Source organism: Canis aureus, chromosome 26 (assembly GCF_053574225.1).
Source record: "Canis aureus isolate CA01 chromosome 26, VMU_Caureus_v.1.0, whole genome shotgun sequence".
Classification (NCBI taxonomy): Eukaryota; Metazoa; Chordata; class Mammalia; order Carnivora; family Canidae; genus Canis; species Canis aureus.
The window spans coordinates 45,075,873-45,334,859 of NC_135636.1; the positions used below are offsets into that span (position 1 = coordinate 45,075,873).

Sequence of the window (258,987 nt, forward strand, 5' to 3'; positions counted from 1 at the left end):
CTTGATATGTGACATCATTTTGCACAAGGAGATTTGAGAGAACGAGTACCAAAGAGTTTAGGGAAAAGTTTCTTACTTCCTAAAGAGAGATTCAAGAAATTGAAGGGTTATTTTTCTTCCCCTGGTTGTGGTTGTGTGAATATGTGATCATTGGAGCCATGCAACAGTATCGCAAACATGAAGGGAGCTAGCCTCATAGGACAAGGCCAACATGCTGGAGTTTGCATAACGGAGTCATGGTAAAAACCCACGTCATTCAAGAGGCCACTTAGCTGGGGAATTAGATGAAACAACTTTTCTTCTAGACTTTTTTTTTTTTTAATGTGAGATGATAAAATTCCTTATTATTTAACTATTTTGAGTTTGTTTTTTCTGCTACTCACACCCAATGGGATTCTAATTGATACTTATTTGAGATCAGTAGAATGGGTCAATATTTTTCTGTGTGAATATACCTTTAAACAATAGAAATAACTGTCACTGACTTCATCTCCTCCTGCTCTCTCCTAATTTGCTGTTGTTCACTACCAGGCCAGGAGTGCTCCTGTGGCAGGCACCACACTTGTGCTCTTGCCTCTGCCTGCAATGCTTTCCTTCCAAATAGACATTTAGGTTCACCCACCACTTGATCCCATCTCTAATGAGGTGATATTTGAGGCTTCTCTGACTTCCCTATCTAAAGTGGAGCTGACTCCTCCTCCCCATCCCACCCTTTTCCCCTCTGCTTTCCTTCATAGAACGTAGCATCGGTGAACAGAGCACCATTGCTTTTCTTTCATTCTCTCTTTTCTTTCTTTCTTTCTTTCTTTCTTTCTTTCTTTCTTTCTTTCTTCTTTCTTTCTTTCTTTCTTTCTTTCTTTCTTTCTTTCTTTCTTTCTTCTTTCTTTTTCTCTCTCTCTTTCTTTCAGATGTTATTTATTTGAGAAAGAGAGCGAGAGAGAGAACGAACAAGGGGATGGGGAGAGGGAGAAGCAGACTCAGTGGGGATCCTGATGCAGGGCTCAATCCCAGGCCCCTGGTATCATGACCTGAGCCAAAAGCAAGCACTTAACTGACTGAGCCACCCAGGTGCTGCTACTTCTTTATTTTAAAATATTTATTAATTTTTAATTTAAATTTAAATTTTAAAAATTATTTTTATTTCTTTTTAAGATTTTATTTATTTATTCATGAGAGACATAGAGAGAGAAAGAGAAAGAGAGGCAGAGACACAGGCAGAGGGAGAAGCAGCCTCCATTCCATGCAGGGAGCCTGACGTGGGACTCGATCCCGGGTCTCCAGAACCACACCCTGGGCTGAAGGCGGCGCTAAACCGCTGAGCCACCCGGGGTGCCCATATTTTTATTTTTTAAGAATCTCTACACCCAATGTGGGGCTGGAACCCACAACCCTGAGATCAAGAGTCACATGCTCCACCGACTGAGCCAGCCAGGTACCCCTCTCAACTTCTTGACTGTCTCGTTCTGTAGGCTTATGGGAGCAAGAGCTTTTTTGTTCTTGTTGACTGCTAGATCCAGTTCCTCATACAGTGCCTGGTACACGGTGGTTGCACACGTGCTCTCTCTCTCTGTATATATATGATGAATATATGTACTGTGGTGATCGAGTGCAGAGTTTGGTTCAAACACACCTGCCTTTGAACTCTGGCCCTGCCCTGCTACTTGTGCGGGCCTGGTCAAGGCTCCTGCCGAACGTCCACTTCTGCATAAATTAAGAATTTTTTTCCAAAATCTATCTTGGGGCGCCTGGCTGGCATAGTCAGAGAAGCATGCAACTCTTGATCTCTGGCTTGTGGGTTCGAGCCCCATGTTGGGCAAAGTGATTACATAAAAATAAAATCTTAAAAAAAAAAAAAAGCCCCTATGTCATCCACTTGTTGTGAGAGACGAGTGGCTAATGAACACAAGGCACAGAGGGTTTGGTGCAGGACCAGCGTCTACACGGGAGGCGAGTGGTGCTGCCCTAGTTAAAGGCAGTTGCCCTGCAACCAGGAGCCGCTTGCTTTGCTTTTCCCGAAGCGACTATTTGGAAAGGAGACTTGAAATATTTCATCAGGCAAAATGTGGGAGAATGGTGAAAAATGTAAAAGTAAACAAATGTCTCAAAGCTGCTGTCTGCCCAGGTCGGTGGTAAGAAAATGAGAACATTCTGCATAAACAGATGTTATTAAAGACGGTGTGTGCCCGAGCGTGGGGTCACGGGCCATCTGCCACCGCAAATCCTCCTGCATTCCTCGGAAGAAAGGCATTATTTCCCCTCCCTCCCTAGGTTGACCAGTATAAATACTGCTAACAGCAACAGGGGGAAAGGATTATCCCACTTAGCTATTTTTAGCTTCCCCTTGAAGTCTTACACTTCACATTTTAAGTTTGTTTTCAAAGTCCCCTTCCAACCCAAATAAACCCACGTTCAGAAATGAAAGGATGCAGGTTACTACTTTCCGATTCTCCAGGGAGCAGGCAATGAAGCCAGCTTCCCGTGGAATGTTCTGTGAGCCTGGTGGCCTCACGGGGATCCCGCAGGAGGCCGCGCCTCCATCCCGGGTGGGAGCCCTCCTTGACAGCGGCCCTCAGCTCTCTCCTGCTTCTCAAGATAACCCACTAAATCACAATCTTCCAGGATTTTCTATTCAGATTCTATAAGTCCTTTCTGTTGGGGTTATCCCATCCCCTGCTGGGACTATCACTGCTGTACTTGGTGAAAGAAAACACACCATTTCTATTCATTCATTCGCCTATTGCATGTCAGGTACTGTGACCTGCTCTCATGACACTTCTTTTCTAGTAGGAAAGCTAATAAAGCACTTAATAAGTAAAAAAAAAAAATCTATAAATCAATACAGAATTGAATAGAATACTGTCCTATTTATTATGAGAACAATTAATAAAATAATTGTATTTATTAATATATGACAATCTCAATATAATGCTTGCTATATGGTGGATGGCATCCTAAACTCTTCATATATCCGCTCATGTTGTGCTTCCCTATTTCACAAAAGGAGGGACTAAAAAATCAGAAGTTTAAGTATCTTTTAAAAGACCTACAGCTCAGCAGTTGAGCATCTGCCTTTGGCCCATGTCGTGATCACGGGGTCCTGGGATAGAGACCCGCATCGGGCTCCCCGCAGGGAGCTTGCTTCTCCCTCTGTCTCTGCCTCTCAGTGTCTCTCATGAATAAATAAATAAAAATCTTAAAAAAAAAAAGTCCTACAGCCAGTTAAGTGGCCAGTGGGATTCAAAGGTCCGCCGTATGGATTTTAGAGCACACTCCCTGTGATCTGTGAGACGGGCCCATGAACAAGTGGCAAGAACAAGTCAGGCACTGCCACCTGTCACCAGGAGGGTCAGCTGCGTGATGGTGGCGAGTGTGACGGGTGGGTGGGCAGGGGGCCAGGTGCCCACCTGAAGGATCAGAAGCGGTGAGCGGTCTGAGGAAAGCCTTGTAGGGCCAGAGACAGAACAGCAGGTGCACACATGGGAGGCAGGGAGGTGGCCCATTTCAGGGACAGAGGCGAGGCCCGTGTGACCAGGGGTGCGGTCAGGGCGAGGCTGCCTGATGGGCGAGCGAGGGCACACAGGTAGGCAAAGGGTTCTCATTCAAATACTGCTCAAGGAAGAGCATTGCTCGATGAATCCTCTTGCTCAGGTTTTGTGACAGCTTGTGGAGGCTGGCGTTTGTCACGGAGCTCAAGGAGACATAGAGAGCCTGTCTCACATCACCCCTTGGGGCTGAAAACCTGGCAGCATTTGGGAACCTCTCCTTTCTGAGCCAGTGTCTGAGCAGAACCCAGCCTCCCTGGAGTGACTGCTGGCCTGACCCGGGCTACAGTTTAGCTCTGATGAACCTGTGACAATTTGAGCCACACTTACACTAACCTCGAGACTTCCCCGAAGCAGTGTTTCCTTGGTTGTGGTTTAAAAACAAATTCTGAATGCTAGGTTATTTTGCTACGATTTACATGTTTTCTAAAAAAGGGACACCGAGGCCCAAAATAGGAAGAAACGAGGGTGGGCTTCATGCGGTTGGTTTCCCGTGAATCAAGATTTTACTGTCATCCGTGTCTACCTCCGGAGCAGGGACTCTTTATGGACTTATGGGCAGGGAGAGGGTAGGCTAGGATGAAAGAATAATAAATAGCCTGGCCAATGATCAAATATTTTGCAACAAAAAAGTATGCGGTGGCACTACTTGGAGTTGATGTAACTGGTTCATAGTCTGAATCGAACAATAAGAAAACATTGGAGGTCCTGATGGCGCATTTGGGTTGCTCTTCGGAGGGTAATACTTGGCGATTTTCACAGAACATTCATTAAAGGGAAATGAAGGGTTCAGGCAGCCAGAGTCAGAATCACCAAATTCCCAAGTCCTCTGTATGTCACCTTGGGAAAGTTCCTTAGCCTCTCTGAGCCTCAATTTCCTCATCTGCAAAATGGATGTAAAAACGGCACCTATTTTGCAGGGTTGTCCTGAGGATAATTCATACATCAAGTCATAACTGAGTAAACTGATATAAAGAAGCGGTTACTCAGTTGGCTCGGTTGGTGGAGCAGTGACTCTGGGCAGTGAGTTCAAGCCCCGTGTTGGACATAGAACTTCCTTAGGAAAAAAAAAAAAAAAATAAATTGATGTAAAGAAGTTAGTTCAGAGCCAGGTGTAAGGCCTCAATAAACATTTCTGTGTGTCTCTTTTTCCATCATGCCCTTTCCAGCTCTTGGTCTGTTGCTCCAGCTCTGCTGTTCCGTAGCACATCTCTGCATGACCTCGGGAAGGAGTGGAGTGGCCACCTTCAGGTCCACGGCACAGCCGCAGCAGAAGCCCTTGCAGAGAATCGGCCCCTTACAAAAGGGGCTTTGCCCTATGGCAGGGTTTCTATCGACCCGTCTGGGACAGATGATGCTTTGTTGTCGGCCGTCTTGTGCACGGTAGGATGTTTACTTGGCAGGATCCCTGGTCCCTACCTACTAGATGCCAGTGGCACCCCCGCCCCCACAATTATGACAACCAATAATGTCGCTGGGCTTTGTCAAATGTCCCCTGGGGGACAAACTACATGGTATAGTTTAGCTTTATTGTTTAAAAAATCATTAAATTATATACTCTTATTGTTGGGGGGAGAGAGAGAGAGAGAGATGCAAAGGGAAAGAGGCAAGGCAGGAAGGCAGGTAGGAAGGAAGAAAGATATTGTACACAGATGGACAGAGCAAAACCAAAACAAATGAAAACAAAACACTCCTGTCTATCACTACAAATGTTTTATTAAAAATCCTTAGAAATTAGTTTTCCTATGTGTGAATGGATAGATCAAAATATCTTTGGACCCACAGATACAAAGAGCAAAAGCTCCTCGATCGGAAATGATGGGCTTGAATCCCAGCGCCACCCCTAAGGAGCTGTGTGACAGCAGCCAGGCCGCTTCACACCCCCAAGCCTCAGTTTCTTCATCTGTAAATGGGAACTATCCTAGTGCCTAACTCAGCACAGCGCCTGAAACATTCCTTTATTGTGGGCTCTGAATACTTGCAAAAATACGTATAGCACCTGCCACGTGCCCAACACAGTGCCAAGAGCTTTCCCCAAGTTAAGTCCAGTACTGATCAAATAACTACATGGAATAACTACTGTTTTGTTCTCATTTTATAGGTAACCAACCTGGCATCTGAAGCGTAGAGGGCAGTTTGTGGGGGGCACACAGCTGGGAGGTGCAAAGACAGACAAGAGGATGGCGGTCAGCTCGCTCAACTATCCTGCTTCCTCGGTATCACCCAGAATTCTAAAATCTTCCCCCAGGACAGAAGAAAGCTCCTTCCCCTCCACCTCCAGGATCCTCCTGGCTTGGGAGAATTCAGGATTCTTAGGGCACTTCCTCCATTGCCAGGGTCGGTTGTTTGCTGTTGTCACCTGCTGGAGACAGGCCATTCAGGAAATCAAAGGAAGGTGCCCTGCTGAAAAAAAGTGGCAAGAGTTTGGAGGTGCCTGTGCTCTGTGACCTGCTGCCGAGTCTTTAATACCCTAATCCCCAAGTGACATCTTGGCACTTCTGTGTGTTCTGTTGGCCACACGGGGCAATCCTGGCAAGAAGACCAGAGGGGATTCCACAGGGATGCATGTGCCAGGAGGTGGGGGTCGATCTCCGAGGCTGGCTGCCACACTGATACGGATTCTAGAAAACTTTTTATTTGAATTCCAGTTAGTGGGACGCCTGGGTGGCTCAGTGGTTGAGCGTCTGCCTTCGGCCCAGGGCGTGATCCAGGAGTTGGTGGATCGAGTCCCACATCGGGCTCCTTGCATGGAGCCTGCTTCTCCCTCTGCCTGTGTCTCTGCCTCTCTGGGTGTCTCTCATAAATAAATAAATAAAATCTTAAAAAAAATGAATTCCAGTTAGCTAACGTACAGTGTTACCGAAACCTTTATTTTTAATTTTTTATTATTCTTTTTTTTCCTTTTTTTTTAATTGAAGAATAATTGACATACAATATTGTGTTAGTTTCAGGTGTATAATACAGTGATTTCACACTCACCTACATTATGGAATGATTACTCCAATCTGTCCAGTTACCATAGGTCACCATGTAATTTGTTACAATCTTATTAATCACGTTCCTCATGCGGTACATTAGATCCCCAGGTCTTATTTATTTTATACCTGGAAGATTATACCTCTTAATCCCCTTCATCTACTTTGTCCAGTCACCTACCCACCCCTCCCCTCTGGCAGCCATCAGTTTGTTCTCTGCAACCATGAGTCTGTTTCTGTTTTGTTTTGTTTGTTCATTTGTTTTGCTTTTTTGGATTCTACATATAAGTGAAATAATACGGTATTTGTCTTTTTCTGACTCATTTCACTTATCATAACACCCTCTAGGTCCATCTATGTTGGCACAAATGGCAAGATCTTATTCTTTTTTATAGTTGAGTAATATTTCATTGTATATATGACGGATATACTGCATCTTCTTTATCCGTTCATTTGTTGATGGACACTTGGGTTACGTCCCTATCTTGACTATAATAATACTACAAGGATTGTAGGGATGCATATGGCTTTTTACATCAGTGTTTTCATTGTAGAAAACCTTTTTTTTTTTTTTTTTTTAAGATTTTGTATTTATCCATATGAGGGAGAGAGAGAGCAGGAGCAGGTAGGTGGGGATTTTAAAGATTTTAAGCAAAATCTTAAAAAAAAAAAAGTACATGTTTGGTCAACCTTTGAGTTTTTTTTTTTTTTTTAAGATTTTACTTGTTTATTTGAGAGACAGAACACTAGAGAGAGAGCTGGGAGCAGAAGGAGAGGGAGAATCAGGCTCCCGGCTGAGCCAGGAGCCTGATGTGGGGCTCGATCCCAGAACCCTGGATCACTACCTGAGCTGAAGGTGGATACTTAACTGACTGAGTCACCCAGGTGCCCCGAGATTCTTTTAATATGTTCAGAGTTAGAGATTAGCTGTGTGCCCCTGACGATAGAAAGACATAAATTTTTGATTATACACTTAATTTTTTATAAAGTAGTGTTAGCTACAAGGCCTTATATGATCTGGCTCCTGCGTGGCGGTGCGACATAATCTCATCCACCACTGTCTAGCTGCAGTAGGAGACTTTCTGATTCTCAAACACAGGCCTTTTCCTGCCTCAGGACCTTTGCACTTACTGTCCCTCTGCCTGGAATTCTAGTCCTGAAGACAACCATCAGAGGCCAGGCCTCCTTGAATTTCTGTGCACTCATAAAAGAGGCCTTCTTTTAGCCCCTTCCTGCTCATTATCTGCTTTTGTTCTTCATAGCACTCACCACAACCTGATTTATCTGTATCTTTAAGTAGTTTATTATCCATTTGCCCCTAAAAACATAAGCTCCTTGTCCAATGGATTTGTCTATCCAGGGTATCCCAGCACAATATCTTGCATACAATAGGTGGTAAGTGAATATTCCCTCCGTTTGTTTCTGTCTCCATGAATTTATAAATAGCTGGCCAACATTTGGTTGCAATCACCTTTGATTTATTGGCAGCTGAATTTTGCTAATTTCCGGTTGCCAAGGGTTGCCTTTCTTTGGGATGACAACACCAAAGCATTTGTTGTCTTGTGCACCATGAGTGTGAAGCTGAAACGTCAGGTGACACCAGAGAAAGACTCCGTCATGGCAGCTCCTTAAACATAGAACATATTAAACATTCAGGGCGTCGGTAGCTGGCTCATAGAGAATTCCATCCTTAACACATGACAAGTTGGGGTTTACAGTCAAAGTCCACTTAGCAAATGTTTATTCTACGACGTGCTTTTCTTTTGTTTCCTGTAAGTATAGCTTCATGCCCTGCCAGGATTTGAGGTCATAGAAACACGAGGAGGCTATTAACATATCAATGGAGGGATCTCTTTGGAATCTAGAATTTGGAATAATATTTGCATCTCAAGCTCAGAAGCCGCCCAGGCAAGGCTGCTTATTGATTGCCTTTAATTTCCCCTTAAAACAGTGTCTGTTTCTGAATAAAAGATTAATACAGGAGGGCTCAGTTTGTCGTGTGATTTATACTCAAATGCTGCCTTTTTTTTTCCCCCATTCAGTAGCCCGTTGCATGCACGTCCCCACCCCTGAGACGTTTGCATTCAGTACCTCAAGAAAAATAGCTGCTGGTCACCAAAGCCTGCAGCTTAATTGAATTTGTCTTTGTCCACTTAATCTTCATGCTGACAAAAACTGGGGTGGGTGGGATTTACCCAGAAAGACCATACCTGAAAAATACAGCCAATCGCTAGGAGACCCGGTGGAGGAAAGAGATAAAAAATGCACTTTAAAAAATGAAACTCTCAGGGATGCCATTTAGGATGTCTGTGCTGTGCTTCTCTTTGCTTTCAGCATTGCCAGATACTCCCAGTATCGCCCCAGTATAAACTTGACGACCCAAGAAGTGAACTACTGCACTAGCTTGGAGCACCTCCGTCATTCTTGTCTTGGCTGCAATTTCTATTGCCTTTTGGGGAAGGAAAAAAACATGAGAGGAAAGTGATTTCTGTTTTGTGTGAAGTTCAGAAACCTCTTTCTATAAATGAATGGGTGTTAATAACAAACATCACTAATAGCAGCCATTTATCAAATAACTTTTTTTAAATAAACATTGTACTAAATACACTCTACTCATTATCTCATTTAATATTGGCTCCAACACTGTAAGGAGGTCCTATTAATATTCCCACACAGACAAGGCTTGGAGAAGTGCAGGAATCTGCCCAAGTCTGTAAAGTGGCAGAGCCAGATTTTGAAGTTGGGTGCATTTGGGTTGAACATCTAAGACTGTAATCCTGCTGGGAGAAGTGCATGCAGGTGGGGGTGCCTCTCCGTCCATTGACTTCTTCAACATGGTGGACGGAGGAAGGGTGAGCTTTCCAGGTAGGCAGTCAGTTAGGACTAGGGGTCTTGAGCTTTGAATCCTAGCTCTGTCTCCTGCTAACTTAGACTTAACCACCAGGCAGCACCATGTCCCATGGGCACATAGGACTCCTGGAGGCAATCTCTTCTGATGGGTTGACTTTGGTCATTCAACATGGTCATATAGGTGACCTATGAGGCCGCAGACAGGCATGGAGCAGAGAGGAAAGGTGGATTCCTGAGAATCAGAATATGACGGTGATGCAGAACAGAACGCCCCCTGACCCCAGCCAACGAGAATTACCTCCCAGGGACTGATAAAAGGAACAACACTTCCAAGATGTCACTCACTGAGAAGTTCACAATTTTGCTCATATCTTAGATAAACCTAATGATAAATGCCCAAGGTTGGAGCTGCATTGTGTTTGAGTGGGCCGTTGTTTCCTGGGTTCCCCTCTTTGATGGGGGACACGTAGAGGAATACATGAGCTAGTGATCACAGGTGAGCTAGAATCAAGGCTCTGGTAGAAAGAATGAGATCAGATTTGGGAAGGTTAAAAGGTGACTATGCCTGCCTTCTAGTTTGGGATAATGATTCCTGATATCCTGTTGATGCCTCTCCGTACTCCCATCGCCTTTCCAGTGATTGCTTCACTGACTCAAGCCAAAAAAACCCCAAAAAACCAAAAAACCAAAAAAGTAAAACAAGAGACATGGGTGGAGCATTATGCGTACCCTCTGTTACAGGTACTGGGCCTGAGACAGTAAGGGAGACAAAAATTATTACAGATAATTAACACCGAACAAATAATTCCACAAATAATTTAACTACCATTTTGATACTTGCTATCAAAAGAAATGAACACTGGATACAGTGAGACTATATCTGAGCTGCGTCTAAACTTCTATCATACTTCCTGTCTACCTGTGATTCCTTTTCTATGCGCTTCCCCGCAGCGTGTTGGCTAAACTTACAGACTAACCACAGGGTTTCAAATCGGGCACCGTCACCCAATGGCTGTGTGAGCTTGGAAAAGTTAGGGAACCCATCTGAGCCTTAGGTCCCCGAGCTGTGGGAGGAAAATAACAGAAACACCCACAGTGTTATCATGATAACCAAATGAGATGATTTGAGTGAAGCACTTAAGCTTTAGAAACAGGCACAGGGCAGGTGTTCAATCAAGTCTAGTTGTTATTATTATTATTATTATTATTATTATTATTATTTTTAGTTATTATTTTTAGTTTCTGAATGTGATCAGCCTGTTGTTTTGTCTCCCCTGCTGAAAGGCACGGGATCGCTCGCTACGATGTGCTGAGGGGGGTGATTTGGAGAGTGACTGACTAGGGTCGGAAGACTGGACGCTGCTCCATGGCTGTGTGTCCTTGGGCAAGTCAGGTGGCCTCTCTGGGCTCCATTTCCTTTGTCTATAGGGGGAAGGTCAGAAATTGACTCGAGAATTACAGCTGATGCACATAAAGCATTTGGCGCAGTAAGCGGCAACTGCTATTATTTTTTACTGATTATTACTGTTAGACTCTGTACGAAACATAATCGTGCCCAATTATGCCTTTTAATCCCACAGTTTTCGTGGTGTTCATGCATCAATTTACAAAACGAGATTCTGGAAGTCTCCATAAAGTGAACTTGTTCCCCAGCGCTTCTCCAGAGAGCTCTTATTTGCGGAGTAAATTTACAAGAGGGTCGGTAGATAAGGGATTTTGTCCTTAAAACACTTCTTTAATCTCTACAGTTGCCATGGAATTTGTGTCATTTTTGCTTGGGTGATCAGATTATGTTTCATAAACAAAATCCCGTATGTTTAAAAATCTTTAAACGGCCACTTGTAAGCGGCTTGACGTGGACTACAGTTAATGCCTTGTTTCACTTGGGTCTTCCTTTGTCCATGGGGCTGACGGTCAACTGTTGCTGCCAGCGTCAGATGCCTAAGCAGAGACCCATGTTTTCCAGAATGTTCTTACTGGAAACGGTGCCTTCATTTTCAGCCCATCGACTGTCCCTTGTCACTTTCCAGAAATGGGCATTATTGCTGCTTTTTTGGATTTCTTATTTTTCCCGGTGGTCACGCTTAGTTTCCTTTACCTGGAACTTTCCAAGTCAAAATTGCCAGCTCATCCTGACCCTTCACCACCCTGGGGCCATGGGGGAGAACTGGGTATCTTAAATTGCATTCATCGGCTTGGTTTTCATTTTAGTTTTAATTTTTCAAATTGAAGGATTAAACTTGCTCTTGTTTATTGGAGCTCCTGTTGACAGGCTGCTCCCATATGTGACTCACCTGACCTGTGCTGCCCAATTCATTCTCCTGTTCGCCAACAGCATCTAGAAGGTTTTACCTCTAAATAAAGGAATCCCAGACTGTCATCCTGGGGTCCCCACTCCACTCCCCACCACTGCTGTCCTCTCTCATCCTGGTGTTCATCCAGCTGCTTCATGCGGGCTCTCCTTTGTCCTGTCCGTCACTCACAGAGAAGTCCTAAAATGGCTTTTAAAAAGGCACAGCTGGGGATCCCTGGGTGGCTCAGCGGTTTAGCGCCTGCCTTCGGCCCGGGGCGTGATCCTGGAACGCCAAGATCGAGTCCCACATCGGGCTCCCCACATGGAGCCTGCTTCTCCCTCTGCCTGTGTCTCTGCCTCTCTCTCTCTCTGTGTCTCTCATGAATGAATAAATAAAATCTTTAAAAAATAAAAATAAAAAGGCACAGCTGATCATGCGCAGCTCCGTTCTCACAACCTTTCCATGCATCCCCATTGCATTTCAGACAAAAATAAAAATCTCCCTCTAGGAGATCTGGCCCTTGCTCCTGCTGCACATCGACTCCAGCCACCTCTGTTCACTCTTTGAGCCACGGTCCCCTTCTTTCCCTTTCTTGAACAAGCCAAAGCCTGTCTTGGCCTCAGGGCTTTTGCCCCTGCTTTTCTTTGAGGCTCAAGAGCCCTTCTCCCAGACACTAGGTTGTCTGGCTCCTTTGTGACTGTTAGCTTTCCGTAAAACTGTTTTGTCCTCAGAGAGCCTTCCCCGGCACCCCCTGACCCCACTCAAACAGCTGCCTGGGGTCATTGTGTCCCGGAGCTCTGAGCAACATCTGGCATTGTCTTTTATTTGTTTATTCTAACTTCGGTCTCTCTTTTTCCTTGGAGAACAGGGCAGGGAATGAGCTCTCAGCCTCAGCGAGCCCTGGTGACATCTGGGGCTGGGCAACTGGTCGTTGTAGAGGCCAACCTGTGTGTGCATGGTCCTGGGTGTCTAGCTGCATCCCTGGTCTCCACCTACTAGATTCCCGTTGCATTTCCTCGGTTCTCCTTGACCCGTGACAAATAAAAACGTCTCCAGATGCTGCCAAATGTCTTCTAGGGGTGGGGGAGGAGGGGGGCAAAACTGGTCTCTATTGAGAAGCACTGGTCTAGAACCTAAAGTCTTACCTTGGCCTAAAACAATGCCTGGCACGTAAGTGAGTAGTTAATGGTTTACTAGTTGTGGGAAGGAAAGAGCAACCGTGTGCTGTAGGTGTTTTTGTCCCCATGGCACAGAGCTGTCCCTGGCCTGGAAGTGATGCGACCTGCCGGGGAACAGAGCCGCCAGGTGTTGGAGCGGGTCACCACGCAAGGCGACCTGACGTCTAAGTTTAATCTCTTTATTTGTGGCCACATGAATAAGCAGCCAATACAGCGATAATGCTTTCTAGGGCTTTCCTAATTGAGCACCTGTACATGCTGCCACAAGTGGCCTCAATTTGCTCTACCTTCTGGCAGGATGGACCATTCTAAGCACCTTATTTAGCTAATTTCACCTCATCTTTACCTCGTGCAGAGAAATTAAAAACAGTATTTTTACATCTAGCAGCAACAGCCTCTTAGAATTATTGTTGTTGTAAACCCCTTCTTAGCTCTTTAAAAAATTCAAGCTTTTGCGTAGGGAACGCCTTCATGTGGTTTGAAAAGAAAACTGTACAGAAAGGAATACTTGTTTTTTTTTTAAGATTTTATTTTATTTATTTTTTCTTTTCTTCCTTCTTTTAAAGGTTTTATTTATTTATTTATGAGAGACAGAGAGAGAGAGAGAGAGAGGCAGAGACACAGGCAGAGAAGCAGGCCCCATGTAGGGAGCCTGACATGGGACTCGATCCCGAGTCTCCAGGATCACGCCCTGGGCCAAAGGCACGTGCTAAACCACTGAGCTACCCGGGGATCCCCTCTTTTATTTTTTTAAAAGATTTTATTTATTGATTCATGAGCGACACAAAGAGAGAGGCAGAAACCCAGGCAGAGGGAGAAGCAGGCTCCATGCAAGGAGCCCAATGCAGGACTCGATCCCAGGACCCCAGGGTCATGCCCTGAGCCAAAGGCAGATGCTCAACCGCTGAGCCACCCAGGCGTCCCATGATTTTATTTTTTAAGTAATCTCTACACCCAATGTGGGCCTCGAACTTAAAACCCCTAGATCAAGAGTGGCATACTCCACTGACTGAGCCAGCCAGGCGCCCCCAGAGCTTTCTTTTATATGTAAAGCACAGCAACACGTTCCTGCTCGCTCTTTTCTTTCATTTCCTCAGGACAAACTCTGGCATACCATCTCCCTTCTTGGGCATCCTGCTTCGTTCACTTAGCTTATCCCAGGCATTAGTGCGAATAGAGCTTCTCCCTTCCTTTTTAAAGCTGCAAAAGATCCCACATGTGATCACACTCATGTTTATTAAACCAGTTTTCTGTTGCAGGGTATTTGGGTTGTTACTCTCTCGCCTGCTATAAACAGTGCTGACATGCAAAGCCTTATCATCCCGAACCTATGTGGGAGAGAGAAATCCTCGTCTCACCCAGAAGTGCTGGGTCCAAGAGGGGGATGCCCTCGACAGATATTGCGATGGCTTCTTTGAGCCGAAGAGTCCAACTGTCCAGACATAGCATAGGTGGGGTGGAGGGAGATGAAAAATTGATGAGGATTGCTTAGAACAATCGAGGGGGAAGCAGGTGGGATTTCGAGGGGGCGAAAGTCTCATGAAACTGGAGAGCAAGGGAGAGAGGTCAGAGATGGGAGGGAGAGGTGCTGGGGTGGTGGGAGGCAGGGTGAGAAAGACCACAGAAACCAATGGACTAACTCCAAGGGCAGAGATGGGTGAGGGGCTTTAGGAACCACCTCCGTTTCCTCTAGATACTTGGTGACTTTGGGCTTCATTCAACTGTCTCTAGGGGGCGGGGGTGGGGAGATCTAGGGTCTCCGCAAGGTTGGAGAAATTGAGAACACCTGGTGGTGAGCATAATATTAACGAGGTGGGTTCTCTTTTGTATTCCCATTTTACAGATGAGAAAGGTAAAGTCCAGAAAAGTTGGCCAGACCCCACGGTTGCGTATCCACCAAGCCGTGGAGTTGAGATGGGCACCGAGAGACGTCCTGTTTTTTTAAGCACTGTGCCATGGCACATCTGTTCAAGGCTGTTGGGCAACAAATAAGCACATCTTACGTTAGCATTAAAAAAAATACGGATAAACCAAGTACAAGATATCCAAGCCTCTGTTATTGTTAACATGTCTTCCTCTGTCATTAAAACCAGCTAATTTTTACTGTTTATATTTTCTGTTTCTAAAGACTAAAGCGCCCCACCAAGAAGTCGGCCCAAAAACTGTTTACACGGAGAAAGGGAAGGTTAAGCCGGCCACCCACTCGTATGATACCTCTCCTGCCAAGAGCCCGGGGAATACTGCAAGGCCTTGTCTGGCCCGTGAGCAAGAGGATGCCTCTCTGGACACGGTAGCCTTCTCCAGATGAGCTTTAAAGGCCTGCTTTGTTCCTCTCGACTTGCTCGAGCTCCTCTTGGGGCTCTGGTCCTGATTTTTTCCACCTGTTCTTCAAAATTGCGGGTGACTTCTTCCCCGGTTGCCCCGGTGGTGACATCCCCTTCGTCCTGCCGTAGGACATCCATCATGCTTGACTCAATCTTCCTCGCCCTGCTTCCTGGGCCATTTCCTTGCATGTGCTTGCATGCTAATTTCCAGTGGAACTCTCTGTCTCTGTCTCTCTCTTTTTTAAAAGAAGATTTTATTTATTTATTCATGAGAGACACACACACACAAAGAGGCAGAGACACAGGCAGAGGGAGAAGCAGGCTCCAGGCAGGGAGCCCGACGTGGGACTCGATCCCGGATCTCCAGGATCAGGCCCTGGGCTGAAGGCTGCACTAAACCACTGAGCCACCCGGGCTGCCCTCCCTCTCTCTTTTTCTTCAATGTATGTGACTCAAGACCCAGGCTGGGTACAGCACTTAGGTGTGCATGATGGAATGCTAAAATGCTCTGGCCAGAGGGGAGCAGCAAGGCCACAGAGAAGCTGAGATCATATGCTAGGCTCAGAGCATCGAGGGGCGTGTGTGTGTGTGTGTGTGTGTGTGTGTGTCTTGGGTTGCTATGAATTTATTTGGGCCTTTGTAGAAAAAGGTATCAAAACTAGTAGCCTCGGGGATCCCTGGGTGGCTCAGCGGTTTAGCACCTGCCTTCAGTCCAGGGTGTGATCCTGGAGTCCCGGGATTGAGTCCCATGTCAGCCTCCCAGCATGGAGCCTGCTTCTCCCTCTGCCTGTGTCTCTGCCTCTCTCTCTCTCTCTCTCTCTCTCTGTGTCTCTCATGAATAAATAAATAAAATCTTAAAAAAAAAAAAAAACCCTAGTAGCCTCACAAGGAATTATTGCTGTTTGGGGCAGCATTATACAAATGAGTGAATCATTATGTATTTTGAAAGGTGTCGGTCATGCTGGCTCTGGCTGTGATCTACATCAGGCAGTAACTGCAGGTTGTTCAGTGAGATAACGTAGTCTACATAACTTAACCCTGATTGAGAATGGGCTAGCAGCCTACGATCCCTGGGCTGAATCCTGTTTACGTCCAGTGTTGTAATGTGAAAATCATGTTTGAGCTGCATATTGGAGCAGGATTGTGCTCCATGCGTGTTGGGAAGGAAGAGCATTCTAGGATGGGCTGGCAAACTGGTCTGAGGGCCACATCAGGCGTACCGCCTATCTTTGTAAATAAAGTTTTATTTGAATGCAGCCATGCCTGTTTTTGTTCATGGATTATCTACAATTTCTTTTGCTCTGTAAAGGCAGAGACTGTACAGTCCCCAAAACCTAAAATATTTACTGTCTGGTCCTTTACAGAAAAAAAATTTTCCTGCCCACCCCTGGTGTTGGAATTAAGCACTTAAGGCAATGAATCAACAGCCTGCATTCAAATCTCAACTCTAGTACTGGTTTCTGCATAACCTTGGTTACATACCTAAAAAATGGGAGTATGAATATTTCTGGGTTGCTGTGAGACGTAAATTCAATAATTATTATGATTCATCTTAATGAAAGACTTCCAGAGGTTTTCCCAGATTCTTGATGCCCTATATTATAATCATGTTGGATCTTTTCTGTTGTATAAAAATTAAACATCAAAAATATTTGAGGAATTTGGGCAGCCACCCTTCCTGTTCCAGGAGTAAAAGATCCTGAAATATTTGCAGCATTTTTTCAGTATATTTGATGTGGATTAATGGAGCTGTGGCAGTTTAGGAAGTGTCCTTTGGTGTATCTTTATTCAATTTGGGATATCTTTTTGGCTTCCGATGACAAAATTCAGGTCTACAGGTAAAATTTCTAGGAGACAAAAGTGGGTGTGATGGGATCAAGATTCACGATGGTCTCCATAGAGTCAAATAAAAGATGAGAGGAAGTAAGAGAATATTTACCAGGGATTGATGTGGATTCTGGCATCAATTATTGAAGTCTGGGAATGGGGAGACTTGGCCAGACAGCAGTTCCTGGGAAGTAGATCTAGGGCTTCTAACTGGCCACAAGCTCAATTTGAGCCAGATGTATCCAGCTGCCAAGGAAACAATCTCAGCCTGTATTAACAGAGTCGGTATATGCCTCGTGGGTTCAAGGAAGGTAAAGCAAGAAAACAATTTAAGTGAGCCAGACAGCCCAGATCTGGAGAGGGAAGGTCAGTCATGGAGACAACTCACACATTTGAATGGAGATGTTGCCAAAGTTGTGTAGGCTGAGGGGGAGGTGGGGGAGTAGTCAGGTTGTTGAGTCATCAGCCAACTGCCATACTGAGGAATGACTGAAGGTTCTAGAGATGATTCCCAGGAAAAGAGATAACCACAAAGGAAGAGAGAGCTTTTTAAAAGCCCTGGAGCTTCTTTATATCTCTTTTAGGGTTTTTTTTTGGGGGGGGGAGTGCAAAACTAAGGGGAATCAATGTGAGATACTCCTTTTGGGGAGAGGGTATCAGCTCAGCTCACAGTCTCCCCCCACCCCCGCCCCTTCCACCCTGAGTCCACAGCTGCAAGTGAGGTGACGTCCCAGAAACCATATTGGTTCTTGGTCACCCTGGCTTCCTGTTGACAACTTATTGGATGAGCGTTTGTCTCTCTGGGGACCATGAGATTTGCCTCGAGGCACTGCCAGTCAGTCAGATCCATAGAATTGGATCTGTTATGTGTAAATCTGGGGCGCAGGAGCAGCCACTTGCCACCATGGCAATGGAGTAGTTGAGAAAATCAATCTACAGAGAGAAAAAAAATGAGGCGGAGATGCCAAGAAGCAGAGGTCTTGCCTGGCTGGCTGGATTTTTTTCAGCTTCCCATTTCTTAGTTTCAGTTCTTCCTAAAGCCTAACTGCCTTCCTGGACAGGGACTTCATGAGATGTTTTTATGTTCTTGTTATAATTCCCCCTTTTTGCTTATGCTAAGGCAACTGGGTTTCTGCATTTGTAACCAAAAGTGTCTTAACTCTTTCCGGGTGCAGCGGAAAGGAGCTCAGCCTAAGGGGGACCTCACGGTAGATCCTGTCCAGCCACTGAAAGAGTAGCCTCAGGAGGGGAAGGGGAGTTCTGTTTCTGGGATCAAACAGAAGCTGAACAACCAGATAACTGGGAGGCCCTTGGGTTGCATTGGGTTGGTCTTGGGTTTCAGAAGGACTTGGACTTGACTCTGGGCTCTACACTTTCTAGCTATGGGGTGTGGGGGCAACATTCTTAACCTTTCCTGAGCTCCCCTCTTCTGAGGGATGGGGAGAATGGACATACCTTCTGGAACTGCTGTGAGGGTGCATGAGTTTCTTATTGCCACTGTAAGAAACTGCCACAAAGTTGGTGGCTTAACATGGAACAAATGTATTCTTTTATGGTTGTGGAGGTCCAAAAGCCAACATGGGCCTTCCTGGATTAAGGCCAACGTGTTGGCAGGGCTGTGACCCTGTAGAGTCTCTAGAGGAAAACCTGCTTCCTCGGCTTTTCCTGCTTCTAGAGGCCAAGTGCATTCCTGGCCTTGTGACCCGCTTCTCCATCTGCAGAGCACCCCACTTCAACCCCTCTTCCGTCTCACACCTCCTCTGACACTGACTTCCCGCCTCCCTCTTTCACTTACCAGGACCCCGTGATTACAGTGGACCCACATGGATCATCAAAGATAATCTTCCCCTTTCAAAACCCTTAACTTCATCACACCGTCAGCATCTCTTTTGCTACACAAGGTACCACATCCATAGGTTCCAGGGATTAGGATGTGGACTTCTTTAGGGAGCCATCATTCTGCTTCCCACACCTAAGGACACCAAGCGCTAACCTTGATTGAAAGCTGCCAATGCCTTAGGACCTGGGCTAAAGGCTTTTAGGAGATAGTTTTTACTTAAATGTCATCACAGGCTCTGAAAGATGGACCCAGAAAGGTAAAAATGGTTTGCCCTAGGCCTCCCAGCTAGGAAGCAGCAATGCAAAGAACCAAGACTCATCATTTCACTCCAGGGCCCTCTCTCTTAACCACCAGTGAGAGATGGCAAACCCACAGGTCTTACTTCAGGCAAGTAAAGAGTCTGTGGTAAACCAGCGAGGACTCACACGATCTTAGAGGGACAGTGGCTCCATAGCCCCAGCCCATAGGCGCCAGTTTTCCAACAGATGCCATACGTTTGGATTACTCATGTGAAATGTCCCCATTTTCAAATACCAGAAACCCATTCAAATATTAAAAAAAAACCTTTATGCAGCCACATAATATAGGATGATGGGTTCATCTCGCCTTACATTACCAGTTTAAACTGTCTTCAATACTACACTGTTTTTTTTTTTTTTTTTTTAATGTTTGAAGGTACGTGGCTCATCATAATGGCTAATAGTTACTTAGCATTTCTTATATGCCTGGCATGATGCTACATGCTTTACGGTTTTATCTTATTCACTAGTATGTTCTTAGTTAAGGAGTTAACTTCCTCGTTGGGAAATTATTTTTATTCTTTATAGGGTTTTCTGGCCAAGTGTAAGACTTCTATGAAAGAGTAAAGGCTCACTTGATCTTGGTTTCCAAACCTGGCTCCAGCATTTGACTAACTGTGTGATGGTGGGCAATGAATGCCCCTCTCCGAAGCTACTTCTTCATCGGTAAAATGTGCTCGTAGTTCTCTGGTAGGGTTTCTGTGACGACATGATTGCAGGTAGAAGCACTTTCCGCAGCACCATACAAATAGCACTTATGACTCATAGATTATTCACCCAGAGAACATAATCAGCAGGTAAACACGGAGACTATGGCTTCAGTTGTAAATAAAAGCCTGAGATTAGGTGCAAATTTTCAGCTCGAACTAGTCAACACATCAGGTCTCAGGACTGTAGGGGAGCCCCTCACTGCACAACATCAGTGGCCCCGAAGCAAAGGTGGAAGCTCGCTGACTGGGCATACCCGCAGATCTACCTCAGAGCCACTGGCATTACCTTTTTGAGTTTCTAATTCAGTGTAAAGATCTGCTTTCTGCGGTGGAGACCCATCCAAAGTGGCAGCAAAGGCTGGGTCGGTCTCAGGGCATCCGGGTGCTGGTTGTACATTGGTCACTAGTCAGATGGGCCTCAGGCTCCTCCCTTCTTAAGACCCCACTTTCCACCTGGCACATGGAGCAAACTGGATGAGTTCACGTAATCCAGGATCTCTTCTGTTGTTTTCAAAAAATGGATCAAAAAAAAAAAAAAAAAACACAAGGGAATTCCTCACCAATGTATCTTAGGACTTTCTGTGTTTTCTTAAGTGGTTTCTGCTTATTGGGGAATAGAATGGTGGTTACCACCTGCAGGACAGGAGAGACTTTCTTTAAGGATACAAACTCGCAACTACTAGAGAAATAAACCCTGCAGGTCTAATGTACGGAGCAGTGATTATATATAGGCAACAACGCTGTTATGAAGATCAAACTTCCTAAGAGACTAAGTCTCAATTATTCCCAGCACAAAGGAGAAATGGTAATTATGGGAGGTGATAGAGGTGCTAGCGAATGCTACAATGGCAACCATGAATGCAATATGTACATTTATCAAGTCAAAATGTTGCCTGTCTTAGTTATATAAGCTCATATGTCAAATATATTTCAATTTTTATTTACTTATTTTTAAAGAAATTTATTTTATTTATTCAGAGAGGCACAGAGAGAGAGAGGCAGAGGGAGAAGCAGCCTCCATGCAGGGAGCCTGACGCGAGACTTGATCCTGGGTCTCCAGGATCACGCTCGGGGCTGAAGGTGGCACTAAACTGCTGGGCCACCAGGGCTGCCCATATTTCAATTTTTAAAAAGGTTTCTTTTTTTTTTTTTTTCCTTTCAGATTTTATTTATTTGAGAGAGACAGAGAGAGAGGGAGAGGGAGTGCATGAGTAGGGGGAGGAGCAGAGGGACAAGCAGATTCCCCACTGAGCAGGAAACCCCACACCACACAGGAGAGGCCGGAGTTTGATCCCAGGACCCTGAGATCAGGAGCTGAAGTCAGATGCTTAACCGACTGAGCCACCCTGGTGCCCCCAAAGCAGTTTCTGTTTTGAAAGTATCGGATGCCAGAAAAAAATGTGAACGGAACTTTTATAATATGTGTGTTTTAGGAGTTAAAAGTTTAAGAGTTAAAGTTCCAGGCTTCTAGTCTGTTCTTCCAGAGGTGTTCTATGCTGATGGTTCTCAACCAGGGGTGATTTTGACTCTGGCAATATGTGGAGACATTTTTGGTTGTCACAACCGAGGGCGGGGTGCCTCTGGCCTCTACTGGGAGAGGACAGAGATCTTCTAATGGCACAGGACAGCCCCTCCATAGCAAAGAATTGTCTGGCCCCAGATGCCAATAGTGTGGAGATTTAGAAATTTTGCTGTATGCATATATTAGCAAATACCAGTGACATGCTCACATAAACACCCGCACACATATCTCCTTTCTAGCTACAGATTGTAGACATGCCATACACCTTACTTCATCTTGTCTTTTTACTTCACCGTGGATGGAGATTGCTCTGTACCTGTACGTATAGACCCTTTCAAGCTGCGGAATATCCTGCCATATACGCCGTCCCCTATTGAGAGACATTTAGATTGTTTACAGCTTCTGCAAACAAACAATATTGCTAGAGTTACGTGTAGAATTATTGAATCATCATATTATACACCTGGAGCTGATGTAACTGTGTAGGTTAATCATACTTTAATAAAAAATTGCTGATTTTTTTTAAAGATTTATTTATTTATTTGAGAGAGAGAGAGAGAACATGAGCAGAAGGGAGGGGAAGGGGCAGACAGAGAGGGAGAAGTAGACTCCCCGCTGAGTGGGGAGCCCAACGCAGGGCTCGATCCCAGGACCCTGGGATCATGACCTGAGCCGAAGGCAGATGTTTCACCGACTGAGCCCCCCAGGCACCCCTGTGATTATTCTTGTTCACAAATGCCCATATACCAGTGTATCTGTCCCATAATTCCTCTAAGTGATATAACCGGGTCAAGTTGTACGTGGCTTTAGAATACTGATAGGGGTGACCAAAGTTCTGCCAAAGACACTAATTTACATTCTCAACTACGGTGAGAGACTGAAGCTTGCTGACACTTTTACCAACAGAATATGATCCTTCTGTCTTTGAGCTGACCTAGCTTCAAGTAATTGCATATGTTTTTAAAAAAATATTTTATTTTTAAGTCTTCCCTGCACCCAACATGGTGCTCGAACTCACAACCCAGAGATCAAGAGCTGCGTGTTCTACCGACCGAGCCAGCCAGGCGCCCCAGTAATTACATACTTTAAACCAGTTATAATTTCCAACCATTCATTTTTCAACAAATATTTGTTCTTTGTGTTAGGCACTGAGGCGGGGTCAGGAGGGGGAGGATAAATCCTGGTATCTAGCCTCAAAGGTACTCTCAGTGCATGAGAGGCAAGCCAAGGCACAGTGTGTACCACAGTGCAATCAATTCTGTGAATTAGGCTGGCACAGAAAGGCACTTCACCCAGCTTTTTGTTTTCATGTGGGCCCTGGGTGTGTCTGGTCTCCTAATTTGTCCAAAAAGTGCCTGGAAAATAGACTTTTTTTTTCTTTTATGTGACAGCTCCTCCTTTGGAAGTGCTGGCAAGAAATTCAAATAATTTCAAACCATTTTGAGGGTCAGAGAAATCAGATCCGAAGGATGGATCCAGCCTGTGCGCAGCCAGCTCTCACCCCTCACGCTCAATGTTTTTGTTGCTTCTCGAGGAAACTAATGGGATGCCAAACCTCCTGCCGCAGACAACAGGGCTGTGGGATGTGTTTGCAAGCAGCCTTATTTTTTAAGGCTAAATCTTCAGAAGTGGAATCGCTCGGTAAAATGAAATGAAAGGTTTCAAGGCATTTGATACGTACTGCCAAGCTGGTTCCCAGAAAATTATGCTAATTTACATTTCTACCCTCAGTAACAAGAGTGCTTTCCTCTGTACCCTTGCCAACACTGGGTATTAACAATGAAGACTTTCTTCTGCCAGTTTTACAGTTAAAAATATCCTCGTGGTTATATCACTTCATTATTTATGATATTTTCCCTAAAAGTCAAAGACTGACGCTACCAAGGGTTGGCAAATATGTAGAACTGGAACACTCATACCACCATTGGTAGGAACTCAAAGTGAAAAAGAATTTGCCAGTTTCTTAAAAAGTCAGACACACACCCAGTCTATGATCCGGCCAGTCCGGCAGGGCTGTGAGGTTTACCCCGGAGAAGAGAAAAGTCTACATCTATAGGGAGGCTTGTGTATAAATGTTTATAGTGACTTTAATCGCAAGAGCCCTAACTGCAAAGAACCCACATGTCCATCAACAGATGAATGGATAAGCAAACTATGGTATATCCATACGATGGCCTTCCACCTGGCAAGAAAAAGGGATGTTCTTTTGGTACATGTGATAATAAGGATGAATCTCCAAATCGTGATGGCCAAAGGTGCCAGGCAAAAAAAAGCGTACGTCTTGTTGACTCCACTTATATAAAATTCTAGAAAGTATACACTGACCTGTAGCGACAGAAAGCTGATTTGGTTGCCTGATGTCGGGGGTGGGTAGGAGTGGAAGGGAAGGATTACAAGGAAACTTTTGGGAGTGAAGGATATGCTCACTCAATTGATTGGGGGTGATGGAGTCACAGATATATACGTAGGCCAGACGATAGCAAGTGATACTTTTTTCAAACGCACAGTTTATGATATGTCAAGTATGTACCAATAAAGCCATTTTAGAGAATCCCACCAAATATTACGGCAGGGGCCCCTGGCTGGCTCAGTTGGTGGGTCATATGACTTTTGATCTTGGGGTTGTGAGTTCAAGCCCTGTATTGGGCACAGAGCTTATTTTTAAAAAATATTTCAATATTCTCGCTGTTACTTCAATTACTATTATGGTTGCTGTTGATTACTAAGCTGGGACACCAAGTACGGTCAGGCTGGCTGTGAGCAACCCAGTTCTGGGAGTGCAGTCCAAATAGGCTTAGGAGTGAGCACCCCCTCCCCCACCTGGAGGCACATGATGGGTGCAGCTGCTTTAATCACGAGCTTCAGTAATCATTGCATTCATTTACCAGCCTCCTGTATTTCTTTTCATGGGTGTTGCCTTTAAAAAATCATCTGTGAGCTCTCTTTACGTATATATTTTTTTTTTCTTTCTTTCTTTCTTTCTTTCTTTCTTTCTTTCTTTCTTTCTTTCTTTCTTTTTTTTTTTTTAGTGGGCTCTCTTTATATATTAAGGCTACTATATATGAGTTGCAAAGATGTTCTCAGCTTCACAATTTGGAGCTGAGTTTTGATGCTGGTGAGCCAGTGACATTTACTTCTGATCTGATAAATTATTTCTTGGCAAACGCTGCCCGGTGAATTCCTTTCTTGGCACCTAGGATCACTGCTTCAGCACTTGTTATTTTAGAAACAGGTTTGTCCAGCAACTTGTATTTGTCATCTTCCTTGTGATTTGTTTGATCGAGTGTACTGTCTCTGAAACCCGGGCGCTGCGAGCTTATGGGTCAGATGCATTAGGTTTTGATGGACATTCTGAGGGACTTATCAAAAAATCACCTCTTAATAAAATCACTGCTGAGAGTTCCTCTCCTTTTCTCTTCGTCTTCTCTTCCTTTTATTTCAGTTACAGTGGCTGCCATCGTTTTCTGAGGGCTCACCACACCCCCAACATGTCTGTCCCTGCCCCGGGGGTTCAAGGCTTGCACTTCTTTCACATCTAATTCTTGTAACCCTGTGAGGTAGGTACTGTTGGCTCCATTTTTTTCAGACAAGGAAACTAACTTTTTGAAGAAGCAAAAAAAAAAAAAAAATCTGATCCAGGATCACAGAGGGTGTAGGTGAGAAGACTGAATTTTGACTCATATTGGTCAGACTCCAAAACTCAGACTGCCTCCAACTCAGACTGCCTCCCACTTACCACTCTGGGTTTCAGTGAGTTGCTTATGACCTTGTCTGTGTCTTCAAAGACAAAGACAGAATGTGCTTCATCTTTTAGCCTCAGTAACAAACCTAAGATTTTGTGCACAATAAACCTTGAGATCTATTGGGTTGAAAGGGTGAAATAACGGTTGGTGAGGGGTGGGGCGAGGGGGTGGGCTGAGGAGGTGCGTCTAAAAGTGTGTTCCCTTCAGGTCCACCCACAAACATATAATGGATCAAAAAGTAATAGGACAATAGGCTCATTTTGCCACACACTCCTTCAAGTCAGATTGTACATGATAATACCACTAGCAGAGTTTCTCATCTTTGGCACTAATGACCTTTGGGCTGATCATTCTCTGCTGTGGGGGCTGTCCTGTGCATTGTAAGAGGTTCAGCAGCATTCCTGGTCTCTACCCACTAGACAACCCTGTTGTGACAACCAGACATGTCTGTAGATATTGCCAAATGTCCCCTGGGAAGAAGAATCCCGCCTCCCACCCCCTTGGTAAAGAACCACTGGTCTGTGATTAATAAAAGCTTACCAATGACTTTCGGGCTCCAAAGAAATATCTTTAGATTACAAGGCCAGTAAAAACATACTGGGACATTCATCGTCTCTCTTTTTTCCCACTAGCAGAACCTCCTAGTGGAAGCTAAATGTTTGATGAGCACACTTAGAAGTCTGAGAAATGTTTACTTAAGCATATGCTTGATTAAAAGAAAACATTTTTATCATCCTTTCCTCATTGCAAATGATACTTACTGAACTCAGGATATTTGCCAATCTCCATGCTAAGCCCCTTGATGCAAGTTATCTCATTTAAATACTCACGGCTTTTTTTTGCAATAGGCCTAAACATCACCCTCATTTTATTGACGAGGACACAGAGATTCAGAAAGATTAAATAACTTCTCCAGAGTCATTCAGAAAAACTGGCACAGCTGAGACCTTCACCCCAATGTGTTTTTTGCTGGGGTTCGTTCACTGTGCTGATTTCCAAAATTAATACTCATTCACAGCAGGGCGTTAGAAAAATCTAAAAACAAAAAGAAGAAAATAAAATCATGGCTAATGTTCCATTTAATAATTATCAGTGTTGGCGCTTTGTTATGACGCTTTGTTTGTCCATCTAGTCTTTGTTCTGTGCATTTAAAAATGTATTTACTCTAGAAAAGATGGCATGTGTTTTTCTCTTGACACTTGGGACAACTTTTCCATTATGATGTTCAATGTTGTTCACTAGTAATTGAAAGGACTATATCATCTTCTAGCGGGGAACTTTTAAAAAATATTTATTTATTTTAGAGAGAGAGACACGGGGAGAGGGGCAGAGAGAGAGGGAGAGAGAGAATCTCAAGCAGACCCTGTGCTGAGCGTGGAGCCTGTCTTGGGGCTCGATCTCATGACCCTGAGATCATGACTGGAGCCAAAACCAAGAGATAGATGCTTAACTGACTGAGTCACCCATGCACCCCTCTGATGGGGAACTTATAAACAATCTCCCGTTGTTAGACTTTCCCGTTGTGTTTTTTCTTCCCTCCTCCTTTGTCTTTCCCTCCCTCTCATCTTTCCTTCCTTCTCTCCTTTCTCTTCCATGTTATTTACTCAGGATAAATGCCTAGCAGGTCAATGCTGGAGTAGTAGTTATCATACTTTTAAGGCCCATGAATCGCGCTGTCAAAGTGCATTCCCACCAAGGGTTGTATTGATTTATATTTTACCTGCATTGTACTGATGGATATGTTTGTTTCTTCCAAGAAACTCAGGGTTTTTACCTTAACACACGCCTATCTTGCAGAGATAACAGAGGAAATCATATTTGGTTTTTATTTACATTTCTTTGACTACTAGAGAGTTGGAAATTGCTTTATAAAACATATGAGACAACGTATACACTTAAAAGAAAGCAGTAGGGCAGTAGCAGTGAGAGCCAGATTTCTGAAATGTGAGAATATTCAGACCCACTTCAAAGAAAAAAAAATCTTGTAGACTCAGAATGTTAACACCTATGTTTAATTATACAACATAAAAAAATAATTATACAACATAAATGCCCAGCAATGGAAGAGAACTTACAGTTCTTTTTTTTTTAATTTATTTTTTATTGGTGTTCAATTTACTAACATACAGAATAACCCCCAGTGCCCATCACCAATTCACTCCCACCCCCCGCCCTCCTGAGAACTTACAGTTCTTAAAGAACCCTGAGATCAAAGCAAGTTTACGAATTAATACAAATAAAACTATGAAGATTGTTAAACCCAAATTAGCAGCAATAATTTAATATGGTGGATGGAAAAGTGCACGGAGGGAAGATCTTGCAATCTCTACGGGCAGTACTGATGCCTCGTCACCCCGCTTTCTGACTCTGTGGTGACTGGCTCAGCCCGCCCACCACTTTTCTCCCTCTGAACCAGAGAGAAACAAAGCCTTCCTGGGGCGCAAATGCATCTTGCACACGGTCAGCCTGCCTCTCTTTTCTTCCCATTCAACCCACAAATAAAGCCATATAACTCAGGTCCAGTAATTGTAAACCCAAGAGCAGGAGGGAGCAGGATGCTTGGTTAGAATATGGAAAGATTATTTTTAGATTATTTGCAAAAGCGAGCGGAGCATGTGAATTATTTTCTTATAGGCAACTCAAAAACCTCACGTTGTTAAACTTTGAAAGCATATAGGAGGGTTGGACACACCGGAGGTGAGTTAGAGCCACAATTCTTTTCTGTAAAATGGAGCAAACAGCATCTACGTCATGGGATTGGAGTGGATTGAGCAAGAATAATGCACATGGGCTGCTTAAAACATGCAAACTATTATTAAGACATGTTCTCAAGGCCTCAATTGGTTTCTAAGGGATTTTAAAATAACTTAGGCTATGTTATCTTTACAGAAAAAAATGTTGCATTCTAAAACAGGATGATGAGTTATAAATGAAAAAAAAAAAAAAAGCCTCCAAGGCAAAGATCCCCGACCTGATCTGGGATCCCCACTTTGGCCTAGGGGCGGCTTGAGGGTTCTCCACCAGGATTTGTTTCATTTTCGTTGATCCCATTCAATCTGAGTGCAGAAATCTTCTTGGTCTCCCTCATCAAATAGTTGGATGCATTCTGAGTGATTCTCAAAGCAAGGGAATTACTGGCTCCTATGCAGCATAAATACCAGGAACCAGATTTACAACTTTCTGCCGACTCCTACGGAAGGCTCCCTGCGGATCTTTCCTCCTCTTCCTGCCTGCTGACTCCAGGACTCCAGGATGGCATCAGAGTCTCCGCTTACCAGCAGGCCTGGTCAAATAGAGCGGGCCTCACTCAAGGCGGATCCGCATAACCCCAGTTAGCTGCAATGAAATTGCACCCACATTTTGTTGAGGTGTCTCTTGAAAATGCAAATGAGTTATCCTTCTTTTTGTGGTAGCAGGATCTGGTGGGGAACATTGATGCTTCTGAGTGCCCCCAGGCTCCCCCGTCCCCATCAGAATGCTTCTCTAATGGTGTTAGACCTGGGTGGCTCAGTAGTGGAGTGTCTGCCTTTGGCTCAGGGCCTGATCCCGGGATCTGGGATCGAGTCCCACATCGGGCTCCCTGCATGGAGCCTACATCTCCTTCTGCCTGTGTCTCTGCCTCTGTCTCTGTGTCTGTCATGAATAAATAAATAAAATCTTTAAAAAAATTATAAAAAAAAATAATGGTGTGACAGCTGGAGCTTCGTGCTTAAGGTGAAACTCTGCCAAGGTCTTCCAAACCTTTCTTTGAAAACCTTTGGGAAAAAAAAAAAAAAAAGAGAGAAAAAAAAAAGAAAACCTTTGGGAGCCTGGTTTTATTACTACTACTACTACTACTACTACTACTACTACTACTATTAATTGGGGTTCAATTTGCATACAATGAATTTCAAGGATCTTAAATACAGCTTTATGAGTTTCAACAAATGTCTACAACCTTGGAACATCCGCTATAACTGGTGTAGAACCTTCCATCGCTCCTGTACCCTCCTTCACGCCTTTTCCCAGCAATAACCTGCTCACCTCTGTGGTTTTGATTTCTATCCCCAGAGCTCAGGTGTGCCAATTCTAGAGCTTCATAGAAATGGGATTAGACAAAATGTGGCCTCTTTGGCATCTGGCTCCTTTCAATATATATATTTTTAAAGATTTTATTTATTTATTCATGAAAGACATAGGCAGAGGGAGAAGCAGGCTCCATGCAGGGAGCCCGATGTGAGACTCGATCCTGGGTCTCCAGGATCACTCCCTGGGCTGAAGGCAGGCACTAAACCGCTGAGCCATCCAGGGATCCCTCCTTTCAATATTATAATGTTTTTGAGATTCATTCTTTCTGTGGTGTGTACCTGAGTTCATTTTTAAATTTTCCCTGGGCCACGGATGTACAGCACTCTGTTTATCCATTCAGTGGTGAAAGGCATTTATAATTTCTGTTCCAGTTTTTGGCAACTGCGAATAAAGCTGCGGTGGATGTATCCGTGTGACTCTTTCTGGAGGGTGTGTATATTAATTTTCCTTGGGGAAATACCTAGAATGAATTGCTGGGTCATAGGGCAGGTGTGAGTTCAATGTATGTATAAGGAACTGCCACCTGTTCTCCAAAGTGGGAACTGACTTGGTTTTGAGATTCCTGATCAAACTGTGTACCTCATTATCTGTTCTTTCTTTCTTTCTTTTAAATTTATTTTTTTAAGAATTTTATTTATTTACTCATGAGAGACAGAGAGAGAGAGAGAGAGAAAGTGAGGCAGAGACACAGGCAGACGGAGAAGCAGGCTCCATGCAGGGAGCCTGACGTGGGACTCAATCCTGGGTCTCCAGGATCATACCCTGGACTGAAGGCAGGTGCTAAACTGCTGAGGCACCTGGGCTGCCCTTATCTGTTCTTTAATAACACATAACTTGCTTTTTTTTTTTTCTCCCCATTTGTCTGGACAGATTAATTGCAAAAAAAAAAAAAAAAAAAAAGCTGTATCTTTTTACCCTTCCCTATATCCATATCCTTTGCAATATCATTTTGGTAATGCCTTTCTTCAAGAGGTGGAGTCTAGTTCCTACCCCTTGAATATCAGTCGGATTCATGCCTTACTTGAACCAATAAAATGCAGTGGGAATAAACAGTCTATGCCTTAGGAGGCCTCATCTATCCTGTGCATATTTTGGAAGCCGGCTTCCGCCATATGCACGAGGCTGGCACAGCCAACTGGAGGATGAGGGGACCGCATGCAGCAGGGCTCAGCCGTCCCAGCTGAAGTCATCGTGGACCCCCTACTATACAGCCAGAAACATCCTAGCCGGTGAGAAAGCCCATTCTTCACTGATCCACCTACTCAACCCTCAGCTGACTACAGAACCATGAGTGAGTCCAACTTTAAAGAGAAGAACCCCTTGGCTAAGCCCATAGATCTATAAACAATACTAAAGATTTATTGTTTTGAGTCATTGAGTTTCAGGGAGACATATCGCACAGACATACCTAACACGACAGTGCCTAGCTGATAGTAAATACTCAATAAATTCTTGCTCTTTTTGCCTCAGCACATTTTCTTGTAGCAGAATCATCTATGATTTTGGACATTCCCAGGATTTGTCCTTCTAAGTGGGAATATGAGTGCATTTTTTCCCCCCACCAGGCAGTTCATAGTCACATGACAGAGTTAAGCTATTGATTTTCTTTTCTTTTTTTTTTTTTTTTTTAGCTATTCATTTTCATTGACGGAGAAAAACGTAGTGGCAAATGCAGAATTATAAAGTCTCAAGTACTTTTGCAGTGGATTTGTATTTTCGGAAATTACAATAGCATTGTCAATGCATTTAAAAGCAGGCGGTATACAAAATATGAGATGCATTTATTTAGTTGACAGATACTATTTTGCATGCATACCAAATCATGGGATCTTTGTAATAATCTCCTCTCTTTTCAAAGGCACCAACTTCTACCATCGCCGGGGACTATGGCTCAAAGTTTGGAAACCATTGATCAAGGTCAACAGTGGCTTATAAGGCAAGGTCCTGCATGGACTAGCCTTTCCTCCAGCTTGCTTGATTTTCGCTCTTATGCCTCTAATTCATCTACTACCACTCTCTTACTCGTCTTGCTCCATCATGCTAGCCTTCTGGCTGTTTCTTAACCGTGCAACATTAGTTCTTTGCTCTTTTGCTGTTGCCTGTGCCTGGAAAGCTCGTTTCTTGGGTCTTTATGTAGCCACCTCATCTTTCCATTCAGATTGATGCTGGAATATTACTTCCTTCAACAGGCCATCTTAGGCCTTCCTTCTTCTCCACCACACTCTTTATTTCCTCTGGTTGTGTTCTCTTCATGCACTTTTCCAGTATTATAACATTATCTTTTTTTTTTTTTTTTGTAAGCTCTATGCCCCATCACCCAATGCAGAGCTTGAATTCATGACCCTGAGATTAAGAGTTGCATACTGCACTGACTTAGCCAGCTAGGTGCCCCTTGGTGGCTCATTTCTTGGTCTTTGTCTTAACTGTTTTACCTACTACGCTGTCAGGCCCATTAGAAAAGGCAAGCTCTGAGCAATGCCCAACACAGTGGCATTTAGTGTATTTTATTTTAGCGAATGAATCTTATTCTACAGATGAGGGTCCTAATGTCCAGAGAGAAAGAACACAGCCAAAGTCACAGAGTCTGTTAGGGATTAACGTCTAGGTTTCTAAATTACTGGGTAGTGCTTGTTCTTGCCCTCACCCTGTCTCATCCAACCTGAATTGGTAAGGTTTCAGTTTGCATGCAAGAACACCAATTTTCATGGTTTAAATGTGGTAGAAAATTATTTTTCTTTCATAAAGAAGCTTAAAGGTAAGCAGTTGTTCTAGGTATCATTGGGTAAAAACGTTATCAAATTTAGTGACTTAAAAGAATAACTTATTTCCGTCATAATTCTGAGGGTGGATTGGGCTCAACTGGGCGGTTCTGCTCCATGTCATGCCAGCTGGGCTTCAGCCACTGAACATGACACTGGGAGGAGATGTACAACAACATCGTTACATAGTATTTCCACCACACATGTGAGTCCTCTCAAGGCCAATAGCACAATATAGGAAAATCATTAGGAAGGGATGAGTTTTGAGTATTTATTTCCCTTAAGTTATATATATATATATAAAATTATATATATAATATATGAAATTGTGATAAATATACATAAAAATTATTATTGTAGCCATTTAAAAATATTCAATTCAGTGGCATTAAGTACATTTACAATATTACGTAGCCATTGCCGCTATTTCCAGAATTTCTTCATCATGCCAAAAAAGAAATTCTGTGCCCATCAGACAGTAGCACCCATTCCCCCTGCCCCCCAGTCCCTCGGAACCTTGATTCTTTCTGTTTCTATGAATTTGCCTATTCTAGGTACTTCATAAAAATTGCATCCCACAATATTTGATCTTTTGTTTTGGCTTATTTCACCTAGCATACCTTTTGTGTTTCATATCATTTATTTAACTGTAAGTTTGTGGAATTTCATTCTTTCAAGGCTGTGTTTAACAACCAACTTGAGAAATTCCCCAAAATTTAACAGTCACCTCTCATGAAACTGGTGGCAGGGGAGTGGCCACAAGTAGATGGCATTTCCTGTGCTCAGAAGGCCTTGTAGCCGTATGTGATGTCTTCATTTCTTCCAAAAGGTACCGACTAGCCCATGTCCTGTGCCGGGCACTATTCAGGGCAAGGGGGTTGGGGGCATGGGGTTGGTGATTAAAATCAAATACCCGATTCCTTTACAAATGAATGCAGAAATCAAGCAATAAACAACTAAGTGTGTTAATATATAATATAATGTCAAGTAGTGATAAATGCCATGTGGGAAAAGTACGGCAGAGGAATAGACCTTGGTAGGAGGGAGAGGCTCTTTCAGGTAGTGTGATAAGTGAAGGTCTTTTGAGGAGATGCCATTGGTGTAGACGCTGGGCGTGATGAGGATGTCTGGGGAAGAGCATCCTAGGCAGAAGGAACAGCAAGTGCAAAGGCCAGAAGAGGAGGAGGACGCGGGGCACGCAAGGCACAGCGCGAAGGCAACTGGCCACAGCAAAGGGCACAGAGCGGGGCAGGAGGCAGAGAGGATTGAGCTGGAGCAAACCCAGACTGGGTAGGACATCATAGGCTATGACAAGGACTTTGGGTTTTATTTTGAGTGGGATGGAAGTCAATGGAGGGGTGATTACATGTTACTTCCCTTAATCCTTATAGTAAAATATTATCTGACTTAGTCCTTATGATAATACTGTGGCAGTACACATCCCCACTGGGACATGAGGACAGTAAGGATCGGAGTGAAAAAACAGCTCTCCCAGGGCCACACAAATGGTACATGGAAGAATCAGGATTCGATTGCAGACCAACTGCAGTGATCTGCCCTGAACTCGCCCTGATTCCACACCAAAAACCTTGCATCTAAGAAAACCTCTCATTCCTAGGCAAATGGGACACTTGTTCATTTGAACTCCAGAAATTTATTTTATTCTATTCTATTCTTCTATTCTATTCTATTCTATTCTATTCTATTCTATTTTATTTTATTTTATTATTTTATTTTACCTCCAAAGACAGTGTAGTAATGAGTCCAGAGCCCTGGAAGAAAAAGACCAGACTTCCATGGGCTCTAAACTTTCTTTCTGGATTTTGCCCAGGACAAAGCAGGTGTCCTCTTACCTGCCCCCTCTAAAGAATTGCATTGGGGTCTCAGGAGCTAAGAGAGAAGAGTGGTCTGCAAATTACCTCTAGTGACCATCCATCAGATCATCCGAAAGGGGATGCTTTTCTGAGTGGAGAGGAAGCTACTAGTCATCCCGTGGGGGCTTGGAGCACTAAGCAGGGAAGTCCTGAGCCCCCTGCGCTGGAGCATACCCCCCTGTGTCTGGTTGCAGAATCTGGAGGGTGGCTGTCGTCAGCAAGGCTCCAGCACCAGTGTGTGTTTCTCTTGGGCTGTTCAGCTCCACGAACTCCAATCAAAGCACTTTTCTGCTCAGAAAGTCAAAGTCCTCTTAGAGGAATCCAGTCGAGATAAATGGCTCCTCTGTTCTGTGTCCATGTTATGGTTTTCAAGCCTCAGTAGTCACTGGAATAGGATCTCCTCCAGTCACCAATGAACCACTTTGATTCTGTTAAAAGCTCTGGGGCTTCCTGGGCCAAAAAGTCTCGGCACAGTACTATGGAAATAGTAGCTGTTGTTTTCTGAGTGTCAGTTACATGCCACGCATGGCTCTACGTTATTTAAGCATCCAAACTTATTCCTTGGAAATGAATAAGTCACAGAAACAAAAGGCACAACATAGGGAATATAGTCCATGGGATTGGGATCGTGATGGTGTTACATGGTGCCCCATGGCAGCTACCCCGGTGGTGAGCGCAGAGTAACATGGAGAGCAGTTGAATCACTCTGCTGGACACCTGAAACTAATGTAACATCATTGTGTGTCAACTATATTTAATTTTAAAGAAAGTTCCTTGGAGGTGGGGTCATTAGCCCCATTTCACAGATGAGGACACTCCGGCTCTGAGGAGTTAGGGAACTTGTCTATGGTCACACAGCCTGTGAGAGGCAGATACAGAAATCGGAATCTGGGGAATGTCTGACACCAAATCCTGGCTCTTCATCTGCACAGACTCTTTCTGGTGTGGAGATCTTTGATCTGTTTCTCCTCGAGCCCTTGAGCTGATTGGTCTCTCCACAGGAGTCCTTAAGCTGGGGTCTGTGGACCCTCCCAGCCATTCTTGGATAGAATTCAGGATAAACAGATATGCACACACATAGGCGCTAACCTGAACGGTGTCGTTTTTCTCATTTGGAATGTAGGCAAAGCACGGTAGTGTTAGCAGTGCTCGAAATTTTGCCACCAATGGAAGCCAGATAATTTCGTATCACATCAGTGTTACAGATAATTCGGAATCTCATTTATAGTTATTGCTATTTCTAAATTACAGTCATTAGGCTTCCTACTGGATCTTGTCATTTTGTGTGTTAATAAAAAAGCACATATATTACCATGTTTGCATTTGTTAAATTTTTTTTTTGATAACTACATTTTAATATAATTGGTTTTCTTTGCAAGCCTATACATTCTTTATACATTTAAAAACAATCCTGAGAAGGGTGTCACAGGCATCCCCAGACTCCCGACAGGGTTTGTGGTGCATAAAAAGATTAAGCTCTTGCAAAGAGCTGAGAAGCAGGCCATTTGTTTAATAAATGATTCACTCTTTGAACACAAAATTTTACATAATTTCTCTACACTGTCAACAAAACTTGTATGTATGAAAGATCGAGAAAGCCTTCATGGAAATATCTCATTCACTCATTCATTCATTCCTTAAGCAATATTTGGGCACCTACTGTGTACCAGGCCCTGCAAGTGGTATGGGAAACAGGGTAGACCAGAACTCTGTTTTTATGGAGCTGACGTTGTAATGGGTCATGAACCACAGAATGATAATCATGTGTATAATTAGCTCACACAAGTGTGATGGGGCCTGTGGGGAGAATGCATGGAGAATTCCCTGACCAAATACTGCCTGGCTGAGATCCGAAGGAAGGCTGGGTAGGCGCTAAGTAGGCAATGAAGAGGTAGAGAATCCAGGCTCAGCCTCGTGAGGACCGACTGCCCAATTTTCAGGAACTTTGTCAGCCCGTTGTTAAACACAGCCATTATTAAAAATCAAGTTATACAAGCTTACAATTAAATTGTATAAAAAACAAAGGAAGTAAATACCTCTGGCCGTGCTCTGGAAGTTGGAACAGAGGGGGCCTGCTGTGTTCTTACGCCACGCAAGGATAGCAGTACCTGTGTGGTGTTTCTAACCAACTGTTGCTTGAATACTAGAAGCACGACTCCTTCACCCATTGGAAACCCTATCGGTAGTAGCAGCCCTTTGTAGCAAACCCTCTGGCTTAGAATCCTGCAGCAACACTAGAAATGCTTAAGCACCCACCCCTGGCAGGTGAGATCCTGATTAGGGTCCTTCAAATACTAACTCATCCTGGGTGCAAATTCAAGGCAACCTACATACACCCCTTCCTACTCCACCCTGTTTATGATCAAATGCTTTTAGAGCACACAACCCTGGAGATAAGATCACAATGTCTGACCGTGGCCATGTGATCCCTGATTCTGTTCAACTTCACTGTTTCTTCTGGCCAGTACTAGATGAATCCGCTAGTGGCTTGTATCTCAGGGCCACCTCAGCCGAATGGTCCTTACCACTAACCCTAGCATCACACTAGGTGAGGTGAGACGTTCCCATCACCAGAGGTAGGAAGGAACCAGGACCTGGCGAGGAAACCCGGGCCCATTCCTGAGCTTACCCCCCTGCTGAAATAACCCTGCCCCAAGCTGCCTGCTGCATTAAATCTTCTCTCTCCCCCACTTCCCTTGCTCAATCGGAACTCACGCAATGTCGCCTGAGCACATTTTGCCATGTGACTCGAGTGCCTACCATCTTCCTTTTTGTGCTTTTATTTGCAAATGGACGGCCACTTAGCCCAGCACTCCTGGAAGGTACGGCCTTGGAAGTCACCTGCCTGTGGCCTCCTTGTGGGGCCGTGGATGAACCCTCTCTGCCCTGAAGCCGTGCTCAGTATCTGACAAGTCCCAGCTGCCATGAAGCCAGCCAGGGTCATCGTCCCCTCCACTGTGGCATGACTCCTGGAGGTCAACACATAGATGTCCAAGGTGGGCAGTGTCCACAGATGGTGAAAAAAAATTTTTTTAAGTGAGGCAAGTAGACTGGGTATGAACTCCCAGGTCCCAGGGTGCCTCTCAGGCTGGCCTGTTGGTTCCCAAGTGGGACTGGGGCCCAGTGTAGCTGAAGCTCCTGATTTTTTAAGAGAACTGGAAATCTAGATTTGGCACAAGGAGGCACCTGGGAAATGTTTGCTGAATGACTCAACGAATGAATGGATCCATCAGGATATTACAATTCTTTCCCACCTATACCCGCCATCTCAGTCTATTGGCTTTCCTTTGGGCACGTTAATGAAGCTAGGTACTTGCCAAGGGACTAAGATGCTGGGTAATTATTTGTACAACAGCTCAGCAACATGGCATGGGGCGTCCCCTGGTGCGGGTCATTGTAATTCTCACTTAGGTCAAGCAAGTGCGCCAAGACATAGGTTCCTATTAGTGGCTCCATTTTTTAAAGGAAGAAACATCTGTGAAGCTTCAAGAAATCAAGTCACCTGTCTAATGCCCTACATATGGTTGGCAAGCGTCCCTTCTCTCTCAGGGCAGAAGCCAAGGTCTGTGTGAGGACCCTACAGGTGCCCCTTCCCTTCCCTCTTGCCCTTCTCACCAAAGCTCCTCTCACTCACCCTAGGGCAGTGTCACTGGCATCATCAGATATCACACACATGTACAGGCCTCAGGGCCTTTGCATCAACTCTGAATGGAACGCTCTCCTCTAAGAGCTTCATACGGCTTCACCCTGAGATAGCTCCTGGCCCTCCAGCCCCCTTCAAACTGCAACTTCCCATCATTTCCTATTTCTCTCCTGCTTGTTTTACTTCTCTCCACAGTTTTTTTTTTTTTATCATCTTCTAAGATGCTACATAATTTGATTTTTCATTTTCTGCCCTTATCACTGTAAGATTAAACACTATGGGGGCAAAGATTTTTTTTACCTCTTTCCCCCTTTGCCATGTCTCTAGTGCTAGAACCGGGCCTCCTTGGAGGATGCCTCAGGAAATGTTTGTTGGATGAGTGCACGCTGGGGTTTGAGCACTTGTTAGGTGTTGATTGAAGATTTAAAACCCTGTTTCCAGAACCAACCTCCCTTGCTGACTGAAGTAGGGGCAGTGTGGCCCGCGTGGCTTACAAGCTCCAGACAGACGTGCAGGTTCTAGCCCCACCTGAATCCCCTAGAAGGCTGTGAGCACTCCTCACGAGTTCACGTTCTAATGACGGAGAAGCTCCTGAAGTCAAGACCTCTGACTTGAGCTTGAATCTCAACTCTTCATGGCCAAGAAGCTATAGACCAAAAACTGCTTTACAGAATTTTGAGCAAAAAGGGGGAAATCAGAAACGTAGCCAATTGGCACCTAATGGTCCAGTGTTGACTTAACATTCGGCTCCTGTGGCTCCTTCATTAGAAGCACAGCAGTGGGGTGCCGCTCCTAGAGCCTGAGTTCCAATCCTGACTGTGCCATTGGCTTTGGGGAGTTTGTGCCATTGGAGGAGTTAATTAATTTCTGTGAGCCTCAGTCTGCCCCTCTGACAAATGGGGATAATATCACACTTTAACCAATCCAAGAAGCCCCTGAAATGCCGCATGATTTTAGGAACCACTAAGTAAGGAAGAAAAAGTTCTGACCAATCATAAATAGCCCATTGATTCTAAGAGTTATATGGGCTTTAGAAATGGTATAAGTAGAGTGGCCAGGTAAAAAAAAAAAAAAAAAACTGAGACATCCTTTTTTTTTTTTTTAAAGATTTTATTTATTTATTCATGAGAGACACAGAGAGAGAGGCAGAGACCCAGGCAGAGGGCGAAGCAGGCTCTCCCCAAGCCTTGCTGCGGATCTTCTCTTCCTGAAAGAACCCAATAATATTTATTCATTGAATAGAGACCCCCCCTTTTTATTCAATGTGTAGAGAAACCCCCCCTTTAGAAAATTAAATGAATGGAGAGCTCCCACTTTCTTTTTTACTCCTTTTCTGTACTGATTCACCCATGACTGCAAGCCTTTGAATGCACAAGGGGGGCCAGTTTGCTCCAAATCTTCTCTGAAGTCTGGAAAGAGAATACTTTTAGATAAGCCCCTGCAATGAGTGCCTCTCCCCAGCCGGAGCCTCCACCCATCCAGAAGCCTTCTAGCATCTACCTTTGAGAGCTCAGGTGTCGGCTGCCAATTACGTTTCCATCCTACTTGTGAAACTACTGCTTAATTAGCCTAATTGCAGGATTGCAAGCAGTGGCAGCAGGCTACCCGGGGAAGGGGTATTAACCCTGTCCTTCCCGGCACATCCCAGGCTCCCAGGGCCCCATGTGGCCTGCCGCATTGTTCCCTTGCAGTGGCCAAAACAAACTAGTTTGTTCGGAGTCTGCCCTTCACAAAACAACGACAACAACAACTACAATAATGTAATAATAATAATGGCAATAGGTACTCAGGACCCAAAGTGTTAAATAGGACAAAGTGTAAAGCGAGACCTAACAATTGTCTGAACACTTACCACCTGCATCCCAGCTTCCCTCCCTAGAAGTCACAATTGTTCACAGTTTCTCCTAAACACAGAAGTGTTCTACAAACAATTGATATAAATAGAAAGTCTGTAAGCATGCGTGCATATTGGGGACATATTTACATTTTTGAATGTATAGCACCCAACTGGAAGATACAGTCTTCATTTTGTTGATACTTAGGTTTTCTGAATAATAATGAATGATGGGAGTTGAATGTGAGATGCAGTTATTTTAAGCACGTTGCATGTTTTATGTAGATATATTCATCCATAAATGTCTGTTCAATTTATTTTGCTCAAATGGAATTACACAGTGTATACACACAGGTGACCTGCCGTGGTTGCTGAACACACCTCCTGGCTGTCCGCACTTTCTACATATTAGAGCCGACTCATTCCTTTTTATAAGGTTGCGTCATATTGGGTTAGGAGGTACATGTCATAATTTATTTAATGAAGCATTTAGGTTACTTCCAGATTTGTGCCATAGAGCAAACAATATGCAAAGAAGCAAAAGGAACATGAAAACTTGGCTTGGATTTGTGAGGAGGCAGCTTCTAGGTAGGGGCCCATTCTGGCTTTCACCAATCAGATGGCAGCTGGCAGTCACCTGGGGAGTGGGAGCAATGTCCTGGAGGTCCCTAATGAAGTCCAGTTAACCCTTTAGGAGCTGGATCCTGGGACACTCCAGAAGGTTCTGGGAAGAGGCCAAGGCAACCTGGGTGGTGGTTAAGGAGTGTCCAGTTTGGGGAAGCAGCTGTTGGCCAACTGGTGCGGAAATCTTCCTACATCTTAACCACCATTATGATCTTTCTGGTCATCCCTGTAGAATGTTGGTCCTATTTGAGTATATATACAGATTTTTTTTTTTAATTTTTAAAAATTTATTTTAATTTATTTTTTATATCCATGGATTTCTGATTTATTTATTTCTTTTTAAATTAATTTTATTTATTTTTTTATATCCACAGATTTCTAATCCTGGATTTCCTGGGTCAAATGGTATAAACTCTTTTCATTTCAACGGGTCTATTATCAAATTTTTCCTTGGAGCCTTTTCTTTGGCGGGGAATAATAATGATAATAATAATAATAAATGACATTTATAAGAGCTAAGTGTCAGCTAGGTGCTTTCTAAATCTCGCACAATGTGCAATCCTCCCCAACATGCTACAGGGCAAGTACTTTTAGGGGAAACTGAGACTCCAAGGTGGGGCTGGGATCCAAAACTGTTCCCACTGTGCCCAGCAGCTGCTACCCTATAGACTTTCTAAATCCCAATGGGGCGTGAAAGGATGAAAGCGAGTTCACAGTTCCCACGTGCATGCACGCACTCTGCGGTAGATGGAGGTGAGAAGGTAGGATGAGCCCAGGACGGCAAAAAGACAAAAAAATGAGATAAAATGTCAGTCACTTTCAACGGAATTTGTGCAATAATGAAGGACACTTCTAACAACTGGTGATGTGGACTTGACCTTCCTGAGCCTCAGGTTCTCAGCCAGTATATGGGAACAATAATTCAACCCAGCAGAACTATTGAACAGAGTGAAGGTGGCACATAGGAAATGCCTGTGGCCCAGCAGACCGACTCGCGGGTGTTCTTAGGTCTGCGTGCAATTCCAAGAGCCCCTTTACACTTCCGAGAACATGATGTCATAAAACCATAAGCGTGTAGGCAGACTGTCCTACAAGGGCCTATCATTCCTCCCAACAATGCCCTATTCCAGATCCCAATCATGCTAAAAAGCCTCCAAACATTTTTTGCCAATTCTATAAAAAAATTCTTGTTTAAAAAAGGAAAATGTGATTACATTTTAAAAAGACAAAAATAAACATTGATGGAATGCAGCCTACAGTTAACATTTGGCACTCATGTTGACAGACATTTATATCTATATACTTGAGAAAGACCCCGAATATTCTATGACAATGCACACACCGGCTAACTGGTACCGCCTGCCCCTAGTCCGTTCTTCACACTGTGCCTTGGATTAAAGCCTCTTGGTGCCTCTCGTTGCCCCCCTTCCCTCTGCTCCTTCCCCGAAAGACTAGGTCCCCACGTCCTGCCTGGTCATCTATCCCAAGACTAGGTCCCCACGTCCTGCCTGGTCATCTATCCCCACCTCGATCTGTGAACCACACAAAAGCAGCCAGCCACGTTTTGTGAATCAAAGTATATCCTTCACAGCTAAAGGTAGGTGCTTGACACAGATAAGCTCCACTTGCACTTGCTGAAGTCAGGGGCAGACCCTTGTGGCTTTCCCTGAAGGCAGCACCCAAAGGTAGCATATGTGCAGCCTCCGCCTTCCATGAGAAGGTTGGGGTGGGCGAGTAAGGGACTGAACTGGGCTTATGTTCCTTTCCTGGAGTGTCTTAGACCACATGCTTTGTAGACTTTCCCCCAGGAGTTGTGCAAATGTCCAACATTATTATTACACTCAGCACCATGAGTGCTGGCCCTACCCCTGGAGTTCTTGCCAAAAAAGATCTAGGGCAACAGGAATAACATTACTGATTAATATTGCGCCTGGCTCCACCATATGGTGCCCAGATCCTAGAAGGCTTTACCCCAGTTGCTGGCACACAGAAACCAAAGTTTCAATTATGTTGTTCTGCATCCAGATTTTTTTCTGATGTTCTCACCAGCGCTTCATTTTGTAAGGTGTGCCAACAGGTATCTTGCTGTCAGATATTTGATGTGCTGTGGGACATTCAAACTGGTGCCATGGGTCTCACAGGCAGACATCAAGAAAGCCTTGGGGAAGTGGAGGAGGGCTCACGCAGTGTGTGTGAAAGTGTGGGGGCGAGAATGAGCAAAGGCATCTGAACGGATGTGTGCTCATCCACGAAAGAGGGGACGGAGATCCAAGGACTTTCCTGGCTTCGGAGGATCCTCAGCATCTTCCGTGGGTGTCAATGGTGTTTCCATCTTCGTATGTGTGAATGAGCAAATGTGCTCGGGAGTAAATCCTACTCCAGAGGGACTGGAGTGGGGTAAAGAAGCAGCAGATGTGAGAACTCAGCTCTAGAAAGAAAATCCATACTGTGCTCACCACCCAGCAATAATTGTGGACAACGTGGCAATGCATTGTGTTTAGAATTATTCTGTGTGTGTGTGTGTGTGTGTGTGTGTGTGTGGCATCATGTTGTACACACGATTTGCCCCATATTCTAGCCAAATACATTCTGAACATCTTCTTGTGTTGTAAAATATACTTCTGCTATCCCCATTCTTAGGGCTCGCTCGTGTTCTATTTTATGGTGGGACTATAATGCATTATCCCTCCAACGTGAAATATTTAGGTTGTTTTCCATTTGTCACCAGTGTGGCTTTTAAAAACACCTTCTTGCTGGGGTGCCTGGCTGGCTCAGTCGGTGGAGCATGTGACTCTTGATCTCTGGGTTGTGAGTTTGAGCCTCACTTTGGGTGTAGAGTATTTAAAATAGATAAAGAAAACAGGGCAGCCCGGGTGGCTCAGCCGTTTAGCACCGCCTTCAGCCCGGGGCCTGATCCTGGAGACCCTACATGGAGCCTGCTTCTCCCTCTGCCTGTGTCTCTGCCTCTCTCTCTCTCTGTGTCTCTCATGGATAAATAAATAAAATCTTAAAAATAAAATAAAGAAAACAGAAAAAAAGATAAAGTCATTAAAAAAAGAAGATTATTAAGAAAACTATGTGCACCTCATTTAATTTTTTTATTATGCATAAATACATTTGGAAATGTGTATATATAAGTGTACAGCTCCATGGATTTTCATGCACTGAACAAGCCTGAGTTACCAACTACCAGATATAGACCTAAAAAGTCAAGCAACCCAGAAAGTCAGGTGTTTTCTGTTTCATTTTGTTTTTTTCTTAGATTTTACTTATTTATTCATGAGAGACACAAAGGGAGAGAGAGGCAGAGACACAGGGAGAGTGGGACTCGATCCTGGGACTCCAGGATCACCCTGGGCCAAAGGCAGGTACTAAACCACTGAGCCACCCAGGGATCCCCCTATTTGGTTTTGTTTTGTGGACATTGTAGGTGCATTTCCTTTTCCTTCCTTTCTTTTTCAAATTCTGCCTTTGCAAATGGAATCTTGCCTTCAGCTTTGGGAGAACAAGCTCTCCTACTTGTCAGTTACTGGTAAAAGTTGCGGGCACCTGGGGGGCTCAGTGGTTGAGCACCTGCCAATCGGGGTCCGGGATCAAGTCCCACATCGGGCTCCCTGCATGGAGCCTGCTTCTCCCTCTCCCTGTGTCTCTGTCTCTCTCTCTCTATGTCTGTCATCAATAAATAAATAAGATCTTAAAAAAAAAGTTGCTGTGAGCCGATAAGGAGGGCTGCTGAGGCAAATGGAAGAAGACAAAGATCTAACAAAAATTAGGCCATTTAGAGCAGCTGATGAGATGCAGTTGGAGGCTCGGGACATCCCCAAGAAGGTCATCCGTCTAATCTCTTAGTAGGCTTCCACGAGAAAATTTCCACCTGGCCTTATCTTGCCCTGTGTGTAGTCATCAATCGAACATTCATTTCATCTTCCTTCTTCATTCCTTCCATCTACCAATATTTTATTTTGATTGATTTCTTACTACATTTCAGAGACTATTATGAGTGCTGGGAATATATTATATATATAATATATGCTAATATATCCCCTGATTATATATTATATATATTATAAATATATATATATATATATATATATATTCCTGATTATATGTTATATGTAACATATATATCAAAATTGGTAAAGCCCCTGCCCTCAGGGACAAACAAATGAATAAGAAAAACATACTGCATGTTAGGTGGGTGGTGTTACCTGAAGTGTTGAAGGGGACAGGGGCTGCCAGCGGGCATGGGTGAGAGGCCCCGATTTCCTACAGGCTGTCAGAGAAGTTTCCATAGAGGGAGACCTTTAGCGTGTAACCACCTGTGAAGAGCATCCCAGGGGCATATTTGAAAAATGGGAATAAGACTCGGTGGTTGGAGCCAGAGGGTCCAGAGAAGCCAGAAGGGGAGTCTAGGGATGGGGTTTAACGGGTGGCAGATGTGTGTGTGTGGGGGGGGGGGCAGAGGGGGCAGGTGGAGAGGCAGGCCCTGGAGGGCCTTCTAGGTTGTTGCAGGGATTTTGCATCTACTCTGAGGGAAATGGTGAGCCAGGGGAGGGCTGGGAGCCCAAGATTTACACGACCTGCTGTGGATCACAGAACCACTCTGAGTGCTATTGAGGTATTTATGGGAGGGAAGCACAGAATCAGGAAAACCAGTCTGGAGGCCAGAATAACCATCCAGGTGAGAGAAGATGCTTTTTTTCAGTTCCTTATTGTTTAAAACACCATTCCCAAACTTGTGGCTTCAAACATCAATAGTTTCTTATTTCTCGTGGTTCTGGGGGCCTCCTGGGCAGTTCTCCTGCTTCACAAGCATCGGCTGGCTCATATTTTCCTCTGTTTTTGCATGCTTAGTAATTTTTTTTTATTGTTTGCCAGACGTGCATTTTACTCCACTGCAGGATGTTTTTATGTTTCTGTGAATATTCTTGAGCTTTGTTCTTAATATTCGCAAGCTTTGTTCAGTGCTGCTAAGGATGAGAAGCCCTTCTCCACTGGCATCCTGCTAAAGTCACATGGCCCCACGGGGGCCGTGAGTTCAGTTACGCAGAAACAGTTTGATCTTCTCAGGTCTTGCTTTGAAGGTTTGTTAGACGGGACCAGAGCTGCACTTAGCACCTGGGAGTCATTACCCCCCACCACTGAGGCAAGCCCCCTCGGTGGGCCCTGCACAGGGCTGGGCGGGCTTGAGGTTATCCAGTCTGGCTGTGTGAGCTCTGATGCTGTGGGCTGTAGCCCAGCGGTGGTTCTTTCTGCAGCCTCAGGAAGTTTCTTCTGGTGTGGGCACGAGATGAACACTCCGCTGAAGACCTCAGGTGGGCCGTCTGGGGATCCCTGGAGTCCTCTCCGGGCATTCTCTCCCCTACCCTGGTGGCTGGACTCTAGCGGCTCCAGGCTCCAGGCCTCTCAGTCTCATCTCTTCAACTCAAGAGAGTTGGTCCTGCTCTGGCTGGGTTTCCCCAGTCCACGCAGGCTGCGTGGGACACACGTCTCTTTACCATCCCAGGGGAGGTTCCAAGAGATGCTGTCCGGAAGAGGCTCCTTATAACTCACACCTCTAATGTTCCAGATGAGTCAAAGCCTCAGAGAGGTCTCTGGGGAATGTGATGTTGTCTGCTGCGCGATTCCCTGGACACTTGGGATCTGACATTGGGATTAAACGGGCATCTGGAACTCCTGATTTCGAGTACTAGGTCTTCGATTTTGTCGATGAGCTTTGTCTCTTCCTTGTCCGGCTAATGGAAAACAGTAGATTGGTGATCCTGGTAATCTCTTATTTTAAAAATACATGGAAGAGATTTTACTTTTGGCTAAGGGGCCGCAGTGCTGTTCATTACTATTAGGAGCTGAAGTAGTGGATTGGGCGAATGATATGCTTTTAGGAATATTAGAATGTGTTTCAGGTATTCTTGCAATGATAGCTCTCTTGCTCACCCGTTTCTGTATTAGCCAAGACCCTTGCTTGGAAACTGGAAGTCCAATTCACACTAGCTTAAGCAAAACTCTTTAAACAAATCCCCCTCCAAAAATGGAAATAATTGATGGACTTAGCTCAAAAGCTTCAGAGGTAGGGAGGTAGGACTTATTTCAAGTAAAGTCTTCAGATTCCTCTTCTCCACCCCCATCTTAATTCTGCTGTGTCTCCCTGTCTTTATTATCAGCCTGGCAAGACCAAGTTTTTGTTGGCCTTAAGGTTTGAATTTTGTAAAGGAATAGAGAACACTTTTTCTGATATCTTTGCCCACCCTTGGTGCTGGGTCAAGAGGTCAGGCCCGTAGGGCGTGTGACTCGAGCAAGACTCCCATGGAGCAAAGCTTCTCATCCTTGGCAGCGCTGATATTCCGGGCTTTGCAAGTGTCTGTTGTGGGGGCCGTCCTGTGCACGGTAGAGGTTTAGCAGTATCTCTAGCCTCCATCCACTAGGTGAGGGTACTACCTCCCCCCTCCACCCATTGTGATGACCCAAAATGTCTCCAGAGGTTACCAAATGTCCTCCAGAGGGCAAAATCAGCCCTGCCAAAAACCACTGCTATGGCAAGAGCGTGGTTTTCTATAGAAGAGATGGTGGCCATGCAGACTGGCCTACCACCCATCCCAGTGTGTTTTCTGCGAGCAGCAGGAGGAGGTCCTACAGTGGGGACCTGACTCTTCCGTGGACCCCCGCCGTGGTTACAATGCATCACAGTGCCTTAACTTTCACAGAGCAATTTTGGGAAGGGGCTCATAAAGACGGGGGGGGGGGGACACCTGTGACACTACGAGATGTACACTGATGTCGGGGCAGAGCCAGAAGCGATGGAAACCCTCCAGTGCCATGATAAGCACTGTAAACTAAGACTTAAAGAGCAAGGTTTATTTTGGCTCGTTCTTGAGCTTGGTGTGGGGTCTTCCTTAAATTACTCAATCTTTTTCACCTTTGGCTTCCTCCAATATAAAAGATGATTAATGATTTCAGAAAAACCGATCGATAACGTAAATGAGAGCCCTGGGTACACTGCCAGTGTCACACGAACGGCAGGTAGGACTCCAACAGCTGTCAAGCATCATAATGTTATTTCATTTCCTTCTTTCCTCCCTTTCTTCCATCTCTCCCCCTCTTTCTCACCCTTGTTTTCTTTCTGTCTCTCCCTTTTCGGTTTGTTGGTTAACGTAGAGATGTCGATGTTATAAGAGAGAGGATATTTTTATTTTCTAGTATTTTCCAAGAGGCAAACGACTTGCTCACCTGAGTAATGACTAATCTTTTCTGTTTCTGCTGTTAAAAGAAAAAAAAAAAAAAAACAAGAAAAGAAAAGAAAAACATTTCCAGTCCATTGAGCTAACTGTGGGTGAGAGTCCTAGAAATGATACTATCCTTATGAAGGCAGACATTATGTCCCAACGCTGCATGGTGTGTATGTTCTCAGCTTTCTGGCTCTGTTCCACCTTGGTAATAACCCAACCGGTTAATTCCGTGGGATTTAAGCTTCTGGTCTTTGTCTGAACAAATCAGAAATTGCCAGAAAACGTTTGAACAAATCGTGGAGCCCAGTTGTAGTCAAGGGTAGACTATATCCCAGAAACAAACAAATGACCTAATCCCATGTCAGAGGCAGGGGCTCAATGATTCATCTCTTAAAGGACACTTATAGTCAGTGTTTACTTCTCAAGTGAAAGAGAGAAAATTTGCTTCTTGATCTAAACCAGTTGTAGAAAAATTTCAGAGTGTCACCTTTCGGAGCCAACATTGTTTGACTTTTGGATCGGATTCGTGATTTATTATGCAAGACCCTCTTTAGAGTTTTCGGTTAAGAATGCTGTGTTTGTTCCTCGTCTGTTGTAGAAACAGGCTTTTCCTGGGTGACATCTCTTGTGATCGCTATCAACGGATCGTTTTTTTTTTTTTTTTACATATTCTTGTTTCGAATCTTTTCAGTCGCTGAAATGAGCACATACATTTCTGGGCCAGTGAAATAGCTCCTCAAAGGTGCTTTCTTCTCAGCAGGCAGCTTTGGATACTTTTGGAAAAATTCAGCATTTTTTGAGTTGGAGACCACACTGATACTCATCATGATTTACATGTGAATAGTACAAACTACAGGAAATCAGAGAGAGAGGTTGAGAGAGAGAGAGATTGAGGGGTGGGGGAGAGAGAGAGGAAAATTTTATTATGTGCTTGGCGAGGAGTCTCTGAATGTTTATAGTCTGGGAACGGATACAGCAAAAGTCTTTCTGCTGTTGTTAAGGAGGGCCCACATTCCCGTCCCACCCCCCACCCCCAACTACAGCCTTGGAGTCAAAATAACACTCTTCCTACACTTACTAGTTTTTTTTTTTTTTTTTTTCCTCTCGGCATATTTCTACAGCTGGAAATTAAGGAAGCAAGGAAGCTGATTAATCGCTTTAGAGCTAAGCACATTTGTGGTGTCCTCTCTACCTCTTCCAACAGTTTCTGTTTTGTTTTGTCCTAAGGACCTATTTCCTTCCTAATAAATTTGGGTACGACCTTTTTGCTTGAATGTTTGTTTCTGGGTCCTCTGGAGGTTTCCTTTACTGGTATTGTCATTTTGACCGGATTGCTAATCCTCTGTCTCTGGACTTCTGCAGAAGCAAGAATTGGGAGTCAGTGTAGGCACTGGGAGGAAGGAAGGAGTCATTTCTGCTTTTCCAACCAGGTCCTCGAACACGCATCACTAGCTGTCCATTGTCCACACACGGGGTGTAGAATTGGTTATTCCAACGGCCTTTCGGTTTTGAGATGATAACAGACAGAAATAATAACCCAAATCCATTCCCCTTATTCAAGGATATCCGAGAACTCTGGCCACAACCTTATTTTTAAAAGCAAAACATGTTAGTAACTAGAACAAAATTCTTTCCCAGGGCTCCCTTAGGTAATGCCTCCCTAAATAATGTCTCATGTGTATGAGTCAGTCTCAGGAGCTGACCATTAATCCACTGGCCACACTCGTCTTTTTAAAGAATCACTGGGAATAACTGGAAATAGTTTTAGAAAATAAAGGAAATGCTCTTTGTCCTTGCTTTTCTTTTCTTCTCTTTCGGGGGATGAGAAGAGACAGAGTCTTCGATTCAAGCACAGCCAAGATCTAGGAATAAAACAAATACAGTAGAATTCTTTCCTAAGTGGTAGACACAGCCCTATTTCCCACAACTGAGGGATCTGGTCTCTGTCAAGGTTTTAGTGTGTGGGCTTTGTGTCAACAATACAGTATGATCTGTGGTGTTCCTAGGGTTCCCTAAATATGAAAGCAAAAGGACCGAAATGATTTATTTTATTGGATTTGAATCCACTAAATACAGCCCTAGAATCGTACAAAATCGCATTGTTCTAATATCAAACATAGTGTCCATTGTCATGCGTAATTAAAATGCAGTCACCCGGTGGCCACTGTCTATGATGGAATCCGCCACCTAATAAACAGCTTTCTGATTGTGCACACCTGACATTTTAAGGGCTTCCTGATGATCAAAGTTCAACCACATTTTATCGTTTCAACAGCTCCACTGCTTCAATTTTTGTTTACTTTCATTTCCCCTGGGCAGAACTCTCTAATCTGGGCTTAAATTTTTATACTATACTTTTGAGAGATGCTCTAAGTTACCCTGAACCAGCAATAGCAATGCTCTGACTATGAGAGATTTGTAGAGTGTCTCTGCTCACTTTAAACAGTGTTAACACTACTGTACATTTATTCTGGAGAAACAGGAAACACAATTATTGTTTGGAATTGAACTAGACCCGGAGGGATATGAAACTCTGTTTAGTTCCTCCCCGCCTCCACATCATGGGACATGGGTTTTATCAGAATTAAATAAAAATGGATGATATGGTTGCAAATAGCTACAGGGAAGAGAAAATCTATTTGTAAGATCTTTATTACATGTGCCTAAATAAGATTGTTCCCTGATCATTTGCTGACCGGTTATAGGAGAAAACCATTATTCCTGGCTCTTAAGTCCAGAGGATGATCACACAGGAAAGTACAACATATTTCAACCATTTTTATGAGTATTCAGGCAATATGTTGCCTGACAATGCAATGAAGGAACAGGCTCTAAGCAGTTTTTCTAGAAATCGGGATTCATCTACTTCTTAGGATAATTAAATTCTACTTCCTCAGGAAGACCTCCCATGAACAACCTCCATGAAACGCTGCTGGGGCCCCACCTCCCATCTCTCCCCATTTTCTTGCCCTGCTTGTTTTCCTTCAAAGCATTCATCAAGATAAGGTATTATATTAATACAGAAGTATTTATCTACTAGCTTATAAACCTCTAGAACAGCACTACCCAACAGAAATACAATGCTAGCTACATATGAAATTAAAACTTTTTTTAAAGGTAAATAGAAACAAATGAAGTTAATTCTAACAGCATGCTTTATTAAACTCAACGTCTTATCATTTCGTCAACTCACCATGAAATGATTGTCAATGAGATATTTTTATTTATTTTTTGAATCGAGTCTTCAAAATTGAGTGTCCCTTTTACACTCACAGCACACGCCAATCTGATGAGCCACATTGCAAGGGCTCAGGGGCCACACGCATCTTGTGGCCGCCGTATTGGAAGGGGTAGCTTTAGGATATAATCTCCAGGTGATTAGTGACTTAACAAAGTCACTAATTTTATTTTATTTTCTAAGCACATACTTAGTGTGCAGTGATTAGTCCCATGAGTTAAAGTTCAATGAATTCAAATAAATATTAAAATTATAAGGACTGGCACGACTTACCCACAGGTCTGTAAATCAGATGTTTTCTAGCACACTACAATGTCTTTGGTTTTCTCTTTTTCCTAACATAGGAATAAATAATTCCCTTTTGCCTACTATTCTGAGAATATCAAAAGGCAATAAAGGTAACTTTGAACATTTCATCCACCACTGAACTAATGTTGCTGGAACAAGTCAATACCATATACCATGGTGACTCTGACCACAGGCCCCTCATCGAAGGCGTGGCCTCACTGAAATCCCATCTCTATTTGGTGTTATCCCTCTCAGCTCTATGTCCTCTCCTTTCACATCAGTTCTTGAGCTGCCTAATAAGCAACGGTTCATAACATTTTTTAAAAGATCACATATTCCTTGGGTCACCCGGGGGGTTCAGTCGGTTAAGTGTCTGACTCTGGATTTGGGTTCAAGTTGTGATCTCAGTGTTGTGAGATCAAGCCCCAGGTTGGCTCTGCTTTAGGCATGGAGCCTGCTTAAGATTCTTTCTCTCTCCTTCCTTCTGCCCCTTCCCCCAAATAAAATAATAATGAATTAAATAAATAAAAAAGATCACACATCCCTTGGTATCTTGGCAATGTGTTCTTACTTTCTCTTCCTTCTATCAAGTCCAGTAAACAAAAAAAAAGCATCTGGCACCAGATACCATTGATTAGGTACTGCAGATACACCTCAGGTCAGCACAGACACTGGCCTTGACTTTGAAGAACCTTTGGCCCAATAGGGGAGGAAGAGGAATGAACAATAATTACAGTGACGACACAGGAGCGTGTGGTGGCAAAGTCATAGGCTCCGGAGACGGAGGGGGTTCAAATCCCATCACTGCTACTAAGTGACTGTATGGGCTTGCGCTGGTCACAAAACATCTGTATGCCTCAGTTTTCTCATCTGTAAAATGGAGGGAACCATAGTGTGTATAGCACAGTGTTGCTGTGAGGGGGAAGAGGGATATGCCCATTATACCACCACACCCTATGTAAAGGGGCAGCCTTGGATCATTGCCAGCTGTAGTTAAGAAACATCTATTTCTAATATATTGGACATAGGAGAAGAGCATCTCACGTTGACATATAGTAAATTCATAGTATTAGCTATTATTATTATTATTATTATTATTATTGTTATTGGGAGAAGATAGACCTTTAGGAGAATTCAGAGGGCATGCCAGCCCGGACATTGAAAGCTCAAGTGACATTTCCCAGAGGAAGCACCATCTCTGGTGAAACCTGATGATAAGTCCCAGTTGGCCAGATGGAGAGTTCAAGTGGGGGAACAACATGTGTAATGACCTGGAAGCCAGAGCTCTTGTGGCAGTTTGAGGAACTGAGGTAAGTTGAGGCTGGCTAAAGCACGAGCCCAGAGGCTTCAGGGGACCCAGGAGACCATATTAGAGTGAACCACATGAAATTGTTGGTATTCAGCTATTTTCAAACTATAAGAAATGGCAACTGTCTGTGGGTTAGCCTACTATTACGGCTGATGTGTGCTGTGTGTAAAAAGAAAAACATAAACCCGAACAACAGCAAGCTCCTTAATGAAATGGTTTGGCAGGAAGACTGGCTCCCACTGGGATGCCTGTTCCCCACACCCCCCCCGCCCCCCCGCAGCTGGCAGCACTTGGGGAGGAGAGAGCACCCAGGCAGAGGGTTGGGCTCTGTGCACTGCTGGTGCAGGTGCCCCTTGGGTTCCAAATATTCAGTGATGCCATTGTTCTTTTTCTTTTCTTTTTTTTTAAGATTTATTTATTTATTTATTTTAGGGAGAGAGAGAGAGAGAGAAGGAGTGAGGGGGCAGAGGGAGAATCTGAAGCAGACTGTGGTGAACATAGAGCCCAACATGAGGTCTGACCTCACGACCCCGAGATCATGACCCAACCTGAAACCAAGAGTCAGGTGCTTTAACCAACTGAGCCACCCAGGCCCCCCTTTGTTGTTGTTGTTGTTTTAAAATAATTATTTATTTATTTGAGAGAGAGACAGAGCAAGCAGGCCGAGAGGCGGACAGAGAGGAAGAAACAGACTCAGTGTTGAGCAGGGAGCTCAGTGTGGGGCTCGATCCCAGGGCCCTGAGATCATGACCTGGGACACCCAGGTGTCCCAGTGTGATGCCTTTTTTATTTTTTATTATTTTATTTTTTAAGATTTTATTTATTTATTCATGAGAGACACAGAGAGAGAGACAGAGAGAGAGAGAGAGGCAGAGACACAGGCAGAGGGAGAAGCAGGCTCCATGCAGGGACCCTGATGTTGGACTCGATCCCGGGACTCCAGGATCACGCCCTGAGCCAAAGGAAGGTGCTAAACCGCTGAGCCACCCAGGGATCCCCAAGTGATACCTTTTTTAAAGAAAAGCCCAAACAGTGTACTCTTGCAGGTTGTCTTTTGATTTTAAAATTAGCTCAGTTTTGGAGAAGGGAGGCATAGCAAGGAGCACAGCAATTGTTGAGTGAAAGTGAGTTTACACATCAGGGGTGGGTGGGAATGAGGCTGGACTTCTGAGTCCAAGGACTTTTTTTTCAGGAGCTCTTTATTGAATGTTTTTCTCACTTTTTCTTTCTCCACCTGTTGGCCACCATCATTCAAAGTTGCCCCCTTCGCGGGCGTCTGGCTCTGGTAGAGCACGTGATTCTGGATCCTCCCAGGTGAGAGAGTTTGAGCCTCACATTGGGTGTAGAGACTCCTTAAACATAAAATCTCTAAAAAAACAAAGTTGTTCCTTTCCAAAGCCCCCCAGTCACATTCAAAGTCATCAGGGCAGTTAATAAGATTGCATCTGATCTGCCCTGGGCACTGCTGAACCTCCTCGGCTCCTCACCTCCCTGCCTTCCCCTCCCTCCCGCTTCGTCCACCTTCCTTCCCCACCTTCCCCTCCCACTCTGCCCCCCTCCCACTGCAACTACACTCATCAAGCTATTTGTTTGATTTATTTATTTATTTATTTATTTATTTATTTATTTATTTATGGTAATCTCTATACCCGCAGCTGGCAGCGGTGGGGCTCGAACTCACATCCCTGAGACTGAGTCATATTCTCCACTGACTGAGTCAGCCAGACGCCCCTCCCCACCAAGCTCCTTTTTTTTTGCCTCAGGGCCTTTGCACCAGCTAGTCTTGCCTGCTTGAAATAAATACTTGCCTCTTGGGTCATCACAAGGCTGGCTCCTCATTCAGACCTCCCATGTCATCTCAGGGAGGCTGTGCTGGAGGTCTCCAGAACCACTCCCCGATTTGAGGACTTGTGAGGGCTCCCAGGGCTCACTCGGCATATAGTTGCACCTGTGGCTGGGATTTATTGCGGTGGAAGGGAACAGGACAAGTCAGCAAAGGGGAAAGCTGCAGGGGTGCTGTCTAGGGGAGAACTGCTGCAAGTTCTCCCCTGGCCTCTCCCAGGGGAGCTACACAGACTTTGCTTAACTAGGGAACCAGTGTCCAGGGTCTCTACTGAGGGCTGGTTATGTAGGCACCCTCTGCCACACGTGCCCACATTCCGGATGGCCCAAGAGAAAAACAGGCATTCAGCACGAAGCATATTTAGCATATTTAGACACAGTGAGGGATTCTCATCAGGAAATGGTGGGGGGCCTCCTGAAATCCAAGTTTCCGGGCAGCAATTAGGACCTGATGACACCCAGGCCTTCCAAGGGGCCTCGGACATGGGGCGGCCACGTTCATTGGTTTTCTTTCTTTCTTTCTTTCTTTCTTTCTTTCTTTCTTTCTTTCTTTCTTTCTTTCTTCTTTCAAGATTTTATTTATTTATTCACGATAGACAGAGAGAGAGAGAGAGGCAGAGATATATGCAGAGGGAGATTCAGGCTCCATGCCAGGAGCCCGACGTGGGACGCGATCCCAGGACTCTAGGATCGCGCCCTGGGCCAAAGGTAGGTGCCAAACCGCTGAGCCACCCAGGGATCTCCTGTTAATTGGTTTTCTGTTTGGAGGTTTTCGCTTTGCACCCCATCCCAAGCTACTCTCCCCTCTGTCACTCCCATTTATAATCTAGCTTCGTTTTTCCCTTGGTCCTTGTCATAACCTGACACTATGCCACTGATTTCTTTGCTTCCTTATGGACTGTCTCCATATAAGAGATGCGGACTTTATTATTTTATTTTATTTTAATTTTTAGTTTAGTTCCAGTAGAGTGAACATACAGTGCTATATTTCCTTCAGGTGTACAATATAGTGATTCAACACCTCCATCCATCACCCGGTGCTCATCAGGACAAGTGCCCTGGGATGCAAACTTCTTAAGAGGAAATCCTGTGTATTTACTGCTGGAACCCCAGGGCCACATTAGCGCCTGACTCGGAGCCATCAGCCAACATTTATCGAGTGAATGAATGATTTTACCTATCCCATTGACGAAGGGCACTGCTTGCTCCTCGATCCTATTTGTCCTACAGATTCTTCTTTCAGGCTTTTCATTTTTAAATTTTTTTAATTTAAATTTTAATTAATTTATATTAATTAATTTGCCTATATTAATTTATATATATATATATATAAAATCAGTTGATGGACATTTGGGCTCTCTCCATAGTTTGGCTATTGTTAATAATGCTGCTATAAACATTGGGGTGCATGTGTTTTGAATCTGCATTTTTGTATTCTTTGGGGTAAATACCCAGTAGTGCAACTGCTGAGTTGTAGGGTAGCTCTATTTTTAACTTTCTGAGGAACCTCCATCAAGAGATTGCACAGAGCAGCTGCGCCAGTTTGCATGCCCACCAACAGTGCACGAGGGCTCCCCTTTCTCCGCATCCTTTGGCCGGCAGGTACAGTGTTCAATGTTTTGGCCAAATGAGTGCACCTCTTAGAGCTTTCGTGAGTGAGCACAATTTGATTTTATGGCCTCCCTGCCCCGACTTCATCTTTGCAGACCCAAGTGCTTCCAATTTATTTCTTAGCAGTGGCCTCCACTCCCTCCCCTTCAGCCTCTCAGTGCTCCCCTTCCTCTGATCCGTAGTGCTCTCCTGGCTGTTCCTCAGCTCCATGATAGGGCGTGGTGACTGGAGAGAACATTCCAGGTACAGGCTGCCCTGAGTTCTGTCTGAGACGCCACAACGCTTGCGTTTTTTTTCTCAAGTCAACAACTTCCTACTAGGGCCCAAAGACGGGGAACAAGAAATGCTTTTTTCTTTTTTTTTTTATAAGTCTTATCCCTCAAATGCACCCCTTAACTATTCTCTGGCCTCCTCCGGCTGCCTTACCAAATCTGGAGGCTCACATCAACTGCTAAGAATAACTAACCGTGGTACAACAGCAACATTCCCTGAGAGCTTACTCTGTGGGAGAGATCTACAGTGAGAGCTTGACATGAGCTTGACATGCGTGATCTCATGAAGCTTTTATAACACGGATGCTATTATTACTCCCATTTTATGGATGGGGAAACGGAGGTCTGCAGAAGGAATTTGCCTAGAACACAGAGCTGGTAAGTGGGGGATCTGAGATTGGAATTGAGGTCTGTTAGACTAAGGAGGTTCTACCTTGGACCCCTATGTTGTCCTGCACCCCCCCAGCCCCTTTTCATTGGCCCTGAAGCAGTTAAAAGGCAGAACTTTGATCCTTATTCTAGCACTTTATGGCAAACTTTTCTTCCCTCCCTCTCCCCTCCTCTCTTCCCTCCCCCTCCCTCCTCCCTGCCTCCCTTCCACCCTTCCTTGCTTTCTTCCATCCTCCCTCTCTTCTTTCCTTGCCCTCATCTCTCACGCACCTGTTTCTCACTCTTGTTAAACTGAGCCAGGCCGGGGTTTCAGGCATGGGGAGGTAGATGTGAGAAGACACACACCTGGGGCCTTCGTCTTCGAAATCTAGCTTGAAGATGCCATGGGCATTGACGTCAACAGGTAAGTAGGCAGCAAGCTGCAATCATACTGCAAAAGGTCCCGGAGTGGGGAGAGCTGCCGAGGTCAGGCCTGCTGGATGCCCCCCTCTCTGCAGCTGAAGGGAAGCCCAGGGGTGCCAGGTGCAGCCGCTTGGGGAAGTAAGAGTACCAGTTCTTTCCGGCTGAGAGGCCCAGCGAGTGCAGCTGCCCCCAGCCCCACACACAGCCTGTGTCTGGAGCCCCGTTTCTTGCTCATCCCCAGGAGGGGAGCACACTCTCCGACTGTGTGTCTGCTTGGCTGTGGGGCTGTGCTACTTTTTTTTTTTTAGCAATTGGCCTAGAATTTGCAATATAGGCTTAGGTACATACACCTACACCTTTACAATGAATACAAGTCTACTTTCAAATAACACTACGCCACGTCGCAGGTAGTGCAAGTTGACCTCTGGACGACACAGGTTTGAAGAGTGTGGGTCCACTCATATATATTTTATTGTGTTTTTTGATAAATACAGTACTGTAAATGTATTTTCCTTATGATTTTATTTTATTTTTTTAAAAGATTTTATTTATTTATTCATGAGAGACAGAGAGAGAGTCAGAGACACAGGCAGAGGGAGCCTCGTGGTGGGACTCGATCCTGGGCCCTGGGATCACGATCTGAGCCAAAGGCAGACGCTCAACCACTGAGCCACCCAGGTGCCCTCCTTATGATTTTCTTAACAGCATTGCTTTGCTCTAGACGCTTTACTGGAAGACAGCAGTGTGTAATGCATAGAACCTAGAAAATATGTGTTAATTGTCTGTTTATGTCATTAGTAAGGCCTCGTTTAGTCTGTGAGTGGTTAAGTTTTGGGGGGATCAGAAGTTTCACTTCATGGGGTGTCAGCGGTCCTGACCCTCAGATTGTTCGGGGGTCAACTGTGCTAGCCAGATCCTCATCCCTTGTATCATCGCTGCCCTTTCCCTTCTACATAAGCTCACATACATACACACACCGGAGAATACGTGATTGAATACATTGTTGCAGTGATTATTCTGAATATCCTGTTATCTGTTAGAGCACTTAAGAATAAGGAAAATATAATTTTTTATTTTACCTTCACTTTTCCCTTCTCTGATGTTCTGCTTTTCTTGATGCAGATCCAAGCTTCTCACCTATATTATTTTCCTTCTCTCTAAAGAACATTTTTTTTAGCTTTATTGAGATATAATTGACATACAGCAATGTGTAAGTTTAAGACGTACACACTAATGGTCTGCCTTTCACATATTGTGGAATGATTACAATAAGTTTTGTTAATATCCATCATTTCATATAACACAAAGGGAAGAAGAAAAAAATTTTTTAAAGATTTTATTTACTTTTTAAAAGATTTTATTTATTTATTCATGAGAGAAACAGAGAGAGGCAGGGACACAGGCCGAGGGAGAAGCAGGCTCCATGCAGGGAGCCCAATGTGGGACTTGATCCCAGGTCTCCAGGATCATGGCCTGGGCCGAAGGCGGTGCTAAACCGCTGAGCCACCTGGGCTGCCCCTCTTATTTATTTATTTGATGGAGAGAGAGAGAGAGAGAGAGAGTGGGCAACAAGCAAGGGGAGCAAGCAGCAGAGGGGGAGGGAGAAGTAGACTCCCCACTGAGCAGGGAGCCTGATGCAGGGCTCCATCCCAGGACCCCAGGATCATAACCTGAGCCAAAGGCAGATGCTCAACCACTGAGCCACCCAGGCACCCCCAATTATTTTTTCTTCTGATGAGAACTCTGTGTATCTATTCTCTTAACAAGGTTCAAATATACCATACAGGAGTTCACTATAGACATCCTCCTGTACACTACATCCTTCGTACTTATTCATCATATAATCATAAGTTCGTGCTTTTTGATTACCTTCATCCAGAGCTGAAAAACACCTGTTAGTATTTCTGGCAAGGCAAATCCACTGGCAACAAATCCTCTCAGTTTTTGTTTGTCTGAGAAAGTCTTCATTTCTCCTTCCCTTTGGAAGGAAATTTATTTCACTCTCCTCTCCTCTGGGCTTGGTTGGCTTCTGAGGACTCAGATGTGATTAGCATCTTTATTCCCCTCCAGGTAAGGGGTTTGCCCTCTGACTTCTTTCAGGATTTTCTCTTCATATTTGATTTCCTGCAATTTAAATAGGATATGCCTAGCTGTAGCTCTTGGGGGGCATTTATTTCTGCTTCGTGTCCCTGAGCTTCTGGGATCTGTGGTTTAGTGTCTGGAATTAGCTGAGATGAAATTCAGAGTCATTCTTGCTTCAAATGTCCCCTCTGTGCCTTTCTTTCTTCTCTGATATTCCTACTCTGTGTGTTATACCTTTTGTAATTGTCCCACAGTCCTTGAATATTCCCTTTTTTAAAAGAAATCATTTATTTGAGAAACAGATAAAGCATGAGTAGGGAAGAGGGGCAGAGGCAGAGGGAGAAGCAGACTCCCCCCTGAGCAGGGAGCCCAATGTGGGGCTTGATCCCAGGACCCCGAGATCATGACCTGAACTGAAGGCAGATGCTTAGCTGATGGAGCCACTCAGTCCTTGGATATTCTTTTCTTTTCTTTTCTTTTCTTTTCTTTTCTTTTCTTTTCTTTTCTTTTCTTTTCTTTTCTTTTTCTTTTCTTTTCTTGTCTCTGTTCTCTATGCCTTTCAGTTTTCATAGTTTCTGTGGAAATACCGTCAAGTTCACAGATTCTGTCCTCTGCTGGATCCAGGCTCCCAGTAAGCCCGTCAAAGGCATTCTTCTTTCTGTGACAGTGTTTTATCTCTAGCATTTCTTTTTCCTTCTTTGGAATTCTCATCTCTGCTCACGTTGCCCGTCTGTTCTTATTTGCTGTCTACTTTATTCATTAGAGCTCTCAGCATCTTAATTATCATGGTTTTAAACTCCTGCTCTGATCATCCCAACATCCCTACTGTGTCTGAGTTTGGTTTTGATGCTTGATCTTTTTTGTTTCTTTCTTTTCCTTTTTAAAAAAGATTTATTTATCTATGTATTCATGAGAGACACAGAGAGAGAGGCAGAGACCCAGGCAGAGGGAGAAGCAGGCTCCCTGCGGGGAACCCGATGCGGGACTTGATCCCAGGACCCCAGGATTATGCCCTGAGCTGAAGGCAGATGCTCACCCACTGAGCCACCCAGGTGCCCCTGCCTGCCAGTTTTTAAGAACCAAAAAAAAAAAAAGTGATTGGCTGAAAATGTCAAGTAGAAAAAAGAATTTTGGGGGGTTAGAAATGGAAAATTCAGGCTTTTGCTGGAAGTTTCAAAGGTGCCCGAAAGAGAAAGTTTTGACTGATGTACTGGCCACATGTGGGAGAATGGTGTTGCTGAAAAGCCCGTGGGCCAGCAAAAGGCAAACCAAATTCTGCTTGCACAATACCCGGTTGTGTGTCTGGACCAGTCACTTCATTTCTGTAAGACTCCCTTTCTTACCCAGAAACTGGCTATTGGGCACCTACCGGAAGCTGTGGTGGGTGGGTGGGGGGGAGAAAGTGGTGATTTGTATGAAGTGTGTACAGAAGGCACATTGTGTACATAATAGAGAAGTAACATTTTAGATCATTATAGAAGTACATGTTTTCCTTCCTTAAACTAGGAAGAGAAACTGAAAGAATGTTGGCTGAATTCTAGAAGAATACAGGAAGCTATTCAAAGTCACACAGTGTAAACCGGGCTGCAGAACATTAGGTGGGAAGCAAAACCTGGGCAACATAGGAAATATGATTCATTACTCAAATCTGTCCGAAGATTCTGGACGCATCTGGCAAAGCGTAAGAGGGTGAGCATTTCTCCTTGGAGCCTTGTCGCCCCTGGGAGATTTCTCCCTTGAGAGAATCATTTTATAATATAGTAATCGAGAAGTAAGAAGGAAGCATCTTACTAAAAGCAGTAAATGGTTGGGTAGCAAACTTTTTTTTTTTTTTTTAAGTAAACTCTATGCCCAACAAGAGGCTTGAACTCACAACCTTGAGATCAAGAGTCACATGCTCAAAAAAAAAAAAAAAAAGAGTCACATGCTCTACTGACTGACCCAGCTGAGGGAGGTGGGGCCCTCTTTTTTTGGAGGTGGGTAGCAAATCTTAACCCGTTGTCATGTGCACCACTAAAAAAGTCTATGTACTGCTCATCACCAGGGTATCCTTTGGTGGCTGGGAGAGTAACCGTATGCAGAGCACAATGAGGCCCCCTCCCCCTTTGAAAACTTCCATCTTCTGTCCCCCCACCCCCCTTTGAGGGAAGTGATACGCTAAAATTAAGCCGTGGCTTCTCATCGTGGTTAGTCCCATGCACTTGGAGCCCGCCTGTCCTGGCTGTGCAGCCTGGCCTGGCCACCACTTATCCCCGTGTGACCTGGGCTGAATTCGCTGACATCCCTGGGCCTCCGTCACCTCGTGTGTGAAACGGCAGGTGTTGCAAAAATGGGATGTTGATAATCCCCGAAGAGACTCTTGCTCGGCACCTGAGGGAGTTTAGCTGTCATAAGTTCTAGAAAAGAGGGAGTTGGGTACGTTCCCAAAGCCTACATGCTTCCCCGGACACAGTGACTGAGAAAGACCGCGGTGGAATTAAAGAGACGGCCCAGAACACGTCTAAAAAGCTGGGAAAATAGGGAATTTGGGATGATCAAGAGTGATCTGGTCACCTGGAAGAGAAGCCAACACCCTCCTGTGGTTTTCGCGTTCCTAGAATCACTTCTGCATCTAGGTTTTAAGCGGACAAAGATGGAAAGAGATTGAGGAAGAGCCAAATCGAAGGGGAAACGGGTTCCAACCTCCAGGAGAAGCCGGGGGAGCTCTGCTGCTTCCAGGCTGTGTCGGGGCAGGTGAGGCTCTTACAGCAGCCGCAGGCACCCACCAAGCCCTGGCTCTCACTGCGCGGCTGTCCCTGCCTCGGTCATCACCCCGACCCCAAGGGGTGCAGAGCTGCCCTCAGGGGGGTCACACTGGCTCTCGGGGGAAGGGGGCACAAGATCCCACTCCGGTTATTAAGCACGCACGTGTGTCCCAGTACATACACAGATATGCAGTAGATCGGTGGTGTTAACATCTCCTGGGGGGCAGTTAGGGAAACAAAAAAAGTCTACAAAGCTTCCTTAGGGGGGTGCAAGTGAAAAGCATGCTGGGTGGCACCGGCTGACACTGACATAACAGGGTGGGAGGAACGTGGGAGAGGGATACCCCATAGGAGGCTAAAACTGTTGGCACCTCCGAAGGTGGCCGGGGGTGGGAGGAGACTTTGTGGGTGCAGCAAGCCTGATAAATAAAGTAGAAACCTCCCCTGCACAAGGAACATCACTCTGCCCGCTTCTTCCCCTGCCCGGGTTGAGAGGCTGCATTGCACAGGGAGAAGAGAACCAACTTGTTGGGAATTCTGGCTCCGCCCTTCACTCGCTGTGTGGCCTTGGGCCGGCTGCTGACCTCTCTGAGCCTTGTCCAGCACCGCAGGCTAGCAAAGTGACAGGCTGTGCCCGGTACTGGGGAACAGCAGGTGTTCGGTAAATGCAATGCCGTTTTCACGTCGTCCTCCTGGCTGAACAGGGGGCAGGTGAGCTAGTAGTGGCTGAAATTTTCTGCAAGACAGATGAATTCCTTTGAGAGGAACTTCTTTTTTTTTTTTTTTAAGATTTTATTTATTCATGAGACACACACACACACACACACACACACACACACACACACACACAGAGGCAGGGACCCAGGCAGAGGGAGAAGCAGGCTCCATGCAGGGAGCCTGATGTGGGACTCGATCCCGGGTCTCCAGGATCACGCCCCGGGCCGAAGGTGGCGCTAAACCGCTGAGTTACCCAGGGGTCCCCCGAGAGGAACTTCTATACATAGACATTTCGTTCAAATTTTGGTCCTTCTCTCTTCCTTCTAGGCTTTTCTTCCGAAACTCTGGCTCTTAATTTTCTTCTGAAGTTTCTGATAATACACGTCCTGAGGATGCCTTCTGTGCCCAGCATTGCACGCACGTTATTTTATTTAATCCTGACAGCAGCCCTGTGAAGGCTTGCAATTGATATTCATCAGTTTTTTAAAAAAGTTTTAGCCATTTTAACAGGTGTGCAGGGGATCTTGTGGAGATTGAAGATGTTGGACATCTTCTCATTTGTTTATTCGTCACAAGTATCTATACTTTTATTGGTGTCTGTTCTAATCTTATGCCCATTTAAAAGTATTGGGTGGTTTGGGGTGCGGGGCCCGGCTGGCTCAGTTGGCAGAGCATGCAAATCTTGGGGTTGTGAGTTCCAGCCCCACCCTGGGTGTAGAGAATACTTAAAAAATATTGGGTGATTTGTTTCCTTATTCCTGAATTTTGGAGGTTTTAAAACTTGTATTCTGGATACAAATATGTGATTTGTCAGATAGATGATTTGCAACTAATTTCTTTTACTCTGTGGCTTGACTTTCTGTCCTGTTCACAGTGTCTTTCGCACAGCGCAGGTTTTAAATCGGATGACGTCCAATTTATTCCATTTTTCTTCTGTAGATGGAGGTTTTAGTGTTGTAGCTGACGTTTTGAAATGCCATGAGCCAACCAAAATGCATGTGAGGGCCACATTGATCCCTCAGGTCCACATTCAGGTAGGATTTTTAGACTAGAAGGAAGCTCACGGGCTGTGAAAGTTGTGAAAACCTGCCCCTTGGGTGTCCCACAGCGGGGACCATAATTGATCGAGGGCCCTGGGAGCTGCGCTCTGGGATCTGCATTTGTCCTAACTCCAGGTTCCTCTCAGGTTGTTCCTTACCTGCGACTGCATGCCACAGGGGTATTAAAGCAGGCTCATTTCTGGGAGACATGGGGCTTTGGCAAAACTTTCTGAGGATGGCTTACAGTCTCAGATCTTTCTTACCCACCCGTTCTTTCTTCCTTTTTTCTCCTCTGCAGAGATGGGACCAGTGCGTGGTCTGCCTGTCTCCCAGCCTCCTCTGGCTTCCTCCCCATAATCCCCTCCTATGAGGACCCCCCCTGCGCCCCCCACCAGGCATCTTGCATGCCTTTTCCCAACCTGGCGTCTGCTAGTCTGCTCATCAAAAGAAGCAATCCAATACAGGGGATCACTTGCTTCAGGAATCCACCACCTCACCTGCCATGCCTGGCAGGTGATATAAATGAGGACAGCAGTTCAGGTGAGGACTGAGGTGAATAGAAACCCCAGGCCCCGTTTCATGAGGACAGCTTCTATCTGGCTTTGACTGTGGCCAAGTTGGAATGTGAGCCCAGGGTGAACATCATTCGATTTTGAGAGAGAGAGGGAGAGAGAGAGAGAGAGAGAAACTACAGAAAAGTTACAATCCCCAATTCAATCCTCTCATTTGGCAGAAGAAGAAATCAAGGCAGGAAAGAGAGGTGCCTTTCGTCACTCAGGGCGAGTACGTATTGGATGGCAGAAGGTGGCCAGCATCCAGAGATGCCAGATCTTCATCCAGCTCTTTCCTTTTCTTCCTCTCTGTTCATTATTGATTGAGGCTGTGGGTCTGATTAGTTCTCTATGACTGCGTAACAAATTATCCACGCACACAAAATACAGCAACTCGTAACAAGGCGCTCAGTTTCCGTGGGTCAGAATCAGGATCCTGCTTAGCTGGGTCTTTTGCAAGTCTGCATTCAAGGTATGAGCCTAGGCTGGGGTCTCATCTGAAAGCTCAACTGGAGCTTCCAAGCTCATGTGGCTCTCGGTAAGTTTCGACTCCTCCAGAGGTGGGGGGCTGAGGATTTCAGGTCTTCTGCTGTTGGTCAAAGACCAGGGGCATTTCCTTGCCACTAGGCTTCCCCCCATGGCAACTGGCTTCATCAGAGCGTGAGAGCTGAGAAGGTAGTAGAGAGAGAGTCAGAAAGCAAGATGGAGGTCCCGTCCTTTGTAACCCAACCATGGAAGTGACATCCCATCATCTGTGAGTATTCCATGTGTTAAAAAGTCAGTAGGCCAGCCCACACTTGAGGGAAGGCATCACCCAGAGATATGGATACCAGGAGGTGGGGACCACTGGGGAGCCACTGCCTGTCTCATGTTCCAACATCCTTCTTGGAAAATGGGAACTCCCCAATTGTGCTTGCTTTTCTCCTCTAAGCCAGGAAACTACTTTTGAGGGGAGAGGTCAGGGCTTTATCTCAAAACAAAAATAAGTGCTGGTGTAACTGGGGAAAAAAAGTTGTGAAGGGAGAACCGGGTTAATGGGAATAAGAAGGAAAGAAGTGGCAGGGGTAGGGTGTTGGGGGGCAAGAGGAAGCTGCAAGCCAGGGAGGCAAGACCCTCCATTGCCCCTCCCTGCGGCCCTCACTGTGCTCTTTGCATCTGTGCCATGCCACAGGCAGGGAAGACTGATGGATTGTTTTTTAGCAAAATTCGGGACATGGCTTTTGCAGAGGTTATTTGCTCTCTGGATGACTACATATTTCTCCTTTCAACACAAAGCATGTACAGAATGGTTGAGAAATACCCGGATCAAAACAATGAAGCCGTCTCCCTTGCGTACAGGAAGCGCGCAACAATAACTAAAATGGTTGCCATTAATGTTTTTTGAGGACTGGCTGCACAGCCTGCCTCCGGTCCCGCGGCTCTGCCCCCCCGAGTCCTCAGAACAACTGTGAGGTGGGTGTCAGTGGATATCCATTTCACAGAGAAGAAACTGAGGCTCCCGGAGATCGTGAGACTTGCCTAACAGCACAGCCAGATGGGGCTGGAGCAGGAACTGACCCATGTTTATTTTCACTCCAATATCCTCTGCCAGAGCATTTCCCAAACTTTATTCCTTCATGTATAAACTGTCACAACTGCTGCCAAACCCAGGCTCACTTATTCTACTCTCACATACAGACACATGGTATTACCCTCCGTCCCGACAGTCGACGGCCCAGGCTCCGGACCGGGGCAGGGCTCAATCCTGAGCTGCTCACACACCAGATCACCCTGCACAAGCTGCTGACCCCCTCTGAACTGTAAAGTGGGGTGCATGGGCTCAACTTGCTGGGTGACAGAGACACCCGGTGAGATCATGGGACTAAATCACGGGGCACATTGTAAGTGCCCCATGAATATTTTACTGAAGGGACCCTCAAGGAACGGGATCTGTCTTTACCAACTCTTCTCAACGCTGGATCCATGGTTAGCACATTTCCAACAACATCATCAATATTAAGGAAGTCCTTAGTACTTTCCATGACCTCCCCTAAATTTGCAATTAAGTATTTGTTAAACCTGGAATGCAGATTTAATGTCCTATGGTTTGAGATGACATCAGAAAGCCTTGTTACTCCGGATAAAATCAGGGAAACGAGATAAATACATCTGCTGTAGTGGTTTTATTTTATTTTATTTTTTCCTTCTCGCTTGTGGAAACCACAATGACAATATAGCATCATGATTAGATAGAGATTCGGGGCTTCATAAGATCTGGTTTTGATTTCTGATTGCTCCGTTCATCGCCTTTGTGACCTTGGTTCTCCACTTCAATTCCATCAAGTCACTCGGGAATGCTCCTAGCTGTAAGTAGCAACAACAATAACCCAACAGAGACTTCAACGAACAGGTTATTATTTTTTTCTCTCGCTTAAAAGGAAATCCAGAGGCAGGCAGGCAGTTACTATAATGTTTCGGTGGCTTAAGAATGTCAGAGCTTTGCAGCTCTCTCTCAGCCCTTCTTCCTCTTTTTTTTTTTTAAGATTTTATTTATTTGAGACAGAGAGAGGGCGCCAGAGAGAAAGCACGAAGTAGGAGGAGGGGCAGAGGGAGAGGAAGGAGCAGACTTCCCCCTGAGCAGGGAGCCTGAGGCAGGCCTGGATCACAGGATCCGAAGGGCACGACCTGAGCCAAAAGCAGGTGCTGCACTGACTGAGCCACCCAGGAGCCCTTCTCTCAACTCTTCTTGATGCTTGTAGGATGTGTCGCCCACAGCACCCTCCTGACACAGGACCTAGGGACATCTTTTCTTTCCTAAGACACCAAACCCTGCCCACCAATCTCCTGCCTGTGCTGCACTGGCTTGAATTGTGTCATATTGCCAAGTGGCAAGGGAGCCTGGGGAAGGCTGTAGCATGGATGTGGGCGAGAGGGAGGGGCCAGCGTGAGGAATGAATGAGGTGATGCACACATCTGGGACAGGGAAACTTGATTTCAGGGTCCTGCAGGGAGTGTCAGACACATGGCAAAAACTTGCTTTTTCTACCAGACTGGAAGCTCCACAAGGGGAGGGTTGTTACATCTTTCTTATTATCCTAGCTTGCTGCCTAGAACATGGATGAACGTAGGAGGCTGCTCAGTAAATATTTGATAAGTGAATGAACAGTTAATGATAATTGGATGCATTTCCCTAGCTTACCATCATTCATCATTCTCTCAAAAAACATTTATTCAATGCCTATTAAATAAACATCAGAACGTCAGAGTCCTAAAGCCAAGACTTTTGTCGGTGTGTTAGTGATTGCTCGCTGTGTAACAAATTGCCCCAAAATGTAACGACTTAACACATATTTCTTACCTCATCTGGTTACTGAGGTTGGGAAATCGTGGATAGCGGGTTTGAATGGATGGTTCTGGCTCAGGGCCTTACGAGCAGCCAAGATGTTGGCTGAATCTCCAGGCTTGAGTACATGCAGTTGGAGACTCTTCTTCTAAGACGGCGTCCTTGCATGGTTATGAGCCGGAGGCCTTCATTCCTCACTGTGTGGGCCTTCCCCTAATTCTGCGGGAGCGTTCTCACAACAAGGCAGCTGGCTTCCAGACACAAGGAACAAGAGGCGAACAGCATTGTATTTTATGACTAGTCTTAAATGCCACCCAATGTCACTTGCAGAATATTCTACTCCCCAGAAACAAGTCCCAGGTCCAGCCTACACTCAAAGGGAAAGCAAACAGCCTCTGCCTTTTGAAGGAGGGGAGTATCAATGGATTCATGGAATTCATGGGCATATTTTAAAACCACCACTGTCTGTTCTTTTTTTATTTATTTATTTATTTTTTAACCACTGTCTGTTCTGTTCAATGCTCTATTTCTAGCATCAAGATGTGCTTGGCTCATGCAGTAGGTGCTTAATTAGAGTTGGTTCCAGTCTGTAGGCCTTGAAGATCTTACAGTTTGGGGGCTTTCCTTAATAAAAAGAGCACAGGTTAGTCATAAAAGTTAATATTTAATTTGAATAAAAGGAGACAATACTGCAAACTACAAAATTTGTTAACCTGAAAAATAACATTTTTTATTACAGTCAGTTTAGAAAGTTTCTTTTGGCTTCTCGGCTCATTGCTACTTAGGTGATGTAAATTTTTGGAGTTCTTAGGTCAAATTTGGGAAAACATCTCTCAGTTTTCTTCTCACATATGACCTCTTTAAGATTTCAGGGCAATTCAAGTTTTCTTGGGCAGTGAGGAATCTCAGATTCTCCTCAAATGGTGACACCCATTAATCAGTTTGTTGTTCTCCTGGGTAAAGATGGACCGTGCATTTTATGTTATTTTTGTCAGGGCAGAATTTTAGGAAGCACGTGATTTTTTTTTTTTCTGGGTGATCATAGATCATTGACTCTTTTAGGTTAATTTTATATGTCGACTGGATCACGGGGTACCCAGATATTTGGTTAAACTTTATTTCTGGTTGTGTGTGGGAGGGTGCTTCCAGATGAAATTAGCATTTGGATGGGTAGATTCAGTAAAGCACGTTGCCCTGCCCAGGGTGATTGCGCATCATCTAATCCCTGGAGGGTCTGAATCGAACAGAAAAGCAGAGGAAAGCAGAAGTTGGCCCTTCCTGCCTGATTGTGTGGGCTGGGACATCTATTCCTGCTCCCAGTGATCCTGGTACTGGGGCCTTTCAGCTTAGGCTGGATCAGACCAGCTCTCCTGGATCTCCAGCCCGCAGATGGCAAATCATGAGACTTCTCAGCCTAATTGTGTGAGCCAGTTCCTTATAAGAAATCTCTTCCTATACACTTATATTCAATTGTTACTGTTTTGCGGAAGAATCCTAACGCAACGATTAAATAACCCAATAGCTTGTCATTTCTTTAATTCAAAACTGCCTCGTGTTCTTACCAGTATGACCTATATTCCATTTTGACAGAGAACTCACCAGAGTTCCACAGTCAAGGTGTATCACGTATCATAATATTCCCATAATATTTCATAATAATTCCAATATGCTGAAAATGCACCTGATATGCTGGAAATGCTGGAAATGCACCAGATATGAATGTCCCGTGTGTCTTCACACCTATTTACTATTTGTACAACTGTCACAATGAAATCCAAATGTCAATGTCCATATATACAGTTTTATTGGACTACAGCCACTCTCATCTGTTTACTTACTGTGTATGGTTTTTCTATTTTTGGGGGTTTTTTTTGCACTATAATGTCACAGTTGACTAATTGTGGCCTATAAAGTCTAAAATGGTTACTATTAGGCACCTTACAAAAAACTCTATTGACTGACCCCTGTCCTATGGCAAAGAGTAAGAGACAACTGTCTTTTCAATGTCACTGAAGCATTGGCCATTTTTCAGTCCCTAACGCACACCAAGCTGTGTCCTGACTGGAGACAACTCCCTGCTATTCTTTCTGCCCAGAACATTCTTCTTTCTCCCAGCCATTTTTTTGTGTGATCATTTTCATCCTTCAGACAGCTTCACCTAACTAGAGACTTCTCTGGCCTCCTGTCCAAAACAGGTCTTCACTACTGTTCTTTTTTTTTTTTTTAATTTTATTTATTTATTCATGAGAGAGAGAGAGAGAGAGGCAGAGACACAGGCAGAGGGAGAAGGACTTGATCCTAGGACCCCGGATTGTGCGCTGATCCAAAGGCAGATGCTCAACCACTGAGCCACCCAGGTACCCCCTCCCTACTGTTCTTAACCTAGTTTCCTGTTCTTTTCCATCCTGGTCCAGCCTGTGGTTTGTATGATTGATTTGCCTTCTTGTTAGAAGCAGCTGCCCTTTTTACTCCATAAAACAAACTGTCAGTAAAAACTAGATGTCTTACCATGGGTAGGGGGGTAAGAGTGTGGGCTCTGAAATCAGAGAGCCCGGGTTTGAATCCCGAATTTGTCACTTACCAGTCATGGAAGCTTGGATAAGTCATTTATGCTCCTGCTTCCTCATTTTTCTTACCTGTCAGTTGGAAAGAAGAACCACAGTGACTGTGACATTAACTTTTGAGGGTTTTAAATAAACTGATGTAGGTAAAGCACTAAGAATAGTGCTTGGCTTACGGTAAGCCCTTGACTCAAATCCGCATCTACAAAGTCTAGTACAAAAGAACTCCAAGAGCATCTCTTTAACGAGTGAACCATTTTTTTTTTTTTTTTTTGGACGATGCATTTGTGGAATGAAGGCTTTATCTAGTGCTGAATAAATAAATGAGTGCCTTCTACCTCTTTTATTCCTCAACCATATGCTGCTTCATTTAAACATTATGGGCCTCAAATTTCATTTGGTGCATCAAAGGCTATAATTGACCTTAATTTACATAACAAAGTCAAATCAGGACGGCAAGTGTTTGAAGGATCTTTTAAAATTAAATTTGCGCCCCGCCCCCCCACCCCCTGCAATTTAGTAACTGTATTGGTATGCCCATGGCCAGATGAAGACCTGTAAGTATTATGGGGCCAACATCAGTCAACTATTGCCACAATTATGCCACGTAACAAATCATTCCCAAACTCAGTGGCTTAAAACAGTAATTATTTAATCTCACAAAAACATCTGCAAGCTAGTTGATGTTCAGATGATCTAGACCCCACTGAGCTGGGCTTCCAGTCTTGGGTCACAACCAGGCATTTTTCATCCTCCTCGGATGAGCAGACTTTTGCTCCTCATGTCAGTGTTGGAAGCCCAAAAGAGCATGATCCACCATGCAAATCACTTCAAGGCTTGGTGGGAATCGTGCTTACTAAGGGCCTTTTGGTTCACAAAGTCACAGGAGCCAAGTCCAACTTGTAGTTGGACTACAAGTCCAGTAGTGCAGGGAAGTATATTCCACCCAAAGCAGGAGCGGTGGAGGAGTATGTTCTGAAAAATAATCCATATCATCTCAGGATCTGCACCCAAGTGAAAATTGAAACAGAAAAAGCCAAACTGGAATAAAAAATAAAGTTGCGTTTTTCAAAGAGATAAAAGCCTGTGTTTGTTGAAATTGAAAATAGCTTTTCTGAATTATCTGGTTGTCTCCTCTGGCAGGCAAGGAGGGATGGTGGTGGTGTCCTTGCTTTTCTGGACTTTAAAGTGTGTGTCTAGTCTGATGATAATTCCTCCTTGTATCCTAGCGCCTGGCATGCAGAGGTATTTGATAAAACCTGTTGAAAGCAATTATTGAATTCTATAAATGTATAGTCATTGCATCGATACATGATGGCTCTATTAGCTTTACACAGCTTCAGGTACGTTGTAAGTATTACATGTTTCCGCATCAAAACTTCAAAGAGAGTTACGGGGTGTGAAGACGCACTCAGCTTCTAACAATGACCCACATACCTTGGAGGTCTCCAAGCCGGTTGCTATCTCTGGTTTTCTGTTTGCCTCTGTCTCCCCAGCAATGCAAACAAAATGATGTTCTCATCTGATGTCACTCAAGGGAAAATGCATGCTTCGAAAATAATCAACGGAGAGGAGAATGTAGACAGGTAAATAAACAGTGTAATGAATAGAAGATAAAATGTGAATTAAAGCCAGCTTTCAAAACCTCACATTTTCCTTTCATCCACTGTTGATTTAATAATTACACAGTCAATTACAACTTGCACAAATGATTTTATATACCTATGACTCTATAAATATCTACAGTGTATATGTATTTCTAGATAACGAGGGAGGACACGATCATAATTGAGCAAACATGTTCTGACATAAGAGTAACTTTGCAAATACCTATGAAGTTCAGCTTCCACCAATGCTAGTTTTTCCCAACCCCGGGAGAATTCACATAGGGTTATGAATTTTAATCAACATAACTACCTTTCATTGAGACCCTAACATGCACCACACATTGAGTTAGGTGAGATATGTGTCTATCGCTCTCTCTCTCTCTCTCTCTGTATATATTTTTTCTACCCTAAAAAATACCGCCATGGTAAAAGGAACCCTCATTTTACAGAAGGGAACACAGAGACTCAGTAAATATCTTGAGCCTGCATTTTTGCTCTACTATGCTTTACCAGAAAATAGGGCTGTGTTGAAAGTTGACTACCCACCTCTGCACAGAGAGGGCCATCTGAGGACAATCAAGGCAGGCATTCTGATACCCGTGGGCCTGTCACATCTTTATTTCTTGCGCCAGGATTAGCGTAACAGAACATCCCATCTGGGAAGCCACCTCAGGGTCAGGCTGCCAATAGTTGTTATATATCTCTATTCGGTTTTCCTTCAGTTACTTAGTGCAAAGCTTCTTTTATTAGATAACTAGTAGGGGCGTGGTAAGCATGTCTGGATTATCAGGTGCCTCTGGTTTGAAAATGTTCCCTCTCGGAGCCATCAGTGAAACCCAGAGATGAAATCTTCCAAGCTGGTGATAAAGCTTCAAATAGCCTCCACTAAGAGAAGGGATTAATTATGTGTGATTTTTCAAGCAGTATCTGTAGATTTGACAGATAAGATGTCTCCTTTCTGTCTGCTGAGTGCCTTGGCCTGGCACCTTTATTGAATCATGACTGTTAGCTCTCCTTGGCCCTGAATTAGGGCACCAGAAGCCTCATTCAGGTTTAGCCATTGTCCACGCAAAGCTCATTATTGCTCTCCTGGTTGAAATTTGAAGGGAAGAATAATTAGGGAGCCGTGTCATGTTAAGGGAGCAACTGGGTTGGAAAGGCTCAAAAACAAAAAAAAAAAAAAAAAGAGAGAAGAAAAAAACAACAAAAAACAACCCAGCCTTAAAAGAAACTTCTAGGAAATCTCTGATTTTTTTTTTTTTTTGACAAAATAAGTTTAGGGGGATCTTTGTTTAAAACAAAAACAAAACAAAACCCATGAGGGTTTATGCCTTGCCAGTTAAGAGCAATGTCTCAAAGGCATCCAGAAAAGAAAAAGTTGGCTCTGCTTTCTGAATTGCTAGCCCGAGAACAAAAGCAGCAAGGGAAAGTTTGACTTGACTTCCTCTGCAATTTGTTTATATCATCGGAGCAGAAAGAGTCTCGGGCTCGGCTGGCCACTTCCTGAATGAAGACAGAGGGCACGCCCGCGTGTGTCGCGTTCACTCCATTGTGCTGCGACCGGCAGAAATCCCGGCCGGCTGCCTGGAGGAGCCCCCGAGGGCCAAGGAAGAAGGGTTTCTCAATTCCGCTGCAGCCCCACGGGAGCACTGCGAAGTCCTGGCTCCGTGTCACCCAGGTCTTCCCCCAACCCCTCCTGGTGGACACCCCGCGGCCGCCTCCCCCAGGCAGGGCCCGCGAAAGGACCAGGCCTGAAATGACAAATATTTACTGGAAAATAATGTGCGAGTCAGATGCAACTGAAACGGTCAGGTTCTGTTTACTTCTCCCAGTAGTAGCTGGCTGAAACAGCCCAACCAGTTAGACAACTTTTTTCTTTTTCTTTTTTCTTTTTTCTTTTTTTTGGGGTCAGGTATGTACTGACTCACTGGCAACGAACTGCAGAGATTTGAAGAAAGAGTTCTCTCTCTTTCTCTCTCTCTCTCTCTCTCTCTCTCTCTCTCTCTAGGTTATCCTGGGCGGAATGCCTGGATTGCCCTCAATCACAAAAAAAAAAAAAAAAAAAAAAAAAAAGGCTCAAGGCTGGCTGAGCTCATTTGATTCTTGCTGCTAATTTCCTGCCACTTGCCTTGGGAGGCTGGAGTGGGGCCCAGTGATTTAGGCAGAGACCATCCCCTGGGGCTCCCCATGGGCTCCCCCCAGTGGGGCTCTCCAGCCTGCCCCTTCAGGACTTTATATTCGGTTGAGGTCGGCCACAGCTGGCCCGTCATGGAGAAGTTTGAAGCCAGCGGGTAAAAGGCTAAGAAAGGGATAAAAAGGACGGTTCAGTGGTGACCGCTTTTGGCTGGGTACCCGTCCTGGAGACCGACTTCGTTGGCCTCTGGAGCCGTGGAGGCGACTGCAAAACATGCAGATGGAACCAGGACACAGGCCTGACACAGACTAGGGGGACAGGAGGAACAGAGAGGGTGGGTCCCCTTTTTTCCCAAAGGGGGACCCTTCTCAGCAAAGCGCAGGCCTTGGTGAAGAAGGTGGTGGCTCCGAAGCCCCCGAAGATGCCCTGCCCTGAGGCTGGAGGCGATGTGAATGAGGATGGAGCATGCAGTGATTTCAAACTTTTGGAAAACCAAAAAATTTTGATTTTTTGGTTTTGTTTTGTTTTGTTTTGTTTTCCAATTTGGAGGGCAGGTTTCAACCAATTCTCTCGTCTAATTCCTGCTTCCTGCCAAGCTTGCCACTGTTGGTGTTTTCAAGAAAAAAATCCCAGGTTATCATTATAGAGTGTCAAAAACCCCGTGTTCAATTAGCCTGCTTTGGGAGCTCCTCTGATGGTTGGTTAAATATGAGTCCAAAGTGCTTTTTTGTAAGTGGAGCTGATCTGGGGGCGAGAAACCTTAATCTTCTGAGCTTTAAGATGCTGCACGATAATGTGTTCATGGCACCCTTTCTAGAAGACTCGAAGATTGCCTTCTTCCAGTCTGCTGTGCTCCATCCCACTTGGTAGACACATGAACATTTCAACTCACAAAGGGCTATTATATTCAAAGGACACTTGGATATTCTTTGGGAAGTTTCCCTTGTACTTTTATAGAATGTTTACAAGGTTAATAAGTATGCTTTCTCATCACTGTACATTTTAAATGGCTCCACTATTGCTCCCACGTTTATTTGAGAGTCATTGAAAGTGCTTGAATGGAGCTGGGATATTCTTTGTTGCCCTTTGATTTGGAAACAAAAGACTCAGAAAAAAAAGTTTACTTTGCTGCTGAATGCCATATGCAGATGAACGCATTGTCGATTGAATGAAACCCAGGATCTGAAGACTTTCCGAGAGGCTTAGAGCAGAAAGGGTCCCCTAGTAGTTATGGTACATGTTTGAATTTGCCTCCACTTTTCATTTTGTCGTCCTGTGCTTGGCTCTCACGTGGGGTTGAGTCCCATACCCAGGTCTTCAGGGATTCTCGAGAATAATCCATCAATGGTAGAGGTTCTGCATCAGCTATGATAAAAGTTGCTGTTTCCTTTCTTAGGTGGGAAATGGGAAATGCCACAGAGGCATCGAAAGGCAGCAGGGTCCCCCCACCCCGCCCCCTCTTCGTTCACTGTCCTGCTTCTTCGTTTTTTCCAATTTCTGGAGATCCGAGGTTCTCATCTTCAGCACCATTGACATTTGGGGGCTGCGTTGTTCTTTGTCGTGAGGGAGCTGCCCTGGGCCCTGCAGGGTGTTTACCAGCATCCCTGGGCTCCACCTGCTAGATGCCAGCAGCACCGTCACGACAAGTGACAAGTGTCTCCCCATGCCACCAAGTGCCCCCTGGAAGGGGGGTGGGTGGTTCTCACCAGTGGTTGAGAACCAGTGTTCTAGAACAGTCTACCCGCAGAAACCCTGTTTGAAGAAAGAGATTAACTTCATGCTCAGCCTGTTATAGTAACAATGACTGGTTACAGAGCAGTTATTTTCATCAGAATTCACAGAGTTGGAACTGAAAATCTGAGCAAGAAAGGGGAAAGAGAATAAATCAAATGACTCAGAATTTAATAGCTAGCCCCTCATCTGACAGGTGAGGACCAAGTGGGAAGAGCATCCCAAGGTGCTCCATCAGATGAGGCTTGTCACGGCCAGCCTCACTATTATTACGTTTTGTTATTTTACTTTTAGTACCTGGTTTCAGCTCCCCTCCTACGAGCAAACATCTTAGAGCAACCTGCCAACAGCCTGTCTCAGGATCCGTGTCTTTATGGCCCGGGAGTAACAGTTATTCATTTAATTTCAGTGGATAAACATGGACATGTACCATAAAACACATGTGAATTTCATGAGATACTGTTAAGACAATAGATTAAAAAAATGTATTATAACTGTGAACGGATATGGCTATAGGAAGTTTTAAAATGTATTGAAATATAAAGATATATCTGTATTTATTTTTATTATGTTTTAAAGATTTTATTTTTAAGATTTTATTAAGATTTTATTTATTTATTTATTTATTTATTTATTTATTTATTTATTTATTTATTTATTTATAAGATTTTATTTATTTATTCATGAGAGACACAGAGAGAGAGGCATGGACACAGGCAGAGGGAGAAGCAGGCTCCACGCAGGGAGCCCAACATGGGACTCGATCCCGGGTCTCCAGGATCACACCCTGGGCAGAAGGCAGGTGCTAAATTGCTGAGCCACCCAGGGATCCCTTAAGATTTTATTTTAAGATTTTACTATCGTATTTTCAAGTGATCACTGCATCCGGCACAGGGCTCGAATTCATGACTCCGAGATCAAGAGCCTGCATGCTCTTCTGACTAACCCCACCAGGGATCTCCTTGAAATATAAAGATATATTTAAAAAAGAGATATATCTCTGTTTCTCTGGTATTTACACTTCATATTGATCCTTTTTATGAAACATCTCAAGAAGAAAAGCAATGCCCAGAATGGCATATTGAGTTCTATATAAACAAAGATAACTTGAAGCTATCAGAGTTTATTATTTTTTAAATTTTTATTTATTTCTTTGACAGAGCGAGAGAGAGCGAGAGAGAGCACACAAGCAGGGGACAGAGCAGAGGGAGAAGAAGCAGACTCCCCGCTGAGCAAGGAGCTGGACACACGGGGCTCAATGTCAGGACCTGGGGATCATGAGCTGAGCCGAAGGCAGATGCTTAACCGACTGAGCCACCCAGGCGACCCCAAAAATAAGTTTTAAATTATGAAATGTTTGCGACAATATAGACAAGCGGACAGGATAATATACGTGTTGTGTGCTCGCTGCTAAATGTCCCTGGTCTCCAGGACTCCTATTTAGGGCTTTTACTGGCCCTCCCCCCCCCAGGCAGAGAACATTCTTCCCTCCTTGGCCTGTGTGGCTCGTCCCTCCTTCATCTCATTCAGGTCACTGCTGACAGGGCATCCCCTCCAACATGCCTCCTGGCCCTCCTCTGTGGTGGATACAACCACAAAATGTATTCTACATAAAAATCAGAAAGCACTGTCCATCTCCCTTGGTCCCTTGCCACCCAGCCCTGCTTTACTTTTTTTTTTTTTTTTTAGAACACTCCTATATATATTATATTAAATACTTAATTTGCTTATTTCTTATCTGTTTCCTCCAACTGGAAGGCAGGCCTGTGACTCCCTTGTTTGGAGTGCTTTGTTTTGTCTAGTGCCCAGAACAATACCGGGTACCCAGTAGGTGCTCAATAAATATCTGCTGAATAAAAGTGCTATTGTCTGGGCAAGCTTTGTGGGTGTGAGTGGGCTGGTAACAACTTGTGCGGGTTGACGATTTCTTGCACTCTTGTAAATGACCTTTGTCTTTTTAAGTATGGTAGTATAATATAATATGGTAATATTATATTTAATATTTAATTGCTTTGGCACGGCCAGTGAAATATTCTAAGCAGTTAATCATTTGTTCATTTTAAATAACAGGTTTCGTTTTTGAATGGAGAAAAGTCTAATGAAGAAATAAAAATGGACTCTCAGTCTATTGATAAGAGAAGGCCTACTGGCAGTTAGGCAAATAAATATAAAAATACATGCGTATAGTGAGAGACTTCAACTTTTATAGACATGTATAGATTAAAAAGTAGATGATATTCCTCAATCTACTTTTCTGGTTCCTACCACAAAAAGAAATACTTGTTTTTTTATTTTTTTGTTTTTTTTTTTAAGATTTTATTTATTTATTTATTCAGGAGAGACACAGAGAGAGAGACAGAGACACAGGCAGAGGGAGAAGCAGGCTCCCTGCAGGGAGCCTGATGCAGGACTTGATCCTTGAACCTGAGATCATGCCCTGAGCTGAAGGCAGACGCTCAACCACTGAGCAACCCAGGCGTCCTCAAAAGAAACACTTGTAACCTATTTCTCATGGGTTGTTCCAGAAAATTTTTCCATACCTGTAGGCATTAATTTGCTAGCAAAATATACATTCCTTTAAAATTTTTTTAAACACATACAAGTACACACACACTAGCGGAATTTCTCCGACAGCCCTGGTACAGTTTGTACTTAGATATTCACTTGTTTGACTATATGTTGAGCGTCTGTCTCTCTTCCATCTGACTCCACTGCCCGTCCACCATTACAATCCCCAATGCCTGGCACCCAGCAGGCCTCAGTACTTATTCGCTGCCTGAATGGTTGAACTGGGACACACTTTTCTGACAGCAGCCACCGCATTTTTATTAATGTACTTTGACAGAAGCAGAATTCTTATACCATTAGTAAAGCTCTTTAAGATGCATATTCAATGAATATTTATAGATTTTTTTAAAAAAGAATTGATTGTGTTCCACATAAATGATCTCATGCGACCCTCAGGCAAATCTCCTGAAGTGGTTATTTTATTTTTTAATTCTAATTTAATTTTGTTTTACCTCTTTATTTTTTTAATTTAAAATCAATTAATTAACATATGATGTATTATTAGTTTCAGAGGTAGAGTTCAGTGATTCATCAGTCTTTTTTATTTTTAAAGATTTTATTTATGTATTTCAGAGAGAGAGAAAGAGAGAGACAGCACAAGTGGGTGGGGAGGGGAGGAGGGAGAGGGAGAAGCAGACTCCCCGCTGAGCAGGGAGCCCAATGTGGGGCTCGATCCCAGGATCCTGATCCTGACTTCATTGAAGGCAGATGCTTAACCAACTGAGCCACCCAGGCACCCCTCATCAGTCTTCTATAATATCCGGTGCTCATTACATCACATGCCCTCCTTAATGCCCATACCCCACTTACCCCATCCCCCTACTCCCTTCCCTCCAGGGACCCTCAGTTTGTTTCCTATGATTAAGAGTATCTTGGGGTGCCTGGGTGGCTCAGTTGGTTAAGCATTTGCCTTCAGCTCAGGTCATGATTTCAAGTCCCAGGATCGAGCCCCAGGTGGGGCTCCCCACTTGGCGAGGAGTCTACTTCTCTCTCTCTCTCTCTCATAAATAAAATCTTTAAAAAAAAAATAAAGCATCTCATATGGTTTCTCTCCCTCTCTGCTTTCATCTTGTTTTATTTTTTCCTCTCTGAAGTGGTTATTTGAATTCGCATTCTTCAAATGAGGAAACAGAGAGTCAGAGAGGTCAGAGCCAAACTACAGATTAACATTTTGATACCAGGAGCAAATTTAAGGCCTCTGTTCTCTATTCATCTTCCTAACCGGCTTCCTTTGGACCCATCCCCAAAGTCAGGATGCTATGAACATTTGCGTTTGGCTCTAAATACCACATCCTTCTGCATAGTTCGCCAGGCCGCGCGGATCCCCTTTGTTCAGGTCTCTTTAGCCCAGCAGATAAGGGAAGGAGCAGAAGAGGGGATCCCTGGGTGGCTCAGCGGTTTAGCGTCAGCCTTTGGCCCAGGGTGTGATCCTGGAGTCCCGGGATCGAGTCCCACATCAGGCTCCCAGCATGGAGCCTGCTTCTCCCTCTGCCTGTGTCTCTGCCTCTCTCTCTCTTTCTGTGACTCTCATGAATAAATAAATAAAATCTTAAAAAAATATATAAAGAGCAGAAGACGCTGAATAATAACAACAACAACAAAAGACAAACAGAAAACCCTCCAACAGGAAAGAAACTCCTCCATAGGGCAGAAACCCGCCACCAGGGCTCCTACGAAGCAGGCCTGAGCCGCTCAGACTCAGCACAGGAAGCAGGCTGTAAATGGCACCATGAATAAAACAACTTTGGTGGGTGTGTTGGGGGGGGGGTTGTGGACAGCATCTGCTCCCTGCTACTTAGATGTTGTCACCTTTCAAAGTGGGGAGGGAGCATGTGGAGTCAAAAGGCCACCCAGCCGTGTCCTATTTTTCAAGGAAAAACAGTTAAAGCCCAACTCAGTAAATAAACTGAGAGCCATTGAGTGGCATACTTCAAACCGGTGAGTTTTAGGGCGTGTAAATTATATCTCAATTAAGCTGTTTGGAAAAAAAAAAAAAGGAGAGAGAGCTCCACTAAACGTTATTATCTTTTGCCAGCCAGTCAGCTAGCATAGACTGGGGTGTGGGGTGTGTGTGTGTGTGTGTGTGTGTGTGTGTGTGTAAAAATGTGGCCAGTGGGTCCAGAGCATACCAGGATGTGGGAAACTCAAAAGGTTACTATTTAATATCATGTGCAAAACACGTATGCAGAGCCGAGGAGGTGAAAACAGTTCTCGAGGGACCAGGGTCTCCTGAGAAGTAAAAATAGATGAGAAAGACGAGGCTTTTGCTCTGCAGGTGTGACCGTGTCTTGCCAGAGGTGGCTCTGCAGCCCTGGTTCGTCTGTCCAGGCTGTGCACTCCTCGGGAGCCTCGTTCCTTCTGCCAGGATTTGGAGGTCTGCGGAGGCAGAGCGGCAGGGAATTATTTCCAAAAGAAATAATCACTGGAATAGTGAGATGGAGAGAGACAGAGAGAGAGAAAATTTGAATGAAGTTGGCTATATTTTCCCGAAAACATGAAAATGAACACTGCAAAGAATATACAGTGACAGTGATGCCTTGGGAAGACCCACCTGCCGGGTTGGATGGGGAAAATGAACCCCACGGGGGATGGCGATGGGGCTGGGTGGAAGGGAGTGGGGTTTGCATCCGGACCCTGTGCTGTGGTTTGTGGGCCTGACTCGCAGAGGTAAGGACGGTCCGGGCGAGAGGTGACTGCAGGCCGCCGCGACGTCACCCACACTCCACATTAGCCCCTCACCCTGGGAAGAGGGAGAGAAAGACAAACAAGCAAACCTCAAAATCACAAACAACTAGAGGAAGCAAAACGAGACAAAAAAAGTCTTATTCAGTCGAAAAGAAAAAAACCGATGAAAAGTTTTTCTGAGCAATCCGTGAGCCAGTGCCCCACGCGTGGCTCTGATGATTATCTCTTAATCACAGGTTTTTAAAAATATCAATAAAGCGCATCCATCGCACGAGGCTAGGACCCTGGTTACCGTGGGAGGGAATGGTGACTTCGGGGTGCCGATCACCCATCACTCGGGGAAATCCATCAGGCTGGATACTTCCCCTGGGCCTGCTGTTTTGCATGTATGTAATATTTTACGTGCATTTAAACCTAAAGCCAGTATGTGTGTCCCTGTTGCTACTTGCTTAGTAATTTCATACTCCAAGGGACCCAAGAGGCCTTGGACTCTTCTCTGGCCTCCTTCCCTCCCATCCTGAGCCGTCGTGACCTCAGGCCAGCTACTGGCGCCCACGGGGGCGTCATCCTGGATTCTCCTTGCTCTGAGCCCCTCGCCCAGTCTGCACACCTTGTTGACTCCACAGCCACGACACGTCCCAGGTCTCTCGGATTTGCTCCCCTTCCACCGAACTTTCCAAGCTAAAGCTACAGTTTGTCTGGACAACTGGCTTTCCTGCTTCTACACCTGTCTCTCTCTCTCTCTCTCTCTCTCTGGCCAATCTGCTCGTCAAAGTTACTCTTTTAAAAATGGAAATCAGGTGCCGACATGCAGGTAGAGTGAGACGCGGGTGGTGATTCCTCCTCCAGATGCCTTCTGGAGCCCCACTGGAGCCCCACAGGTAAAGCCCCAGCCACCCTGGTCTTCTTTCTGTTCCCCAAACTGTCTAAGCCCATTCCTTCCTCGGGGACTTGGCTTTGCTGCCCCCGTGGGTCTCATATCATCTTCTCACAAAGGCCCCCCGGGATCCCACCTATGACCAGGTGCCGCTCACCATCCCTTTACCTTCCTGGCACCTGCGACTCTTTGATACGTCACGTCATCCCTCTGCGTTGTTAGCTCACTGGTTTCTCCCTACCCGGGACACAGGCGTCAAGGACTGTGTCTGTCTTGTCAACATCTCTCCTTAGATGTATAGAAACACTTCAGAGGGCCCACGTCCAAAGCTCGGTTCCCGAACTTCCCCCTGCCCGGCACCCCACCCAGGGGGGCTGGGGGAAGAGGTACGTGACTGGCAGCTATGCAGGGATTGCTACATGGGTGAGAGGACTTGAGAGGGGATGAGCATGGGAAGGAGATTTGAAGGCTAATTGCAGGGAACCTGGAAGGCTTCACGGAGGAGGTGACATTCGAGTTGAAGTAAGAAGGTTGAGGCTTATGGGGAAAGGGGGGAAGGGGTGCTGGGGACAACCTGCTTTGTCATAGTCTTCCCTCCTCTGCTCAGGGTGACCCCGTACCTTCGGTAGCTCAGGCCAAAACTGCTGCAGTCACCCCTGGTGCCCTCTTTCTCCCTCACGTTCCACATTAAAGCCACCAGCATCTTCTGGTGGCCGTGCCTGTAGATTGAAGTGACTCATCCTTTCTCTGCCATGGCCCAGCCTGAGCCCCCCACATGGCCCCGTGCCCTCTTCCATTTAGTCTCCAGAGCGGGATATTTTGAAAATAATTGTAACCATTTATAGATTATTAATTAATCAATAACTGATTGAATGAACCAGTGATGATGGTCATCATTCAATAGCACGTGCTAAGGATTTAAGTCCTTGTTGAGTGAATAATAATTAACAGAAATTTACTAAAGTCATTAAATGGAAAAAGATAGAGTTTCTGTTGGGGGTCTGGAACCACTCTACCCTGACCTTCAGACGTGAACAGACAAGACCTCTGCCCACCTGGAACCTGGGGTCTGCTTGGGAAAAGCCACCCATCCAACGATCACAGAGACATCTCATCACAAACGTGGTGGGAAGGAAACACAGAGAACACTCAGAGTGTCTAGCTCCATTAGAGAGAATGGGGAAGGCTTCCCGGAGGAGGTGACATTTGACCTGAAATAAGGTGGAGGTGAACAGGGAGCGAGGGGAGACAGGGGTGCTGCGGGGGGGGTGGGGTGGGGAACATTTGCAACAGAAAAAACTTTCAGTGCAAAGGCCTTGAGACCCCGAGTGTGAATTAATCATTTACATCTTACGGTTTCCAAGATCCCAGAGAGCCTCAGGATTTGGTTTCTGATATTTCCTATTAAGTTCACAGTCTGCTGCCGATAGAAGCTGGATGATAATTTTGATTCTTCTTCTAATGGAGATGGGAAACACCTCCAAAGTCAGGATTCTCATGAAATCTTGGAGACCTTAAGAGTTTATGTAGTTTGTGGTTGGATTTTTACATCATCCTTGTTTGTTTTCTTCTCTTTCCAACCCTTTGACATTGGCTGGTCACTTAAAATTTAGAACTCGCCCTGGGTTGTGGACGATTTCCTGGAAGACAGCTGGTTGAGTGTCCCCCTGTGTGTCTCTGAAATAAACATCCTCTTTGGAGAAAGGCTTTCTTTAGGGCCTTCCTGCTCAGCATCTTTTTTGCAATGTACATTCCTGCTTTGTACGACTTCTGAGAAGAAATCTTGGAAAACGATCACTAAAATAACAGCCAAAGGTTATTGTGCACTTCACCGCGCTACCAGCCCTGGGAGCTAGGTGCTGGTGTTATCCTCTGTTCCCAACTGAGGACCTGAGGACCTGAGGACCTGAGGCTCGGGATGTTAGGTTAGGTGTCCCACATCAGTCCATAACTAACAAACCCAGAGCCAGGTTTTATATCCAGGACAGGTTGACTCAAGAGCCCGTGCTCTTCATCAGCAGGCCTCCAAGCCTCCCTGACCCAAAATTTGAAAGTCTCCTCCTAACCTCAATTTCCCCACGACCCTGAACACAAAGTTCTGATTCTTACAATCCATGTGTTGCCAGTCGTGATGGTATTTTCTCTCGCAAAGGCAACCAACTCTGGCTGATTTTTGTTAAAAAACATGCAACGGGCTGATGTTGAGCACGGCTGGGGGATCGGGAACTCTGCATGGAAGAGAGAAGCAGAGAGGGAGGGAAGGAGGAAGAACTCGAGCAGTCCCATGTGTCTAGGGAGCAAGACTTCTTCAAGGACTTTCTTCTGGAATGGGGGAGCTGTGGCGTGTTTTTTGCCCCACACCGCTCTGGGGAAGATTCCCCATCCCCGCATCTAGAGTTTGATGATAACCTTGACCATGGACTCGTCCCTCAGCCAGGGGAGGGCAGGTGCCTTGACCGACGGTCCCACCAGAGTGGCTTACAATGAAGCAGCTCATCCCCTAGAGGAAAACCAGGGTGCTGCCACCCAAGCAATGGGAGATGGCTGTCAAGCTCTCCAAAAACAGTTGACACTTACTCTACCTCCTTCTTGTTCAATCTCCTGGAGGAAGGTCGGACGTGAGAACTCCGTTCAGTTTTGATCAGGCTCTTTGCTCCCACTGTCAATGGCTCATCCTTACTTGACGGGTACCTAGCGAAGTGCCAGGCATGTAGTGGGTGCTTAGCACGTCAATGTGGGATGAATAAGTGAATGGAAGAGAGAAAACACGTCCCCAGTGCTGAATTATTGCTCTCGCTTATTAACCGGACATTATACCTCATTCAAAGAAGCCTCCCTGTGTTGGGCTTTTTGGGAAGGTCCAAAAGATGGCCCCTTCCCTGCCAGAGTTCTCAACCAATTGAGAAATAAGGCAAAAGGATAAGCAAGTTGTCTTAGTTCGTTGGGGCTGCTCTAACAAAAACCCTGTAGACTAAGTGGCTTATAACCACAGAAATTTCCTTCACTAGGTTCTGGAGACTGGTAGTGGGAGATCGGGTGCCAGTACTGTTAGGAGAGGGCTGCTGACTTCTCAGAGTGTCCTCACTCACCTGGTGGGTGCATGGGGGGTGGCAGGGGAGCTCTTTGGGTCCCTTTCATAAGGACCTTAATTCCATCTTTGTGACTTCATTACTTCCCAAAGGCCCCACCTCCTAATACATCAGAATGGGGCTAGGCTTCAACATATGAATTTGGGGGGGGGGAGGATATAGTCAATAGCTCAGATGGGAACTCAGATGTCACTTTTATTGTTACCAGGTCCAGCCATACAGAGGCCAGGGGCTTCCCAACACTGATCCCAGGATTAATGGACCCTATAGTCCCAGCGCCGGAGAACGTGAGCTTCAAGGACAACTCTGTCCTCCATAAGGAGCAGAGGACAGCTCTGTTCTTCCCAAATCCTCCTCCTCCCCTGGAGTGGAAAGGATAAAGGGCAGAGAATGGCGAGGAGTTTCAGGAGCTGAGCTCTCCCCACGCAGAGACCTAACATCAGGACACCTGGTTTTGAAAAAGAGAAAATTTTGTCAAAAGACTATGAAAGTTTGGGGTACCTGGGTGGGTCCGTCGATTAAGCGGCTGCCTTCGGCTCAGGTCATGATCTCAGGGTCCCGGGATCGAGCCCCACATCAGGCTTTCTGCTCAGCGGGGAGTCTGCTTCTCTCTCTCTCCCTTTGCTGGCTGCTGCCCCTGCTGTGTTCTCTGTCTCTGTCAGAATAAATGAATTGAATCTTAAAAAAAAATAAAGACTCTGAATGTTATCTTAAAATAGAAATGTTAAAAGTCCTCAAAGGGTCATAATTACTATTATCATCGACCTGGTGATAGTCAAAAGCCAGTTGCCTGATGCTGGGACCAAACTGACCACCAGGCCAGAGGAACAGTGACTCCACCATGGAGTCCAATACTGCTGAGGTTGAACTTCTCTGCTCTGCACCTTAGTAGCTGTGGAAACTGAGGCTTGTTCATGCTTCTGGACCTTGTTTCTGCAACTATAGAATAAGTATGATAACAGATTCCATTCCATAGGTTTCTTGGTGAAGAGCTCTTCAGATAATGCATTTCAAATGTACAGATCAGTACCTGGCACATAGCAGGCTCTTAATAAATGTTCCTTAACGTCCTTATTATGATTTTTTTGTCGTTGGTGGTGATGGTTAGGGTCCTTGTGCTGCAGTGAAGCAGAGATCTATCTCTTGCCCCGGTTGTCTGTTTGCTCACGGGTGGGAGAAAGAGCCCTGGGAGAGAAGACTGGAGACCCAAGTTCAAATCCAGGTTCAGGTACTTTCTAGCTGCATAATTGATAAAAATCACTAACCTTTGAACCTCAGTTTCCCTCTCAGTTATGGGTGATAAAGAATGATAGAAAAGCTTAATTTGAGGGACACCTGGGTGGCTCAGAGGTTGAGCATCTGCCTTTGGCCCAGGGCGTGATCCCAGGGTCCTGGGATCGAGTCCTGCATCGGGCTCCCTGCATGGAGCCTGCTTCTCCCTCTGCCTGAGTCTCTACCTCTCTGTGTCTCTCATGAATAAATAAGTAAAATCTAAAAAAAAAAAAGAAAAAAAAAAGCTTAATTTGAACTTGGAATGTGAATTTTTCTTTTCCTTCTTCTTGAAACATTCCTTCCTTCTTCCCTTCGTCTATTAACAAGTCCAGCCAGGGATCTCGGTTCATGTGCTGCCCCTGCAGGGAGGCACCCCCGACCCCACTGCACGTATCTATTTGCTTCACAAATTTTAATGGGCAACGTCCCTGTCTGCCAGACACATCTCTAGAGTTAGAGTGATGAGTCAGCAAAACATGGTCTCGGGCTTTCAGGAATGGGGGAAAAGTCATGGGACTCTCTTCTCTGTATTGTGTTTGCCCAGGACACCTGCTCTTCCCATTCGGGTCTGCTCTTGGTTGTAGACATAATCCACACAATCCACACCTAGGCGCGCGCACACACACACACACACACACACACACACTCACACTTTCTCCCTAGACTGTGGGCCTTGTAAATCTACCTGTTGGATTCTAGCTGATAATACATTGAATTTCTCCAACACAATCCTCCTGGCCTCAGGCTTCCTCTTCACCCCAGTGTGAGATTATGCAGAGGCATTCTCAAGTCCCTTTCTCGGAGCTCTGTCCGGACGATGGTGGTGTCAGAGGAGCGTCACGGGTCTGCACCTACTATGGGGCGGTAATGACAGAGGGGACTTGCCACGGGTAGATTTGTGCAGAAAATGAAACAAGACCAGCCACAAGTGACTAGGCTGTGTCCTCTCTCACTGTCTCTGTCTGGAACACCCTTGGAAAGCTTCATGGTGAAGGAGCCTGCGGCACCGAGCGTGAACAATGTGTGTCTGGACACCGCCAAACTGCCACTTAGTGCCACCTACTGCCACTTGGTTAGTGAGAACTTGGGCAAGCAACTAATTCTTGTCAGGTCTTCATTTTGCCTCATCTGTGAAATGGGGATGATGGGGCTTATTTCCTATGATTGTCATGAACGTTGATGGAGATGATGTACGAGAAGCGTTTAGTGTCATGCTTGGAGGCATAATTGCTCAATAAACATTAGCTGTGATTCCTCTTAGGGTGTATTGTCATCGTCCTTACAGAGGAAAAAGACCAACATGGTTCGATAAAAATACGTGACTAGTAAAATATATGGCCTGAAACGTTCCTTCTGCCCACCCCCCTCCATGGCTACTCCTGCTCATTCTGGCTGGAATATCTCCTGAGAGAAGCCTGCTCTTTAATAAAACAGTTCTTCTCCCCCTTGGCTGCATGGTGGGAGCAGCTGGGCAGCTCTTACAGTTACTGATGTCTTGTCCTCAGGGGTTCTGGTCGTGGGGATTCAAAAACCCTCCCCAGGAAACGCCAGTGTTCAGCCAACGTTGAGAATCACTGCTTTTTTGAGGTGGTGTAGCTCGGTGGCTCCACGTACAGACCCTACAGCCAGGCTGCTGGGGTTTGGATCCTGGTGACTTTGGGCAAGTTGTCAAAACTTAGGGCCTCGGTTTTCTCATCTATAATATGGGTATGATGATAATAACAAAACCTACCTCGCAGTGTTATAAAGATTAAATGAATTAGTATGTGATACCCTGAGTCCAGTGCCCCACAGACTCGTAGTGAGACCTTTAGTTAAAATTCCTTTCTAAGCTTTTAAAAAAGATATTTTGGGGCAGCCCGGGTGGCTCAGTGGTTTAGCACCGCCTTCAGCCCAGTGCCTGATCCTGGGGTCCTGGGATCGAGTCCTACGTCAGGCTTCCTGCACGGAGCCTGCTTCTCCCTCTGCCTATGTCTCTGCCTCTCTCTCTCTCTCTCTCTGCCTCTCATGAATAAATAAATAAAATCTTAAAAAAAATAAAAAAGATATTTTTATTTTGGTAAAATAATATAAAAGTTACTGTTTAAACCAGTATGAAGTGTACCATTCAGTGGCATTCAGTACATTTCCAATGGTGTCCATTGGGACTATCAATTGTTTCCAAAACTTTATCATCCCGAATACCTGTATCCTTTAGATAACTCCTCATTCTTTCATCCTCTGAGCCTCTGGTAACCTCTCTTATACTGTCTCTGTGAATTTGCCCATTCTAGGTACTTCCTATAAGTGGAATCATACAGTATTTGTCCTTTCATATCTGGCCTATTTCACTTAGCATAATGTTTTCAAGGTTCATCCACGTCGTATGAATCAGATTTCATTCCCCCCCCTTTTATGCCTGAATAATATTCCATTGTACGAATATTCATCTGTTGATGGACATTTGGTTTGCTTCTACCTTTGGGCTTTTGAGAATAGTGCTGCTACGGGCATTTGTGTACCAGCATCTGTTTAAGTCCCTCTTTTCAATTCCTTGAGTCTATACCTAGGGAGGAATTGCCAAATCATATGTTAATTTTATGTCCAATTTTTTACTCTTTCCCACGCTGGCTGCACCATCTTACATTTGTACCAGCAATGCACAGACCTTTCAATTTCTCAACATCTTCACCAACACTTGTTATTTCCTTTTCTTTCTTTCTTTTCTTCTTCTTCTTCTTCCTTTTTTTTTTTTTTAATAATAGCCATCCTAATGGGTGTGAAGTGGTATTCCATTGTGGTTTAGCTATAATTCCTTTTGATCTCATCCAAAGTAGATTATCCACTGCCTATCATTCTCTCTCCCACAGAACACCGATCTTTATTTTCATGCTGTTATCACAGCGTGTCCTTCTGTTTGTTGAATGTTTGCCTTGCTGAGTGGCCCAGGATTTGGCAAACTGTGGCTCGAGGCTGTAGGTCAAATCTGGCAGCTGGCTGTTTTTGTATAGCCCACAAGCTAAAAATGAGTTTTACGTTTTTAACCGGTTTAAAAAATTTAAAAAAAGAATACTATTCCGCGACATGTAAAAACTCTCTGAAATTCAAGTTGCACCGTGCATGAATACTTCCGTTGGCGCACAGCCATGCCCTTGTGTTTACATATTGTCTGTGGCTGCTTTTGCACCATAAAGGCAAAGTTAAGAAGTTACATCAGGGACTATATAGCTGGTAAAGCTGAAAATATTCACTATCTGGCCCGTTCCTATGTGAAGAAAAGATTTGCCAAATCCCACACCAGATCCTGAGCTTAGGAACACTCATCCTGTTGTCTCTACAACACTGGCCCTGGGATGTGTTGGTCCATTCTCCCACATTAACTCCAGACACAAAACCAAATTTGAGATGGCTCAGAGAACTGACTGGAAAAGCCAGAACAAGAAATCTTCTAGAAAACATGGAGGACTGTCTTCGTAAACTCAGGTTAGACAAAGATTTCTCAGGGCACAAAAAGTATCGATCATAAGATAAGTAAATTGGGTCGCACTAACATTTTAAAGTTCTGCTCATCTGGAGATACTATTAAGAAAATGGACAAACCACAGATTGGGAAAAACTTTTGCCATCCATTGATGTGATGAAGGGGTTGTATGTAGAATATACGAAGAACCCCTCAAATAATAAAAAAAAAAACACAAACACACAGATTTAAGAAAAACATAGGCAAAAGATTCAGTTCACACAAGATGTAGGGATGGCCCATGAGGACATGAAAAGGTGTTTGACATCACTAGTCAACAGGGAAACGCAATGTAAAACCACAAAAAACAATTTCACACACATTGGAATAGACAAAAAGAAAAAGAAAAAAGGCTGCCAATGTTGTTGTGGGCGAGGGGTAGGGGAGGACAACTCAAGCCTTTACCTTGGTTCTGTTATGTTAAGTCCCAAAGGGGAGAATTTTACCCCAGGTATTCCCTGGGAGAAATGAAAACAAATGTCCATACAAAGACTTACACATGAACGTATACAGCACCTTTATTCATAACAGCCACGCACTGGAAACAACCCAAATGCCATTAACAACAAAACCAGATTTTTTTTTTTTTTTTTTTTTTGGTAATGAGGTAAATCCATACGATGGAATACCATTCAGGAATAAAACGAAATGAACTACTGATGGACCCAACGTGGGTGAATCTCAGAATTATGCAGAGTGGAAGACAGCAGGCCCAAAGGAGTACACGCTGTATGGGGCCGTGGAGATGAAGTTCTAGGAAAAAAATGAATCGAATCTATAACGACAGGATCAGTAGTTGCCTCAGGGGCTGGTGGTGGTGCCTGGGATTGCCTAGGATCAGGGCAGGGGGAGCTTTCTGGGATAATGGAAATATTCCGTGATTTGTTTTGGGTGGATGGTAATTGCCGGGGTGCATCTAATTGCCAGAACTCGGAACTCAACACTTAAGATCGTTGTACTGAATGTGGGTTATGCTGCCCATTTAAACAGTGAGACTGGGGGCAGCCCAGGTGGCTCAGTGGTTTAGCGCCGCCTTCAGCCCAGGGTGTGATCCTGGAGACCCAGGATCGAGTCCCGCGTCGGGGTCTCTGCATGGAGCCTGCTTCTCCCTCTGCCTGTGTCTCTGCCTCTCTCTCTGTCTATTACGAATAAATAAAAATCTTTAAAAATAAAAAATAAACAGTGAGAATGGAAGAGTGGACTTTGCAAGGTGGGAAAAGGCCCCTTCACAGATGGATGGCCTCTGAGTGTTGGCCTCCCCTGGCCTCCAGGAGCCCAGGCCCACTTGCAAGGGAAAAGGAGAAACCTGGTGCCCCGATGTCTGTGGGCTGCAAATGGCCCGACGACTCATTTCCTGTTTTAACCAGAGCTCTCCCCTGAAGGAAATAACAGCAATCACTCCTCCTCTGAGCCCTGAAACTTGGAGTCTAGAAAGCCGTTTCCTGGCTGCGCAAAATGATGGCGCCCTGCACTCAAGGGCCCACCACCCAGCCTTTGTGACCAACCTGTAGACCCCCCCCCGAGTGAGCACACAGCTTCCCACACCAGGGACATGTGGAGAAGCAGAGGCAGAGGTGTCTCTGGTTTTATTCTCTGTAGAGGGCAAGTGAGGCCCAGCTGCCTCCCTGAGGCAGACTGTGAAGACCCTTGACTTCCTGCTGAATCCAAGACCAGAGTCAGAACCTTTCCTCGCTGCTGGAGTTTCCTTGTGCTGCTGCAACACATTATCTCAAAATGAGTGCCTGGAACAACAAAAGCTGATCTTGCAGTTCTGGAGGTCGGGCGTCCGGCACAGGCCACGTCGGGGCCAAAATCAAGGTGTCGAGGGTTGTCTTCTTTCTGGAAGTTCTAGGGGAGAATCCATCTCTGGTTGTGGAGGCTGCTTCCGTTCATTGGCTCGTGGCCCCTTCCCCATCTTCCAAGCAGGTGGCCTCGGAGCTTTCTGGGCCTGTCTTCTAAGGCCGGCTCCCCTGCCTGCTCTCCTGCCCTCCCTCCCAATTCTAAGACCCTCATGATGACCTTGAGGCCACCTGGATAATCCGGGATCATCTCCCTGCTTTAAAATCGAGGGGCAAACAAGCTTAGTTCCATCCTCAAGCTCGAACTGGTGGCTATTCAAGGTCCCTGATTCCCAGGCTCTCGGGTTAGGAGATGGACTTTCCCGGGGAGTCATTTTTCTGCCATCTACTCTCCTTGATGTTCTAGCCCAATGTTAACTCACAGCCTCCTCATTCTCTTAAAATGGACTTGGGTTGGTAGTTTGGTTCTGAGATGTACAAGTTGTACGGTGGTGAGAGCACCTACACAGCAAAGCGATAAGGACGCTGACCACACATGGAGAATGTGGCACAGGAGACACAGGGTCTCATTCGATCCTTCTAGGACCCCAGGGAGTAGATATCATCATCCCCATTATAGATGGGGAAACTGAGGCCTAGACTGTATAAATTAGCAGCCCAAGATTGCTCAGCTTTTAATGGCAGATCCAAGGTTGGAACCCCAGTTGGTCTGCCTTTACAGTCTTTGGTCTAAACAGCAAATGCCTTCAGAGCAAATCTCTATTATGTCTGCAGATCATTTTTTTTTTTCTGAGCAGAAATTTTATGTAAGGATTAAAGATAACATCTGTCCAAGGCAGAGCCCATGATAGAACTCTGACTATGGAACTTCATAGGTAGCTCAAAGATAGTCTTATTGTCTCTTTATGGCTCTCCTGTTCTTTCCTTCCTTCCTTCTGCCATCCATCCATCCATCCATCCATCCATCCACCTATCCATCCATCCATCCATCCATCCATCCATCCACCTATCCATCCATCCATCCACCCACCCACCCACCCATCCAAGGTATCTTTTAAAGAGGATACAACATGGTGTAATAGTTAAGATCTAGACTTGACATTCAGGCTACCTGGGTTCAACCTGTAATTTTAGCTGCTTACACGTGTCCCATGTCACCTCTATAAGCCTCAAATTCCTTTCTATTGATAAAAATTGGCATGGAATTTTACCTACAGTACCAAGCTGTTGGGAGCGTTCAACAATCCTGCATGCACACAAGACATGTTAAACTATCACGAAGGAGCCCCTCCCATGTGTCCATTACTGAAGCTGGTAGTGTGAGTGGGGAAAGTATGACCCTTGTTCACAAGGATCTCTCTCTCTCTCTCTCTTTCTCTCTCTCTCTCTCACACATACGTACATACACCCCAGTTAATGATGTAAAATAGGAAATTAGGCAGGACCACAAACTGGAGTCTGAGACTCCAGGATAACATGGTCTAATTCATCTTTGGGAAATCTGTGAAGGACGAGGTCAGCGTGTACTCAGAGAGAGGAAGGGCTCACTAATAGAGAACGCAGGATGAATCACACAGCCCATCGCTGCCTGGAGTCCTTGAAGGGGCCCTTGACCGTCTTGCTGGGCTATTTTAGTCACCAGATGTGGTTGAGCAGAGCACGTCTCCCACACAGCTGTGGACACATGAACTTTATGATTTGCACCGTATCTGGCCCCGGCTTGTCTAGTATTCAGTTAATACTTCTCTTTAAATCAATCCACTACTCATACTTGACTACATTTATGTAAAAAAGGAAACTTTATGTCACTGTATGAATGGGAGCCTGATTTGCTTGCCAGGGATAGAAAAAAACTGAAAATGAATACCTTGGCTATTAAAAGTCATACATACTTTGTCCATCCAGCTCTTCATGTTTTTCTGTATCCCTCCTGTGGTTGGCATTATAGACCTTGGGAGACACCATTCTCATGGAAGGAATGGATGATTCTGCACCGTTAGATACCTCATGCCTAAACTTTCTGCTTCTCAGGTTCCTGCCACTGAAATGGGATGTTCATACAAATAGTCACCATTATTGAGCAATGCCTGAGATGAGCAGGGTACACCCAGCTGCTCATCCCTTTCCCACAAAGTCCCCATAATGACGGGTTGTTATTGAGGTTGTAACTGTGAGAGGGGGAGTGACTTTGCCCAGTCTCACGGCTCCTGCCTGGAAGAGCAGGAATGTGAGCCTGAGCCCATCGGAATACAGACCCTTGCCTGGGGCTCAGCACTGCCTCACATGGGCCGAGAACAATCAAAGTAGCAGATTCTTAAGAAAATGCACTGGGGGAAAGGAGGGGAGGATATCTAATGGGCACTTAGCATGGACCAGACACCCTTCTAAATATCTTGCTGTATTTCTTTTTAGGATTTTATTTATTTATTCATGAGAGACACAGAGAGAGAGAGAGGCAGAGACAGGCAGAGGGAGAAGCAGGCTCCCTGTGGGGACCCCAATGTGAGACTTGATCCCAGGATCCCAGTGGTTGATGCTCAACCACTGAACCACCCAGGTGTCCTATTTTGCTGTATCAATTCATCTCGTCTTCATAGCTGACCTTCAGTGGAGATCTTATGATTCCCATTTTACAAATAAGAATGTTGAGGCCCAGAACCTTTAATGAACTTGCAACTCGTACATGGTCAACCCAACAGGTCAGGGCGCCTGGATGGCTCAGCGGTTGAGTGTCTGCCTTTGACTCAGGTTGTGATCTGGGGTCTGGGGATCGAGTCCCACATTGGGCTTCCTGCATGGAGCCTGCTTCTCTCTCTGCCTGTGTCTCTGCCTCTCTCCCTGTGTCTCTCATGAATAAATAAATAAAATAAAAAGAAAAATGGAACTCAACAGGTCTGGCTCTAGGGCCCATGTCCACACAACCAATAAAGGCATCGTGCAGATCGCCTGGTGGTTTATGTCACCACCTGTGACAGTTTCCACGCTGCAACAGAATATTTATCAGTTGGCCCCAGGTCTTATCTAGCCCCTGCCAAGCCACACCTTGCTTTACTTCCTGTTTAAGATGGAATTCAGATGACCGTGGCCTTCTATGAAATGAACCTCATGCTAGGAAGGTGCTCATTCATTCGGTCCTCTAACCAGCCGGCATTATTGATGCATCGTAGATGCCCACTCTCTGCCAGGAGCTGGGCCATGAGTCCAGAAAGAAGAAGGCAGTCGTGTGTGATGCTCAGATCAGAGAACTGCAGTCACAGGTCGGAGACCTAGGTCCAGCACCAGTGTGCTCCAGCTGTGGGACCTTCAGTTTAAAACCTTCCGCTCACCTGTTTCCTCATCTGTAAAATAAGATGAGTACAACTACCTATAACTTTTTCCTCCCGTAATTTACTTTTTGGAGAGAATTTTTTTTGTGTGTAAGGGTTTACTTAATAATATCTTAATCTGTTTCATTCAGTGGAATAGAAGAGTATCGTGATCGTGTTTGTGTTTCTGTTTGTTTGTTAGCTGATTGTCAAACTAACATAGGCCCATGATCCCACGTCTCAAGAAGTAAGGGCCAGATGCATTTTGTGAGCCAGATTTTTTTCAGATTTTAGAAGTGTTTTATTGATATTGAATATCAAATTAACAGCTTAATACTTCTTCAGAGAAATGGAATATTCACACCACCTGAGATCATTAAAAGTCCTCACACTCAGAAGAGTCCAGATTTGCCATCAAATAAGCTTTGTGCATTTTGGAATCATGAGTGAGGGATTATGAACGGGACCTGCACATGTTAGAACAGAAAATTTAGAAAAACACATGAAGTACTAAACAGAAAATGATCATATTTATATTTGTAAGATATAACTACTGAAATTTCCATGTATCTTTCTTTCTTTTTTTTTTTTTAATTTACTTATTTATTTTAGAAAGAGAGAGAGAGTGCAAGTGAGTGTGGGGGTAGGGGTGGAAGAAAAGGCAGAGGGAAGAGAAGCAGACTCCCTGCTGAGCACAGAGCCTGACCATGCCTGGATCTCAAAACCCTAAGATCATGACTTGAACTGAAATCAAGAGTGTGATGCTCAACCTACTGAGACAGCCAGGGCCCATGTCCACACTATCTTCATGTATCTTCTCCATGTATCTTCTCTAATTCATTGAATTATTCAACAATATTATCAAACACCTGTTAGATGCTCCAGGCTAATAGTTCTCAATCAAAGGTGATTTTGTCACCCACAGGACATTTGGCAATATTTGGAGACATTTTTGTTATCACAGTGGGGGGTACCACTGGCATCTAATGAGGAGAGGTCAGGGATGCTCTTGTGCATCCTCCAGTGCACAGGACAACCCTGCAACAGAGAATGATCCAGCACCAAATGTCAATAGGGCCACAATTGAGAAACCTTGGTCTAGATTCTGGGCATATAGCAATAAACAAAACAATAAAAAATCAATGTTTACTTTGCATTTATAAAATATATGTAATATATATATACACACACAGATATATGTGTTTTAAAATATTGTTATTATTTAACATATAGTTTTTTACTTAGCATGGCTTCATAAACATTTTACAATATTATCAAAAATTCTTCAAACTCATGATTTTTATGCCCATAATACATTTCTTCAGAAAGACGTAAAAATTTTTTAGTCATTCCTTTATATTAAAATGGATTTTCCTCCATTTTTTCTCTGTTATTTAAAAAAAAATGCCATGATGGATATCCTTACAACTGCATCTCTGATTATTCCATTAAATTCTAAGGCCTGAGGTTCATTCTAGAGGCAAGGAGATTGAGCCACAGGGTTTACACTTAAAAATCATCCTCAGTGTACATGATGGAATTGTTTTGTACTTTTTAAAAAAATTTTATTTATTTATTCATGAGAGACACACACACACACAGAGAGAGAGAGAGAGAGAGAGAGAGGCAGAGACACAGGCAGAGGGAGAAGCAGGCTCCATGCAGGGAGCCTGACGTGGGACTGGATCCCGGGACTCCAGGATCAGGCCCTGGGCTGAAGGCAGCGCTAAACTGCTGAGCCACTTGGGCTGCCCTGTTCCAATTTTACTTGGTGTAAGAGCTTACATTTAAAAATCAGGAGTCTTATGATTTTAAATAACAAACAGAGCTAGTTCAAGCTAGCAATAACACATCTAGAAAATTCTGGTAACTGGAAGAGGCCTTTCAAAAGAGGGGAATATAGCATGTTGGGTTCAAATTCTACTTGCCATTTGAACCTGAATGGATTGAATGTATTTCCTCTCAATCAGTCCCACAGAACTCATTGTATTTTAAACATCCCAGAATGCAAACACATTGGATACAGTTCAAAGACTGGGCTGCAAAACAATTAAGAAGTGCCTGGCTTATGGGAAAAGGTGAAAAGAACTCAAAGTCCAAAAGCCAGGCTGTAGAAACCCCTGGAAGGAGGTGATCACCATTTCCAAGCATGGAAATTCAGGAACTAAAAAAGGAGGAGAGGAACTTCTTTCTGGTGAGGGGCAGGGGTTCACAAGGTAATGGGATCTACTTGAACAATGAGAATTCCAGAGAGAAATCTCAAGAGGAAACTTCCCTGTGATTCTCTATAAGAATAATCCGGCAAGGAAATGATAGAGTTCCTTCAAAAGAGTTAGTAGGTAAACCAGCTATGCAGGCCAATCAGATAACGGGATTTTTGTTCTCCAGAGGGTGTTGCATGAGAACTTAGTAGAAGGGGTAAGATTCTCCTTTCCTCAGGAGGTGAACCAATGTACACAGCATCTGCTATAAATCCAAGTTGTGGGAAAACTTTGATTTGAAGGGGAGAGAATTCACATTTTATCTGAGGCTGAATACAAGCACCAGGACCAACAAAAAGCTCATAATTTTTTCTGTAAAGAGATGGATCATAAATGTTTTTGGCAGTGTGGCCCTCCAGGCTCTGTGTCAGCTGCTGACCTCCGCCTCGGTTGGCTCAAAGCAGCTGTACACAAAACGCACGACTGTGTTTCAATAAAACTTTATTCACAGACACAGACAGTGCTCAGGGAGTGTGGCTTGCGGACCCCTGAGCTAGAGAAACTGGCAAGAGGCAGTGAAAAAAAATCGGGAGATGGAGATTCAAATGCTGTTTCTACCCCCTACAGGCAGTGGAATCCCAGGCAAGTTAACTGATTTTTTTGAACATTACTTTTCCTGACCCTAAAAAACGGTTCATTGGAGTATCTACCTTATGAATTTGGTCTCAGAATCAAACAGAACAACGTCTAGATAATGTTTAGCATAGGGCTCAGCACACAGAAGTGTTGGGATGAGAGCAGGGGAAGAAAAAAGAATGCAGGTTTTGTTAAAGTCTTTATCCCATTGGTGTTTAAGATTGTGTAAATGTTTCCTCCCCAAGCGCGATCTCCTGAGGTTCATCTTATTTATTACGTGTCCTATGCACGTGGCGGGTGACTTGTCTTGTAGGATCCCAGGGCCTGTGCCTTAGCACCTAGTAGGTGACTGTCTCGGAGGTTCTCTAAGAGCAGGAGTGGGGATGAGGATCGGGTGCCCATGGTTTAGCCAAGGGAAGGCAGCCAGGAGATGGAGAGTGAGGGAAGCAGGATAGGGCAGGGGAGAAGCTAAGCAGAGATTTTTTTTCTCCAGTAGAGTCCAGCTTCAGCCTGACCCCACAGGGAGCCTGGGAGGTGTACTGCACCACAGCATTAGCCTCACCTGGAGACAATGGGCCTGGCCTCTGGCACTCTGGGACGGCTGGTCCCTGGCTGTGGCCTGCCCACCTTAAGGGTGAGGAACAATCTCCCAGAGGAATGGCTCCTGGGGTGCCGAGGGCAACTCTGAGAGTGAACTTGGCTGGGAGCTGTTAGCTGCAGAGACAAAACAGCCCCAAAAAGTGTTTTGCCCAGAAGGGGGATCTGGGAGGGATGCTGACAGCCTTCCATGCTGTGCACTATTGTCGCAGGTTACGTAAAAACCTATGTGTTCTGAGGTCATGCTCTAAGCCACCCATGAAACATCACTGGCTTCTAGAAAAAAGAGAGAAGGGCAGAGCCAGGGTGACTAAGTCATCATCTGTCACTCCAGAGATAAATTGTTTAGCTTAGAGGCTGAACCCAGGAGTGGTGAGGACCTTCATGGTGATGTTCTCGTTCTGCAGGAACAGGAAATGGCTTCCTTCCCAGGGACCCGTGGCATTTCCTTTGCCTGGAGGAGTGAGTGGCATCATGCAGATGATCCAACACTGTGCTTGGCACGGTGGCGCTGACGTCACAGTTGACACCTGCCGGCGGTTTTGGCATCTAGTGAGAGTGGGGTCAAGTTCTAGCTCTGCCCCTTGAGCCATGCGACCCTGAGCCAATTACTTAGCATCACTAACCTTTAGTTTCCCCATCTATAAAATGACAATATTTCCTCCTAATTCGTAGGGTTTGTGTGAGGTTTAGAGTTAATGTTTATAAAATACTTAGCGCAGTGTCGGGCTTCTAATTAATGTTTAACTCGTGGTAATTTTTTTTCCTTTTTCACTTTACTGTGGTGGTGTGTTTTGTTTGTTTTGTTTTCATTTCTGGTTTATTGGGTTTTGTTTGTTTTTGGTTTTTTTGAGAAGCAGTATGGTCTGGTGTGGTGCCTCTCAGTGGGGATTTTTGCCATATCTGCTACCTCCTGGACTATTATGTATTTCATATACATTAATTGACTCTATGAAAACCCCTTTAAATGCTATAGACTTGCAAATAAGAGCAGTGCAATAATGGTTCAGGTGAACTAGTGCCCGGCATATGGCAAGTTTGCTGTAAATGAGACCTATTATCACTTTGCCACTGATGCTGGATGGCTGCTAGTTCTGTGTTCTAGCTGAGAACTTGCATTGACCCATTTCATTCCTTCCTTTTAGAATCAACTCTTTGGCATTCCCTCCACTGAATGAGGTCACATCTTTGCTCCCGCATGAGCTCATTGATGTGTTCTTATAGTGGTGTGTTCGGCTAGGAATTTTATGCATAATATCAGGGGATTTTTTTTTTCCTTTTAAATATCTTGGGCTCTGACAGATTACAAGGAAGTGGTTACTCAGAGCCGAGTGCTCACGATTGATTACAGGGAGCCGTGGAAATCCCCCTTCCTTGCCTAAAATAACTGGAACTGGAACACGACAATATGAGCTTTGTCCAGGCTTGAAACAATATCCTTTCCAAGTGGATTTGGTACGGAAATACTTACCAATCTATGGTGGTAGTTCTCACTGACAGGCTAGAAAAAGGTTAGTCATTCGGTGTTCCATAGCTAAAAGGGCCATTGTTAGCAACGATGGGTCCCAGAGGAGTGAAATTTAAGTAGGTGGACATGGTAATATTGGATTCACCCGCCTTCTCCTTGCCCTTTATCCCATTTGATTTCTTTACGATCACAAAAATCTAATTCCAGAAATAGACATGCTCTCTATTTATTCAATTACTTTTATTGCAAGTCTGTTCATGATAACCTTCCCCTGGACACTCCCGGGCAGATTCTGGGGAAATGAGAGAAGGAAATGCCCAGGTCCTTATGGCAGAGCAGAGTCCAGAGTGGCTGAGTCAGGACGAATGTCTGTGAGTTCAAATTCCACAGCAATTTTTAATTCCATGTCTTGAGTTGGGTCAGAAAGCCCGTAACTAGAATGAGGGCAGGTGTCCAGCCTGCATCTGACTCAGGATGAAAAGATGTGGGATTCGGTTTGGATGAATATCCTAACTCTGAAATACTAGTCTGACTCTTATAGACTTAAACAAAAAAACAAAAAAACAAAAACAAAAACAAAAAAGACTGGGCAGGATCTCGAGAAATGCTTCACTCCTTGTTTTTTTTTTTTTTTTTTTTTTTTTTTAAGTTTGATTTGTTATCACTTAACAAAAATTCATTTAAGGCTAATAGGGAAGGGGGACAGGAATAAAAATGAGAAGCCATAAATAAACTTTTTTTTTAGGTTCCAAGAAATTTTGTTATTGCTGGTCATGTTAGCCAGTGTTAAGATTTTTTTCGAGGCCTGAACTCCTGGCCTATGATTTATGAAGATGGAGCACCCATGTCAGGGAAGATTTCCTACTAAAGGAAGAACGAGGCAGAGAGTAAAGGTCATTTTGACTCTCTGTTCCTGGCTGAGGTCTCTATCAGTTGACACGCTCCATGCAACTCAGGGAAGGTCTCCCTTCCATGGGCTGGGCGGGGTGGGGTGGGGTGCGGGTGGGGCCTCAGAATGTGGATTCCTTCCTTCCGCCAAATGAAGCCCAGTGACAGGGGGACTTTGGAGCTCACTCAAGTCTTTTCTCTTTTTTGCTTCTCCTCTCACATTTTTCTCACCAGTGCATCATTGTGCACATTGAATTCACATGACCCCCCAACTCTGCAGTCCAAAGCTTGGGCAGAGGTAGTAACAGGAGAGAGAGAGAGAAACAGTGATGTTCATGATGCTGGCAATGGTTGGTGCCTGCTAATTCTCCAAAGAGCTCGAGCTGGGAGGACATGCCTATGCCTTCCTCATGGAGGGAGAACCCTCTTGCTCCTTAGTGTGGAAACAGGGTTTACAAATTCATTTTTTTTTTTTTTTTACCTTTAGCCAACTATTGCACCTGATATTCAAAGTAATAGTCTTTTCTGCATTCCAGAGTAACCTGACATGAATGCCTAGGGAAACATGGAGAATTGTCATGGCAGCCTGGTGTGTAAGAGTTGTATCCTACTGAAACAATGGAGTGCACACAAAATGGCCAGCTAAGAGAGAACTGGGTTGGGTATATACCCCTAGTATATATAGTCAGTGGGGTTCCTCCCTGGGACTTTTGTTAGGGCTATTGGGAAAACTCTGTGTGTGTGTTTCCTTTGGACTCAAAATCCATGAGGATCATCTCAGCCTGAAGCTACACATGATCGCTTTGCCGCAGCCACATGGAGAGAGTGTACCTGAAAATGATGCCAACATAAAGGAAAAAGAAGCTAAGAAATAGAGAATGACATGTTCCTGCTAACTGCATTTACAACCTGGATCCAGTTATGCCTGAAGTCAACAGTAAATTTGGATGCTTCAGTTACATAAGATGATCATTTCCTTTTGATTGTTAAACCAGATTGAGTTAGGTTGGGTCACTTGCAACTAAAGTGACCTTGGGCATGTCATTATCCTTCTTCTGATGTGAACTCTAAATAGGTAGGTAAATACTCCTCTTGGTTCATGACCAAACTTTGCAAGAGAGAAAATCCACTAACCCAAGAATCACGTGACCACTCTCGTCTATGTTCAAGGTCAGACTTTGATATTGAGGAATTGATCTGCTTCCATTGCAGACGACTTTTCCATGGGGATACAAAAAGTGGCTCTAATTGCTACTGAATAGGCATTTATGGCATAACCCGGGATCAGGCAATGCTATCCAGTGTTGGTATCTGTGATGAGTTCACAGCATTTCTGTAATAATTAGTTTTTATACAGAAGTGTAAACTCACCCTCTGAGTCACTGGTTGGATAATAGCTCTTCCCCCCTCCCTCTGAGATGGTTACTCACTTACATTTTAAGTTTTTGACAAGCACTTATTCCCAGATATCTGTCCTTAATGGGCCTCTGTAATGCTCTGGCATGTGGGCTGTCGCACCGGAATCCCGGGGCTTGGGTATCACCAGGTACCCATTTCCCATGGCTGCCCACTGAGTGAGTGGGGATTTCACCATCAGGGCCGTAAGCCTTTGACTTGTTTTTCTTGTAGAGATAATGCTTCATGCCAAGTCATCCACAGAACAGCATGCAACCAGGGACAGGGCTGAGCTGCCTAGAGATGCAAAAGGAAACTTTTGTAAGCTGGTTGCATAACCCTTTCCTCCTGCTAGAGCTTGTGCCTGACAAGACTGTCTCCCTCTCTCAGTTTTCCAGAGAGCTGTGCACCCCCAGGGAGTGAGTATGATGGGGATCTAGCCCGAAGAATGTGCACACAAAACAGGGACAAGGTCCAGGGCCACACAGAAGCTGGGAGAGGCCCAGGTCGTGCCAAGTCGATGAGGCTCCTGGCATCTCAAGAAATAAAAATGAAAGGCACGTGGGTGGCTCAGTCGTTTGAGTGTCTGCATTTGGATCAGGTCATGATCTCAGGTCCTGGGATTGAGCCCCACATCAGGCTCCCTGCTCAGTAGCTCTGCCTGTAGCTCCTGCTGCTTGTGCTCTCTCTCTCTCTCTCTCTCAAATAGATTTTAAAAGAATTTTTCTTTAAAGAAATAAAAAAAAAGAATTGCCAAAACAAGGGTTACCAAAAATTATGGGATTTTTTTCAGCATTTACACTGAATGAAATAAGACCATGAACATACACATAAACTGCTAGTCACTGTAATGATCATGCTTTTTTACAGGATTATGAGATTTATAAGGCATATTTCCTTAAAATGAGCTACAGGCAGCATGATCTATGTAGGGAACTGCTTCCTCTAAAGGCCCACAATCTTCTTAGAGATGGCAACAGAATGCCAACACGAGGCCAACTGCCCTCTGGACTCCTCACTCCCAGCCCTAGCCCAGCCCTAGTACATGACATTAAAATTAATTTAAAAATGATTCAGTGTCTTGTGTCTCCTGTCTCCTTAGACCTGGGAATGAAGGGCCCTGTAGGATAGCAGAACCATTACTTGACGGGGACCCAAAATAATTCAATGCTTGCTCTGTGGCTTTGCCTGAACCAGCTGTATGACCTTGGGGAAGTCACTTAACCTCTCTGGATTTCCCCATCTATAAAAATGCAAGTGTTGGAGGATGACCTTGCAAGTTCCTTCTGAAACTTCATGATTATACCAGTTCCAAGTGAACGGTCTAGGTCCTAGCAATATATAGTGGTAGGGGCAGGAAAAAAGCAAAATCTACTCCACCCATATCTAAGTCCCTGCTTAAAGGGAGTTTACATACATGTGGGGTTGGGATGGTGGATGGGGATAGGGATGTGGGAAGCGCGTGTGTGTGTGTGTGTATGTGTGTGTGTTTGTGTTGACGATCTGCAAAAAGGACAACTACACAATGCCAGGGTGAAAGCTCTGAAGAACAAGAGAGAAATGAAAGGAGAGAGAGAGAGAGAGAGAGAGGTCAGGGAAGGCCCCTCCGGACACCACTATGGGATACGCACAGAGGTGGGTGGAGGGCTCAGTGGGCAGGAGGGCGACCAAAGGACCCAGTGGAAACAGGAAATGACTCCCTGGCCGGTCAAGAAGAGAAGGGAGAGAAGAGGAAGGAGAGAGCATTGATGATCAGAACTGGTGTAGCCCTTCCAAGCGCTCTGTCAGGCAGGTCTGGGTTGGAATCCTGACTCCAGCCATTTACCGGTGGTGACCTTCTGCCCTCCCACCAGTGTGATCTTTAGCCTACTCTTCCATAAGGGCAGGGCAGGGAGAGTAAGAAGCTCTGCCCTGGGGAGTGAAATGGAATCATGCCTCCGAAAAGCTCGGCACAGAACCGGCCACATTACTAAATGCCTACCTGCTAATTAGCACAGCACTTGCTAAGATTTCCTGAGCACCAACCAAGTCGTGCTTACTCTGTGTTCCTTCCTCTCACCTCCTCCAGACAAGCCTAGGAGGCAGGAGCTCTTGTGATCCTATTTGATGGAGGAGGAGGCTGAGATAAGGCATCAAGCCAAGGCATGAACGTTATTCATCGTTATTTGTCCCTTGGCAAGACCAGAGAAGGTTAGGGTGACCCAGCAGCATAATAGGAATGTCGGCCACAACAGGCAACAGTTACTGAACCTGGCACTTTTTTGGTGGTGGAAAGAGAGGAAATACCATCTCTGACAAAAGTACATTTGGTTCACCCAACATGCAGTGTATTTGATTGAAGCGTATTTACGCACAACTGGCCAATGGTGTCTTGTTTTGAATTCCGACAAATACACTCAGCCACACACTTATGGAGTGCCAACTATGTATCCAGTCCTGCTCATTTATTCACTGATTCACTTAAGAAATATTTCTAGAGCATTTATTATGCACCAAGCTTGGCTACTACAACCATGACCGTTACTGATTCGCTTTCTCTCCCTTTAGTTCTACTTTTCCCAGAATTTCGCATGAACGGAATTGCACACTTCTTTTGCTGACCATGGTTTTGAGATTCACCCACGTTCTTGAGCGTCTTAGTAATCCCTTTCCTAATAGCGCTGAGTAATATGCCATCGTTGGGATGCACCGCAATTTGTTTATTCATTTACCAGTTGATAAACACGCGAGTTACTTCTAGTTTTGGGCTTTTATGAATACAGCTGCCATGAATGATTGAGCACAAGTTTTTGGTGTAGACTTGTGTTTTAATTCTCCTGGGTAACCCCTCTGAGTGCGATTGCTAGGTTGTACGCTATGTGTGTCACTTGGTAAGAGACATGGAATTGTTTGACAAAGTGGCTGCACCATTTTGTGTTTCCACCAGCATCGTAAGAAAGTTCCAATTGCTCCACATCCTTGCCAACAGCTGGTCTTATCAATGCCATCCTAGTGGGTGTATGGTAATATCTCATCTTGTTTTTTTTTTGTTTTTTTTTTTTTATCGTGGTTTTAATGGGCATTTCCCCAGTGGCTGACGATACTGAGCACCTATGTGATATTCTTTTTTTTTTTTTCAAAGATTTTAATTATTTATTCATGAGAGACACAGAGAGAGACAGAGAGAGGCCAAGACACAGGCAGAGGGAGAAGCAGGCTCCATGCAGGGAGCCCGATGTGGGACTCGATCCCGGGTCTCCAGTATCATGCCCTGGGCTGAAGGCGGCGCTAAACTGCTGAGCCACCCAGGCTGCCCATCTTATGTAATATTCTTATATCTTCTTTGTGAACTGGTCTATTTAAATATTTTGCCCACTTAAAAAAAATGTTTGTCTTCTTCTTATTGAGTTGTAAGGAGCTCTTTATATATTCTGGACACAAGTTTTTTTTTTTTTTTTTTATCAGATACATGCTTTGCAAATATTTCCCCCATTTTTTACTTGCTTGTTCATTTTCTTCAATTTCTTAATAGTGTCTTTTAAAAATCAAAAGTTTTTAATTTTATGAGAACTCATTTATCCATTTTTTTCCTTTTATGTAGATGATCTTGTATCTTAAGAAATATTTGCCTAACCCAAAGTCGCCAAGAGTTTTTGCCTATGTTCCTCTGGGAGTTTTACAGGTTTATCTCTTACCTCTAGGTCTGTTAGCTCTATGGCCCATTTCAAATGAATATTTTAGGTATGTTGTAAGGAAATGGCCAAGGTTTATTATTTTTGCATATGGATATCCAGTTGTTCCAGATCATTTGTGGAAAAAGACTACCATTTTCCCATTAAATTAACTTGGTGGCTGTTTATAAAATCAACTGATCATATTTGTGTGAGGATATTTCTGGATGTTCCATTGATCTATATATTGATCCTGACAGCAATACACACTATCCTGGTTAATATAGCTCTGTAGGTAGTCTTGAACTCTGGCAGCTGAAGTCTTCCACTTTTTTTTTTTTTTTTCCAACATTCACTTATAGAGTGCCAGCTACGTGTCCAGTCATGCTCATTTATTCACTGATTCATTCCACAAATATTTCTAGAGCATTTGTTATGCGCCAAGCTTGGCTTTAGGTGCTGGGGCACAGTGGTGATAAAAATATATAAATTCCTTGCTCTCATGGAGTTTACAGTCCATTGGGGTTGAAAGTGGGGAAGTTGGAATGATAATCAGAAATATACATACATTTCATTTGTCAAATTCACATATTCATACATATATATATATATAAGTCAGATACATAGTATGTGTGTGTGCATGTGATTAGACAATAACAAGTGCCATGAACACTTGGCAAAGCAAAGGAACGAGGGGAACAGCGAGGGAGAGGCTCTCTGAGGACAAGAGCTGAACATAACTCCACAGAAGCAGAATCTTGCACCACACGACACATGCTCCTCAGGGCAGAAGAGTAAAGAAGTGTCCAGAGCCCGGACAGAGTGGGAAATAGTCACACAGGTTTCTGCACTCTATTTGTATAGAAGGAACAATCTAAGTTTTTAATTTTTTTAAAGATTTTATTTCTTTATTTGGCAGAGAGAGAGAATGAGAGAGAGAGAGAGAGAGAATGAGAGAGAGAGAGAGAGAGAGAGCAAAAGCAGGGAGAGGGAGAGGGGGAAGCAGGTCCCCCGCTGACCAGGGAGCCTGATGCGAGTCTCTATCCCAGGACCCTGAGATCATGACCTGAGCCAAAGGCAGACACTTAACCGACTGAGCCTCCCAGGTGCCCTGAAACAATCTAAGTTTTTTAAAAAAATCCACTTTGTGGTCATTTCTGTGAGCAGAACAAATAGAAATGAGCTGGATGACAGTGGAGTTGAGATTTAAACGAGGAGGTGCCAGCAGTTACTCAAAGCACAGGACAAGAGCTTTCCAGGAGAGAGAAGAGCAAGTTCAAAGCCCTAAAACTAAGAAAGGGTTTGGCATGTCCAGGAACCAGAAAGCACACTCATAGGAGTGAGTCTTCCAGATGCAGGCCATCAGATAGACAGAGCTCGGTGCCTACAGGGTAAAAGTTTGGATTCTGTTCTAAAGAAGGTTGGACACCATGGGGAAGCATTAAGGAGGGGAGTGACCAGACTGATTTCTGCTTGTAAAAGGTTGTGTGTGCTTCGGTGAAACTTGGTGGCCTGTGTCTCGTACATTTTTCAAGTCCTGGGAACCCGCCGGGGTGTGGCTGTGCCATCTGGCAGCTTCCTGGAAACCCCCTCATCTGGGAGAGTTGATGAAAATTCAAGAATAGATGTACTTCACATTTCGACTGCTGAATGGTCTTGGGTGCCTACAGGAGCTCCTCATTTTGTTAGAATGAGGAGTGCATTTTGCTATGTGGCGTGTATGTGTGTGTGTGTGCTTGGAATTATTAATCTTGATGAGTCATGAAGCATATTTCCACATTTGGTTCCTGTTTACTGTTTCTAGTCTTTCTCCATCCCCAGCTTTTGAAGCATTTTTTATTTGAAAATAATTTCAAATTTGCCCCCAAATTTGCAATATAGAACCATATAACAAATATTTGCATACCCTTCATCAGATTTGTCTATTAATTTTTTACCCCATTTGCTGGATTGTCTGTCTCCACACACACACACACACACACGCACACGCACGCACACATGAATAATTATCTTTCTGAACCACTGTGGTTGTTATATGCATTGTAGTCCTTGACTCCCAAGTACTTCCAGTTCCTATTTGCTAAGAAAGGAGATAGGCTCTTCCCCACCCCAGGACAATTAACTTCATACATTTATTCTGATGTATAATTGATCTTTGATTGCATTTATCATCCATATTCCAATTTCATCTATTAACCTTATGCTATTTTTAATGGTTTCGTCCCCTCCAGTATAGGTACATTCAGAGGCAGGATTTGCTTTTATTTTCTATTTTATTTTATTTTTTTAGCCTTCTTTAACTGGGAACATTTCCACAGCTTTTCTTTGTCTCTTGTGATATTAGCATTTTTGAAGAATAGGGCCCCTCCTCTGTCCCTTGCCCCATTATAACAGAATGTTCCTCATTTTGTGTTTGTCTAATGGTTCCTCGTGATTAGGTATAGGCTGTGCATTCTTGGCTGCAATGTGGGGCATAATGGATGTCCTCTGCTTCTTACTTTATCACCTCCAGAGGCACACGATGTCTCTCTGTCTGTCACCGGTGATGTTGAATAGCCCCCAGTCTTTTATCTGATGTTTGTAAGCGACATGGAGTGGGAGGGAAGAAGAAAGTTGAAAAAGGAGGCTTATGACTCAGCATTAGTTAGGATCCTGAGTTATCGGTGTTGCTGGTTGAACCACCCAGAGCAAGATTTTGTATAATCACAAGGGTGAGCACACGCATGCACACACATGCAAACACACATACACATGCATGCACACACACACACACCTCAACTAAGTTCCCACTTTGCAATTTTTCTCAGCAGACCAACAAAGTTCTGGGTTAGCACATTTTTTAAATTCTGAATTAAGGCTTCACATATAATTATTCTTTCTTAATTCTCTGGGCCTTAGAGGATTTGGTGCTATGGTTAGGATGTTTGTGGGTGCCAGTCAAGCATATGCATTAGTTTGGAGCAGTGGTTTCCAGCCCTGGCAGTACATTAAATTCTCCTGGGTGCTTTTAGCAACCCACTGCTGCTCCGACCCTGCCCTAGATCAACTGAATCAGAATCTACAAAGGTCAGGGGAAGGGATAGAAGAATGTTTAAAGATCTGTAGGCATTTTTATCATCTTGTCAAGGTGAAAAACTACCAGCTTCAAGGTATGATTCCAGAGCTTCAGGGACCCCCAGACTTGAACTTTTTTTTTTTTTCAGGCTTGAACTTTTGGTCAAGGGCTCCTTTAAATAGCTAAAGTATGTTGGGCACCTCCCTATGTCACAGACATTCACAGATTTCACCCACTTTCTCTTCTATAGGTGACAAGCTCCCTGGCTTTCCTTTGGCTAAACTACCATCCCCACTTACAGCTCATGTGGTTTTGGGGGCTGACCCCAAAGCTTGACTTCGGAAATGGCCACTGGTTTCTAACTTGGCAAACTGATGGATTCACAAAAGGTCTAAGTTGGTCTGATGAGACTTGAGCTGAGACTTTTACTGGAATCACTGGCAAAGAAGTGTTTTAGTTCTGCTGGGGCTTGAAAGTGAGAGAATGTAAAAGTGAAGTCACCAAGGACTGCTACAGAAAGAGAACCTACCCAAAGTGAAGCCAACAGAGAAGAAAGCAGGAAAAGAGACCACCTCGGTGGATATGTGGCTTGGAACCCACAGTCTGGATCAAGCCATGCCTGATGCTATCGATCCTAGCTCTTTAAGTTCTATGAGCCAACTAATTCCTATTTGTTTAAGGTTTAAAAAGCAGGTAAGCAACAAAAAAAATAAAAAAAATAAAAAAAATAAAAAGCAGGTAAGACATGGGGAGCCCAGGTGGCTCAGCGGTTTAGTGCTACCTTCAGCCCAGGGCCTGATCCTGGAGACCCGGGATCGAGTCTCACATCGGGCTCCCTGCATGGACGCTGCTTCTCCCTCTGCCTGTGTCTCTGCCTCTCTCTCTCTCTCTGTCTCTCTCTCTCTGTCTCTCATGAATAAACAAATAAATAATCTTAAAAAAACAAAAAAAAGAAGCAGGTAAGACAAATCTCAGCTATAAAGACCTGGTAAGTTGACCTGTGATTGAAAGTTATCAAAGGCAGGAAAGCCTTACAGAGGGAGAGCTCAAACTCTGGAGCTCTGGCCTGGGACTATGAGATGTCATAATCACTGTGTCCCCAGGCTCCAGCTTCCTCCTCAGTGGGGCACGAGTGGGACAGGGGGGCCGGCCCTGCCGTGTTGCCTCAGGACTCAACTGCCTAGCCTGCCATAGCCCTCTGCGGTGGGGGGTCATTGATGCCATTTTTAGAAGCCTGTGTCAAATTTGAGAAGACATTTGGGAAGCTGTTGGAGCAGGAGATATGGATGTTTCTCAAATAACAACTGCCTCCTTTGGCCACTGCCACATCTGCTCTGTTTGGGTCGTGTGTGAGCAGGACATGGGCAGGATGTTTGGGCCCTTCCTGGCAGGGCCACTTCCTGTGCTCTGTCTCCTCCACCCCCTGTCCCCCAATTTAGGCAGAAGTCCATGCTCCATCATCTTTGTCCCTGTCCCATGGTGTATACCCTCCATCCCAGCCCTCACCACCTGGCCTGCTGTGTGAAGCTTAGCACATTAGGTGACACGTATTCTAATACCTACCTGATGGTAACAACCTGCAAGACCATCTGAGAGGCCCTAATGTCCCGGTGGGGTCCCCTCTCTAGCCGCAATGATGTTCACAAGAAAAAAAAAGTATTAAACCATAAAATGAAACTATAGCTTTTGAAATGACACACAACATTATATGCTACGATTAAGTTATTTTCTTTGGAGATGTTTTCTTCCTTCTTGGGGAGGTAAAGCCCTTCTTTGCTAGTGCCTCACCTCAACCGTGAGACTAGTAGTCACCTGTGGAGAAACCTTATGCTGACTTGTCCACGCAGCAGGGCTAACACACCTGCCACATAGTCAGCTCCACAGCCCCGGAGGAAGGGATTACTTGGTGACCCTTGTTTTCCAGATGAAGAAGGGAAGATTCTCTTCATCTTCTGTTTTTCTAACTGTATCCATCCATCCATCCATCCACTCATCCATCCACCCATCTACCCATCCATCCATCCATCCATCCATCCATCCACTCATCGATCTACCCATCTACCCATCCATCCACCCAGCCATCCATCTGTCTAACCGTCTGCTCATCCATCCATGTATTTATCTATCATCTGTTCATCTATCATCTATTTATGTATCTTTACCTCTTACCCCTGGCTTTGAACTTATTCAAGTCTGCTATGTTTTCTGTAGAGTGACCTTATTTGTCATCCATCAGGACACTCTGAGGAGTGTGTGGGGTGGGATGGGTATGGCTGGTACTTAGGCACACGCTGCTGCCTAGGCACCCTGGGATGTGTGTGGGGTGGGGTGGAGGTTGCCAAGTGTTTCTCCCCAGTCCTTGGCTCATCACAAGGGCTCCATAAAGGCACACTGAGTGTATTTCATCAACAGATTCACAAGAGGTGGTAAGGAAAAGGGCGTGTTCCATTCAGAGAGACACCGAGTTACAAAACAACGACTTACAAAAATCACAGAGAGGAAGTCACAGGTGAGGTGAGGCCAACCCTCTTCCACAGGATTCCCTGGCTCAGGAAATACAAAGCTCCCTCCAGCAAGCACTGATAAGGAGAGGCTGAGCTCCAGGCCTCCTCGAGGGAGCTTGTGGCAAAGAGAGGATAAAATAGTACAGCTGGTGTTCACTGAACCTGTGCCGTGTGCCTTCGCTAAGCCTTCTACACGACACGCCTTGTCTTATTTATCCATTAAAGAAAGTGTGGTTATTACACAGAAAAGGACAATGAAGGTGCCCGAGACAAATCCGCCATCCGTCACCGCCACCAGAGCCCAGACGGCAGCACATGCTGGTCTCTTTCCCAAAACATAGAGTGGAGTGATACTAGGTGTTTGCCATTAGACACCCCATTCATAAGGTTTCTTGAACATCTTAAGAAGAGCCATGAACACCCATTTAGAAATGGGCTTTTGGATCTCGTAAACAGTGTTCAGTGCACCCCAACAGGCAAAGGAAATAACCCAAGCTGCTAACAGTGCCTCAGCACCTCGCCCCTTGGATACATAAAAACAAATAAAAAACTATGCTCAGTAATGAATTAGCGGCGTTGAGGAGCCAAGAGCGGGGAATCCAATCAGCTGGGACTTCAGCCCCCTTCCGTAGGGGCAGGGACTGTGGCAGGAGGAGGAGGGGAGGGGGAGGAGGAGGAGGGGAGAGGGAGGAGGAAGAGGAGGAGGAAGAGGGGGAGGAGGGGAAATAGGAGGGGAGGGGAGGGGGAGGAGGAGGGGAGGAGGAGGAAGAGGAGGAGGGGGAGGAGGGGGGAAATAAGAGGGGAGGGGGAGGAGGATGGGGAGGAAGGGGCGAGAGACAGAGAGAGAAGGGGGTTAGGCATGGGGTGTTGCCTGGTGGGAGGCGCGGGCAGCTGAGCCCGGGGTGCGAGGTCACCTCTGGTCCCCGCAGACACCCCTTGGCGGCCACCACCCTGCGGCTGCGGGGCAGGTGTCTGAGCTGCAAGCCGGTGTCCAGAGCCGCGCACGGAGCAAGGCCACGATCGCGGCGCTTCCCGGGGCGGCCCCTCCGGCAGGGCAGGCCCGACCCTCCGGGCGGCACGGATCGGATCGGATCCCACACGGTGTAGACACCCCCCCCTCCACTTCTGGAGACTTCTGCAAAATGGTGCCTGCCCGTGTGGACGCGGGCCGCCGCCGACTGTCCCGGGGTGCGGGGTCCACCTCCCAGCTTTGACGACGTAGCCCTAAGGTGACCTGTATCAGCTGCACCTCCGATTGCTGCACACACACACACACACACACACACACACACACGTATCACTGGAAGCAAAAAAGAGGTGCCCGGGAGCGTGCAAAGCTCCCCGCCCGGAGCGTTGGGCTCGGGCGCCCTCTGCCGGGCGAGGCGGGGGGGGGGGGCGGGGCGCGGGGGGCGGGGCTCCCGGGAAGCCCCAGGGGCCCCTCCTGCCGGGACGGGCATCCTCCAGGGCACCTGCCCCCACCCCCTGACCCCTCCGGGCCCCTTCAGGCCGCGCCCGCCGGAACCGCCCTGGACCTGCCTGCAAGCGAGCCGCTCACTAGCCCAGAACTGCCCAGTGCTTCTTCTCCTGCGGGTTTTACCCCCTGTTCCCACTACTGGTGGGTTTGCCAGGTGCCAGGGAATCTTGCTGAAAAAGCAGGGGGATTGCTGAATGGGCCAAGGTTTGCATCAAGACCCAGCGGTCTGGGTCCCCGGGAAGTCCTGGCGAGCTCCGTGGCCAGGTGCGCTGTCCTTGTTCAGGGGTCTTTGCCCAACCGGGACACTTTGGGCGTGAAAGGAGGTGCTGCCAATGCTCCTGTGGGGTCAATAGGTGTGATCCAGGAGTGTTGAAGGCAAGTCAGATGATCAGCCCAGCATGGTCCAAAAGGAACTTTGCACAATGACAAAAATGCTCTAGATCTGTGCTGTCCGCCATACGGTAGCCACTAGCCACATGGGGCTATTGAGTTGGGGCCAGTGCAACCGAAGAGATGAATTTGCAGCTTCCTCAACTTTTCCTTTTTTTAAAAAAATATTTTATTTATTTATTCATGAGAGAAACAGTGAGAGGCAGAGACACAGGCAGAGGGAGAAGCAGACTCCATGCAGGGAGCCCAACTTGGGACTCAATCCCAGGTCTCCAGAATCACGCGCTGAGTTGAAGGCGGTGCTAAACCACTGAGCCACCTGGGCTGCCTTTCCTCAACTTTTCCTAATCTAAATTTAAGTTTAAATAGTTGCATGTGTCTAGTGGTTAGGGTATGGGATAGTAGAGCCCTGGTCATATTATTCAGAGGCAGAGACCTGGATGACAGCAGAGAAGGCCCTCAAGGCGCAGGACTTGCTGAGAGGGGTTCTCAATAAGAATTTCTTGAATAAATTAGAACTCAGTCATCAGGTCATTCGTGATTTGTGGAGTTATCTTAAATTTATTAAGGAAAAAATATTACGGAAAAATCCAGAATGTCCATGGAGTGCATTCATGTCGAGTCAATAAGAATTTGTTCAACAAATAAAAAGCTCTGTAATCAAAAGCCACTGAGCTCTGTCTCCATGGTGGTGAAAATTCAGACCACTGCTTGGAGATTTCCAGGAACTTTAAAAAACACAGCTCCTCTAGGGAGAGCCAGGAGCCCAGTGACAATTCTCCTGTCACATTTCCAAAGCCAACCCCAGCTCTTGAGTGTCACCTTGGCATGTGGCATTGGGATCAGCAGTTGGAAAGATTATTTGCCACTTGCTTCCAGTGCTTTCCCGGGAGCGTCCTGAAAGCCAGGTCTGCATGGTCCCAAAAGACCTCTTTCATTTGAGGTTTCACCGGCAACTTAAGAAATTTCTCCAGTTGTCTCCTGGTGCTATGGATTTGGAAAGAGGCATTTTGGTTTCTAATTATAAATGCCTGAGTGATGTCATTCGGTCCCCAAACACCCAGCGGGCCTATGCTGAATAGAGAGAGACAATATGCTAACAAGTTATCTGGAGGTGTCAGAAAGAAATGATGAAAAACAGTACAGTTTGGGGAAATGTTTTCCAGCCTGCTTTCTGGTTTTAGCAACTGCACTGGAAAAGATAAGATACACATGGCTTTTATAAGGAGGCAGCGGGATCTCCAGGGGACATGAGGCAGGAGAAAAGAATCAGGCTGAAAACATCCAATCATCACATATTCACTGAGAAACAGATTACAGTACAGCAAAGGAAGCTCTTCAAGGAAGGGCTCCTCCTCGGACCGTTGGGGCTAAGCTTCAGCGGGCTCTGGGACAACTTGACTTCAGCTCGATGGTATTTGAATAATCTGCCAGAGAGAAAACAGATATAGCACACACTGTCACATTTAGTGTTGAGACTCTCGGTTTGACTGAGTAATGCTCAGCCATGCCCGGAGGTCAGGCCTACACTCACTCAGAAACAAGTGGGGAATTGAAGCAATTATTCAGATATCCACAGACACAGCTACTGGCCGGGGCTGCGTCCCTGATTTTGCCCGGAAACAGTAACACTATTATAAGCTGTTTGCGACTTGCAGAGCTATCTTGAATTTATTAAGGAAAGGAGATTACAGAAAAATCCAGAATGTCGATGGGAGTGCGTTCAAGTTGAGTCACCCAGAGTGAAGTGGGAAATTGAGGGCCTCCCACTACCGAAAGGAACATCTTGCTTTCAGCCAAAATGGAAATCTACGTTTGGGTTTAAATCTTTCAGATGGTCTGCAAATCCACAATCACTGTTTATTATATGCACAGTTGATAGATTTCACATTGTACTGCATTTGGGCCACAAGATAGAAAATGGTAAAAGCACAGGAAAAGTTTCGAGGTGCTAGGAATAAAGTAGTGTTATTTACAGTTATCTCCGAACCGGACCCCTCCCGTGATTTTTGGTGGGCTAGCCAGTGGGAGAAATTGCCCCCACCTTGTTCAAAATAGGTTTCAATAGAATATAGTATATCTGCCTAGAAGAGCAAACCTAATACCAGAAGCTTAAATAGGATTTATTTTTTCCCATCCTGTAGGTGGCTGCTGGTGTTGGCGTGCTATGGATTTTAAGGCCAAATTATTTGGGTCTTCTTCTCATAGTCATATGGCTTTTCAGGTACCAGAAAAGGGATCCCCTGAGTCTTTGCCTTCCACCCTTCACCTCCCCAACCACCTTTAGGAGCTTTTGGGGAAGGCCACCTGATGGCTTATGGCATCTCATGGGTCAGAGCCATGTTAAACCGCCAAGTCGAGGTGCAAAAGACGCTGGGAAATGTAGTTATTGGAGCTGATGTACTTAAAGCCCTTCTCCCACCACCCCCATTAAAGTCAATAGTAACAAAGAAGGGAGAGTGCATGTGGGGTAGACATCCAGTAGACTTTGACCACTTCCAAGAATCTTAAAACAAAATGAATAAATTAAAAAAAATTTTTATCTAGTTTTGCAAAAGTAATCCTAACTCAATGCTCTTTCTGAAAGATTCTTGCTTATAACTAATTACCAGGTAGCAAAATAATGAGCATGCGTATTATTAAATATGTATATCAGGAAAGGAAGAGAGTTCAGGTGTGTGTGTGTATGTGTGTCTGTGCATGTTCTCTGTGAGGGCGAATAGCTTTCTGACTGCATGATCTTCAGCACTGTTCTCCTGGGAGGTAAATGAATTAGGTGTGACTTTGTCCATCAGCAGCTCAGTCTCCTTCTATTAGAATCCAAGGCTGAGTGAGGATACTCCTGAGAACTATAAAGAGCTTCAGTAGGAGTTTCTTAAACCTGAAACACACTGTCTAGGGCAAGTTCAACTTCATTAGTGATTTGAAGAGAGATTTATTGAGCTAAAGGGAAGCCCTCTCTGAACAGAGTGTGTCTGTCTTGATTTAAGTAACTAAAGCAGTCATGCCATTGAGTGGTGGTTAGGTTCAGGTCTGAAACAATTTGTGAGTCAGCCATTCTTAGTGGCGGGAAAAAGAAAGGGGGTGAAGGGAGGGGCTGGGCAGTGAGGCTGGGGGTGGGCAGAGGGGCCAGACGTGCTGGGTCTGGTGAGCCCGTTAACAGTTGAATTTTAGCCTATGACTCAGGGGTTGCAAAATCCTCCAGGGCCAGACAGTAGCATGGCTGCACGAGGCTGGCTGCGGGAAACAGGGAAGGACCAAAGCTGTCCCCACAGTGACAGTCACTACTGGGCTCCAGACAATCGGTTCTGTTGGCAGACCCAGTGCTGCTGGCCAGATCTTTAAGGAAAAGCTCAATATCTGAATATTTATATGCAATCAGATTTGATACTCTTGGTCATGGGGCAAGTGTGGACCAAATGTGGCCGCAGTGGGCAACATGGCTTTATGGGCGATACGGCCCCAGTAGGATTGCCTGAGCAGAGAAGAGGCATGGATACTTCCCTCTCCTTTTCCTTCTCTCTCCATTGGCCATGGGGAGAATGTTCTAGAATGCAGGGGAGGGTAGTGCAAAGGCAGGGGCAGGGAGGTATTAGCTGAAAGCAGGAGAACTAGATAGGATGCTCTAGTCACAGTCAGGATATGACTTGGCAAGTGTTGGAATTTGGGCAATGGCAGTGAGGACAGAGAGGTAGATAAAATTCTGGAACAATTTCTCAGGCAGCATCAGCACATTTAGTGACGGAGTGGCTATGGGACAGGCCCCGGGTAGGAAAGGGGGGATTTGAGGAATGGAGTGATTTTGTTTGAGGCAGAAGCTGCAATCTGGCATTCTGGTGGCAGAATGTGCCCTGCAGATATGTTGTGTGGGCTGCACAGGCTTGAAATTTCTTTTTTCTTAAAAAGATTTTATTTATTTATTTGAGAAAGAGAGAGAGAGAGCAAGTGCACAAGCTGGGGGAGGGGCAGAAGGAGAGGGAGAAGCAGACTCCCCACTGAGATAGGAGCCCACTGTGGGACTCGATTCCAGGACCCTGAGATCATGACTTGAGCCCAAGGCAGACACTTAACCCACTGAGCCACCCAGGTACCCTTAAAATTTATTTTACATTAATTTCTAGCTCTTAAAAAGAAATGTGAGCATTTACATACAAATCTAGATTTCGGATTCCTGTTGAAAAAATATCTGAGAATATTTGATGTAGATTCCAATAAAGCAACAACAGCTGGCACTGGGTGAGGGCTGGGCCTGGACTCCCCTGTATTTTTTTTTTTTTTTTTTTTTTTACCCCCTGGCTCCTCTATATGTTTGAGTCTGTGCCCCTGAGGGAGCGAGTTGTGCAAGCTGCAGGAACATACGAGGTCACTCAGGCCAAGCAAGAAATGAAGCATTCCAGGCCACAAGAACATTTCAGGGCAGCATAGGGAATATCACAAAGGGGATTTAGAAAACATAGACCGGAGGACGAGGATGCACAGGGAAGGAGAGGTGGGATAAGAAACAGAAGGGGCCTAGGACTCTAGAGCACAGGAGTGCCTGGGGGGGCTCATTCCCTGTGACTGCCCCAGAGACATGAAACTCCTGCACAGGTGCACAGATAGGGTAGCATCCTCCTGGTTGCATCATTGTTTGTCATAGTGAAGAACTGGAAACAACCTCAACGTCCATCAGTTCATTTCCAGGTCAATAAGTCATGGTTCATGATATACCTGGGCCTTGGTGACCCGAGGAACAGTTAAACAGAGAAGATGCCCTGAAAGACTTCCAAACAGAACAAACACCACATAGTGTGTATCTCCCTCCGTGTCTGTGTCTGCGTCTGTGCGTGGAAGTAGGATCTGAAGCCTCTGGCCACACTGACACTACCAGGTATCTTTGTCGAAGGAGAAAGCTTCCAAGATTGGGGATAAATGCTTGAAGGGAATCCACCTTTGTCTTTAAGTTGTTAATTATTTTAACCAGGAAAACACGTGTCTGCATCACTCACACAGTTAAAAATTAATTGACAGCATAGGACAACACACATGGCATTTTTCAAGGACTGTCTCAGCAGCACAGTAGAGGTGGAAAAGGTTACAATATCGTGAGGAGTAAACAGGAGGTCAAGGCACAGAAACCGAGGCTAAGGGAAAGAGGAACAGAAGGCTACAGAAGGGCTCAGATCGGGGACAGGAGCAAGGGAAGGTTCTTTGTGGGGTCGCTTTTAACGGGGGTGACCAAAGCAGCTCGATAAAAAGACATTCTGGCTTCATCCTTCCAAGGCGTGACTGCTGTAGTACAGCACGGTGTTCGCTTCTGAGCCAAGATCACAACTATGATTTGCATCCTGAATCTTCTGATATAGAAAAGTCTAGAAGGATTTTGATGGAAAACTAAACTTGTTTCGTTGCTGGCAGAGGAGCTGTAGAAAGGCGAAATATTCATATGAGGACAAAGTGGCTTGAAGTAGGACACAAAAGAATGTCCATTTGATTAAATGTCATAGTAATCAGTGGGGTAGACTACTGGGTAGTCATTAAAAATCATGTTTTCCATGTTTTTTGTTTTTGTCATGTTTTTACATTTTAAAACATAAGGAAATCCTGGTCACACAATGTTTGATTTAAAAAAAAAAAAAAAGAAAGAAAAAAAATGGCCTCAAGGGACACCTGGGTGGCTCAGTGGTTGAGCATCTGCCTTCGGCTCAGGGTATGGTCCTGGGATCCTGGGATTGAGTCCCATGTCCGACTCCCTGCCTGGAGCCTGTTTCTCCCTCTGCCTGTGTCTCTGTCTCTCTGTCTCTCTGTCTCTTGCTCTGTGTTTCTCATGAATAAATAAATAAAATCTTAAAAAAAAAAAAAAAACCCTATAGTTTGAAAATCATTTATAAAGGAAGACAGCCAAGGAAGGATTCCTGTTTGGCAAGGAATCAGGCAAGCAGGCCCTAAGCAGCCTTTTGGAGACTTTTTTCCCATTTTACCCAAATGTCAGATGTCAGGCTTCCCCGCAGTGTGAGAGGACCTAAAACGATCAACTTCCCCAACGCTGGGCAACAAATGTCAACTCCTCCCACTCCCAACCAGAGGCCTGTGGTGTGTTCTTAACCCTGAGCTCACTGGGCTGGCAGCCCAGGGCTGACCCTGAACCAGCTCTGTGATGGGGGGAGAGAGGAAGGCCGCTCCTCTCCCTCAGGCTGAACCCCCGCCTGCCCCCCAACATGGCGGGAAGCTGCGCGGCCTCACCAGGAAGCCTGCACACTCTGCAATCAGACACAGCCCTGTGGAATCCCGGCTCCTACCGGACGGCTCTGTGGCTTCCAGCAAATCCTGCAACTTCCTTCTACTTGGGTTGTCTCCTGTGTGGGAGGGGGATGGAGCATCCCCAGCTCACTGGGTTCCTTTGAAGACGAGCTGGAACCCGGAGAGGCCATGTGGCCATCACTGAGTCCTGGTTTTACTCTCAGGGTCATCTGATTTTCTCTTCTTCTCGTGCTACCTTACGGCCATCATTCAGGAGATGGAAATAAAAAAGGACAGTCTGGGGAGAAAGATACTCTTTTTCACCTCAGGTTTTTCTGTGAAAATAAAGCCTCCGCATTCGAGGCTGGTCTCCACGTGGAGCCAATGAGCACATGTGTTGAGCTCTATTGCCTTCGGGCAAGTGTGCCTCTGTCCCCTCTCAGGTGCGTGACTAGGCATCACAGAGATGATATTATCCTGTCATGTTTTATTCAAGTAAGTCCTGAAAACAGCCACTTCTCACCTCCTCTTCAGCAACCATGCTTCTATCAAGAAGCAGTGGCGATGGCCTTCTTCACGGCTCTCCATAGTCACTCTTCCCATTTCCAGTGAACTTTGGGATCAACCAAAATAAGAGAAGAACCAGAGGGTCTGGTGCCGGGGAGAGCTGGGCCTGCTCCCTGCCTCGGTCAGTTATCAACTTACCTACCGGCACAAGGTAGCGAAGCTGCTGTTCACGCCCATGGCTGCCTGGCTCCAGAGACCCCCAGGAGGACCACCAGGCTTGCAGTCACCCCTCATTACTCGGAGAATTGAGCACAGTGGGTGTCTCTGTCTGATGAGGTAAGTGTCTCTCACTCAAATCAAGTGTTATGATTCACCTGCCCTCCTGTGCTTCCCCAGCACGAAGGGGGAGACATTCATCACCCAACATACCATCAGATGTTGGGATTGCTGCTTCAAGACACATGTGCATAGCTGAAAATCTTTCTCTGCAACTTTTTAAAGCCAACCTTTGAATTAACCAGAGGTCTGAGGAGATTTTTCCTTGCTTATATCCACGAAGGGTGAGTTTGTTATTGTTGTTCAACGAATACACTGAAATCTTCGTATCTTCTATTGATCTGTGCTGGGGGAGTTGTGGGGGTTTTTGTTGTTGTTGTTGTTGTTTTGAAAGAGTGGAAAGCAATGCTTCAAAATGGTAATAGGATCACCACAAGATTTCATCATCTCATGGAATTCATTTTATTACAACCTAACCTTTTGGAAGGAATCCCATTTTGGTTTAATCTTTGGCGGCTCCTTTCTCAGCTAACGTAATGGTTTAGCTTGGAACATTCGACTCATGACTCTATGATTCTCTTAAGAAATTTTATAAGAAAAGGCAAAATGCTACATAGAGAGCTGTGCACTATGGTGGTGTCTGCAGAAATGTGGTCTGTAGCAATTCTCCGTACAACAGTACAGCAAAAGAGAAATGGCTTATCTGGGGCTTGCCCATTGATCCAATGAGATTTCCAGGAGCCATAAAGATTACAATTTTGCAGCTTATGAAAAACATAAAAGAATATATGTGATATAATTATAATCATAATCTTATGTACTAAATTAGGTATGCAAAGCATAAAACAAAGTAGTTGGCATTGACTTGGACAGTCAGGCCATCAGTATGCATATACTGATCACCTGCTATATGCTAGGCACTTTCAAAACAATGACATAATTAATATAAAAAAATATCTGAAGGTACTATGTAAACATAAGACTGAGTCTGGGAGATGGGATTATGATGGAGTCTTTTACCTTTATTCTCTCCTAACATTCAAAAAAATGTTATGGTTTCCTAATTTTTAAAAAAAGGAAAGAAATATTTGAAACACCAGAATGATGAATGTTGCAAATGCTAATTCTGTGAATTGAATCCCAAGCACTGCTCTGAGCAGCCTCTGAGTATTACCTGATTTACCTCTGTAATGATGGTGGCATCAATAACATCACTCCCACTTTACAGGGAAGAAAATAAAAGACAACGTTTCGTATCCAGCGCAACGTCTTGGAGCTAGTGCAAAGGAGAACTGAGTTCCGGAACGTTCTTAACTACTACTTCAAACATATCACACAAAGGTACCTAATGCAATTATGTGTGGGATTTCCTGATGTATATCCTTGATACTTGGCTTTTGGAGTGGGTACCTTCTCACCTGTCCTGGAGTGTTCTCTGCTTTTCTTGTTTATCACTTTCTCAGACCCAGACTCACAGGTGATACTCAATCAGCAGATGAATAAACCAATCCTTCTTTGATAAGAGCGGCCGGGATTTGGGTTGTCCTCTTCATTTCTCAGAAGGGTCTGTCAACTCTATGGGATTTTTATGGAGTTTTTTCTGAATGCCTACTATTCCAAACTGAAACAGATGATGCCAACCCAGTTCCTAAGAGAAGCAAACACTTGAACTGAGAAGATGGTGATAAAAACAGGAAATAACTTCACCCTGGGACTATTCCAGAAACCAAGTTTGAATAATCACTTCATGTTCAGTTGGACACAGGTTCACTCCCTCGTTGACTCACACATGTAAATACTCCTGAGTATCTTATGACTGTTAAACACACACACACACACACACACACACACACATACACACACCCTTATCTTTCCAAAATGCTAACTGTGCAATATGAATCAGTCACTCTGGACTTTAGAGCACTGGGTCTTTCATCATCAACCTTGACTTGTCTCTTTGTCATCTTCACAGCCAATCAAGCAGCAAACCCTGCCCCTGCCACCCACCTTCTAATCTGAGACCTGCTCTACAGGCCCACACATGTCAGTTTGGGTAAATGCTCCAAGTGCACTTGAGAAAGAATACATATTCTGTAGTTATCAGTTGCTTTGTTCTGTAGATGTCAGTTAGGTGAAGTGTGTAAAATGGTATTGGCCAATTTTTCTTTCTTTTTTTAAAAGATTTTATTTATTCACGAGAGACACAGAGAGAGGCAGAGATACAGGCAGAGGGAGAAGCAGGTTCCCTGCGGGGAGCCCGATGTGGGACTCAATCCCAGGACCCCAGGATCATGCCCTGAGCCAAAGGCAGACGCTCAACTGCTGAGCCACCCAGGCGTCCCTGGCCAATTTTTTCTAATCCTTCTGATTTATTGATGTTGGTTTGTTCATTAGTTAGTGATATAGGAATGTTAAAGCCCACCACTATGATTGTGGATTTCTCTATTTCTCCTGTTAGATCTGGTGGTTTCTGCCTTATACATATCAAAGCTACATTAGTAAATGTTTCTAGACTTAGGATTGTTCTTTCTTTCAGTGGGACTGGCCCTTTTTGTTATTATAAAACTCACTCTCTTTATCTATCCTATTGCTTCTTACCTTAAAATCAAGTTGATCTGATAGTAGAGTAACTAATCAACTTTCTTTTGATTAGTGTATGTATGCACTGTCTTTACCTATCCTTTATTTTCATCCTATCTGTATGCTCATATAGACTTATCTCTTGCAAGCAGAAAATAGTTGGGTTTTTGCTTTTTTTCATTTAGTATGATAATGTCTTTTCATTTAGTAGATTTACATTTAATGTAATTATTAACACATTATATAACATAATACTGTTTTAATGAGTTCCATCAGTTGTCCATTTTTTTCCTTTATTATGGACTTTTACATTAATGACATCTTTTTTAGATCATTCTCCTCTCTATCAGCTTGTTATTTCCATATTTTCTTTTGTTGTTATCTTGCAGATTACAAGGATGATCCTTGTCTTATTATAGTCTAATAAAATCTGTGCTTTTACTACTTCTCTGGCAATGCAAGGAACTTAGGACACACTTGATTCCCTTTTCTTCTTACTTGCCTTTACATTACTGCTGCTGTCAATTTAAATTCTACATATATTTTAAACCCCACAAGATATGATTATTATCTTTTAATATAGTCAATATTCATTTAGATTTGCCAACACATTTATTCTTCTGCTGCTCTTCATTTCTTCCTAAAATTCTAGTCTTCCTTCTGGGATTATTTTCTTTTTTCTTAAAGGGCTTTGCTTTGTCTTTCTTTTAGTTAAAATCTGCTGGTAATGTATTCACTCACTTTTTGTTTGTCTGAAAATATATTTATTTCATCTTAAATTTTGTTAGATATTTTTACTGGGTGTAGAATTATAGGTTGGCAGTTATTTTCTTTCAGCTCTTAATTTTTTTAAAGGATTTTTATCTTTTGGCTTCCATCAGTTCTGCTGAAAAGTCAAAAGCCGTCCCCCTTATTGTTTTCCATTGAAGTGGAGCACTGTGTCTCTGTTTTAGGATGTCTTCATGCCAGTTTTTTTGTCTAGCTTTTGTAGTTGTTCTAGGAGGTGAGAGGGTCTGCAACTAGTTATCTGGACATTTTTCCAGAGAAAAGCTTTGCATGTTAAATGACTTTGTTTTCCCCCAGATAGTGTTGGAGAGAGCAGCTAGAGGTTCAGGAGATGAGAGGTGATCAGAAAGAGAGAGAGGTGATGACAGAAGGAGTAACTTTACTTAAGAGGAGTGGACCCCAGAAGATTAGCAGCAGCCTGGGAGCAAAGGAAAGAAAGAGCAGAGAGAATGGCACTTTCTGAAAACAAATGGCCCTAGAACCTGTGAGACTATCATATCCAATATTCCATCTTACATTCCTCCCTATTATGTTGTACTTCCCTAAAGTAACTGAGATTCAGAGAGTTTAACTGACATGTCTAATCTCAGACAGCTAGTATACCCACTAAGATTTGAACCCATGCCAGGAGACTCCAGAGCCCACACATTTAACCACTAAACTACACTAAAGACCAGACACTTCTAAACTTTTCTGATTATAAATCATAGTAAAAAATATATCATGAATCTATATGTACATATTCATACTCAAAACTAATCTTTCACTAATCAATGTTATTCCTATTACCTATAATACATCATGGAATATTCTATTCTATTCTATTCTATGCTATGCTACGCTACGCTACGCTACGCTATGCTATGCTATGCTATGCCATTCCATTCCATTCCATTCCATTCCATTCCATTTCCATTCCACTCCACTTCATGGCGTTTCATTTCATCCCATCCCATTCTATTTGCTGGATTAACATTAATGGGTTGGTTCCCATTTCAGATAAAAATCTCTGCTAAAGACAATGACCTTCCTTAAGGATTGATAAAGTACACAGCTCTGATTTGCTGGGGAAACTTCCAAAAGCAAGATGGAAGCACAGAGAAGCCACATATTATGTTGTCATTCAGAGATTTTAACAACAGAATGGGCTTTGGGTGTCACCTACTTCATATTCTCTGGTAGGCAGAGACCTCCAATAGGTACCTCCAATAGGTACGTTAACTTTTAACTGGCATTGAGCAAACGAGGATGTCTCTTGCCTGTTTGGAAGCCCATCTTAGTCTTCTCTATACAGCACAGGGGCAGAGTAGGCACTCAGTAAATGTTTGCTGCCTGAGTCAAATAAAGGGTCATTGGGGGATGCAGCTCCGAGTTTTCTCTGCTCTAATGTTCTCTATTCAGCCCTGAATGAAGAGGGCTATGACATTTCACTCCAGGTCAGAGTCAACAGTAAAAGAATCTCCTAGAAAGGTCACTTCCCCAAACTTGCTGTCTTAGTGGGCTGTGGCACTGGCGAATTAAAGAAAAATTGTCACCCCCCCTCCCCACCTCCATTCCAGAATTTCCTGTCCTGTCTTGTGGTTGACTTAAAGTATTTCAACTCCCACCTCCCTCTTTCTCACCATTTCTTCTTCATGGCTAAAGAGGTTATAAATTTGCAAAGGAAATGATTAAGCAAATCCAAAGATGTTGGCCACGGACCTGATTTTTCAAGGCCCCGGTTTTTGAGAGCTGAAGAAATCTGTATGATGAAGGGTTTGCACATGAGTTTTTAGCCTTAGTCAGGACTGGTGCATAATTTCCTGTTTTTGTATCCTCAAAACTGCTAAGCTCCTTGTGAACAACTGGCCAGCAAAGATAGGGAGGGGGTGGGGGTTGTGGGGAGAGGGTTGGAGCCAAGAGGGGAGGAGAGAGCCGTTCCTCCTTCAGCTCTGGCAAAACTTCAGTGAAAGTGGAAAGATCTTTTTTTTTTCTATTTTTTTTTTTTAAAGGCAATGAACTAGAGACTAGAGGCAGATTCTCGACATTGAAGTTGAAGCTTTGAGTGGTAAAGAGGGGAAGAAGCAAGTTTGAGCACGAATCTTAATGGGTTGCCAGGTACTCAAAAAGCAGTTGAATCTCAAAATGTTCCAATCAGCACAAGCATTTCTTAGGCACTCAGGTGCCTGGCACAGTGCTAACTACTTTGCACGGAATATGTCATTAAATCCACCAAGCAACTCCACGTGGTAGATTCCATTGCCATCTCCATTTTATGAATATCAAAGTGAAGTTTAAGAAATTAAGTGGGCCCTTAATGTACATGTTCATTGATTTGGATCCAGGGAGGGTGTGGAGCTCTAAACAATGTTACCTTCTGATTTTAGTTTCCCTCTCAAAGCAGGGCTTTACGTTGTACTGGGCATTTGCCCACTGGTTCTAAGTTCCTTTTTCCATATTTCCCTTCAAATCTCATTTCCTAGGTTCCATTGCCAACTGGCTTCTGGTTAGGTTCAGACAGTGCGGGAGGCATTGCCATCAAGCTATTTTTCCTATGTCCTCCTGTCAGCGGAAAGGCAGTGCTTCCCGAAAGCACTCTCTGGTCCCAGCTACCCTCAGGCAGCCTCCCCCGTTCCCATGTGCTCCTCTGCTTCCCACAGGGTGTCCAGCTTCCCCAGCTCTGAGAACATGACCTCTTCCTTTTGTCTGTCTGGCCCCAGTGGTATTGCAGTTTCCTTCTGTATCTAATCTCTGGGTGGTCTTCTCATCATGGGTTTGCTTTTTCACCTCTTCCAGCACCTATTAATTCCCTTCTGCTAAACTACTTGGCACAAGGACCAAGATACTGTGAGATACAGTTGTTTGTGCCTTAGACTCAGACCCTGAGACAAGAACTTGGATGCAGGTAGTTTATTTGGGAAGTGATCCCGGGAAGCACAAACGAGGGAGCGTGTGTTCATGAGTAGGTTATTGCTGTGGGCAGCTAGGGATTCAGTTTTGCTGGGGACCTTGTGGGAGCATTTAGAAGACACCTCAACATTGTCCCTCTGAGAGGTGGGGAAGCTGAGATATTTATCGGCCATCTCCCATCCCTCATTGGTTGAAAGTTGTCCCTAAGGGGGTAAGATTTTAGGCATTTCCAGAATGCTCTGCGTGTGAGCTGAATGTCTCACCAAGAAGAAAACCACCAAGAAGAAAAGCCAGTCTTGGGGGGATCTTTGAGGTGGGGAACTATCTGTACTACAAGTAAACTCTGAAGTGGGCTGAAGAGAAATGAGGTGGAGCATCCATAGCATCTGTTACCATGGCAAACGGGCTAATAATTATAAGAAGATACAATCAAGGAAAACCAAAGGCAGACTTTAGTCCACTCCCCAGAAATTCTACTTTACTTTAAAATGAGCTGGACATCAGGGGAAAACAACATTTCTCTTTTCTTCTCTCCTCTTTCTTTTCTTTTTTTCTTGGATGAGCCAGCGAGCCAACTGGTTACCAGAATGGAGAGAGCCTGGCACTCACTTTAATCCTAAAGATTGGGTGGCCATGAAAGTGAAGATGATCTACTTTAGGCAAATGTTGTCTGTGTCCTCATCAATAATGCTCACTGGGCACTCACTACTCGCCAGACACTATATTTACAAGCTATAAATGTGTTGTCTCTTTTACTCTTCTCAGCAACTTGCTGGGTTAAGTACTATTACTATTCCCGTTCTACAGAGGAACAAATTAAGGCTTTATTATGTGAAATAACGTGCTCATAATTTCCCTGCCTTGGGTCATAGGTGCGGGTCATCTGGGTGGATCAGGGGCCAAATTCCTTTTTTTTTTTTTTTTTTTTTAAGATTTTATTTATTTATTCATGAGAGACACACAGAGAAAGAGAGAGGCAGGGACACAGGCAGGGGGAGAAGCAGGCCCGATGCAGGGAGCCCGATGCAGGGAGCCCGATGCAGGACTCGATCCCGGGACCCCAGGATCACACCCTGGGTTGAAGGTGGGTGCTCAACCGCTGAGCCACCCAGGCGTTCCATGGGCCAAATTCCAAACCCACACTTATGACACTTGGAAATGAGCATTTAAAAGTTCTCATAGGGATCAATGCCATTTAGAGGTTTTATCTAAATGAGTATTTCTTATACTTTTAAAAGAGGCTTAAGAAGGAAATGATTATGCTTTGTAATACCTACTAGATAGTTCAGCTCACTCAAAGAGTATTAGCTGAATTGAGTTTATGTTAGTTCCTACTTGCAACCAAAGAACTGACTCTGCCACCCTTCAGTTCAGATCTTTTTTCCCCCCTATTTCTCAGAAGTTTGAACTTCTTATTATGGGCTCCTTACTTCACGTCCTTGATGATCTTGCCTGGGCCTCCTCTCCAGCCTCCACCATCTTATCTGTCCTCCCCATGGCCTCACTCCAGCCATGCTGAACTACTTGCCATTCTCTCTATAGATCCTGGGCTTTTGCACTTCCTATTCTGCTGGGAACCCCTTTGGCCAACTCTTAATCACTCTTTGTGAGTTAGCTCAACTGTCACCACTTCAAATGGCCAACCCCCGCCCCCTGTAGTCTTGTAGCAGTGTCTTCCTCTGAGTTCCACAACATCCTACATTTACTTATCATACGTTGTATTATCATTGTCCTTTTGCCTGCCCGTCTTTCCCATAGGCATGAGAACATGCTGTTAAGAGCTTAGGGTGGGTTTCATCCTTGGCTCTGACATGAGTGTCCTTGAAAAACATTGCTTCTCCTCTCTGAACCTTAATCTCCTCATCTGTAAAATGGGCAGTAAGAGAGGTAATTTCTGTGGCACACAATGCCTGGCATGTAGTAAGTCCAACGTTAGCTATGCATCTTCAGAGCTGATCCTTTTAAATTGATGATCAGTGGAGTGGTAGCTCTGCCTAGACCAGTGGTTTTCACGTTTCTCTCTGCCTCAGAACTACCTGGAGGGCTTGCTAAAACACACATTGCTGGGCTCCACCATGAGTTTTTGATCCAGTGGGTCTGGAATGGAGCTGCAGAATTTGCATGTCTAATTGGTTCTCAGGTGGTGCCATTGCTGATTGTTGTGGGACCACACACTGAGAACCAGTAGGCTGGGCAGCTGGGGAGGGTGGATGTCTGATGAAAGTGATTGAATACTTGGTGCTAAAATAAACTCATACTAGAGCATAAGGCACTTCCCTCTCCAGCGGATGTGGACATGGTGTATCTATCTGTTAATACATCCATCCATTCAGCCAATATTTGTTGAGAATCTACTGTGTCCAGGCGTTGTGCTAGACCTTGGCGACAGAGCGGTGAAGGACACAGACACGAAGGTCTCCGATGTTGATGAGTTCATAGTATAATGGCCCTGTTTTGGAGGGCAGGGCATCATAAATGTATGTGTCCCATCAGTCCCAATTCTAGGGGCACGGTTGGTCTGAGGAACGGCTAACTTTAAGGATACCGATGTCAGTAATTGCCTTCCTGTTGATTGCATCATCGTGATTGCCTCTAAATAACCGATTTTGCCAAAATGATAAATCAAAACTGATTATGGTAATCCTATAATCCCCTTGTCTGGAACTGTAGCCATCAATTGGCACTGGTCTTAGGGTGAAGTCAGCCCATGAAACATGGCAGAGCAGAGTCCAGAGAATCAGAGCCAGGCTGTGATATAACATCCGTTAAATGATATGATACGTATTCTTATTATTATTATTATGATTATCACTAGCCAATTTGAGTAGGAGTTTTTTGCTATTGGTGCTGAAAGTTCCCTATGATGTAATAGCTCTCCTTTACTAAGTGCTCATGATGTGCCAGCCACCAGCTGCCCAGTGTAGGCACCAGTACTGTCCCATTGTTGAGGGACAAAACTGAGAGGTTAAGTCACTTGCCCGCCAGGTGGGTGCAGAGACGTGAGAGGTAAGGCTGTGTTATGGAGCATAAAATGCTGGCGAGGGGAACTCAAATGCTTTGCAGTGAAACCAGCCTACACGCTTCACAGTCACACTGTGCTGCTTTAAGCTTCTTCTAACTGATAAGAATGGAAAACCCAACCAACCCACTTTATCTTTGTCTGTTGGACTGGGAATCATGGAGAGCAGTTGATTTGCCCAGGTTGGCTCTCTTGTTCTAGTTCTCTTCACTAAACTTGACTGCTTTCTAGAAGCTGGTCAACAAACACATTCTTAAGACCTTTTTTTGGCTGAGCCTCCTGGTTAGGGAATCAGGGAAAAGGGCTTGGCTGGAGACGGTAGCACCCTAAGTCCTCGAACTCCCCCATGTGGCCAGATTTCAACAAAAACATCCTTCTGTGAGAGTCAATCACGGAAGCAGTGAGCTCCTCGGATGGCAACCATTGCCAGAAGTGCAGCTGGGGGCCATTTTGTCAAGAAGTGCTCTTTTGGAGAGAGAGAGAGAGAGAGAGAGAGAGAGAGAAGGCATACAGGTGCATGCCAGTGCCTCATAATAAAGTATAACAAAGGTGGCAATTAAGTTCAGTTAGACGTATACAGCTTGAAATTAGACAATGTATTCAGAAAGCACTCTATAAACTGCCAAGCGCCAGAATGTGAGGCATTATTATTGTTATCCTTACTTTTCTGGAATTGCCCGGGTTGCTCTGTCTGCTATGACAAGTTAAAGGGCCAGGGGATGCAGAAGATAAAGTGAGTCACTTTCTGGGGGACAGAAGCAGAGCCGCAGGGTTAAGCCCTCCAGAACACCAATTTATGCAAAGGGCTGGATCCCAACCGGCTTTCAGGCCAGCGCTAAGATCTGAATTACAAATTTACAGAATTTGCTGCTCGGTAAGTAATTTCTTTTCTCCCTAATGGAGCCCATAATTTCCAGTGGGCCAGTGCCCACTGTGTGTTCACTGATCAAGTGAGGAAGATCCAGACTGCAGAGGAGCCCAATTTCTACCCACCGTGCGAACCGCCTTTTAAGAAGGCTTAAACAGGGACATTGGGAGGATGGTTAAAACCAGTGCTGAGCTTCCCTGCGACTCTGCAGAGCGCTTGCCCTGTGTCTGCAACTTGGGTGAGTTATATTAATTGAAGTCATTTTTCCTCTGCAAAATTTTCTCTAAGGTAGGAAAAGCTAGCTGCTTTTCTTTTTTATGTTCTAAGATCCACGTGGGGACTGTTTGACACAAGAAATGACATTTGTCGGGTCTGGGTGCGAGAAGGAGCCAGCAGGACACAGATTCCAGTCTCTTGGAGTCTGATTTAATGGGGCCCCATTGCTATCTGGACTGCTTGCAAGCAGCCCAGGGCAGCCCAGCCCCAGTGCGTGTGTGTGTGTGTGTGTGTGTGTGTGTGTGTGTGTGTGTTGAAATCCCGGATAATTTGCTTAAAGAGCAGGGGGATGCAATCAAACCCCAATAACTTCATTTTCTTTCCCTTTTTCCCTCCCTTTTTGGCATTTCTTTAGGTATGCCTCCCCTTCCCTAGATGATGAATTCACCAGGGACCTCACGGGCCGCTGAGAACAAGCGCGCTTTTGAATGAATTCTTTTATGGATATCAGTCAAAAAGTCACCGTCAGCTGGAACTGGAAAGCAGAGTCTTTTTGCTTTTGTTTTTCCCCCACTGGCGGCCGTTTCAGCTCAAAAGCTCAATTCTTGGAAGGGCCACTTCTTCCTGCCACCGAAGACACACTTCCCCATGCACCTAAAAATAAAAAGTAAATAAATAAGTGAGTTTGCAAATTTTGAACGACACCCCCCCCCCCCCCCCCCCCCCGCCCCAGGCCAGGATTCCCTTTCGTTTGGAGTTTGGCTGTGCACAGCTCGGCAGGCCAAGCAGTGTTTCTGGGCTCCATATTTTGAGGAACTGCAGTCCCTGTAGGCTTTTGAGACTCAAGAGTCTTCCTGAGCTCACTTGGGGAGTTTTTGCTCCTTTTTTTTTTTTTTTTTGGGCGTGCAGGCATGGAAATTAGTATTGGCTGCAAATGCATCAGGAATGAGCTCCCAGCTAAAAATAACACAACAAAATAAAACAAACAAAACACAAACCCTCAAAACTCAGAGATGGGGCTTTATCGGGTTTCTGGGGGAGACAACTAGATTTCAAATCCCCCAGCAAGTTCTTTTCTGAGTCTGCTCTGGCTTAAGTTTTCTTGCCTTTAACAACAACAACAAACCCAAGCAATTTCATGCAAAGCTCTCTCTCTCTCTCTCTCTCTCTTTTTTTTTTTTGGCCAGGGCGATATGAAACTGTTAACAGAAAGTGTTGGCTGTGCAGAGAGGTTCTCAGCAAAGAACGTCACTTAAAATTTTTTTTGAAAATTTCTTTTCCGGGAGGTGGGGGAGGGGTGGGCCCCTTCCGTCCCTTGTGACTCAGGGCTGCTTGGGGGCATTTCTCATCAGGGCCAAAAGCCCCCGTGCCCAGTGAGGTGAAACTTGCAAATGAAACTGTCACCTTTCTCAATGGACGTGTAGGGCCCCCGAGCTCACCAAAGGTCACACAGGGTGACCCCCCCTGGTGTTCGGGGACAAAGGAATAAGCAGCTGCCTGGTTTCCTTGAATCAGCCCATGTTCTAGGATGGTGTTGGTGGAGGAAAGACACCCTGGCAGCGAGGGCTTCCCCAAAGGACTTTTTCCTCATTTGTGCCAAGTAAAGCATGCAGACAGGGAGTGTCATGAGGTCATTGTCAACAGGGTGAGTTACAGACCCTGATCTCCAGGTTTGAGGCACAGGTCTGATGAAGCTAAGCTAGCTGCAAGGAAGGGACCTCTGATCTTTATTTGAAACCTAGCCTGCGGCCATCCAAGATCCGAGCTGGGAGCGGGCAGGCCTCAGCTGCAACGGGGCCCCCCAAATCTGGTTTTTCAGGGATACCATATTTTTCCTAAAGACATTTTCTAAATGCCTTTTTTTTTTTTTTTTTTTTTGTGCCAAAGCCATGGTTTCATTTACCTCACGCGCAGATTTGTCAGGGGAGTATATTCAGTGTTCACTTCGGATCATTGTGCGATGGTGTAGGTGCGGATCTGCGCGTGCAAGCGTTTATTCTTGTATGTAATATGTAAGTATGAGTGTGCTCGTGCAATTCTCCATGTCTGTGTGTAAAGTACTTTGATACGATGTAGGCTGTGTTCCTACGTGGGCACAGACACCTATCTGAATATCACGTGTGTATCTAACGTGGACACTGCCCAGGCACACATCCTCTAGCTGCTCCCAGCTCACTGGGAGCACCTGGCCCAGGCCACCACCTGGGGGGGGGGGGGGCAGGACTCATCAACAAGGATTCAAAGGTTCACCTCCCAGCCGCCGCCCCCAACCCCAGGTAGAACGTGCTGTAAAGTGTAATTCACACTCCAGCGCCCACTAGGGGGGTCAGGATGAAACAACTCCAGCTGAGACCAGTCCTTGCCCAGCTCCCTCCCCGCCCTGTTGCTCACTTCCTCTCCCCGCCACCCCCAGTCCTCCCCTGGTGTATCACATGCTTCTGAATCCCTGTCTCAGGCTCTGCTCTAGGCCTCCTGGGCAAAAGCAGTAGTTTTATATAAGTGCACATGTATATATGCAAATATACGTGTGCACACATTTGTATGCGCATGTGCCCACATACAAGGAGATCTAGGAGCATCCAGGAGGGAAGACAAGGGGGAGGGAGAAGACTGATTTTATACTGTGGAGGAAACAAGTGCCTCGGAGAGAACCAGACACCTGCTTTAACAGTTGGAAATTAAAAGATGCTTTAGATATAAATGTATTTTTTTTTATTAAATTAGAAAAAGAAAGATACAGTATACATGATATCAATCATATGCTACTTTGAATTACATTTTAATAGATTCACGGTCTTGTTTACTCCTCTGTACACGTATTAAAAAAAAAACCTCGAGTATTTGAATAATCTTCTGAAAATTTTTATTAACGGGGGTTACGGGGCGGGTTTGATCAGAAAACATCCTGAGAACATTAGGAAATTACAGACAGACTTGAGATAAGTGTCAGACAGAACAGATGAAGCAAGCCCCTCAGCCATCTGAGAAGCATTAATAATGTAAGATTGCAGAGACCAAATCTTTGTTAGGGCTACAGGATGTGGGATTAAAACGGAGACCTCAGTGCCCCCTTGTGTTGCAAAGTAAACTTGCAACTTCATTTATTCTGCTTTTTTTTTTTTTTTTTTTTAAGTTGTAATTCTTGCCCTTGTCGCTGAGCTTCAAAAAGCAATTGTTTTCCCCAAATCATTTCAAACCCTCTGCGGTCAATCTTTTCCCTCTCATCGATAACTCCCAAGGACCCTATTCGAAAAGCAATTCCTATTCATTCCCTTTCCACTCCCCACACTTTCCATCCCAGGATATTGGCAACCTCCCCCCCCAACCCACTGAGCCCATGTTGTCCCTCCTCGAAAGGTGAACTTAGACGGATTTTTGTCCCTCCTCTTAGAGCTGAGAGGATGAGCACGTTTTTACTACAAAGCTGAATTCCGTCCAGCAGGCATTTTTCCTCTGCTGCTTACTTGCCACTGTCATTTTCCATGACTTACCCTGAATGCATTCCTCTGCCCCTCCACCCCCTGTTGCCCCTGCCACCCCATCCAGTCTTCTGACCTGACTCGTTAACCTGCTTAGACCCATCTTTACAGTTATTTACCGGAAAAGATTGGACCAGAGACGTAAATAATACACCTCAATATACAACAGCTCAGGCTTAATTTGTAGGCAGAATTTCATTGGATGGCCATTAGGAGAAAACTATGTACATAGAGTGGGTTCGGGGAGGAGAAGGGGCAGGGAGAAGGCATCTTGCTGGCAGGACAACTTGGTGGGAACTGTAGTGATTTGTTTACTTGGATTTGCCAACTGGTCCGATGGATACAGGGTCTGTTTGCACTTGAGCGTCCAACATCCGCTTTGGTCCCTGGAGAAAAATATAAAGAAGTTGTACCCTAAGGAAAGTCTGAAATATCAAGAGCAACCACTGCCATTTATGTAGCACTTACTCCATGCCAGGTGTTGTGCTAAATAAATTTGCGGGATAAAAGAATGGTCTCCAACCAGATGTTGGAGTGCAATGCCCAGTTATACCAATTTCTAGCTTTGTGAAGTCTTGGAGAAATTACTTAACTCTTTAAACTCAGTTTCTTGGGGTGCCTGGGTGGCTCAGTGGGTGAGCATCTGCCTTCAGTTCAGGGCGTGATCCTGGGCTCCCAGTAGGGAGCCTGCTTCTCCCTCTGCCTGGGTCTCTGTCCCCCTCTCTCTCTCTCTGTGTCTCTCATGAATAAATAAATAAAATCTTTTTATTTTTATTTTATTTATTTATCTATCTATTTATTTTTATCTTTTTAAAAAATAAAAAAATAAACTCAGTTTCTTTATCTTTAAAATGGAAGAGATACAATTTATCTCAAAGGGTTGCTCCAAGGTGAAGTAGTTCCCCTTTGGCCCCACGAGGCATGGACTTTGGGGATAAGAGGCATTAATGTCACCTTTGTCTTCCCTGCTGGGTCAGGACTGCACTTCACAGTTTATGCCAGCCAAGCCAAATCCGCTCTCATCTGGTCCTCTTGCCAGCCCGGTGAGGCACGTGGTGACTATTCACCCAGTTTTACGGATGTAGAAATAGGCTCTAAGATAAGTCAGGACCAGCTTACCGAGCGATGAATGGGCCACCCTGAGTTGGAATCTGGATGGGGCTCCACAGAATCCTAGCACTATATAAAGGTGTCTCTGGGACTCATGACAGTGGGAGAGACGAAGGGGCCATCAGGTGGGTGGTTCTTGGCAAGCTGGGGTGGGGAACCTACTGTTCCTCCAATCAGAGCTCCATGTTGATCAAACAGACCTGTTTCTATATACACATGTACGTGTGTGTCCACACACACGCACATGTACATACGCATGCGCGAAGATTCTGACATCTTCTTTGTAGACTGAGTCCCTCTGCTCAAACCCCAAGTGCTTGCAAATAGTTGCACTTGGTGAATTCTAAAGGCTTCCTTCCAGTTATTTTCAGACTTTGCATGGAAAGCCAAGGATCCCGCTCCCTGTTAGAATCTAAGCAGCATGATGGGGAGGAGGAAGAGAGGAGCTGAGCAGAGAGGACCTCACCTGGAGGGCGAAGATCAAGAGGGGTCGGCGGGCAGTGACTTTGGGAACTGACTGGGGCAACTGGTCTTGGGCAAGGAGAGAGAGGGGTGGCACGTGGAGGGAGGGAGAATGAATTGCTGGGAAGGAGCGCCATGGTGAGTTCAGGGTAAGAACAATGTGGACTGATGTCCCAACTTGGCTGGGTTTAGGCTCTAGTCCATACACAAGGTCCCTGAATATTTGTCAGGGAAATGATAGCATCCACTCTGGAACTCCTCCTTTGTGTCAGGTGCCGGACCCCATAGAGCACATGTTCATTTGATTCCCACAGGAGGCACAGAGGGGTTATGTGACCAACCCAAGGTCACGTAGCTAGGAAGTGGTAGGTCTAGGACTCCGGGGAAGCTGCCTGACTCACAGCATAGGCTCTTTGGCATTGCTCTGTTCTTTCCACTGGTCTACATGCTGTTTGGTCATCTCTGGGCTTCTCCGCTCTGGAACCACTGACACTTTGGGCTCCCTTACCTCTATTTATCAGAGGTCACCAATACCTACAGATATTCATGAACCTGGATAATTGGGTAACCATCAGTTTAGAGCAGTTTGCTTCATGTATCTACCCCATCTCAATCACAGCCTGAAGGCTAACTCCAACCTCAAGGTTGTTCTGTGCTCTATGGAACATTTAGCAACATCCCTGGTCTCTACCCACAACGACCCAATAGCACCTGCTCCCAGTGGTGACCATCAAAATGGCCCCTGGGCATTGCTAAATGTCTCCTGTGAATAAAATCACTGGTTCAGAACTATTGGATGAGATCCTGTCAGGTGCAAGGATTTTGTGGGTAAGGAGATATGCAGAGAGCACTCCACGAGCCTCTGACCAAACATAAAATAAAATAAAACCCACAGACAACCAACACTATCAAGCAAGTGAGGAACTGACTGGGGTGTGAGTGCAGACTCTTTCCAGAACAGCGCCTTCCCCATGCTGTATGCGTCCCCCCGCTCCCATGTGCCATAGGTTGGCAGGGAGTGGTTCAGCCAGAACTTTGGGCAGGGAAAAAAAAAGGCATAGACAGTTTGGAAATGTCTAGAAAAGCCTAATAAGGGTTTACACTCCTCTCCAAGGAACCAGAGCCGAGAATGGAGACCAATTTTCCTGCAAAACCACTGAAAGCACAATCTGTCTTTTAGGCAGCTCCCTGCTTTGACAGTTGGTCTCCTGTCTTTATCACCTCTTAAAAAGATAGAGAAGAGCTTTTTACCAGAGGCTTGGGAGTAGGAGAAGGCCTCTGTGCCAGGGCTTCCCATTTTCAAACAGCCTCCAGCCGTGACTTCTAGCACTATCTCACACTGAGGTTCTGTACACGTCCTCGGACATGGAGACCAGATGGAGATACAATGGCATTCATCATAAAACTTTAAACATGGGGCCCGAGACTCTGTATTCCTAGCAGGCTTCCCAAAGATGCTGTCTGGAGACCAAACTCGGGCCCGGAGTAACCATCGTACCCCCACCTCCGTGTATCAGAGGTCACCAATACCTCCAGATATGCAGGGACCAGGACCATGGGGGAATGATCAATTGGTTTAGGGCAGTTTGCTTCACGTACCTACCCCATCTCTACCACAGCCTGAAGGTTAACCCCAGTTAACTCCAGCCCCATGGCTAGTGTCAGTGTTATTTCTTGTCCAGCCCCATGGGCTCAAGCCACACTCCCATGGGTCCTTGGTATGACTTCACCTGTTTCTCCTCCTGGTGGATGCTTGAGCTCCTTGCTTATCTTTTGGTTAGTGGCCTTCAGACTCTCCTCATTTGCCAGGATGTCTATGATCCCAAATAAAAGACATTTACTAGGGCCCTATTTCACTTCATCCATTCCTTCATTCCTTGGACGAACGCTTACGGGGTGTCTACTGAGCTCTAGCCACCGCGCTGGGGAGGACAGCACGTCTGTCCATGAGAGCATGGTCTCTGCTCTCCCAAAGCTAACAGTCTAGGGGAGGAGACAGAGAAGAACCAAAGAGACACACACACAAAAACTAACTAACAAAGGTTAGTTAATTATTGAATGTCTGGCCTCCACTTACCCTGGGCTAGGGCTCTCTAGAAGGAAGGAGCTAATTTGTAGTCACCTCTGTGTAGCCACCACCAATATCAGGTTCAGAGCAGTTTCCTGATTTAAACACATCAAGGCTCCCTTTGCTGCTCCTCATCACACCTGTTCCTGCCAGCCTTGCCTCAGTCCTCCTGTGCTCTCTTCCCGCCAGACTGAATTTCACTTCCCTGCTGTCTCTCCATTGCCTGGAACACACTGGGCCTTCAGACCTCCCCTTGCCTCCTCCACAGGCTAATTTGAGGCCCCACCTCAGAGGTAATCTCCTCCAAGAAGCCTTCCATTCCTTTCAACCTCAGGGTGGGGCCCCAAGCTCACACTCAGGCTCCCTCATACCTGCTTTCTGCATCCTGGCGCCCCCACACTCAGGATCTCCCCAGCCCCCAGCCGCCTGCAGCTGAGTGTCCCCCAGAACCACGATGCCGAGGCCCACCCTGTTCTCTGTGCCCAGCACAGCGCCTGGCACACAGCAGGTGCTCCTGAAATCCTTGGTCGACAAATGCCCAGGCCAGTCCCAACTTGAAGGCAGGAACCACACTCCTGGCCCAAGAGCCTAGAAAGAAGAGGTGAACGATCCACCTACCAGGCCCTTAAAGAAGCCCCCGAGGGACTGTCGCCGCTTCTCCTGTTTCTTTTGGGACCTGTCCCCATTCTGCAGTGAGTTCGCCTCCACCACGGCTGGTTCCACGCACTGGACCGGCTCTTTGGCTTCCTGCTTGGTGCTCTTCTGCTTGTTCCCTTCAGCCACCACCTTCTTGTCCTTGGACGAGCCTTCTTTGCCCTTCTGGCCCGCTCCTGCTGGCTCCGGCTCTGGGCATGTGACAGCCTTCTCCGCTGAGTCCGATGTCTACAGCAAGTTCAAAGAAAATGCATATTTAGTAGCTGTAAGACAACACTCCATAGCTGGTGAATGAGTATATTGAAAGAGAGGTGTTCAAGTGTTGGATGCTGTCTACATTTTCATGAGTCCTGGGTGAAACGGAAAAAAAAAAAAAAAAAAAGAAATGAGAATAATGTGCAAATAGCTGTTAGGGTTCAAGGTCATAGTGGGAGACATTTGTTTATCTGATAATTCATTAATGTACGCTTTCCCAGAAGCATTCTTCCCTCCTTCTCCTGGTACTAGAACTTGGGTTTTCCAAGGAAAACCTTTATTTATTCAGCATGGTTCAGGCAAATGAATTCCACCCTTGGACAAAGGCATAGGACTTGGCCTGGCCAATCAGAGCCCTGCACGCGGTAGGGCTACTGTGACTGGTTCAGGATGGCTGAATACAGATAAAAACTGAGCTAATCTCAGAAATTTGGTAAGTCAACCAATGGAGGTCTGTCCACTTTTGATTGGATTTGAAACCATGAAGATGAAAGTGTGGAGCTTCTGAGCCAGCACCATTTCCAGGAAAAATCTGCTTGAAAAGGAAGCCAATAGAGAGAAAAGTGGAGCTGAGAGATGGAGAGAGAGAGAGAGACAGAGACAGAGAGCCCCTGTGCTGATGGCGTCACATATGCCCCTGGATCTAGCTGTTCCTGAAGCTCTTTTGTGCGTAAGCCAGCTTTTTTTTTTTTTTTTTTTTTTCGTAAGCCAGCTTTGAGAGGGTTTCTCCCACTTAACAACCACAGGTGACTCTTTTCTTAGGGATGCCTATTATTTTCTTCATGATTATGTCTACCTTAGTTCCTGGAGTGACACGTTTTTATGTTTATAAAACAGTGGTGAGAGAAGATGAGGGTTTCATTTTTAGTTTTGGATGTTCATCTTTCGTCCTAAAGAGAAATTTTTGCAATCCTACTTGGTTCCTATAGTTGAGAGGGATGAAGCTGTAAAATCCAAAATTCTAGCAAATGCTGGGTAAATGACAGATAACAGAATATCTGTAAAGTAAAAGCCCTTTCTCCATAATTTACTTGAACTAAAATTACTATAGGGGCCAGACAGATGAAATAAAAACATGACAGCGGCCAGGGGTAAGAATAGAGGCCTTGTTTTCCCATTTGGGAAAACAGCATAAGGAATATTTCTCGAGTGTAAGAAAAAAACCAGTTCAAGCAAGGCTGGCTTTGATGTTGGGGAGAAACTGGAGTGTGTGTGTGTGTGTGGGGGGGCGGAATGTGGTGAATTGTCACATGCCCTGTCCAAAGGGGCAACAGGTGCTCAGACCCAGCCGAGATACTACGTAGGATGACAACCCCAGTGCTGCCAAATCTTCCATTTTTCCCATCGAAGCTTGAAATGGAGTTGTTTTGAGTGAAAAATATGTCAATTTTAAAATGCCGACTTCAAAAGTTTTAAAGCCTGGCTCTCAGAGAACAGCCACGACACCAGTCCCCCGCGGGCCACAACTGGCCCACCGAATGCACGTTTGCAACCTCTGACTTGTGGGAGTGATAGACGTCCCCGAGGTAAGATGTTCTCCGGCCAACTTGCAGTTTGAAGGAGAAAGCCACATGCGGGGAACTGTCATTTCGCATCAGTGTCACGTGTACCCCTTAGAACTAAGCAGGAGGACAGAAGACTCCCTGGTCCCGAAAGGCTCCCGAGGGCAGAGCTCCTTGGAGAAAGGAGACGTCATCAGACACCGAGGGCATCAGACACCTGCCACCGCAGGCCCTGAATCTCTCCGCCAGGCCCGGGCTGCGAAGTGGTAGCAAGTGCTGAGCAGGGCACGGACGCCCGCGTGGGGCAGGGGCCGAGAGCAGAGACTCACACTCCCCCGTGATGCTCTTCAGAAAGACCACGCACCGTTTGAACATCTTGTTAACTGTTTTTGTTGCAGAGAAGATGATAAGATCCAGTCATTGGCTAAGGGCTTGGTGTTTGGAGTCCAAAGCGTTGTGCCTATTGCAATGCATTCGAGTATGTTAAAAACTTTACCTAGAAAAATGGTCACCGTGATGCACCCAAAACTAGTCTTTAAGCATTCAGAGTGGCTTAGGCCAATCCATTCAATGAATCCATTCCAAAAAAAAAATTTTTTTGAGACCTACTAAGCGCCTAGTGTCATAAGAATCTGGAGCTATAGGGGCGCCTGGGTGACTCCGGTTGAGCATCTGCCTTTGGCTCAGGGTGTCATCCCGGGGTCCTGGGATCGAGTCCCCCATCGGGCTTCCCGGCCTCCTTCTCCCTCTGCCTGTGTCTCTGCCTCTCTCTGTGTGTCTCTCGTGAATAAATAAGATCTTAAAAAAAAAAGAACAGAGTGTGGTTCTGGTTCCATCGCATCCTCACTGTACGGCCTGGAATAAACCGCTGGCTCTCTCACTTCCTCATCCGTGTGGGAGAAACAAAGGAAATCATACCCCCTGGTCTGAGGATTAAAGTAGCCAATAACGGGAAACCTGCATCACGTGGCGCCTGGCCCTTGGGAAATGCCAAACTTCGGGGGACCGAAGTTTTTGCCTGGGAGAGGGGGGAGCTCCAGGACATGTGCTTCATTTTAAAACCACAGAGTCCCAGGCCAACTGGGAAGAGTCAGTCATCCTGACCCAACACTCCAGCAGCGATTCTTTCTGACAGATTCCTTGCGTGTGGACCCCAGGGCCTGGTGCAGACGAAGGCCTCAGTCACTCGGTCACCCCAGTGTCCCTGTGCCCCTCCAGGCTCGTCTCTCAGGCCTTTCCCCCTGTTCTTTCTGTTCCAGCCACGTGGCCTCCTCTTCCTCCTGAACCAGCTGATTCCCAAGAAGGGGCTTCTCGGTCCCTGTAACTTCTGCTCAGGATGTTTGTTCACAGGGTTTGACACTTCTTTCCTGTCAAGTCTCAGCTCAGATGTCTCCTCCTTGGAGAGCCAGTCCCTGTTGAGAGGGTCTAAAGAAGCCCGACCCTTCTCTGACAAAACACTGCTGTGGGTTTTTTTTTTTTTTTTTAATGTTTGCATTAATCTTGGGGATTTCTTGGCTCCCTTGAGACAGTTCCGCCTGCCTCCCTCTGCTGGAAGGGGAGCTCCAGAGAACAACACTCTTCTGTGTTCCGTGGCTTTAGTCCCAGCACCTAGTCTGACACATAGTAAGTCTCCACCAAGATGGGTTGAATGAATGGCCAGCAACTTGCCTTCCAGATGTTTCTACACTATTTTCCCTCCGCAAATCATTGCAGCGCAGGGAGTGAGAAGTGCCTACACATCAATAACTTTCACAGGGCATTGATTTTTTTTTTTTTTTCCAGGAGGGGAGCTTTCAATGGATCAGGTCCATTTACCACATGGTTACGCCATTGCTATTAGGCTTAAATGTTCTTCTTAATGGCTTAGAAACTAACTTCTAAAAATAACAGATGGCTGGTTCCTTATATCCCGAGTAAGCTAAGAATCTAAACTGTGCGTGGATTGCTTTGTCATTAAATGTAGATGATTTAAAAATTTTTGCTTGGGATTTGATCCTGTCTCAGAATTTTTTTTTTCTGTCTCAGAATTTTGAACAAAAATTATTCTCACCCGAATCATCCAAGTGTATCCTCCCCCTGGAACCCAGCAATGCTGGCAGGAAGTCGGAGGACAGGATCATGGGAACATCCCATTTGATTCACATCCTGGAAGCACAGCTAGACCAGGAGGTGCCTGAGGCTGGTTCTTCTGGAATCATCAGCCCAGATATTTATAATTCTGAGAAGGCAAGTCAGAAAGGAGCAGAGAATGTCTATTCCCACCCCCAAAATTAACCTAAGCATTTATCATCTCTCCAAGTCTCCTCCAGTCTGGATCCAGGGCCCTCTAATGGATTCTCAGGTCACTTCTAGGTGAGCGTAAATGGGATAAATTTCTAGCTCATTCATATTTTTGCTGACATCACTTACATTTTAGAATCGCTATGATTGGCATAACCGTTTCACATTTGGATCCTAGACAAAACATATAATTATATTTAAATCTTTCATATTAAATAAAGTAAATTTATCATATTTCCAAGGTAATCTACTTCAGGATTTTTGGTTGTAACGCTGTCCTGAGAATGATTTTGGGGCAGGCATAGTGATAAAAGTCATAGTTTTTTGAAAAAGAAAAACTAAAATAATTTGAATGCAGCAAAAACAATATATTCCCTGTTGAAATATATGGGCTAATCCAATTATTATGGAAATAGAAATAACAATAAATTTTTTACAGTCATTGCTGTCCATTTGTGTGTGTGTGTGTGTGTGTGTGTGTGTGTGTGATATGAACAATACTATAGGGTGGTAATTTCCTATCAGTGGCAAAATAGTAACAAAATAATAACTGCTATGGCTTCATATGTTGAAGCCCCAAGCTCAATGTGACAGTATATGGAGTAAGAAAGTAATTAAGGTTAATTGAGGTCATAAGGATGGGGCTCTCATTCAATAGGATCAGTGTCCTGGTAAGAGCTGCCATGTGAGAACATAGCAGAAAGCAGCTGTTGGAAAGCCAGGAAGAGAGCTTTCCTCACTGGAAACCATGCTAGCGTCCTGGTGTTGGATTTTCCAGTCTCCAAAACTGTGAGAAAATAAATCTCTGTTGTTAAAGCACCGAATCTATGGTAGTTTGTATGGTAGCCCACATGGCTTCACGTAGCAGCTAACATTTACTGAGTCCCCTGTACTAGGACTGTTCCAGGGGCATTACACGTGTTGATTCATCTCAGTATGACAACATCACGAGGCAGTACTTTTCCTAGCTCCACTGTATGGATGAGTAAACTGAGGCACGGAGGGGTTTGGTAAGTTGTTTTTAGTCACACAGCTAAAAAGTAGCAGAGCCAGGATTCGAACCCAGGCGGTCTGAGCCTGCAACTCACACTCTTAACCAGTTCTCTGTATCGCAAAAATCAGTCAAGAATATCTGAAGACACTTTTGTGGAAGTATAATTTTAAGTTAAGAGAGTGTAGGTTATAAAATAGGGTGTCGAGAATGAGATGATCCCATTTTCAAAAAGGATACATGTAGTTACAAAAATGTCATAGCTATGATTCGTTAGAATGGATAAAATAATGGGGGAAAAACCCACATGGTCCCATGCCTTCCACCCATTTTTTTTCAAGAAACAGTTCCTACTCTATGCCAGGCACTATCCCATGTGACAGAAAAGGCTCCAGACACAGAAAGGAAGGAATAGAGGGGACAAAACTAATAGACAAATGACTTATTACAATGTATGATAAAGCCCATGAAGTAAGAAAACAAGATGCAGTGATGATGGTAGGAAATAGGACATCTCTTTGAGGAGGTGATATTTAGGCCAAGACTTGAAGGATAGGAAGGGATCTGCCATGTGGAGAAGAGGGAAAAGCCTGTGTTAATAAGATGTAGCTGAGAAACTCTAGCTCGTTCATGCATGAATCCGCAGAGCCCAAGATAGTGCCTGGTATACAGCAGGTGCTTCACCTAGAGGTGGTAAATGACTTGTCTGTGGTTGAGAGTTGCATCGGCAACTAGGCTAGACAGAAGTGAGAAACATCCAAGCTAAACCCACCACCGAACAGGGTTGACAGATCACTTACTTGATGGCTGGAGTCTTTCCCCTTTTCTTCTGAGTGGGTGATCCCTCCATCCCCTTTCACTGACTAAAATAACAAACAGACAATGGCCTTTCAGCTACCACGGCACAGTAACATGGAGAATGCAAGGGGAGGTTCTGAAATGGATGACCTCAGTCATTCATTATTGAGATTCGGGGTCAAGACACATGGAAGACCAGCTAGAAATGTATTACTCATGAGATACATGACTTCCATGTGGCTTGTAACCAGAGTCCGATTATATTCAAGTGTTGGTTTCCCAAAATAACCACAGCGATAGAAGTCTTAAACCCTGGGACTAGGTTAATTCTGGGATAAAGAAATGATCAAAATGCTAATGTTGGAACCAGGAGGTGGTATTACATATGAATGAACAAGCAATTAAACCGTTGGTAGCCTTCTCTTGGTGACACTTAGGTGGTGGATGTTTCCTTGCATTTTTTCCCCTTGCAGAGAGATGGGGTTTGTCGAACATCCTGTTTTCCACTTTTAGCAACCCCGGTGCCCCGTGGCATCACTGACAGTGTTGGATGGGTTGAATTCACAGCTTTGGTCCCTTAAAGCACACTCTCAACGAAGAGTCCAAAAAGCGTGACCGCAGGACCACAGCTTCAGGGTCACTTGGGAGTTTGTTAGAAAAATACCAGTTCTCGAGAACCAAGCCAGATCCACTGAGTCAGAAAGTCTCAGGGGTGGGGCCGAGCCACCTGTGCTTCGGCAGGCTCTCCAGGTGATTCTGAAGCACACTTGAGTTTGAGCATCACTTTTCAAAGCCAGTTGGCAACAGAAAAGTGCAGACCATACTGGGGCCTGGCAGTTTTAACTGTGGGTTAAGTAATGCTCTATGCCTGATGCTTGATAAAGTACCCAAGAAACCTGGTAACGGATTGTCCAGTTCTTATCAACAATTTTGAGTCGGGTTTAATTCCCACAGATTTTGTCATTGCTTATCGGCTCTTCCTCCTGGGCTGGAGGGAGTGTACAAAACAGGGGTTAGGCAATGGGGGCAAACGGGAAGACTTCAGATCCTACTGTTATTATCTTAGCTGGTCTGCCAGCAGACGGCAAGAATCTCTAACACCTACATCAGGGACAGTTAAAAATATGAAAGGCACTCAGATAATTTTTTGACTGATTCGTTTTATATGTTTCTGTAACCTGAGGTATGGTGTGCATATTAGTAAAGATAATGAAGATTATTAGTTATGAGGGCTACCTTTTAGTAGAGTGCTTGCTAAGAGCCAGGCACTGCGCTAAATGAGATGGTAACCTCTGCTAGTTCATTTTTTCATCATGTAGAACCTTAAGATAGAGGAAGGATCTGCCTCATTTTATAAGCAAGAAAATGGAAGCTCAGAGAAACTAGCATGGGTCATGGAACCAGCAGATTAGGGAGTCAGGATTTGACACCAGACAATGACTCCAAATTCCATACTCTTCACCGTCTCCCCGTTCTGTCCCAACACATTTTTTATTGAGCATCTACTAGGAAGCTCGCTCCCTAATTAGGAAAGACAATAAGGGCTTGAATAAGATGGAGGTTGATAAATCTCAAACAGGGAGGTTTGTGGGACCTGCTCATCCTCAGAGGTCAACCACACTCGTCTTTAAATTCTACTTGGTGCTGCTCCAAATCAGAAGTCTTGACTAGGACTGTCAATGGTTTAACAGAGGATGGGAATTTTTATGCCTTTTCCTGCCTCAGAAGCAGCCTTTACAGAGCTTGGCATAGGGCGGAAGTTTCATACATGCTTCTTGATCGGTTGGGAATGGAAATCTTTCTTCAGCCTGAACCCCTAGTGTCTGGAAGTTGCATCTGCTTTTCTTAGGGGCATCATTGTCATGGCTTCCCCAAGGTGTTCAGCCCAAAGGCAAATAAGGATCTGTTTGTCCTCTACATACATTGTAGATGCATTTAGATAAAAAATGTTTTGTTTTGTTTTGTTTTTGTTTTTTTTCCCTCGGAGTCTTCTGCTTTGTTCCACAAAGGCCAGTCTTGCTTGAGAACATTTAGAAAAAGAAATTGGCTTTCTGGGCTATTATTTCTCTCCCTATAACCAGCTCTGTCAGCCTCCTCATTGCATCCAAAGGATTTGTCATTCCGGGACTTCATTTGCCACCAAAATTCAGGCTTACAACCCACATTTCCTAGTATCCTTTAGAATATGCTGTCCATCTTCACTAGCTGCCCTGTGGGGAATGCTGAATGGCAAAATCAGCCAAACAGACAAATAAAATGGCTTTTTAAGCAAAATGTAAGTGGAGATCCAGAGGCACGCATGGCCCCTGGTGTCACCTTCCCGCCCGAGAGATTTTTAACTTCCCTTTAGGGGTTTCAATTTGGTATCTGTTAGGTCCTCTGCCAGTTTAAGGTTTAAATCTGCCTTTCCCCCCCTCTTTTTCTTTGCTAGCCCTTGGAGTAAAATTTGGATTGAATCTAAAGGCTTTCTTGGCAGCAGTGGATCTAGGTTAGCATCCTGAAAACAGCCCCTCAGGCTGTCAGGGAGATCTTTGCAAAGAAGTTCAAATTAAAAAAAAAAAAAAAGAAAGAAAGAAAGAAAGAAAAGAAAAGAAAAGAAAAGAAAAGAAAAGAGAGAGAGAGAGAGACTATCTCAAGCTTTTCTATGATTTTCCTCTGTTATTCATTTTTAAGCATAAAAAGCTGTATATTTGCAAAGGTGACTGACTTTATGCTGAGTTTAAACTAAGGGTCTTTCTAAATCCCTCTCTCCCTTCTTTTCTTTATTTTCCTTCTATCATTCTTTTTTTCCTCTTTGCTGAGTCCTCTTTCAGAGGCCAATTCAAATAGTTCATTTTGGGCTTTGTATTCAAAGACCATAACCACAGAAGCTCATTTTCTTCAGCTGTCAAAAATAGAGTTGCTGTTTAAAGAACCCAAATTTTTTTCAGGGGCTATCTAATACTTAAAAAGAACAGTTTGAAGACTACCAAGTAATTTCAGAGATTTTCTAGTTCAATACTGAGCGACTTTCTTCCACGGGTTTATTTTTATTCTCGAGAGCCAAAGATGAAGCATCTCAGGGCATCCAACTTGCAGTGTTGGGATGGAATCTGGTTGTGACATCCAAGCTTTGCATATTAGTAAAGTCATTTTTATTTCTTTCATTGTGTCATGCATTCTGATAGCTTGGTACTTGGAGGAGCATTTGAAGCCTCTCCAGCATGTATCACTTAGATATTCAAAATTCTAGTGGAAATGTTTGGTGGGCAGTTCACATTTCTTTGAAAGGAGTGCAAGTGGATTTCTGATGGCCATCCAGTCCAACCGAAGTTGAGATTTTAAAGAAGAATTGAGAAGATGTTTTAATTTAGTGTGAGGATATCAGCAAGATAGGTTACTAGATCAGCCTTATCGTAACAAATCCAAGGAACTGGACCTGCTTGAAGTTTCCAGAATCAACAAAGGCAATGAGTTCAACCTTTGTGTTTTACCAAGATGCTCACTTGAAACAGAACTGGACCATCAGACAAAACTACGCAGCCAAGGCAAATCTCATTTCAGTGACAAATATATACAGAAAACGTACAGCCAAGCTTTATGTAAGCCATGCATTAATTCTCATCTTTCTTGCTTTGTTGTAGTTTCAGGTGATTTTAGATGAGCACAGAAAATACTACCAGGGGAATCACAAAAACAAAGCTATGGTTGCTCTACCTTCATGTACTCGCAAAGAAAATCAGCTGCCAGGAGCACAGAAAGCCACAACCACATGTAAGTACAAGGGCGAGCTTCAGAATCAGAGAAAGCCTGAGCTTGAGTTCTGGCTGCCATTTACCAGCTCTGTGACCCCGACCAGACCCCTTAAACACGCGTAGTCTTCATGGTCTTCTCTGCACAGGAATGTGTTGCACAGGGTTTTTAGGTTAATAAATGAGATGATGTGTGCACTGTGCTAGCATACTGCTGGCCAGGCCATTGGCACATGATAAATAACCAATAGTATTGTCATCATTACTGTTAATTATTAACTGAGAGTGCCAATGACCACAGAATCCCCTTTAAGGGTAAAACGGAACACAGGCCCCTGTGGAGACAGGAATTACCCAAACCAATGTTACTTTCAGAAACCTTCTCTCGAAGAGCAACTCTGTATTCATAGTCAATACTCGGGGCAGAATCAGAGATCAAGAACTTGAGCTAGAAGACTCCTGTTTTTGTTTTTTAATTTTTTTGTTTGACAATTACCATCACGAACCATCCTCTTTTTTCCTCCAGAGGGTAAATTTCAACAGGTTTTATTAGATTTATAGATTGAATGTAAGCAACAGAAGACCATGATTTCCTGGCTGTATCCTCATTCCAGTCTCACATTTGCCCAATATTAAAGCTCACAGTCCCTCTCTGTGCCTGAGAACATTGTTCCAACAAAGAGCTTCTTATAAAACTAATGGTCTAAAGAAAGAGACAGGAAGAGAATTAAATGAAACAGTAGGTGACAATGGTTTGGAGGAGGAAACCACTTTTCAAGTACAGGGTGTTATTAATATTGGCAAACTATAAATCTATATCTCTATAATTCTATCCAGCACCTTACGGTTTCATCTGCCTACCTGGTTTGTGGGCACATGAATAGAGTTCTCCACCCACTCACTTTATAAAAATATACTGGCACTTCAAATATCCAATTTCTTGACATACACTTGAATTAATACATATAAGAATCTTTTTCTATTTAGGGCATGACAGATGTCTTAGAGATTCCTTGCAATTATTTTGAAAATCTGTAGGAGCCCATAGGATTTTTGTGAAGTGATAGATCTACATGTGTCAGATGCTGTGTGAGGATTTACGTGACTCTATTTTTCCTGAAATATAATTTTTTTCTACTGAAATAGGATTATTTGAAAAATCATATTCTTTCCATTTCTATTTTTATGAGAGGTTAATTTCTGGAAAGAAAAACATCTCATTAGAAATAAACTGGGCAATGCATTTTTTAAAATGCAACCATGAGTCACATTGCCAGGGGACAGCAAAATATGCTTTCTGAGAGAAATTTAAGGAAGGCAAAGGCAAAGCAATGATCTGATGAATGCTGATGTTGATTCCAAAACAAGGGTGACGCCTTTACAGTTGGCTTCACTCTTCTATTTATTAAATCAATTATTTTAAAAAGAACTATATTTTGCCAACAATATCTAAAATCAGTTTGAAATGTTCATTTATTTGGCTTAAAAAAATAAAAAGCTCAGTGATGAGTCAGGGGTTGTTTCAATTTTCAAGCCCTTGGAGCAGGGTTTGGATTGGTTTGGGTTTCTTCTGTGTAAATCCAGACTTTAGATTCATTTGGAAGGCACGAAATGTTAGCTCAAAGTGTTTCCTGAAAACAGTTTCTGAAGCCAGCGCCCAGGAATGCATGCTGTGGGATATTAGCACATACGCATGAAGGTAGGTGCACAAGGATGTTCATCAGGTTAGTTAGTGAAGCACCTGAGGTCATGTGCCTGAGACACATGGTGTGTGCTCACTGCAGGTGGCCTAGAGTTAAACGTTTGTTTTCCTCACTAGGCTTCATTCTCCAGGAGGACAGGGGCCACGTCCACTTACTGTTGTATCCCAATGGCTGGAATACAGTGGGTCCTCAATGATTATTTGTTGAATAAATGACCAAATGAAGTGCAACAAGTTGAAAACAAATCAAACGTCCATCAAGAGAACAATGGTTAATCTGAATATGATAAATCCAGATGATGTGATTCAACGAAGTTGTTATAAAGAATGGAGTGGCACTATATCAGGGACACCTCACCAAATACCCACAGGGATAGAGCCAGTGACATAAATGAGTGAGCTGGGCTGGATGTGGCAATAGGGAGTCATGAGATCATGGCAAACTGGAAAACCCATGTTTTCTGTGTATTTGAATTATTATTATTACTACAATGGCAATATATTGTTATAATGAAGACAAAACAGACTGCAAGACGAGAATCATTAGGTTATCTGGAATCTTTAGGGAAAACCCTTCAAATTACAGAAGCTTTGGAATTTCAACATTAATAGAAAGGAAAAACGTTCAAGATCCCAGGCATAAGTCTTCCTATGGCCGGTAGATAATAAGACATTATTATAATGGACATTATAAGATCTGATACTATGAATCCACTGCGGATTGCTCCAGAAAAATGTGTCCTCTTCTACCTCTATCCCTATCCTATGGAGAATCAATTATAAAAGACTCTTTTGTTTCTAGTTTGTTCCTCTAAGAGTTCAGAGGTACCCAGTTTCTATGGCTAGAAAATATCTTCAAGAAACCTAGAGGGGAGAGCTCTGGATGGTGAATTTAAGTAATGTGGGACCTCATTAGAATTTAAGGATGTAGTGGGAAGTTTAGTCATCTTTCATACTTTATTTGGAGTCTCTTGCATTTTCTTGTCTTTAAGAAGTCTCAGGTTAGTCATTTGGGAGAGAAAACCATAATTTGTTATGTTGGTGGTGGCAGCAGGGGGATGGGTAATCCCCCAACCCCACCCAGAAAGAGGAAAGTTGGATCACTCTCAGTGTTATGATGAACTATTTGAGGATTCCATTTGTAATGTAGATGGGTTGCCAGAAACAGGCCAAATGTTCTTTTCTTTCCTGACATTGTGTAAAAATTGGTTGAAAAATCTCAGATCTTGATCCCTGTTTTCAGTGCCAAATTGCAGAGAAATGACCAGGAATATAGGTGGGCTCCCATCCATACATGTTGCTCAATACTTACTCTGCGCTTCCTACTCCCAGAGAGTCCAGTGATAAAAGAAAACGACTCCTGTTGACAATTTCTAACAGAGTTATTTCTAATATGCCTCAGCTCCCACTGGCAAGGGTTTTGTGTTATGTTATGTTGTGGTGTGGGCTAGAATGAATTCCTTAACAGGCAGAGCCTATGAAACCAGAGGGTTGCTTTCTCAGAGGATTAAACTTCCAAATACTCCTGAAAATAATGGTACACAATAATGAAATTCTTGTTTCTCATTAAAAGAGAATTAAACCAACGACCTTCTACATGGGTTTTTGCTTTTTTGTCTTCCAACCAAGTTGGATTTGGTTGTATTATATTATTTAATTTCTTGGATGCTTAGTTATTTAATGTACATGACACTTTACAGACACCAAAAAACATGTCTGCATTCTTTCCATTTTATGCAAGTTAAAAGCCTGGCAAATTCACCAACTGATTTATACACATTCACTATTAGAAAATTATGCTGTCACTTTATAATTGGAATTATTTCTAAATCAGCTTTGTCCAAATTTGTGTCTCTCACACGTCACTTTCAGAATTTTTCCAGCATCAATATATAACTTGGCCTATTTCTTGCCCAGTTCTTTAAACAATGCCTTATGTTCTTTATGTAAATAAATGTATTTTCAAAGGAAACTGCATCTCATTACCATAATGAGAAAAACAATATCATTTGCCATAAACAGAAGGAAACTTTAAAAATAACTTAAATTGAAAGCGAACAATAATATTAACTTCTGGATGGATGCTGCTGTCTGCCAAAGCTCAGGACCCAAGGCCAGCTCTTTCTTTGTTAAAAAGGGAGTTGTCAGGAGTTAAGGAAATATTAAGGAACATTGGAAATAAACTGAGACTTGCTCTATGATTGAGTCAGTAGGATGAAAGGCAATTGTCTCCCTGCACACGACAGATTTCATTTATATCCCATCTCCACCACGTACAATTACGTCTTACCCCACCTGAGACAGGTCCTTGACTCTCAGAAGCTGATGTGGGTATTTCAGTTTTCCTGTGCTGGGAGCAGGTGGCTTACCATTTGTCTGAGAAACGCCATCAGGGATGTTCTCGGTGGTTTGTATTCTTCTCTTTTGAGTTTTACTTCTGTGGGTTCAGGTGTGGCATCTCCTTCTTCATTGAGATCCACTGTTTGTAAGGCTGATTCTACTTCCTCAGACTTTACAACCTCTACTGGTGATTCACACACCACCTGGATTATTTTGCCAGGTAATAAGACAGTGAAAAAAAAAAACATTCCCCAAAATAAGCTTTCTGAAGTGGGGTCTTGGTTGCCCCCTTGTCCACATAGTGTTATAGGTCTGAACGAGTGAACATTTCTACACAGGCACATCTTCAAGAAGCAATGTACATGTCATATAATGTACTTTCAAACAGCCAATTTCTGGGGAAAAAATGCCAAATATGCCACTTGGAAGTGGCAAAAATCCTGCTCCATAAGGTACAGGCTTAGGTAGGAAGCCCTTCCTGGGGACTGCTGTCTACAGAAAGCTCAGTACCCCTTCCATTCCAGTAGGCCCACCTCTTTGGTCTGCCATCAAGGTGACTTACACCTGGCCTGGGTAAAAATCAGGAGTCAGCATTTCCTTAAAGGTCCAGTCTTAGAGATGGTGACCATGACATCTTCCACCACCTGCCCTAAGATAACCACAACTTGGAAGGACCCATTCTCTTTGTGGAAAAGGTAGCACGAAAGCCACACTGGATTTAACAGACTGGATCTCCTCTTTAGCTTACTTCCCACCCTACCCCAGGCCAGTCATTTGTATTTGTTTCTTACCCGAAGTTCATGCTTTCAGAAGAAAACTGAACTTGGTAAGAAAACCATAGGTAAGTTCCTGACAGCCCCCTGCAAAGTACCCAGTGAGCTCAGTGCCCCAGGATGTCTATAGGGGGAAAGAGATGGCCAGCAACAAGGGGTTTGGATGGAAGGTCCAATTCACCTGCATTCTGATTCTAAATTCTGTTCTTTTGCATTGCCTCACTCCATTTGTGCTGTGCCCCAGTCACATCTGGAACAGAGGCTGCTTTGCATTGGTCCCTGCAACAGATTGAATTGGCCTGGAGAAGGCTCCATAATTTCTTTGTTTCCTCAGGCAGGGGCTGAGAGGCAAACTACTACCACATCCATCTTAGATACTGTTTTCGTATGGCTGTGAGCTAAGAATGGATTCTACTTTTTTTTTTTAAAGGTTGTAAAATGTTTTTACAAGATGAAAGACAGGCAACAGACACTACGTGTGGCCTGTAAAGTCTGAAATATTTACTACCTGGCCCTTCACACCATAAGTTTGTCATCCCTTGCCTCACAGAAAGGTGCTCTAGAGCCAAAGGCATCTTTGCATTTGTCTTTGCCGGTGCTGGACCCCCCAGCTTCCTCTGAATCTTATTCTTCTGGCCAAGGAGTAGGGGGAGGGAACTTAGGTATTTCCAAAAACACCTGTATGCCTGTGGAGAAATTATTTTCCTTTCCTTCATGCCAAACACACCATTAGTTTGCACACAGCCCCACAGCCCCAGTGATCCAGATTGAGAAGGACCCCCCCTTAATTTCTGTGTTATCAACCAAAGCAGGAAGTTGCCCATAAACAGATCAGCATGAGGGAACACCCCAAAATATGGCAACTAAATCACAGCCATCTCTCCCCACCTTCAATTTTATAACTCATTGTCATAACTTCTAGCAGCTTTCTGTTGTAGGTAAAGATCTAGGTTGGGGAATCATCAACTCAAAAGTCCAAAGGAGGCAACGCAGGTAATATTTATATGGATTGACCATAAGACACAAATGAGCTGATGAACAAGTCAAGGTTTCCCATCTAAAGACACTGAAAGAATGAAAACACTGGACTGGCCAAACAGGCCCATCTTGGGAAACTAAGCTGAGACCGAAGCCAACCGACATACTGGGATTGGCGGTGAGATGTGATCATGGATTTCCCCATCTAGGCCTGATTCAATTCAATTGCAATTCTGAAGAAAGAAGCTTCTGCCCCAAGAGTCTGGGGGTAAGCCTGAAATGCAGGTAGTCTAATGTAGTGGTCTCGCAGGTCTCGCAGCCTATAGCGCCAGCCTAACTGGCTCTAAGTCTCCACTCTATCCCATACAGAGGCTCTAAAATGAGGTCTCTACCCATCTCTGTACCTGGGTTTTTCTAATTCTATACACATCAGAATGTTGTTTGCAAAATTAAATCAGGCAGTGCACATAAAGTTCTTAGAACTGTGCCTAACACATAACAAGCACTCAATTAATACTAGCAGTAGTTACTTGTGCTATTATGAGAACCATTTATTCCATGGGCCCGAATTATCAGGAATCACCCACCATGCCCATGCCCACTTTTTAGAGATGATATTAATAACTATCTCTTACTATGGCTGATATCATGCAAGGTACTTTTAATATATTACCTCGGTGAATAGTTATTAAATTACTAAACAGCTCAGAGTAAGTAACATTATTGCTATCCTAGAGATGAAGAATCTGAATGATTGAATGACTTGGCCAAAGTCCCAGCCCAGGTAAGTAGCCATTTCAATGAGGATGGGGTTGTGTACCAGTAACTGAATGTCTAATAGTGACTTTACTAGTAAAAATATAAAACAAAAAGTTTGCAAGTGAGAAGTTCTAGGACTGGTTCAATGGCTCCACAATGTCTTTAAGAATCTGGGCTCCTTCTGTCCTTTGACTCTGCCATCCTTGGCATGCTGGGTTACCTCATGGATATGAAATAGCTGCTACGGTTCCAGGCATCACATCCTCAACCCAATGTCTTAAAAAAGGGAGGAAGGCTATAGCAAAATGTTTGTTCCAAATGAACTTCTGTATTTTGATTTCCTACCTTAGCATACATTCTATTGGCCAGATGTGGTCACATCCTTACCCCTAGATAAGTCATTGTTGAAAAAAAAAATGGGATCATTGCTGTAGACTAATCATGATCAAATTCTTCGGGGGTGTGGTAGTTGCCAACCTTGCCCAACATCAAGGGAAGAAGGGTGGAGAAATGAGAAATAGCCCTTAGGTGGGTAATGACCAGAGTCTGACTCATTTAATCTGGGTTCAGAATTATTCTGTCTTTGAAACAGCATGTTTCTTTTTTGTATGCAAGAGCCTGGAGGGAAAATTACATAATAAAAATGATCAGACTATATGGCAGTGACTTCATCAATCATTTTTTTTTTTGATTGCCAATGGTTTTCTTGCTGGGCCTTTAAACATTTGAGTGATGTCAACTCATAAATCCTAGGCCAGAGTCCATTGTTCAAAACACAACTGTTTCGGTAGGCATTAAAAAAAAAGCTGGTTTTGGGGGGAACTTCTAGAGACTCCCATTAACTTTGAAGCCAAGAAATTGGCTTTCAGCAGCCAGGGAAAATCCACTGATTTCCAGTGTGGAAATTCAGAAGGATTTGACCTTAGTTAGGAGCTGATTTGCATCTATAGACATAAAATTTGATTTTTATTTGGATAGTTTTCTGATATCCTTCTAGGCGAGGGCTTTGGAAAAAGTCACTCCCTATTTAGAATATATGACTGCATCTACATAGTTTAATTTGGGGCATGATGGATATAATGAAAATCAGACCTGTGCTGTATTTTAGAATCAAATCCCCCTTGCTTGATTTCAGGAGGGGTTATTACACTTTGTGTGAAGATGGCTCTTATGTTTAACACGGACAATACACATCAGAGCAAAAGGTTTCACCTTTTTTTTTTTCTAATCTCAAATATTATCCCATATGTACTCTTGAAATTTGGATTATACAGTTTTCACTGGAACTGTGAGTTTGGGAAACAGATTTATAGCAAAATAGATGCCCTCCACCTAAACTTCACCCATAACACACACACTACTAACAGTTTTTACTTTAGAATCTTTTAAAGATGCTGTCTGATTTGATTTAGAACGGGATTATTTGAATCACAAAGACCTGGGAAAGATTTTATTTTTCAATCTGGTAACTATTCTCCCTCATTCCCTTCATGGAACCCCAGCTTTATCTTGGGGGAACAACCCTCCTTAGCTTTTAGCCTGCATAGTCAGGATGAAGTTGCTTGAGCAGATCTAAGCCAACCCACATGGTCCAGCTCCTTGACCATAAGAATTCAGGGCCAGGAGTGTGTGACGGAGTGTGTGACTTTCCCAGTTATTCACTCTGGCGTCCTTTGAGGGGATCATACATCTGTGCCCATTGCTGCGTGACTTGCTTTGGCAAATGTAACATGAGCCGATAGGATGTAAAGCAAGACTGAGTGGAAGCTCTCAGAACCATTTCATGGTTCACCCCCAGCACTGTCTTCTCTCTTGTCACTACAATTGCACGCCTTTATGGAAGGGAATGTTTTTCTCAGTCTAGATCTCGGCAGGAAGAAGCCACATGGATCAGCTACGGCCAACCCATGGCTGCCATGTAGCATGAGTGAGGGGAAAAAAAGATCTTTGCTGTTGAAAGCCACTGCGGTGTGGGGCTTGGATGTTGCTGCAACACAACCTGGCCAAGCTGACTAATAGAGCCTGTGAACCCATGTAAATCTGTGAAAGAGAATCGATTCCAGGGCATGCAGGGTTTCTACTGGACCAATCTCTCCTTAACTCTGGACTATGTGATATGATGTTAGAGAGCTAGAAATGTAGCCAGGCCATGAAGGCTGAGCCACAGGAAAGCCCTGAATCAAGATTTATTTAAAACCAATTCTACTTCCCAGTGATGAGTGCCAATAAATTTCTTTTAAAAAAAGAAAAAAACAACACAAATCTAGGTTAGGTTGGGTTTTCTTTCACTTGTAACTGTGAGCTTACTTCCTAAGAGGTAAACAACCGAAGCACCTGTTTCTTTCATCTTACAGGTCATTGGGAAGGAAAGATTTCTTTCCCCCTCATTAGTTAGAACATTAACTTAATTAAGCAATGGCCAAAATATTTACAGATTATAGTGGAATGAGTCAGTAGTTTCTGTAGTAGATTTTATTTCTGATAGGACCAGAAACACATTCTAGGAAAAGCACCCAACTTCTGTGGATTTCAAAAGCCTCATTTTTCTCCTCATGAAAAACTATGAGAAATGTTGAAATCATTCTATCTTTTGCTTTGCATTGGTTCATAGATTGGCTATAGAAACTGGTGGTAGGGGCAGCCCCAGTGGCGCAGCAGTTTAGTGCCACCTGCAGCCCAGGGCGTGATCCTGGAGACCCTGGATCGAGTCCCACGTCAGGCTTTCTGTATGATGCCTGCTTCTCCCTCTGCCTGTGTCTCTGCCTATCTCTCTCTGTCTCTATGAATAAATAAATAAAATCTTTAAAAAAAAAAGAAACTGGTGGCAGAGAAATTTAAAAAAAAATCATATTTTAGCCAGAAGTTGCTAGTTAAAAGGACTCATATAATATGATTAATCTCACCTAATGGTCCTGTTTGGAGGTTTAGAGTACTCTGCGTTGTTTTGGTTAATGCTATGTCTCTTATTTGGGAGAAGGAAATTAAAGTAATTATTTCACACATGCCTTCACTCCACATGGGCACTGAGTCAGCTGACAGATGTGCAATTTCACAGGGCACTATAACCAGGGATTACTGGGAAGCACTCATCACGTTACAACTCCTCTGCACTAACAGTTACCCCATGGGTGGCAAACTCTTCCTGCCAAGGGCCCTGTCCCAACTACTCTACTCTGCCACTGAAGCAGGAAAGCAGCTATAGATGACATGCAAATGAATGAGTGTGCTAATAAAACTTTATTCATAAACAGTGAAATATGACATTTGTGTAATTTTTTTAAAAAACAGATACTCTCATCTTATTTATTTATTTACTTACTTATTTACATATTTATTTATGGCAGAAGCAGGGCAGTGAGGAGGGGCAGAGGATGAGGGAGAGAGAGAATCCTAAACAGGTTCCACCCTGGGTGTGTGGAACCTGATGTGGGGCTTGATCTCACAACCCTGAGATCACAACCCTGAGATCTGAGCTGAAATCAAGAGTCAGATGCTCAGCTGACTGAGCCACCCAGCATCCAAATTTGTGTAATTTTTACATGCCCTGAAATATCATTCTTCTTTCAATTTTCTCATCATTCAAAATGTAAAAGCCATTTTTAGCTCATAGGTCATATGGACACAGTCAATGGGCTGGAACCAGCTTGTGAGCTGCAGTTTGCTGACCTCTAAATTACTAAATTCTTCCTGTGTTTCAGGCACTGCCATATGCACGTTATGCCGTATGCCTTGTTCATTGAATCCCACAAGAACCCTAAGGGGTAGGTGATATTATTGTGGCCATTTAAGAGATGAGTAAACTGAGATCCCAGAAGTAGCACAGCCTGGGGCTGATGGGCCCAGGATCACTACTTTTAATCTCATTCCCTCCCACTAACAGGCTGTTAGACAATGAAATGCTGGAGCTTCCAAACAGAAATGTTACTTGTGGGGCTAAGCAATTTAAAGCCATTTTGATAATGCTGCTTTATTTTCTTGAGAAAATATTTTGCTTTCTTTGATGTCTTCATCAGCTTTTTTGTTCTCTTTTGCTATCAGTAATTTAACTTTGGTTCACGTTTATCTTTCTGTTTTGAACTTCACATTGGAGAAGGAAATGCTTCCTCTTTGTCAGAGGTCAACTCCACATTTTAACATGCAAGCTGCAAGGAGTTCCTCAGACAGGCAACTGCACACAAACATCCCAAAACGAGTTTCTTTTCAAAAAACTCAGAACCTCCAAGTTAACTGATGCTTCAGACCTGACCTGCAGCTTTTAAACCCAAAGTTCATGGGGAAAAGGGACAGAGTTTCTCCTCACAGGTTGCTCTGTCTCTGTAGAAAATAGCTGGTCACGTCATGAAAATTTTCTGGAATTATGAGAGATATGAGCTTCCCTGAGCTACTACGTTTGGCTCAAAAGAGAGGGGGCCGGGGATAGAAAGAAGAAAGAAGAAAGAAAGAAAGAAAGAAAGAAAGAAAGAAAGAAAGAAAAGAAAAACACTTGCAACAACAAAAAAAGCAGATTTGAAAGATCTTTCTCCTAACAAGAACCATAACACAGTCATTCTAATTTTCATTCCACATCACAGGCAACATTTCTGGAACATACTTGGATTTCCAACATCCATTCAATGCCAACAATTAAATAAAAATGAAAACACAAGCCCTATCCAAGGCTAGCAAATAAGAGACACCTAGAAAGAGCCAAACATATTTTGCTTTGGCAAAATGATAATGATCAGTTTCTATCTTAAGGAGCTGTGAACTCACTTATCCCCACTTAGAGCATTTTCCAAAGACTGTACTTTTTTTTCTTCAGAGCAGAAAGCTGCTGACTCATGAGGACAATTTATTAATCTCCCTGGAACATGTTTTGGAAAACTCCATTTCTTACGTGCCTCTATGGAGCCATTCCCTTCAGATGTGAATGAACAGTCTTGAAAGTTTGGACAAAGAGGCTCAACCTGTGTCTCTCAGGTGTAGATCCCAGAAGTCAGCCCTCCCGCCCAACATCAACAGTCTCGGCATCGAGTGCAGCAAGAAGCTCTCCTGCTGGATGCCACTACCCATCCTGGCTAAGGCCCACAGTTAGTAGAGAATCTAGGTTGCCATGGAAATAAAGATGAAAGAGCAATCAAGGTGGAGGAGGACAGCATGCAGCATCATTGCCCCTCAAGGAAGAGTGAGAATGTTCTTATGTTTGGTAGACTCTTTCAGCCCCTAAATGATAACAAATTATAAAAACAATTACTCTGATTTTGTGTTTAGTTTGCATTGATTCAATAGGCGTTACAGATATTCACCCAGTATTATTTCCCATTTGTCCCTAATCCTGTGAAAGGCTGAAAGAGTCCACAGCAGATGGGAGACGTTGGAGCATGCAAGAACACGGGGCCCCACAGCCAATACCCAATGGTCCAGTATGCGGAAGATGAGCATGGAATGGTTGTGCCAATTAATGCATAACTTACATTCTCCTCTGCACCTGCAGGGACTGAATCCTCTTTAACTGACTAAAGGGAAGATAAAAACAAAAGTAAGAGTCAGAGGTTAGCCCATAAATGGAGAGTTTAGTTGGGCTCGCAGCCCTCTGGTGCCATCTTGGACGTTGTATTGCTTACGCATACGTGGTTTCAAAACGGACTTGTGGGAGGTTTACACGACAGTCAACAGTACAGCAAGATAATATAAATAGGTCTGTATTTTAAAAATGCAACGAAGGGCAAATAAACACCCAGCTGCAGCCAGGACACCAATGGAGTGAGAAGAAGGGTTGCTACAGAAAACACAAACCACAGCCTGGGCTGTGGATCAGTGGCGCATTTTCCTTAACATTTTCTGGTTGTTGTTGATGAAAAGAGGGAAAAGGATCGGTCATGCAGGACACAGTCACCATTAGGTAAAAACAAATGAGCAGCTCAGGAAAATTCTGGCCGAAAGTCCAGAGAAATCCATCCCATGGTACTCATAGAGCAAACAGACACTGAGGGTCTTCAGCCGTATTCTGACCGCAGCACGGTGGCCAGCGTCAGAAGTTGCCTCTTACATCAGCTCAATATGGGCCAATGTCATCATGTCATCACGCCAAAGTTGAATTTGGTTAAAACCCTCCTATGGAGGCCCAGAGGGTTGGCGTCCAACACATCCAACTTCAAACACTGTTCCTCCCTACTGGGAGGAAATCTGGCATGCGCAGACTTGCCTCAAATTAGGAGAGCAGTTGGCCCAGTGCTATCAAAGGTCAATGCCGCCATCAGTTTGCTAAGTTTCAAATTTGGAGATCATCTTAGCAGTTGTTCTTAAATTTGTCAGGGGTGGTGGTGGTGGTGGTGTTTACAGACCACTTTGTGACTCACTTGACAGATCTGGCCTCTCTCCCCAGAAAAATAAACACAAACAGAATATTTTGCAAATAATTTTAGGGTGTTCATAGACCTTCTCTTCTCTTGGATTCCAGGCAAGGAGCTCTTCCACATATTCACTCTGTTCCAAATCCTGTGTTTATTTTTACCTTTAAAACATTCAGTGGAAGGGGAGAAAGGACTCAGCATTCACAAATATGTCTTCTGCATTGTGCAAACAGATTGTATACCTGTATAGACATCGTATATGCAGGTGCTTTGTAGACACCATCTCCCTGAGAGTGGCCCCCAGTGGTAAGGATAGTGATCCTCATCTACACAGCGAGAAATAGAGATATAGGATCAAATATATAAATGACTATATCATTTAACAAATGATAAAGTCATTTGTTCAAGGTGGTCCAGCTAGGAAGTGGTGGAAATGGTTCTAAGAGCCAAGTTTTCCCTCTGCCGTGACGATTTCAAGGGTCAGAACAGTTTTTTACTAATTTTTTCTCTTTTTTTGCATTACTAAAAACACATTTTTTTAGTAATGGTGTGAGCTTCTTTCTCCAACACCAGATTGGCTTTCTCTCTAGATGAGATTTTCAGCTTGGATCATTTACAACTGTATTTCTATTGAACCCAGCCTTTGAGCCAAGCCTGGATCTCACAGGCCATGTGTATCTGCACCCAGCATGGTTTCCATGCTCAACACACAATGACAAATGAAAGCCTCAGGAAGCTTCTTCCTTTACTCCTTATGTGTAGAAAGCCTATGAGTGGGGAAACCAGAGGCACCAGATTGCCACCCGCTTTTCTCCACTGCCAGTGGGTCCCGTGTGATAGATAAGCTCTGGGCTGGAGGGCAGAGGACTTGATTCTTCCACCTGGGAAATGTGTGCAGGTGGGGAGATTGCACGGCGCTGCTGACGGAGCAGTTCACTTCAACGTTGACGAGGGAGACTTTTTAAGGGCAAGGGCCACCTGTGCAGAGTGAAAAGTGTTTATTGGGTGCTCAGGCTCACCAGTCAGAACATGATAAGGTGAGGGGCTAATCGGGAAGTGCACAGAGTTCAGGATTCCCATTCAAATCTCAAGCCCGGAACCTTCTGGTCTTCTTCAATGAACTGGACATCCAGCTGTTACCTGTTGAGCCTACGGAAACTTCTGGTCTTCTTCAATGAACTGGACATCCAGCTGTTACCTGCTGAGCCTACAAACTACCCGGCCTCGTTCACCATAACAACAATTCTTTAGTTTGAAACTAAAGGCTCCTGTTGGGGCATTTATATTTTGGAGAATAAGGACCCAAACACAGCCCCTGAATGCATCAGTATAAACTTGCAGAGCAAGGGGTCCTGTCCTTTGAAGAGTACAATGAAGAAAGAATGTTTCTTTAAAATATTGTCACATGGTAGCACTTAAGCCAACAGACATCCCTGTTGCTAGCAGGTCTTCTGGAAGCATCATTTTGATCATGTGACAGCTGTTCCGAGTTCACTGATTTCACAGCGGCCCTAAGACCTTTCCTCAAGCCGAGACATTTCAGCCCGCCTTTCAAGTGCTGCCATAATTGTCCAGCCATATGCCAGACTCTCTTCACCAGGATTCCTGTGGATTTGGGGATCAAATACAGGAATCTGCACTTGAAGCAAGTAACTCAGATGATTCAGAGGATTTTTAAAGTTCTTTTGGTCTGTTTGGACCTACCCCGACTGCTGCCTTTTCTAAACACGCGTAGCACTTTGTAACCTGCACACGACACACTGACACTGGATCCTAACATCATTGTTTTGGAACCAGGGCTAGTCACTCTGCATTCTCTTCCCAATAATCACAAAAGGTAGGTGTCACTGCTTGCTTCCAGAGCAGAGGAAAGCAAGGCATGGAGGGTTTAAGTGACCCGATGACATCCAAACAGCCAGCAACTCTCAGCAAGAGCTGAGATTGGATGATGTGTCTCTTTGGCTCCAGAACCCCCATTATTTTGCACGACATCATTTGTGTCCTCCAAAGGAAAGCAGGAAAAGCACTGTTTTGAAGACATTCCAAATGTATTATTTACGAATTGTGTGCATGCCTAGGTACACACACATTTGCACGTGCATGCATGTGTATCTACCTCGTTCCTCCAAATGGACTTCGGGTGTTTCAATAGCAGAATCCATGAGTCTTAGACTCATTTTGTACCTTGGGCGCTCTTGGCACCTGATGCCCCACATGGATATTTAGATCAGAACCAACAACTGTTCATACCTGAAGAAATGATAAAACTGTTCGTTGAGCACTTACTATGTCTGAGGGTCTCTCTGTGTACGCTTAATGGAGTGTCATAACAGCACAGTGAGATAAACGTGTCCCTATTTACATGAAAGGAAACAGAGGCTTGAGGGGTCAAGCAGTTTGTCCAAGGCTATGCAGTCCAATCTTTCTGGTTCTGTCTGGAATATGAGATTTGCCACATACCAGAATTTTCAAGATCATCTATTCCAACCCTTTTCCTTCAACAGATGAAGAAAAGAAAACGCTTACAGGATGAGTAACTTTTGTGAGGTCACAGAGCAAATGGTACCCCCAGAGAACTCAGAACAATAAGGGACATAAGTCCTCCAGGATATTGAATTTTAAACATTTTTTTGGCAAATACAACTAATTTGAAACTAATTTTCTCAAAGGCTATTTGTGTTATTTTTGTCTTATAATCAGAATGACTTCAGCAATCAAGACTACAAATCAAAATAACTTAGAATTTCCTGTCCACAGCACATTAGGGGTAAATTTTTATTCCTGATGTTCACATTCTAGATGTATATGGTTCAAAGTCAACTTATCAGGGAGGGAGACAGAACATGAGAGACTCCTAACTCTGGGAAACGAACTAGGGGTGGTGGAAGGGGAGGTGGGCGGGGGGTGGGGGTGACTGGGTGATGGGCACTGAGAGGGGCACTTGATGGGATGAGCACTGGGTGTTATTCTATATGTTGGCAAATTGAACACCAATAAAAAAATAAATTAAAAAAATTTTTCCAAATTTTCCAAATTTCCGAATAAATTAAAAAAATTTTTTCTCCTCTTTCCAGTTAAAAGAGGAGAAGAAAGAGAGCTTGGGTTAGTGGAAAGATCAAGATTTTTTAGCATTTCTCTGTTTGCTTTTCAGAATTTTTACAACAATGATTTTATAACCAAAGCTTATCTAATTTAAAGAAAAGAAAATGAAGACGTTGTATATGCAGATGGTTCGTAGACACCATGTTCTTTTTGTTTTTGACTAGAACGTAAGTCCCCTCACCCCTTGAGATTAGTGTAAGCTACCAAAGGGCAGCAATCTGTTTGCTGGTATCTTTTTAATGCCTTAGCACAAAGCATTTAGCACAAAAGCATCTCTGCAGAAAGGAGATTTCAAATACTCTTGCATGAGTGAATCGTTCCTATTTTACTTCCATAGAGAGCTGTTCTTTCTGGTCGGATGGAGGAAGGAAAAATAAGATTTATGGGTGATTTGAGTTTTAGCTTCTCTTCATTATTTTTATAATCTACTAAAGAAATAAAGCCAGATAATGGTGAAAAATCAAAAAACAGCGGGACTGAACTACATGAAATCCGACCATTAGGGAAAGAATGTCAAGTGGTTCTCTTTTTTTTTTTCCCCCCCAATGGAGATAGCTTGAATTTCAAAAAGGAATCAATGTATGCCTTATAGGCCCCAAAGATAAGGAAAGATGGAGTATTTGTGGCTTAGTAGCTCAGAAACTTCCCCAAATCAGAGGGTATGGAGAGATTGAGAGGTGGCCATGGTCAGTGTATCCAGCCTCCTGAGCACACGGGAGAAAAATGACATAGGTCCAAAGGGCCATTCACTGGTCACTTTTACTCTAGGCATGAAGTTGGGGGTTTTGCAGGCATAATTTCATCTAATCTTCATTTCTATGATGAGGTACTATTATTATCTACATTTTACAAATGAGGAAACTGAGGCAGCTCATCAGGGCTCATCTGTCCAATTCCAAACTTACATAAGTGTTCCTCAAGCTTCAGTCATTTGCCAGCCTCCTATATGGTTTTGGCCACATTTCATGTACCATCTATGGCAACTATGGAGTGCTTACTGCTCAGATTTCCCCACTAGAAGGGCAGCTCCTGGCCTGCACCCCTTGGCATCCGCTACAGAGCTAATGCTGAGGCTGTGTTCTTGCCGCCTGTTCCCAGGTGATGCCGGAACCATTCTTGCTCAACATGGGACTTGGGATTTGCCATTGGCTCAGCACCACCCTTAGTCCCTGGCTTTTCCAACCTTCTCCTCCTTCCTTCCCTGTCTCCCTTCGGCCATGTCAGACCCTCATTGTGGTCTGAAGTCTCCCTCTCCCTACTCCTGTCCCCTCCCCTTTATCCTTCTCGGTGCTTTCCTACAGTAAATCTATTGTATATCGATCCCGTCTGTGTCACTCCTTGGAGGATCCAAATTTACGATCATGTACTTAAGATCAATACATCCATTGTGTGACACTTTCCTTTTAATTGGATTACTTCTTAACCTAAATGTATATATATAGTCTCACCTCGAGCAAAATGTCTATTAAATCTTGAGTTTAATGTGCTAGCTCAGTTTTTCTAATGCATTTTAAATATATATAATTTTAAAAATAAAGGATGTTTGAATGTGGGTTGCCTAAGTCATCTTCCTGGCCACCAGTATGCACATATGATTCACTTGGGAACTTTTCCCTACATTATATTGCTGATAAAAGATGTTTAAAAATAAGTAATTCGTGGTTGGGAAGGAAGGAGGATTAGAACAGAATGCCAAATGACATCACCCAAAGTTTTCATTAAGTATTGAAGTTTGTGTTCTGGGCTGAACCCAGAAGGAAGATTTCTGTACAATGGAAAGCCAAAGAAAAGAGTTCTAGAATCCAGCTGGATTCTGGACCAAAGAATAAAGCAAGCACTGTAGGGGCATCTGTGTTCATTACCTGACTTGCAGCATGTGCTGCATGCTAAGTGGCATGGATGTTTTGAAGAAATTACTAATTAGATATTTTTTTCAGCTCTATGAATTATGTTCCACTTTCTCACCCACAACTTCTTGCTCATCTTTTGGCCACATTTAAAAGAGGCAAGAGTTCTGAACATGTGTGGCAGCTGGGGTGTGCTCAGCAATGATGACCGAGGACTAGCTCTCAGACTGACTCAGCCCCACCCACCAAACTCCCTTGTATGCCACCTTAGTTCAGAAGGGAAAAAAATGGACAATATTTTGAATGCTCCTATCACAGAGCACATTGTGTGCTTGTCCTGGTGGTGAATGGTGGACACCTTGGTTTTCCAAAAGGAGAGTGAGCTTTCGTGGTTCATAATGACTGATTATGTCTTGCTGGGAAAAGAGAGAGGGAGCCCAGAGGTGGTTCAGCTTGCCAGGGTCGGTGTGGGGGGCGGGGGTGGACAGTCTCAGAGGAATCCAGGAGGAAGCCAGAGTACTAAGCCATTTTGTAAAGAAAATGAAATCATGAAATACCACAACTGTCTGTCATGAACCGGAGTGACTCCAAGAATGAAAAAATCTACTTGTTTATTTCCTTTTCTTTCCCATGAAACACATGCTTCTAACACCATAGGCACTTCACGCTTCCCAGGAGTAAATGACAAGTCTTCAACTCAATGGCTAGTTGAGTCATTTTGGGGAAGAAAAAATAAACTCTGTACTTTGTGAGCACATGGATTAGCCCAACTGAAATAATTTCTCCAGTCACCCTAGCCCCAACTACTCTGCAGGTCTTGAAAACAGGACTTACCTTTTTCCAGAACAGTTTGCCCAGAGGCAGAGAGGTGGGACCTCCCTTTTCCTTGGCAGCTTCCTTTGCAGTGTCTGTGGATGTAGGGTTCTTGGCTGCTCCTCTGGTCTCCTGGGATATAAAGTTCGCTTTGTCTGACTTGATGTCAGATGAAGTAGCAGGCGACTTTTCAGCACCCTACAGAGTTAAAAAAAAAAAAATTAGACTGATCTCAGGATTTCAGAAGTGAAAGATCTCTTTTTTATAAGCATAGGCTAGGGTTACGCATGTTAATTTTCTTTTTAAAATTTTCTGTTACTTATAAAGATTCTATGCGAATGCAATTTGTGTTAAAATTTTGGAAAAAGTCAAGATATTTTCCCTTTGCAAAAGAATATTTTATGTTCATGTAAGTCATTAGGAATCAAGGTGCTGGTAAGAGGTACTTTACTGTGAGGACATTACTCTGTATCAAGGCCATGGGTCTTCAAATAGGTTTGATCATGTTCCCATCAGTAAAAACAGTTTGAACATACACCTCTAATACATGCATATTTGTTTATATTATAAGCGTGTACTATTTTATTAATTCAAATGTGAAATTAAAGGAGGTTAAAATAAATATAAAGGATGTAATTTCCAACTTTTAACTTTGATTTAATAATCCCAATCAAAGGTACCAGTGCCAGGCACTGTTCTAAACCATTGAATGTTCTAACAACAGTTCTATGAGGAAGGGACTAATTATTATGTTCATTTTACAGATAGAGAAATTTTGGCCCTACGTGGCTCAAAAGCTTTCCCATCACTACACCAATAAGGGGACAGAGTTGACATAAAAATCCCAGGAACCTGGGCAGCCCGGGTGGCTCAGCGGTTTAGCGCCGCCTTCAGCCCTGGGCATGATCCTGGGGACCTGGGATCAAGTCCCACGTTCCCTGGGATCGAGTCCCATGTCAGGCTCCCTGCATGGAGCCTGCTTCTCCCTCTGCCTGTGTCTCTGCCTCTCTCTCTCTCTGCCTCTCTCTCTCTCTCTCTCTCTGTGTCTCTCATGAATGAATAAATAAATAAAATCTTAAAAAAAAAAAAAAATCCCAGGAACCTGATTCCCAAACTCAAGCTCTTACTACCTCCTCCGTCCTACACTCCCTCCAACAAACCAAGATCTCCCCACTCCCTATGCTATTGTACCCATCCAGGGGGAAAATAGCTTAAAAAGCTTCACATTGGGAAGGTGATAATGTCAAAAAGATTGAGAGACACATCTACACTCATCAGTTTCATTGGGAAATGGGCACTTTTCTTCTCTGCACTGGGAAAATGCCCAGAGACTCTTGAAGAACATTACAAGGAGATGACTCTACTAGATATAGAATAATACAACTGTAATATATTCGTGCAGTTGTTGAATATGCATCTCGTTGGCCAGACCACGAGCTTTGAGGGGAAGAGCCATTGCTTTGGACATCATTACCTCCCTAGCTCCCATCAGGCCCAGTGTCTGCCACAAAATAGGCACTAAATAAATAACTAAATAACTGTATAGAGAGGACCAGAGAGAAATGCCCACACAGGACCCTGCCATGTTATGTGTCTATCTACCCTCCCCTTCCTTACTGGCTATGGAGCCAGAGACGACCAGTAGTCTTTTCTCCCTGTCCACCCAGTTCTTCACTTCCCAAAGAAGCACTTCCCAAAGAGGCATTCCGCCAGCATCAACTGAATTAATACTCTTTGTCTGCATTATGGAAGAGATCACAAAAACTCTGCGTTTTGGGAGTCAGCCTCATGGAGAGGATTGCCGGATGTGTAGCCAATACTCTCAATAATAAGAATATAAGATACTTAGTTAATTCGAATTTCAGATCAGTGCAGAATAATTTTGAAGCATAAGAATGTATGTCCCTAGAACTGCCAGGGGCCTTTTTATAGTCATACTGAGGAATTATCTGCTGTCTTTCTGAAATTTGGATGTAACTGAGCGTCTGTATTTTATCTGGCAAGGCCACCCATGAAATTCTAACGTATTAGATTTGGAGATTGCAGAGCAAATGACCTTACCTTCTTCCCCAGTACATTTTCTTCTTGTTTCACATTTGGGGGTGGGAGAGGGGAGGGGTTAGTTAGATGTGTAAACATTGCACCAAGAAGTGGAAAACAATGAGTGTGCGGCAGAGCTTATGAATCACATGAGCCAGCCACTAATATTTTAGCTGCCCTGCAGACAAGCTGGAATCAGGAAAACCTGAGTGGGGAGAGGAGCATTTCTGGGCATGGCAAAAAGAAAAAAAAATAAATTAATATCCTCAAACAATGCCTTGCCTTGTGTGCATGCTGTCATGTTCAATGTTTGAAGAACATGTGAAGAAGTCTGATTCTGAAGCATCAGGTGGTTAAGCCAAGAGAAAAAGATCTCAGTTCAGCAAAGGAAAGCTGACACTTTCATTATTTATAATTATAAGCTTATTTCACTTATTAATTCTGGGACTCCCCACTTTTTTAAGCTAAGAAAGAACATTTTTAAGAAAATCCCTTTTACACGAAGAAAAAGTGAAATACAGAGAAATGAATCTAGGGGTTGATCACAATCAGTCACCACTGCATTTTTTTTTAAATTGCAAAACCAGCAGATGATGTTTTTATCCTTAAATTTTCTTGGATTTCCTCTTTTCCGTACTAGGTTACAACGAAATTGAGGATGAGCAGCACACCTCCTGTAACCATGCGACAATCTGTGTGCTCAGTTTTAATGGCCCTATTTTCCTATCTTTTTGGATGACAGAATTATAAAATGAGGTAAAAGCCAAGAAGCTCTACCAAACTGCTGTGTGAATGAGAACTGGGAACATTTGGGAAGTATCTCCTTACTTTACCTAAAAAAGGCAAAACCTTAAAGTCCGGAAAGGGGAGCTGCTCCTACCACCATCACCTCCCCACCCACCAGCTCCAGCGTTCCCCTGAATCCTATCTTTGCCCAAAACCCAACTCAGTGGCAGGAGGTGAGGCCAGTGGTCCGGGAGGACCTTGGGAATAGGGAACGTGGGTGGTCCCCCCTTTGTGGAGGAAAGAGATTCTGGAAACTAAGCTGTGCATGAAATGAATGCCATCTGAGGTACAGATATGAGGGGGAAAGTCACACACTTTGTAAACTTTCAAGGCCCCCAACTCACAGAGGCTCCAAGTGGGAATTCAGCTGGGTTTCTTTGCACAAGGTCTACGACACACTTCACTAGCAGTTACCAAATGGTGTCCCATGTACAGTGGTACCACTTTTTAATCTCTACCCACCCCCACTGCAATTTCTATCCTTCCACCCCTTCTGTCTTTAGAAAACAAAATAAGCCTGTATGGAAATTAAAGGGTAACTTCATTACATAGTTTGCTTATGCAAATATAGATTCAGCCAGGAGATCTTTCTATGGAGTTTTTATTTGCATACACAATCCTGGGGTTTTAACATCCAGCTGGGGAAGTTTTTTTTTTTTTTTTTTTTTTTTTTTTTTTTTTTTTTTTTTTTTTTTTTTAATAAGTTTATTCAACTTAGTGGTGAATGGTTGATGTTTTAAACAAATGTCCAAGCATGCTGGCGCGGTTCAGGGATCTTAACCGCTGGTTTCAGGCAAACACTGGCATCTTCTTAGACATTAAAAAAGTGAAACCTCGAAAGCTCACTTCTGTGCTGCCCTCACTTGGAGAGGACATGGAGATAGAAATTGCTCTGCCTTCATTCATTGTTTTTGTTGTGCTTGGGCTTTTGTTTTGGGTCAGTATGAGCTTAGTTAAGATGGAGAATGGACGGAACAGACCACAGAAAGATAAAATTATTTTCTTGAGGTTAGAAAAGTATTTCCCAAATTGTAGGAAGCATACCATTGGTGGGATCACAGATAATTTTAGGTCGAGCAGAGATACCAAGTTAAAAAAACATTAAAATGGAGAAAACATTTTTTTTTTCCTTCCCAACTCTCATCTAATCTTTCTAAGAACATTTGGAGGAAAAAGTCTGATGCTGGTACGTCTTTAACATTTTTCTATTGCTGGCAAATTGCATCTTAATAAAGCTAGAAAGGCATTATATTTGGAGTTTAACACAGAGAAGGTAGCTAGAATGTAATTATTTCTTTTATTAGCCATATTAATGGTTACCTCTTTATGAAAAATGACTCCAGTTTTCCATGTATGTTATAATACAAAGCTTTCTTTAAAGATATCTTTAAATAAGATATGAGTCCATTGTAATATAAAAAGATCAACTACTGAATATATATGTGATGAAAATGATGAAGATGGTATGCATACTTTCGACATTTGGGAAACACTGAGTTAGAAGCATAATCTCAGAACCCTGGTCCACACTAGGAAAAAACTAGTCAGATGTTGGTTTGTAATTACGGAGACTTAAAAGAATCAATGAAATTTGATTCACATCATTTTTAATTCCCTTTCATGACCCCACCCACACAAGGCTGTCTTCCCTGAAGTGGAGCTGAGGGGACAAAGGACAGCCACATGTACCATGTGATGAAGACCAGGGTTCTTCTTCTTTTTTTTCTTTCTAATTGAACAAGATACAGACCTTATGCCTAAGGAATTTTCTAAATGCGAATCCTAGCCTGGGGCTGTGCAGGTGCTTTTTCTTGGTGCCTTTAGCTTGGTTCTCACAGGTCTTCTGTCCCGCTTGGCCATCACAGACACTTTCTGCTTTGGATGCCTTTCGGGCAACAGCAGTGACGCCTTAGAACTTTGTTTTTAAACAAAATCCATTTCCCCCCCTGTTGCTTTGAAGCGCATTGAAGCACTTTGACAATTAACTCTGTTATATCACCCCCACCTCTCAACCACAGCATTCAATCAGGCGGATGTTTCTCTTTTTGAGACTCTCCAAGACAATTTGCTACACAGCATATTCACAGTCCATTTCAAGTACAGTTGTTTTTCATCAGGGTGACCTATTTAAATGACCCAGATTAACACAGCTCCATTTGCTAAAGACAATGACAGGACATCTAAGCTCCGTCTTTTTCAGATGAAAAAGAGAGAGCACAGTTCTTATTTGATAGTTTTAAATATCTAAATGCTATTGTCATGGGAAAGAAAAAGATACATGAAAACAAAGAATTTATTTTTGCATCCTGGAGTCAAGGCAAACCCTGCCTCGAGTGGCTTTCTTTCTCCAACCAATCTTAGGAACTTCAGGGGAGCAGTGTTACCCGCAAAAATTCCAGCTGGCTTCTATATGGGCAGATCTCCCTCCCAGACAGGAGAAGTGTCTACCATGCGCCAGTCCACTGAGCCAAAGTCGGGGGAGATTGGAGCTGAGACAGCCCAGCAACAACCACTCAGAATTGTCGACTCAAGTTACAAATGGCTGGGGATTTTGTGCAGGGTGTGGAGTGTGCTCAAAATTGTCAGGGCCAAATGTGAAATGTGAAGATGAACAGTGTAGATGCTTCAAAAGCAAGAATCTAAGAAGTTTTGTACAAATAAAGGATGTTAAGAATGCAGGTTTGTGGAAAGAGGTGGTTTGTGTCATAGACAACCTACATTCACAAACCCTCCCCTGAGACTCCGCTCTGCTAGCAGTGACCCTGATCTCTCCGGGCGAGGTAGTGAGATTTTATCAGCTGGATATGTGCACTTGGGGCCACATTCTGGTGGGGAAGAGTCTTGGTGCATGGGCAGCTGAGGAGAATGAGTGCATCAGGTCACTTGGGAAGCCACACAACACACCCACATACCCCACTGTTTATAGCCTATTGTGCTGACTATGGGGCTTCAAACAATGCAAGACACAAGAATCAAAAGAGAAACATTTGGACCCAACTATTCATTGAACTTGACCCTAGCTGCCTTGTAGCAAAAGACTAATTTTATAGGAAAACACATATAGATACCTCAGAGGTATATTTTTTTTCTAATGGAAGAAGAACATTGTAGAAGAACCAATCAAGACACTGCAAATGTAATCACGGCGTCCAATACATCTTGTGGCCATTATGGAAATAGGGATCACCTACATTTGAATAGAGTTCTATGGTTTACCAGGCATTGCACACCTTCATCCAATGCTGGGGTGGGGAGACAGAATTTTTCTTGTCCTGGTTTTGCAGATGTTGAAATTTGGATTCAGATGGATTTGGATCACATCACACAGCCACTGTGTGGCTGGACTAGAGCTCAAACTTAGGCCTCGAGATAAATTCTAGGATCCTTTTCCCGACCTGGCCCCTTCAAATATTGGTAACAGATGTGCCGGGTTGGCCAAGCCATTTATTGGGTCCCAGTGTCTTTCAAAGCACTTTCAGTTATCAAAAGAAGGGCGCAAGACACTTATCTGTCACCAAGTTAAACTTTCCTCACGATTCCCGTGAAAGTTAAACCTTGTATTCCATTAAGGGATAATCAGTTCTGTCAAGTGTAAAGGAAAACATCTCTAGAAAGTAGTTGTTCCAAACACAATTTGAGGGGAATTGGTTGGATTTCTAGGATGACAGTGAATAAATTTAGACTCTCTAGAGCATCCTAACTCTAAACATTCCTTCCCTTGGCAAGTGTTCCATGGTGACTCTTTCATTTCACCAAACAATTGCCTTTGTGGTAGAGATTTATTTTTCCCAAATTACATGAAAAACACAGAACATATTTTTTAAAAACCAAAAACATAGCAGCTCACTTCTACTTTAAATTGCGGCTCACCTCCTTCTCATTTCCAGTGGCTAATTTGTACTATATTCCTGTATTCTCAGATCTCTCCACACACAATTAGAGACTAACATGATATATGGTTATTAGTCTTCTGTTCTTATTTCATATACGAAATTGGTTATTGTGACATTATGTATCCAGACTTAGCATATATTTTAGGCTTTCCATTGAAATTTTCATTAAAATACCACTGACACAAATGAAACATTTTAAAGATAATCGAGCAGCACTATTAAATTGCTAAGTATGTATATAAATATATATGTACACACCCACCCACCCCACAAAATTCAAGAAACCAAGCAACAGACACAAATCCAAATCCAACCTCCGACACAAATCCAAACACGAACACACTTCAAACTACCTACCGTGTCTTCCAGATCTTTTTTTGTCTCGGCTTTGTTTGGTGAAACCTTAAAAGTTTAAGAAAACGAAATATTAAAAATCATAGCTAGCTCCTTAGGGTGATTTGATTGCATAGATACACCATTTTGGGGGGGTGGCGAGGAGCGTGGTTCACTCTGCAGGTGAAGAATGTGGTGAGAAGTCCTTTTCAGTACAAAAGTGTTTTACCCCATTGAGTAAAAAGCCATGGACTTCTAGAGAATTTTCTAGGTACAAAAAAGTTTTTAAAAAATTAATGTTTTATCATAAAATACATCAGACCTTATACATTCACTAAGAGCTTGACCACATTCAAAACTGTCTCCTAGAAGGTCACGGACTTTCCATCACTTCTACCACTAATCCAAACAAATGCACAACCCTTTGGTGTTTGCAGCACATTCTGCTGACTTGTTGTTACCTTCCGAGGTTCGTCTTGGGCTTTGGAAAGAACCCAAACACACTTGGAGCTGTCCCTTTGATTTTGCATTCATGGATTCATTCATTGATTCATTCAGTCCTCTTGCATGTCGGACATGTGCCAGGCTGTGGCTACCTTGAGGAGTCAGAGACAAGCAAGCATTCCAAGCCATGGGTCCCTGCCCTTGGGCAGTTAAAACGGTAGGTTCAGTTGTAACAGAATAGGAAGTGATTTCTAGTTTATTTGCCATTCGAGTGGCAGAAGTGCTTTGATAGGTCGACAACTCAAAGGAGGTATTTTCCAATTATGTGTATGATCAATGGCCATAGACATGCAAGCACAGTAGAGTTCCATGACAACACAGCCCATGTCACCCAGCTTGGGCACCCGCTGTTTATGCCTAAGTTCCCAGCTCCGAGGGCTCCCTCGCTGAGAGCTCAATGTGACACAATTCCCTTGCAAAGCACATCTCATCCCCGTTCTCCAATGTTCCAGCGGCCCCATCATGATACCCCATTCAATACAATAATGGGTATATATTACCCATATATATTTATAACTGATATATAAATATAACTTATATTTATATTTAACATAATATATAAATATATAATATAATTATATTATAGATAATATAATAAATATAAATATAAATACATATATTAAAAATATATGAATTATTGGTTTTGGCTTTTTTTCATGTTAGTCTTTAATTGTGTGTGGAGAGATCTGAGAATATAGGAATATAGTACAAATTAGCTACTGGAAATGAGAAGGAGGTGAGCTGCAATTTAAAGTAGAACTGAGCTGCTCTGTTTTTGTTTTTTAAAAAAACCAAAACCAAATATATAAATATTTATATATTATATAAATTGTATTACATATTAATATAAATATATAATATATAATATATTTATATTATATACAAATGCAATTTATATATCATATATTGTACCCATTATTATATATAATAAATTATATATGAATTATATTTTATATTTATATATTATAATTTATAATATGTATAGTTTATATAAATATATTATATTTATTTAAATATATAATATAATTTATATATGAAATTTTATATAATATATATAATTAACAAACTTTTTGAGCAATAGAATAAGGAAAGAAGGGGAGGCAACCACTCACCAGAGTTTTAAAGAAGCTCATGATGGAATTATTATTCTCGGTTGTGTTTGTTGTCTGGAGGTCCTCCTTTGCAGGATCCCGTTCTTCTGGGTTCCCGGGGACAGAGCCACTCACAGTGGGGATCTCCTGTGCTTCTCTCCCCTTGCTGCCAGCTATGTCCTAGGTGTAAAACAGAGTTTTCACCGTGGCCTACTTGTTGAATGCAGACTCTCACAGTGATACTCTGGCTTCGCACCCCTTTCTCCCTTACCCCCTAATTCCAGCCATACTTCTTCTGCCCACGGGTGTGCAGAACAATCAGGAGCTTATGAGACTCACTCTTCCTTCCCCTCCTCTGCTTTCTAACATATTCAGCATTTGCAGTTAGTTGGAGGGACATTGTTTGGAGCCAGAGGGTAACAAACACAGCAGTGCACGTTGCATCCTGAACAAAACCCCTTTTCTCCCAATTCTACAAAGAGGTTGTGTGTGATGCCAATATTTCCCAACTTTGTGGTCACCTAGTCTAATGATCTGTACATTATCCCCAGAGACTTTGTTTGACTTGCCACGAGCCCCACAGTGCAAATCATACCAACTTTTCAAAAGTACTGATTTTTTTAAAAGATTTATTTACCTATTTTAAATAGAGAGCGTGAGCAGGGGGAGGTGCCAAGGGAAAGAGAGAGAGAGAGAGAATCTCAAGCAGACTGCACGCTGCGAGAGGAGCCCAACGTGGGACTCGATCTCACCACACTGAGATCATGACTTGAGCCAAAACCAAGGGTCAGATGCTCAACTGACTGAGCCACCCAGATGCCCCTAAAAAGTACTGATGTTTTAAAATAATAACTCTGTTTTGGGGATCTGGGAGTTTATTGGTGCAAGGAATGTAATACAGGGACTGATTTTCTCCTCTAACTCACGCAGGAGGGCAGGAAGCATTCTAAACCTGTATTCCTTTCCCCATCTCTATGCCTATGACCCTGGGCTAAGGCAGGTTACCTCAAACCCATCCATTCTTCACTGACATCTTTCTGGGTCTTGAAATCCACAGCATCTATGCATTCCCTTCTCTGAGTTTCTATACACCTGTTCCCCTCGGCACTCACTTGGCATATAAGTTTGGTACACAAGACTAGCCTAATGCCAGAGGCCAGGCCAGAAGATTATGCATTAAAATAGTCTGCTATTTTGGGGGCTTTTGTGAAATGGCCCTAAAAATAAAAATAAAACCCCACACACATTTTGATGAATATTCGAAAAGGTAATAATAACACATGTATTCCACAGGGTTCCCTCAGCCCCAGCACTGTTTCTAAACAGAGAGGTACTTCTTGAGAAATGCCTCAATAAGGATCTGGAACTACATAAAACTAAAAGCAGCTAAAACCCACGACCTTAACAAACTTGTTAGGATTTCTAGTTCATTCTAGGCAAAAACTGTTTTTGTTTTGGAAGAGATGCTCTTTAAAAAAAAACAAAAAACAAAAAACAAAACAGGTTCTAGAATGAGTTGAACTTTTTTTTAATTCAAGATATAATTCAAATCCACACTGTTAAGGCAGAAGGATGGCTGAAAATTCTGTTTATAGCAGATGAGTGCGGTGATTTTGTTTTAGGTGGTGCGTGTGCACGCGCCCACACAAAGTTAATGTTTCAGCTGCTGTTGAAAAATATTCCTAGCATCGAATCTTTGGTACTATGGATATTTTTGCTTAGGTGTAGCTGAGTAAAAAGAACACTTGAAATACAATTTGAGATAAAAAAAAAACTATTACATAAATAATCAAACAGGTGTTTTGGGAGATGAGCCATTACGAAGGCGGTACAAGGAATAAATGTAACTGAGAAACACCCCACTAGGTCTGCCTTACAGTGTGGCCTCGGACAGAGTGATTTCCGTTCACTCATTTCCTCATCTTCGTTCACTAACTATGGGGGAACTTGGACTAGGCCCAGGTTGCAGAGAGACCACAGAGTGTTAGCCCGGGTTCCTGTTAGCCGGCGGCCCAGACTCCACTCCCTGCTCCTCCATCCACACCTGTGCAGTCCTGGGCGTGTTCTCTAACATCTGTGCACCGGTGTGCTCATCTATAAAAGGAGAATAGTGAGCAGCACCCGCCTCTTAGGGTCATGGGGGCAGGAAATGGGATGGTCCACTTAAAGGACCCAGGACAAGGGGTAGCACCTGCTAAGCATTCAGCGAATGTTAGTGATTCCACGGTCTTCCTATTGCTGCCAGTCTCGTAGTGGATAAAGGCTGAGAGAGAGGACAGTCCTCTGATTAAAAGGCAAGTGTGCCCCTCTGGCTCACAGACCCTTAGTCGGGCTGCATAGTAGAACCAACCACCTGGGCAGTTTTTCAGCCAATGCCCAAACCTATTCAGACCAATTAAACGAGGATTTCTGGAGGTCTGCAGAACCCCAGGGGATGGCCATGTGCCTCGGGGCTGAGAACAACTGGAGAGGAGGGAGGCGAAGGCCTGAGGGTGAAGCAGTGTTTGCCCTTGGCCATGGAGCCTGTCCCAGGTAGACCGGTGGAGGTGGGGGGGGTGGGAGGGGGACTTTAGCCAGAGACAAGAGCATGAAAACTGCGGAGAGGATGAGGAGGGAACAGAGCTGGGGAAGGTTCGGGGTTAGGTTTTTCAGTTCCATTAAGGTAGACAAGCCATGACCCTCACAGTGGGTAGGAAAATACTACCACGAGCTGGACTGAGGAGGTGCTGAGTGCCAGCTTCTTATGGAGCAGGTGCCACGAGAGGGTTCTGGGCTGGGGCAGCCTTGCTGTCCCTCACACGAGGTGCAGGACAAGGAGACCCAATAGCAGCAGAGAGTAGAGACTTCCCTCCCCGTTTCTGCCCCAGAGAGAGCCGTCTGTGGATGCCTACAACACAAAACACGCAAACAGTCCAGAGAGGACGATGGCACCAGCGAGCCCTCTTCTCTCCATCCCTCCTCCCTGAACTCACACACCTGAGGGTCGAGGAGGAGAAGTAAAAGGACACGTCCTACCCCTTCCAGCTGGCAAGGCCAAGCTCGAGTCAGAGCTTGATTCTTGAGAAAAACTGGGAGGCATGGTAACACGGACAGGAGATTGAAGTTTTTAAATTGGACTGGATTTTTTTTTTTAAGATTTTATTTATTTATTCATGAGAATACACGGAGAGGAGAGAGAGAGAGAGGGAGAGGCAGAGACACAGGCAGAGGGAGAAGCAGGCTCCACGCAGGGAGCCCAACGTGGGACTCGATCCCGGGTCTCCAGGATCAGGCCCTGGGCTGAAGGCGGCACTAAACCGCTGAGCCACCCGGGCTGCCCTGGACTGGATTTTTGAATCAAGGTTTGGGGTCTGCCCACGACAGCATAGGACTCAGGAAAGAAGCTACTTATCAAATGTCTACCAGGCGCCCCACACGGGCACGGTCAGTGGGAATACAGCAGCAAACGAGACGCGCCCAGCCCTGTCCTCAGACCGCGGACATTCCAGCAGGGGAGCAAAGCAAAACCAAACAAAAATGCAGATGAACCAGTAAATGTAACTTAGGCCTCCAGCAGTCAAGATTGCAAGAGAACAAACAGAGAAGATGAGGGAAGAGAGGGTGAATGAGACTGTGGGTGAAGTCCTGGGGAACAGGCATGGAGGGGCGAGGAGGCACCTGCTCGGGGAGGCCCCTGGCACCCAGGCTGGCTCAGCTGCTCTGCCCCCCTCCGGCCCCACAGCCCATGGGCCCCCGGTGCTCCTCACAGCGAGTGGAAGGGCCTGCGTCTAGGCCACTGCCAGCTGCCCGGCTGGTGTTTCCTGCAGGGAGCAAGAGGCACTGATTCTTCTCTGTGATCTCTGGGCAGTTTTTCAGCCAATGCCCAGACCTATTCAGACCAATTCAACGAGGATTTCTGGAGGTCTGCAGAACCCCAGGGGATGGCCATGTGCCTCGGGGCTGAGAACAACTGGAGAGGAGGGAGGCGAAGGCCTGAGGGTGAAGCAGTGTTTGCCTTGGCCATGGAGCCTGTCCCAGGTAGACCGGTGGAGGTGGGGGGGGGTGGGGGTGGGTGGACTTTAGCCAGAGACAAGAGCATGAAAAATGCAGAGAGGATGAGGAGGGAACAGGGCTGGGGAAGGTTCGGGGTTAGGTTTCTCAGTTCCACTAAGGTCGACACCCAGGGAACACTTACGAACCTCCTGGAGATACCATGGGACACAGTGAAGTCCATCGAAGGGGGAATGGATTGGAGGGAGGTTGGGTGGTCCCCATGGGTTTAGGGGACCATCAGGGAAAACCTGCCACTACGGCCATCCCCTGAGGGCGGCGGATGAGCATTAGTACCTCTTTCCCCAGGGTAAAGCACTCTGAATGGAGGAGAAACAGTTCAACAGGGCTCCTGGAACGGAGGAGCCCTCCAACCCTCTCCTCCATGCCCCGGCATCTCCTCCTGACATCTCTGAAGATGCTGACCTCTGCCCCTCTGATTTCCCAGATGCAGCAGGCTCTCGAGTCTTGGACAGCAGCCGAGGGTAAGCCCCCCTGCTCAGTGCAAGGAGGGGGTTGGTCGGCCTGGGGATCTTCCCCAGTGAGAGCTTCCCCAGTGGCCTTTCACCTTGAGATCCTCAAGCTTGAACTTGAGCCCTTTCCCTGAAATGGTTTTTCTTCTTCTACTGGCTTTTAAAGAGGACCTGACTTCTGCTTTCAGAAAGAGAATAGGAACGTTTCCTGATCCTCCCAGTGAGCACAATGGGAAATCCCAGGTTTCTCTCTGCAAGGTGAAGAGGAGAAGACACACCGGCTAGGGAATGGAGGAACCACGCAGTGGGGAGTGCCCTGGGGTGTCTGTTTGCCTCATCGATCCTCGACTTGGAAACAGAGGAGCCACTGACCAAAAAAAGTGCTGCCAAGGAGACAGAAAAACGAGATCACTCACACATTGCTTGCTGATGGGCACATAAAATGGTACAGCCTCTCTGGAAAAGAATTTACCAGTTTCTTGACAAAGTAAATACACAACCGCAATACATCCCAGCAATTAATTGCATTCCTGGGCTGTTTTCACCAGTGAAATGAAGACATATATTCACACAAAAACCTACCCATGAAAGTTTATAAGCAACTATTACATTTGTAATAGCCCCAAACTGGAAACAACTGAATGTGTCTCAACGGAGGATTGATTAAACAAAATGAGGTCTCTCCGTAGCACGGAATAGTATTCAGCAATAAAAAAGGAAGGAGAGGAACAATATGTATTTTTTTTAAGGTTTTATTTACTTATTCACGAGAGACACAGAGAGAGATAGAGAGAGGCAGAGACACAGGCAGAGGGAGAAGCAGGGAGTCCGGTGTGGGACTCAAGCGTAGAAATATTTACACATTCCATGTGGTGTATTATTTTGCAGCCATGAATTCTTTGAGGAATGTAGAATGAGGAGAAAAAAAGGTCTATAATAATAATAATAATGACCAACCTTGATGTGTTAGGCCCTGCTAAACTAGCTTAGAAGACCTCATTTCATTTGCACAAGGATTTCATGAAGTATATGTATTATATGCAGGTTTTGTTTTGTTTTGCTTTTTACTGATGAATAAATTGAAGCATGAAAAGGATAAATAACTTGCATATGGTCATAGAGTAGAGCTGGATGTTGACTCCAGGCCCATATTATCTCAGAGGCAAAAAGCATGTGCAGTCCATGTTGCCCTGCCTCCCCCAACTCCCTTCTTCAGGTGTTTCATCAAATATCATCTTTCTGCCAAGAGTTTTCCTATTTTACTTTCTCTTGTCCCTACTGCTCCCCCCTGCTATGCAACACATTTTATCCAGAGACATAGGGGAATTGAGTGTATAATAAAGATGACACCTCAGACCTATCTTGAAGTGAAGAGCTGTTTCACAAAAGACACAGGGACAGCAAGGTGGTCATCTAAAGAAAAATTAACTTGATGTCCTAACTCAACCCTATGCAAAGAAAAAATCCAAATGGATAAAAACACTAGAAGAAAACATGCGAAAAATATTTATATTCTATGATTTTGGATCGAGAAGACGTTTGTAACTGTGACTCAAAATCCAGATGCCATAAAAGGAAAGATTGAGAGGGGAAAAAAAATCCAAATGTTTGGAAACATTCCGTTGGGAGGCTGGTTTGGGAAGCAGACACTCTTATTCACTGCTGATTGGAATGTAAATTAGTTGGGTCCTGATTGAGGGCAATTTGGCATTATCCACCAACATTTTTTTTTTTAAAGAACAGACTCTTTTATCTAGCAATTCCCCTTCTAAGAGTTGACTCTAAACCCCAATTCACACACGTGTGAAAAAACAAATGCATGAAGTTATTTATTGCAGTGAGGCACTAGCAAATGTTGGGAAACCAGCCCAATGTCATTGTTAGGGTCTTGGTGAACTAGATCATGGCACATCCACACCCTGGCATACTACACAAGTGTTGGAAACGAGAAAGCTGTACAGATATCAAAATCGTGCTGACTGGAAAAAAAGCATGGACTAGAACAGAGTGTGTATTATATTAACTTCTGTGTAAAAAAAAGAAAAAGGAATGAAAACGTATGCTTGTATTTGCTTATGTATGTGCTAAGAAACCCCGGAAGGATACACTTAAAAATTCAAACAGTGATTATCTATTGGAGGTGGCATTGGTAGATAGATGTACCATTACATAGTTTTTTTTTTTTTATTTTGAGCCAGGTATTATGTATAAAAATCAAAATTAAAACAAAATGTAGGTGAGTGATTCCAAATTAAAAAAAAAAAAAAACACCCAGAGGGAGAAACTAAACACAGTCAGAAAGATGATGCCTTTCATATTGACTTATTTGTAGAACGATCTTTGTTCCTAACTACGAATATGTCTTTGCTATTCTCATCAGGCCTCCAGATCATTTTCAGCAAACAGAAATTTTAGAAGCACAAACGTTCCTCAGGAAATATCTGGAAACTTCTTTTATACAAACAGGTGTTCGTGGTGTCAGCTTGTTTTTCATCTGTGTGGAAGAAGCCTATTTCTCTCCCCTTGCTGTTGCCTCCAAAGGGCAAATAGGCAGCGACACTAGTTACGGGATCACAATTTGTCATGTTGAAAAATAATGCCGCGTTATCATAATTTGAGTGTTTATAATAAAAGCCATATGGAACTTCTGGCACCTTCCTTCGACTGTGAATTGTCAACTGCATTTCAGCCCCTTTAAGCAAGGTCTACGCTGTCAAAGTGAAAACATAAGACAGAATGGTCAAGGCCATGAAAGCCTTGTCTGGACCTATTAGTGATAAATGTCTCCCCCACCTAGGTTTCTTCACGGATGGTGCGCCCCTGGTTTCAGTTTGAATCCTTGTACCAAGGATCAGTGCCTAGTATACAGTTTAACACAAGAAAATTTGTCTGAAAGACCCCGAATGGTACAGAAACCCATTACTCCATTCCTTTCCATGTGTTAGAAATTCGAGCCACATGCTGCCTGGGATAAAAGGGAAAGCTCTGTTTCCTCCCCCACTTGGATGCCCCCCCAGCACAAAGGGCATCGTGTGCTCGGCAACAATGGTCTCCAGACTGTCTTCCTCCGAGAGCACCGTCACCTGCATGGAGCCATTGTCAGATTGAGGGTGAAAAATGGAATTTGGTTAATTCTTGAAGATAGAATTTATCTCTCCATTTGCTCAGAAGGGAAAGCAAATTAAGAAACAAGCAGGAACTCCAAAACCAAAGTCTACTAAAAATGCTTCGTGGAACTTCAAAATTATATGTATATAATTTTGGAATTATATAATTTGGAAGAGGAAAACAAATATATACATATATATATATAAAATATTTATAGACAGGGATCCCTGGGTGGATCAGGGGTTTAGAACCTGCCTTCGGCCCAGTGTGTGATCCTAGGGACATGAGATCGAATCCTGCATCAGGCTCCCTGCATGGAGCCTGCTTCTCCCTCTGCCTGTGTCTCTGCCTCTCAGTCTCTCTCTCTCTCCTCTCTGTGTATTCTCATGAATAAATAAATAAAATCTTTTAAAAAAACAATATATTTATAGACAGACATTATATATATATTTACTTTGCTTTACCATGCAGCTCAAAACCACCTAAGGAGAGTTTATGATTGTAGCTAATTTTTATTTTCCCCCGCCCTTCCCACCCAAATTTACATCAGCTGACAAAAAGGCACTCACACCGTTTGAGTCCACAGCAAAAATGGGGAAAGAACACGGCTTCTAAGAAATGGCCAATTGCGAAAGGCTCCGAAGACGGGCCATCCACAGCCAACTTCCTCTTTCTCATCTGCTGGAGACCACTACGCACTAGTTCTAAGGGTCTTTAAAAAGTCAGTGTTATTTCTGAGCAAGGCCTTGCCACCCTCGCTGCGAATTGCATGGTTCCGGAATTACTGTCTAAAAAGGACTTCTGGTGTGAAGTGTAGTTTCTAGCAGCCTGGCTGCAGTTTGTCCTGCAACTCAGGGGGCTCCAGCCCCACAGCGCCCTTTAGTGGACGATCAGGGAATTACCGGGATTGCAGTATTTCCTCAGCCAGGAGCACCTTGAGTTTGCTCCTTTTATAAAAATGAGAAAATCTGGGTGAGGAAAGAGAAAAAATGTACACTGCACCCGTCATTCCATTCCTGAAAGCGACTGCTATCAACAAGGTGTAATTTCTCACTCCACACCTCCCTTTGGGTTCCAAAAGGATGAATACGTGTGGGTAAGTGGGCAGATATGATTTTTACCCTGGAAGGATCCTTCCTTCTAGGACCCTGCTCTTCTCACTTAACATCGTTTTCACAGGTCACTCATTCCATTTCTGTGTCATGCTGGCTTAGGATGTCCAGGGTAAGGGTGTCCCAGAATCAACAGAACAGCTCCCTTTATTGGATCATTTTAATCTTCCCAACTTTTTTTTTTTTTAAGGTTTTATTTATTTATTTGACACAGAGAGAGCCCAAGCAAAGGGAGCGACAGGCAGAGGGAGAGGGAGAAGCAGGCTCCCCGTTGAGCAGGGAGCCCGAGGTGGGCCTCGATACCAGGACCCTGGGGTCATGACCTGAGCTGAAGGCAGAGGCTTAACTGGCTGAGCCACCCAGGCGCCTCCCAAGTTTTCTCTGACAGACGTTGCTGGAATTAAAAAAAAAAAAAAAAAAAATCCTTGTGGATAAAATTCTGCCCATTTTCTCAATAAATTCCTATGTGTCAAATTGCTCATTCAAAAAGCACGCTGTCTGAGACTGCCAAATTGCCATGGTTGAAACAAGCTGCCCAGTGATCCACAGAGCTGATTAAGAAATTATCAAGGAGTTCAGACGGCAATGCAAAGAACATTAAAATATTGAAACGTGAAAACTATCTCTTCTTTGTCTTCTGGCATGTTTCCTAAGAGAGGGATCTAAGCTGCGTGGCACAGACTTGACAACATTCCACTTACTCTTTTGCCCTCCTCTTTTGGGGAGAAGAGAGGCAATACTGTTCATTTTATCTGCTTATCCTAATTGAAGCAGGCCAGGCTGGACCAGCTATCCAGCAGGATGCTCCTTATTGTAAATCTTACGATCACCACCTGCTTTAATGCTCCGCAGACCGAACCTGGGGGTATTAAGAACTCATCTCGCAGCAAAAGCCTAACACAGCACCTATATGACGTAGAGCCTCATTAATCCACGGTGTTGACTGACGCAGGGCTATTGTATTTATAAGATTAAATAAAGCAGTTGTTCATTGTGGTCAGAGTTGGAAGGTGGAAAGGAATCTATCAAAGAAAGCAATTCACACTTGCTTCCTATGAATAAGGCTTTCCATTTTCTCTCTCAGAACTCCTCTACTTGAGGGGTAAGTGAATTTGTTGGATTTGTTGACTTAATTTCCAACGGCCAGTGAAATGTGGATAGAGAATTAAGCAACGAAATGTTTTTTTTCTTGCTTTTTCATTTTTGGTTTGGTTTGGTTTGGTTTGGTTTGGTTTTGCAGCAGTCACTGCTTTGAGGATATGCCTAAGGACACACGAGTTGGCATCCTCTTGAGGTCCACTCTGCATGATATAAAATGGAAAAATACATTTGCCGTGGGCAAAGAGAGGGTGGAGAGTGATTCCCAGGGCAGGTCCCATCGGGCACAAGGGGATCTGTGGAAGATTCTTCTGTTCCAACATGTACAAGCTCCATCCAGAGTGATCATGGCATTTCAGATTTATTAGAAGGAAAATATCCAGGTTTTTTTTTTTTTAAGTACTTCAAAATATAAAAGCTAGTGACCCACAGCCTAGAATATGTTTGTCATCTGTTTAACAAACACTAACTCAGGAGTGAGAAAACTGTTTTGCATGCTGCCAAAATTGGGCTGCAGACCTTCTAAGAATGGTTTGGCTTTGTGCAGAAAAAGAAAAAAAAAAAGTCTCATCCTTTTCCCTGAATTTTTAGATAGGACCAAACTCCTTGGCCCTGTCCCCTACCCATTTAATTATCTGCTACCTCTCCACCCTGCTTCCTATCCCAAAACGCTGTTGATTTCATTTATAGATTTCATTTGCAGCCCTTTATATTTATTTGTTTATTTCCTTTTGCTTCCTTTTTAAAGATTTTATTTATTTATTTATTTTGGAGAGAGGGAGGAGGCTGGAGGGCAAAGGGGGAGGGAGAAGGAGAATCTCAACCGGACTCCTTGCCACCTGCCCCCTCCCACCAATGTGGGGCTCGATCTCAGAACCCTGAGACCGTGACCTGAGCTGAAACCAAGAGTCAGATGCTTAACTGACTGAGCCGTCCAGGTGCCCCTTTTTGTTTGTTTTCTTGTTTACTGTGGCTCTCTTCATTGGAATGAAAGCTTTCATGAGGTACATCATTCTATCCACCCTAAAATCATTCCTGGCACAAAGAAAGTACTCAGTTGTTTGTTGAATGAATAAATGAGAGCATTCAAGCCTCTTCTTTATTGCTCAACATCTGCCAACAGATTGACTCTCAGGCTGGATTTATAGTATATTAACCAGATGGTCATCTAAGTAGCTTCAAATTGTGATAAGTGCTAGGAAGGAAGTAACGTGGTGTGTGATGGAGAGAGTTCACTTTACTCTGAACCCTACCACAAAAAAATAATAATGCAAGTGTTGTAGTGAAGGACAACTCCCACCCCACGCTGTTGGGAATGTGAGAGGCGTGGGGGCCGGATGAGCTGGAGAGTGAATGCCCCATCCCCAGAGGCAGCCACAACTCACATCCTGTTTGGGAATGTAGGATGAAACTTCCCACTCTCCAGAAATATCTGAAACCTGGACCTGTACCGAATGCCATAATTTTGAAGTATTGTCACATTCGCCCATTTCAAAATATTAACAGTCACTTAAACTATTAAAACACTGTGAAGTTCAAATAAAATCTATCTGTGGTTTGCTGCATCTTGCAAGAGGTCATTTTCCAACGTTGATCTACACGCCCAGCTCAGCATTTCCAAGAACAGTCCCTCAGAAGCTATGTCCAACCGGTTAGACCGCTAGTAGTTTTATGGGTAATTAAGTTTGAGAAATGCTCAGTTAAAGCGAAGCAGGTCTGCTTGCTGCGGGACCTCTCAGGGCTTTAGGAGGCTGATGTCCATTATGAATCTTCAGGAACCAGGAGAAGGCAAGTCATATTTTCTAAGACTATTTGATGGTGATCCCTGCTTCTAGGTGGATCTCACTGGACCCATGTTCCACAGAATTAGCTAACCTCCCAAAGTATTAGCTTCAGAATTTTTTTAAAAAATCTAAGATGTTTCAAAAGGTTCCAAACATTCTCTCTTTTTTGAACTTCCGGGCACAGGGGCTAAGCGTGTGGGCACTAGTGATAAATTCCAGCTCTCTTGCTTTCTAGCCTAGGACCTTGTGCAAGTTACTTCACCTCTCTCTGAGTTAGTAAAGTCTCAATAAATTAGGGCTGTTATTATAACCTCAATAAATTAGGGCTGTTATTATAACCTTGCAGGGAGTGAATCAGACTGGATAACACCAAAGGGAAAGTTAACTCAAAATTTATTTTGCATATTCATTGCAAAACACCATTCACTTGATAGCCAACCATGATGATTAACACCATAACATGTTAAAGACTGAATTAAAAATACGGAGGGGCACCTGGGTGACTCAGTCGGTTAAACATCTGACTCTTGGTTTCGGCTCAGGTCATGATCTCAGGGTCCTGAGATAGATCCCCGCACAAGTCTGCTTGTCTCTCTCCCTCTGCTCCTCACCCTGTGCGCTCTCTCTCTCCCTCTTGAATAAATAAAATTTTCTAAAAAATAAATAAATGATGCAGATATATGAGTTGACATATCCGCATGCAAAGTGGTAACATGACGTGTGCCGTCTTTATTCCTGCCAGGTTCATCTAACAAACATCACTGCATGCCAACATGCACCAGGCTGTGTGCCAAGCACTCAGAATACCTAGTTGCATTGGACACAGTCACATGCCTCACCATCACTGTCTCCGTACACGGGAAGGGTGATGATGGCAGAAGCAATTTTATCAAACTTCATGTTGTGACCATTAGTAGATTGGAAAACAACTTAGTGGGTCAAAACCAGCATTAAAAACAGAATAAATAAATAAAATCTTTAAAAAAAAAAGTCTAAAAAAATAAATAAATAAAAATAAAAACAGAATAGAAGGGCAGCAAGGGTGGCTCAGTGGTTGAGCGTCACCTTCAGCCCAGGGCCTGATCCTGGAGACCAGGGATCGAGTCCCATGTTGGGCGCCCAAAGCATGGAGCCTGCTTCTCCCTCTGCCTGTGTCTCTGCCTCTCTTTATCTCTCTCTGTCTCTCATGAATAAATAAATAACATCTTAAAAAAAAAGTCTTTAAAAAATTTTTTTAAAAAATTAAAAAAACAGAATAGAAGGGCAGCCCGGGTGGCTCAGTGGTTTAGTGCCAACTTCGGCCCAGGGCGTGATCCTGGAGACCAGGGATCGAGTCCCACGTTGGGCTCCCGAAGCATGGAGCCTGTTTCTCCCTCTGCCTGTGTCTCTGCCTTTCTCTCTCTCTCTCTGTGTCTATTTGTTCAAATAAATAAAATATTAAGAAAAAAAAAAACAGAATAAATAGAAAAGAACACAAAATACTAGTGTATAAAAATAGCACTATTCTGGGGCGCCCAGGGTGGCTCAGTCTGTTAACCATCTACCTTCAGCTCAGGTCATGATCCTAGGGTCCTGGGATTGAGCTTCACATCGGGCTCCCTGCTCAGCGGGGAGCCTGCTTCTCCTTCTCCATCCACAGCTCCCAGGCTTGTGTGTGTGTGTGTCTCTCTCTCTGTGTCAAATAAATAAATAAAATCTTTTTAGGGCAGCCCCGGTGGCTCAGTGGTTTAGCACTGCCTTCAGGCCAGGGCGTGATCCTGGAGACCTGAGATTGAGTTCTGCGTTGGGCTCCCTACATGGAGCCTGCTTCTCCCCCTGCCTGTGTCTCTGCCTCTCTCTCTGTCTCTGTGTCCTTCATGAATAAATAAATAAAATCTTTTAAAAAATAAAAAATAAAAAAATAGCACTGTTCTGTGAATTCTTTGCTGCATTCATGTGCATGTCTATCAGGTTAAGATGTAAAATCTATTTCTTACTGTGGGTCATAGTCAAATTAGACAGTTGCACAATGAGTCAATTCAACTAAATTACCATGGGAGCAGGGGATACGGGAGCAGTCTCTACAATTCCATTTACTTGATGATTCCCTGATATAAACTTGGATAGAAAAAATATATCTGGTTTCTATCCATGGCATATTATCTTTGCCGGTGGAGTCTGTTCTCTAACTGAAGCAACTTGACAAGCCTCCTCGTACCTTGACACAGATATGTGACTGAATTTACAATGGGTGAATCTTAGGAAACTCCTCTTCCTTTTGAAAGGACACTATGACCATGTGTGTATACTGCTTGGAACTCTGGCAGCCACCTGGAAACCACAGGGGCCAAACCTGTGAACCAAGCCAATAATACATGGCAGGGCCTGAAGTCTGACTCGCCCCGGGTCTATAAAGATGAATGAACGTAAACCCCCTACCTCTAGAATTCTTATGCTCAAGAAATAATATATTATCCTCATTAGCTATGCCACTAGTGATTGGATGGTTTTTTTTTTTTTTTTTACTTGTAGCCAAAGGCACCCTGAATGATAGACTACCCAAACTCCATCATGCTGGAAGCCCGTTTGATCTACTTTGTCATTTTTTATTCCTAACTTCCTGAGAATTTAAAAAATACACTGTTTCACTTAGCATCATTAGTGCTGACAATCTGCATCATCCTCTCTCCTTACAATTTATCCCCTCAGGGTGAATTTTTCTTTTCTGGATGAAAACACAAGGTTTTGAGAGGACTGAGTGCCACATGGATCTGGATTAGGGTTCTGCCGCTAATTTAGCTGTGTGGTCTTGGGCAGGTAACTTAACTTCTCTGAGCTCTAGCTTCCTCATCTGTTAAGTGGCATTAAAGAAACCTACCTTGTTGTGTTGTTATAAGAATCAAAGCAGACAAAATATGTAAAATGCTTACTACACAGCCTATGAGTGATGAATTATTAAAAAGTGAGGCAATTATTATTTGACTTTACCACATAGCCAATAAGTGCTAGAATTTGAACTTATATCAGGAGCACTTGAGCTCCTAACACTTGCACATCACCTCTGCTGCTGAAAACAGTTCATATCAAATGATTTTTAGGGCTAAGTCCATATAATTTATAAAAATTATAGTACCATAGCTAAAAACCTTGGTTACTCCATAATTTGCATAATTTAGGACAGATTTTCCCTCTGTACTGACAAAGTCATTTGGGTGGATAGTTCTCTTTACCTGTTGGACTTTTATGGCCTTGAGGCCAAAAGGTAGACAAAACAAAATAAAAACACAGCTTAAAATCACTTGGTACTCTAACATTGGAATTAGGTGATTTTTAAATTTTTTAACTTTAACTTATCATTCCCAATATTGCATGTCCTAACAGTAAAAAAAAAAAAAAGAAAAAAAAGAAATTTCCTCAAACAAATATTCAGTTTTGCCTAGTCACAACCCTATTGCACAAATTTCAACAATTTGATACAAATGTAATGTTGAGCATCAAAAGTATGGGCTTGGGGGACCGGAAATCCTCTTCAACTATAGTAGCTTGGAGTCAGTGACTTGGTTTCCCTAAAGCCTGGATTTCTTCCTCTGTAAAATGGTAAAGATAGAGGAATTCCCACTTAAGTTTTGATGTTTCAATAAGACGATCCCATCAAAAGGATTTCATTATTGAATTTGACTGAACATAGATCATAAAAAAAAAATATTGGGAGATTTACGTCATCAGAAATCACCCAGGAGAGGAGACATCTGGTTGGCCTCATGGACAACTTGGCACTGGAAGGTGAAGTGAATTTGTTGTGTGTGTGTGTGTGTGTGTGTGTGTGTGTGTGTGTGTGTGTTGAAGTGAATTTTTGATAAAGAAAGAGAGATACGGGAGGAGAAAATGTGGGGAAGCAGGAGGCATCTGCACACGTCATATGTGGGCCATTCTGACTGGGTACAGTTAAGGGAATAGTGGAAAATACAGTTGGAAACAGAGGAAAGCCGATAGAGACCCTTGAATGTCTAAGACTAAGAAACCACAGCCTGTAAGCAAGGGCATTGAACTTCTGTTTCGCAAATAATTTCATAACTCCTGCACCTTTTTTTTTCTCTTCAACTCAAATCAGGACTCTTTGTCTTTGTCGATGTAGCTTTCAAGTTAGATTCACCTGCGCTATCTCTGTGACCTTTGGTTGGGGACTTTGGAAGGGAAGAGTAAAAAGATGAAAATGTTGATTAATGGTGGGGGGTGGGGGGAATCATGATTCTAATAATAGCTGAATTTTCTTTTTTTTCTCAAAATTGCCAAGTCTCTGTGCTGAATCCTCTACGTGGCTTATCTCCTTTAATTTTCACAAGTGTGAATACTGTGAAAATGTGCTTGACACTATTGATATCCACATTTTACAGATGAGGAAACCAAGCCTCAGTGGGGGTTAGTCACTCTTCCAAGGTCACACAGCCAGTAGGCGACAGAGGCCGAGTTGAAGTTTTAAGCTACCTGACTCCAAAGCTTTTGTTTTAATTCCCTACTTTACATCATGTAGTTTTCTGGAAATCTTGGTTTTTTTAGTCCATTTCTACTATGAAATAGCAGTGGCAAGGTGGAGTTGCCATCAAGTGAGATGAGGAAGCCTGTGGATGACACAGGTAGGCATGCTGCTGCTTGCTGTTAGGTGTGGGAGAGGAGTTCAGTTTTGTACATGTTGAGGTGGGGTGAACGTTCGAATGGAGATGTTGAAATTCGAGTACACATGTCAAGAGGCAGCTGGATGCTTAAGGCTTGACGTCAGGGGTGGGTCTGGGCTACAGACATGAATTTGGGACTTGTCAGCAGATAGTTATATTTAAACTCTTGGGACTAGAAGAGTCTCTAAGGAAGTAAGTGCAGTCAGAGAAGATGTCTAAGAATTGAAGTGTAGAGGAAAGATCTAGCAAGGGTGGTTAAGGAATCTTGGGTAGGGGTGGGGTGTAGCAAAGTGTAGGACTTGGCAACCAGGGGAGGAAGGGTGTCTGATGTGACCAGCAGGGCCACTGGGATAGGACTGAGACATATAGGGTTTGGTGGCCATGGTAGGGGCCGGGGGACGTAATCACATCGTGGCCACTTTGACAAGAACAGTTTTTGTGTTGGATAAAAGCCTGAATTGAGTGTGTTCAAGAGCGAAAAGGACAGGAGGAAGCAAAAACACTGAGTATTTCTCTTAATATTTGTAGCCTGAATGAATTTGAGGATCCGGGTCACTTATGGCAACTTCCCTTTAAAAAATTACATCTCTTACCAGATTATATGACCTTTGAAGGACTAGATGGGGATTTACCTTTCAAATGCTTTGCCAAGGTTGGTGTTTAAATAACAATTGGAGAATTTAGCTGAACTTTTAAAGAAATGCATATTCTTGTTTAAATCTCCTGAATCTGTGCTTGGTAACATGTTAAGCCCCTCCCCCTACCCCCCAACTCAAAGCCGCTTCTGGAATTACTGGTTGACCGCAGACATGTAGGGTTTGTTGTTGTTGTTGTTTTAACTGATAAAGATCTAATTTTCATTATGTGACTTTTTTTTTTTTTTTGTGCAACGAATCTCTTAAATGTGTATCTTATAGCTCTGGTTCAATTGTTAAAGGGCTAGAAAAATTAGAAGAAGAAAAAAAATCTCATCCCTGCCAACACATTGGTTTGTGTGAATCACAGCTCAGTGAAACCTTTCAGGCATATAATTTATCTTTTCTTTGGCCTATGTAGTAAATGCTTCATTTGTTCATGAATTCTGGCCTTGTTTTAATTATGCTATGCTCTGAATGTAGTTTTATGAGGCACAAAAATAAGATTGTCGTTCTGAAAACACAGAAGATTTGTGTGCTTCTCCCAGAATGAAATGGTGGCATCTTTCTCCCAATTCACAGCTCTGCAGGTTTGCGGTCGGAATTCCAATCCAGGAAGAAGCATGCAGTGAAACTGGGGGAGTAGGGGGGGAAGGTTTGTGTGGTGGGAGGGGAGGGACAGCTGAGCCCAATGCATAATCTACGCTAAGAATTCTGAATCAATACATTGACGGCCGTTTATGCACGATGCAGTACTCCCACCAAGAAAGCCATTGATTGAGAAGTTTTATCCGTGTCACTTTCTGAGGGCTGGATTCTCTCATTACACTCATAGAACAATTGATTTCTCCCCCTTCCCTGCTCAATACAGACTCTGCAGCCAGGGATCAGCTGAGAAACCTCAATAATCAGAAGGCTGTTTTTGTTTAAAACCTTTGCAGATATATGTATTTGAATTATCCACAAGTTCACAGACCAAAGGAGAAATCAATGGCCATCTCCTGGTTTTTCCACGTTTCATATGCATAGAGTGCAGAGTGGGTACTCAATATTCAGATTCTGGTGATATTACCCATAAAAACATGGACATTTGTAGTGTAACATAAATGCGAACTTCATTGGTTTGGAGCGAACTCACTTTTTCCAAAAGGAGGGTAAGTTACAACTTGAGGTCTTCTGAGAGGTCCCTAGAACTTTAAAATATCACCCCGGGCTTGACGGTATCAGATAACCTGCCATGTTCCCAACACAAGACCCCATCTTCTGGATCAAATCTCATTTTGGAACTCATTACACTCAAATTCAGATGCTGGTCCCGAGAGTCTTTAATATAAAAACTGGGTTGATAAAATACAACTCTAAACTTTCCTGTACTTTTCTGAGAATAGGACTGGATTGATCGCACTGGGGTTTTACGGTTAAAAACATTCGAGAGTCAGGTATCAGATGCTAAACTGGTTTTCTTAAATAAGGTGGGGGATTTGGATAAGTCACTAGATACCTGTCCCAAGATGGGCAAAGCTTGATCCTTCATCCTTTTCCCATAAATAACTCCATCCTTTCCTGACTCGGGCAATGGGTTAGCTTTGGATGCCCCAGTGAATGAAACACGTGATGATTCACAAAGTCGTAACCTCAGAATGGCCTTAGGAGCCATGACCAATAATGAGGACTCAAGAGTTTCTGCTCAGAGTCGAGCAGTAAATCGTTTCTCAAATATTCATGAATATTGATGACCAGTTTGTAGCCCCAAGACAAGTAACTTTCCAGCTCTGGGTTTACACATTTGATGGAATGTTCTCTGAGCCAGTGAGGCCAATTCTCTTTGTGTCTGAGCATCCTCTCCAACACTCAGCCTCTCCAAGGAGAGCACTTGGTGTCTTGCATAAGAATTGCAGCGGTTTTGTACCTTTTCTCTTGCAAAGTCCCTGAGGACAGGGCTCTGTCTCAGCCACCACTGTACCCTTGCCTCACCTGTACCTGGCAGTGTCACACTCAGTAAAGATGTGACGCCTGGATGTGTTTGAAGACCTACTTTGAATTATCCAGAAAGGGGATCCCTGGGTGGCTCAGTGGTTTAGTGCCTGCCTTTGGCCCAGGGTGTGATCATGAAGACCTGGGATCGAGTCCCACGTTGGGCTCCCTGCATGGAGCCTGCTTCTCCCTCTGCCTGTGTCTCTGCCTCTTGCTCTCTCTGTGTCTCTCATGAATAAATAAATAAAATCTTAAAAAAAAAAAAAGAATTATCCAGAATGAATAAATAAAAAAAAAGAATTATCCAGAATGAATAAATAAATAAAATATTAAAAAAAAAAAAGAATTATCCAGAAAGCTATTCAGTTGGCTCCTGAACTGGTGCATTTGGGGAAGGGGGCATTTGAAGGACAATTTTTAAAACTTTTGGAAGAAAACTTGAAAATCGGTTCTTGGAATAGAAATATATAGAAAGGGCAAGAACACTGATCATGAGAGCCTGAACACAGGAGCCTGATTATCTTTCCCTAGACGTAACTGTCCAGAATCCTTAACTGGTGCCTAACATTTAAAATATAGTTCTTGGGGTGCCTGGGTGGCTCAGTGGTTGAGCACCTGCCTTCAGCTCAGGGCATGATCCCAGGGTCCTGGGATCGAGTTCCGCATCGGGCTCCTTGCATGGAGCCTGCTTCTCCCTCTGCCTGTGTCTCTGCCTCTCTCTGTGTGTGTCTCTCATGAATAAATAAATAAAATGGTTACCAAAAATTTTTTAAATAGAAGATAGTTCTTGACACCATCCTGGGTGCATTAAAACCACAGACTAACATGTTAATCATTTCTTTTAAGGAGAATAATATATGCACAGCATTTAAAACAGAGCCTGGTATACTGTAAGTGCTCGATAAATGTGTTGTTGGCAACATGGCAATGCAGTTAGTTGTTATTAAGACAAATGCATCGACAGCCATGATGCAGAACCCTGTGATGAAACCCTGAGCCCATCGAGTTTTTTTCCTGGTTCTAACCTCAACTAGAGGTACTGACTGCACTCCCCAATTTTTTTTGACTCCCAAATTTTGAAAAATACTGTTATTTAAACTTCCATTGACAAAACAAAACAAAAAAAACCCCAGTACCTTAAAACACAGTGTATCAACTTTTATTTCCTCCTTCATTCAAGGAGTTCCTTTCTCGACCCCAATACAAACAAACTCTTTCAAGATAAAAAGCAAATGCCTCCTTTTTTTTAAGATCAAAAGAACTTCCCTTTCTTTGTGCAGGAAGAAAAAAAAGGCAGCTGACTCGGGATACCTCCTTAAAAAATACCTAGTTTTTACAAAGATATTACCCCAGCTTGTTGGGAAATAATTAGGACATAAAAGAGTCTGCCCAGAGCTGTAAAAAGCTCTTTATTTAAACCCACACTTTGGTGCAAAAGATAGTTAAAGATCAATCCAGGCTATTAAAAGGAAGAAATGAAATGCATTCCGACAAAAGCCTAGAAACATACTGAAACGGGAAACAACCTACTGAGCCCACGCAGGCTAGTGGAGTCTTTCAGGGACCATTTTTATTCTGCTAATGCCTTTGCCTCCAGACCCCATTGATCATAAATGCAACCTGTCTTCCTCTACCTTTGATAAATGGAAGGACGAATTCATCCGTATGTACCTCACCTCCTCCCTTCTTTTACAGAAAACAGATGTCACAGCTGTTCCTGCTCTTCCAACAGATGTTTCTGCCCCCAGAAACATGGGGGACACTGCAACGTGCCATCTGTTCTAGAGGGGTCGACGGCTCGATACCTTGTCAGGGCCCCTTGGTGACTGCAGAGCCATACATGTGCCATCATCTTACCCCACCAGACCCCCCCCCCCGCCAACCCTGAGCCGGTGTTCACAAAATGGGTGGCTCTTGTGCAGCACTTACCCTCTCTGCAGGGACATCGTCGGACGGCCTGGACAATCCGGAAATTTCCTCGGCCTGGTCTCGACGCTCGCTGCTCTTGGCTTCCTGTTGGCTGTTGACTGGTGCCTTTTCCCGTCCCTTGTCCAGTTTGAAGAGTTTGTCCAAAAAGCTGGAGTCCTTAGGCTTGGAGGGGGCTGCCCCTCCTGACTCAGGTGAGACAGGCGCCGGTCCCCAAGTGGCAGAGGAGCCTTGGTCCCCGGCGGGGCTCTGCCCTGGGGTTTTATCTGGGTCATGGCCCAGTGCAGCTGCCACCGGAAGTGCCATGCTCTCAGTTGGTTCTTTGTTCCCTAGAGCTTTATTGGAGCTGACATCAAGCTTCACTGCTCCAGTGGATGAATCCGTGGCTTGGTCTCCAGTACGTCCTGGTACAGGCCGCGAGAGTGTCAAGAAAAAACGAGATTTAGCAGCTGGTGCCTCGGGTTTGGCCTCTTTCCCAAGATTCTTTCCGTTGGCATCTGCAACAGCGCTTATCTCCATTGTCTTGGGGGAAGAAGTGGCCACATTATCCTCCTTGACACTTATTCCCAAATCGACTGTAAACACAAACATAAACAGCGGTTATTCAACCCGGCGAGGAAATCCAAGGATTGATAATGGACTCCAAACCTTTTATACACAGAGGCCATGAAGCTGGGGCTCTGTCGCTGTCCGGTCCCTCTGCAGAGCAGAACCTGGTTTATCTGGAACTCCTCTGACCCTGCTCTTCTGGGGAGAGAGAGGAATGGGGTGGTGGGGGGGGGGTCAGGGAGGAGGAGAGCCAGTTGGCGGAAAGCGCACACCAGGCACCGTACTAGTGACACTCGTGTTCTTTACCCAGTTGCAGCTTCAGAGGGACCCCGTGAGACGCATTTTGTCATGATTTCATCTGGGAGGCTGTGCAGAGGTTAGGAGCTTGGTCTCTGGAGCTTGGGCCTCGGGACTACCAACTTTTGGGGTCGGCTGATTCTTTGCTATGGGGGTTCCCCATGTGCACTGTAGGGTGGTTAGCAGCATCCTGGGCCTCCACCCCGTAGATGCCAGTACTGCACCCCAGTCGTGACAATCCCAAATGCTTCCGGACATTTGCCATATGTCCCCCAGGGTTGGGTACGGGTGGGGGTGGTTAAAAACCACTCACGTTTGAGAACCACTGAGCTACATTGTCTATTTGAATCTCAGTTTCTTAACCGCTCTGTGCTTCAATTTTCTGGTAAAAGGAGGCAAATGGTAGAAACTATCTCATAATTTTGCAACTAAGATTACATGAGTTAACATGTTTAAAGCAGACAGAATGGTGTGTGATGCATGTTAGCTGCTAGCACTATTCTCAAGGGAGGAAACAGGCCGCCACAGAGGGGGTTCGCCTCCCCCGGGGCCGCCTGGTGGAGCAGCAGGGCCTGGTTTGGGACAGAAACCTGACTCCGAAGTTTGTGCTCTGTCTTTACCAACAGGCCTATGTCAGCACAGGCTCATGGAAGATTTTAAAAGGTAGCACTCAGAGGAGCTCCACTCTGAAGGCTGGAAGAGCAAGCGTCCACGTGGGAAGGCAACCTAGACCTCGGGCTGCCTAGGGTTAGCTGTCCAGGGCCGCGTGGATGCGGGCTCTGCGTCCTCCTCCGGGGACTGAGCACCGCTTCCAGGGTCCAGCTGTCTCTGCCTTGACCTCTGCGTGGGTCTCACTGAACTGCTTTCTTTCCGAGGTGCCTTTTATAAAGCAGTGCAATGTTCAGGAAGGAAGCTAGACTTTCGGGACCAAAGTTAAAGATCAGGATTCTCTGCTGATAAACTGTGTGACCTTGGACAAGTCACAAAAAAATCTTTGAACTTCCTCGCCCGTAAAGTGGGAACGCTAATAGCTCCCTTGCAGCTTTGCTGTGATGTTTAAGGGAGAAAACAGATGCAAAGACTCTCATGCGCTGCCTTTTCTGTAGTAGCTGCTTAATAGTTGCTGGACGCTGTGATTATTTTTCGGACTCCCCACACCTTTGCCAGCGTGGTGTTTTGTTTTATACATTGGTAGCCGGGCACATTTATTTATTTATTTATTTATTTATTTATTTTATATTTTTTTATTTTTTTTATTTGTTTAAATATTTTTTTTATTTATTTGAGGGAGAGAGAATAAGAGGTGGGGAGCAGGAGAGGGAGAGGGAGAAGCAGACCCCCCCTGAGCAGGGAGCCCAATGCAGGGCTCGATCCCAGGACCCCGGGATCATGGCCTGAGCTGAAGGCAGACTTTTAACCAACTGAGCCCCCCAGGTGCCCTGTAGCCAGTCCTTAAAAAATACATTTGCAGGAAGGCAGAAAGAAGGACAAAAAGAGAAAGAGGAAAATCTTTTGTTCTGCTCATATTGCTTGTTAATATGTGTGACAAACACACACACACACACACACACTTTTATTAGCAATTGTTTTTGCCAAACTGTGGTATCTCCCAGTGTCTAGTGTCAGGGGCAAAGAGAAAGGAGAGAGAGAAGGGGAGAGCCGGATCCCTAAGTGGCATGGTCATCTCTGAGGAGCACAGGAGAGACAGCACAGAGGCCAATGACAAGCACTCGGGGCTCCTCACAATCTCAGATCTTAAAGAAGTCACCCTGCAGCACCGGGTACGCCCTCTAGCTCCTCTTCACCCTTTCCCCCTGTGCTCTAGGAATTCATAATCGTGGCAAACATTGTACAGAGGGAGAGAAGGTGGGAGGGAGAGTGGGACTAAGGAAGTGATAGATGGATGTGTCAGGGTGCCAAGTAAGCCAGTCAGGCAGCTGAAGCATCACAGTGAATATAAATGAATCGTGGGGACCGTCCAAGCCAGGAGAAGAGGAAACAGTTGACAAAAAGGCAGAGACTGAGATTGAAAACAAGGAAGGGCTTTGCAAAATGCCGAGAGCATCAGCCAATCTCTTTCCCTTTCTCCGCTCTTCCTTGCTCTCCAGCCGGGAACCGAAAGAGCTAGTGGTTAAGAGTGTTACACTCAGAAAGTCTTTGGAAGAACAAAACAAAACAAAACAAAACAAAAACCTTCCCAACGACAGACTTTTTAAAAAGGTAAAAAAGGCACATATCGTAATATGAGTTTCAGGCGTATGACATCATAATAATTCAATATTGGTCTACACTACGAAGTGATCACCACGGTAAGTCTGGCCACCATCTGTCACCATGCGATTGGGCCCCTCCACCCAATTCACCCACCCCCCAGCCTCTTGACCTCTCTGATACTCCAATAACCACCACTCCGTTCTCTGTATCTACACGTCTTGTTTTGTTTGTTCATTTTTTTTTGTTTTTTACGTTCTGCGTATATGTGAAATCGTATGGCATTTGTCTCTCTCTGTCTGGCTTATTTCACTCAGCATGATGTCTTCGACGTCCAGTTACATTTTTGCAAATGGCAAGATTTTCTTCTTTTTTATGGCCAAGTAGTAGTCCACATATACACATGACCACCGCGTCTTTACCCATTCATCTATTTTTTAAAATTTAAATTCAATTTGCCAACACACAGTATAACACCCAGTGCTCATTCCATCAAGTGCCCTCCTCAAGCACCCGTCACCCAGCTACCCATTCATCTATTGATGGATTGATAGACTCTTAGGTTGTTTCCATATCTTAGCTGTTGTAAACAATGTCGCAGTGAACACAGGGGTGCAGATATCTTTCTGAATTAGTGTTTTCCTTTCCCTTGGATAGATACCCAGAAGTGGAGTTGCTGGATCACATGGTAGTTCTATTTTTAATTTTTCGAGGAAACACTATTCTGTTTTCCATGGTGCCTACACCAATGTACATTCCCCCCAACAGTGTACAAGATTTCCCCCTTTTCCATATTTTCACCAACATTTGTTATTTCTTGGTTTTTTTTTTTTTTTTTTTTTTTTATAGTAGCAGCCATTCTGACAGGTGGGAAGTGATATCTTGGTGTAGTTTTTATTTGTATTGTCCTAATAATCAGTGTTGTTGAACACTTTTTCATGTATCTCTTGGCCAATCTGTATGTCTTCCTTGGAAAATGTCTATTTAGATTCTCTGCCCATTTTTAAATCAGATTTTTTTTTTTTGCTGTTGAATTCTTTATACATTTTAGGTGTTAACTTCTTATTCAATAAATGATTTACAAATATTTTCTCCTATTCAGTGGGTTGGTTTTTCATTTTTTCATTGTGTTGATGGCTTCCTTTGCTGTGCAGAAGCTTTTTAATTTGATGCAGTCCCTGGATAGACTTTTTAAAAAATGCCAATATAGTGCTTTATTAAAGGATAGATTTCTTTCATCCAAGTAGCTAGAGTAGTCCTCAATGCATTTAGAAATTATAGCAGATGCAAACCATAGCTCTTGATATTAAAGAATGGGGAAAGTATTTTTAAAAGATTTTATTTTATTTATTCATGAGAGACGAAGAGACACAGAGAGGGGGCAGAGACATAGGCAGAGGGAGAAGCAGGCTCCCTGCGGGGAGTCTAATGTGGGACTCGATCCCCGTACCCAGAGATCACTACCTGAGCCAAAGGCAGATGCTCAACCACTGAGCCACCCTAGTACCCCAGGAAAGTATTTTTAACTGGTAAGAACTAGGACTTCCTAGATGGGACATCCCATGATAATGAAGGTCTGCCCCCCAAACTTGGGTGAGTGCATACCCAAGTCCATCACCCAGGTCTTCCCTTTTCCTTTCTAAAATGCTTACCTCCTAGCTGGGCACATGATCTAAGCTAGACTAATCCTGTGGCTTTTGCTGAACCTACTAGAACGGAGTTACACTCTTTATACTTGGGTTGGCAAACCAGTAGGGGGACATCTGTAAGTGGGGGGCTTGATCATCACATTCACAAGTGCTTGTCTGAGAACAAGCTCAGATGAAAGCAGAGCCAAAAGACTCAGGGAGCAAATGCCCAGTGATAGTATATAAATACCTGGATCCAGCTGTGCCTGAAGTTGAAATTTACCATTACGTGGCCATCAGACCTGTTTTTGTTTCTTCACTTACGCCAGTTTAAATTAAGTACATGCTCAGTGACTTGGAGAGAATTTCACAGAATTCTCTCTCTACCCATTTTACTTGTCAAGTAATAGCAAACAATCCTCTTCTTGGGAAGTTGTCTCCAGGCTTTTCAAGTCTGTCTGGGAGGCAGTCAGTATGGGAGGAAGGAAGGAGTGTAAAGGGAATGAAACTGGAGGAAGTAAGTCACAAAGAGCTGAATAGAAAAGCCATCAACCCTTTGTTTTCTCAAGAAAGTGAAGAAAAAAATCCACTTCAGGAAAGAGACTACAACCTTTTGAGATCTTTAGTAATTTCATTTCTAGAAATGAAATATGTCCTAAAACATTGACTTAAATGAACATGTGCATGCGCGCGCACACACACACTCACACACACAATCTGTAAATGAATAAATAGGAAGAAAACCCATCAGAGTTGCAAATTTTACACTCCTGCAAAGAGGAATGTCCTTTACATGTCTTTCTCACATTATTATGGAAAGAATTAAAAAGTTCCTTCAGGCTGATGGGAACTAAGCTTTTAATTCCCATGAAAAAATCTTGCGAAGCTCATCTTGAATCTGGTTTCAATAAAAAAAGTTTTCTCGTAAAGCAGACAAACAGATGACATACCAAAGAGACTTTACTTTCCATGAAAAAAAAATGTGTAAGAGTTTAAGGGAGATAAAAAAAGAAGCAAGTAAGAAAGCATATGGCAGCTCTCAAATACCTAGAAGAGGTGGAAATTTTGATCTTAATGAAGAAAATTTTGTTGTATTATGTGTGTGGCTTTTTCAAAGAAAGTCATCTCAGGCAGACATGTGATTGAGAACTTATTTCCAGTGGCGTTTTGGGGGTCATCATTAGGGAAAATTGAGGTTCTGAGAATTAAAGTCACCTTTCAAATTCATCCTGCTCTTAAGTGGTGGAGTCAGGATTTGAACTCACATCTGCCTGATTGCAAAGCTTAAACCCCTGACATGCTGTAGTTGAAACAAGAACAGAGGGCAGCCCAGGTGGCTCAGTGGTTTAGCGCCGCCTTCAGCCCAGGGCGTGATCCTGGAGACCCAGAGTTGAGTCCCATGTTGGGCTCCCTGCATGGAGCCTGCTTCTCCCTCTGCCTGTGTCTCTGCCTCTCTCTCTCTCATGAATGAATAAATAAAATCTTTAAAAAAAAAAAAACAAAAGTCCCACATCAGGCTCCTGCAGGGAGCCTGCTTCAAAAAAAAAAAGAAAAAGAAAAGAAAAAAAAAAAGAAAAAGAAAGAAAGAAACAAGAACAGAAGAGAGGGAGGGAACAAAGCAGAGAAAGTTTGGTTCACGGAATTAGTGGGTGTTCAAGAATCAGTGTTGTCTCACATCTGGAAAACACTGGTGTGTGATTTTGTCTTGTTTTGTTCTAAATACAAATTCGATTCTGTCATTTTTCTACATAAAATCATCAGAAAAAGGCCTCACCCCAATTAAAATCAAGCGCAAACTCTACCATGGACAACCCCTGCTAGACTTTCACTCAGCTCAGCTCATGTTCCTCCTCACAACACACCAACTGCGTTCCCACCCGAAGCCCTCTGCACTAATTGTTCTTTCCACCCCCAGGTGGAAAATGCTTCCCCTCCCATCTTCCCATGGCTACCTGGTTATCATTCAGGCCTCAGGTCAGGTCTTCCTTGACCACCCTCTTAAAGTCACCCTCCACTCACCGCCATTCCCTCTTTGGGTTCTGCAGAGTATTCCTTGGTCTCTGAAATGATTTCATTAATCCATCCTTTATGTGCTTCTTCCCCACTAGAAATTAAGCCCAAATAGATAGAGGCCTGGTCTGACTTGATTATAGCCGTGTCCCTAGTGCCTCCGGCAGTGCTTGGCCCATAGCAAGAGTGGGTCAGGGAACAGGAAAGGCCACAGCACAGGGCCCAGGGCGTAGCAAGCAGTCAGGGAACGTCACTATAGCAATGGCAAGAGTAGCTACCCTTGTAATAACCAGTGGTGGCGGAGGTGGAGTTCTCTCCTAAGAATCCATATCCAAATCCTCCTACTGCTTGGGGTTAAAGAAGGAAGCAGAAACCACCACCATGATTTCATTTACACACAAAGTGTCCACTTACGAGAGTTATTTCCCACTCCAACATCCCTTCTGCTGCAACACCGCCCTGTGTGTCAGCATCCCCATCAGTCAGGAGAAAGGAGGGTAAGGTGGAAATATAAAGCACACAAATTGCTAAGGGAAATTGCCCACCTGACAGAAGAAGTGGGAGTTTGCTGAGTCATTGGAAAGTACTGCTCAGATCACACACGTGGCTCTCGTTGGGTGAGAATCTGGCCGAGTTCAAAGAGTTCACCGAAGAAGACAGGAAGGTAGAAGGGAAACTAGATGATGACCCACTAAACTCTTCAAAAGAGAATTATATTTGAATATCAAAGGATTACGGTAGGCCCTTGGGAAAACTGATGATGAAGACCTCAAAAAATTTTGCAAAAATGACCTTTTTGCGGTCTTACTTTGAGTCACATGACACATCAAACAACTGTGGCTTTCTGTGTCGTGCAAATGCATTTGTTGTTTTATAGGTCTTGAAATAAGGATTCATGTGGCAGATACTTAGAGCTTGGAAGAGGATGTTAGATTTGAAAATTTCATGGAATGATCAGATTTCATGCTTTTCATCTCAATAGGGAAAAGCCATGAATTTCGCCAAGAAATTCCAGCATAAATAAAAGAAAGGAATGAGTGAGGGGGGGCATCTTAGAGCGGAAGGTTCTTGACTATCAGCTTGATAGAACGTGTCTGAACATCTAGTGATTGAAATGCTGGGTTTTAATGTTGGGTTCCAACGTGATGGGGCAAAAGGTAACTCTTCACCCTGTGATCTCGCAAAAGTCAGCAGGGATTTGCCCATCACTGTGGGGCGAGACTGTACTAATGAAACTCATCATTTCCGTTTTCCTTTCTGCTCACAGATTTCCTATCACTTGTGTGCCGCAGAAGTCTGGGACATACAAAGGTAATTCCAGGGCTAGACTACCTTTGCTCCAATGGGAGCCTATATTGTCACTCAAAGACATATTCAGTGTCTGATTTTGTTTTTTTTTCCCCTCAATATAATAATAATACACATTCAACAGGTGTTTACTACCCGAAACAACTGATCTCTTAACTTTTTTCTCTTTCTGTCTCGCCCCTCCACCCTCGTGGCAACCTAACTAGCATCTGCAGCCCAGCATGGCTTGCCAAGCTTTGTACATACTCACACAAATATGCATAAGTATTGTAGATATACATACACAGGGGTTGTGTCTGTTCTTGGTTTTTATAAAAACTGGATCAGGTTAGACATAGTTTTTGATTGCTCTTATATATACCATTGTTATGGATTGAATGTTCGTGTCCCTTCATACGTGGAAATCCTAACCCTTGCTCTGGTGGTGTTAGGAGGTAGGGTCTTGGGGAGGAGATCAGGTCATGAGTTTGGAGCCCTCAGGAACGGAATGAGTGCCCTTATAACAGGCCCCAGGGAGTGCTCTTGCCCCTTCCACTGCTTGAGGACATAGTAGAAAGGTGGCCATCTAAGAACCAGAAGAAGATTTTGCTAGACAACAAATCTGCCAGTGCCTTGATCTTGGACTTCCTAACCTGCAGAACTGTGAGACATTAATAGTTGGTGTGTAAGCCCCCCAGGTCTGAATTGACAACTATAGTGATTCCTCTTAGTCAATATGTCCAAATCTATCTTTTTTTTTTTTTTTTTTTTTTTTAAGTAGGCTCCATGCTGGGCGTGGAGTTTGAACTCGACCCTGAGATCAAGACCTAAGCTGAGATCCAACCAAGAGTCACATGCTTAACCAAGTGAGCCATCTAGTCACCCTTATATTATTTTTTAAATAACTGCATAATATTCCTTAATATGCATATACTAAAAGATATTTAAGTCATCGCCCAATCAATGAATATTCTGGAAGTTTCCAAGTAATTGTTTCCATTTCTATTACAAACGATGCTGGGATTAACTTCTATGTTCAAAAATCCTAAGTTAGTGCTTTATTTCTATAGAATACAGGCACAGATGTAGAACTGTTATACCCAGATCAATGTGCATTTAGTTTTTAAAAATAGACAGTCAGGGATCCCGGGTGGCGCAGCGGTTTAGCGCCTGCCTTTAGCCCGGGGCGCGATCCTAGAGACCCGGGATTGAATCCCATGTCGGGCTCCCGGTGCATGGAGCCTGCTTCTCCTTCCGCCTATGTCTCTGCCTCTCTCTCTCTCTCTCTGTGTGACTATCATAAATAAATAAAATTAAAAAAAATTCATTATAGTTTCATATTTCTCCTGTTTCTTAATATCTTTAAAAAAAAATAGTCATATTTTTTTTTCCTCAGAAAGGGCTCTAGTGATTCACATTTTCAGCAGTAATGTGATAGAGTGTCTTTCTTCCATCACCAAGGGTGGCAGGGATGTGAAGTAGCAAGAACATTGATCAGATATACAACATAAAGCACATCTTAAATGGTAGAAAACGTACCAGGGAAGGTCATGTGTTATTCTATCAGTGCCCTCCAAGGATAAGAACGCCAAGGGCAAGCCTTGGACGTGGAGGGTGGGGTAGGTGGAATTCATGCCACATAGAACACTGCTGAAGAGTGACAATTATTAGCTTGAGACTCTGGAGACTAAGAATAGCCAGCCAGAAACACTAGGAGACAAGAGGCTCAGGGGAGAAGGATGGGGAAAAGCAGCCAAATCAAGAAGACATATTCTCCAGGGTAGACATATAAATGATCAGTGAGCAGTGAAAAGATGCCCAACATCATCAGTCATTAGGAAAAGGCAACCAAAACCAAAATGGTACCACTTCACATCCACTAGGATGGCCGTAATCAGAAAGACGGATCACAACCAGTGTTGGCGAGCATGTGGCACCATTAGAACCCTCCTATGTTGCCGGCGGGAATGTAAAATAGTGCAGCTGCTTTGGAAAGCAGTTTGGTAGTTCCTCCAGAAGTCAAACACAGAGTTACTGTATGACCCAGTCATCCCACTCCTAGGCACACAAGCGAAGGATGAGAACGTATGTCCACCCAAGAATTTGTACACAAATGTTCACAGCAGCGCTATTCACAATAGCTGAAAAAGTGGAAGCAGCCCGAACATTGATCAATCAACGGATGAATGGCTACACAAGATGTAGGCTATCCAGACAGGGGAGTCGTATTTAGCCACGTACAAGAATGAAGCACGGATACATGCTACAACGCAAGTGAACCCGAAAACATGACGCTGAGAGAATCCAGATAGAAAATACCACATATTGTATGATTCTCATTACATGAATGTCCAGAAGAGGCAAAACTCTTTCCATAGAGACAGAAAGCAGATGAGTGGCTGCCAGGGGCTGGGGGTGGAGGCAAGGGGCTACAGGGATGGACAACTAATGGGTCTGGAATCCTTGGTTGGGCTGATGAAAATGTTCTGGAACTAGATAGCGGGGATGGTAGTGCTACCTTGTAAATCGACTCAAAAGCATGAGTTGCATACTTTAAAAGGATGAATTTTATGGCATGTGAATTATATCTCAATTTGGAAAAAGAAGACATTGTATAAACAAACATCAAAACAGAGGGGAGCTGGGTGGAGAAAGGAGCACCAAACGTGAGCACACAGTTCAGAGGAAGGACACACGGCTGGCTTTTAAGCATCTGAAAGGATGCTCAACTTCATAAATAGTTAAATACGAGCAAAATTAGGAGACATAGCTTTGCACCCATCAAACTAGTGAAAAAAATCACCTAACAGGGAGGGAATATGAGAAAGAACAGCCGCACATATCGCCCGTGGCTGTGTATCTTGGTGTCTCTTCGGAGGGTAACTTAGTAACACATATCGATATTTAAAAATTCACAAACTCTGTGAACTCCATATTCTACTTGTAGAATATTACCCTATAAATATAATTGCATCGAGGCATGAAGACATCGGGAACAGATACACACGACTTGCCGGGCCACTTTCACCCTGACAAAAGACTAGAGACAACCTAACCGCTTACCAAGAGGTTAAGTAAATTATCCCATGCCCAGAGAGCGAAATCCTCCACACACACTAACATTCTCCAAGACACGTAGTAAGTGAAAAAAGCCACGTCCAACTGCACGGAGGGAATGTTCCCATTCATTTTTAAAAAGTGATGTTGAGAGATAGAGCAGCAGATTTTTATTAATTAATTAATTAATTTATTTATTTATTTATTTATAGATTTATTTATTTATGATGAGAGAGAGAGAGAGAGGCAGAGACACAGGAGGAGAGAGAAGCAGGCTCCATGCAGGGAGCCCGACATGGGACTGGATCCCGGGACTCCAGTGTTGCGCCCTGGGCCAAAGGCAGGCGCTAAACCGCTGAGCCACCCAGAGATCCCCTATTTTTATTTATTTATTATTAAAGATCTTATTTATTTATTTGACAGAGAGAGAGAGAGAGAGCACAAGCTGGGGAAGCGGCAGGCAGAGGCAGAAGGAGAGAGAGAAGCAGACTCCCTGCTGAGCATGGGGCCCGACATGGGACTTGATCCCAAGACCCTGAGATCATGACCTGAGCTGAAGGCAGGTGCTTAAGCAACGGAGTCACCCAGGTGTCCGAGCAGCAGATTTTAATATATGCTCAGTTGGAACACCTGTGAGCATAAGAAACAGTACAAAGTGCTCACCTGTAGCGAAGGAAATGTGGGGACGAGGCAGGAAGCGGATAGACCCGCGGGATGGGGGATGTGTCTCCTGTCTTCCCTTATGATGTATACTGTTGGGAAGGTTTATATGTATACATACTAAGGCCTCCCCATCCCATGTCACTTAAACATGTACAAATAATGAACAGAAAAAACCAGGGAAAAGGAGAGGCCTAGAATGGGGTTTTAAGGCCAACTGCGGAACATTGGGCCTATTTCCGCTTGGCCTGGGGCTGGCCCAGCAGCGACGTGGGCTCCATAACCAACGAGCCTGTGGCTGTGACCGAGGGCTCCCAGGCCACCTGGGTCCTGCATCCTGGAGCAAGTGGCATGACCTCGGGGGCAGCTCCGTATTCCAGAGTCTGACCTACTCAGCAAACTCAGAAACCAACTTTTTAAGTCCCCTGGAGTTGATGTACCCACTCAGAGGTCATTTTAAAAAGGGCTCATGAGGGTCGCATGGGTGGCTCAGTTGGTTAAGTGGCTGCCTTCGGCTCAGGTCATGATCCCAGGGTCCTGGGATGGGGCCCCGCATAGGGCTCCCTGCTGGATGGGCAGCCTGCTTCTCCCTCTCCACTGCTTGTGCTCTCTCACATGTGCACGCGCTCTCGCAAATAAATAAATAAGATCTTTTTATTTTTTAAAAGATCTTATTTATTTATTCATGAGAGGCTCAGAGAGAGAGACAGGCAGAGGGAGAAGCAGGCTCCATGCAGGGAGCCTGTGCGGGACTCGATCCCGGGACCCCGGGGTCACGACCCGAGCTGAAGGCAGATGCTCAACTGCTGAGCTACCCAGGAGCTACCCAGGTACCCAAATAAAAATTTGTTTAAAATAAGTAAATAAAAAGGACTCGTGGATGAAGCACATAGGCGGCTTCAAAGGGGACACAGACAGTGACGCCTTCCTGCCTTTGGGGTCCCTCCCTGGTGGCAACAAACACAGAAGCACGTTATCAAGGGCAAGAGGCCTGGTGGGTCCAGAAGCCAAGCAAGCACATTTAGAATTAGCTATAGGATTTAAATGTTTAGCTGCTTCAAGCCAGGATAACCTAATGGTGATGATGAATGATATTTTTTTTAAGTTACTTTTGGGGACACCCAGGTGGCTCGGTGGTTGAGCATCTGCCTTTGGCTCGGGTCATGATCTCAGGGTCCTGGGATCGAGTCCCACATCGGGCTCCCCACAGGGAGCCTGCTTCTCCCTCCGCCTATGTCTCTGCCTCTCTCTGTGTGTCTCTCATGACTAAATAAAATCTTTTTTTTTATTTTTTAAGTTATTTTTGTTGAGTGATGAAAAGTAGGGAGAGAAACTTCACATGATCAGAAGTTGCCAACTAATGAGATCTGCGGATACGGCCAGCACGGTGTTCATCCAGCAGAATGTTTAGAGTTTTTTGAATTGGGAAATTTCATTTGAAAATCCTAAAATAAGGCTTTTCCTGAAATATCTTATTATCTGCAGGGAAGCCACGCTTGGAGCTGAGTCGAGGTGTCTAGGCAAGGGGCAGCGTTGGATTCCTGACACCTCCATATCTCCCGGGGCCCCACGCTGGGTCCCTGACGCGAAGGTCCTCATGCCTGAGGGAGTGTCATAAGCTCCTGGAGGGCAGTGAGAACGGGCGGCAGGACCCCACCACCAGCATTTCTGACTTAGGAGGTGTGGGCTGGTGCCCTAGAATCTGCTGGTCTGACCAGTTCGAGGTGATAGATGCTGCTGGCCTGGGCACCACTCTGAGAATCAGTTATACCAATTATGGGGCGGGGGTCATGGCTGAATGAATGATAGCCTATCCACACCTTAAAATATTTTGTAGCTGTCAAAAAACAATGACTGATTATACATCACAGTTTTGAACCCACAAATGGAGCCAGACTGCTTCTATTTCTCGTCTCTTGTGCTCAGAAACATTTGGTCTTTGAGGTCTGCTCTGCACATAGCAGACCTCACCCACTAATATGCTGCTTTAAATAGTTAAACTTCCAGAAATTTTTAGTTTAGGGCATGACTATGGTCCTGAAACCACATCCATGTCTCTGTGTTCAGAGCAGGGTGCACCGTCCGGGCTTCTCAGTCCAGAGAGGCAAAGAACAAGTTAGGTGTTACTCAGCAGCAGCTGCATGGAAGTTAATGAAATCAGACTTAATGAACCCTGGAACAGAAAGCTGCGCCCAGGGTGTCAGCCATGGTGGGGACAAAAAAGTCTTGGAAGAATCTAAAACAGAAATGCCAATGTTTTATTTCTGAAAAATGTGAGTAAGGAATTTCCTATTTGAGTGCATTCCAAATGGTTTCCAACCATGGCTGAACGTTAGCAGCTTTAAAAACACTTATGGCCAGGGAAACTTGAAAAAAAAAAAAGATTTGTGCCTGGGCCCTACCCCCAGATTTTCTGATTTTCTTAATTCTGGTCATGAGATTTGAAAGAAATCCTCCTGGTGATTCTAATGTGGATTAAAAATTAGGCACCACGATTTTCAGGAATCTACTTCTTTACGATGGCCATCATTTATCGTTTTAGGCACCAAGTGAAGGGATTCGCAAGTTTTTTCCAAGGGATTTGCAAGATAATTTGCAATTATCTTATTTTCTCTTCCTAACACCCTGAGGTGGAGAAGGGAAGTTTGTGTTTAAGCTCACACAGCTGCAAAGAGGCGGAAAGAGGCCACAGATTCAAGTGGTTTGTCTAGAAGCACTTGCTCCAGCCATACAAGGTACAGCCTCCTCTGGAAGAAATGATCTAAAATGCAAAGGATAAAAAATATGCCCAAGAATATTCACTGCTGCGTTGTTCGTTGTTCGGAGTGGAGAGAAAGAAAAAAAAAAAAAGAATGCCCACCCACCATGGGGGGCGGGGGTCATGGCTGAATGATAGCAAGTCCACACCTTAAAATATTTTGTAGCTGTCAAAAGACAATGAATTAAAGACCATACCAGGTGAATTAGAGGGATCTGTACATGTTCAGGTAGCCCAGGGATTTGTCCTAGGCTGGGCTGGGTGGACATTTGGGGACTCCCATTACACTGGGCCCGAATGTCACTATTGGCAAATGCTTCTATTCTCATGATGTTACCGCACAGGCAGGGACACTTAGCTCAGCTATGTATTTTCAGTCTCATAAAATGATTCCACTTATTTTTGTTATTTATTTATTTATTTATTTATTTATTTATTTATTTATTTATTTATTTATATTTTTTATTTTTGTTTTCTAAGCAAAATTAGGCAATTCTTCTTTTGAGGAACAATTGACAAGGGACAAAAAGGAAAGGTGTTAATATTTTGAAACTTCTTATCCAGGTAAAACAGAGACAGCCTCTGGCTTCTGAAAAATGACGTGTTCTGGTGGATAAATCATGCATTAGTCCTTGCCTTCCAGTAGCAGTGAGGACTGAACAGTTTTGGGTTTTTTTTTTTTTTCCTAAGATTTTTAAAATTTATTTATTCATGAGAGACACACAGAGAGAGGCAGAGACACTGGCAGAGGGAGAAGCAGGTGGGGGCCTGATGTGGGATTCGATCCCAGTACCCCGCCGGGGTCACGACCTGAGCCAAAGGCAGACACTCAACCGCTGAGACACCCCGGTGCCCCTGAACAGTTTAATTTTTAGAGAGGGAACCAATGTTATAAATTTGATAGAAAGGAGTGGAAGAAGGAGAAAAATGAGGCATTTTTATTTCCCCAAAGATTAGTGAGGTTTTAGGCATCAAAGCACAAGTGGGAAAAATCTCAGATCGTCAGATGACAAGACAGGGATAAAGGACACACATGACAATAGACTCTGTTTCTGTTTTTTTCTGGACTCCTGTATTTTTTTTTAATTTAATTTAATTTAATTTAATTTTATTTTATTTTATTTTATTTATTCATGATAGGCACACAGTGAGAGAGAGAGAGAGAGAGAGAGAGAGGTAGAGACATAGGCAGAGGGAGAAGCAGGCTCCATGCACCGGGAGCCCAACGTGGGATTCGATCCCGGGTCTCCAGGATCGCGCCCTGGGCCAAAGGCAGGCGCCAAACCGCTGCGCCACCCAGGGATCCCTGGACTCCTGTATTTCAACTTATTTACCCTGTGCCAGCCACTGTCTTTACACTTTCCTATTAAGTTAATATTATTATTATTATTCCCATTTTGCAGATAGATTACTTTCTTAGAATACAGATTCCTTGCCAAGGCTGTACACAGCCAGTGAGCAGCAGAGCTGGGACCTAACTAAGCCCAGGTCCCCTAACTCCAAAGTGTGAGTGTGCTCACGTTAGTTTCCTATTGTTGCTGTAACAAATCACCCCAATTTTTGTGCCTCACAACAACACCAATATATTATCTTCCAGTTCTGAAGGTCAGAAGTGGAAAGCGGGGCAGCTTCTGGAAGCTCTAGGGGAGCATCTGCTTCCTTGCTCTTTACAGCTTTGAGAGGCCTCCTGCAGTCCTTGGCTCATGGCTCCTTCCTTCATGTCAAGGTCAGCCCTGCAGAATCGTCAGATCTTTCTCTCTGTGTGACATCTATCCCTCTCATCTCCCCCTCTGACTTTGACCCCCCCTTTGCATCCTCCTGATAAGGACCCTTGAGAGTACATTGGGCCCACCCAGATGTAAAAGTTAGGTTAGAGATACTCCAGTTAGCTTCAAACTGCAATGACAACCTTGACGAGCATCAGCATTAAGTGCAACCCAGGACAAGCAACTTTCTGCATGTGTTTACCAGAGACGAGGCACTCTTCTAAGTATTTCACACACATCAACTCATTTCAGCCTCACAAGGATCTTAGCGACTTGGTTCCTCCAGGAACAGCATTCCCATTTTGCAGATGAAAGGACAGAGGCTCAGAAACTTGCCTGAGCTCACACAGGAGCCAAAATTCAAATCCTGCATCCTGGCTTCCTATGCTGTGTGTCCGGTCACTGCTACCTCCACGTCTTAATAAGCCCTCGCAGAAAACGGTCCGGCACGGTGATGAACTGTTTAATCATAATGGGAAAAATAGAGATAAAAAGAAGAAGAAGAAGAAAAGAAGAAGAAGAAGAAGAAGAAGAAGAAGAAGAAGAAAAGAAGGAGGAGGAGGAGGAGGAGGAGGAGGAGGAGGAGGAGAAAAAAGAACCCAGTCACCCAGAATCCCATTTATCTATTTCTCTGGTGACTCTTCTCTACGTGCAGATGTATGTGTATACATCGCCAGAGATGAATACAAATGTGCGTCAAACGGCAGGGTCAGAGAATTCTGTCAAATGGATGAAAAAAAAGACCCCCAGAATCCTACTTTTATACCCCCTTAAAAACTGCATTGAAAATTATAACTTAGTTAATAACCTGGGGAAAACAGCAAGAGGGTGATAATAGGCTGCCTTCCTCATTAAATGGGATAATCACTCCAAAGCGAGTTGCTCAGGGCTCAAGTTGTCCATGAATGGCAGCAGAATTCTGACCTCAGAGGATTAATCACAACTCTTTACAGATTCTCCAGCGGGTGCCCGGGACTTTGAAAGCGAGGCTGCAGGGAACCAGGGCTAAATGCAACGAACCCATGACTCACCAAAATGCGATTCTCTGTTTCCCTTGGCTCATGTCGGTATTCACACAGCAATAGGCTATTCCAGACCATCCTTGTGGGTTTCTGTTACCTGTTTTCCTCCTTTTAGGAAGAAATATATATATATATATATATATACATATATATATGCATATATGTATATGTATAGGAAGAAATATATATATGTGTATATATGTGTGTGTGTATATATATGTATATGTATAGGAAGGAATGAAAAAAGGGAAAGGGAGGGAAAGAAGTAGAAAAGGAAAGAGACAGGAATTGAGGGAGGGAGTAAAAGAGGAGGGAGGCTTTCTCAGTCCCCAACACTATATTCTTCTGTTCTTCCTACACACTCCTCGCCCTTGCACCCAGTGCTACAAATAGGGGAATGATAATATGATTATGACAGAGAGAGTGATTTCTGTAGGACACATTACATCCTCCGTGCCTCTCAACTTCTTGAGGACAGACATCTACAGTTTGTAAATTAGATCAACGGTGTGATTCTCATTTCAAAGCCTGTGCGTCTCAAGGGCCAGCTTTCACTCCATTCTCATCAAAGGCTGCTGCTGTAAATACAATCCGTGTTGTGTACGTCAAAGTGTTAAGTTTGAGCTCTAGGGCTTAAAGGGAGGAAGAAACTTGGGACCTTTTCTCGGCCAGGGGTTGCCAATCCTGGCGGTGCGTCAGAGTCCTCTAGGAAAATCCCAACCTTAGTTTATCGTAGATAGAGGCTATGGGAGGGCACCTGCCATCTAAGCTTTTAATAAACTCCTCAGGAATGATATAGTGTTCTAGGGTAAGAACTAGTATTTGGTCTTCATCCCCCATTCCTGGCACAGGACTCCTAAAGCTTATCATAGAAATGATAAGAGCCATGAAGACGTCTTTTGTTATTCATAACAAGCCAGCCCCTTTTAACTACCTCCGAGTTTATGTTAATGAGGTGACTTTGGAAAGCCCCTAAGGATGGGGCCTTGGTTGCCAGGGGAACCAGCCATGTGATTAGAGGGTTGGAACTTTCAGCCCCATCCCCCATCTCTGGGGCTGGATATTGAGTTCTATCGCCAATGGCCAACGACTTAATCAATCATGCCCGCGTAATAAAGCATGCACAAAAGTCCCTAAAGGATGGGGTTCAGAGAGCTGGACGGTGGATGCACGGGGGTGCGAGGAGGTTGGTGTGCCCAGACAGGGCAGGGAAGCCCCACCACCCCCAGGCGCCCTCCTACCTTGCCCTATGCCCTATGCCTCCCTTCCATCTGGCTGTTACTGAGTTGTACACTGATGGGTCGGCCATCTAGTCGGTCCACTCTTCTCCTGAGTTCTGCGAGCCATTCTAGCAGACAACTGAACCTGGGGAGGGGCTCAGGGGCATCTCTGATCTGTAGCCAGGTAGGCCAGGAGCGGCGGGTAACCTGACCACTCACCACCTTCAACTGTCAAATGAAAGTGAGAGGCAGTCTTGTGGGGCTGAGGCTTTAGCCTGTGGGGGCTGATGTTCATGTTAGGGAGACAGAGTCAGAACAGCACTGACATGGAGGACACCGAGCTGGTGTCACAGAATTGCTTGGCATGGAAACCCCTCACGTTTGGAGTCAGATGTGGGGTGAGTAGCAGACGAGAAAGAAAGGAGTTTTCCCCTGACACGAGGAAATTCTAAAACTTCTAGCACCAATAAGAGGACTCATTCCCTCATGGCTCAGAAGAAGAGACTGAAGCCCAGAAGGTTACATGCAATGACAGCAACCAGAGCCACACGGTAATAAGGACAGCTAATCCACAGAGCACTTGCTAGGTGGCAGGCGTTGATGTCCGAGCTTTAGTGCATCGGATGCTTATGTTGTAGGCGCTATTGTTATCCCACTTTACAGGCGAGGAGCCTGAGGTTCAGAGAGGTTAAGTAATCTGCTTGAGGTCACGCAGCTGGTAGGGGGCAAAGCCAGCAGTTTGATTCCAGTAAGAACTCCACTAAGCCTTCTCACCCTTAACCACTTGTTCTTTCTTATATCGTCGTATATATATATATATTCTCCGCATAGTAGAACCTGGCCACTTTCATGCACTGAATTTATAGTCTTAAACTGCAGGACAAAATAAGATACATAAATATATGGTCCCATTTAAAAACTGGCCTTGTGTTAGGGAAAATCCTGTTGCCTTGTCTACTTTCCCAGTTTCTGCAAAGTTCCTAAATGCCTAATAATATGGACATGCTTCATGGAAGGGCTCCTTTACCCCTCTTGGGAACTGTGTGATGTAGGGGTTCTTATCCCCACACGGGAGAGTCGAGAAAGCACAGGTTTAGAAAGTGAAATGGCTTGTCCAGGTCACAGAGCCAGTCCTTGCAGAGCGGGGACTGTAGCCTCGGGTTATGACTCCAGATGCCAGCCTCTTAGTGTTTTCACTCTTTTGCCTCCGTCTTGGCTGCTGCACATCCTCGGCCGCTTCTAGAAGGAATGGGTGGTGCCCAGGGTTGAACTGGATCCCCCAGGTGCCTATGACCTCGTGTAGGAACAGGGTCTTTGCAAATGACCGAGCGAGGATGAGGTCAGTTAGGGTGGACACCAATCCAATGTGACTGCGTCCTTATAAAAGGGGAAATGTGGACCCATGGACAGACGTGCGTAGAGAGGACACCATCTGGAAGCCACGGGGAGCACCTGCGGCTCGTAGGAGGGGCAGAGAACAGACTCCCCCTTGAGGTGCTCAGAAGGCGCCAACCCTGCCCATGTGCTAACCCCGTGGAACGGAGGAGTGTCCATGTGATGAGGACCACCTCGCCATCACAGGGGGCACGGGACTGCCCGTCACCAGCACCGTGTTCCCCCCTCCTCCCTCACCATTTCCCCACTATCCCATCGCCTGTACATTCATTTTTTTTCCTGTGGTTTTATTTTTTTAATAAAACGGAATAAAAGAAAAAGAAAAAGACTTGTAGCCTCCAGCACTGTGAGACAACACATTTCTGTTGTTTAGCCCACCGGTTTGTGACACTGGCCCGGTAGCCCCAGGACACTTATACTAATGGTTCCAAAGTGAGCCTGTGGTTTCAAGCCTTGCATTTTTTCTTTTCCCCGTAAGCAGGATCTGCAGACCCTTCCCCAGCCCCAGCCCCAGGAGCAGCCCACCTCCCAGCGGGGCACTGACCTTCATCATAGAATGTAATGTCGTGGGTCGATAGGATCACCGGCGTCCCGTTTTGACCACACTTGTTCTCAGATGCCACCTGGAACAGATCAGGGGGCATCAGCGGCCAAGGGTTTCGGGAAACTCAGAACTCAAAGAAGGACCTCGAGGCTGCAGGTGCATCATCACCAAATTAAACTTAAAGGCTGTGTTTCTAGAAACTACCCAGCTTCCCATTGTGCCCCAGAGAAACTAAGGCATTCATCTCAGGGGGCCCCACAAGTGCAGGCAGAATGGACCCCATCACACAAAGGGGGACGCCCGGGCTAACAGGGACACTCGAATCCGTGGGGAACGAGAATCCGACACGCTGATCCCCAGCCCCGTGAGGTCCCCCGCCTGCCACTCCCGCCACCGTCCGGTCCCCACACACCCGGCGCTGCCCCCAGCCCGGCCTTTGGTCAACAAACTTGGCAAACACAGGAAGTTCACTGTTGCTTTCCTTCTGCTCCACACCCTCTCCCTCCATCCTCACTGTTGGGACCTTTTTCTGATTTTAGGCCCCTGCCCTGATTGCTTCTATAACTGTCATTTGCTGCAGAAATTTAAAAAGCTTTCATGTGTGTGTGTGCGTCCGGATGCATATACTCACACAGAAAGAGAAATGTTACCAGAACATATGTTACCTAATGCTATTTTAGTAATAAGACCATCTACATTATATCACCGATAGTTGACACTAATTGAATATTGATTATGTGCTAAGTACGCTGCGCGGGGTATCGTATTTTGCTAATCCTATCAGTGGTGTAATATATGTTAATAGGGGCACGGAGAGAAAACTCAAATCTGAATGGCAGCTCCTGCAGGTGGGACTCCTGGGTGGGGGTGGGAGGAGCACAGAAGACTTTTCCTTTCTTTACGTTTTGATAATTGTTTAAAAATCAGCCTGCATTCTTGAATCTGTCATTAACCCTCCCAAGCAATTACCACAAGGAAACGTCGAACCTATGTGACCATTTGGTCCCGAGCTCACCCCTGCCATCCCTGGGGGGCCATCCTGGGCGTGCCAATCGGATTTATTTGGCTCACAGAGTTTTTGTTTTCAGGTCTCTCTGGGAATCGGTTGCCAATATTTGAAAAGCAGGAGATTTCATGAACACTGGTCTCCAGCTGCTAATGAGAAACAAGACTGGGAACATCTGGATGGTTGGTACCTGTTGGCCAGAGCCAGCCATCTGCAAATGGACCCTTGGTCTCCCGTCCCCTGAGGACCCCACCCAGCCTGCTTCCTTTACTTATGTCACCACCCGAGCCCCTGGAGGCCCAAGTTTCCCAGCCTAGGAGAAGGCGCTTGGGAGCTTGAGGGACCTCTGATGCCTGAGCCCCCAGCTAGAGGCTGTGTTTCGGTTGCTGTCAGGTGGGGCCAGGCCATGGGAGTTTGCAAAGCTGCCCGATGGTGGGCTCAGCCGTTGGGCTTGGCACCCACTATGCAGGCGCTAGAGCCCATTGCTTCACCTCCAGCCTTCTGTTCTGAGCTGGAATTCTCCAATGATATGATCCATATTGGTCCGTAGGTATTATCTGCCTCCTACAGAAGTTTCCATGTTTAACTGGGCTTCCCAGTCTTAAATGGGGTCGATTTCAGAAGCATTGGATGGTAGAAATGTAGGCTTTCTGCCACTTGGTCATAGAAGATCTAAAGAGCAGCGTTTGGGTGTCCTCGGCCTCTGCCCTCCAGAGCAGTCTCCTAAAATAAGGGTTCCTGAACTCATAGTTCCCCAGCTTGGCTACACTGAAAATGCAGATGACTGCCCTCACTCCCACACACAGATTCTGATTTTTTTTTTTTTTTTCAGATTCTGATTTAATCAATCTAGGGTGCTATTCTGGCAACAATATTTTAATCCCCCAGATGATCCCAAAGTAGCCAACGCTGCAAGCTACTGACCTAAATTGGGTTTCCCATCCTCAGCACTAGTGACATTGGGGGCCAGGCCATCCTCTGTTGTGGGGGGCTGCCCTGTGCTCTGATTAGTAGCATCTCTGGACTTCACTGGCTAGATAGGTAGCCCTGAGCTGTGACCAATAAAAAATGTCTCTAGCCAAGTGTCCGCTGGTGGAGGCAGGCAAAAATCACCCACAGCGGAGAAGCACCTGACAGCAGGTACCAAACTGGCCCTATATGATGCACCTTGGAGTTCCTTAAAGACATAGGTTGCACAGGCTCCCAGCCTTGTAATTTTGGGTTCAGTAAGTCTTGGGAGGGGGGGCCTTAGTGTTTGCATCTTTAATGAGCTCCTGGATGGATTCTGGAGGTTTGAATGCAACTGAACAGTCCACGGGAACAGCAGTGCATCATCAGTAATGAATGTGTGATTAGCACCGAACAGGCCATTGATCCTGCTGTCATCGCCAAATCTAGCTACTAGTAGCTAATGACCCAGTGGCCATAACTATACTACCTTGTTAGCGTCTGTCTCTGATTCATTCTCTTGGTCTTCAACTCTTTTTGGGACACTCATTTCGTTACCCATTGTTCCTGTAATTGAGAAAAAGAGAGAGAGAAATTAAACCCCAAGACAAACAGAAGTCTTATTCCCGCTTATGAAGTCAAGTGTAGAGAGCTGACTAGTTACTGTGGGTGTAATTGCCACAAGCCCAAGTTAGGTCAATTGCTAATATATATTTGGGGGATGAAAAAAGATTTGGGACTCATATATTCAGCAGAATTTAAGTCAAATGCAGCCCCAGATTTCAAACTGCTAAGAGGAAATATTTATCATCATGAAAGGTATATTCAGTATAGATAACGTTTCCTTCCCTCCTGCCCAGCTATTGTAACAAGGAGACTTTAGAATGAGGATAATCAATATAATATTTATAATATTTAGTATTCTGTGATCATCAAACCAAATTAGATCCCTTTTTAAAATCCTTCATAGCAATGGCTTTTTTTTTCCCCTTCCTTCCTTCTTTTCTTTTCTTCTTCTTCTTTTTTTTTTTTTTGGTTTTTTGGTTGGTTGGTTGGTTAGTTTTTATTTTTCATGGCACTTAGTGCTACTTGTAATTATATATTTATTTGGCTGTGTTTTCATTCATTTGTTGATTCAACAAATAGGTACTGAGTACCAACTCTGTACCTCATGCCGTGCCAGGCATGAGCGTTGCGGCTGTGTGTTCAACAGGACTTCACAGACTGAAAGTCTGGTGGGTAGACAATAAAAGGACAATAAACCCATAAGTCAGGCCATTTCTGATAGTTCAAGGCAGCATGGTGCAGTGGTTAGGAACACAGAGCTTGGAGCAAGACAACCTGACCTTGACCCTTCTCTCTGCTTCTCCTTGCTGTGTGTCCTTGCATGAGTTAACTAGGCTCTCTGTGCCTCCCAGGCCTGCTACGGGGACTCAATGAGTAAGGCTTATAAAACAGTAGGAACAATGTCTGGCTCCTTATTAGGAATATCTAGGTGCTCATTAAGCCCACACACATAGGGTTCAATGCAATGAACAAAAGTAAATTGGTAACGTAACAGGGGCCAGGGTAGTGGGGGCAGGAGGCAGCCATGCTAGGTAGGGTGGTTCTGGGACGAAGTAACAATTGATGCAGACCGGGAAGGCAAAACACAACGTTTAGCTTCTGTGTCCCTTCCCCAGTACATTGTAAGCATCATGAGGCCAGGAACTATCTTTATCTTTGTATCTTCTGTTCTCACTGTGCTGTTTGCATTTATCAGGTGCTGATTATTAGTTGTGGGGTGGAGGGAGGAAATAATCATTCAAAACTAGCCCTCACCCAGCAGGCCCTGAGCTAGGCAGGTGCCCACGGCATTACTAAGCCTCTTAAGAGCCTTGTTTTATTGATAATGATGAAAGTCAACCATTATCTAGCACATTCGCAGTTCCCAGCACTGTTTCCCAAGCACGCTCCCTGTATTGTTCAGCTGATCCCTGCAGCACCCCCGTGGAATGGGTGTTCTCACCATCTTTCTGGATAGGAGGAAGCGGAGGTTGAATTACTTTCCAAAGGTCACCCAGTTAATGATGGCAGAGGCAAGATTCAAACACAGGCTGCCCAGGCTCCTAACTACTGGAATGTTCTGCATATTATCACCTCCCCTTTGATTTTTTTTTTAATTTTTATTTCTTTTTATTTATGATAGTCACAGAAAGAGAGAGAGAGAGAGAGAGAGAGAGGCAGAGACACAGGCAGAGGGAGAAGCAGGCTCCATGCACCGGGAGCCCGACGTGGGATTCGACCCCGGGTCTCCAGGATCGCGCCCTGGGCCAAAGGCAGGCGCCAAACCGCTGCGCCACCCAGGGATCCCTCACCTCCCCTTTGAAAGGAAAGAATGAAGTCCCCAAAACGCACCCAGGGGAGACAGCCAGAAAATGGCAGAGTCAGGGGCTGACCCAGAGGACGCCTGGTCCCAGAAGGAGGGCTCTCTCAGACACTCCAGACACCTGCTGCCCTGAGACCTAAAAGTTTCTTTTTTACACACACACATAATGGATGTTTGATGAGCCACAGGCTCATCAGCTTTGGAAGCTTTCAGAATAAAACCTAGGACGTTCGATTTCTGGTTGAAAGCAGCCAATGCTCCTCCAAGGATTCCCATGGGCTTCTGGCCCACAGTATGAGGTTTCATGCCCTGGGTCATCAGAAATTTCAGAGGCCAAAAAAGAGTCATAGATCTCACCACCTGGCTCCGTTGGGGGAAATTTGATAGATAACAGAATCTGGGGATTTTATATGGTTTCTAATCGTACCAGGTAATAAAGCCGAGCACTTCCTAAAACATACCAGACACTAGTTACTTTGCCATTGTTCTTATTTATAAAATCCATGACATGTGTGCTTACTATAGACCACCACTTCCATCTATAAACGGGGCATTATGAATATAACATGGAATCATCAACAGCCCGGGGGTGTGCAAACAGCAGCTGTAGGACAAATCCAGCCTGTCGCCTCTATTAGTGTGGCCAGCGAGCTAAGCACGGGCTTTACGTGTATGAAGAGTTGGGGGAAACAATCAGAAGAGGAATCGTAGATTGTGACACAGGAAAATTACACGAAATCCAAATGTAACCTGTAAGTAGAAGAAAATGAAAGATAGCCAGGCCCATTCATTCATGTCCTATCTGCATGGGGCTGCTCACACGCTACCAAGGCAGAGCCACATAGTTTCCACAGAGACTATATGGTCTAAAAAGCCTAAGATATTCACTAACTGGCCCTTTCCAGAAAGTTTATCAAGAGATCACCCTGAGTAATATACACCTAGTTTGCCAATAAGGGGATCAAGGCAGCACAGAGTGTTGCCATAGTAAGACTGGCCAGGATTTTTTTTTTTAAAGATTTATTTATTTATGATAGACAGAGAGAGAGAGAGAGGCAGAGACACAGGAGGAGGGAGAAGCAGGCTCCATGCCAGGAGCCCGACGTGGGACTCGATCCCAGGACTCCAGGATCGTGCCCTGGGCCAAAGGCAGGCGCCAAACCCCTGAGCCACCCAGGGATCCCCAATTGACCAGGATTTTTACCAAATACTCTAGGTAAAAATAATGATGACAACTCTACCAACCACAGTGATGGACAACATCGTGACAACAACAACATAATTGCTGAGGGTGTACCGTGAGTTGACAAACTGTCCAAAGGGTTTTACTTATAGTAAACTCATTGATTTGCAGCAAATCAGCAAGGCAGGAGTATCTTTCTTACAGTGTTACAGACGAGGAAACTGAGGTTAGTAGGTTAAATGCCTTGACCAAGGTCACGCACCAGGATAAGACCCATGGGAGATTACGTCACCACCTGAATCCAGCTGTCTACAAAATGAAAAAGGAGTCACCAAGGGGTCTGCAAACTTTTCAAGCTCTCCTTATTCAGTTCAGATTCAGTGAAATTTGGGGGCTACCTAAAAAAAATGTTTGAGGTCATGAAAAATCTTTGGGCTGCAAGAAGTGTGAGGCCAGGGCTCTGTTTTTCTGAATGTTGCACATTTGACGTAGCCTCTTGGCGAACTCAGGGCCAAGTGGATGGAAAGAAAGACCCTGCATTTGCCCGTTGTTCGCAGGGACAACCTGGATTCAGTTAGGATTGCTTCCCGCCAGCAGGTGTAACATAGGTGTTGTGAAATCGGTCCTGCTCTTCCTCCTTCAGGTTTTGTGAAGAGCAGGATTTACGGCGAGACAAGAACAAAAGGTTCCTGCCACCTATTGGCCATTGTCAGTATCAGCAGAAATGAGTACGTTGGGTCTACAGGGCGAGGTCAGAATGTTTGGGGAAATCCAGGGGAGCGATTTCACATTTAGCATTTACATCTTCTGTTAGAAGTGGGCACGAGCGTGGCAAGTCCTCCCATGCCCACGTGATGGTACAGCTAAGAAAATAATCCTGATAATCACATCTGCTGGGGAGGGAGAGCTAGCCATGTGTGGGCCCAGTGCTGAACACTCTGGGTGGAGAGCCACGTGGCGATTAGGACAAGGATGTGAGTGACCCTGGGCAAGGTACCGAGCCTCAGTGGGCCTCAGTTTCCTCTTCTGTAAAATGGAGATGACAATAGCACCCCCCCCCCCTTTAAGAGGTCATTGCAAGAATTAAATGAATTACTACGTGCAAGGTGCCGGGAAGAAGGCCAGGCACATGGTGGGCACCGTACAGGTGATAGCCATGGGGCACCTGGGTGGCTCAATGGTGGAGTGTCTACCTTTAGCTCAGGTCGTGATCCCGCGGTCCTGGGATCGAGCCCTGCATCTCCCCCTGCCTGTGTCTCTCTCTGCCTCTCTCTCTGTGTCTCTCATGAAGAAATAAAAAAAATCTTTAAACCATACCAAAACAAAACAAAAAAAGCAAGTGGTAGCCATGATTAGGGGTGTCATCCTTATTCCCATGCAGATTTTCAAGCAGCTTCCCCCAAAGCTCCCTGAGAGTGGGAAGCAGCTGAGGAACTTGGCACCACCTCTGATTCCCAACATTCTTCCACCGAAAAGCCGGGGTGGAGCCCTGGATCTGTGTTTTTAGTAAATGCACAGGGGAGTCTCATGGTCAGGCGTATGTGGAAGACCCCGGGATGGTGAGCATCCGTCCCAGCTGTCCTGGGAAAGAAGGTGCTCGGGGTGCAGGACTTTCATGCTAAAACCAGGAAAGCCCCGGGCACACGGGGACGAGCTGATCTCCCTAGGACCCAGCTCAGGGACCCTGGGCAGCAGGGCCTCTTCACCCCTAGTTGACGGATGGCAAAACTGAATCTCAGGATGGTTCAGACAATACTTCTTGTCTGTGATGGAGTTTTTTCTGGTGTCCAACAAACGAGAAAAATTAATCGGATCAGATTTTCATCAAGGAAGCAGTATTCATCTGAAAGAGCCAGTTTTTATTTTGAAAAACAACAACAAAGTTTGAAGGTGATGCCCTTTCTTTCGCGAACCAATGGTGTTAGTTGTTTTATTTTTAATGACCTATCCTGACATTAAACACCAGCCACGCCATATGGCGGGGCGTCCTGTTTTTGAAATTAGACTCATGTTTGAGGCCTTAGCATTTTGAGAACACAGGGTCAAGCCTCTGCGAGGGGGTGGTTCAGATAGAAAGTCCTTTGACTTCTCCACTTCCGGCCCTGTCCCGGAGGCCGCAGTCAGTGGACGCAGGAGAAGGGGGAGGGGGGGTGGATTTAAAATCCCTGTGCCTGGGCCCCCGCTGGACTGGATCCCTTAGATTCTCCAGGGTGGGGTCCAGGGCACCCGTACACTTGCAAGATCTCCAGCGATTTCTGTGGCAGCCAGGGTGGCTGTTGTGGATATTTTAGGGGTGCACGAGCCCCCCACCCAAGGCCAGGGACCTCCCCCAGATGCCGCCTACCCCGACACACAGAACACGAGATTCTCAGATGGAGGAAGGGCCTCGCCTTCAGGCCCCACAAAGCATCCTCAGCCCAGGCATCTGACGACCTCCCCAACCCTGCCAGGGCACTCTGTGGGTCCTCTGTTCTCCCAGCCTGCGAACGCAGGGGAACCTGGGTCTCCGGCTGTCCTTCCCTGGGAGTGGGTGCTCCAGCCACAGGCCCCACGGGAAGAGGGAGAGGGTTGCCGGAGTTGGGAGCAATCTCTCTCTCCTGCTTGTCTGGGCGCCCCCACCTGCCCCTGAGAAAAAGGCCTCACTCCAGGCTCTGGGCAAGGCACTGGGCCCTCGGGATGCATTTTTCTTGTGGCAAACCCCAGTGCTCCTAATGATGACGACGAACAGGCTTGGAGGGTTGTCTCTGGGCCGCACACTCCTGATCTGCGTGCCTCGACTTCCCCTGGTCCCTGCAACAGCCCTCTGGGTTAGACGCTCAATTTTCTGATGAGAACCTGAGGACAGAGAGGCTGTGGCACTTGCCCAGCAGCCCTTGCTCATCACTGTTCTGCGGGGAAGGTTCAATGAGGGAGATGTGTGCCCGGCATGGAGCCAGCGCCCGACAAGTGGGAGAGAGAGCGGTACACCCTAATTCTCTAGGACTATACATTAACTATTTTGGATCTTGTGGTATTTGTCGATGACTTACATTATTATAGCAAAATGTTTTCTTGGGGCGCCTGGGTGGCTCAGTGAATTAAGTGTCCAACTCTTGATTTGGGCTCCGGCCATGATCTCGGGCTTGTGAGATCGAGTCCCGTGTCCTGCTGTGCACTGAGCGGTGGAGTCTGCTTAAGATTCTCTCTCTCCCTCTCCTTCTGCCCCACTCACGATCTCTCTCTCTCTCTCTCTCTATCTCTCCCCCCGGCCAATATCTGTTCTCTTTAGAAATATGCTTCTCTTTGTTTCTTACAATAACTTGAGAGCAGTGTTTCTAGAGCAGGGGGCTGCATTGCCCTCCAGGAGACATTCCTGATGGTCACAGCTCAGGGGCGCTGCTCCTGGCACCCAGCGAGTGGAGACCAGGGACGCTGCTGAACACCCTGCACTCCACAGGACGGCCCCCAGTCTGGAGGTTGAGGGACCCTGCTCTAGGGGCCGGACTCATAGTGTCCTCCCCATGCTTACGGTGTAGCATCCCCTAGTGACCTACATTTCTGAGGAGCTGGCTGCAGGAACTAGTCCCTGGTTGTGACACAGAGTAAACTCTGTCCTGGGTTCACGTCCTGGCTCCCACCAGCCGTCTGCATTTGCTTCAGCTCCTGGCCTGTAAGGATGAGGGTAGAGGAAAGATCCTGACAGGTTCATCCTCAACGCTCTCATGTGCTGATAAAAATAATGCAGTCCACACGGTGCTTAGCCCAGTGGCTGGTGTACAGCAGTCAAGGACTAAGGATTAGACCTTGTTATAAAGGCCAAATAAAATGTGCTGTACCTTCATAATAATAATACTTAGCATTTCTTTTTTTTTAAGATTTTTAAATTTATTTATTCATGAGAGACACACGGAGAGAGGCAGAGGAAGAAGCAGGCTCCCTGCAATAAGCCTGATGCTATCCCAGGGCCCCGGGATCATGACCTGAGCCGAAGGCAGACGCTCAACCGCTGGCCATCCAGGCGTCCCTGATACCTAGTATTTCTACAGAGTTGACTCATTGCTGGATATTGCTCTGAGTGCTTTCTTATTTTGACATATCACATCCTCACAAGAACTCCACGAGTCACGTATTGATATTATCCCATTTTACAGATGCAGAGCCTGCATGCAGGGAGCCTATGTTCCTTACCTGAACTACTGAACTACTTCCTCCTCCAAACTCTCTTTTTTTTCTTTTTTTTTTAATTTTTATTTTTTTTATTTATTTATGATAGTCACAGAGAGAGAGAGAGGCAGAGACATAGGCAGAGGGAGAAGCAGGCTCCATGCACCGGGAGCCTGATGTGGGATTCGATCCCGGGTCTCCAGGATCACACCCTGGGCCAAAGGCAGGCGCCAAACCGCTGCGCCACCCAGGGATCCCTCCTCCAAACTCTCATAGTGAAGAGAATCCTAACTCCTACTGAGTCTGCATTTGGAGATAAAAATCTCTAAGGAAGTAATCCAGGTTAGAGGAGGTTAGTGGGGTGGGGCCCCGGTCTTATAGGATTAGTGTCTCTGGAGGAGGAGTCACTGGGAGAGCTCATTCTCTACCACGTGAGGACACACAAGAGGGCAGCAGAGCCGGAAAGCCAGGAAGGGAGGTCCCACCAGAATCAGAGTCTGCCAAGACCTTCATCACGGACTTCTAGGCTCCAGAACTGTGAGAAAATAAGTATCTGTTAAGTCACCCAGTCTATGGCATTTTTGTTGTGGCGGCATGAGCTGACTAATACAGATTGTCTGCTGCTGAGTCCATAACTCAGGCTTTAGCCCCTGGCACCTTGGTTCAAACTCTCAACTTTCCATTTTCTTAAGGTCTTATGTACTTATTTTATTTAGAGAGAGAAAGCAAGCAAGCAAGGGGAGGGGCAGAGCGAGAGGGAGAAAGAGTCTCAAGCAGACACGGTGCTGAGCATGGGGCCCAGCGTGGGGCTCCAACTCGCGACCCTGAGATCCCGACCTGCGCCGAAACCAAGAGTCCACCACGTAACCGACCGAGCCGCCCAGGCGCCCCTCAACTTTCTATTTCCTACCTTTTACTATGTCCTCTGCCAGGTAACTTATGCTTTTATTTTATTTTTTGTTTATATATAATGTAATACAACTTAGAATATAAAATATTGCAGATCTGTGCAATAAGAAATTAAAATCACAACTTGTCAAGGAGTGTGGTCTGATCTAAAGTCAATGCACACTTTGGGAGGAATGCAATCATCTTTGTGCAAAGATTTAGCACAAGGGCATGGCAGGAGTCAGGTGAGAAAACGTTCCTTTTCCTTCCCAAAGCTATTTATTTCTCTTATTAATGTTATGACCCCATTAGCTCGGTGTTCTGATCCGTGGGTGACTTAGTTACCCCGGAAGCTGCCCTCGAACTCCTCCTCTTTTACACCAAGGACTGGTGTTCATGTGGCCTCCTTGCAGTTAGCGGTTACCAACAAGCTCTCCTCCAGGGAATGGATTAAACACCAGGCAAGAGGCAAGCTGCCCTGGAGAAAGCACTTCTGAAGCTGCCTTGCCAGCAAGGAGCTAAATGACTGTCAAACAGAAGGGGGAGGTTCTCGAATCGTGGAATGGTGACAGAATTAGTCACCAAGTAAGCAGAAACACCTTTGACCGATGCGATGGAATGTGGGCAAACTGTGGCTTCTCCTCACCACCCAGCTGAGGGCAAAGCCAACAGAGCCATCTGGCACACCCGGCAGGACAAGCCCTCTGCCCCCCAATTCCAAAGGCAGGGTCAAAATGAGTAAAGAGACCAGCCCAGCCCCACCAGGTCCCATGATCCTGCATCTGCCTGCGTCCTCCAGCGCGGTACTGGGAGTGGTAAGATACTCTGAGGGCCGCCATGTGCGGTGGTACAGGTTGCCTCCTGCACAAGGGGGCATGTGAGGACTGAAACCCGCCCTTCACTGTGCTCCCCAAGCCTCACACCCTAGTACAGGACTGGGTGGGCCCAGGGGGGACGAGGTGCCTTTATCAAAATCACGTTGGCATTTCAGGAAAGCTTGGTCATTGAGGTCTTGCTGTTGGAACGCTCGGTTACATTTGTACCAACGGTCATGTGTCTAGAAGGCTTAGAGCTTCCCATCCTGCTCTTAGTGTTACAGTAAATGTCTTTATGCTAATAGGGTAGCAGGTGGCACTATCTGAAGGCTGACTCTGCGCCAGGCGGGGTCAGGATTAGGGTAAGGCCAGAGAGGCATCCAGGTACAAAATGCGAGGGGGAGGCATTCCTCTCAGGTCTGGGCAGGTCCAGAATCTGCACTTGGGAATGAGCGTCCCCTCCCCACTGGATTTTGCCCCCAGGTGCCTTGTTTGCTTCACCGTAGTCCTGGCCCTGGGGCTAGGAGCTATGGTTGCATTGCCCCTATTTTTCCTGACAGCGCCCCATTATTCTCCTATTGCACAGATAAAGAAACTGAGGCTCAGTGATGCAGTCCCCTCACCTCCAGAATGCAAACCCCATGAGGACAGGTGCCTTGCTTGTCCTGCTTGTCTTTAATTGGCGTTGATGGTTAAATGCATGAAGAAGAGGAACTCTCGTCCCCCTAGATCAGAGAGCTGTAAGGAGGCAGAGATGGAGTCGGATGTGGTTCCAGGGACTCAGGCTGGCACATCCTAAACTATTCCCAGTGTGGGGCAGAGGTGAGAGAAGCTGTCAACAGTGCGACAATCAGCAAATGTGTCACGCCAGCAGGTCGCATGAGCCCGTGTGGAGCGGATCCCCGACCCTCCCTGGGCCTGCCGGGCCCATCCCTCTCTGCGAGCATCTGCTGTCCTGGGAAACCAGCCAGGCTGGGCTCTCACCGGCCGCTCGCTCTGCAGAAGCACATGCCTTCGTGGTAGAAAGACAACCAGCCATTCCTGAGTTTAAGAAATCTGGGGCAAAACAGAATCCTCCACGACTCGGGACTCTGGCTTGTTACCCTCAATCCCCCTTAAATAGAAAATGTCTTTAGTGCGTCCCTCTCTTGGCTTGTTTAGGGGCAAAGCAGGACATCTGTACCCCAGGCCTGAAGCCAGTGGTGTCCCAGCAGGTCCCCACAGATGCTGGGTAAGCCAGGCACTTGCCCCTCGTGTAAAATTTAAGGGGGTGGGGGTGCCAGAAAGCTCAAGCTTTCAAGATGAATAATATATTTTAACGCAACATTTTATTTAGATTTTTAAAACAGATTTTATTTATTTATTCATGAGAGACACACAGAGTGAGGCAGAGACACAGGCAGAGGGAGAAGCAGGCTCTCTGTGGGGAGCCCGATGGGGGACTTGATCCCAGGACCCCGGGATCATGCCCTGAGCCAAAGGCAGATGCTCAACCACTGAGACACCCAGGTGCCCTTTAACACAGTATCTTAAAAAACACAATCACGCTGTTACTGATCCTATCTTTACTTAACATGTGATTTTGTTCATTGTGGATGTTTCAGCATTAATTTTCAATTTTTAAATATTGCTAATTTTTACTTAGTGACTAAAATCTAATTTATCTTGGGCGGCTCAGTCGGTTAAGCATCCAACTATTGATTTCGGCTCAGGTCCTGATCTCAGGGTTGTGAGATCGAGTCCCATGTCGGGCTACACACTGGGTGTGGAGTCTGCTGAAGATTCCCTCTCCCTCTCCCCCCGGCTCCCCACCTGCCCCCCTCAAGAAAATATGTATAATTTATCTTGACGACTGGGTTTCTTGGTGTCTCTTAAATTCTGCACTCCTGTGCGTTCCTCGCTCACGTCACTCAAATCCTGAACTGATGGGCTCTCAGTTCCATTCTGTGAGACCCAGAAGGAGTTCCTGCCCCGCCTCGTCTCCAGAATCGTAAAACAGAGACGATGATGACAGTAGAAATAAGAGCTAGTATTGATCAAGCGCACGGGTGTCCCACGCATTAGTCTCAACCCTCACAAAGTATGCTTGGATCTGGACGCTACGATCGGGCTCATTTTGCAGACGAGGAAATGAAGCTCAGAGAGGTGAAGCAACCCGCCCCAGGGCACCCAGCCAGCCGGTGGCATCTGGCCCCAGGGCACCCACCCTCTAATCACCTTGACTCTTCGAGGCAGAAGGAATCTCAGAGGGCGATGCCAACCTCTGGAGTCCTGCAGCTCGGATTTGAATCCAGCACCTACCTCGAAGGATGGTTTTGAACGTCAAACAAGACGAAAGAGCCAGATTCAGCAAGGAGTCTCGCTCCCTGTCTCCTCCACTGCCTTGGACCATGCCCTTTGGCACTGACTCGCAGTCAGCTCTGCTACGGGGGACTCTTGTCCTGACGGTGGTCCCTACACCACATAGCATGCCCCTGCATCTGCTGATTTTTTGAAAAAAATGTTATTCATGAGAGACACAGAGAGAGACAGAGCGACAGAGACAGGCAGAGGGAGAAGCAGGCTCCATGCAGGGAGCCCGACGTGGGACTCGACCCCGGGGCCACGCCCTGGTCCAAGGCAGGCGCTCAACCACTGAGCCACCGGGGCGCCCCTGCATCTGCTGGTGTTTTACCCCACGTCTCACACTTGCAATGGCTCTCAACGGGTCCACGCCAACTGGAGCTCTTTCTGCTGCTTCCACCCGCCGCGGCCTACGTTGCCATGTTTCCTTCTATAACCCACTTAGGTAAGGCTGTCTGTGGATCCATTTCACAGACGGTGAAACTGAGGCCCACTCGTACCCAAGTCCACACCGCGAATCGGTGGCAGAGCTGGGGTCACAGTCCATCCTCTCTGATGCCCACCTTCCATATTTCGCCACGTGCCACAAACAACGAGCCTGATCGGGAAGCCGTTACCTGTCGGGCCCCTGGCGGGCGTGTCGGCAGTGCCCTGTGTCCCCTGGGGCTGCTCCTGCTCGGGGTGCCTCGTCTCCGGCTGCCGCTGCGCCGCGCTGGGCCGTCCACTGAGCCGGGCTCCGCGCCCTCTGCTCCCTCCTCCGGAGCCTGCGGGCTGAACACACAGAGCAAGGCAAACACAGGCAGGGTGGGGCGTCCCTCTCCGAGGATCGTCCCACGGAAGCAGGTGCCCTTCCTGGATTCGGGGGCTGTTCTCGCCTCTCCAATCACAACCCGGCACCCGACTCCTCTCACACCTGATTCCTCTCGCACTAATGCCTCCCTGGCACTCCAGGCATCCTGTCCCTGTCCCCTCACCCACTGCACCTGCTCACGTTGACCTGGGTCGCCACCTCCCTTCCCTAGTAACCACGGGCCATGGTCAGAGCAGGGAAAACACGTCCTGTCTGCCTTTCACCTGCATTTTTTTCTAGAACACCACCTCCACCACCGCCTAACCACCTGATGGGAAGGAACTAGCACGTCACCCACCGTCCCAGTCACAGAAACATGACTCCCATAGGGCTTTGGACAGCGGAAAGCAGGTAACCTAGAGGTGGCTTATTGCTCTGAAGACAGAGCACGGCGTTGGAGAGGGCATTCTTCTTCTCTGAAGGCTGGAAATTCAAGACGGCCTGCTTAATTTATTTAATTTCCGCAAGGATGTTTATGAAAAGTGTCTCACAAGGACACATGAAATCCGGTATGGGAGAGTAACTTAAAAATAGCAAAAGAAAACAGAGAAGTAAGAGTGAGTACATCAGTGGAACCCGGTTCAGAGACAAACACGCATGTTGGCTTACAGGCTTGCGGTGGTGGCGTCGCAGATGTGGGAAGCAGACGAGCTTCCCAACAGCCAATGCAAAAAGGGAAGCGTGGCAAATGCTATTTGGTGTTCTTGAGAAAACACGCAGGAGAAATGCAGGCTACTAATTCACATTAGTGAATTATTTATTCACTAATGTGCTCACCCAAGCGCCCATCATGGATACTTGCTGAGCACCAGGCTACATGTAGGCCTGGGTTTAGAACGGCGAGGAAGGGAGGCCCTGTCCCCTCACCCCCTGGGCTCATTGTAATTGAACACAGAGTCCTACAAATAAACATAGAATTACAGAGTGTGATCCTCATCATGAAACAAAGCCAAGGCTGCTGAGAGAGAGAAACAGGGAAAGCCAGAGAAAGCCCCTTTCAGAGAGCAACATTTAAGGGACAAACATACTATTTAAACAGATACTGAATTCACAATCGCATGCCCCACAGCGAGGGCTGTAAACCCAATTCTAGCTCAGAGCTCTATCTTTATTTATTTATTTATTTATTTTCTAGAGCTCTATCTTTAAATCTGGAATGTAATAAATCCAATTATCAAGCATCTGTCACACACACGCACACACACACACACACGCACGCACACACACAGAGTCACAGAGGCAGTCTGGGCCCGAGGCTCAGGAGGTTGGGTTCCAGGCCTGGGCTCAGATAGTGACTCGGACTGACCGGCTGTGTGACAGTGAGCAGCCACTTTGCCTCCCTCCCCCCGCCCCCCAGTCTCTGTTGTCCCCAGTGGCTGCGAGCACCTTTGTGTTTATCTTGTGCTTGTCTTTGTACCCCCCACCCCCCCCACCCCTCCCGCCCCCATCTCCTGCCCATTTTCCTGCCACAAAGGAGGTGCTTGACTAGTGCTCCTTGTTGGGACTGGCTCACTCTTAACAGTTGTGACAATAACTGCCATGTGCATGGCATTTTAGTCTTTAAGGGGGTGAGCAACTGGGGCCATTAAGCATCATCGTCACCCAGGCAAGACACTTAGCTGCGTGTCTGGCATAGCATCCCTGTCATCCGTGTTAATGCAGGAGTGGTGGTGGCAGGCCTGGCTCTGTGATTTGCAGAAGCCGGTGCAAGAGGAAAATGCAAAGCCCCTTGTTCTATAAGCGGGCAAGGTACCGTTGGTGGTGCTAAAATAGAAAGCATTTTCTTTTTTTTCCCATAGTCTCTCTCTCTGTGTGTGTCTCTCGGCTTCCTACGTGTTTCCCTTGCCATTCAAAGTCGTTCTGAGGAAAAATTAAAATGTTAAATCACTAGCATGCATCTTACGACCCCTTGGGATTCTGTGCAATGTGCGTTTTAAGTGCAACGCATTCACGAGCAGAATCCCGGAAATCACACAACTGGTATTTTGTAGCTTGGACATGCATATGCATTTCGTTCTTCCTCAAAGTACATGCCACGAAAAAAAAAAAAGTACATGCCACGCACACGTACGCGGTGGTGTTTGCCTCACTTGTAGATGCTCGCACGTCCTGCCGCACGCTCCACCTTCAGTTTGCTGCGGAATACAGGAAGCTTAGAGGGGAAAGAAGCCCTGGATTGCCCTCTCGGTGGCAGCATTTTTCAGCACGTTGGCTGTTGGAGGGAGGTGACACGAGGAAGAAAAGATGGGTGAGGGTTCTTTTGCTGTTCACCTTTTCAAGAATGTGTTGCCCTCTTTGCGCATTTGAAACGATTTTTTAAAATTTTTTATTTATTTATGATAGTCACAGAGAGAGAGAGAGAGAGGCAGAGACATAGGCAGAGGGAGAAGCAAGCTCCAAGCACCGGGAGCCCTATGTGGGATTTGATCCCGGGTCTCCAGGATCGCGCCCTGGGCCAAAGGCAGGCACTAAACCACTGCGCCACCCAGGGATCCCTTGAGACGATTTCTGATTGGAATAGAAAGCACGGCTTCTCAGGGCTGTCACTGTCCCTGCAAACCCAGTTGTGGATGTGACACACTGATCTCGTCCTCACTCTGAGGCTGGCTGGTCACCCACCCGTCGTGGGTCCTCTAGGATTCTCTGCCCGGGGGGTGTCACGAGTGGGACGGCCTTGGACGGTGGGCCTGTGCATTGCAACGTGACTTCTCTGCTCACAGATACACCTCAGGGACCATCGGCTTTTTTTTTTTTAATATTTTATTTATTTATTCATGAGAGACACAGAGACAGAGAGAGAGGCAGAGACACAGGCAGAGGGAGAAGCAGGCTCCATGCAGGGAGCCCGATGCGGGACTCGATCCCAGGTCTCCAGGATCAGGCCCTGGGCCCAAGGCGGCGCCAAACCGCTGAGCCACCCGGGCTGCCGACCATCAGCTTTTTAAAAGGACTTTCCCTTTATCCCGAGCGCTCACAGGCCTCACATGCACACCCGCCCCCACCATCAACATCCCCCCACCAGAGGGATACTTCTGTTACAGACGATGAACCTACCTGGACACATCACAATCACCCAGAGCACGGAGTTTACATTAGAGTTCACTCTTTTTTTTTTTTTTTAAATGTTATTTATTTATTTATTTATTTGGGAGAAAAAGAGAGAGAGAGCATAAGCAGGGTGAGCAGCAGGCAGAGGGTTAAGGAGACACAGACTCCCCACCGAGCCCCCATGTGGGGCTCGATCCCAGGATCTTGGGATCATGACCTGAGCTGAGGGCAGACGCTTAACTGACTGAGCCAGCCAGGTGCCTCCCAGAGCTCACTCTTGATGCTACATATCCTGTGGGTTTGGGCGAATGTATAATGACACAGATCTGCTCTTGATCCATGCAGAGTAACGCCACTGCCCTAAAGATCCTCTGTACTCGGCCTATGCGTTCCCCTCAAACCCCCCAGAAACTATTATTATCATTATTTTTTTAACGTCCCATCCTTTTGCCTGTTTCAGAGCGTCAGATAGTTGGGCTCACACAAGATGCGGCCTTTCCAGACTGGCTTCTCTCACTTAGTAATTTGCATTTAAGTCTTCTCCATGCCTCTCATGGCTTTGATGGCTTGTTTCTTTTTAATGCCAAATGACAAATATAATCATTGTAGTATTCACCTGCTGAGGACCTCTTGATTATGCTCAAGGTTTGGCAATTATGAATAAAGTTGCTATAAACATCCACGAGCAGGTGTTTGTGTGGACGTAAACTTTCAACTCCTTTGGGCAAACACCGAGGAGCACAGAAGCTGGACCCTGTGGTCAGAGTGTGTTTCGTTTTATAAGAAATCACCAGCTCGTCTTGCAGAGCGTCTGCACCATTTGCTGTCGCCCTAGCAGCGGGCAAGAGTCACCCTCGCCAGCATGTGGTCCCGTCAGGGTGCTGAGTCCGGCTGTTCTCATAGGGTGTCCCATCAGATTTGGCTTTCCCGACACAAGTTCAAAGATAAAGTTATTAAGAAGTTCAAAATGCTGACCACAGAGCAAGAAGCCAAGCTCGGGGTCCTGACTGGAGGTAGCAGCGAGTCCTCAGAAGTATAAATTTTTGGTGAAAGCATTTGCTCTCCAGTGTCCACACCGCAGGAGTTCATTCACTGGAAAAGGGTTGTCCTCAGCCAGACATACTTCAGGGGGTGCTCACCATCACATCTCCTGACTCGGTTTGCCTCTTAATCTTCTTGCTTTACAATCTCCACCCCTCTTCAAATGTTGACAGACTCATAAGGTTGTCAGAAATCAAACTGCTTTCCCAGAATCTGGATTGGAGTTGGTCGCTGGGTCCCAAAGGGTCCCCTGGAAATCTGAATCTGGAGCCTGTCCAGTGCCCTTTCCAGGCCTCTGCCCCTCCAGCCTTGCCAGCACCCCCTCCTCTGTGCAGGCCTTTCACACTCCGAGCCAAGTTCAGCCAAGTCTGTGATCACAGAGCCAGAGGGGGGCATGGCCCAGACACTACAGTGTGGTCATGAGTGCCCACCCTCCTTCGGCTGAGACAGGAAATCTAATATGCACTTTTGTTTTTTTTTTTGTTTTTTGTTTGTTTTTTTTGCATCCACCTATCAATGGGTATTTTTCATATATTATCCATTGTGCTCCTTATAATCCTGACATGGTGACTATCTACTTGGGTAAGGAGGAAACAGGCTCGGAGAAGAATAATGTCTTGTCCCAAATCAAACCATGGAATGAGGCTGTAGTCAAGTTCCCAAGGCAAAACCCAGTGCCCAACCTTGGTTAGAAACCCAGGCTCTGGGGCAGCCTGGGTGGCTCAGTGGTTTAGTGCTGCCTTCAGCCTAGGGTGTAATCCTGGAGACCCAGGATCGAGTCCCACGTGGGGGTCCCTGCATGCAGCCTGCTTCTCCCTCTGCCTGTGTCTCTGCCTCTCTCTCTGTGTCTCTCATGAATAAATAAATAAAATCTTAAAAAAAAAAAAAGAATCCTGGCTTCAGTAGCTGATGAGCTGTGTGACTTTGGGCAGGTGACTTACCCTCTCTGTGCTTCAGTTTGATCATCTGTAGAATGAAGATATTGGCAGCATCCAAGACACAGAGATGTTGTAAGATTTAGATGAGATAATTCACAGAGAATACTCGGCACAATGCCTAGCACCTAGTACGCTTAATAAAATGATATAGTCACTAAAGGGTAGGGTTATGGTTTAAACTCATGCATCTGACTTCAGGACCTGTGCTCTTAATAGCTAGATTTTTTTTTAAGATTTTATTTATTTATTCATGAGAGACACAGAGAGAGGCAGAGACACAGGCAGAAGGAGAAGCAGGCTCCCAGAGGGGAGCCCAATGCGGGACTCGATCGCAGAACCCCAGGATCACGACCTGAGCCAAAGGCAGATGCTCAACCACTGAGGCACCCAGGTGCCCTTTAACAGCTAGATTTTCACCATGCATATAGAAAAATATATCCGTACATGCTTAAAGAAACAAAAAGGCACGAACACATATGATTAAAGGGAAGGGAAAAATAGTAACAAAGCCCACACGTGATCCAAAACCCACATGCAGACTGCCGTGAATGTTGATCACCTGACTGTGCTCGTCTGTGTGAAATCTCTGTCTTTGTTTTTTTGGTTGTTTTTTTGTTTCATTTAAATGCAATTTGCCAACACATACTACGCCATTAGTTTCCGATGTGGTTTTCAATAATTCACAAGTTGCATATAACACCCCATGCTCAGCCCATCCTATGCCCTCCTTAATGCCCGTCACCCAGTCACCCCATTCCTCCACCCACCTTCCCTCCAGTGACCCTCAGCTTGTTTCCCAGAGTTTTCATGGCTTGTCTTCCTCTCTGATTCCCCCCCGTCGGTTTCGCCATCCTTCCCTTATGGTCCCTTGCACTATTTCTCATATGCTGCATATGTGTGAGACCATATGAAATCTGTGTCTGGAGCAAACTTTGAAGGTGAGCGATTTGGGGAACCACACCGGATGCATCCTCCTATCTAATGCTTTGACTCCTTTTTTTTTTTTTTTTTTAAGGATTTTTATTTATTTATTCATGAGAGACACAGAGAGAGGCAGAGACACAGGCAGAGGGAGAAGCAGGCTCCATGCAGGGAGCCCGACGTGGGACTCCATCCCAGGACCCCTGGATCACGCCCTGAGCCAAAGGCAGGTGCTAAACTGCTGAGCCCCCTGGGGGTCTCTAATCCCCACTGGAGCGTGAGAACGTGTCGTAAAGGACAGGCCAGGGCAACATTCCCATTCAAGGCACAGGTTTCTCATTCAGCCCGTCTCTGGCCCCGTGACAGTGTCCCCCGTGACAGTGCCACACTGATGTCACCTGCAAAGACCATCTTTGCCATTTCCCCTCATCCAGAACCTACCGTGCGTGATTTAGTGTTATTTCCTGGCCTCTAGGAGGGGGTCGCAATGAGCAGGGGGTGAAGGGGGCAGGGCCCTGGCATCAGATGCCCAGCTTGGCTCCCGGCTCCTGCTCCCGGGCCGTGTGGAGTGGACCAGCTGGGGCTGGCCCCCGCGACGGCCGCATCAGAGCTACCTGTTGTCACCATCTGTCACCGAGCCCACAGAGGTGACTAAGATGGACAAGACCACGACGCAGCCACATATTCAGAGACTCAACTAGTCTTCCCACTACTGCGCACCTCCTTTCATTGCAAAATTAGCTTCTTACTTGCTTACACCCGTAGGCCTCGTGCTTAGCTGAGTGCCAGCCAGGAGTCAGCGCTCGCCTCCCTTATTCAACGGATCGTGGTGTGCCGAGTACAATATGGTGTGGGCCACACTCAGGGGTGGATCCTTGTGCTGCCTCAGATTTGCCATGTGAACGTGCACGAGTTTCTTAAACTCCCTGGGACTATTTCCCCGATGGGAAAGAGGAACACCTGGCATATGTAAAATGTTATCACAGCGCCTGGTACAGAACTTGTGACATCTATCAGCAGAGGGCAGCTCCTGTCTAGTATTATTATTAGCAATATCACTGAGGTTGGGGACAAGCACTACGGAAAGGAAGAAGCCACCTGTGTGGCTGGAGGGAGGGCAGGCTCTCTCAGCTTCAGTGATATTTGGGACCAGATCATTCTTCGTTGCGGGGGCCTCCTGGGCAATACGGGATGTTTAGCAGCATTTTTGGCCTTACCAGATGCTAGTAGCATCTCTCTTCCCCAGCGGTGACAAGCTAAAATGTACCTGGACGTTCCCAAATGACCCCCAGGTCATTTCTGCCTGAGTTGAGAACCACTGGGCAGAAGGGTGGGTGAGTTTGGTGACCTCTTTGCAGAGTATGTACTATCTCTTGAAACCAGACCAGAGGATGGAGGATAGATATTCTGGAGAGGGGCAAGAGGCAGGGAGGTATATAGGCTCTGGGGTTATCTGGCCGCCCAGGGGGAACGCAGGACATGACGACTAGGGTTGTTAGCATCCCAAGTCACACCAGAGAATAAGGGTGTGAACGTGCCCAGACCGGGAGAGCTTGACCCTCATGCTCACAGTCTGGGCTTTCTTCTCAAGGGCGACCAGAGGTGTTTAAACTGGAGAGGGACTTGGGATAGTGTCGGCCAGATTAAAATAATAAAATTGTGACACCTGCTACAACCCTAAAGACATTATGTTCAGCAGAATACATCGGCCACAAAAGGACAAACGTTGTGTGATGCCACTTACACGAGGCACCTAGGACACTCCAATTCACAGAGGCCGTGGATGGTGGCGGCTGGCCCTTGGGGACGAGAGGTGGGCGGTTTTTGCTTCATGGGGACAGAGTTAAGTTTGGGAGGATAAGACAGTTCTGGGGATGGATGGCGGTGAGGGTCACACAGGGATGCGACTGTACTTAACACCACTGGACGGTACACTTAAAAATGGTAAAAATGGTAAATTTTGTGTTCCGTGTATTTTATCACAATAAGAAAATACAGAACGGGTGTTAAGTCTGAATTTCTAAGAAAATAAGAACATGAATGAACGATCATGATCGAAGTCTAGAAGTTTTAAAAGTATATCCCAAACATTGCATGGGTGTAGTGGGAGTGTGTCCCGTGCGCCGTGTGGGGTGTGCTCACACTAGACGATTATTTGCTGTTTATCTGTATTTGAAATTTAACTGAGTGTCCTATATTTTTATTTGCCAAAAGTGGCGACTATAATTTGGGGCCATTCCCGAGGAGGAACCCGAGGAGAGGGAACGATGACTGGCAACCCAGCGAGGATGCATTTAGCCACCAGGAGCAGGAAACTGACAGTGGCTTAGGTACAAGGACACTTCTGGCTTCGTAAACAGGAAATCCAGAGGAAGGCGCTTCCTTGGCTGGCTCACCAGTTCAGCAGGATCTTCAGGCTTTTAGGAAAAAGTCTCAATAAATGTTAGCTGATAATTTTGTGAAGTGTGGCTCACTTTCACGTGATCCAGCACTCCGTGGAGACGGAATCCTTGCCACTTAGGGTTCTGCGTTCCGAAAGAGAGGGGCCACGTTAGCATCCTTATGACGGCGCTGTCCAGAAAGGAGATCTAGATCTCACGGGTCCTAGTCTAGATTTGGGCACTAGATTTGAGTGTCAACCGATTGGGGGGTCACCCAGTCTAACCCGTGTGACTTTGCAAGACGAGACTGGGCTCCCACACCAGCTCCAAGGCTTCCCCACCCCTGTGCTTGACTCCGTCTCCAGGGAGGTCAAGGCCACGGGAGGGACAGCACAGCCTGGAGAGGCCACCGGCAAAGTGCACAGATTGGCATGAACCGGCAGGGAAATCAGCCTGTGTTAGAGCCCTCCCACGACTTCAGGCATCGGCCTCTCTCTTCCAATCATCAGAATGAATGGCTTCCATGCTAAATTGTATTCTTGGGGGTGGCAAGAGGAGCGGAGTCTGTTTTCTGCCATTTTTCTAGCTTGTTCCAAGGCTTCACCCCAGTGCACACGGGATAAAGTAAAACTGTGCAGCCACTGCAATGCTGGTGACGCGCTCTGCGGCAAGAGACGTGGGTCAGAAAGCTGTTTTAGATTAGAAGCATCTGTAAATACTCCTGCACATAGAGCTGGAAATACGGTATGATGAGGTGCTAATAATTTTCCCTCATCGTGTGGATTCTCGGGAGGCTTTCCTTCCTGCCCTGGATGAAACGAGGGGCACTAAGCACAGACACGAGGGCAGGCAGGGTCTGTTGTGTTTTCTCTTCCTGCTTTCAGGAAAGTGGGTGGGATTTCCTGAGCATCTGTGTCAGTTGACATCCTTGGTCTTCTCCTCTCCATTTTAGAGCAAACGTGAGCTACATGATGGGAGCTGCCGGGAGATGCTTCCAGAATAGAGGGGAGGTTACTGTGCCAGAGAGACACAGGCAGCCACTGTGCTCACTGTGGCTCTGTGAGCGGAAGGGGCATTTGTAACCCTAGGAGCTGGGACCCCACCTCCCCCCCCCACCCCAGTCTTAAATACGGGTAAGGATTTCTATGTCAACTACTTCGCTTTTTTTTTTCACTTTTTTAATATTAGCGCTTCAGATCCAAGATGATCTTCCCAAGGCACAGCTTCTACATTTTTCTCTCCCCTTCCTGATCAATTAGCTTATTCCCATCACCGTAGTGAAAGTGAGAACATCTTCAGGAAGCGTCCTCCACTCTGCCCAGAATACATCCCGTGAGAGCCCAGAGCGAATTGCACAGGACCCTGATTTTCATATTTGCATGGGACCCGTGGACCCGAGTCTCAGGGCGAGGGGAGCAGAGAGCGGAGCGCCAGCTGTCTTCATGCAGGGCTGAGTGGTGTGCAGACCCCATCCCTTCCTCCTGGGAAGAAGAGTTCCTGCTGACTTAAGATCAGCCTGGTGTCATGGTCATCGACAACGTAGCAGTGAACAGAGCCTATGCTAGATGAAACGAGTTTCTAAAGGGTCTCTCTACAGAGGCTCAGGGGACAGACAGAGGGACAGGGTTCTAATCCCAACTGTGTCACTGACAACCATGTGGCCGTGGTGCCCTGCCCAGACCACCCCTCAGGGCCAGCTGCTCATTCTCCAGCTTCTGGAAGGGTTCGGCTGTAGATGGCTCTTTCTCTTGGGTACCAGCCCTCTCCCCAGACCATGCTCCTTCCTCTGGCAGTTGGCTTCCAGTGATTCGTTGGGATAGAGATGTAAAGACCCGGTCACCCTGCTTCAGTGGGCGCAGTTGTCAAGGGTTGACTCGGCCCGGAGCTCCCCATCTGATTGAGGGCACGGTGTGACCATTGTGTCTCTCCCGCTGCCCAATCCCACTTTCTTCTCTCCCTCTCAAGGTGGTTCACGACAGCGTATCCGGATGAGCTCCCTGCAGACCAACCCCCATCTCAGAATCTACCGCCCATGGGATCACTCTGTGATGACGGCCTTCGGAAAGTTGATTTTTTACATTGAAACGAGCATGAGAAAATTAGAATAATTTGGAAGGTCATCTAAAGAAATGCAAACAAACAACAACAGTGGAGTTAGCTGGCCCAGGCCACCCCCTGAGGGCTGCACACTTGCTCGTGTATAAGGTAGCCGGGGATTCTCAGAGTGGGGTCCAGGAATCCGTGGATATCCTCGACCCTCTCAGGGAGTCCATGAAGTCGTACAGTCCTCGTTAGGATTCTGACTGGCTGTTTGTCTTTTCCGCTCTCATCCCCTTACAGGTGTAGACAGAACTAAAAGTTCATCGATAAGGTTTCAGATTTCACACCGCAACTGACTTTAGGAAACTACCACTTGTCAAATGTAGGATCATGGAGCACTTCATTATTTGAAAAGGCTATTAAGATACTTCTTCCACTTCCATATACAGAACTGTATGGGGCTGGATTTTCTTCGTGTACTTGAACCCAAACCACTTATGGAAACACACTGAGTGCAGAAGCAGAGATGAGAATCCAGCTGTTTTCCATTAGGGTAGAAATTAAAGAGATTTGCAACAATGTAAAGCCGTGCCATATTTTCTTCGCCTTTTCCCCCCCTCTATTTTGGAACCAACCAAATAGCTTTGTTGGAAACTATTGGAAAAATAGCTATTTTTCATCAAAATGTTACTTTTGTTAACATGGAATGGGTTATTATTATTTTAAAATGAAATAATGTTTTAAAATTCTTAGTGTTAACTTCTAATATGGTTGACATCGATAGCTCTAACGGAAATAAATAAAAGCGTGTTGGAGTCCTCAAGAATTTTTAACAGTGTGAAGAGTTCTGAAGATCAAAACTTAAAAAATGACTCCTTTCCCTCCCCCTCCCCATTACAGAGGGAATAGATGTTCCTTATTAAATATACAGGGAACAACATATAAAAGAAACAATAATCTATAATCCTATCACTGAGAAATACTCTTTTAGTATTTCTCTTTTTCCATATCAATATCACATGTATACTAGTGATTCTGAAAAACTGTATGAAAGCCAACACTTTGCTTGTTTACCATTCTATACAATGCCAAATATGCCGTTTAAAATAGGGTCAGGTGTCTCTTTGAGGGGCTGTGCTCCAGATAAATTAACCACCTGGTCATGTGGGACATTTAAATGTTTGACACATGACATGTTCTGCTGTTAAAAACACGGCAGAGATGAACATCCTTGCAGCAATACTAATGCAACCATGTTCTGGAGTTTTCCCTTAGAAGCATTTCTCAGATGTTAAAGTGTTGGATCAAAGAGTAGTAATTTTTTAAAAGATTTTATTTATTTATTTATTCATGAGAGACACATATAGAGAGAGGCAGAGACACAGGCAGAGGGAGAAGCAGGGGCCTCACAGCGAAGCCTGATGTGGGGCTTGATCCCAGATTCCAGGATCACAACCTGAGCTAAAGGCAGATGCTCAACCACTGAGTCACTCAGGCATTCCAAGAGTAGTAATGTTTTAAAAGTGTCTGATATAAAAAAAAAAAAAAAGTGTCTGATATATATGTATATATATATTTATATGTATATTATATATTTATATGTATACATATATTTGGTTTTATATATATACATATAATATATAATATATATTAATATAATATATTATAAAAGTGTCTGATATATAAATATTTATATGTATACATATATTTGGCTTTATATATACATATATAATATATTAATATAATATATATGTATGTAAAATGCATATATGTATATATAATATATTAATATATATAATAATATATATAATATATATGTATATATAAAACCAAATATATATGTGTATATAAATATATATGTTATATATTATTATATTATAATATATATAATACATATAAATAATATATGTAAATATATATTTATATATTATATATCAGGCATATATTTGGTTTTATATATATATGTATGTATATATGTATCTATATGTATGTATACATATATATAAAACCAAATAACTCTCCAACCAAATGACCTCCTGGGAGCCAGGGGCTGGGTCTCTATACTCAAACCTGTATTTCCACAGGCAGATGGATGGGTAAACAAACACATCAGTGTGTGAGAAGGACTGTTCTTTGTGTACAGGTTAAAATTGGGCATTAGCAGCTAAAAGATTATTTTGTATTTGGTTAGTAAAAAAAAGATGATCTCTCATCAGTATTGTCTTGTGAGTTTTTCCCTTGGCAACATGAGGTTGAATGTGTTGTCATGTGCTTACTGGACATTTGTCTTTATTCTTTGTCAGCTGCCCACACAACTGAGTCCTGACACCCGACTTCTTTCTTTGGCCAGCACTCAAGCTCCGCACCGATCGGGCTTCATTACTCATCCAAGGTAGAGTACGAGCAAATTGCACGAGGGTAATGATCTTAGTGACTCATTCTCCATGATGTTGCAGAGGAAAGAGTGTTTTTAAGTTTTTTAATTTTTATTTATTTTTATTTTAAAAAAATATGTGTTTATTTTAGGGAGAGAGACAGAAAGGGGGAGAGGGAGAGGGAGAGAGAGTCTTAAGAAGACTCTGTGCTGAGTGTAGAGCTCACACGGGGCTGGATCTCATGACCCTGAGATCACCACCCTGACTGAAACCCAAGAGTCGGACACTTAACTGACTTTGCCACCCAAGAGCCCCAAGAAAGAGTGTATTTTAAAAGAAATTAATTGCTGACATTTAAGAAGCAGGGAACTGCATATAAAAATTCACAGTTTTAGCTTCTTATTAAGAAATACAAGGGTTTGGCGATATTCTTTTATCACAGTTGATCAAGACTGGATGTTAACTGTACTTTCTAAAAGGGCACGTGTTCTCCAGTTTATTTGGGTCTCTACGACTCCTTCTCTCTCTCTGTCTGGCCCTGAGTCCCAGCATCATTTGCCATTTATCCTTGCCCTGGAGCTGCCACAAGTTGTGTAATCTAATATGTAATACATTATATCCGTATGTATATAAATATGATTATATACACTTAACATGCAAGGTGTGTCCGTATTTAAAACCACAAGTATGACTTTTTTTCACCTAACACCTAATTATTATATTTTTATTTATTTTTATTTTTTTATTTTTTTTATATTTTTAAAAAACTACATAAACTCTGAAAAAAATGCCCTGGCATCAAGTTCTTTTTTATTTTTAAAAATGTTTAAAAAAAGATTTTATTTATTTATTCATGAGAGACACACAGACAGAGGTAGAGACACAGGCAGAGGGAGAGGCAGGCTCTCTGCAGGGAGCCTGATGTGGGACTCGATCCTGGAACCCCAGGATGGCAACCTGAGCCAGGCAGATGCTCAATCACTGGGCCACCCCAAGGGTCCCTCAAGGCCTTTGTAGTTGGAAAGTTTATACCAAAGTGTGTATCGTGTGCCTTGGGTCTTTTTGACACTTGAGACTGAGTCCTGACCAGGCTGTCAAGTGATGTCCATATATCTTCCCTTTGCACTTGTGGAGATGTCCTAAGGGGAGCTTTGTGAGTCTTTTTGATTCCCTTGTGGGAATGAGATTTCCCAACTCCTCTCACTGATTGGTGGGGGGGGGGGGGGGGGGGGGGCATCTGGGTTATCTTAGCCTCTCTAGAGAGCTACAGTTTAGAAAATGAGAAACCATGTCTGTGGAGCCATACCACTCACTACTCAGATAGATTTAAACAGAAACCTAGAAAAAAAGATAGCAAGTGTTTCACCTGTGGGTTTGGATATTCTCAGTAAAACCAGAATTACGTTTTCTTTGTCCTATCCAGGGTTTTCCACAGATGAGTTATTAACTGATGGTTTCTTACCGTAACTCCATGCCACCTAAACTGTTATGTACATATTTTCTTTAAACTGACTCAAATCTTACTTAGTGTGTTTTCCACCACAAGAGGAAAACCAGTACTATTTCCCACAAATAAAAAGGAACGTTAAAAGATAATGCAACAACAGTAAAGAAAGGCCTGACATTCCAGCTGGAGTCTCTTGCCTGCCCAAGATCTGCACCCGAGTCCCACCCATGTCATTAAAACATGTTAAAGAAACTCTGGCTTCTCTTCATCAAGACTTTCTCCTTGATACAATGAGAAGCACTAATTCATAACTGCAAGATAGTTGCACAGGGCATAACGTTCTCCCTTTCTTGGTGATTTAATGTTACTTAAAGCTCACTTTATATACCGTGTAAGATTTTCTTCTCTATCATCCCTGGCACATAGTCTGTAACTTGTGAAATGCTCTTCTAGTGAACTATTAATCATTTGTTAATTGAAGTGAGAATGTTTGTATTACTACTTCAGTTACTTCCACCTCCCAGCTACTATGCCAACCTATTGTTGGTTGAACAATTACTACACTGTGCTATTTTTTTTTTTAAATCTGGACACAATTCTTTGAGCTATTCTTTCATAGTCCTCTTCAATCATTCCAACTTCCCATTTTATAGATAAGCAAAGTCAGGCTTAGGGAGGTTAAGAAACTTAGCTAAGTTCTCACAACCAGTAAGAGAATAGAGTTGAAATTCAAATGCAGACCTGATATTACCTATAATAGGTTGATGTTTTTCACCTATAGACCAGCTACCAACATCACTATGGTTTTACCTCTCAAACCCCCACTCCCCACAACTTAAGTAACCAGTGGTGTTCCAATAGCTTTCCCCTGCCAGAGGCTAGGGTAGGAAACTCCCTCCAGTTGTTATTCTTCCTTAGGAACGAGTGCAGGTGTGGTTTCAGACTCTTGGGACCAATCACAGATGTGACCCACATTGGCCTATATTTTTATCCAAATGGAATCTGCTTTAAAAAAAAAGCAACTAGACCATCTCAAAGGAGAATAGAAGTCCAAAAATGATACAACTTACATTCTGAGAAAAGGGAAGCATGGCCTGTGCCTTCTTCTACAGGAATGGATTCACCGAATTTTCTAGATTAATTATAGTTGAGGAGACTTCATTTCTTTGAATTCCAAAAGATAGAAGATGGAAGATCCTGTCACTCCTTCATCAGTTGCCTCTAAGAGGCATTATGTGCTCATCCATTCATCCTTCCATTCAACCATCCACTCAATCATCCATCCACCCACCTACCCACCCATCCATCCAAGTACTCAACTGTTTATTTATCTAACCATCCACTCATCCATTCAGTCATCATCTAGCCAGCCAGCCCGCCCTCCAACCAGCCAGGTAGGCTGCCATTCATCTCTTCTTCCATCCATCCACCCATCCATCCATCCATCCATCCATCCATCCATCCATCCACCTATCCTTTCTGCTTCAACATTTATCAAGTACTTATGTGCTAGGGTCTGTACTACATGTTGAGATTATAAAAGGACACAAAATAAATGAATATAGTCACTCTCTGGGCCACAGAATAACAGGGAGAAACATATGTGTATGGTCTGAAAAAAAATGCTCAAACAGCAGTCAGCAAAGGGGGAATACAAAGTGAGGAAGAGATGCCCTATCTCAGCCCAGTGTGGGGGAGGAAACCTTTGAAGGAAGCATCTTATCCATGAGAGTAGAATTAAAAATGACACTGGTCAGGTGAAAGTCAAGGACCTGGTCAGGAAGAGAAAGTTGTTTTTAGCACAGAGTTGCATATGCAAAGGCCCTGCACACATAGCATTTCTAGTGCAGGCATATGAGGGGTGTATAAGGCCCTTGAGCTTTTAAGGAAACTATCTCCCCTTTGCTTGATCTTCATGGTTATTCAGATTCTTGCCTGGACTCTTTCTGCCTAAGGACTTGGATTTTCATTTGTGTTTGCATTCTGATGTTGGCTGAATCTTGGTCAATATTGTCTCAGTTCATTTGGCACCAGGATTAAATGCCACAGTATTACTCAGAGCAATTGACCTTTAGTGTTCGGCCCAGCATATCCACCATGTCCCTGTCAAACAAGAGACTGGGCTTTTCTCCAGCTCATTTCTCCTGGCCTAAGGCTGCCTGTTGGTAGACATTTGTTGCAGAATTATTTTGTCTGTAGACAAATGTGGAGATTCTCTTAGACAACTGAGGTTAAACCAGTACAGAGTCTGCTTCTTCCTCTTCTTGGCATCCCACGAGACCAAGATGCACCCAACTTGTTCTACTGTAAAGTTGAGAGTTGAAAACCAGTATGTTTCCTTCAGTCTTTTGCAAAGGATACAACTTTATAGCATAGTGGCACACATCAATAAATCTGTGGACAACCCACATCTATCACTCCCCAAATACCATAGTGCTTGGCATTGACTTCATTTGAAGATCGAGAAAAAATGGGCCTGGAATCCTAAAGGCTGTATGATCTTGGGCAAGTCACTTGACCTCTCTGGGCTTTGGTTTTCTCCACTTATAAAAATGAGACGGTAACAGTGCCTACCTCATGAAGTTTTTATGAGGACTTTACAGAAGTTAATATTTGAAGTGTTCAGAACAGTTTCTAGCCTAGAGGAAGCACAGAAGTGTTTGTTAAATACAATAAAAAATAGTCATAGAGTATCGGGTGATGATTAAGAGCAAAGGTGCAGGAGCCAGGCAGATTTGGGTCCTAATGTGAGTCTCTGGCACCCCTTAGTTGAGCAAGTTACTGAATCTCCCTGGTACTCAGTTTATTCACTACCAAAAATGGACACAATAGCACTTTCTTCCTTTTAGGACTATGTAGGGTTGATGTGAGTTGGTGCACACAAAGCCCTTGGTAAAATGCTGACATAAAATAAAGGGTGGTTGTTTGGTTCAGTATTATTATTATCCCACAGTTTGAATCCCAGCCAAATTGGCCAAATAAGATCAGGGACACCTGGGTGGCTCAGTGTTTGAATGTCTGCCTTCGGTTCAGGGCGTGATCCCGGGGTTCCGGGATCAAATCCCACATCGGGCTCCCCGGCAGGGAGCCTGCTTCTCCCTCTGCCTGTGTCTCTGCCTCTCTCTGTGTGTCTCTCATGAATAAATAAATTAAAAAATCTTTAAAAAAAAGAGTTATAAGATCAGATGTGCAATAGCAAAGCAAACTCCATGCGCTTGCCATTTCAACCTCCTGCCTCTCTGCGTGTCCTCGAGTGTCCACCAGCAGGGACTTCTGGTGGGAGGCAGAGAAGACCTTGATTTGTCTTAATGACAGTCCTGGGACACAAGTGATATTAGCCTAATTTTATCAGTGTGGATTCTGAAGCTTGGTGACCGAGTATGAGTCACTTCACTTCCTTCTGTGTCAAATTCTTCATCAGTAAAACCTGAAGAATAAAGCAGCTACTCTTAAAGCATGGGCGAAAACCAAGTGAGACAAGGCATAGAATGCATGCAATGATTCACACACAGTAAGCGCTCAATGCCTGTAATGACTAATATACCGTAATTTTTACTACTCTAATGAATCAGCCCACTTTTAACACAACTCTGAACTCCCAAAGGAGAGAAGATTTTGAAAACCAGGGGCTACAGCTTCCTCTCCTTATCATGCCATATCCATGATGACACATTTATTGCTACCAATTTCCCGGGAATCATACTTTCTCTTGTCTAAGTTACAGTGTGTAAACTTTCACAAAAGGACACTGCCTTGTTTGAAAGCCGAGAACAGCTGTTGGCAGAGCATGTGCTATAAGGAGCTTCTCAAACAATCCTCCACCCTTGCCACCAAGTGTGTTTTCTGAAGAGCAGTTTTGCATTCTTGATAATATCTCCTCTACAGGGAAAGAATTTCAGTAACTGAATCTTCCCCCATTGGTTTTCGCCTCCTGTGACTCTGGCATCATGTCAGTGGCCAGAATCCAAGAGAACCATCAGCTAGTACCTCAGTAAGAGTCAAAAGGAAACAGATGGCACACTCAAATGGGAACAATTCAAGGAAGATTTATCTCCTGAGAGACGGATTACCGAGGTATGGGCATGGCTTGGCAAAGGACAAAGAGAATGATAACCCACAGGGTAACATTGACGGACCTAGCAAGAAAGAGAATGGGATAAAGTTGGTTGCTTTAGGAGCCGTGACTTTTCATGGAAGGACACAGCCAGCCTGGGGTCACCTCGCTCTCTTTTATTCCTCTAATGTCCTGCCCAATATCTGCCTTGGCCAAACCCAACTGGAAGCCCAAGGGCACAGCACTACATCAACTGTGTGTTGACATAGTCCATTGGCCTGGCCTTGGGAGGCAGAGAGCAGATGGAGCGGGGTCAGAGGTAGGCAGAGAGGGGCAAACAGAAGAAATGCCCCTGGCTAATGGGCCATGTGAATTTCTTTTTTAAGATTTTATTTATTCATTAGAGACACACAGAGAGAGGCAGAGACACAGGCAGAGGGAGAAGCAGGCTCCCTGCGGCGAGCCCAATATGGGACTCGATCCCAGGATTCCGGGATCACACCCTGAGTCAAAGGCAAATGCTCAACCACTGAGCCACCCAGATGTCCTGGGCCATGTGGATTTGAAGGTATTGGGGAAGCTGGTCCTGTAAGACCAATGGCATTGTTGATTGACTGTTGAGATCGCAACTCCAGGTACCAATGAAAGTTGGGCAAATCTTTGAAAACAAGAATATGCTGCATCCCAACCCAATACCATGTCTTTCTTGGGGGAGCATATTGCAAAGCCCAGATAACAGAAAGTTTGACTGAAGTAAAATAGATCTTATTATCTGTCTCTGGTCTCACTTTTTCTCCACTTCCTCTGCCAACATGTGATTCTTTTGTTTGCACATACACACACACAGCCCATAAAACGCTCTGAGGATGCCTCCAGCAGCTGACAGTACACAGGAGTTGGTTTTGCTGGACTCTGGGCACCCTTTGTTCCCACCTGTTGGATTGTATACTCACCAGGATCCAGTTGTGTTTGCACTTATACCTGCTTATGCCGGTCATACTTATTAGTGATAAGTGAAATGAATGGTAAATAATTCAGTAAATGATTATAATTCCTAAAAGATAAGGATCAAAATAAAGGGAACTGTCGATTCAGTAAAAAATTAGTTAAGTTCCTTGGGGTGTGGGGAACTAGCAAAAGCCAACTTAAAAAAAAAGACGATTGCTGTTAAATCAACTATGAACAAGGCAACAGTGTATGATAGGGAAACCATAAGAATCTAGAAAGACCTATTTATAATTTATGGCAGGCACATATTTTCCCTTTGTCCCCAGTTCAAGCCAATAGCCAGGCCTTAAAAATTCTTGCCTGGAAGGATTTTTCAAGAACAGAGTGAAGCTTCTGCTAAAGTCACTTCAGCTAACACGTTGGTAATTTCCTAGAGTCTCCGACATCATTTTCCTTATCCCCAAATTTTTCTCGTGCCCCTTCCTCTGGAAACATTCCCTCATTGGTCTTTTGACATTACTAGGGATGGGACATGCTCTTCACTTCTGACCCTTACTGCTTTTTTTTTTTTTTTTTTGACCCTTACTGCTTTATAGCAAAATTCTCCAAGGGACCTGAGAAAGTTTTGAGTAAGATGGTCCCTCCTCGCTGCATAGGTGGAATCGTCTTCCTCACTGTCTCTCCACTAGATGGCGAGCTCTCGAGGACTGGGACCATGTCTCAGGTATCTTGGTCCCCTCACTGCCCAGCATCTTCTGGAACATTCTAAGTGATCCACAGAGGTCTGTGGAATTATCTGAAAAGTTTCTGAAGAGTATTTTCTGAGACACAAAGGGACCCAACGACTTTGTATTTATACCTAATAACATGTTATGCAAACTCTTTAAACTTGAAAGAGCTTTTGGGAGCTAAGCAGGCTAGCAACCAATATGAATAAGGAAATAAGCAAAGGCAGAAATGGTCAAGATATTGTTAGGTCAAGGATATTGATACCATAAGTTCAGATTTTTCTTTTTTAAGGATTTATTTATTCATCCATGAGAGACACAGAGAGAGGCAGAGACACAGGTAGAGGGAGAAGCAGGATCCATGCAGGAGCCCGATGCGGGACTCGATCCTGGAACTCTGGGATCACGCCCTGGGCCAAAGGCAGACGCTCAACTATTGAGCCACCCTGAAGTCCCACAGATTTTTCATTCTAATGACTTATTTCTCCTCTTTGCCTGAAAGATTCATGTATCTGCAGGGAATACACTTGGCCACAAGCAGCAGAATGCCCCCCAAAGCAGTGGTTTAAACCATAAGTAGACTTATTTATGGCTTAACAAGCCCACAGAATTGCAGCCCTAGGGATGATACTGTGGCTTACTAATGTCATCAAGGAAAGAAAAACTTACTGTCTTTCCATTGAACTACCCTCAAAACACTGACTTTTGTTCCTTGGGCTTATTATCTCATGGTTGTACTGATCTAAATACCATACTCTGGCAGGGCACATGCAAAACAAGAAGGGACATCTTGTCTTCCTGGTGCGTTCTCTCGGATGAGAGGAAAATATTTCCAAGAACCTCTAGCAGGGTTTCCCTTCCCTCATTGGTCAGACCTGAGCCAAATGGGTCAGTTGTCCATCTGCAGACAAATCACTGGCAGACTGTCACATGTTGCCGGGAGCTGCTATTGGCTCAAGGCAAGTGTGGCTCATCCCCCAGGGTTGGATGCATCATTGTCTGCAAAAATAAACTGGGTTCTGTTTGCAAAGAAGTAAGGAATCAACAGTGCCGGCTGCAAGTTTTTTGTTACCATGGCATATCTCAACTATTGAGATATTTATTTTTGATGTACGAGTTTTAAAATCATGGGAGGTCTCCCAAGACATTAGTCAAACTATCTGTGTTTAGTGTTTGTTTGCACTTTCCTGAGATGCAGCATTTGTGTCTCAAGATCAGAGAGAAAGGTTTCTAAACATTCAAAGGACAGCATTTAGGTTTTTCTCGGGAGATGGAGGTGCAGAGAGGGTCAGAGAAGGGAAGCAGGGGCTGGTGGTTGAGAAGGGGGAAGTATTTCTACCCTGGGGCCCAATACCAAGAAAAGGACAACCCTTCTTTTGAGGGCTTGCTGTTTCTGTGAGTGCCAGAGACCAGCCCCATCCTTGCTCTCCTGTTCCGGTTGGGGGGTGACTTTGGGATGCCAGTGGAATCCCCTGGAGCAGAGGTTCTAAGAGTGGCAATGAGGGTCTAAACCCTGAGCCTGTGGTCAGGGGGAGGATTTGCCAAAAAGAGCATCCTCCAGACCACTTGAAGCATCTGAGCTCTGTAGATGGAAGAAGAGCAGGTCAGGAAGAGAGACAATTAGCAGAAACAGTGATTGTGACCTCATAGTGAATACTTGGGGACACCAAAGCCCCAGTTTCCCACCTATAAAAGAGGGATTAAAATAGTATCTATCTTATAGGTCGGATTAAACAATACAGTATGTTTAAGTACTTAGCACAGTGCCTGGCATCTAAGAAAGTTCATAAATAGTAGCTAACATAGTATTATTATTATTGCTTTCTAATATTGTATGATTATTAAAAAAAAAAAAAGAAAGAAAGAGACTCCAGAATCAGGATTGAGATTGAATTTCTCGGTCATCAATTGGTGGAGAATTGCAGCTGGAGTCATCTGAAAAAGAAAAAAAAGAAGGATGTGACAGTTCTTGAATCTAAATGGGGGGAGGAGGAGGAAGCAAATTCATTACTTTAGGGAATTCATCGAGGGTTCGAGTCCCTTTGGAAATCATACTCTCTTAGGAACCAGACCTCCCCATTCTACTGCTCCCGGTACCCCAGCTTCAGTGGTCACACTTTCATCCTGCTCTTTCTGTCGTCTGTACGCTGACTTAGACGTGCTGTGCTTTAGACTTGCCTGCCTTTCAATCAGTCCACCTGTCGACCCATCGGCCCACCTAATTTATGCAGTGCTTCGTGCGTGACACAGCCCACAGGATTATCTTATTTAACCCTCACCTAGACCCTGTGGGTGAGATCAGAGGCTTTCAAACTTTCCTGATGGCCGCCGACAATTAAGATATACATTTTTCGGGGCACCTGGGTGGCACAGTTCATTCCCTCTCCCTACAAAAAAAAAATCTTGGGATCCCTGGGTGGCGCAGCGGTTTGGTGCCTGCCTTTGGCCCAGAGCGCGATCCTGGAGACCCGGGATCGAATCCCATGTCGGGCTCCCGGTGCATGGAGCCTGCTTGTGTCTCTGCCTCTCTCTCTCTCTCTCTCTCTCTCTCTGTGACTATCATTAATAAAAAAAATCTTTTTTTAAAAAAGACATACATTTTTCATTAGAGGTCTGTTCCTAGAAATGTGTGCTTGTGCACACACGCACACACACACACACCAGGAAAAAAATGATTCCATTTACTCCAAGTGATATATTTTATTTAAATTATATTTTACTGTATCAGATTCTGGTCTTCAAACAAATACTTCTTGTGAGCCACAATAATGACTTAGTGAAACATTAGTAGATTTGAGTTCTTCTGCTCAATGCACAGAACAGAAATCTGGGGGAGGTTCAGGCAGTTTACAGAAGAGGCCTGAAGACAGGCAGCTGACCAGAGTCGGGCTGGTGTTGGAGCGAGTCCTGCTCTGATGCCCGGTGTTCACGCCAAGCCCCGCAGCCTCCTCCTTGAGGAGATCAGCTCGCTTGGTGATGGAGAGCGGTCTAGTCCCTGCCACCTGTTGGCTGGCTCACACCTGGAGCTGCTCTCCCAGGGACTAAGTTCCCAAAGGGCCCAGATGGACATGGGTGGAGGTACTTTATTTTAAGGTGACTCGGGTCATTTCAGTGTACATCCAGGATGAGAATCCCTGCAAGAAGGAGCTGTGTCAGGCTCTCACTTCTTCCTATTTTGGTGGGGGCAGAGATTAGCCGCTTTGCTAATTGGCTGGGGGCATTTTATAACCAGAGATCAAATCATATATGTAGGCAGAAACACCAAGCGTGTCATTAAAGCAAGCATGTGTGCAAAACACCGTGTTCTTTCAATTGCAGTATTGTTTCCCTCTTCCCCCAGCTGGCTTACAAGTGTGTAATTCCACCGCACAACCAGCTGTGGGAAGGGAAAAATGGAGAGGCTTTCCTGATTTGGTCTGGAACCATCCACTTTCGCTCAACCTTCCCGCAAGGAGAGAAGAACAGTACCTCCCATTGAACAGAATTTGTGGCTTGAATCTGAATCCGCTTTATGAATTTCGTCTTTTTCTGTTCGCATATAATTATTGCAACGCCTTGGGTCTAAGGTCCCCCTCTAAGTTGGAAGACTGCTTTATTTTCATAACTGTGGCATCAAAAGCCCCAAAGAATACAGTCCAATTCAATTTTCTCCTCCCGAATAGATTGAAGACTTTCTGAATTCTAAGTGGTTTCTTCATGAATCAGAGAGGAGAAGGTCCTCACATAAATAGAGTCCAGCTCCTTAAGCATTAAGAATTCATGGTTTGCTTCTTGATATGGAAAATGTGGGCACCTCCTTAACAGCAAAAACTCCCAACCCACCGATTTCAAAAATAAATAAGAATGAAAATCTCCTGCTAATTTCAGGACTTGAAAATACCCACATTCCCACTGCGTTGTACAAAAACTTTAGGGAATTCACATAATGACTTTTTCATACCTCTCTGGGTCCAGCTGTTACATGGGTAACACAATTCCTTCTTCCAAAGAGAGAGATAAATAGATAAATAAATAAATAAATAAATAAATAAATAAATAAATAAATAAAACAAAGAGAGAGACCTACATTCTCAAAGAAAATGAGGAAGTGCCAGATGTATAAGTAGCCTGGAGATTCATGGATCTTCATTTAAAAAAATACCATGTAATACTTCATAAGAGCAATTACTATAGCTCATTATAATAGCTGACATTGATTGGATCATTGCTAGGTGTGGGGCATCTTGTGAAATTCTGGCTTGGATTATCTCACCTGATCCCAAAGGTAGCCATATCAGAGAGGAAATGATAATAACCCCACTTACAGGTGATAAAACCAGGGGCATCACTGAGGTTAATGCCCCGCCGAGGGGGATAAGTCTTAATGAGGGTGATGCCCCCCATCACACAGCCTGCAGATGTCATTGCCAAGACAGGTCCCAGGGCTACCAAGGACCCAGCCACTTCTCCCCAAAACATGGTAGGTTGTCAGCGGTGGAGAGCACGATGCTTTTTGGCGTTACACAAAGGAATTCTGGGTGCTTTAAATGAATAAATGCAACAACAAACTTACATGTTACACACATGATTGAGAAATATTATTGCTTAGGACAAGGACGCATAAAAACAAAATGTATGGATTATAGGAAAATTATTGAGTAAATAATAATATAGATATCATGTGTCAAAAATGTTAATAGCTTATTGGAATGGCTAGAGAATAATTTTTTAAAAATATTTTATGGGGGATCCTCGGGTGGCTCAGTGGTTTGACGTCTGCCTTCGGCCCAGGGCGTGATCCTGGAGTTCCAGGATCGAGTCCCATGTCGGGCTCCCTGCGTGGAGCCTGCTTCTCCCTCTGCCTGTGTCTTTGCCTCTCTCTCCCTCTCTCTGTCTATCCCATGAATAAATAAATAAAATCTTAAAAAAAAAGATTTTATGTATTTGAGAGAGAGACTGTATGTGAGCAACCAGGAGGGGCAGAAGGAGAGGGACAATCTCAAGCAGACTCCACATCGAGTGTGGAGCCCCACACCGGGCTCAATCTCACACCGTGAGGTCATCACCTGAGTCCAAATCAAGAGCCAGATGCTTCATGGACCGAGGCACCCAGGGGCCCCTAGAGAAAATTTTTGTTTAATGGTGGAATAGAGAATGGAGTGGGCCCTTGATTAAGTTAAGTCATTGTCCCTAAAATCATCGTATAATATTATCAGCCCCTAATTGTCCAGGGGCGGGGCTGGACCACCTGGCAATCTCCCATCAGTAAATGCTGCTGAATGTGCGGTGTAGCTGAAGGAGCCCGGTGACCTTGCTGATCTGTCACCAAGTTGCTGTGTGACCAGAGGCAAGTCACTTCTCCACCTGGTGCCCCATTTTTTTTTCTTTATAAAACTCAAAGGATGGAGAAAGTCTGCATCTAAAGCACATTCTAGTGCTTTATTTCTGGGACAGGTGGGTTAACTAATTCAAAACGTATTTCTTGGGCACTTCTTCCAACTGTAGGCAGCGTAGCATGGAGATCCTGAGCAGGGATCTCTGGGTTTGAATTCTGTCTCCATCAATTTTTGCTGTGTGACTTTCAGCCAGTTCCTTGGATGCCCTGCACCTCTGGTTCCCATAGGAATCGTGAGGACAGCAGAGTTCGCACACCCCAGTTGCCAAAGTGCGGATGCTGGGCACGTGGCAAATGCCAGGAGGTGTTAGCCAGCACTTTTACTACCATGTGCCAGGCACCATTTAGGTGAGGATCGAGGAACTGTTTTTTAAATTACGTGAATCCTATTTACTTCCTAAAGAATTTTTTTTATTGGGGTTCAATTTGCCAACATATATCCACACTCGATGTGGAGTCGGCTTGAGATTGTCCCTCTCCTTCTGCCCCTCCCGGTTGCTCACATGCACTCTCTCTCTCTCAAAATAGAGAGAGATCTTTTTTAAAAAAAGATTTTATGTATTTATTCATGAGATACACAGAGAGAGGGAGAGAGAGGCAGAGACACATAACACCCAGTGCTCATCCCATCAAGTGCCCCCCTCAGTGCCTGTCACCCAGTCACCCCCACCTCCCTTTCCACCACCCCTTGTTCCTAAAGAGAGAGGTGGCGGTTGGCGCCTCGTGTCCTATTGTGTTTGCCAAGATGCATTTTCATGCGCTCGGACACCTTGTGCGCTTCCCAAGGAAGCCAGCAGGTGGTGAGGTTGGATTACATGTTAGGCGGGCAGGGCCCGGCGCTCCCTTGGCCGAGGGTTTCAGGAGGCAAGAAATCATGGTCTTTTTAACTTGTCAACACCTGGAATCAGCAGCAGCTGGACTAAATAAAGGCTGTCTTTAGCACTTAAGGCTGTGAAGCATCAAAGACTAAGTTCTGTGGGAGCTGGTTCTCAAAAGGCGGGGGGGGGGATTGCCTGCATCACCTGGGGGGGGCTTGTTTGAAAGGCAGGTTCTCCAGCTCCCCACCTGTTTGGGGCTGAATGAGGGTGAGCCTGGATCGGGGTTTTCAGGAGCCCCTGTGGGACACTCACGCACCGGGTGGGAGAGCCTCCAGCTCTCGGTTTTGACTCCAGATGTAAGTAGGTAAAGAAGGGGTGTTTGGGGAGTCTGGGGACCAGCAATTTTGCCAGCCACGTTGTGTGGGGGGGTTAGAAATGCAGTCTCAGGGCCCACCCCGACGAGCTGGACCAGAATGTGCCTTCTAGCCAGATCCCAGAGATTCTGTGCAATCTTTCTTTTTCCTCATTTTCCTCCCCCTCCTCCTCTTCCTTTTGCTATCCCCAATTCTGACTTTTCCAGCAGCAATTCTTTCTTTTTTTTTTTTTTAAGATTTTATTTATTTATTCATGAGAGACACACAGAGGCTGAGACACAGGCAGAGGACTCGATCCCAGCACCCTGGGATCCCCACCTGAGCCACAGGCAGACACTCATTCACTGACCCACCCAGGTGCCCCTTCAGCAGCAATTCTGTGAACCCCAGTCATGCTGAGTGCTAAGAAGGAAAAGGACCAAAGGATGGAGGGGAAGAAAGACCTCTCCACCTCCTGCCCCGAAATAACTTGCTTGAGAATGGTGTTCCTCACCAGAAAGTTAACACTAGCCGATGCCACCAGCAAACAGGGTGCTGCCAGTGGCATGAGCAGGTGACCAGCGGCACCGGCCACCACTCAAAGCTGTGATTCTCTAGCTATAACGCACACCAGAATCTTCCAGGGAGTTCGTTAAACACAGTTTTTGCTTCAGTAGGTCTAGAGGGGGCCTGGACATTCATGTTTCTAGCAAGTTCCCGATGCTGGAGCCTACTCATCCGGGGACTACACTCTGAGAGCCACTGGTACATCTTTCAGATTCTAAATCATCCTGGTGATGCTGCGTCCTGAGAATAAACTGCCCACAAGTGAAAACTGATGAAGTAGAAAAAGAGGGAGAGGATGGAGAGGAGTGAAGAACGACCTCCATAGGCGTTTCTAGCTGCTGCTCAGCTGCCACCCTCTCTCTGAAGCTTCCAGACTTGGATGCTTCTGCCCAAAGGGTCCTTCCATCCTCAGGGCCTGTGGCTCATGGCACGCATGGCAATTTCAAGGGATAGTGATGTAACCACAGACTAGCAGCAACAGAGCTGCTCCCTTCTCTCGGCCAAAGGGATCAGGAAAGTCATTATAGATTCTAGGAGAGAGTCAGGTAGGAGGAACCCTCTTGAGAGGACCAAAGTCCACAGCCAGCCTGAAGTCAGACAAAGATGTCGGGGGGATTGCCCCCTTTCCCCACCACTGTCTCTCTCCCTCCAATCTTCTGCTGGGATCCCCCATTGGCTGAAACCAGTCCGGGAAGATGGGACCTTGAGGTCCTTACAGGTAGTCCTTTGTTGGTCTACATAGGATGTTGAAGAGCACAGTGTTGATCTGGGGGCCAAATGGAAGCCATCCGGTTCACTGGTCTAGGCATGGCCAGACAACCCAGTCTGGCCAAGGGATACATGGGAAAATCTTCTAGTTGCTTCTGGGAAAGGTCTTCCCTGGCTGCTATGGGATGCTGTATTTCTCGGACTTCGGCAGCCACCCTGTGATTCTGAGGGGATGCCAAGAGAAAGACTGCAGTAGGTGAGGTCAGAAGGTAGAGAGCAGATGGGATAGATGAGGCAGGCTCTTGCTTACAGGTCTTCTGCTTTCATCCACAAGGGACCAGTCTCTCCAAACTCTCTGTTGGCCTGTCCCTGTCAGCCCCTCGTTGTAACATTGATGATGCTGAGTCCAATTCACATCTGTCTTCTTCTTCTCTCTCTCTCTTTTTAAAAGATTTTATTTCTTTATTCATGAGAATACACACACACACAGAGGCAGAGACCCAGGCAGAGGGAGAAGCAGGCTCCATGCAGGGAGCCCAGTGTGGGACTCAATCCCAGGTCTCCAGGATCACGCCCTGGGCTGAAGGGGGTGCTAAACTGCTGAGCCACCCGGGCTGCCCTGTCTTCTCTTGCTTGTGAATTCCCTCACTGTTGTGGAGAAATCTACATTAAAAACCTTGACTTAAGATAGAATTATTTTTTGATGGCAGTTTGTGTTTCTATTATGGTGAACTCCTTTCTGGGACTGAGCCACATGGGTCACGATTTAATGGGGTTGTACTCTTTCAACCCTCCTTCCCTCTCCTCCTCCTCCTCATCACCATCATTATAGGTTGTAGGAACTCCATCATAATTGACTTTCTCTGATATTGACTGTGCCACGTGGTGAAAAGAGCTTGTGCTTTGTGTCACATGGGCCTGGGTCAAATCCTTGCTTACTAGCTGTGTGCTTGGGTACCTTACTTGACTCTTCTGAGCAAAATGAGGACACTAATACCCACCCCAATGAACTGTAATACAGCCTAGCCCCCAAACCCAGGGATGTCCCCCAATAAATATTTCCTTTTCCTCTCTGCCATTTCCCTTTTCATGAAAGATGCAACAAAGCCCCGGGGCTTTGTTGGGGATCGCACAACTAACAAAATGAAAAGACCCATTGTTGAGGGAAGCCTCATCCAAGGATGCAGAAGTGCCACATGCAG

General features: G+C 44.8%; 1 protein-coding gene and 5 long non-coding RNA genes across 12 annotated transcripts; 2 read left to right on the forward strand and 4 right to left on the reverse strand.

The window, feature by feature from the left end:
- Positions 1–16,927: 16,927 nt before the first annotated feature.
- LOC144298859 (uncharacterized) lies at positions 16,928–17,490 on the reverse strand. Its single transcript, XR_013365730.1, has 3 exons — positions 17,381–17,490; positions 17,103–17,258; positions 16,928–17,010 (listed from the first exon to the last, which is right to left on the reverse strand). It is a non-coding gene; the product is annotated as an uncharacterized LOC144298859 (long non-coding RNA).
- A 37,828-nt stretch (positions 17,491–55,318) lies between these two features.
- LOC144298545 (uncharacterized) lies at positions 55,319–67,373 on the forward strand. 3 transcript variants are annotated; one of them, XR_013365480.1, is made up of 5 exons: positions 55,319–56,067; positions 62,964–63,058; positions 63,363–64,153; positions 64,243–64,369; positions 64,891–67,373. It is a non-coding gene; the product is annotated as an uncharacterized LOC144298545 (long non-coding RNA). The 3 variants fall into 3 exon arrangements; XR_013365481.1 differs by having other exon boundaries at positions 63,363–63,604; positions 63,798–64,369; XR_013365479.1 differs by having other exon boundaries at positions 63,363–64,369.
- Positions 67,374–79,682: 12,309 nt separating this feature from the next.
- Positions 79,683–84,222, reverse strand: LOC144298860 (uncharacterized). The gene is made up of 4 exons (XR_013365731.1): positions 83,678–84,222; positions 83,210–83,328; positions 80,090–80,278; positions 79,683–79,960 (listed from the first exon to the last, which is right to left on the reverse strand). It is a non-coding gene; the product is annotated as an uncharacterized LOC144298860 (long non-coding RNA).
- Positions 84,223–124,592: 40,370 nt separating this feature from the next.
- LOC144298546 (uncharacterized) lies at positions 124,593–130,361 on the forward strand. Its single transcript, XR_013365482.1, has 2 exons — positions 124,593–129,704; positions 130,098–130,361. It is a non-coding gene; the product is annotated as an uncharacterized LOC144298546 (long non-coding RNA).
- On the reverse strand, positions 129,076–132,017 carry LOC144298547 (uncharacterized). Its single transcript, XR_013365483.1, has 2 exons — positions 130,681–132,017; positions 129,076–130,336 (listed from the first exon to the last, which is right to left on the reverse strand). It is a non-coding gene; the product is annotated as an uncharacterized LOC144298547 (long non-coding RNA).
- Positions 132,018–132,528: 511 nt separating this feature from the next.
- Positions 132,529–230,180, reverse strand: BCAS1 (brain enriched myelin associated protein 1). Of its 5 annotated transcripts, XM_077873615.1 has the most exons (13): positions 229,812–230,180; positions 217,945–218,021; positions 215,501–215,579; positions 195,100–195,671; positions 174,327–174,485; positions 172,735–172,779; positions 170,235–170,369; positions 165,680–165,856; positions 159,018–159,059; positions 151,084–151,257; positions 143,284–143,346; positions 137,420–137,683; positions 132,529–133,547 (listed from the first exon to the last, which is right to left on the reverse strand). In XM_077873615.1, the coding sequence occupies exons 2-13, from the start codon at positions 218,014–218,016 to the stop codon at positions 133,473–133,475; spliced, it is 1,857 nt and encodes a 618-aa protein (XP_077729741.1). In that variant the 5' UTR covers positions 218,017–218,021; positions 229,812–230,180; the 3' UTR covers positions 132,529–133,472. The 5 variants fall into 5 exon arrangements, with proteins under 5 accessions (XP_077729741.1, XP_077729739.1, XP_077729740.1 ...); XM_077873613.1 differs by lacking the exon at positions 170,235–170,369 and having other exon boundaries at positions 229,812–229,999; XM_077873614.1 differs by lacking the exons at positions 143,284–143,346; positions 170,235–170,369 and having other exon boundaries at positions 229,812–229,999.
- Positions 230,181–258,987: the final 28,807 nt, after the last annotated feature.

Excerpts from the sequence above, each read along its gene's own strand:
- BCAS1 (XM_077873615.1), bottom strand. The coding sequence starts at position 218,016 with ATGGGTAACGAAATGAGTGTCCCAAAAAGAGTTGAAGACCAAGAGAAT. Across the intron at positions 215,580-217,944 it reads CAGAGACAGACGCTAACAAG|GTGGCATCTGAGAACAAGTG; the intron begins GTAGTATAGTTA and ends GATCTGTTCCAG. Across the intron at positions 174,486-195,099 it reads ACGATGTCCCTGCAGAGAGG|GACATAGCTGGCAGCAAGGG; the intron begins GTAAGTGCTGCA and ends TTTTACACCTAG.